This window comes from Perca fluviatilis, chromosome 8, assembly GCF_010015445.1.
Source record: "Perca fluviatilis chromosome 8, GENO_Pfluv_1.0, whole genome shotgun sequence".
Taxonomy (NCBI): domain Eukaryota; kingdom Metazoa; phylum Chordata; class Actinopteri; order Perciformes; family Percidae; genus Perca; species Perca fluviatilis.
This window is the reverse complement of record NC_053119.1, coordinates 16,111,576-16,374,821: the sequence shown is the minus strand read 5'-3', so window position 1 is coordinate 16,374,821 and position 263,246 is coordinate 16,111,576. Positions and strand designations below refer to the sequence as shown.

The 263,246-nt window shown below is 39.6% G+C and overlaps 7 protein-coding genes across 11 annotated transcripts; 3 read left to right on the top strand and 4 right to left on the bottom strand.

Moving 5' to 3' along the window:
* Positions 1-29,857: 29,857 nt before the first annotated feature.
* Positions 29,858-62,348, bottom strand: gnrhr4 (gonadotropin releasing hormone receptor 4). The gene is made up of 4 exons (XM_039808186.1): positions 62,221-62,348; positions 61,056-61,623; positions 32,731-32,926; positions 29,858-32,030 (listed from the first exon to the last, which is right to left on the bottom strand). The coding sequence occupies exons 1-4, from the start codon at positions 62,346-62,348 to the stop codon at positions 31,573-31,575; spliced, it is 1,350 nt and encodes a 449-aa protein (XP_039664120.1). The 3' UTR covers positions 29,858-31,572.
* Positions 62,349-97,419: 35,071 nt separating this feature from the next.
* si:dkeyp-59c12.1 lies at positions 97,420-99,529 on the bottom strand. The gene is made up of 4 exons (XM_039807491.1): positions 99,444-99,529; positions 99,302-99,355; positions 99,142-99,218; positions 97,420-98,541 (listed from the first exon to the last, which is right to left on the bottom strand). The coding sequence occupies exons 1-4, from the start codon at positions 99,490-99,492 to the stop codon at positions 98,116-98,118; spliced, it is 606 nt and encodes a 201-aa protein (XP_039663425.1). The 5' UTR covers positions 99,493-99,529; the 3' UTR covers positions 97,420-98,115.
* A 21,204-nt stretch (positions 99,530-120,733) lies between these two features.
* slco3a1 (solute carrier organic anion transporter family, member 3A1) lies at positions 120,734-161,047 on the top strand. The gene is made up of 10 exons (XM_039808991.1): positions 120,734-121,450; positions 128,306-128,762; positions 151,128-151,226; positions 151,322-151,594; positions 152,139-152,303; positions 152,396-152,594; positions 156,863-157,031; positions 157,912-158,084; positions 158,303-158,367; positions 159,225-161,047. Exons 1-10 carry the CDS (start codon positions 121,292-121,294, stop codon positions 159,575-159,577), a joined length of 2,112 nt encoding a protein of 703 aa, XP_039664925.1. The 5' UTR covers positions 120,734-121,291; the 3' UTR covers positions 159,578-161,047.
* A 4,588-nt stretch (positions 161,048-165,635) lies between these two features.
* st8sia2 (ST8 alpha-N-acetyl-neuraminide alpha-2,8-sialyltransferase 2) lies at positions 165,636-181,239 on the top strand. The gene is made up of 6 exons (XM_039808675.1): positions 165,636-166,274; positions 167,698-167,754; positions 170,312-170,452; positions 170,547-170,804; positions 175,172-175,465; positions 178,626-181,239. Exons 1-6 carry the CDS (start codon positions 166,177-166,179, stop codon positions 178,936-178,938), a joined length of 1,161 nt encoding a protein of 386 aa, XP_039664609.1. The 5' UTR covers positions 165,636-166,176; the 3' UTR covers positions 178,939-181,239.
* An 887-nt stretch (positions 181,240-182,126) lies between these two features.
* Positions 182,127-186,020, bottom strand: fam174b (family with sequence similarity 174 member B). Its single transcript, XM_039808676.1, has 3 exons — positions 185,380-186,020; positions 184,399-184,530; positions 182,127-183,458 (listed from the first exon to the last, which is right to left on the bottom strand). Exons 1-3 carry the CDS (start codon positions 185,649-185,651, stop codon positions 183,455-183,457), a joined length of 408 nt encoding a protein of 135 aa, XP_039664610.1. The 5' UTR covers positions 185,652-186,020; the 3' UTR covers positions 182,127-183,454.
* A 1,664-nt stretch (positions 186,021-187,684) lies between these two features.
* chd2 (chromodomain helicase DNA binding protein 2) lies at positions 187,685-218,838 on the top strand. Of its 5 annotated transcripts, none has more exons than XM_039808671.1 (43): positions 187,685-187,812; positions 188,231-188,295; positions 192,931-192,995; positions 193,135-193,201; positions 196,488-196,545; positions 197,957-199,861; positions 203,339-203,573; positions 204,233-204,319; positions 205,314-205,375; positions 205,832-205,954; positions 206,251-206,430; positions 206,864-207,003; positions 207,109-207,334; positions 207,429-207,529; positions 207,623-207,664; positions 207,820-207,998; positions 208,092-208,216; positions 208,333-208,549; positions 208,647-208,736; positions 208,862-209,052; positions 209,149-209,337; positions 209,446-209,608; positions 209,775-209,927; positions 210,511-210,582; positions 211,666-211,815; positions 211,919-212,067; positions 212,150-212,246; positions 212,350-212,442; positions 212,562-212,735; positions 212,887-213,056; positions 213,157-213,198; positions 213,319-213,458; positions 213,665-213,803; positions 213,921-214,071; positions 214,311-214,433; positions 214,540-214,659; positions 215,135-215,275; positions 215,487-215,603; positions 215,711-215,889; positions 215,982-216,081; positions 216,191-216,380; positions 216,679-216,919; positions 217,009-218,838. In XM_039808671.1, exons 6-43 carry the CDS (start codon positions 199,716-199,718, stop codon positions 217,292-217,294), a joined length of 5,523 nt encoding a protein of 1,840 aa, XP_039664605.1. In that variant the 5' UTR covers positions 187,685-187,812; positions 188,231-188,295; positions 192,931-192,995; positions 193,135-193,201; positions 196,488-196,545; positions 197,957-199,715; the 3' UTR covers positions 217,295-218,838. The 5 variants fall into 5 exon arrangements, with proteins under 5 accessions (XP_039664605.1, XP_039664606.1, XP_039664604.1 ...); XM_039808672.1 differs by having other exon boundaries at positions 187,708-187,825; XM_039808670.1 differs by lacking the exons at positions 187,685-187,812; positions 188,231-188,295 and adding an exon at positions 191,392-191,569.
* Positions 218,839-220,154: 1,316 nt separating this feature from the next.
* Positions 220,155-232,879, bottom strand: rgma (repulsive guidance molecule BMP co-receptor a). The gene is given in 5 exon segments (XM_039808668.1): positions 220,155-223,053; positions 223,055-223,185; positions 225,580-226,097; positions 228,215-228,330; positions 232,365-232,879. Coding segments are annotated over 5 exon segments (1,350 nt in total). The 5' UTR covers positions 232,379-232,879; the 3' UTR covers positions 220,155-222,482.
* Between the last annotated feature and the right edge of the window lie 30,367 nt (positions 232,880-263,246).

Genomic DNA, 263,246 nt, shown 5'->3' with positions numbered 1-263,246 from the left:
GTAAGACAACTGTGCCTTTCTAGAAAGAAACAAAAAATAGAGATTTGGGTGGAATTTTGATTGATATAGCTCCAAGAGAACAAGTAATGTGTTCAATTATGAAGATAATCTCAAAATAGAGGAGGCAAGAACAAGGCCTGTAAATAGATGCTGTTTACAAACATGGTGTTTCACTATCATGTGACATATGAGACATATAGGACCTGTAGTAAGTAAAGGCTTACTATTGGCAGCTACTACAGCAATCGGAATGAGAAAATGTCTTTTGGTTGATTTTTGGTAAATATTTTAAACTTTTAATTGCATACTGTTTCACCATCATGTGACATATGAGACAAATATGACCTGTAGTAAGTAAAGGCTTACTATTGGCAGCTACGACAGCAATCGGAATGAGAAAAGTCCCTTTCATTGATTTTTGGTGAATATTTTAAACTTTTAATTGCATACTGTTTCACCATCATGTGACATATGAGACAAATATGACCTGTAGTAAGTAAAGGCTTACTATTGGCAGCTACTACAGCAATCGGAATGAGAAAAGTCCCTTTCATTGATTTTTGGTGAATAATTTAAACTTTTAATTGCATACTGTTTCACCATCATGTGACATATGAGACAAATATGACCTGTAGTAAGTAAAGGCTTACTATTGGCAGCTACTACAGCAATCAGAATGAGAAAATGTCTTTTGGTTGATTTTTGGTGAATATTTTAAACTTTTAATTGCATACTGTTTCACCATCATGTGACGTATGAGACAAATATGACCTGTAGTAAGTAAAGGCTTACTATTGGCAGCTACTACAGCAATCGGAATGAGAAAAGTCTCTTTCATTGATTTTTGGTGAATAATTTAAACTTTTAATTGCATACTGTTTCACCATCATGTGACATATGAGACAAATATGACCTGTAGTAAGTAAAGGCTTACTATTGGCAGCTACTACAGCAATCAGAATGAGAAAATGTCTTTTGGTTGATTTTTGGTGAATATTTTAAACTTTTAATTGCATACTGTTTCACCATCATGTGACATATGAGACAAATATGACCTGTAGTAAGTAAAGGCTTACTATTGGCAGCTACTACAGCAATCGGAATGAGAAAATGTCTTTTGGTTGATTTTTGGTGAATATTTTAAACTTTTAATTGCATACTGTTTCACCATAATGTGACGTATGAGACAAATATGACCTGTAGTAAGTAAAGGCTTACTATTGGCAGCTACTACAGCAATCGGAATGAGAAAATGTCTTTTGGTTGATTTTTGGTGAATAATTTAAACTTTTAATTGCATACTGTTTCACCATCATGTGACGTATGAGACAAATATGACCTGTAGTAAGTAAAGGCTTACTATTGGCAACTACTACAGCAATCGGAATGAGAAAATGTCTTTTGGTTGATTTTTGGTGAATATATGTCTGAGAAAATTCTTTGCAATCTACCAAAACGGTAATTTGTAGACGGCCCCTTAGACAGAACCTAACAACAGAACAGGAAGTTAAAATCGAATATCAAGTGAATATCAAACGTCCAGCCAACTTCACCGCGCTACAGAACCTAACAACAGAACAGGAAGTTAAAATCGAATAGTGAATATCAAACGTCCAGCCAACTTCACCGCGCTGCTGGAGCGAATGTACCGTTAAGTGCGGCTGGTCTGTTAGGCTCCGTGTTGCTGGTGTGGCTACTGTTGATTTGTGTAACGTAACTTTACTCTACGTGTAACGTTACAGTACTTGTCGTTAACTTTAATTTAACTGAAAACTTAACACAGATTGAGTGAAATCAGCCGCAGCAGTCAATGTATGTATGTCAATATTAACGTGTTAAAAAAACTGTTATAACGTTAACGTTACTAAATGTCTTATTTGAGGTAAAAATCAATCAACTAAAACGATGTTTGCTGTTCATAAATGATGTTAAGAGCTAGCTAGCAATCACCAATTGACAAACTGACATCTCAGCCGGTCTGTTAACAGTTGCTAGGCAACGTAACTAGCTACCTAGTTCACCAACTTTTCTGTATTTATAGTTAAAAAAAGAAGAGAAAAAATACTCCATCTACTCCTACTGACGTGTGGAAAGTGATGGCAGCCTCCTGGGTCTCTTTGGTCCTTCTGGTAAAGCAGTTAGGTGCTGCACAGCTGATAACCATATTGCTGCCATAGGGGACAATTGTAAACAGTGCCCTAGTAAGATGGCGGACAGTTATGCCATAAATTATGACGTCATGTCATATCTATTGTTCTATATCTATGGGGAGAACTTCCACTCTCTGGAAAATTCCGGGTTGGTACAATGGGGCTAATAGGGAGTGAGATAGGGAGTGAACAGGCTCTCCATAGACAGGCTCTGGTTCTATCAAAGATCCTCTATCCACCTGTAGGCCTACCCAATACATCCATGACGTGTTGCTGTCGCCCTGCTCAACAGTCATCGAGCTGCAGGAGTTCAACAGGAGTCTCGGTCAACAGGAGAGGAGGAACAAAATGGTAATTAAGTGGCCCTACCCTGCCCTAAGATAACACTATATAATTGCATAAATTAAAATATCATTATAACTGAACTGACTTCTCTTACAAAATGAGATTGTACAAGCTCTCCACTTTGTTCTACATGTGTAATTTGTATTTCTATATTTGTTTTACAGCAACTTTTTCTGACAACCTTTCAACCAATGACGTTGTAAAATCGTATAGCCTGCAGGGCAGAAAGACAAAGGCCTTCCAGGACCTGACAATCTGCAGGGTTATAACAGGCAGGTGTTATTTTATTGTTCACATCAGTATTATGCGTAGCTTGGCTGATAAGGGGTTTTAATTTGACTTGTAACTTTGCTTCTTCTTGCTACTCTAGCGGCCTCTCAGAAAAACTTGGACGTGGAGGACCCCCCCAGTGCTCCCCCTCACAATATCCAACAGCCTAGTGTCAAAGATCGACTCATTCAAGTTTCTGGGCTCCATCATTTCCCAGGACCTGAAGAGGGAGTCCAACATCCTTAAAAAGGCTCTGCAAAGGATGTACTTCCTACGGCAACTGCGGAAGCATGGCCTACCACAAGAGCTATTGGCCATCTTCTACACTGCTGCCATCCTTCTGCCTCCTCCCCTCTGGCAGGCGCTACAGATCCCTGCACACAAACGACCAGACACAAGAACAGCTTCTTTCCCTCTGCCATCACTCTCCTGAACTGCTGATAAGTGGGGTCATCCCCACTTTGGCCATTCACCTACACATTACATACTTTATCATTCCAATATGCATCTTGCACACTACATTTCTGCCCTGCAAAGGCAAAAGACCTTAACTTGCTAGTGTGAAACTGAGAAAAATGACTTTAAAGTTTCTGTTTTGTCCAGACAAAAGTATTATAGGTAAAACTCCCAAAAATTGACAACTAGTTGCTTTAATTAAGAAATGTTTGTATGCAAAAAATCTTGAGCTCAAAATTGACCTTTGATCCTTGTTTGGCAGTTCCTGTACTCTTCCTTTGTATCATGTGCCAAAAACAAGGAGTCATGCAAAGGCAAAAGGCAGTAACTGACATATAATCAATATTTGCTTGCTGTTCACCATACAGTTTGCATCCATTATAAGAACACCTAACCAAGGTCTAGTCATCATGGTATTTGTTTTAAATTATATAGAAAACCTTTGCTTGTTCCTATTTACTGCTATAATGATCAGGATAGTGTGGCAACACTAACACAGTTTAACAGTATGACAGATAAGTAACTTTGCAGTACAGTATGAAAAAATACAAGAAGTATTTTCTCAATAAAGATAATTTAATTATAATTGAATACAAAGGTATATTTATTGTTTAACAATAAATATATAATGTTTAACACTAAGGGCCACCAAACTGCTTAAGATGCACAGTCAACAAGCTCGACTTGGATTACTACTTTTTAATTCTGAGATAACATTTAGGTTAGCATACTTTGTACAGGCGTTAGCAATAACTAGCTTAGTGCTTTTATGGATTTATGGATGTGTGAGATTTGACATGAACACCTGAAGCAAATATAGCTCAAACACGTATGGATTGTTGTGGATACAGCAGATGACGTGCATTGCTATGGATTATATCTTCCATGGATTATATCGGATTGCATGGAAAGGTAGGATGCCAGCTGTGTATTTAATAACTGGTTTTCAGCGTCTGATGTGAGGCTCCGCCAAGTGAGGAGGTGTGTCAGCATCAACGTTAGCGCTGTAGCTAGCAATGTAGCTAGCTCCGGGCTGTCACTGACAGAAATCATCACTTTATTTGATATGTCATGTGTATGTTACGTGGTTTGGTGACAATTAAAAGCGGCAAAGTAGGCTATGACGAGGCTAGAGTACAGTAAGATCACGGCGGTACAGTAACCTCTCTCTTGATGCCTGGCTAAACAAAGTCGGAGCACTCAACTTCAGCGTGCAGAGATCCTAACAGCTGTTACGGCGTTCTGCTGTGGTTTCTCGTATGTTTTGGATGTTAGGTTGTCTTTATTTTTTTGTTAAAACAATTAAATTGACTCACGATATTTATTCACACGATAAATGAGGTCTCAAATACCCCAAAAGTGACATTAACTCATTTTTGCCCAAACATGTTTTTCCTTTGTAGGGCAGATTTGCATTCTACATTTATACAATATATTGTGTTAATGTGCCTATATGTATGTTGTTGTCTCTTGTGCAGTATGTGTCTATATGGCAAATAAAACGGATTATATAAAAATGTTTATTTTTTATTTTTTGGTAGGCCTACCATGGTTGTTAGTTTTTTTAAAGGTTTTGGGATTGTAAAAAATAACGTTAGAGGAACGTTCCATAAAGGTTGCAACAGTGGGGGAACGTTATCTAAAGGGTTGTAACGTTAGGGGAACGTTCCATAAAGGTTACAACGTTAGGGGAACGTTCCATAAAGGTTGCAACGTTAGGGGAACGTTCTCTAAAGGTTGCAACGTTCTGGGAACGTTTGGAGAACGTTCGATGTAACCAAAAACGAACGTTCCCAGAACGTTCAACCAACTTTCCATAATAACCAAAACACAACCAAAACCTAACCAAACCTAACCTTCAGGGAACGTTCGCGCAACCAAAAACGAACGTTCCCAGAACTTTCTGGGAACCAAAAATTGTTAGCTGGGATGCCTGTACCTCATGGATGTATGTACCCAGTACATTTTATTTAAAGGTCACAGACACGTTGAAGAAAATACGATTTTTTTAATAGATAAAATATATTTTAAGAGATTACGAGATGAAAGCAAAACAATGTACCATGCGACAATAACAGTTACTCGCCATTGATTTCCACAAATGCATTAAGTCCCCACTAATGTAGGCCTATTACAGTGAGGTTGCAACACATAAGTTGAATAAAAGCAAGAGCATGGGGCAGTTGCTGATCTGGGGTATTGAATGGTGTGATTGTTGTTTGTGCCCGGCCATGATGTTTGTGCAGCGCATTTACCTACAGGGACAGAGGTAGGCCTATGATCCGTTTTTCTTTTATATCTGGCGAAATGCACAAGTAGGCTAACTGAAGAGTAACCATGCTGAGGAAATTAATCCATGCATCATTGTAAAATGTCACATGCAGTGATTTAATTGTCAGTTCTATTACATTCAAAAATTAGATTAAATTCAAGATTGTTTTCTATTGATTTTTAGCACAATTTAGGTCAACATTTTAAAATGTGTTTTGTTTTTTAAGGCAAGGCAAGGCAAGGCAGCTTTATTTATATAGCACATTTCAGCAACAGGGCAATTCTAAGTGCTTTACATAAAACATGAAAGAGCAGTTAGAAAACAATTAAAAATTTAAAAGACAAGAATACATTTTACAGTGCAGTATAAGAATTTAAAGAACTGAGAGATAAGAATTTAAAGAAAGAGCAGTTAAAACAGTTAAACATATAAAAGCAGATAAAATAGGTTATTTAAAGAAAGACAACATCAAAAAGATAGGTCTTCAGCCTTGATTTAAAAGAACTGAGAGTTGCAGCGGACCTGCAGTTTTCTGGGAGTTTGTTCCAGATATGTGGAGCATAAAAACTGAACGCTGCTTCCCCCTGTTTAGTTCTGACTCTGGGGACAACAAGTAGACCTGTCCCAGATGACCTGAGAAGTCTGGGTGGGTCATAGTGTAGTAGCAGATCAGAAATGTATTTTGGCCCTAAATCGTTTAGTGATTTATAAACCAGCAAAAGTATTTTGAAATCAATTATTTGAGGCACTGGAAGCCAGTGTAGAGACTTCAGAACTGGAGTGATGTGATCCACTTTCTTGGTTTTAGTGAGGACTCGGGCAGCAGCGTTCTGAATCAGCTGCAGCTGTCTGATTGATTTTTTAGGGAGACCTGTAAAGACACCGTTAGTAGTCAAGTCTACTGAAGATAAAAGCATGGACAAGTTTTTCCAAATCCTGCTGAGACATAAGTCCTTTAACCCTTGATATATTTTTAATGTGATAATAGGCTGATTTTGTAATTGTCTTAATGTGGCTTTTAAAATTCAGGTCTGAGTCCATGACTACGCCAAGATTTTTGGCTTTGTCTGTTGTTTTTAATATTGTCGTTTGAAGCTGAGCGCTAACTTTTAATCGTTCCTCTTTAGCTCCAAAAACAACCACCTCAGTTTTTTCTTCATTTAATTTAAGAAAGTTCTGGCACATCCAGTCATTAATTTGTTCAATGCACATATTCAGTTGTTGTATTGGGCTATAGTTCCCTGGCGATAAGGTTATGTATATTTGTGTGTCATCCGCATAACTATGGTAATTTATTTTGTTGTTTTCCATAATCTGAGCCAGTGGAAGCATGTAGATGTTGAACAGAAGAGGCCCCAGAACTGAGCCTTGGGGAACTCCGCACGTCATATTTGTATGCTCAGATGTATAATTACCTATAGACACAAAGTAGTCCCTATTCTTTAAATAGGATTCAAACCACTTTAGTACTGAGCCAGAAAGACCAACCCAGTTTTCCAATCGGTCAAGTAATATGTCATGGTCGACCATATCAAATGCAGCACTAAGATCAAGTAATACTGAAATTTTGCCACTATCTGTGTGGATGTCATTAAAGACTTTAACAAGAGCCATCTCAGTGCTGTGGTGTGGTCGAAAACTTAGGATTGGGCACCGAGAACCGATTCCTACTTGGAATCGTTTCAAAAATTACGATTCTATCGGAATCGTTTCTTTATTGGAATCATTTGGAATCGTTTGGAGGATTTGGTTTCAAATCTGATCATAGGTTCCAAATTTAATATGCTTAAGTTTTGGTTTCCGTAGCAGCCAGGCGCTTGTTGATCAATCATCAATCAATATGATGTTGATGTAGATATGACATTTTGTTTATCACAATGTAACATAGCTTTAAACCTGCAGTAACAAATTTATTTTGTCCACTTGGGGGCAGCAAATTCGACGCGATGGACGGACTAGCGAAGTTAGCGAAATTATACACATAGGACAACTTCTGGTTTTCAAAATAAGGTATTAATACAAAGTACATATAAAAACAAGATTAATGGATTATATTCACCAGAAGTAAAATATATGTAACCTGTGTCCCTTATACAATACAAATACAATTCCACTAAATTGTGAAAGGAATGTATTATTGGATTTTACAAGACTATAACATTAATAATTTCAGACAATGACTGATTTGTTTCAGTGGACACCTCAAATCAAGCAATTTTACTGTATAAATATGGAGATTTTTCAAAGTAAAATACCATACTTCTACCATTAAATGACTAAAAATATGAAACTGGAGGTGCTATAAAAAGACTTTGCTCCATTATTCCAGACAATGACTGATATATTTGAATTAAGGATATCTCTGACTACACCCATACTGAAAATCAAACAATGTTACTGTATAATTTTGGAGATTTTCAAAGTAAAAGTCCCACTTTTATACCATACATTTTATGGTATTTCTGAAACTTGACTTTTTGTAAAAAGACATTGCTTGTGTGGTCCGAGCAAGTATGCCAGAGCAGGGGTGTGGGAAATAAGGAATGGCCCCTTCAGTCTAGGATTAGGGTTCTTCTAGTTACCAGGGCCATTAGCTGAGTGTACAAAGTTGTGGAGCTTGGCATTGGCACTGTTGTTATTACACCAGGCCTATATTGAAAATCTTTATTATGTGTAATGTTTAATTACAGTGTTTACCACTGCCACCACATGGTAGATTGGTGGTAGCACTTTTCATTCATAAACTGATCTTGTAATAGTACATTACTTTCTTTGTAGTATACATGTCCCCACTCTTACACATTTCTTTCCTTCTTAGGGTACAATACAAAATACAAACTTACAAACAAACATTAGAAACATTTAATTAAAATACTACTGTTAGAACTTTATAAGAACAATTAATCTGAATAATTTCAATAGTAATGACAGCTACAAAAGTCATGATATTCCGATCTTAAACAACAGAGCAACAGCACTGTGACAGCATGATGTTTAAGGAACAAAGCCACCGATGCAGGAAGGTGTTAGATATATTCTGACTAAATGGGAAAACATTTTTGGAGGCTTCTCAATGTGAAGCACTTCACCTGGTAGACCAATTATTATAACCAAGTTCTTTAAGGCTGCTGATTAAATGAGTCAGGGCCAGTTTTTGTTGTACCATGTACCTTGTATACTTTATACCAAAGGAACCCAAGCCCTTTTTCCACGTACACTGTATTTTTTTTTCGACCATTTGTAACCCAAAACAGTCAATGCACTGATAATAAGCAACGAACAAAACATAACATTGTCGCTTTTACTTCCACAAACAAAACAAAAAATGAACAGACAAGAAAACAAACAACAACAATACTAATAAAAAAAAAATATATATATATATATATATATATATGTATAAACACACACAATAGGTACACAGTGCAAGGTAAAATTATCATTAATTCATTTGGTGTGTAATGGCAACAACAGCCAGCCTGCTGTGCTGTATTATATGTGGTTCTAGCCAGCCTTTCACATTTTGCCATCACAAATTATGCATAGCTTGAATGATGAGTTGTTATTTTAAAAATTATTGATAGATTAACCAATTAAAATCCTAAAAACATAACGATCTAGTCACAAATAGAACATTATCTGATTACTGTAAGGAAGATGTTATCTTAAAAATGTGTATGCCATTGTTTTTGGTTTCCATACTACCGTATGTCATTTTGAAAGGTTCCAGGAATGTCTATGTGAAAGCGTGGTGAGGTGATCATGATTTGATGCAATACTTGAGTAATATTGTGTACTGCTTATACGTATATTGTCTCCTCTGTCCACAGCCAGTGTGTCAACTGCTATAAAATCTGTCCAAAAAACATAATTATTCCAGTATTATGGATGTATTTGAAAGTCAGGCTCAAATGTTTCCAAATCCGAAGGGGCTTTTTGTAGATAAGGTCACTCTGCATTGCAATATCAGCTGTACTTATTTCCATAGAAGTAAAGCCATTGTACTGGTGGTCTGGGTTAGAACAAGTGACCCTGAAATAATTTCAAATGCCTGGCCCCTTTAAATGGCCATTTTCTCAGTATATCTTCAATTATAATTTTTTATTTTACGGACAAATGTAGAATTTATTTATTATGGCATTTCAAGGCTGCTTTCCAACCAATACATTGAATAGTTTCCACAATCAAAACGAGTGAACACCAAATAGAGTGGGCAGCTCACTGTTACGTTTAAATATTTAAAGTAATGCGGACAGTATTTTAGTCGGTGAAAGTGCTTCCCAACATTGAAAGGTTTAGTAAAAGGTGACTTTCAGAGTGTTTATATGGGCTTCCAGTACTTCCACTGAAGTGGAAGGTTAATTTTGCAACAGGTTCTTGAGAGACTTTGCAGATATTAAAAGTAGAGATATGATGCAAAACAAATGAGCAAGAGCTTTAAAAAGTGTGCTGTCATAACAAATATGGCAGTCCCCAAAAAACATCTTCCTGGATGCACAGTTATACTTTCTGAAAAAGACAATCAGACAAGAAATATTTCATCTCACAGCAATATGAAACAAACTAATAATGATCAACTGTAGAAATAGTCAAATGACGCAGACTGCAGACTTTCACTGTATAACTGAAATCAAATCGATGTTCATTGAAAGCTTGATGGTACTCACTGTTCAAAGCATTTCCAGTCCATTTCAACTTAACTGTCTCATTGTTCTTGAACTAAATACAGATACTGATTGCAGTGAAGTGATACCACAGCACTGGAATTGGACAACCTGGAATTGGACCAATTGGACCAAAAACGATCGTTCAATCATTTTTGCACACAAAGGCTTTACACAACTTTGGTTTTAACAAACTGCTGCTAAGAAATATTATTATGAACAACTCATGATTTGAAAGTGATATTTATGTTTTTATCTATTTTTTTATAGGCCTAAGTAAGCTTTCTCAATATGGCCTTCCAAAAGAGAAAACATTCAAAGAAAACTGGAATAGAATATCCTCCTGATTGGGCCATAAAAGCATAACTGTTGACTATTCTGTAATCTTTCCCAAAGCAGTTGAGGACAATATGTCATTAAAAATCAATTTTGAGTGAAAGTATACACTGACTTTTCAAAGCACAAAAAAAAATTCATGAAAATACACAGAAAAACTTTTTTACAGAAATAATTGTACTTCCTGATACACTTGCTATACAGTATGTTTTTGTGGGTTAAGGATATTATAAAAGGGTTTATGAAAAAAAGTAACTAAATACAAGTGCAACCAGTGCTGACCTTAAAGTGACTATACATAACTTTTTAATGTTTCTAAAGATCTGTCATTTTTCATACAATGGTCTAAAATTACCTGTAACAACAACGAGACTAACAGTGAAAAGAACGCTATTTTTATATAGTTTTTAGTAAGGCACCTGCTCAGGTCCAATTTTTCCCGCAAAGTCACAGAATGATTTGCAGCAGATAGACGGCGCTACAATCACACATTCTGATGGGTCACAGATTTCTTTGTAACACCGGAAAAGCCTGTGTTAGCATATGCCAGCGGAGCCAGGTAAAAGGAAGCAGGAGATTTCGTTATATAGGCCTAATTCTATTTTAATGTTATTTTAAAAGTTGTCTGTTGTAGTTACGACTGATACTGGAGTAGGACCATCACAGGAAAGAAGGAAATTAAACGAAGAACAACTAAAAGCTAAAAGGGAAAGTGAAAGACAATGGGCGATAACATGAGTCACACTCGATTGGGCTATCAACAGATGGAGACAATCACAGGATTGCAAATTATTCAAAACCCACCCCGAATTGGCCCTCAGGTATTTAATGTCTATTTCATTCATTAAATAAATTTACAGTGCGTGTATGTCAGTAGCCGAAATTATAATTTCTAAATAGAAGATTGCTAAATCAGACGTTTTCCTTTTAGTCCGTGTTTGTGTTGGCTTACTGTTTTCTTTTCCCTTGTCCCCCTGTAACGTTACTTGTGTAAAGCGTCCGTGGTTTTTTAGTGAAATGCGCAATATTAATCTAAGTTATTGTTACGTTGGTTGCTACAACAAACTCTTAATGCTTTGGCTCGTAACACAGTGACAGTGATTCCCGGTTTAGCTCACGATACATCCAAAGTAGACTAAGTTACTGTATGCAACACTTAAAATGTAACAATGGATCTGTAACTTATTATTTTATTGTAAATGAATGATTTTCTGGTTGAGCAAAACATTCATTGCAACTATATGACCTACCCTTAACGCTAACTCGATAATACAGTGGGCAATATACAGCACCGTAAAGAAAAGACCTTTACGAGAGCAGGTGTGGTAAAAACACTACCACTTTTGTCCAAATTGGCCGCTAGAATCAAAAGATATAGCCACTTTATATAGCATTTTCAGGATTATACTTGCATTTTGTGTTTCTACTAGAACATGTTTACATGCTTTAATGTAAAAAAAAACACTTTATTTTGGCTGCTACACCTGTATTCACCCTCTGTATGAGACACTCTGTAGGAGTGCCTGTCTCTTTAATCCCTCCTCCTGAAAAAGCCCAAATCACCAATAAAGGCTTCTAAACCAAATATTACACAACCGGACATGTCCCAGCAGTAAAGTGGTGGAACGAAGCAGCACTTTCTACCAGGGATGTCGTTAGGCATATTTTAGGGGGGCTGAAGCTACCCCAAAATGTTCCTAAGCCCCCCTAAATAATAACAAGAACAACAATAACAATTCGATTTATCCTCATTCATATTTCAACAAATTATATATATGTGTGCTAGCCGCTGTGCTGTGCTAGCCGCTGGCCCCTCCCCCTCTCACACTGAGTGAGCAGTGAGCAGGACCAGAGACAGATAAAGAGCAGCAGAGCTTTGGCAGCTAAAATGTGACATATGTAGGCTAGGCTAAAGATGAGCACATGCCCACAGATACATGTGAAAATAAAATGAAAGCAATCCTACATACAGTACATACAGTAATCATTACTCCAAATCTTTTATTCCTTCCGCCATCAGGTTATTGTATTTAGACAGTAGCCACTTAGGATCCGTATTAATATCTTACATAATAAAGTATGCAGTGATGCCTATTTTTTTCTTTTTCTTGAACTGCTATTTATCATATTTGTTTAACTTACCAATTTATTAGCTGTCTGGCCTCTGTTTGTCTGTTTTTGGACATTTTGGATGTTGTTTCATGTGACCAATTTGCATTTCGAAGTCATGAAATTAGCATGAGGGTTTTGTTTTATCTTAAAGGATAAGACAGAAGGAACAGAGTAGAAATGGAAGAAGAGGATATGTCTGTCACTTTTTACTTGTTAACATATTGGTTTCTTGACTGGTTGTTGACGTGTAGCTCGAATACAGTAACGAAAGATGTGAGTGCAAAGATTTTGCAAACGCAAGTTACAAATACCCTGGGGGCTAAGCCCCCCCCTGTCTTTCAATCCTAGTGACGTACCTGCTTTCTACTGTCAAAAATCGCAGATAAAGGCTTCTGAACCAAACACTACCCAATCAGACATGTTTCAGCAGTAATGTGACCCGGAATTGGGGAGAATTTAACAACATTGGCAGCCCAGATGACATTGTTTCATGCCGTTAGCCATGCAGCTACTTTAGTTAGCAGTTGACACTAATAGAATATAGTTAAGCAATTTCTCCAGCAAAGAAAGGCTTTTAAACCAAATACTACTAACAGAAAATGTTTCAGGAGTAATGTGACCCGGAATTGGGGAGAATTTAATTACACTGGCAGCCAAGGTGAAATTGTTTACTGCCGTCAGCATGTTACATTGGACAATGTTACCACAGTGGCTTAAAAAAAACCCACTCCAGTCCTGCCTACTTGGAGCAGATACCCAGTCATAGAAGGCAGGCTTAGAGTTGCATAAGACTTAGCCAAGATTAGAAAAAACTGTTGAAACTGGAGTGTTCAGAATAGTTGGAAATCTGAACGGTTTAGCTCACAGGGATTTGTCAATACATTTACCTCATTATTTGAAGTTTTGGCCACGTTTAACATGAAAATCCAACATTATAACATTGTACCGTAGATATGACAGAAAACACAGAAAAGCATAATATGTGACTTTTAACATTTGAGTTCAGACTGTGAAAGTGTTGCTGTGGCACCTATTATCTTTTTTAACAGTTTAATGGTGCTTTCTATATGATATAATGTAATTTGTCATTATAGTTGAATATACCATGTGTTCCTCAAAACCCTTCGATGCAGCCATAAGTTTTACATTGACATCCAAGAATTATGTTCATTTCACTCTCAATCGTTAAAATACTGTATTATATATGTTGCAGCTGGTGTCTGTGGTGTTACATGGACACACTGAATCATAGCTATTAACATATGTTCCTATGTGAGTCCAAGTTTATTTCTGAGGTACATTTTAAAACACTAGAAACTGATTAATGTGCAAGAACAAAAGGAAGAATAGATGTAGACAGATATAAAATAATCGATAGACCAGACTCGTGCAACAACAAAACCAAACGCACCGCAATGCATTTTTAGGCATGTCATACAGACTTAAGGACCAAAGGGAGAAAAAAGGATGTGAGAACAGTGTGTCAGGGATGGGAGCAGATCTGATATAGTGTGGGAGGCTGTTCCATAACCTGGGGGCTTGTGGTGGAAGTTTTCCTTGAAGCAGCAGCGTTTAGAAATATCAATGATCAAATGAAAACGAATAATGACCGTTTGAGAATTAAACCAAAGTTTGGTCTTTGAGTATTTATTTACATTTGCAAATGGAGAAAACACAGTTTCAAAGGTACACGCAGCACAACTGAAAATGTCTTTCTAACCTAAAGTATAAACATCCAAACATCATATAGTGAAGAAACTCCGTTAAGCCACCCCTCTAAATGTATCTTTTAGCCTGGCCATAGTTGAAGAGAGACATCATTAACAGTCACACCATTGTCTCACCTTCCCCTGTGCTCCTGTTCTTTTCATTAGCCTAAACAACAGTTTATCTCAGGAGGCAGAAGGAGACACGGTTTTGGGCCTTCTCGACTTCGTCTGCTAAAAAGTCAACAATGTGAGAAGGTTCAAACTAGTAAAACTAAATAATTCTACTGGGCTATAGTTCACGGTTGCCAACTATTTCACTTGGAGCCTTTTGAATCTACACATGAAGAAGCTAAATCTTGTGGCGTTATAAAACAATCATTAAACCAATGGTTAATATCATTAAACAAATGGTTAAAATAAAATTTGCCACCACAGTTCACCCTTTTGATTACAAAATAATCACAAAAATGTATTTTACTTTTAAAGATTCAACCCTATGGATATTCATGTCTATTTCTTACCTGTTAAATGGAAAGGTACAAAAAAACCTCTTTTAAATAGTAGCAAGCATCCACGTCAAAGAATAAAACAAAATGAATCAATCTCCCACAGTATCAGAGACGGTGTCCAAACATTATTATCATATTCAGAAAGACGGAATACGTCAGAAGGCTCAATCATATTTACCATAAGAATGAAGTGAACTCTTTTTCTTGATTAGGGTAACGACATAGCAAACAAAACAAATCTGAAGACCAAACATAATCTGCTAAAAACCCTGGACATAAATGTCACTGGTTAATGTCACATCAGACTAGTGCCTTATAATTTGTGTAAGGAATGTGTTATGTATTTAAACATTAAAATAACCTGGTGTGAAGTGTGAACATTTACTAATTTCATATCTATCCATACGGCGAAGTCAAATTTTCCATAAAGCTGATAATTAAATTATGCAATGCCATCAAATGCTTCCCCCCCTTTGGTTATTTTAATATAAATCAATTGAAGCACTCTCAGTGCAATTATCAAAGCTCTCACAGAGTGAAAGTTGAGAAGAATCAGAATCAAACTGACCCCTCCTTGTCTCTAACCTCATTAAGTGCTGTCAGAGCACAAATAAAATTCAGTTATTCTATGTGTGGTTTCACTGGAAACAGCTTATTTCTGAAAAATAAATTTTACTTTCTTTATCAATAATCTATCAGTTAGATTTGTGTGGTCATGAGGAACCACAAAAGGTACAAAACCCCAATTAGCCCCAATTTAGTAGCATTCGTATACCAACCATGTATGCCAGACATCCTAATGCCTGTTATTGGAACGTAAGAGTGGACGTAAGTTAATCATTACAGTAATATTAGCTCTGTACTAGTACTTGTTGTATTCCAACCACCATTTTCTCCTTGACATGGAAAGCAGTGAACGCATCACTCGTCTTTCTCTCCATGCTCTTCACTGGTGTGTTGGTGTATGTAAATGTTGGGAGAAATGGTTACACCTGATTTATCATACTTTTCTCTCATCAAAAATAAAATGCAAAAACCATAAATGCAATAGAAAATCATAAATGCAGTAACGAAGAATAAACACACTACAAATTTGGAAAGCCCCCATGTTCTTCTTGAAGGGTACCTTATTTCAGTCCTTTTCTGTCCATCTGCTCCTTGTGTGTGTGTTCAGAGCACTCTGCTCTGAAAGTGTGTGTGTTTATCTCAGAGGAATGTCAACAGTTATTCAAAAGAATGTGCAGTGTGTGTGTGTGTTTTCAGAGAGAGAGAGATGGTGTATTCTCTACAATTGTGAAGTATATTCTGCTGTCACTGTCAGAGAATGTGCTATTGTTGTCAGAGAAGAGATCAGTATCACTGCTGTCTTCTGAAATGATTTCAAACAGCAGGCTACAATACCAGTATGTAGCTTCTGGTTTTTCCTCCTTGGAAAAACTTCTTGTTTTCCTCCTCTCTCAATTTGTTGCAAACAGTGAGAAAACACTCCAGTTTTCCCTGTCGCTTCAGAAATGGCACGTGGGTGACTCAGCAGAGGACCTGCTCGTCACTTGTTGCAGGTTGTAGAAAAACCTGTTCTTTCCTCCTCCGGAACCTTTTGTAGTGATGCGTGTATCCAGGTGACTCTGCCTGGAACCTTTCACTGCCCTGTGTCACTGGAAGGATCTCGATGGTCTCTGTCACCGTCTATTTGCCAATCCTTCCTCCTGAAGTTGTTATCACCACAGAATCCCCAGGCTTGACACCTGGATTCTTACGGCCAAAAGAGCAGAAGAAAATTCTCACGCAATAACATAACCTAACCTATCATTTCCCTTATACTGCCGTGGAAGAAATAGGTGTTTTTTATTATGGGCCTCTCCCTACCTATGTATAAATAAAGAAAAAAAAAAAAAATCTTTAGAGCAAAATTCTTTAGAGCAGATCAGAATCAACAAAACAAAAACAATTACTATTGCATTCCCTTACACTACTGTGTCAATCAGGGGGTAGATGATCCTTTTTTAGTCAATCAATTTTGTCAATTTTGTTCTCACCTAAGCAGATTTTTTCTTTAAATGTACAATTGTTAACTATTCTATCACTTTGGTTATCCAAGGTCTTTTAAACTGGAGCTACAGTGATGTCACAACAAATGTTTCAAACGTCTTTAGAAAAATTATTTAACACTATTTATTTCCCTTGCTACTTTATTAAACCCCTTATTTATCATTGCTACTATATCCCTCCTTTTTGAGACATGACAAAGCTCATGACTCAAAAGCAATATAAATAATCTGTTTAATATTCTAATCCTTAACATTGTTCTAGGTTTTACAGCAAATCCTGTTTATCTGTAACAAAAGTTCAAAAAATAATTTCTTTAGGGGAATTTTCACCTCAATAAATTTTTCAACGTCAACATCAACTAATTTAGTTAAAACAATTTGTTGATATAGCAACTCAAAAACTCATTAGAGTATGATATGAAATGTACTGCTTAAATCTCATTTAAACCTTCATTTATTCAATATCACCATTAAACTAAGACGAATTACCCAAAATACATTGTTTATGTCATTTTTTTATCTCCAGTTTACAAACCAAAGTAACACTAATTACTATCTGCTAGTTCCAAGAATCATTACAACTTAAAGTTTTTAGCCTTCTATTTATCCAAATCGTTACCTGTTATGGGAAGCATCATATCATATAACATTCAACAAAAATGTATATCAAAATCATTTCTTTAAACCAAAATGTCACTTGTACTACTCATGTTTGGTTTTAGCTTGTGTCTTATCTCTGTGTGGTGTGTGTGTGTGTCTCCTCCTCTGGCTGTCCTCTCTCAAAGAAAGAAGGATTTCTCCAGGGTACATATAAACACACTGTTATTCTTTTTGTAATTTATGGCATCATTAATTAACAACTCAATGCATTCCTCATAAAGGTGTGTCAAGGTGTACAGGTTACCATCACCCAGAACTATAAAACGATATTTACTGTCTTTTCTACTGGAACACTGAGGAAAGAAAAACGTTAGACCAAACAACAGAGAATGAAAACATTCAACATTCCCTGCAGAATGTTATGTTTAGCTGTGGGAGACATTAGGTGCTCGAGCATGGACCCACTGCATTTACTGCTCGAAGGTCCTGAATGAAACAAAACTTTAACATTCATAATAAAAATTATTCTTCTTATTTATGTTACTTGAGAAAATAAGTGTACGTGCTAGAGAATCTAAACATGGAACTATAAACCCCATCCGTCAATAAAGAGTTAAAAACTTCCTGTTTTAGCGTGTACTGATGTATTCTGGGGCCTGTAGTCCGAACGCAGCTTGATGACTACAGGTTAACAATTTGTCTATCAATCCACGTCACATTTGTGTGTTTTGCCCAGAGATAACGCTGTACCTGAGACAAAAAGTGGTGAAACATCAGTAGATAAAATGTCGTTTTTACCGTGTGAATATGCATCTATTTGTAGTCACACGTTCACTGAATATGTGAACACTGTGAATACAACACATACGGTTGTTGTATGGGTTTTCTAGTCTCCTGTCGATGGAGACAAATAAACACATTATCAATATTGTCAGTCCAGTCAGTCAATTTTACAAATAGTCACAAGGTGTCCTAGGTCTGTCTCCTCTTCTGTTGGAGACAAAGAAAAGAAGCTCACAAAGAATGTGAGCTTTTGAGTTAGAATTTCTGAAAAACTTCTGTAGTTTATCAGTCAAGGTGACAGCCACTGGACATGCGTATATGCCAGTAGACAAAAGAAAACTCATATTCGTCCTTTGATTTGTTAAAAAAAACCTTTCAACGTAGTCTTCATCAGGGTCAAAAGGTGACAAAAGGAGTGCATGTAATATTTGTGATTCCTTAAGTTTAGCTACAGGTGTCCCAATTTGTTTTACCATAGTCAGGAGATTAACAGACTGACATGGTACGTGTTCCATTATAATTTGTAAACAAATGCGTACTTTTAGGCTGCAACAAAAATATGTCAGCCAAAGAGTGATTTTTATCAAACCCGCAACTTTAAAACCAGTAGGCAAAAGAATAAACATTCCTAAGACCCGTGGGTGAAAGAATGTCTTCAATTTCAAATAGACATTTTAGACAACTTTCTAACCTATCAATTGTCCCTAATAGCAAAAACAAAAACAGTGTATCAGTACAAAGCATTTCTTCATTGCATGAAGCGAGTGTGTGTGTGCGGTAGCACTACCTTCCTCATCAGCTGTTGGACTCAGTCAAACAGAGGGACAAGTGTTGTTCTTTGTCTGAGGTGTTTTTTGCTTTTTCTTCAGGCAATTACATACCCAATGTCCAAAGTCCTTGCAGTACCAACACTGGTCTCGGTTGTAGGGCTCACCATTTTGCCCACGGTACCCGCCTGGGCCTCTCTCTGGCTTGACCACGTCCTTTGTGGGAGCAGCCTTTTTCGGGTCCGCGCTCCATATGTTGCCCACCAGCCTGTTGTAACATGCAGACAAACGCTTCAAACATGGTTTTCTCATGTACTCGTTGGTCTTTCCACCCGATGCAGGTGTGACGGATGCTATCGATCCTGTCCCAGAGTTTAGTCTGTGTCCTCTTCGTCCCTCCATTTCTCCAGCTTGTCTTCCTGATTTTTAGAGAAAGCTCAGAAAGGTGCTTTGGTTAGAACTGATGAGGTTATTGGTGCATGTATGTTTGCATTCTTTCCCTAGATCACTGTTTTATCTATATTTTAAAACATTCTTTGTTTTTCCTGTACTCAGTAGCTTTAAATCCTCTGTCTTAATTATTGATTTTCCCATTAATTTTCTTTCTACTTCTTTTAAAATTTTGCTTTAACATTCTCAGTGTCTTTGTACACAAAGATCCGTTTCTCGGAAAGCCAAAACATTTTGACCAGTATCCTATGACAGACATCGGAAACATTCCAAAATTTTGGTCCATATTTCTGACACATCTCACCCACAGTGGGTCCAGATGCATTGCTCGGCTGGGAGGGTTTCGTTCCCCTTTATTGACAGAAACCTTATAGTATACTATTTCTTTTTTGATGTGATCGTCACCACAAAACTTAGTTCTTTTTTCGGCAAACCTTGCAAAACCTGGTGCGACCCTGCAGTGAAAATCTCTTAAATAGTAAACTATTTTATTTATACTGCAGTCCGCCTCTTAATCATGAACCGTGCTAATAGTTTCGTAGATTAATTTGTTAGGCTTCTCTGCCTAATCTAGTTAATCCTTCGATTAACTTTTGACCAGCCCTACGTCTGGCTTTTCTGTCAATCAGTTGTCCCGCCAGCATCAGAAATATGTCTGTGTCTGCCAAAAGATGTCATTCATAACCTCAGTTATATCTTTGTTACCCAAAATGACCCACAACACATATCAAATTACTCACTTCCCAAAAGTCAGAATTAGTTTCATTTATTCTCTTTAGTTAAGAGAATAATTACACCAATTATTCATTACTCAATTCGTTTAGCAACGGTTGCTTGTTTAGAATATTTGTTCAAAACCTTGAATTTGCAATCCAATTGTAATTAATCAATTTTATCTTACCGTGCTGCTTGAAATCTCTTCCTGTTCGTTTTTGACGGAGTGGAAAACAGTCAAGAGCGCTCCGCGGTCCTAACCCTCTTCTCTCTGAAAAACCTTTTTAAAGGTTTAGAGGTATGAGGCAGGTGATTTTTGATCCCTGGATAGCCAGTCATCAGCAACCCAACGGAGCTCTTTTCTCTGTTAACTCATCCATCCTGCCGGACAACGCCAAACTGTGGTGGAAATTTTCCTTGAAGCAGCAGCGTTTAGAAATATCAATGATCAAATGAAAACGAATAATGACCGTTTGAGAATTAAACCAAAGTTTGGTCTTTGAGTATTTATTTACATTTGCAAATGGAGAAAACACAGTTTCAAAGGTACACGCAGCACAACTGAAAATGTCTTTCTAACCTAAAGTATAAACATCCAAACATCATATAGTGAAGAAACTCCGTTAAGCCACCCCTCTAAATGTATCTTTTAGCCTGGCCATAGTTGAAGAGAGACATCATTAACAGTCACACCATTGTCTCACCTTCCCCTGTGCTCCTGTTCTTTTCATTAGCCTAAACAACAGTTTATCTCAGGAGGCAGAAGGAGACACGGTTTGTGGCCTTCTCGACTTCGTCTGCTAAAAAGTCAACAATGTGAGAAGGTTCAAACTAGTAAAACTAAATAATTCTACTGGGCTATAGTTCACGGTTGCCAACTATTTCACTTGGAGCCTTTTGAATCTACACATGAAGAAGCTAAATCTTGTGGCGTTATAAAACAATCATTAAACCAATGGTTAATATCATTAAACAAATGGTTAAAATAAAATTTGCCACCACAGGCTATGACCTCAAACACCCGATTTCCCTCAAGCTTCTGCCTCGATCATAGAACAGCTAAGAGGTCTCTATTAAGGACCTGAGGGGCCTTTGGGTTGAGTGTGAGCGTAGGTGTTCAGAAATGTAAAAAGAAAACAGCCCATTCAAAGCCTTCCACACAAGAAACAGAATCTTAAAGTCTATACCAAGCAAAGAATTCACTGAAGGCGATCACGTATACTGGGCTGATATGCTCTGTAGTCAGCCAAACGCCCAACAGCAACTTTAAGTCTTTACATTTCTTAGACAGAGAGAGAGAGAGATCTGTCAGTGGCTCCAGTTCTTACCCCCGGCTGAGTTCCCACAAGGATGGTCCTCTGTGAACAAACTCAGTTCTTACCTTATCAGATAAAACAGAGGGTCTATTGGTGCAGCCTTTTGTGATATGCTTCGGGGTGGCCAAGATTTGCATATTATTTTTCTACTTTAATATAATATTAATATTATAATATTACTTTTAAGCATTTAGTAAATTATTTTGGAAATATTTACAAATGAGGATGGAAAGGGAAAAGCACTTTAATTGAACATTACAAGTTGGCTTACTGCTACGGGCCAGCCCTGAAAATAAAAAGAATGATGAGAATGATTTTCCCTTGACAGTCTCAAAGCAATACTTGTAATATTTCTGTGAGCTATAAGTGAGAGACTGTTCTCCCCTGAAAAATTACCCCATAAGTCGTTTGTTCAAGCAACAATTACGACCCATGTTTACATTTATTGTTAGGCAGCGCCCCTTATTGGGAGCAAAGCAGGAAGGATAGAAAGGTGACAAAGTGAGTGTAAATATTTTGTTGAGATGATGGATGAGTCAAACAAAGAGAACTTTCAACCAGTAGACTAGGGTTTGTGTCCTTTTTGAAAAGTATACAGTGAGTTTTTTTAACTTTACGGCACAAACAGAACTGGGTCACCTTCTGCGTCACATGCGTAACAGGAAGTAAAGTAACAAATGTACAGATTTGAACCCAAACCACAGTCTTTTTCTAAACTTTACTTAGTAGTTTTGTTATCTGAACCTTACAAAACTGTGACCGTTTCACAACGTTAACGGTGTGTTTAAAACCATGACCGTTAGGTTTAGAAATGATGTCACTGCTGTGGATCGTATTTTCTGCCAATGCTAGGATGGCAAATTTATGAAACGCTTCTATGGGTCTTATTAGAGGGAATAAATGACCTATAGGGTCATATGGTTTGGATTACTTGTTGGAAAGGAAACCAGTCCCTTCTGATGTTCATTTTTCAGTGTCAACACATCAATGACGAATAACGACAGTTTAGTGATCTCCTGATTTCAAACTCAGAGCATTTACCAGTAAAAGAAATACCTTCTTGTCAGGCTGTTGCTATGGCATCCACAGTTAATTATTTAACAGACTGGAAAACAGAATGCCAATAATTACTGTGCCTCTAATTACTGATGCTTAGCATCAAAAAACAAATATGTTGTAAAAGCATAATTACATATAATGTTCTATAAATCAACCTCCTGCCACCAATAACTCAATAATACAAAGAAAATATCTATTACATATTGTTCCCCGCTTCGTTTAATGACAAAGTGACTTTGGATTACATTAAAATAAGGCTAGATTTAATAACAAAACACTATATCCAAAATACAGTGTAATTATGATACAACATTATTAAAAGTTATAAAATGGTCATCTACAAAAGGACCATATTAATGGTTATGCAAATTCAAAATGCAAAGGTTTTGCATACAGTCATAATAGCCTACTTTTAAAAGCACTTTCCTGCAAACAGTGCAATGATTCACTCGTCATTTTGGATCTCAATCAACTATTTGGATTATTTCTCTTCAATGAATGAAGTTTTTGTTTGCTGAATGCTTGTTTTCAACATCTTTCTTTCTTTTTTTTTTACTGCATATGCAATGAAATTAAAGGCAAAGCTTAAAGACAAAGTCTTGAATACAAGCATTTTAAAATAAAATCTACTTGAAAAATATATTTTACATCAGCACTTCTTCATTTTCACTTTTTCCTGCTCACACACTGTACACAATTTGACTACCAGTGGATTCAGCCCCAGTCTTTGTCTGACTTCGCCAAAAATGTCAAGGTTCGGAGACATTTTCATACAGAGCAGAAGGTGAGGGAACAAACCATCACATTTTGTTTGACTGTTTCTCCAGTTTTATATATTTTTGAACTGCATCTAATTGATCTGCAACCATAGCTCTCAATAAGAAGAGATCTCTATTGTCATGTCACAGTATAGCTAGGCCTACTCATAACCCAGATTAATACAGAAGTCTGTATTGAGACTTTACAGATGAGCACAGGAACCACAGGGCCGTCATAAATGCCCAAGACAAAGTTCTCCATGAGGACAAGTTTATTTGAATTTATTTTAAATATTAGAAATATGTGACAATTCACACAGAGAAAATAACTCCAGATTAGAAAGTTTCTGTGGCTGCATCCACATTTAGCAGCATACTTTGCATTTATGTATGCAAATGTCTGCATTGAGTATTTATGACTGCATTTGGTATTGATTGCACAGTGGGAGTGCATAGCCTTGATTCAAGTGGGAATGTATTAGAAGTATCTGAGGTATATTATTATGGGAATGCATTTTTAAAGAAATGTATAATATGCTGCCAGGTTTCAGAATATATGGTGTATATGGTAACTTATATAACTGAATTAAATCATACGTTTATTGTTGAATTTTTGTTTGAATATAAGTGGAGGATTTGGCAATTACTATCTTTAGTGAAACATTTTTTTTATTATTGCAACATTTTACAATCATAAGCACTGTGCTTATTGCCCTGTTTGCTATACCTACTGTCTAACTGTCCCACTGGGTCCATCTCCATTATTAATCATTCTTTTGTCTGTGTTTTTCAAAATTAATGACAAATTGTAATAAATGTTGTAAAACTAGTTGAAGCAAACATTTATTCTTGATTTCACATTTGGGTTCATCCTTGAATTTGCGATTTGTCTTACTGATTACTGTCTAAGTCTTTGAAAAAGACCAGAACATGGAGGTGTAATTTTAAACTTTGTGGAGGAGAAAATAAATAAAAAAAGTTTTGTGGAGAGGGCTCAAGATGTAAGATCCATCAGACCATCATTGTGTGTGCTTCCCACTGAGACAGACAGTCTGCACTTCACCGCTGTCTCAACCGGGACAGTCTCAAATCGCACTTTCCTTAGTTCTAGCATTGGATTTTATCTATAGGGAAAGTGTGACTTTAATACCTCATCTCAAAACATTGGTAAATGATTAAATTATGTTTTGCATCGTGGCTGGGAGACAATCTTCCCTCACACGACACTAAAGTGTGACTTCTGCCAAAGGAAATAAACAAATGAAAAACAAAAAACAAAACAAACAACTCAATAAATTAACAAATAAATTGAAATACCCATTTGTGCTCAGTGATACAGCAAGAAAGAAGTATCACAAAGGTGATTTGCATACCAAATAACACAACACATAAAATCTGAGGGGGGGGACTTGGAACAAAAAAATGCCAGGACAAGGCAAGAGAGGGAACGTTTTTAAATAGTCACAGGAACTGATAAGCATTCCTTTTTGTATTCCCACCACATTTAAAGAAGCTTGAATATTAGATTGATAGCACATTTCAAAAGTACAGATTTTGACACAGAATGAGTCTGTGATATTTGAATGACTGTTGCAAAACAGATATGCAAAGTTGGAAAGGAAGGCTACAAAAACATCAGAGTGCCTGTCTCCAACGTAGCAAAAAATCCACTGAGTGTAACAACCACTGGTCTGGCACAGATTGTGAACAAGATTTCACTCAACCCAGCTGGCTCAGTGTGACATGCAATAAATCTAAACTATTTCTGTTATTGTACAGTGCAGAGGACACATTTTGTAGGAGTTTTGAACCCTCACTACATCCCCAATGCTAAGATTATCTTGTACTACAACATAGGTTAGGCTAGAATACCATCCTTTGTTTGCTACTCTGTCTTTTCTTTATTAATCCAAAGATCAGTCATGGGAAGACATACAGAAGTGGCAATAATCGTGAGTTTACCCACAAAAGTCATCACTACATATGTGACAGAATGAATGTCAGCTGCATAATATTTAAGCTACAGAAACTGCGAGGAAGCAAACTAGTCTTTGCTAAACAGATATGGAGTTTATGAAGTTGAAAGATGCTAGCATTTGATATGAGAAGAGACCACTAAACCTCTGTAGCACAGCAACTTTGTTGAGGTTTTGCACGTAATAGGATAGCGCTACAACCAGGCAGAGCAACGAAGAAGGTAGCGAAGCTAGTTGATAGATTAAACTTTTGCCGTATCCGGTCGGTAAAACTCCGAACACATCTTCCTTTTTTAAGAATGATTTCTGTGCCGTTCTTTGTTCTTTTCTCAAAGAAAAGCTGAACTCCAAGTCTTCCAGAAGACCGCTGTTCCCAGCAGCAGCAGCCATAAGCCCGCCCACCGACTCTATACACAATGTGATTGGCATGACCAAAATTTGGTTTTGCCAGCTCGCAAGTCAACGGAGAGTGCCTAGACCCCCCTGGCTGCAAAATAAATTTGCTGCCACGGCGTCTAAATTTCTAGGCTACCGTGATTGACCATGCAGAATTAAGTATTCAACAAGGCTGTTGTGATAATATGTAATAACTTTCCCACTGGGTCAGTCTCCCTTATTAATTCATTTGTCTGTCTGTCTCACTTAATATTTCAGACACCACATATTGGATTTTGAAGATAAAGTAATGCAATGCTACAATGGTTAAGGTGTGACGGAAGTCTCTATTTTCAATATATAAACCAATTATTCTCTCCGTCTGTATCTTTCTGTGTATTTTTTATTTCTGGAGCTGATATTACAGCTGTAAACCAACTTGTCTCATGACACTCACTTTCCTTTAGACTCAAAGTTTCATTTCACATCAAAGCCTTCCTTCGCACCCCTGGATTCTTCACTTTTTGATTGCCTGGTTTTCAAAATGGAAAAAGGATGTGAAGGATGTTATTATTTTCCTTTGTGATGGACTCTGTATTCAATTGTTGTATTATTGTTGTTTTTACCTTGTAAAGCACTTTGGTCAACCCAGTTGTTTTTAAACGTGCTATATAAATAAATTGACATTGACACTGACATTTGTGAGTGGGAAAAGGATAAAGAACCAATATACTGTTTCTGATTAGGTAGAACCTGATGTCCTTCTTTATTTGAACCCAGTGACAGCAACAGTGTAATCAGCTTACCTCTCCATCCATTCCCAATCATCAGTGGTGGTGGTCCATACATTGTGCAAGCAGGTAAGTGAACAACAGCATAGAGAGGTTGATTGTTCATAAAGCACTTGTCTCATCCCCGTAATACATCAAATAATAAGAATGAATTACAAATTGCATAACTTATCACGTGATTCTTATTGGGTTTTAGGCAACGATATTGGCTGTGGCACAACAGCGTCTCGCCATTTTCTTATTTCTCACCGTTTTCAAGTTTTCTTTGATTACAGTGTTTTCATTTCATCATCAAATAAAGGTAATAATAACTACGTCCCCCTGCACAAATAATTAAGACGTCCTGGTGTGATAGCCCATGTTAAGACAGTTATTCTGGAAACGTTGGAATGCAGTTCTGAGATGCAATACTTCCCCAAGTTTCATCAAAAACCAATCAGTGGTGTCAATAACAGTTGAATGAACAAAATTACCATTGGGCTGACCAATCTAATTTAAAAATGACAACATGCAATAGTGAGACCACTGGTTCTCAGTTATCCTCCTACTTTTAGAGAAAATGAGGCCAGCGGTGGCTGCAATTTCACCTATGACACACAGACAAAAAATTAATTGTTGTACTGCTCTGCTTGGACTGATAAACGTAATTTTGAAAAAGCCAATGTCATAAGAGTGTAACTTGTTTATTGCACTGCAGGGATCTTTCTGCATCAGGAAACACAACAACATTTGGATGCTTGGGGACATAACAGCTGTTGTGAACTTTGAAAAATACAGGTATTAACAGCAAGGCTACTCAACCAGTAAGAAAAAGATAAGACAGAAATAAATGGAAAAGAAAATCAGGAACGCAGCAGCATTCGTTCCCCCTTCATCATTGGCTCAAACTTCCTCATTCTCATATAATCAAACCTTCAAAGCTCACGCCTCAGGGGTCAGAAAGGTCACTCTATCTGTGTTAATGCTTTTTGGCAACTTGGAACTCTGAGTGGCTGATGCTTTTCCTCTTAATGTCCTGTCACTTTGTTGTGCACACAACAAGAGATCTCAGTCAACAACAATAATGAAGAGATTCAGAAGGGCAAACAGCTTAATACCATGAATGAGGCAGAAGATATGCTACAGGTAAATATGCCTAGATTAATGACCTTGTCATTTCCTGCGGCATGGCATATGTGCTCCAGGTCACTAACCGGTATTTCACTGCGCATACCTAAGTATGCACCTGTCATCCAAATCCTGTCCGTTTTTACAGGTTCAGCAACCGGTCACTAACGGGTATTTCACTGCACATACCTAAGTATGCACCTGTCTTCCACATCCACATCTCAGGTTCAGCAACCGTCACTGCTGAGAATAAAGCTTCACTATACTGAGTTTTTGTTATTTCTCTCAACAATAACAGAAGAGATTAATTATATGCATTCATTTATGACAACTCACAATACTGGCACTCATTATGCACAGTACATTCCTCACTGTATCTAAGTAAATAAGACAAATTAAAATTCTATTCCATACATTTCAGCAGAGCCAATCTGCTAAAACACATCATCATCATCATCATCATCATCATCATCATCATCATCATCATCATCTACTTTGCAGTAATTAAAAGCAAAAAGTGTTCAACAAGTTTGAGAGGTAGAATGCGGGGGTATAGTGAAACACAAGTGGTGTGACATGCTCATTTTCACATCAAATAACCCTTCATCATTCAGATAACAGCTATTGTGTTTTACTAGGTTAAGCAGGTTTTGCATAATTACGTGCCACAATAGAGATGCACTAGAGATGAACTGATGAATGATAATGACATAACTTGACATGGGTAGGTCTTTTAACACATTATGAACAATGTCACTTGATTACTATATTCCTCAGTACACTTTCATCTTACAAACTCCTCATAATGACTTTTGGAAAAATCACTTTTTGGCAGTGAACACATAGGAAGAGCTAAGCTTATGATTGTTAGTACAAAGAATGTTGAATCCGATTAAATCCCTAATTAAACAAAGAGAGACAGTGTTTTGATATGGTTGTCCCTGTATGACATTTTATTTCCATGTAATAGCTTTTCAAAATTCTTGGATAATCAGAGAACAAAATTGGCTTATCACAGGAGTGTTATTCTTCACCAGGTGTGCAGCTGTTGGCCTGATCTTGACTCTGATTGCTGGTGTTGCAAAATGGATTCTTGACATTTAACCAGTGGTTCTCAAATCTGAAAAAAGCAGTTTTGAAAATAGAAAATAGTTGTTTTCACTAGTACCACATTGTTGTGTGCACAAGCACTGACAGGAAAAGGAACTTACTGAATTCTCATAAGGGGCTGTTTTCTGCTGTAGTACCTTCATTTTGGAATTTTACTGTAAATTAGGCCTGCACTGTTTTGTCAATAGAAAAGGAATGATAGTAGCGTAAGAGACAATTTGTGATGAAAATATTTGAAATTCCCCTTTAAAAACATATTTTGGTGGTCATTACTACAATGACCTTGGAAATCTCACTACAAGGTCCATTTAGTAGCTGTTGTGGAGCTTCCAATTACATCACATGGGCTTTATAGGCAGATGGTGTTGCCCACATAGTTAAGAATTTCTTAAATTTCTGGAAATTTAAACATCTATAATTCCGTGACAACTGGGCAAACTCAATCTGCTCATGTGATTTGATTAAAAGCTCTGAAATGGCTGCTAAATGGACCATACAGTGGGATTGTTTTCTCAGCTCCTTTCTGGGTTGTTTTGCACATACAAAAGAGAAAATGCAACAGTGTTCAGTTCAAATTCTGTCAATATATTTTAGGAATAAGATGATATGCTATGATGAGCTACTCTGATATATCACCTCCTGCTAAACTACCTTCCGGTTGACCTTTCCAGAAATAAAGAAAAACATGTATGACACTTCGTTTACAAAAGTCTCTCTCAATCGCATTTGAATTGGAAGTGCAGCTATAATGATTTGTTAGACTTGAAATGGCTGTGGATCATTCACATATGACAGATTTATTGACAAATATATTATTCAGGGGCTCTATACCTCAGTAATGTCTGTGCTCTTGTAAATACCAAGACATGCTCCTACTCATATCAGCGAAATAGTAACTGGAATAGCTGGAAACAGTTCACCTTTGCCAGCTAAACCTCAAGCATTACTGCAGATATTTTAAAATAAACTGTTTGAGGAACGGTTGAGGAATTAATTGAGGTTTTTATTTAGGTTTTGAAAAGTGACAATATATAGATATATTAGCAAGTACACTAAAAGCATCATCCTCCCAGTACCATATTGATTTTCTTATTTTCGCATTACATATACATATAACACATATAACACGCATTACTGCAGCTATTTTAAAATAAACTAAACAGTTGAGGAATTAGGTGAGGTTTTTATTTTGATGGTGAATAAATGACAAGATATATTAGCGATTGCACTAAAAGCATCATCATCCCAATACCATAATGATAATCATCATCATTGTTTTATTCAACAAATAAACACACTGCAAGTATACATTACAACATCTTCCATAACTTGCAGGAAAGCAACAAATCCATGCAAACAAACAAGTGCTATTGATCTCGCTTTTTTTTGCAACAACATATCAGAAAGGTAAAATAATTGTTTACTGTTAACTTTACAATATCACATAGTTTGAAATTTAAATTAAGCAGTTTTTTAATTAATTTGTTGGTCACAGAAAGCAACACAATTCACAACATAATACCCCAATAACACTAATATTAATGTAAAATATGACAAATGGCATGAATTAATCAATGTTTGTCTCCAGTGTGGTTTTATGCAACACAGTAAATACAGAATTCATCTTGGACAAATTAAGCAGTCAATAAATCGACAACATGCTGTGCAGGTCATAACATTCATGTTTGTAATGAAACAAAATAACAACCTTTTACATTGCACACACAACACTACTAATGACAACTTAGAGCAGTTTTCAGTCAGTAAACAATGATTAGCAGATGATCTTGATAATAAATACAAAATAAAAATAAAGGTTACACCACAGACAGTTTGTGATCTATTTGATTATCTTTAATCAAATGCAAACATTTTTGTTTCTGTGCTTTCTTTGACGCAAGTAATATTACAGGATATCTTGAGATCTACCCAGTAAAACCCAGTAGTTGTGTTTGTGTGTTGCACATGTGTGTGCGCCTGTGAATCAAAGTTGTTGTTGTTTGCTACTGTTATAAAAAAGTGGTGCTAAAACATATGGGTGCAAGTCATTTTTAGTCCATTTATGACTTTAAGCAGACTTGTCATCAGTTCAACCTGAATTTAATCTTTCCCACGAGTCTTTAAGCTTAATGAAATACAGTCAGCAGTGTGTGAGCCAGTCTGTGTGATGTACAGCTTCACCCTCAGCCAATCATGGTGCTTTTTGTAAATGCTGCATGCATCACTCTGCAGCGGTTTCTCAAAATCTGATCAGTGGCATCCAAGATGCAGGATGAACATACCAGGGCAGAGCTCTAATATGCTGTCCATTACAACAAAAATGAACAGATTCGTCTGGCAAAAGAACACTTGATTTGTATGGAGTGTCATCATTTTACGGCAACATCATTTAACTACCTGTCATCTCTGGAGAAAGACTAAGCTCATCACTGATTAAGAGCAGAGATTCTTTTCAGTGGAATTCTTTAACTGTGGGCCACAATGGAGGTCTGCACACTGTTAGGCTTTTTCTTTTTTTCAAGGCAATCTTTGGATCTACAAGATCCTTCTCAGGTAAATCGAAAGTTACCTTAAAAATAGAAAAATAGGGGGCGCCTGGGTAGCTCACCTGGTGGAGCATGCGTCCCATATGCAGAGGCTCAGTCCTCACCGCGGTAGCCACGGTTTAGTTCCGTCCTGCGACCCTTTGCTGCATGTTGTTCCCCCTCTCTCTCCCCTTTCAAGTCTTAGCTTTCCTGTCAAATAAAGGCCTAAAAATGCCACACACAAAAAAAAAAAAATCTATTTGGAGACTAACAGTTTCCAGACAAGGTGCAGACCTCCAATTTGCCCCTGCAGTGAAGTATTATTTGGATGTGTGCACACTTGGTCCCTGTATTAAAATAATTTAAGCCATTACATCTTGCTTACTGGCATGATTGGCCTTGAGCCACTTTTTGAGCTGTTGTCGTTTCCTCCCTCAGTGTCTGTATTGTGGCCACTTGAGGCAATCCGCCTGTGAGACGACTGATGAGTGTGTGCAAGGCAAGTTGTGTTTTCTAATTTACTCCGTGTGCTTGAAGTCAGACAGCATCTCTTAAGACCCTGGTGAAGATGAATGGTGAACAAACCATACGTGATGGGGTCTAGACAAGCGCTGAAGAGGCCAAAGATAAACAGCATATGTGTCAGTGAATGAGAGACGGTTTCCTCCATTTTTTCAGGAAATAACCAGTACCACAGGCCTAGCAGGTAGTACGGGGTCCAGCAGACAATGAATGACGTCACGATGACGATGCTCATCTTAAGAGTCCTCATCCGAGCTTTAGGGATGTTGTTGTGGGAGCGGCGTAGATGAACATCTCTCGACAGCACTGGAAGAGAAGAAAACACCATCTTTGTAACACAAAGCTCCTTGGGTCTCAGACTCACTTTCCATTTTTTCTGAGCAGTTTCCAGAACAGAAGTGAAGCTATCCAATCGCCGAAAAATGAAATCCTTACAGAAATCTCCAAATGTCAAAAGTTTCTGATACCAAATCACAGCATGGGTTTTTCAGTAGTGTTCCTCAAGGTCTTGGTGTCTTAATGTGATATTTGGGAGAGATTTCTGACAATTGTTTATCAATTCTCAGATGGTAAAAAAAGGTTATTTTGCCACAAACCTGTGTAACAAATTGCATAAACCCAAAAATTGCTGCAACATCATATACTTCAATCTAATGTTATAAACCCTTATACACTCTAAACTTTCAAAATCTGAATAGGCGCCTAACCAAAACACAATGTTTATTACACATTTATGACTAGAAAAACTTGACACACAGTGCTGCATCTCCGATTAATCTTCCAGTTCCCAGCTTTCAGATGCTGTATACCACTTCTATGTGGCATCTACTCTTGACATGCTATCTCCCACTGCCCCCCCCCCCACTTAAAAAAGACAAAAATAGATATCTAAGGGATAATATATGTGGTATCCCTAAAATTGCATGTGGCCCCCGCCTGCCCCTGACCCCAATTTGAAATGGTCTAGTACTCAGACTGCAGACTTTGAAGAAAACATGAGACTTACAGTTATTGCGGCTGGATATCTCAATGAGGATTCGTGTGTAACAGAAGATCATGATGACCAAAGGCAGGAGGAAGAGGCACAGAAAGGTGAACATGTTGTAGACTGTCTCCTGCCAGTGCTGGACAAAGCTGCCGTGGGTGGTGCACTGGGTGAAGTTCTCCGGGACGGTGATGGTCACATTGTGAAATATAAACATCTGCATGGTAAGACAAGAAGAGTTTTGCTAAATGATAAGTCTAAATCAGTCAGACAGATGGATGACAAACACCACCAAGATTGATGCTGGCACATTTGTGGCACACAAAATTCATTATTCCACCTACTTTGGAATTGTCAACTGTTAAAACATTCTGGTCAGAAGTAATATCCCTAATGTCAGCGTTTTTTTAATGTTAAAGGTGACCTACTGTATTATGCTTTTCTGTATTTTCTGTCATATCTATAATGTTGCAATGTCAGATGTTTATTATTAAACATGGCCAAATAATGAGGTAAATGTATTTAAAAGTTTTTTTTCCACTTGGTTTTCTATATATGGTCTTCTGCTCCACACACGCTACTGCAGTGTTTACATCACATACACTGCTACATTAGCTGCATGCTGATGTCAGGGAAACTGGTCATCTTGGCTGCAGATGTTGTTAATTTTTCCCCAATTTTGATCACTTTGCTGGTAGAACATTTCCGCTTGTGCAGTTCTTGATTTAGCCTTTATAGGTGTTTTTTGACAGTACAGTGGGCTGCTACACTCCGTTTCAGTCCACTGCTAACTACATTTTGTACACGGCTTTGTTGGATACTCAATTATGATTGGTCAATTACAGCACTCTACAGTATGTTATTTCTGTATAGCAGACATGCCGAGCATTTATAGCTGATTGTGATTGCTGTCCCACGTCCAATCAATCTGGTCTTTAATCAACGCATTTAAGGGTTTCTCTGTTGTTATTTATATCACTCAAATTCTATGACGCCCTGACGTCATTATTGACCTGTAATCAGTATAATTAGAGTGGCAGTCATCAGTTCTTTTCTGTAAAAGTGTTACTTAATTATCTTGCCTCATTATAAGGCATTGGAGACTGTGTATGATCAGTAATTGCTGTCTTCTCATAATGATGCTGAAGTGGGCAAGGATGTCCAATTTGGTAAATGAAATTCCTCCGTCGCAGCATCCCAGCGGGAAGCAATGTGCCACTTTAGACAAATTGAAAGCACCCAATGGCAAACTTGAGTGTGCTGTGCAGAGACTCATAGCAGGTCGTCTAAGTACAGTGTTCAGTGTCTGAACCCAGAAATTAGTGGTTTGATTTGGTGATAGCCCTCACTCCCTCCGTGCTATTTGTCGTCACATTGGCTGGACTAATAATGTCTTATTTTTGTTCAGAGCTGGAATTGTCATAGCTAGCGTTTGCAGTACTAAAAGGAAAGGACACAGTAACGTAGGCTGATGGTTTGCTTTTTTTTTTTTGACGAAGGGAGCAGGTCAGAGGGCCAAAGGTTTAAAAGTCACTGTTAAACCTAATGGCTGGAAAAGATTAGCCTTTGCTTTTTATTTTCTCCAAAACTACCTACCTTCGTGAATATAATAAAATATAGGGGGGTCAGGGTCCCCTCTGATACAGTCCCTAATTATTATGGATAGCCAGGCCATTCTTTGAATATCCTGCTGTAATTCTGTCCCTTGATGAATCTCAATAAAGTATAAAACAAGTCCTATCATAAAAATCTGAAGAGGGAAAAAGTTTCAGTAGCTCATGATGTTGGACGTAGTTTAAGAGTTGGATTAGGACTGTTCAATGAAAAGTACATTACTGACATCATTCACAGACAAGTACATTACTGGAAATCTTGAATGTGTCTTGTGTTATAAGCTGACAAAATGTCTAAATATAATACATAATATAGACTACTACTACTAATAATAATAATAATAAATAGGATATTAATTGGCTTTATAGATATATTGTGAATGTGTTTGTATCAAACTGTGGCACTGGCTAAATGTGCAGAGCTTTTAAATACAGACACATTCAGCTATTATCACACTTTATATGTCCCTTACAGCTGAATGTCCTTTTTTATGTCCATTTTTATAATGAATGGTTTGATATGTCCAATAGAATGAAGAATGTGCTAACGTCAGAATACAGTTCTGCACTTATTTTTCAAGTTGTGTGCGTCTGAGAGAAACAAATATTCATCTTGCAGAAAAGTTTTTGAGACATCTGGGGCCTATCTCACAAAAGCAGAATTTAGAAATCCAGGATAACCAATAAAGCGAGGCCTGAACCACTGTATTCACTGTGGCTTATGTACACCCCAGATCCAGTAATTGCAATTTGTGTGGACAAATCAACCAACCCACAAGGTTGGTTTCCTCTAAAATGCTTAGATTAATGGTGTCAGGAGAAGTGGATGATAGAGGTTAAAGAGTATGTTGTTTTTTTGAAAAGATGTGCGCATTAAGTTACCTATGTGCCATACATGTATGACGCATGTAGCAAGAGTTAGGGGTGACCCCAACATAACTGATGTTAATGCTGCGGCAGTTTGCTTCAGAGCTACAGTAGATCTCACATGCTACAGCAGAGTCAGAAGGGCTTTTCTGCTTACAGCCTTAATAGTGATTTATTATAGGAGTGTTTAGCCTACAGTGATTTATTATAATGACAGTCCATAAATGAGAGACATAGACACAGATATGTGAATATACAAATATCATAAAATTAAATTAAATACTTTGGCATTACTGGATTCCACAATAATATTACAAATATTGCACAATATGTTCTAAAAATGTTAATATGAAGATCTTACACAAAAACTGACAGCATACGGATGGACTGTCAAACATCACTGATGTATTTAACACACGGATTATGAGCTCAAATCACATCGTCATCCAGGACTCAGGAAAAACGTGCAAACATAGAAATAGACGTGGTACATTTCTTAATGTTTCCAAACATGCTGATACTATGTGTTATATACAGTAGCCTCCAGTTATAAATGTATGCAAAGCAAATGGACATGAGCACTAATTCACAATTAGGGTCCATGTTTTTTTAACTGTCATTAACCATCTGCCTGCAGTGGTGAACCCTGTCTCCACTTGGACGAGGAAAGAAGCTCATGCAGAAATGAATCTTACAGTAAGACCCTTCTGTTACCGTTTAGGTCAGAGTTTCATAAAGAAACTTTACATGTAAAAGATTCACAGCAGGAACAAGCCCGAAGGTTCATACGCTCAGAACCGTTCATTATTCAGGAGTTCAACCTTGAAACCCCCAGGCACGGCTTGCTAGAGGTTCCTACTGAGAACAGAGGGGTTCTTCTTTAAGATTCTACATTCATTTTGCCTTTTTTAAAATCTGTTCAAAAGGCAACATCTACTGTAGATCTATTTCACATGTTAATGTATTTCTCTTCTGGTAGAGCTGTACTAGGACCAATGTATTAATTAAAACCAGCTAATTCATGCTGAATTAATAGATTATTCACACTATCTAGAACGTACATGTCTTAGTCTTGAACAGAGTACATCCTGAGCTCTTCGACAATGTAACACATAAGCAGATTGAGGACCGTGAGATGTAGTTAAAAGCTCTGGAAAATCCCAGTAAGTGGACCTTGAGTTAAGTTTTTTTTTTTGTCAAGCTACTTTTTCTAAGAAAGAGTGAGAAAAAAAAGAAAAAAAAAGAATGTCTTTCAAAGCCCTTCCAGATGGTTTTCGCCACAAGACTAAAGTTATTTGCTATATTGTCGATGTTAATTGAGTTACCACCAGAATAGTCCAGTCTCAAATACCACTTGATCATCACACACTTGCATAAAAAATATCCCTTTTAACATACATTTAGAACAGATATATATATATATATATATATATATATATATATATATAAAAAAAAAAATATATAAAAATAAATAAATACCAGTGACGCCAAGCTTGGAGTAGAAATAACTTATATCCAATACAGGTACTTGGTGGAAATGTACGTTTTTTATCCTTTTTTTAGGATAACAGCCTTATAGCATTTGTAAAAAGAGATTTGATCCTTTGACCAGCTACTGTAGAGACAATAACAGGTAGCCTATGTGGTGGGATAATCAGTATATCCAATATTCAGTCCAGCAGCCTTTGTATTAGGATACACACTGTGGTAATACAGATGATTAAATGTCAGCTGTACAACCCTGAGATCTATTCCAGAGGCCCGTTCCAGAAAGCAGGTTTAGTGAAAACTCTGAGATGAGGGAAACTCTGGGTTTTCCGTTCCAGAAAGAGAGGTAACTTAACCTCAGAGTCAGTTACTATGGTAACTGAGTCTGTGAACCTAACCTGGTCGGGAGCAGGTTTTCTTCAAGAAACCTTGAGTTTCTCTCAGTCTCATCCCGCTGATAGGGAGGAGACTGAGAGAAACGGGGAAAAAAACTTGAGTTTCTCTCAGTCTCCTCCCTCTCAGAGGGAGGGGAAACTCATTTCCTCATTCATTCAGCCCGTCTCAGGCGCATTTTACAGTTTTTTACGATCGCTATGACACTTTTTTCAATACTTTTAACAACTTTCCTAAACTCTTAACACAGTTAGCACAACATCTGTCTGTGTAGGCTATACAATTAACACATTTCTTGTTGCTTTGACACAAAATGCATACAGTTAACACAAATTTAAAATGCTTGAACTTCTTTTACACACAAGCTCCACCAAAAGCAAAACAATGGATCTTTACTGCCAAATTTACAAATGCTTTCACACTATTTCAGAACAGATAACATCATGTTCTAAACCTAACTTATAGGCTAAAGTCAAAGTGAACAGCTGATCATATTGTAAATTGAAACAAATATATCCCCTGCATTTTATACATGCATTTATTGAGAAACAGCTGATTGAAGTTATGCAAATAGATCAATCATAGCTGATTCCCTTCTAGGAAACACACTCAGGTGTTGAGGTTCTTTCAATTGCATGATCATATGGTAGTACAGTAAAAGAGGACCTATTTGAACAATATACTGTAGATGAACACAGAAAATAAGAAAAATGCCTTCACGAGGGAGAGGAAGAGGAGTACCAGGACAATTATGTCTCTGTCTCCTTTTTTTCATAAACCCCACATTCTATAAAGCTACTCTGAGATGGGTCAATCATTTTTTGTATTGAATCTCTGCAGCAAAAGAAACAAAATGGTGGCCGGGTTGGCTCAGTGGGTAGAGCAGGCACACATATACTTGGAGGTTTATTCCTCAACGCAGAGATCCAGGGTTCAAATCCGACTTGTGACGATTTACTGAATGTCTTTCCCCTTTCTCAACTAGCAGTCCTGTCAAATAAAGGCAGAAAAGCCCAAAAAATATTCTTTGAAAAAAATTTACTAAACCCAACAAAACAAAAATGTAGAGGCTTCAAGAGAAACTGCAGTGCAAAACACAATCTATGATCAATACAATCACTATTGTCTATTCTATAAGGGCAGACCTGACTGATACATATAAAATAATGCAGTTTCTGTAATTCCATAGGATGTTAGTGTTTTGTATGACATTGTGCTATGATTGACTAAATGTTCCTGTTGGGAGAGAACATGTGTTAGTGTTTTGCAAGAATTATTTGATTTTGAGACATGATTGCATTGTTTTGGTAAACATAGTGTATTGTGTTAGTGTATAATTGTATTTTGAAAATTAGTGTTGGAGTTTAGTTTACAATGTGTGATTTTGAACATGAAATTAACTGTTTTGCCAATCGTGTGTTGTAGGTGTGTTGGTGCGTTAACAGTTTAGGAAAGTTGTTGAAAAAATTGTCATAGCGATCGTGAAAAACTGTAATGCAGTTTGTTATCTGCATGAATAAAAAAACTGATTGGTTTATGTTAGGCAGACTGTAAAATGTTTTTTTCTCAAACATGTCATGTCCTTTTGTCGACGATCCCGTTGATGAAAAAGCTGTATTAATTCAGAGAGTTTACGTCGGGAGATGATATTGAGTCCCGACTAGATGTTTTTTCATTTCCACATAACCGATTTGAGTGGTATTTTTTTTATCACAGTCTATTAGATATGTAGATACCTTATCCTCTAGTTCAACATCGTGGACAGGCTTTCACATCCCAGCAGATTCTTTGTGTCGCATTACGTTTTTTGCAAACGGCAGTTTTCTTTATAACAGCAGCGGATCATATTGTAATAGTAAAGCCACTGTATGTAGAGCCGTCAGAAAAGTGTGATCGCTCTCAAACGTTTTTTAAACGTGTTATGTTCCCTGGACACAAACCAGTGAGAGCCATTAAAAATAAATAAATGATTATACTTGTAGTTCTGTTAATGATCATGGTGCTGCAGCCTCAGAATGGGAATAGTATATTTTACTTTTTCGCCCGCAGGATTGCACCTGAATAAAATTATAGGTGTAGCCTACAATTCCAGTTTTCACCAGTAGCCTAATATTATAAGTTAACTGTGATTAAATATGAAATTAATACACTGTTAATGCGTACGCATTGACTCCAGCAGCAATTTTCTCCCACACCAATTCTCTCTCTTTTGCAGCAGCAGCCGCTGTCTTGCTTTTTTAACGAAATACATGTTCAAACGGTTCAAACTCGCCGTTTGTGCGCATGAGTATTTCCACCGACCCGTTTGTTTGTGGTCGTTACCATGGTGAATCGTAGAATCATGGCTCCATTCATACTGCCTTATGTGCACGCGCGTAACCCGAGTGAACATACTCCGAGTTGACTGAACCAACTCAAATCAGCTGTTCTGGAACCGAAAACTGAGTTTCCCATCTCAGGGTAAATCAATTCAGAGATCAGGGTTACACTCAGAGTTTGTTAAAAACCTCCTTCCTGGAATGGGCCTCTGACGTCTTGCATTTTCCATCACAATTTCATGTTTCTGCTCTGTTCTTCATTACAGCCCTGAAATAATGGATAACTGAAAGGGGTTGCACTGCTGAGGGCTTGTTGCCATAGTTACCAGTAAGAAATAAGCAATGGACCAGAAAGTTCAGTTTTAAGAGACACTTCAGTGTTTATATGAGGGAAGGTTTTACAACTCTTCTGTGAGCAATAATGTTCTCCTCAGTCTCAAAACTTGCAAGGTGATGTAGTTACAGATTCTTGGGCTGTTTTACCAGATGATCATTTAACAGAGCCTGGAGTTTTTGCTGAGATATATCCTGCTTTTCATGCCTCCTCACAGACGATAGCCGTGGCTGGAGCCATTATGTTCGTAAACACAATATCTCAGCAACTCCTGGAAATTCTTCCAATTTGGCACAAACGTCCACGTAGAGTCATGGATCAACTGATTACATTCTGGTGGTCAAAGGTCACTGCGACCTCACAAAAGAAATTTTCTGGCCATTACTCAAGAATTCATATGCTAATTATGACAACATTTCACACACGTCTAATAGTATAGACGAAGTAATGACATTTTATATCCAAAGGTCAACTTCACTCTGACATCATAATGTTCTGCAAAAACACTTTTCTTGCCATTGTTCAACGCCATAATTCAGAAACAAAAAAGAAGATTGTGACCATATTTCACATTTGGTCAGATACTGAATTAACACTAATCTTGGGTGCCCACCTTATCTGTGGTGATTGTATCAATCTTCTGTGCTGCTGGGTTGAAGATTTGTGTTAAGCATCTGCGTTTTAGAATTTGTAGCTTCTTTGCAGCAACATTGATGCATTGTCTACTGTCTACTTTGGCCAAGCATGTGAGCACACACAAGTAATTTGTCTTGTTTTTTGTTTCTCTCATTGAATTAAGAGACTACTAGACATACAGCAAAACAAGAGCAACAAAGCTTAAAGCTCCATTGTGTAATTTTTTGAGTTGATTCTTAGCAAAAACCCCTTTGTTCTTTCACAAATATGTGCTCATTCATGTGTAATTACTTCCACCAACTAATCAAAGTATTCTTGTAATCGTAAAATCATCCATTCAAGAATACATACGAGCGAGTCGCTCGTATGTATTCTGCCATGTTGCACCTCCATCTTTAAAATACATTAGCCAAAGAGGACGTACCTCCGCCTTTCGTGCTTTTACACTCAGTGAAACTGTGACGAATGCCAGGGGGAGATTACTCGCGACTGCCGGCAGATTTGAAAGCCTGTTGAAGATGGAGGATCATCCTGATACTTTACTAACATTAGCTTGCATTCGTTTGGGAACCTGATAGCTGATGTTAGCAATGAAATGGTACCAAAATAACGTAAAACTATTATTACACTGGAAGGAACACTCACGGACGAAGTCGTACTTCTTGGAATAATACGGCCACCGTAGGAGTTAAAACACGATCGGAATGGGAGGGGCTAGAAAGTAATATTCAGTTGGTTGTCATATACAATTTCACTGCTAGATGGGAGAAATTCTTACAGTGTAGCTTTAACAAAGTCAAATCAGCTTTTTTTTTTTATTTCTCCCTATATCACAAATCAAACATTTACCTCAAGGGGCTTCACAATCTGTCCAGCAAATGACATCCTCTATCCTTAAGTCGCCTACACATGATTAGAGTTAAAACCACGAGGCAGGGTGCAGAGCACAGTGCAGGCACTTCGGCAAAGCACAGCGCAGGCATACCTCATCACTGCTTCTGGCTACCTCCTTTCACGGTTGCACCTTAAGCAGCAACAAGTTCAAAAGCAACTCCCAGGCTTTGATTTTCAACTATCAACTATCTGCATCAAGCTGTCAATCTGCCACAGCTCGTTGTAGTTAGGGCGAGAAGGGTGATTGTTATTGTATGTAAGGGTTATTGTATTTCGTTGTCTTCCCGCTGTCCTGGTCCAACCGGATCAGCTGGCCTTCCGTAACAGAGTGTTGAGACTGCTGACCTCCAAGCCTGAATGCCACCCCAGCACACCACCACAAAGGACAGAGCACTGGCTATGACAGGCTGATAAAAGATTTGCAGGAGCCTGTTGCACACAATGAAACATTGGAGTCGCCTCAGGAAGAGCAGCATGCGCGGTCCCTTTCTAAATAGGGCTTCAGTGTTGTGAGTCCACTCCAGGGGCCTGTTTCACAAAAGCAGATAAATCCAGGATAACTGATAAAGCGAGGCTTGACCTAGTCTAATCTGTGCATCCTGGCTTGGTGCGTTTCACAAAGGCCAAGCCAGGCTGAGGAGGAGCGACTAGGTCGAGCCAGGCTGAAGTAATTCAGATAGACGTGCGTCCACGGCTTTCCTCAAAAGACCGCAAGGTCGATCACAGATTTACTGATGCCAAAATGGAGAATATACGTATTGTTCATACTTTATACAGAGTGAGCAGCAGCTTCTTGTGGAAGTATGATGACGTGAAACACATTATTTGTATAAAAAGAAAAGAAACACAGCCGCTGTAATGAAACAGCGAGAGAAAGCGAGGCAGACGATCACAGACTGACTGAATGCGTAATTGTAGCCTAAATATATACAATAACGGACCACTGCTCTGAACTGAAACCGTCATAATCATTCCATTTAAGGATTAGGCTACTAATCATTTTCACAAATTAACAGTTGTACTCTTTGCCTTAAAAGTAAGCAGAAGATAATGTTACTCAGGAAATTTACAATGAAGATCAATTTTCTACAACGCTAGAATATGATGCGTAAATATCTCTTTCACTCTGTTCCTCCCTTTCTCTCATGGGCTAAAATATAAGTTTCCTAAGTCATATTAACTTCCACTGCTCGCTTTTAATGCAAAGTGAACAACTGTTCGTTTTTGCAAATGACAGTGACTCATTGAATGGTTTCAGTTAAGAGCAGTAGTTCATAAATGTATATTTTTAGACTATCATTCAGTCGGTCCGCTATTATCTGCCACGCTGCAATGCTATTATCACGTTTCATTTTTTTATAGAGGCCGAGTTTCCTTCTCTACATATATGCCTTGCTCCCTGTATATATGGACATAGAAAATAAAGACACTGAAGAAATTGGACTCTAAAATCTAGAAGCTATGAAGATAATTAAGTGATAAATTCCATGCACACTGTAAACATGAATGGAACAGAGTGATATTCATCAGTTATTTCCCCCCAAATATAAGGTCATATACCATTGAGGTGTCCTCTCCCTGTTGTTACATGAATGTACAGTAGCCTACATCACTAGATAGTTACTGGTCCAGTGAACTAAGACTATAATTTGGGAGGATTGTACAATTAGGATATGTTCTTAAATTGTACAATCCTCCCAAATTATATTCCCAGTTTACTGGACAACTAGAATGCCAAATACAATGCACATGGAAGCGGAACAAACATGATCCTTATTGTTCAAAAATCAACTAAAATAATTCAAGGTGCATTGGTCAACTATAGAAATGCACAGCATTGTATGTATTGCCCTTAGTAACAGACTTCATTTAAAACACATTTGAAATTGTATCAGCCTTTTCTAATTATCTCAACAACTGCCATAATATATTCATCAAACTTCTAACAACAATATGAACAGCAGTCTTCATACAGCAATATAACAGTAACAATGACTCCGCTGTCCTGCCCGGCTACGTTTCCATCGACCCGTTTTTATCCAAATTAAGTGATATCGAATGAAAAATGCCTTATGGAAACCGTAAAATCCGACTGAATTTCATGAATATCGACTCAAATGAAATATGTTCGGTCTCATCGAATTTTCTCTTGATCAATATACGGCTTATGCGATAAACGCTGATGGAAACGTTATTTGCAGAATAAATAATGAATTGCGATTAAGTTTTAGGTCATTTTATGGTTGCAACCCGCAATAAAACGAAGAAGAAGAAGTTTCAGTTCATTTCCGCCCAGTATTTCCGCTCTGTTTGCAAAACAAAAACAGATGTAAGTGGACAAACGAGGAGACGAGATACTTTTTTAATTTACCAGAAAAATATAACAGCTATTTTAGATAGCAAAAATCTAAGAAACGCCATCATTTATCAGGAGCTCGCGAAGGAAACGACCAACAGTTACGACAGGGACATTAAACGCTTAACTTGAAAAAGCTTAACGTGGTTTAATGTATCTAAACAACGATCAATCATCACCAGATTTATCATGGTTATATCTTGTCATGAACACTTAAGCCTGTCAAAAAAACTAAATCGAAATCCAACGATTATAGAAGTTATCTCACGTTAATATTTTCTTCATCAGTGGCCGTATTAATATTAATATGGCGAGGAAAAAGCTTAACGTGGTTTAATGTACCTAAACAATGATCACTGTCAAATAATCTAACCCAAAGTCCAATTATTTTGGACGTTATCTGACATAAAGCGTTTCTGCTTCAGGGGAGCGGAGCGGCTGGGGGTTGACTCTCCACGGTTCTCATTGGCTTTATAAGTCCTAATGTGAAAAAGCTTAACATGGTTTAATGTATCTAAACAACGATCAATCATCACCAAAAAATCCTCTTCTATATTGCTCATCATAACCACTTAAAACGGTCAAATCTAACCCTATGTCCAAATATTATGGACGTTATCTGACACATTAACGTGAGATAACTTATAATCGTTGGATTTCGATTTCGATTTTTTGACAGGCTTAAGTGTTCATGACAAGATATGACCATGATACATGATCGCAGCGGTGCCGGAGGGAAAATATAAGGCAAGTTCCACCTTTTTGATGAGCTGGATCATATCCTCAGCCAAAGGTCCATCGGAGCTTAGGCTATAGCTTGGCTTCTAATATTAACAACTACTTTTGTCTAGCAAAACTTTGTTCGCAAAAGTTCGCTTGAATCTTGTGCTATTCAGTTCAAAAATGAATGGAAACACCATAAAATGTCTCAAATCAATTCGATATACCAATTTAATCGCAAAACAGCATGTGACGTCATTACGCACAGGTTTTTATTCGCTTTAAAGCTGTTGGATGGAAACACACTTTCACCAGCTTTATTCGCATTAGTTTTTTTACCGAACTTCAGATAATTCGATTGACAAGTGGATGGAAACTTAGCTTATCTGTGGTCCGTCCTGCAATCCTGTAGCATCCCCAACGTTTCTTTTTCGCTCTCTATCCACTCCTCTTTCCTCCTTGTGTCTCAGCCATTCATTATCAAAATGTGCTGCCGGTGTGTTGGAGCGCGTTCCGTGTTCCTCCAGCATCTCTCCTGATGAGATCTGCCTCAGGTGCGCTGGGAGGAGTCTTCCGTTCTGTGCCAGGCAAACCAAAACACCACACTATATACAAAATAAAACACCCGAAACACCACACTATATACACAACATAAGAAAACTCTGGCTGCCTGGCTCCATTTTGTGACATATATACATGTAAAAAGTATAAATATAGGCTATAAAATATGAAGAATTATAAAGGACTATGGATATGCAGCCTACAAGATTTACATTACTGTATTAACAGAATTGTGATGAACAGTACTAGTAAATAAATAGAAGCAGAACTGCAACAAACTATATTGCACACTAAATATTAAAACAGAATATTGCACAGAATGTGAAGTATTGCACTACACTACAGGGTCCAGTTTAATAACATAGGGTCCAGGTGTCAGACACTTTACTATCTCGAGGCCTCAAGATACTATCTCGAGGACACGAGATAGTATCTCGAGGCCACGAGATAGTATCTTGAGGCCACGAGTTTCGTGTTGATTGCTCTTACTGTGGCAGAGATATTGCAAATGTCCCATTTAAATGCATTGAGTTATTGGTCGAAAAAAATAAATGTTGCTTATAGCGCCCCCTAAAGGCCGATCTTCGCCAAATTTGGTACCAAGCATCGAGGTGGGATGATGAAGAAGGATCTCAAGTTATATGCTGATAACATTTAATTTGGCCGAGATATGATATGTGTGTGGTAGCTAGCTAGGAAAACTTGTTTGGTCGTCAAATGCGCATACTTTAACATAGCAAAATTCTTTGCATAACTTTTTGTCAGGTCTATCTGGAGATGCTATCTACAAGGTTTCATGCAGATCGGTCTCACGGCCTAGGACGAGTTCGAAAAAGTTGGTTTTGCGCATTGTGCGATATTGCGAAAAACCTTTTAAGGGGAAATTGTCGCGGCCTATATCACGTGATTCAGCTTGATTCATGGAACACGATGTAAGAATTTCTAATGTGTAATGTGGGAGTTAAAGACAAAAAAACATTATAGCGCTACCTAGTGGTCCACGTGTAATTTTTGGTAGGTGTGGTCCATGGCCCATTGTCAATCTACCCTGTGAATTTAAAGTTGTTCACCTTAGTGTAAATGGCAAATTTAGACATGGGTCCCATAGGCCACGCCCACTTTGGCCCCTCAGTACCCAACTCTAGGGTTGGCCTCAGGATTGGCCCTAGATGGTACCCATCAAATTTTGTATAAATCGGATGAGCCGTTCATGACATATAAACCTTTTGTACTTGTAGCGCCCCCTAGTGACCAATTTTCCTAAAACGCATGGGGGACCACCAGAGGGTCATGGCAAAGAAGAATCTAAAGTTTGGCGGTGATCACTTTCATTTTGGCCGAGATATTGCAAAGTTGGTGTTTTCACAGTTAGCTACACAAATTAGTTTTTGCGTTACATGCGCAATTTTTATCAGGTCAGGTCAGTCTGGAGATGCTACGGTCCAAGTTTCGTCCAGATCGGTCGCACGGTCTAGGATGAGTTCGAAAAAGTAGGTTTTTGATAAATCACGATTTTTCACACATAAAAGTCTAGGCGGAAATGGGCGTGGCCTATACCACGTGATTCAGTTGGATCCAGGGAACGCATAGATGTATGGTTTTTGAATGTCGGGTGTACGGTGTGGGAGTTATAGGGCCAAATGATTTTTTTTTGCTATAGAGCCACCTAGTGGTGGAAGTGGTTGAATTTTTGCGCCTGAGGTCCTTGGAGTTTCAGACCAGTCCTGAAAACGGCAACCCCACACCATGTACGGTTTAGGCTGCAGTCGGAGTTTTAGGCGGAGAAGAAGAATAATCAGTAGAAAAACAATAGGGTTCCACACTCCGCTGGACATGTGAACCGCGTTGCCTTGCAACACGCGGTTCCCATGGCCCCTCGGGCTTGGACCCCTAAAAAACAGTTTGGGGGGAGAGTAGTTAGGAGAACTGCTTAGAAGTGGACTTTTCCTATAACTACGTTCCTGTAACTACTTGGTCGGAAAGCGGCTTTAGAGCAAATAAATAATAGGCAGTATAGAAGCCTGCTTTCTAATGGTACAGTACACTTAAAATAACTTAAATTACTGCAGCTATGATGGCTATTATTGCTGTAACTCAGCTGATAAAAGTGCTGCATCATAAATCATAAAGGTCCATGTTCAAATCATAATTTAGCCAATAATGCAAATGATGATACAATTTGTAGTAGATAACACAAAACAGTTATGAGTAGTCTTATTTGTGCATTATTTAAATGCTCGGTTTAATTTTATTCTGATTGTTGAGTCTTAGGACCCAAACGCTGCAGCAATAAGAAGTTCAAAAATAAACAAGTTCTGAGATAATATATGTATATATTATCTCAAAACTTGTTTATTTTTGAACTTCTGAAAGACCAAAAGGGAACAAAGTCCTTTTGAAGAACCTTTGCAGAATCTTCTCAGCTGAGAGAGATTTTTGTTCAGAAGTCAGTTGTTCTTGGTTTCTCCCTGCTGTGAGAGTGCAGGTGCAGGAAGAGCGTTATACAGTATCATGAAGAATCAGCCATTCACAGCGTGACACTGGAAACAATGTATACTTTTGTGACCGATTACGCTGATTATCACTGAGCACTATTTGGGGAAAATAGGTTACAGGTACAATGGCCCTCATTTATGAAACGTGCGTACAACCTAAAACAGGTGTAGGACGGGCGTACGCCGATTCCTACGCAAAGCAAGGCATTTATCAATTTGAACGTGAGTGTAGGCTGCGATAAAATCTCACGTCTGGTCTGAACTCGTGTACGCAAGCATATAATCAGTTTAACAGGAGAAGGAGAAGTCATCAGTTGATCACTTATCAACAATGGCTATCTATCTGGATATCTAGCTCTTTTATATGACCTCTATGCGCCGGTACAACAGTGCACACGGGCCACGGTGGAGCGCTCCATCGGAGTGATTAAGGGCAGATGGCTTGGTCTTTCATCAGCGAGGGGGACCCTGTAGAGTTAAGTGATTCTAACTTAACAAATAAGCACACAGAGAGAGATTTCCGACGAGTGCCAAGCATCGTGCCTTTATTTCCGTTACTCCCTTTTACAGCCCCTCCCCCTAGGCTATATCACATCCTGTCATATCAAAGCCTTTAACACTACATCCCCCTTTCTAAGATCAGTTGTACTGATATATGACAGATAAAACTAGCACCTCTATACTGTAACCGACTATATCACCAGTTAACTGTTAAGTAATACTCAACTGTGTCTTATGAACAATAAGCATGTGAACATTAACTGAACATCTGAACTAAGAAGGTGGGGTAGACTGCCCAATCCTTCTACTGAGTGTGGGGGTTTATTCTGCCCCGTAGAAATCACTCAGTTTCACCAGGGGTACCTACTATTTAGCCACAAAGTCTTTCAGGTACCCTGGAGGCTGTCTCTCTCTTACAGGGTAGCGTGCCGGAGGCTCAGGACTGCATGGTTGAACTGAGCCCTGCTCTGCATGAACTGGCCCCACTGGCTGACCAGTAAGTTGCTCTGGCTCTGGTAAGGTGGTCTGGTGGGATGGTCTGGTAGGATGTTCTGGCAGGATGGCTTGCTCTGTTGGTGCCACTGGCGTAGAGACAAGGTGGTTTCGGTTACGGCGCAGATTCCCTCTGGGAGTGTCAATGATGTATGACCTTGGTGCTTCCGCCTGTCTTATCACTGTCCCCTTCTCCTTTGAGTCCTTTACCCAGACATGGTCGCCTGGTGTCAGACTTTTGAGATGATGAGCTCTGTGTCTTTTGTTGAAGTTCCAGCTCATTCTCTGTCTTTTCCTCTGTTCCACCTCTTTGAGTTTGGTTATGTCCATCCAGCCTGGGTTGAGAGATGACAGAGTGACCGGGACTGTTGTCCTGAGCTGCCGGCCCATAGACAGCTGTGCTGGACTGTACCCGTTGGCGAGTGGTGTGGCCCTGTAAGCCATGAGTGCCAGATACGGGTCTTGTCCTTTCTGTAGGAGACCTTTAACTGTCCGCACAGCACGCTCTGCCTCTCCATTGCTCTGAGCATATCTAGGGGCTGGACGTAACGTGTGTGAACCCCCACTGTGCTGCAAACTGAGTGAAGTATTCAGACGAGAACTGGGGTCCATTATCGGTTATGACCTCGGATGGTATGCCATGCCGGGCGAAGACAGACTTGCAATGTTCCACTACTGCTAATGAGGTGGTTGATGTGAGTTTAGCTACCTCAATGAAACGGGAAAAGTAGTCTACCACTGGTTATCGTTCCACTGAAACAAGTCAGCACCCACCTTTGCCCATGGCCTATCAGGGAATGCCGTGGGCAGCAGTGGCTCTTTGGGGTTGATTCTTTCTTTTGCACATGTGTCGCAGCCCTCAACCACTTTCTGAAGCTGTGTACACGGTCCCGGCCACCAGACAGATTGTTTGGCTCTTTCACGACACTTTGCTATACCTTGGTGTCCTCCGTGCAGTTTCTGCAGGATGTCTGTCTGTAGCAGCTTGGGAATAACTAGCCTACATCCCTTCAGTAATAAGCCGTTTTCCACAGATAGCTCATCCTTGACATGAGCATACGGTAGGTAAGCTCTGTCTATTGTGGACCTGTCTGGCCAGCCCTCAGCACAGTATTTCTTTACTTGGCTCAGGATTTCGTCCAGTTCTTGGTATTCTCTTATTTCTTGTAGTCTCTTTTCTGTAGCTGGTAAGGTCGACATTATCATGTGTACATACAGGTTGATTTCCTCTTCCTGCTCTGGCTGCCCTCTGTCTCGCAACGGCGCCCTTGACAGCACATCCGCCGTGGCCAACTTCTTACCGGCCACATGTGAGATGGAGAAGCTGAAAGCCATCAGTCTCATTCTGAGTCTCTGAATGCGTGGTGGGAGCTCATCTAGGCTTTTGGAGCCTAGTAACGGAACCAGAGGCTTGTGGTCCGTTTCAACGTGGAACGTGATGCCCACCAGGAAGTCTGAGAAGCGCTTGCACGCCCATGTGATTGCCAAAGCCTCTTTCTCTATCTGTGCATTCCTTTTCTCAGCCTCTGCGAGTGCTCTAGAGCTATATGCAACTGGCTTAAGGTGGACATCCTCCTGTCTCTGGAGTAGCACAGCTCCCAGTCCAAATGATGACGCGTCAGCTGAGACAACAGTTTCCGCCCTTGCGTTGTAGAGCGCCAGCCCTGGTCGTGTGCTCAGCTCCTCTTTGATGCCGTCAAATGCTCTTTGTTGATCGTGCCCCCACCGAAACACGTTTTGCTTCTTTAACAGGTCCCGGAGTGGCTGTGTCTTTTCTGACAGATGAGGTAAGTATTTTCCCAGGTGATTCACCATTCCAAGAAATCGTCTCACTCCGCTCGCGTCCTCAGGTTCCTCCATGTCTGTCACTGCCCTCGTTTTTGTTTGGATCTGCTCTCACGCCGGCTGCATCTACGATCTGTCCGAGAAATTTGACATGGTTTTTTGAGAATTCACATTTCTCAGCTCTCAGCGTGACGCCTGCCTCCTGCAACCTCCCCAGCACTGCAAATAGTCGTGTGTCATGCTGGGCCTGTGTGTCTCCATACACGAGCACGTCGTCCATTTGGCACAGGGCACCGTCGAGTCCCTCCAGTATCTGGGACATTCTCTTCTGGTAGTGTTCCGGAGCTGAGGATATGCCGAAGCAGAGGCGGTTAAAACAAAACCTCCCAAAGGGAGTGAAGAACGTTGTGAGCAGGGCAGACTCCTTGGCAAGGGGAATCTGCCAAAACCCTGAGTTTGCGTCGATTTTTGAGAATACTTTGGCGCTAGGAAAGCTATTCCCTCCTCATCTGCCACTGCTGTGTTAACTTCGTTGAGAGCCCCTGACATGCACACTTTTGCATAGTGACCTTTTTTCTGACACGAGTTGCATGCTACATCTCTAGCTGGGCATTGGTTTTTGTTGTGTGCTGGTGTTCTACCACACCACATGCACCGTGTCTGGTTACCTGGCTGTCTCTGATAAGTGCTTTTATAATACGTTTTAGCCTGCATTTTCGCGTTTCTTTCCTTGCCTTTATCAAATTTGTATTTTGTTTGAATGCTGTCCACGTCTGTAGTTTCTGCTTTAAAGTTACTCTTCAACAGGTCCTGTTGTTTTTTCACACTTTCACTCTGACGCGCGCGCGTCACAGCTCTCTCCAACGTAAGCTCCGCATCCAGCTGCAGTTGCTCTGACAGTTTTTTATCGCGCAAGCCCACAACCAGTCTATCTCGGATCATTTCGTTGTGTAGCTGTCCGTAGCCGCAGCGCTCTGACAAGCAGTGAAGTGCAGTGATAAAACTATCCACTGTCTCCCCTTGTTCCTGCTGTCTCTGATTGAATTTGGCCCGCTCAAAAATAACATTTCTCCTCACCACGAAATGCCTCTCAAGCTTATCTTTGACAGTGTCGTAAGCGTTTGCCTCCTCTTCCGTCATGTGAAGTGAAGTCACAATATCTTCCGCCTCGTCCCCCATAGTATAAAGTAAAGTGTTCACCTGGTTTTCATCCGGCTGCAGCTCTAGGCCCGATGCAATCCGAAATCTCTCAAACCTTCGTATCCATTTGGGCCACTCTTCTGGTTTTGTGAAATCGAACTTGGGTGGTGGGGGAATCTGGAATCGCTCCAATTCCAATCAGCCACGAGCCACGTTAGCGTTGCAAGCTAGCTAAACTTCAGACCCACTGACCTACTAAAATTCACGTGAGTTCCCCCCAATTAATTCGTAAAACGAGTCTCATGTGTACCCGACTTAGTAACTGAAGTACTTCTGACACCATGTCGAGTTAAGTGATTCTAACTTAACAAATAAGCACACAGAGAGAGATTTCCGACGAGTGCCAAGCATCGTGCCTTTATTTCCGTTACTCCCTTTTACAGCCCCTCCCCCTAGGCTATATCACATCCTGTCATATCAAAGCCTTTAACACTACAGACCCTACTATAGGCTACATGGCAGAAAAAGTCTGCAACATCGCGCAGGAAAACAGGGGGCCATAAATGTAGCGATTGAGCCAGATGACCCAATGCCCCGAGAGCAGTATCCAGCACAGCCCCAACTGGGGGGCTATATGAAGGAGACAGGATATTATTCCTCGCTTTTAAAAAGGTATAGTATTAGGTTTGGCAATGATACACATGACAATGCGCAACATTTTTATTTATTCTTCAGGTTTTAGTTTCTCTTTTAAAGTGTCGTTAATGGCCACAAGTGAACGATTTATTTCTGCCATTGACCGACATATTTCGGCTCGTTTTTCCAGCCCCTCTGCAGTCAGGAGACAGGGTCGGGGTGGTGGTCCAGTCCGCTCTGACGCGCAAAATGACAAACGGCAGAATCATCATCATTAGGGATGCACCGAATATTCGGCCACCGAAAATTTTCGGCCGAAAATGGCCCAAAAGGGCATTTTCGGTTTTCGGCCGAAATACCTTTATCACCGAAACAATACGGCCGAAAATGTTGTGATGACGCAAACAGAAAACGCGACCTGCACGTGTGTCAGTACCCGATCCGTTCCACCTGCAAAGCGTCTCCTAAGCAACGAGGTTGAGACGGACCACGGAGTGAAAACAATGAAAAGTACGCTCTTAGAGTCTGTCAGCACACGTTTCACTGAGATCTGTTCGGATCCTCTGCACTTCATCGCGACTGTACTTGATCCGCGTTATAAAGACCATTACTTGGATGCGGAAATAAAGCAGAGCGCACGAGAAATGATCCAGGCCGCGATGGATGCGGAGAACCTGCGTGGAGACGGAGACGGAGCAGCGCCCAGCGCAGGAGGAGATCAGAGCGCAGAAAAAAAGACTTGTCTCGCTGCACCAGATGAGGGGCATGCACCCTCGTTGTCTGATATGTTCAGTGAAATCCTGCAAGAAAGTGCTTCAATTAATAATAATAATAATAATAATAATAATAATAATAATAACAATAGGTAAGCTATTCTGTTCTTAGGCTACTGTATACTGTATGTGACTATCAGATTGTAGCCATATTTCTGCTAGATATTTTTTTAATTAAACTTTAATATTAATTTATACAATTGCAATGCCTTGATTTTAGTAAAGTTAGTACACAGTCATAGCCATAAATGCAATGGTACTAATAATTGGCTTAATTTCTTTCGGTGTTTCGGTTTCGGTTTTCGGTCTTGGTTTCCTCTTTTTTCGGTTTTCGGTTTCGGCCAAGAATTTTCATTTCGGTGCATCACTAATCATCATCATCATCGATCTCTACGAACCACTGGAGCTCCTCTGACATTAGCTGGGGCGGCGGGGGGCATAGGACTCTCCCACAGCTGTTGCCTGGCTCTGACTTATGAAAAAACACGAGTAAAATAAAAAAGACACTACATAAATTCCACTACGGTGTGTTTATTTAAATATCGGTACACCATGTAGGCCTAAGAGATTGCAATATAAGCATGTATATTACTATTAGGACTATAGCATACTTATGTCAAGGATGTATAAATTAAATAAACTTCAGCTGGAGTCCGATTTACTATGGCAACACTGTTGACCGCATCAGTGATCTCTTTCCATTTCGCATTCTTTCTACAGCCTTTAATACCAGTTTTCAGGCTGCTAAATAGTACACACGTTAGTGCAAATGAACCTGAGATCAGGGTTTCAATCTCCACCTCTGAAAAGTGCCGCTTCTTAGCCGGATTACGTCTTGCCATGTCGTAAATTGTAGGGGCGAGGCCTCAAAACCGAGAATATATAGGGGCGTGATTTTTAAAGGACGATCGTTTCCAGCCGCTGCATTTATCAATGTACAACCATTATGTTTTGATTGGTGTGACAAACGTTTCATGAATCACACGTGAAGCCAGTCATAAAATGATTTCTCCGCTCATATCTGCGCTGGTTTCTACGTTAGGTTGATAAATGAGGGCCAATATGAGGAGAAAGAGGACACTTGTTTTACCCTGTAAATATTTGCAGTCAGGAAAAGCAAAAATTAACTGAATAAGAATATGAATAACAGTCAAAAATAAATAAAATAAAAATACAAGTTTGTTGTTTCAAAGGCATCTTGTTTTCAATTTTGGGCAAACTTTCTTCCCATTTCCTATCTGTGAATGTGACGCCAATTGATTTGACTTGAATAGATGGATTGATAACTGATCCCACCAAGCCGGTTGATTTATTTATTTTTGTCCTTTAATGCACACACGGCTCTCAGTTGGACTTAACTTTACCTTTCATGTCAACAATTTATGAGGCATCTCTCTCCATTTCTTATTTTATAAAAAAGGGCTCTCATTCTAAGTAATAACAAAACTGTCGGCGCATCCACATGATACAAGATTTCCGTGATCGCGCAAGCGCCTCCACACAGTTGCTAGTAGCCAAGGAGGACACATCTCCTTGACTCAGTCTGCATACAGTCAAGTCAGTTTAGCATAAAGACAGGGAAACAGCTAGCTTGGCACGGTCCAAAGTAATACAAAAACAACAATAATCTGCACCTCTTCAGCTCACTAATTAACACAATTCTTTATTTAATCTGTATAAAATCAGAAGTGTGCAGATTTTGTTTTTAATCTTCATGCTAAATACAAAGTTAGGCCTAACACTAGCAGCCACCTAAGAAACAAAACCAAAAAAACACTGATGTTGAATTCAAGAAGGCTCTGTCAGGTCTTCTTGAGGAAACTTAGATCATTTGATAACAAGAAGCTTCTTCATGTTTCCTATCAGGGAATCTTAAATCTCTGTTATGATGTGCTCTGCTGGGGTGGTGGGATGGGGGTTGAGGGGCAGCAGCACTTTAGCTGATTGAAAAAAAAAAACGAATAAGATGCTCAAAAAAGATTGACTCATTGGGTTACTGTAGAAAAGAGATCAAGGGTCAAAAAAACATTTTTGTATTTTGAAGGACATCAATTACACAGTATTTTTACAGACGCTCATTCAGTGAGCGATTAAGGATGACTCAGAGGGTCTTTTGTTCCAGCAGCAGTCAAATGTTAAATGAACGCTTTTAGATGTGATCTTTAGATGTAGTACCTTTCAGCTGTTACAAAAAGTCTTGCTTTGCCAGACATTCCTCCACCGCTGCAGAGGAGGGTCTGGCTAGTTCACACGTTTCGGGATGGGAGAAAAACATGTGTCACGGGGCCGAAGTTGGTTTCATTTAAGCATGCTTTTACTTGGATTTGCTGTGTTTTTACTATTTGCTGTGTTTCCATCTTTTATATTGCAGGGTTTTATTTTGAAATGTGTGGTGTGTGTTTTAATGTTGGTTTTACTTCCGCCAGTGGACATGTAGTAATCAGGATTTAAGGACTTGCACTTGGGAGCCAGAGGATGGGTTAATTGGTTTTTAGACATAAAAAAGGGCAGAACAGCAATAGAGAGCAGCAAAGAAGCACATGGGAAAAAGGTGGACGACACTGGTAACGTGAAGGAGGACATGGAGAGAATGAGAGCACACGGGGGAGGACGCAGAGCACAACAGACGGAACGGAACAGGCAGAAGAGAAGACAGACACCGAGAAACCTCAAACACCGATCGCTAGCTGCAACAGTGGGAGAAGGTGAAACTTCTCCCTTCCGCGCAAGTCTCCTTTAAGACCGGTGTTTGTTTGGTGTGTAGTGTACACACTAAGTACTGTGGCACTTTTTAAGGATGTTTGACTGGCCTTGAGTTCTCCTTTACAGGCTATGCCCAAGGAGAGGAGCCAAAACGACAACGAAGCTGGTTGCCAGCGGAGACCTGTGGACATTTTAACCTCCCACTCCTGTTCTGCTGTACCATTTTAGCTTGATTTTAGTTGGTTTTGCTTTTGCTTTTAAATTCTTTTGAGGAATTTGTATTGTTTTTTTATTTATTTTTTTATAAATTGTTATTCCCCAAACTGGTTTGCACTCACTGTTTTAAACCACTGGTTTTAACTGCCCTCCCCCCCCCCAATATAAAGAACCTGTGCTAATCTTTTATCTTTAACTGGAGTCTTTGTAGTTTTTAGAGTTCCTAGGCCTCAGCCAAAACCTAGGTGGCGTTGTCGGCCCCCGTACACCATTTTATCCACGCACCCTTTACACATGCACTGGTTTATTGGCATTTCTTTAAACCAATCACAACCGTCATGGGTAGCGCTAAGCTCCGCACGGAGCTGTTGCAAAATAGCCTCGGGAAGGAACTTGTTTTGGTGGAACATGTATGTTCAAAAGTTGTTTTGGTCATGCAAAAGAACTCCGATTGGACAGATAGTCTAGCTAGCTGTCTCACACACTACATTCCCATATGCACACACAGAATTCATACATGCACACACATGATTCATAAATACACACAGGATCCACAAATGCGCACAAAATTCACAAATACACACAAAATTTACAAATGCACACAAGATTCAGAAATGCACAGGACAAGATTCAGAAATGTATTTCTGATGCACACACAAATATATCTTGATTTACAAATTGCTTGCAGTCTGAACTTCATTGCTCCCCTGACGTGGCTCAACACACAAATGCATTTTTTAAAACAGGGAATGATCTGCAACCAATCAGATATCTCCTTTGTTTTAGCCAATCACAAGAACGCACCCCACGTGGGGGATTGTTTACTTATTAGCCAATTGAGAATGAGGTGTTGTCACGGTATAGTGCCCCGCCCCCAGAGATCCCCTTCCTCCATTTTGAACTGCTCATGTTCATTGTTTATGTTGGTTGCGGACAAGGGGGTAAGCTTCGCTTCAGAACTCCTATGGCGCCATTTTGTTGCTACAAAAGGTATCACCTCCTGTTAGCATTCCACTGACCGCCATTTTTTTTTTTACGTCACTTGACTGCGAATAACTTTACATCTGAAGCATTTAAAGACTATTTGTCCATTGTTTATTTCTGAAGAAACACGACAATGTATAAGGCTCCATTACCTTGTACCTCACGTTATGGCTCCGTAGCAGACGTTTTTGTAAAAAATAGGCTAACGATTGTGTCATAACCAAGTGACTTACTGTCGCACAGTAGAGGAATTACCGTATAGTACAGGAGAAGCTGCGCAGTAAAGCAAGAGATCACCGCAAAAGTGCTTCTAATAGCCTTCACTGGTCTCCGTCCAGAGCAACGGGGTCTATCTATCTATCTATCTATCTATCTATCTATCTATCTAGTTGCGGAGGTCTTTATTCTAGAGACGTCGGATTTATCGGGTGGCTGCAATTAGAAGAAAGGACTTTACTTTCGACCTAATCTCCCAGTCGATAGGAGTGTTCGCTGCATATTCATTCGGGTAAGTTCTCTTAAAATGTGTTTATGTTGTCGGCTCTTAAAGCCACGAAGTGCACCTAGCTAACGTTGTTGCCTAGCCTGCTAGCTAACTACAGTGCTTGCTAAGCATAAGTGAATACACCCATGCTAATCATTTAACACAAGGCTGTTAGCTGGGTCGCTGTCTTTCGTGCCATTTGTGTTTGTAAAGTTTAATGTACGGTGGCATTTTCATCTCTTTTTATAAGCGGTTACTGTATAACGTTAGCAGTGACTTAGAAATGTGTGTTTATCAGTTGTAGCTGCAGGATGGGAGGTAAAGCTGCACCTTGTTTACTTCACTAGCAACATTAAATGAAAGCTAAAATGTATAAGTAGTTTCCCATGTGACGAGCATTCATAACGGTAAACATTTGTCTTGTGTTTGCTGCTGTCTTTTAACAGGGACTAAGGAACAAACGGAGGCTGCACTAGCATCACCAGAAGGGAGAGATGAGGAGAGGGAAAGCAAAAGACAAGCAGGGAGGCAGAGGCCAAATAAAGATGTTGAATAGATTATTTGCTATATTAGAGATTGCCATTCAAAAAATAAATGCATCAAATTAACTGATTTGTCTGTGGCTTGTGTGTGTGTGTATATATGTACACACACACACACACACACACACACACACACACACACACACACACACACACACACACACACACACACACACACACACACACACACACACAGTTTTTCAATGTCTATCTTTCCATCAAATTGTGACCTGGAGACAGGAAACTTCTAGCTGAATAACTATACTCAGATGCTACCTGTTGTAATAACTAGTTAGGTATATCTTTTTTATAACATTTATTCAAACCTATATACTGTACACAAGTATATTCAACATGAAGCGACGATCAGACTCAGCTGCCGATGATGGTGTTGCTTCCAGGCTGCAGACAGAAAGAGAAAGCTTTAGGTTAGTCCAGTAGTTATCCAACCTGTCCTGGTAAGATTAGAATGGTATCACAAGTATATTTTAGCATACTGTAACATTAAGGTACTTCATGTAAATGTGTAGTGGTGTAGTTTATTTATCATGGTCTTAACTAACTGTTGATCATTTAACACACTTAGCTACACCTAGCTCTTATGGTGGTGTAGCCTTGTAGCTTGTGTGTTTACAGTACCATTTAACCTTTCTCACTTGCAGTTTACTGCATATCATACTACCTGTGGCAACCTCCATTAGCTGGTAGCGTTTACCTTGTTATGGCTGATCATATTTTGCACTGCATTTGTTTGAAAGCTAGAAGCTACTGGACAATGAGCTAATGTTACATACATGCAGTAAACTACAAGCTAACTAATGTAAACTGTTAGCTACTGTAAGCTTAATGTAATTTAGATTAATTAATGCAATTCTCCTTACCGGTAAATGTTATGACAACTACAAAGTACAAACATGAACGTTTGAAAAGTTTTTAATTCATTGACATGGGATAAATAAGAGAAAACGGTAGCCTATCAGTGTCAGTAACGTTACCTACCTTCGCACATTGTGGCGAAACTTGCCGACAGAATATTCTCCTCCTGCAAGCGAACTGACGCCGATTCACTTTCTCCATCTCAAGACAAATTAAATAGCCCAGTTTACAGTTCCACATCCATTTCTTAAAGTGTTTTGAAATGCAGCGCTCACACTGTTGCCCCCTATACAGTCTATGGTTGCCCTAGTTACCGATAGTGTAGGTATGCCAAAATGGTGGACGGCTCAGGCCATAGGCACCTCCCAAATCGTGACGTATGTCATGTGGGGTGCGTTCTTGTGATTGGCTAAAACAAGGGAGATATCTGATTGGTTGCAGATCATTCCCTGTTTAAAAAAATGCATTTGTGTGTTGAGCCACTTCAGGGGAGTCTCAAAATCCACACACAAATGCAAAGAAGTCCACAGACCGCAAGCAGTTTGTAAATCAAGATATATTTGTGTGTGCATCAGAAATACATTTCTGAATCTTATCCTGTGCATTTCTGAATCTTGTGTGCATTTGTAAATTTTGTTTGCATTTCTGAATTGTGTGTGCATTTATGAATTTTGTGTGCATTTGTGAATTTTGTATGCATTTGTAAATCTGTGCTTTTTAAATTTTGTGGGTGTATTTGTGAATTTTGTGCGCATTTGTGTATCCTGTGTGTGTATTTATGAATCATGTGTGTGCATGTATGAATCCTGTGTGTGCATGTGTGAATGTAGTGTGTGCATGTGTGAATGTAGTGTGTGCATGTGTGAATGTAGTGTGTGCATTTATCTTGGAGACTGTTCTAGCTCCATATAAATCCACCGCAGTTTAAAATTCTAACAAAGAAAGCGGAAGGAAACTGACATCGGCGAAAAGACATGCATCCGGCGGAATTTCCTGTGGCACTGGAGAAATCCCGGAAGTGGAACGTAGGATATAGACCGTCTCACTGACCGTCTGACTTACTTGTGCGGTTCATTGTACTGTGTATTCATAGTGTACTGTAAATATGTCCAGTTGATTTGGTGGCAAATGAGTTCCCCCATTAGGGATTAATAAATCTTAATTTCATATTAACGGAAGACGTCAATATTTTCATCTCTCGGCAAGAAAAGTATTTCTCAAAATCGTTGCTTCAATTAATGTCAAAGTTCTCCTAATTGACAAAATGTGCCCTCCAGGCAGACAAATAAAAATGTTTTCTGATCCGACACAGATCGACAAGATGACATAATTTCTCTGTGCCTTCCAAAACCATTCGCTGTTGAATAATAAATATGTGTAATGATGTGACACTGCTGTGGGTAAGGTTTGGTTAGGTTTAGAGAGAGTACCGTTTCAAGATATGGACTCTCTTGGAAACCCATTAAATGTGATTTGCCTTCAATAAGTCTTCCAAACCATATGACAATAGATCTTCTGTGATAAAGTCCTGTGTTTGACCCATCCACCACCCCAACCTGCTTCCTAAAGCCCAATTTATGGTCATGCGTTAAATCCACGCCATAGGTACGCACGGGTACGTGTAGATCGGACCCTACGCCGTATCCTACAATGGAATTTTAAACTGCGGTGGATTTATGAGGACTATGGTTAACTGCTCCTCAGATCTCTGCAGGGTAAATCCAGACAGCTAGCTAGACTATCTAATCTGAGTTTTCTTTTGCATGACTGAAACAACTTTTGAACGTACACGTTCCACCAAAACAAGTTCCTTCCCGAGGCTATTTTGCAGCGGCACCGTGGCTCTTCCCGGTGCTTAGAGTCGCCCATGACGATTGGGATTAGTTTAAAGAAATGCCAATGAACAAGAGCACGTTTTTCTCCTGTCCAGGAATGCTGTGTGGACTAGCCAGACCCTCCTCCGCGGCGCTGTGGGGGAAGATCTGGCAAAGCGAGACTACAAGTAATGTTGTTCAGCAACCAGTGACCTGGAGCTTGTGCTTGTACTGTATGTGCTGGAGCAAATCATAACCTAATGTTGAGTAATGTGAAGCTTCCCACAACTTCTAATTTTAATTAACAATAAAACTTAATTTAATGGGCGCAACAGATGTTTCGCTGAATATCGAATAGCAAAGTGTATCTATTTAGATGTTTTATTATGTCTTTCACAAACATTATTGCATGCAGCCCTGCAGATTAAGTGAGCCAACTTCATTTTTCAGGTTACATAAGATTTGTTTTTGGGCCTTGATTACCTGGATGTTTTTCATCATGTCTCCTGCAGACTTAACCAATTCTTTAATTAACCTTCACCTCCCTTTCTCAGCAAAACTAAAGATGGATTCGCTAGAGGAAATCACACTGGCAGTGTTTATATAGCCTTTTTGAAGCCAGTATGTGATGGGAGAGGTGTACAACCAGCAGTTGTCACTTGACAAGAACCCTCATGAGTGTAGAGAGGGGATTGACAAAGCAAACAGAATGAGTTTTCTCCTACCTGAGGGAGCGAGAGGATTACACTCATTGTCCAGGCCACAGTCAACATGATTTTGCTTTTCCTTTTGGCCTCACTGATGCCCAGAGGATTGAGAATTGCAGACTGCCTATCCAAGCTAATGACCACAGTTACAAAAGCGCAGGAGTACATCGCCACCAGTTTCATGAACATCAGCAGTCTGCAGGCGACATCTCCCGCCTGCCACTGTACCGTGATGTTCCACACTGCGTCCACGGGCATCACGATGAAAGTCACCAGCAGGTCCGCCACAGTCAGGTTCATTATGAGGATCCTGACGTGCGACTTGCGCTTGCCGCCGTTGCCGGCAGCCCACAGCACAACCAAGTTGCACACAGCTGACACAGCGCACAGAGTGAAGGTGATGATGACTCTGACTTTGGCCGCGGTGGAGAAAGTGGGCAGCTGGAGCGCGTCTCCATTAGCACTGTAATTGCATGCTGAGGTGGGTCCCTGACAGCTGCCATTCGTCGTTTGATCCGTCAGCTGGTGGAACATAACGAACAGCGTAGTCTGACTGACGGGAGGCACAAACAGGCAATTATCCCGGCTACCGTAGACGCGGACTTACTTCTCCGTTTGCATCTCCAACTAGAATTTAAACTGTCAAAACTGAGAAGAAAAAAACAATTATTGGTCCGATTTGTTATGCTGGTGTTTTAAACATGCCGCAATGTGCAGTGCAGGTGATGGTCGTTAGTGGCACCTGTAACATGCAACAGTTCCGTATATATCCCTGGCACGCAACTTACATTTACGCACAACAAAAGACCAAACACCACGTTATTTAGCTTGTAGGTAGGCATGCAAAGTGACCACACAAACAGTCATGATCCTAAATTAATACAGAATAGGAAAAATATTGCTTAACGGCAGAGGGGAAAAGACGTCAGTAATACTGAAGTAGCCTACAGCTTTATTTGCTCAACTTCTAACCCTCCTCTTTCATTTTCTCACATCATCGCTTCCCCTAATTAAAAAGGTACCTGACTCGTTACTGTCCCGTAGGAAGAGAAAGGGAGAATAGAAGGAATCTGAAGTAAACCAATTATAAAAGGCAGATACAAATAGCTTACCTGTAATTATTAGCGGAGCTGACAGGGAGCGCTGAGTGGGATCTCACTGAGCGTGTTTCTGCTGCAGTCACTGCAGCTGTTGCTTCTTTCCTCCGCTCTGACGCGCAAAATGACAAACGGCAGAATCATCATCATCATCATCGATCTCTACGAACCACTGGAGCTCCTCTGACATTAGCTGGGGCGGCGGGGGGGTCATTTTGAAAATGTTCAAGTGCTTGTGTTGATGCACCATTCAGTTGTGTTCAAGTATGAAAAACAGTGCAATTTGAAGGACGAATAAATATAATGGCGCAGAAATGAACTCTTCTTTATCACTCATTAAAATATGTATAGGCTCTATGTAAAAAGGGACCATGGCCATTTTCCCCTACTAATTTCCGGGTTCTCCTTCTCCATAAAGAACATGAGCTCAATGAGAGGGTTAACCTTTCCTGCACCAACATCCATAGAGGCAGATGTTATCGATACACCCCCAGGCAGGCGCATTTTAATGCTGTATACACTGTTTATAATGCTACATGGCTGACTGTACAGCATCTGGGGTGCAACTGGGGGTTCAGTGTCTTGCTCAGGGCCGGATTGTACCACTAACTTTGTGATTAAAACTCCGAGCCATTAAGCCACCCCACTTGCCTTCGCCGGTGTAGCCTAGTTGGTGATCTAGTCGACTTGTGTTTCTTAATGTTTTGGTTACTTTATCGGTTAAAAACTCTAAAATTACTTAAACCTATTTAATCATGTTTTGTTCGCCTTACCATTTTTATTCTACGTTTTTTTTTTAATCAGCTGACGTGATGACACAGGACAAAAAAAAAAAAAAAAAGTTTTATTTCGGTTAAAACAATGCCAGCGAGGCAGGATGGCTGAAGGCTTTTGGTTTGCACTCTTTACAGCCACCTGAAAGAAGCAGTAGCTGTTCCATCTTCAGACTCTACATAGCAAAGGAATGGGCTGTTGCGCTTCCCCCAGGGATCCACCTGCGCCCTGCCATAGCGTACTTTATTATGTATACCATGAATTTTGGATTGTTATTCACTGCTTTCATCCCCTTTCAACACGAGGCTCTTATTTTTTAAGTTTAATTCTGTTAGATTTGACTCTCTTGCAAAAAGAATCTGGAAATAAAATTGTTGCCTTTTTATCTTCATATTGAAACGGGGGATTTTCTAAAAAAATAACTTATTTCTGGAAGCGCTGCTATATAAAATTGAATCCGAGCAATACCGCACCATCGCTCATCACAACCACCCGCCTACCTGTAGGCCCATTGTAATTGAAAATGTGCAGCTCCAAGCAATTCTGCCAGATTCGTCAAAGAAAGATGACGCGTGCAGCAGTTACCTCGGTTACCGCTGAATTGGATGAGACACCGGGTGAAGACTGACCGGTCCTAATGCAGTTATTAGAGAGGTAGCCTAAGTGTTCCACAATTCTTCGTGGAGCTGTGTAAACGGTTTTCAACAGGCCTGTTGATTTGTAGTAGAAACTGTAAAATAATTAACCAAGCACCAATGTTTCTGTGGTTATTTTACAACAGCCCAGGGCTGGACTGGCCATCTGGCATACCGGGCATTTTCCCGGTAGGCCGACGGACTTTTGGGCCGAATCGCCGATATAAATAGGCCTTTTTTATTTTTTGGCCGGTCCGGCCGATAAAGAACTCACAGCGGCCCATTGGTTAATTTTCTTTATTGGCACTGGCCTGACCCAATGAAATCCAGAAACCCCCTTCCCCACTCCGGGCCGCAAATTTACGAATCCCACTATGGCCACGCCTCCCGGCCCTGAGACGTGAGCTGTAATAGTTATGCTGGAAGTTTAGCATTCACGTTATAATGGACAAACGACCACCAAGTGCAAGGGAGGTGCAGAGAAATTAGAGGAGAAAAAGATTAAGAATCTACAGGCGGATTCCTCAAAAATTTCGGACATGTTTGGGGCTGTAGTAGCTGCTTCAACATCAGCATTACCTGAAGTAGAGGAGGAGAGGTGGCTGGCTATAGAAGCAGAAACAACGATGTCAGGGAAGAAGGCGAGGTGGAGGCGAGTGAGGAAAAGATGGAAGAGAGAGTAGATGACGATGTGGTAAGGAGTAGGCAAATTAACACAGACTCTCAGGAAGGGAGGGAGGCTGTGTGTGTGTGTGTGTGTGTGTGTGTGTGTGTGTGTGTGTGTGTGTGTGTGTGTGTGTGTGTGTGTGTGTGTGTGTGTGTGTGTGTGTGTGTGTGTGTGTGTGTGCTGACGCGCGAGTGTGTCACGTAATAACGACAACAAGCAGTTTGGCTGTAACATTAAAGTTAGTGGCTGTCAGGTAACCGATCTGTGTAAGCTTACATTGAAAATGCTAGCGGTTAGCCTGTTGGGTAGCTGAAGAGTCTGTGTGATCTATAACATCAGTGATGATACAAGCATCAGTGTTCCTTGAATAGCTTAATTAGCTTCTCTTGTATTGGTGCTCTTTTCCAGGGCATATACTACTCTCAGCTTTATTGGAGCTTTTAGGAAGGGTTATAGTTATGGTTATTGTATTTAGCAGACACTTGTGTCCAAAGCGAGAAAATATGAATCTTACAATAGTTAAAATCAACAGTAAACAGTTTTTAAAGTTGCTAAGCCAATATTAAGCAAAATAGTAATAATAAAAATAATGACAATACAATATCAAATATCAATAATAAAAAATTATAAAATACCATAAATATACAAATCATAACTCTAAGAATGAATGAATTATTTAAGTGTAAGACCAACAGATAAGTCTTGAGTCCCCTCTTGAAGGATCCAAAATGATCACATGAACGCTGAACACTAGGCAACTCATTTAATGGAACGCACGCATATTTTAAGAGGACTGTCTGCAGGGAATTTGTCTGACCAATCACGGTGGGTGTGGGCCGCCTGGCCCAAAAATGCCAGGGCCGATTTTTTGTCCCAGTCCAGCCCTGCAACAGCCTGATGCTGGTTGCATGCAGCGGATCTGCCTCTCTACAGCATTAGTAAATGTGTAATTTGCTTGAATCAGCCTCATAGCCCTTTTTTTTTTTTTTTTAATTTTATATCTTAAACTAGATCAACACTTTTGAAAAGGAGGTGTAGAGGGCTGTGTGGGTGGCTGGCTTGAGACCCGTGGAGGTGTCGGTAAGAACAGTTCGGTCCAGTCACTTTCAATTCCACAATTCTTTTATTCCAAGCATTATCAAGAAGACAGGTTGCGTGTTTGTTTGTTTGTTTGTTTTCTAAGGGGGAAGGATATGGGATACAGTTAGTGTAACAATGCCACAAACAAGGCCACAGTTAACGTGGATAACAAACCTACATAATCTGCTCTGTTCTTAACCTAACAATGAATATAACTACTCAACTGCACACAGCTCAGGTAACTCAAACAGGTGCTACGTAATAAGTCTGTGGCTGATTGAGGCTAAGTGATTGCAGGTGTGGTGAACTACAGGGGGAACTGAGTGGCAAAGAAAAGGGGGCGTGGCAACTGCAGGACAGAGCTGGAATCTTCCAAACAACTTTGATAATAAAAAAAACTTTTATTTGTGGTTTATGAATGTTAAGCCTCTAGCAGGCTTTGACATTGAGTTTTCTTCTTAGTTGTGTAGCCATGAAACGACAAAAGCAATTTTCTTTATGCAGGACAATGCATTTCAAATAAACTCAATGTGTTTATTCCTGTGCAAACATCAGAGTAATAAAGACAGGAAGAAATCCACAGCCAGACACTGCAGACAAACATGGAGTAGTAAAAAAAGCCTAAGAAAATAGAAAAGTTTTCAGTTTGCTTTTGGAATTTGACACAATGACAGATCTCATCTCAGGTCGGGTAGTTTGTTCCAGAGAACAGGACCAAAGTTGAGGAAGGTAGAAATAGGAAAGGAAGCTACAAAATGTGAGTGGTGTATGTTACTTGACTATCTTTTCTGATAACTTCAGAAATGTAGAGTCACTGAATAATTATTAAGGATAAAATTAATTGTGTGTGTCAATTTGTTTGTGGTACTTTGATTGCAAATTTGATTCGGGAATATGCACTGCTGAATCACAATCTTCACTCAGGCCTATAGAGCCACCTACCAGAGCTACCAAAGCTACAATGTCAATGTGTGTCATATGGTGTATAGACTGCACTACACCCACATTAGCAACTAATGTAGAATAGCACTGTGAGCAAACAAGCTCACAGACTCACATTTTATATCAAAATGTAAAATAAACTATTTAAAAGCTTACAAATTGTTATAAAAAAAAACAAATAATTGAATATCATAAGTGATACATTTTACAGAAATCCTTTTATCTAATCTGTTATATCTCGAGATTATGAGATAGAGTAGTCGGCTATGGAAACAGCAGATAATTCATTTTTATTGATCTTTCAGCTACAATAGCAGAGTAATGTGAAGCCGTCCTCAATGACGATAATTGGATTGAAAAATCGGCACATTTCCCACTGTCATGCCAGCATTCATGCAGATAATCATAGTTTAGAAAATTAAAGCGACCAAATTGGATGCTGTCATTTGTCTCCCTGGATTTATTGGAATTTGTTGGTGCTTTGACCCCTCTGTCAAAGCAATACATTCATCTTGAATAGCCTCTTGCACTCATACACAGAAGGACGGAGAAAAATGGGTCGAGGGAGGAGGGGCAGTGAGACTATAGAGAGAGAAATGATCCACAATTTCATGCATTTTCCACTTTTCACTCTCAATGAGCCACTTCTTATAGGCTAAGGCATACGCTACCAGCCCTATTTCAACACTACATCTACTTTTGCAAATAAACACACAGTTGGCAATTTGCTTTTGAATGCTGCCGTACAAGTCCTCGACTGTGAAGCGGGATACTGAACCATTTTAGTATGCCATCATGATGGTCCTGGGCAATCATTAAAATGGCCCTATATTCCAGAAAAATTTGCACCATAGGGTGCCCACAGCTCCTATGTTATATATTCATTGGGTGGTACACAACCAGGCAGAATATTCGTGAGACCTGACAACTCCCATAAGATGCCTGCCCACACTATTATGGATCCCTCACATTGATTAAAACCCTTGTGTTGTTCTTTGGGTTCCAGTGACCTGAAGGACAACACAAGGGTTATGTACTACTGTTTACTTTGTTGAGAATTGCTCTCTAAACCCTGTTTCTTGTAAAGTAAGTAAGTAAAGTTTATTTCTAGTCACCGGGACCCAAAGGACAACACAATTAACAGATGGAAACAAAACACTGTGGGTTGTAGGCAACATTTGGCTTACGAGAAATGTAAACATATTTGTACGTAATATCAGAAACATTTGAAGACATCATGTATAGGCCTACATACATTATGTACATCCTGTACATTCAAACCCAAACCACTGACTCATCAGATGTTTTTTGATTTTAATGAATTAATTTCTTGCTGCAGTATCTATAATCCAATGTGTCTGTAAATCTGGAAATAGATGGAGACAATTCTTTGTTTTTTGTCCACAATGTGCTTTGTAATTGATTAAAACATCTCCATTGCTCTTTTTTAAGAGAGGAATTAGAGAGGCTATAGAGGAAGTTATGTATTAAAGAATACAGCTGTTTGTTCCTTTCTTTCTCATTCTCTTTTACAAAGAACACAAAGCCAAGAGAATAGGTTTGGTGGAGACTTTTGGTGGAGAATTCTGAGTTCAGACTCATCTATGCTGTCTGGAAGCAATCGCTGAACCATTATTGAAAAGACACGATGGTCATTTATATTGTATCCCTTTTGTCATAATGATATAGTCATTTTGAAAGAATAACTGATGTGTTGCATTTGTCATCCTTTAGTGGCGAAGAGTGCATTCAGTCTGAAAAAAAAGAGATGTGTGTGTGTGTGTGTTTGTGTGTGTGTGTGTGTGTGATAATGTTCAATATACTGTCAATGTCGTGACATTTGAAATGCTGTATTTCTCTGTCACTCGTACGGGTGTGAAATTGCGTGTTGTGTGTTTTATTGGGTAGAAATGATGTTGTATCCCTAATCCATACAAACAGTGAAAACCAGGAGACCTCATTTGTTCTGATGAATGTAAGTCGTTACACCTTAAATACCTCAAAACATACCTAAAACCCACTCAAATTATATGGTGTCATACAACACATATAGCTTTCACCAATAATAGATGCATGTTCCAGTACTGGATAATGGTGAGAGAGCTCACACCGTGCTTAATTGCGCCAACAGTTGTTGCCTTCTCACCAAGCTGCTTGCCTATTGTCCTGTAGCACATCCCAGTCTTGTGCAGGTCTACAATTTTATCCCTGATGTCCTTACACAGCTCTCTGGTCTTGGCCATTGTGGAGAGGTTGGAGTCCGTTTGATTGAGTGTGTGGACAGATGTCTTTTATACAGGTAACAAGTTCAAACAGGTGCAGTTAATACAGGTAATGAGTGGAGAACAGGAGGGCTTCTTAGAGAAAAACTAACAGGTCTGTGAGAGCCGGAATTCATACTGGTTGGTAGGTGATCAAATACTTATGTCATGCAATAAAATGCAAATTAATTATTTAAAAATCATACAATGTGATTTTCTGTATTTTTGTTTTAGATTCCGTCTCTCACAGTTGAAGTGTACCTATGATCAAAATTACAGACCTCTACATGCTTTGTAAGTAGGAAAACCTGCAAAATCGGCAGTGTATAAAATACTTGTTCTCCCCACTGTATATAATCATTCTATCACCCCTTTAAGAACAGCTCGATTCCACCAAATTACTTTATCTGGCATCAGTTTGACAAAAAGATTGAGAAATAACATTGCCTGCATGTTTCCCGTCAATGTAGTTGGTGTTTATGGAGAAGCAGCACTTAAAAGCACTTTCTCCAAAGAATCATTTGTTAGAAATTGGTAGACATTAATGCAAAAGGACAAGTGAAAAGTCACAAAATCACTACTTATTCTGTTAAATCTGAAGTAACAAAAAAAGCTATAATCTGTATTCCTCATCTTGTTGCCAGCCTATGTATGCTGGTTGGTAACTTCACTTTAATACAGATGCAACCTTAGATTGCATGTTGGAGGGGCTGAGACATGGCATTGATCCCCTGTGAGTGCTATTTTCAGCCACACTCTTGAAGCAGTAAAAGTGGTTTTGAAGTCACAAACCTATTGAGATGAGAAAGCATGTCTTCAGTTCTTCAGTCTGTATTAAATGGTGTGCGTTCCTTTAGCACAAAGGTCATTGGCTGCAGCAAAGAGAGAGAAGAGGGAAACATCATTTATATTTTCATTTCACCAGTACGTCTGGAAACACTGCTAGGCTGTCTTCTAGAAATTATGTTTAAATACTTCTGCCAGTGACATTATGAGGGAAATTTAATTGCTGCAGGGATTATGATCAGTGGGAAGGTGGTCCAGGTGGATGGTTAGATTCAGGTCCTGACATTGTCTGGAGTTGCCCTTTCACACATGTACCACACAACAGGAGATTACCTGAGACAGTTCTCATCAACTGGAAATTCTCCGTTCTCTGTGGTTTAGGTAAGGGGGTGACACCTGGGTAGAGCGTGCAGGATGCAGAACATGATGCATGGATTAATCCGCGGTCATGTAGTCATGTGTAATTTGGTCATAAACAACCGACTCTCTTGCAATTCCTTGAATTGGTCTGATGAATTCCAACAGAAGTTCCCAAATCTCGTTGCCTCTGCAGTTGAACATTTTCGTCGCCGTCTTTGTGTAAATCACTCTTCTTCACCACCCTCTGATGTTTTCTTTCTTCTGGTATTGCAAAAGCGTCATTAAACATTGTCAACACGCCCATCCTCTGTCAAACAGAAATGTTTGTACCACATTTCAGATCAATCCATATAGTAGTTTTTGAGATATTACAATCAGGGCCAAAGTGGTGGACTGTCCAACAGACTGACATTGACATCCGTAGAGTCACACTGTTGCATACCTTTACGGCAAAGGTAGATAGTAATGGTGTACTACTATACTATGTGTAAGCAAGCAAGTAACACACTTTTACGGAGCCCTCCTGGTCCCCCTTTGTCAAAAAAATTTATTATAACTATCTCGTGGCCTCAAGATATTATCTCGTGGCCTCAAGATAGTATCTCGTGGCCTCAAGATACTATCTCGTGGCCATGAGATAGTTCTAATTCATTTTTTTTGACAAAGTGGGACCAGGGGGGCTTCGTACACTTTTGAATAAACTGAACTTTTTTACTCAAGTCAATTTTGTAAACAAAACTTTTACATTTTCCTTTCAGTTACACTCTTTTTTTCTGCCTTTGTTTTTTAAATTTATATATATATAGTTTGGAAGTTTGGACACACCTTCTCATTCAATGCGTTTCCTTTATTTTCATGACTATTTACATTGTAGATTCTCACTGAAGGCATCAAAACTATGAATGAACACATATGGAATTATGTACTTAACAAAAAAGTGTGAAATAACTGAAAACATGTCTTATATTCTAGTTTCTTCAAAGTAGCAACCCTTTGCTCTGATTACTGCTTTGCACACTCTTGGCATTCTCTTGATGAGCTTCAAGAAGTATTCACCTGAAATGGTTTTCCAACAGTCTTGAAGGAGTTCCCCAGAGATGCTTAGCACTTGTTGGCCCTTTTGCCTTCACTCTGCGGTCCAGCTCACCCCAAACCATCTCGATTGGGTTCAGGTCCGGTGACTGTGGAGGCCAGGTCTCTCCTTCTTGGTCAAATAGCCCTTACACAGCCTGGAGGTGTGTTTGGGGTCATTGTCCTGTTGAAAAATAAATGATGGTCCAACTAAACGCAAATCGGATGGGATGGCATGTGGCTGCAGGATGCTGTGGTAGCCATGCTGGTTCAGTATGCCTTAAATTTTGAATAAATCCCCAACAGTGTCACCAGCAAAGCACCACCACACCATCACACCTCCTCCTCCATGCTTCACGGTGGGAACCAGGCATGTAGAATCCATCCGTTCACCGTTTTCTGCGTCACACAAAGACACGGTGGTTGGAACCAAAGATCTCAAATTTGGACTCATCAAACCAAAGCACAGATTTCTACTGGTCTAATGTCCATTCATTGTGTTTCTTGGCCCAAACAAATCTCTTCTGCTTGTTGCCTCTCCTTAGCAGTGGTTTCCTAGCAGCTACTTGAAGGCCTGATTCGCGCAGTCTCCTCTTAAAAGTTGTTCTAGAGATGTGTCTGTTGCTAGAACTCTGTGTGGCATTCATCTGGTCTCTAATCTGAGCTGCTGTTAACTTGCGATTTCTGAGGCTGGTGACTCGGATGAATTTATCCTCAGCAGCAGAGGTGACTCTTGGTCTTCCTTTCCTGGGGCGGTCCTCATGTGAGCCAGTTTCGTTGTAGCGCTTGATGGTTTTTGCGACTGCACTTGGGGACACATTCAAAGTTTTCGCAATTTTCCGGACTGACTGACCTTCATTTGTTAAAGTAATGATGGCCACTCATTTCTCTTTACTTAGCTGATTGGTTGTTGCCATAATACGAATTCTAACAGTTGTCCAATAGGGCTGTCGGCTGTGTATCAACCTGACTTCTGCACAACACAACTGATGGTCCCAACCCCATTAATAAGGGAAAATATTCCACTAATTAACCCTGACAAGGCACACCTGTGAAGTGAAAACCATTTCAGGTGACTACCTCATGAAGCTCATTGAGAGAACACCAAGGGTTTGCAGCGCTATCAAAAAAGCAAAGGGTGGCTACTTTGAGGAATCTAAAATATAAGACATGTTTTCAGTTATTTCACACTTTTTTGTTAAGTAGATAATTCCATATGTGTTCATTCATAGTTTTGATGCCTTCAGTGAGAATCTACAATGTAAATAGTCATGAAAATAAAGAAAACGCATTGAATGAGAAGGTCTGTCCAAACCTTTGGCCTGTACTGTATATATATATGTATGTTTTTTTTTTTGTCTTTCTTCTGTCGACAGCACAACAGAGAGCAAGCAATCCCTGCCCTGTACTTGTAGACTGAAACACAGGTTGAAACACATTGCCTACCAAAAGTAAAAGCATCTTTCTTAAGCTTTCTTTAAACCATGAAGACAGTCTTTTCCAACCTTATTTGCATGAACCTTTAAAAAAAGTCTTGATGGTAAGCCTTTTTTTCTAGTGACAGGACTGCCAAATAAGCAAAACACTCTTATGGGTAATTTTGAAATGCTCTGACAAACAACCTATTTTATTGTTGCTCCATTTTGCACACATTTGCCTTGCAAAGACATTTTGGGTTAAATTGCTGCTTGCAGCTAGCAAATATCTTTTTGTTTTGTTAGGGGCAAGCTGAGTACACAATCTTAAAATAAAGTGTTGTTTTTGAAATGTAAGTGAAATTCTGTCACATTTGAACACTTAAACCTGTACTGCAGTTCTCCTGCAGTTCTCCTGCAGTGTGTCCTGAAAAAAGGACAATTAATCTTTTTACACTGTATGCCCACAATTGTGTCACTGTACATTCATCTGAAATGACTTACATTCTCTTACAAGTTGATACTCATGAACAAAGTAGCAATACTTTTAGCTTTTTTTCTACTCTAGATTAAGGTCAGGGTTACTATTACATGCTATGCTATCACAATCCTGTTAGGTCAGCTGGTTTAATGAAGGGGTCATGCTAGCAAAATGTTTTCACAGACGTTGGTTGAGACGTTATTATTTATGGCAACAATTTTCTTTAACGCTTTTAGTAAGAACAGTATTTGACAATGTTTGAACTCTTTTCTTCAACATATATGGCAAAATCATTTCATATATATATATATATCTGGTAAATGTTCACTGGCAATGGTTTTGATTTGGGTATTTCTTTATTATGTGCAACCACAATGACTAATGAACATGCAGCTGTTTACTGTAGCAGGTAATGTAGACCATCTTAGTTGACTGTGATAGCATGCTAACACTTGCTAATTAGCAGTAAACACAAAATACACAGTTGAGTACAGAGTACTGCTGAGGCCAATTGGAATGCCATTAGTTTTACAGGTATTTGGTCAAAAACAAAAGCATTGAACAAATTAACCTGATGAGGAGAGCTAGATGAAAAGAGACGGCATCACCAAAGTCAGTAGGATTCATCCTGAGGGGGGCATGAATGTGTGCGTCAAATTTCATGGCAATCCATCCAATAGTTATAGAAATATAGAAATAATAGAAATATCACTTAAAACACAAATGTGACCCTCATGGTGGTGCTACACTTTGCAATTGAATTTAAATTACTAACACAGAATGGGTGCATAGAAATTATGTTCATTCAGGAAGACTTCTATGCTTCACATTTCTCTTTCTCCCATCCTAATCAGCTGAATTGTCATCAGCTGAATGTGGGCGTTTACTTTTTCAGTTCAACCAACCAGATTTTGCCACAATCTCTGTGATGGCGGATTTCCACCAACTGCAGACGGCTGCGGATCGGCTCCACTGTGTGTCGGATCCATGCTCCGGGCATTTTCCCGGTGGGCCGACGCACTTTTGGGCCGAATCGCCGATATAAATTGGCCTTTTTTTTTTTTCTTTTTTGGCTGCGCCGGCCCATAAAGAACTCACAGCAGCCCATTGGTTAATTTTCTTTATTGGCACTGGCCTGACCCAATCAAATCCAGGAACCCCCTTCCCCACTCCGGGCCGCAAATAGAGCTCAACAGTCCCGTCCACCGCGGGTTCCTGAAGAAATAAAATACAATGCAATTTCTCCATTGACAAATTGAAGTATAAGCCATAAAATGGTAACCGTCGATGGTAGACTTAAAACCAGCATGCCGACGTGACTAAGCAATTCTATATGCTCATATAGACGCCAAAAATCATGGGGCACCAACCTTGTTTTGAGATAAAAGTCTTTTATTCGCGATGTCTTGGATAAGTACTTCATTACCCACAATCCTGAACAATCCCACAATCCCACAGTGATGCCTCTGATTGGTGGAACTCATGCTAGTGAGGAGGGGGAGCTGCCTGCACGATCCGTCACGAAGATTTACGACACTGCACGAATCACGATATGGTCCATGCTTCTGCCGTTAGCCTCCGCCGGGAAGCTAATGTTAGTTTAGCTAACAGCTAATTCGGCTAACCGCTAGCTGACAGCTTGATTCAGTCTAAAATAACGTTAACTCAAACTAAACACTGGGGAAAGCAGGCTACAGCTGATGTAACAGCCGTTATATATTTTAACGGTTATTTTCAGGTTTTATTTTGTGGGTCTTTTAAAGTTATTATGCTGTCTCAGCTTAGCTGTTAGCAAAACTAACTTAGCTTCCTTTATTCAGTGGTGCGCGGTGGTTTATGGGATGAGTAGTTCCTTCCCTCTGAAATGACGATATGTACACACAAGTCTTGTAACTTTTACTTTTTTGGGATTTTCTGTTCGTTTTTTCACTCGAAATGGTACTTTGTATTCATATGAGTCACGTACCATCTGGTTAGCCAAAGGCATGGTCTAAAACTCTTTATGTACGGATTTTTCCAGACGTCAATGGGAGAAATGAATGGGAAATTTACTTCCAGAACCCAAGGTCTCTCAGAGGAGGGGCAGGACTGTTGAGCTCTATTTACGAATCCCACTATGGCCACGCCTCCCGGCCCTGAGACACAAGCTGTAATAGTTATCCTGGAAGTTTAGCATCCACGTTAAAATGGACAAACGACCACCAAAGCGCAATGGAGGTGCAAAGAAATTACAGGAGAAAAAGATTAAGAATCTACAGGCGGATTCCTCAAAATATGCCTAAATGTTGGGGCTGTAGACCGCTGTAGTAGCTGCTTCAACATCAGCATTACCTGAAGTGGAGGAACTAGGAGAGGTGGCTGGCTATATAGAGAGAAGCAGAAACAGCATCATGACATGGAAGAAGCAAAAAAAAAAAAAACCACAGGGAAAAAAAAAGACCATGGGCCATGAAAGTGAGGAAAAGATGGAAGAGAGAGTAGATGACGATGTGGTAAGGAGTAGGCAAATTAACAGGGACTCTCAGGAAGGGAGGGAGGCTGTGTGTGTGTGTGTGTGTGTGTGTGTGTGTGTGTGTGTGTGTGTGTGTGTGTGTGTGTGCGCGCGCGCTTATGCGCGCCTCACGTTATAACGACAACAAGCAGTTTGGCTGTAACATTAAAGTTAGTGGCTGTCAACCTAACTGCTTAAGCTTACATTGAAAATGCCAATATTAAGCAAAATAGTAATAATAACAATAATGGCAAAACAATATCAAATATCAATAATAAAAAATAATAAAAATACCATAAATATACAAATCATAACTCTAAGAATGAATGAATTATTTAAGCTCAACAGATAAGTCTTGAAGGATCCAAAGCTATCACATGAACGCAGAACACTAGAGAACTCATATCATACAATGCACGCATATTTTAAGAGGACTATCTGCATGGAATGTGTCTGACCAATCACGGTGGGTGTGGGACGCCTGGGCCAAAAATGCCAGGGACGATTTTTTGTCCCAGTCCAGCCCTGCCCACCAGGGCGTAGGATCCTTACTATAAGTGTACATACACCCAAAAGCCCCAAATGGCGTACGCCAAAAAAAAGTCAGATTTATAAAACCGTGTGTACGCACACCTGTAAGCAATATTCCCTTTATAAATCAGAGATTACCTACAAGCATGCGTACGTGGATCAGCCTCTTATCCCACCCTGTACACGCCCATTTTTAACCATAGTCAACGCAAAGCACCTCGTGAATGCTGATCAGTATATGAATTACACCAAATCATGATGACTGGCAGAGAAAAAGCAAAAAACTTCTCAGACGTTCCGGAATTGCTGCAAATTTAATTATAATTTTGGCCTGTTCTTGCACAGTGTAGGGAAACCTGATCTATAGACTACATATATTAATAATACGTCCAAAACGGCAGGCATTACGGCACTCAGGGACAGCTTCGATATACCAGATGTATATAATAAGATTTAACAGAACTATATATTATATCCAAACAAGCCTTAGTGATAAAGTTGAAGATTATATATAATATTTATTAAAAAAACACTTAGCTGTCTGATATTTCCCTCTGGAAACAGTCAGTTTCCCCCAGAATAGCGAGGACATGTATTTGGACCGGGATAGCACGGTTCCGGCGCGTTACCCTCTCTACTGGAGCCAATTCAGTACACTTTTCTTCATGCAGGTTTTGTCACAAACAGTATTAAAGTTTGGACTGATAACGAGGACATTAAGGGTAACAATTGCGCAAGAGCTTAACGGCTGTATTTTCAGACTTTGACATTTACATTGCATGATATTGCAAAGTTTTAAAGACAGATTTTTAGTTATTCAGTTCTGCAGTTATCTAATGCTAGGGTATTTGATGCTATCCTGTATTCCATGCAGTCGGGCCATCCCCTCCTCCTGCGCTCCGTAGCGGACAATGTGACGGCGAGACAGCGCCGATTAAATATTAAGAACAAATTTTTATTTAAGATTTGAGTTGGAGGTGTTTATGGAACAGTTATCACTCAGTACAAGCGCAAATAACACTGCTGGATTTCATCTTCATTGTAATGTGGATGATATGGAGTGAAAAAATGTGCGTGAATCTTATCCCCCTTACAGTTTTTCTCAGTCGCTTTGGTGCGTTTTTCACATCATCCCTAACATGTGCAAAATAATAAGTGCACTTCTCAGAACAATTTGTACAAACTGCAATATACAATAGATATGTTTCTAAAGTTTCCATCAGCTAAGCCATCTACCTGTCTCTTAGACCCCATCCCAACAAGGCTACTCAAAGAGGCATTACCCATGGTTAACACTTCATTACTAGATATGATCAATATGTCTTTATTAACAGGTTATGTACATTTAAAGTAGCTGTGATAAAACCTCTTCTGAAAAAACCCACCCTCAATCCTGAGGTCTTAGCAAACTATAGACCTATATCTAACCTTCCCTTTCTCTCCAAGATCCTTGAGAAGGTAGTTGCTAATCAGTTATGTGATTTTCTCCATAGCAACAGTTTATTTGAAAACTTTCAATCAGGATTTAGAAAGCATCATAGCACAGAGACGGCACTGGTGAAAATTACTAATGACGTTCTAACTGCTGCAGACAGAGGACTTGTCTCCATGCTCGTTTTACTAGATCTTAGTGCTGCATTTGACACTATTGACCATACCATCCTGTTACAGAGATTGGAACACTTAGTTGGCATTAAAGGAATCGCACTAAGCTGGTTTAAGTCCTATTTCTCTGATCGATCTCAATTTATTAATGTTAATGATAAATCCTCCAAGTACGCTAAAGTTAGCCATGGCATTCCACAAGGCTCAGTGCTTGGACCAATTCTATTCTCCTCATATATGCTGCCTCTTGGTAATATTATTAGGAAACACTCAATTAACTATCAGTTATGCGGATGACACCCAATTATACTTGTCAATCAAACCAGACGAAACCAGTCAGTTAGCTAAACTTCAAGCATGCATTAAAGATATAAAATCATGGATGACCTACAATTTTCTGATGTTAAACTCTAACAAAACTGAAGTTATTGTGCTGGGCCCTAAACACCTCCGAACTTCATTATCTAAAGATATAGCTACTCTGGATGGCATTGTCCTGGCCTCCAGCACTACTGTCAGAAATCTAGGAGTTATTTTTGATCAGGATATATCCTTTAATGCCCATCTAAAACAAAGCTCAAGAACAGCCTTTTTTCATCTTCGTAACATTGCCAAAATTAGGAATATCCTGTCTCAAAACGATGCTGACTAGTCCATGCATTCGTTACTTCCAGGCTGGACTATTGTAATTCCCTACTGTCAGGTTGCTCAAATAAGTCCCTTAAGACTCTTCAGCTGATCCAGAATGCTGCAGCATGTGTTCTGACAAGAACTAAGAAAAGAGATCATATTTCTCCTGTATTAGCTTCTCTGCATTGGCTTCCTGTAAAATTCAGGATTGACTTTAAAGTCCTTCTCCTGACCTACAAAGCCCTAAATGGTCAAGCACCATCCTATCTAGAACAGCTCTTAGTACCTTATTGTCCCACTAGAGCACTGCACCCCCAGAATGCAGAGTTACTTGTGGTTCCTAGAGTCTCTAAAAGTAGACTGGGGGCCAGAGCCTTCAGTTACCAGGCTCCTTTCCTATGGAACCAGCTCCCAGTCTGGGTTTGGGGGGCAGACACCGTCACCACATTTAAGAGTAAAGTGAAAACCCTCCTCTTAGATAAAGCTTATAGTTAGGGAGTGAGGAGTTGCAGCATCCGCCTAACCCGGCCCACCTGCTTCTCTTTGTAGTCATCTGATTTATTTATCATATAATCAATAATATAATGAGAGTAGAGGGAGGCAGGCCAGTACAGCCTGATCCGGCAGGGGAGAGTTCAAGCCCGATCCGGCACCTCTCTCTAAGCTAACCTGCCTCTCTTAGTTATGCTATTATAATTCTAGACTACCGGGGAAGTTCCTTCCTTCCTATGAGACACTGAGCTGCTCTCTCATCTGTTTTCACTTGTTTCCTTTTGTATGCATCCTGTCCCAGAACTGCTTGTTACTAACCTAGCTCTGGGGAGTTTACTCCTTATGTGTCTTCTTCGCAGAGCTATGGTCTGCGATTCCCTGCAATGCCCAGCCACGTCCTGCTGCGTCCGCTGCATCCACCCGTGCTCTGCAGTGCCACGTTACAACCCACAACGCCCTGCTGCGATGTTCATACACACAGAGTAGTCAATATCCGGTATAGGAAACTGCACTACTCAGTATGACACGATGTGCCCTGCTATGACATGAACTCCAACAACTACCTTCGAAGTCACTGTTCCATTATTCTTTAATGTGACTATTATTGCCACTGTTCATCACACCCCCAACCGGCCCCGTAAGAGTCTGGGTCTGCCGAGATTTCTTCCTAAAAGGGAGTTTTTCCTCGCCATTGTCGCAACAGCCACTGCTAATGCTTGCTCTTGAGGGAATTACTGTAATTGTTGGAGCTTTGGAAATTATAGAGTGTGGTCTAGACCTACTCTATCTGTAAAGTGTCTCGAGATAACTCTTGTTATGATTTGATACTATAAATAAAATTGAATTGAATTGAATTAAAGCTAGTCAGTCACTAAAAATCCTTAGTACAGCTCTCAAAAGTAAATATTAATGCCAATGATCATGTCAGTGTCATCAGAATGATAAGTCATTGAGTCATTGTTCACGAACAAGGTCGTCAAAATGTTTAGGCATGTTGTCAATGTAACTGTGTACTTTGACAGTATTACCTGATGTAAACTTAGGCTACAGTTTGGATGACAGTTACTGTATTGAAAATGCACAAGGCTGCACTTCTATGGCATATATCAATTTGAACAGTACTATTTACATATTACGTGTTAAGTGTTAATGTTGGTTATTGTTTGAAAGAGAGTGGACAGGATTTCGTTTTTCACAGCTTGTACTAGTGCTACTTTATGAAAGAAAAAAACAAAATAATTTACAGTAAGAAAAAGACAAGGGGCACAAAGGAAAAAAAAACTAAATTAGAAAGAAACAAAGGAAACACCCCTAAGGCACATGTTCTAGTGCTGTCTCTACACATCCAGACATTCCTGTCTGTCGGCCCACATATTCTCATCCACGTCACACCGGATATTTTCCCTTGCAATGCAACGTGGAAAGAATCTTTTGGAATGCCTTATCCATCCTCTACTGTGATATCCTCACATGCTGCATCCATTGCAGCCAGCAGGGTCATCTGTGTGTGTGGCTGACGATCATACACCTTCCACCTCCATACTGAAAAGAACTCCTCAATTGGGTTAAGGAATGGTGAATAAGGTGGGAGGAATTCTATGAGCATCCTCGGGTGGGTCACAAACCATTGCCTTATGATGTTTGATTGATGGAAACTCACATTATCACAAATGACGACATACTTTGGCAAATCCTCTCTAAACACACCCCTCTCATCATCAGGGATGAGAGCCCTGTAGAGAGTCTCTAAAAAGTTGAGTAGATGCTGGGTGTTGTATGGCCCTATAAGGGGGATAAGGGTCAGGACACCATGCTCCGAAATAGCAGCAGACATGGTGATATTTCCTCCCCGTTGGCCTGGCAAATCCACAGTAGCTCTGTGACCGATAATATTCTGACCCCGCCTTCTGCATTTGGTTAGGTTGAAGCCAGCCTCATCCACGTATACAAAGTTGTGAGAGGGTTCACTTGATTCCAACTTAATTATACGCTATATCCCAGAACACACAGTTGAATTTGTTTTGGTAAGGAAGAGCGACATAAAATGTACATATATTGCATGTTCCTTCTACAGCAATGGAAATGTGTGCAGTTTATGCTTACTGTACTATCTATCACTATAAAATGTTGCTGTAAAGTAGTTACATAGATATATGTTTTACCTGTACATACTGGTACCGTAGCTCCTTAACTCTGTCCTCATTCCTTTGGAATGGTACACGGTACAGCTGTTTCATACTCATCTGGTTTCTATGCAGCACCCTGTCAATGGTTGAGATGCTAACCGTATGGATGTTTTCAAAGACATTGTTGTCGTCTATAATGGGCCTTTGTATTTCCCTGAGTCTCATGGCATTGTTTGCTCGGACCATGGTGCAAATAGCCTCCTCCTGTCGAGGTGTGAAAAGGCGTCCTCTGCCACCAGTTTGAGCTAATCTTGCAGTCCAATGTGGGGAAAAATGCATTGATACATCGCACAAAACAAAAAAAACAAAAACTATGCGAACACACATTTTACTGTAAAACATACAGGTGGGTGTATGTTAGGTGCAGTATGTATCTGTATAGAGTATATTTCTGTATGCTGTGAAATACAAGTGGACTACTGTAATATGAAGCATTGTAGGAAGTATACAGTATACTGCTTATATACCGTAACACTGTACATTGGTGGACATACCTGTTCTCCCGAAACTCGAAACTATTGAGGACACAGTTGATCTCCCAATATTCGGCTGCACCCTTCGACCCGCCTCAGCCATTGTAAGGCCATGATTGACAACATGGTCTACAATAGTGGCCCTTATGTCATCAGATATGCGCCTATGTCCTCTTGTGCCTCTTCGTCTGTTTTGCCATCCACCACGCATCCTTGCTCCTCTTCTTCCTCCTCTTGGCTGTTGACCCTGTTCATTTCCTGGTCCATCCATTATTGGAAAATTGCAACTCTGTGTTGTGGTCTGTCTATATATGCTTGCCAATTGATTGTTCATGAGATGCACATTTGAGCAATTTAGACTGGTAGGGTAACTGGTTGATTATTGGTTGAACTTGTCAATTTCACCTGCACAATTCATCGATTCACGTTTTTGTACGAAGGGTCTAATAGAAATGTGTAGAACTATGCTTGACAGTTTATGACAAATAGTTCAACAATTTTGCATGTATTGGCATATGCAAGGAACTAATGCCTAGATGTTTTGAGGGGTAAGACTATTCAACAGAGAACCATCTACTATATTTTGATCAACATGACATGAACAATTGAAAATGTGGAAAAAAGCTGACACTTGTACATTATCAATTGCAATATGTACAAAAAGCAATTGCAATTTGTTCAAAGGAATAAGAAATTGCTTTAATGATGTGCACAAGTGACTAGATGATTTGGAATTTGTACAAGTAGTATCAAGAATTGCACTTTTGATCTAAGAAATGCACCAAAGCGACTGAGAAAAACTGTAACTCTCTGCAGTCTGACTTCAGTTCACCACCTCACCATCTGCGTCGCCAATTCCTATTTTGTCTCCAAAACGTGCATACGCATGGGTCAGAGTTTGCGTGGAGGACCGCACATTCTCCCGTCAAGTTTGTTTTTTATAAATCACAACCTTTGCATTGTCGACCGGTGTGGCAGTTCGCTGAGGCATCGCGTCGCTCGCTGTGGCCGAGCCAACCCCTTTTTATTGCCTTCCCCTCAGCAAACCCCCGGCCCTACTAGTGCCCTCTTTTGCCGTACGGACGAACGCCAGTTGCCCGTCAGCGGGGCGGATGTTTTGACCTATACTAAAAGGAGTTGCCTTTGAGGCTTCCCTGATTAATTTTAGTTTATAGAGACACACACGCCCGCGTCTAAGGAGAAGCCCTCGCCGGATCAGGGACCCCGGGCGAAGACAAGAGGTTAGATACACACTACACCAGACGTCCCCAAAAACACGGGCTCTTATCCCCTGTGTATGACAAGCACTGCCCGAGGGGATCTTTAAAACCAATGATTTTTCTTTAGTACTTACGGTCTCAGCCATCCTCCCAGGGTCACGGAGGTCCCTTCCTTCTCAAGGACGCCCGCCTTGCCCTTCTTGGTCGCCCGACTGAGAGAGGGGGATGCTCAGAGGCTCTGACCAGGCCGCGCGGATAGGGAAATGCACTCCCACTAGGAGATAACAGGAGGTCTGCATGTCCAAGTCGATCCCCGCCGGGAGGCTACTCTCCACGGGCGGTTAAAGAGGAGTCACTAACCCCCGTAAGGGGGGAAACCCCACCCGCTTGACAGCGGGCGGTACGATCCCAGAGAAAATAAAGAACTGGCAAAGATTGGCTCCCCTAATCCAAAATCGGATTCAGGTGGTTTTTATTATTTTGTGACAAAAGCAGAAATTAAAAGCAAGTGGTCCTTTACAAAATAAAACTAAAACTAAGAATAAAGATAAAGCCTCCACTCTAACAGAGGTATTTAAAGCTGCTTCTCTTTTCCTCCTGGCCCTGTCTCTCCCACACTCATAAACGAGCAGGTAATCTCCTTCTTCGATGTCGAAGAGGGTAAATAAATCTTCCCCACAATGCAACGAAGAGAGCGTCTGGGTAAAAACTAAGAGAGAAGAACACTTTTTGGCCTCTGTATAACAGAGGCATTCGAAGCCGCTTCTCAGAGATAGTCTTTTTCTTTTTTTTCCCCTCCCTTACACTCAGCGAGCGCAAGGGAACCCCTCTCCAGCTGGGAGAGTGATAATGAATCTTCCCTAAAACACAGAAAGTGCAAGGGTAGATGGAGAAGGCTTCATGGTATCCCGATGCCACGTAAAGCACTCGGTAAAAGAGCCCGAAGGGAGCCCAAAAGGGACCCAAAAGGGACCCAAAAGGGACCCAAAAGAGGGGCTCACCCGAAAGGGGCCGCTACTCGGCAAAAACACTCATATTTATACACAAAAAACATTTTACTCCTCCCAAAGTTATCAAAAGGGACGTACTATATGTACTTCCCTATCCTTGTAAGGTAATGTAGGAAACACTTCACAAATTACGTTACAGTAATGAACTTCATGAACTCTGCAGCTCGTGTGCTGTGTATGGCCACACACGTGCCTTCAAGACGCACACACACACAGCTGCATGCACCCATCAAGGCCGCAGCTCCTGCCTGTGCTCTTATCTGTCTAGGTACTTTCCTACACTTTACAGTTTCTCAAAGAAAGCTCTTTCTGCCCTAAAATGCAAAAACAGATCTGTATGTAAGCAAAAGACAGATTAATATATAAGCAAGATATATGTTATTTTTTTGGGGGTTTCAACACACACTCTAAGCAATGATATAGTTTGCTTTTCAAAACACATCTATCTAAGTGATTATATGGTTATCTTGTTAATACTGACAACGCTATATATGTTGTAAAGCAAGAAATGACATGGATTCTGCTATTTCTTTGTTTTTGAGTTTTCATCTGGCCTCGCGGACAACAGCATGGTAAGTGGCGTACGCACATTTTCAGCCCCGTTTTGTGCGTACGCCACGTTTATAAATCAAACCCCTGGTCCGTATTTGTTGCGGAACGGCTGCGGCCATGACTGACAGCTGAAGTCACTAGGACCCACGAGATCTCGCGAATTCACGTATGATCGTGCAATATAACAGGATGTAGTTTCTATAAACAGAACCACAAAACTAACAACAGTTTGTTTCCATTCCGACTTCAGGCCTGTCTCCGCCCATTATGACGTTTTCAAGGTGTAGTGCAGGGAAATATGATCTGCCGTGAGCACGGTGTATTTTAATTTGAAAATGAACTGGATGTTTTATTTTGCTTCTGTGCTCAACTTCCTGTCCCACACTATCTGCCCTGTGCTGAATTGCTGCGGAGCTCTCCGGCATCCGTCAAAAACAGAAGCTGTGCATATCCGGAGGGCTGCGCATCGCTGGAGCTGGGACAGAGTCGGGACGCAGCCGTTCCGCAGTCAGTGAAAATACACACAATGACTTTAATGGAAGCCTATTGACTCCGCCACCGTTCCGGAGCGAATCTGCAGCCATTCCGCAGTTGGTGGAAATTGGGGTTTGCTGCTGTAAGTTGTAATTTCAGGCAAAATCGATTTGACCCTCCTCCACCCCATTCACCTCCAGTTCTCATAATTGGGTTCCTTGATCATCAGAAGCCCCGCTTCAAATCACATCCATCCAGATCTCCAGGCTTCCTTTATCCCTTCATCACCTCCAGCAGTGTCTAGACTCCATTGGGGGATATTCCTATATATCCACGGCCTCTGTACCCCTTATAATTTTACATTACGATGAGTCTAATCGCCAAAGACTAACATATCAACCTATCATGCATAGGGTTGGGTACCGAAACTCGGTGCCAATAGGGAACCGGTGCCGTCGTAAACGGTAGTAACGAGACCGAATAAGAACGAAAGTTTCGGTGCCTCATTTCGGTGCTTGACTTTACACTACACCTGACAGCATGTAACGTTAGCCTACCTTTAGCTAGCAGCTGGATTAAACACCGGTAAAGTGCTGACAGCTAACGTTAAACAGTGTAAAGTGTGACTGTATTTCACTGTGGAGGACTTCAACAGCGGGATGTAACAGTCTGCACTGCTGCGCAGCAGCAGCTGCCGTTGTCGCAATTCATAGATATACAGTATGTTTATATGGTCGGAATTAAACAACACAGACGGTGCGTTCACTTGCAGCTGCCGTTGTCGGAATTAAACAACACAGACGGTGCGCTCACTTGCAGCTGCCATTGTCGGAATTAAACAACACAGACGGTGCATTCACTTAAAACAGGTAGCCTCGTGGTGCATTCACAGTAATTGTAAAATACCCTTTTCCCATCTGGGGTTTAACAGCAATATACTGGTGAAATAAGTTATTGTTATTGTTATAGTTATTACATTATTATTAAATCTTTAATTTTGACCATGGCCTTAGCAATAAACAAGTCACTGACTGTTGTTTACTACCCTTATTTTTTTTCTTCTTCTTTTTTTTTTTAACTTTATTGAAAAGTACCGGTTCAGGCACCGGCACCGTTTTAAAAGTATCGATTTAGCACAGGAATCGAAAAAAAACCAAACGATACCAAACCCTAATCATGCACCATGTTCATAAAACTTATTTCACTCTTAAACAAAGTCTCTTCTTAGACCATCTTGCTCAATTTGATGGAGACCTTGAACAGTTGTGAGATTTACAATATGCCACTCGCCTCTTCTTTGATAAACTCGAGTATCGTTGATATAACAGTACATTTCATTGTTTATACACCCAAGGTTTTTTTATTTTTTTTTATTTCTCCTTTTCTTTTCATATTGGCATATTATTTTACACATAATCTTTGAACTTTTGTAGTATACTACTTTGAAAAATCTTAATAAACATATTGACCAAAAACAAAATATCCCTCTTCTGATTGAAATGCAAACAGTGTAGTACAGCAGCACTCAAGTCTGAATTCAGAACCAATATTTTCCTCTGCAATTACCCTCCATTCTCACTTGTGTATTGCTGTCAGCTTCCCAATGCAGTGTGCAGTAATCAGCATGCCACTATTCTTCTCCACATGTGGAACCTTGGCTCTTGACTGACACTCTGATACTTGGAAAATGATCCACACACAGATGAATTTGTTGTGCTTCAAGATGAGCCCACAATTCAAATGTGTGCGCAACCTCTGTTGCCAATCAAAACAAACGAGACTATTATCATTTTAGATTGTCCAAAAGGTGATTAATATATATATATATATATATATATATATATATATATATATATAGAGAGAGAGAGAGAGAGAGAGAGATTATAATAATAATGTCTACTATTGTCATTCCCCCTCTCTCTCCCCCTTTTCTGTCTTCAGCTGTCCTATGTAATAAAGGCATAAAATGCCCCAAAAAATTATCTTTCAATAGCAACAACTGACAAATGGGGATAGGCAGAGAGAAATCGACAGACAAATACAAAGCAGACAGATAGACAGACAAGAAAAATAAAAAGCAGTTGTTTTTTTTGACACAGCTGCCCTCCTGTGATCATTTTTTGAAATACAGTTTGTGTGCTACCAACAGGCCAGGTATTGAGCTTTCATAACAACAGTTCATACACACTGGCCCTCATTTATCAACCCAACGTAGAAACCAGCGCAGATATGAGCGCAGAAATCGTCTTACGACAGGCTTCACGTGTGATTCATGAAACGTTCGTATCACACCAATCAGAGCGTAAGAATGGTCGTACATTGATAAATGCAGCGGTAGGAAACGATCGTAATTTAAATATCACGCCCCAATATATTCTCGGTTTTGAGGCCTCGCCCCTACAATTTACGACATGGCGAGACGTAATCCGGCTGAGAAGCGGGACTTTTCAGAGGTGGAAACTGAAACCCGGATATCTCAGGTTCATTTGCACTAACGTGTGTACTTTTTGGCATCCTGAAACTGTTATCGAAGGCTTTAGAAAGAATGCGGAATGGAAAGAGATCACTGATGCGGTCAACATTGTTGCCGTAGTAAATCGGACTCCAGCTGAAGTTTATTAAATTTATACATGCTTGATATAGTCCTAATAGTAATACAGGCTTATATTTCAATATTTTAGGCCTACTAGGTGTACTTATATTTAAATAAACACACGGTAGCGGTCCGGAGTTTATGCAGTGTCTTTTATTTTACTCGTGTTTTTTTTTACATGAGTCAGAACGAGGCAACAGCTTAGGGAGAGTGCGTGTGTCCCCCCGTGCTGGACCACCACCTCGACCCTGTCTCCGAAGCCAAGCCGAAATAACTCGGTCAATGGCAGAAATAAATCATTCACTTGAAAGAGAAACAAAAACCTGAAGAATAAATAAAAATGTTGTGCATCGTCATGTTTCCTGTATAGAATATTATTGCCAAACATAACACTATAGGCTACCTTTTAAAAGCGAGGAATAATATCCTGTCTCCTTTGTATAGCCCCCAGTTGGGGCGCCGTGCTGGACACTGCTCTCTGGGCATCGGGTCATCTGGCTCCATCGCTACATTTATGGCACCGTGTTTTCCTGTGCGATGTGCAGAACCCCACAGGCTAAAACAATGTTGCAGACCGGCGCATAGAGGTCTTCTAAAAGAGCCAGATCTGCCATTGCTGATACGTGATCAACTGATGACTTCTCCTTCTCCTGTTAAACTGATTATATGCTGCACCGCAAGTCCACACTGACTCCAAAACTTGCGTACACGAGTTCAGACCAGACGTGAGATTTTTTCGCAGCCTACGCTCACGTTCAAATTGATAAATGCCTTGCTTTGCGTAGGAATCGGCGTACGCCCGTCCTACGCCTGTTTAAGGTCGTACGCACGTTTCATAAATGAGGGCCACTGTGTACATTTCTTTTTTTACAACAAAGTATATTATAAATAGACCTTTATAACACTTAGAGTTGTTGTAATATAAAAAATGTGTAAATAAAGCTTTAATTTAATCTAAACTTAACAATTACATAATCAATTCAGTAGATTTATTTTTCCTTTCTCTCCTGCAATGTTCAATGTCTTGTAATTTTATTTTATCCTTATATAGCCTATGTGTATGTTTATGTTTAATAATCTATTTATTGTTAATCTTTCAACATACATTGCTTGATCAATAAATGTTGAAAGATGAACAATAAATAGTTTATTAGGGCTTTCACCTAAATACAATATAAATTATATGATACTGTATGTGAATTCCTGAAGAATGTGTACATTTTACATATTTACATCTTCTTTTGTTTCTTACTCTTCATACTATCAACACTGTTTATCCTTGATATAAGAGGCTGCAACAGCACCTTGTGTGAGAATAATGAGCATTTCTGAAATCAAAATTTTAATTATTAAAATGACCCAAAGAGCTTTAGCACTCTAAACTTATTTTGAAATCACCTGATTAGACTGAATCTTTCTGCATCAGTGTAAACGTGAACAAAGCTTTATATGTTTGAATAATTTAGTTGCCAAAATCTCTTGCATTACCTTGAATTTGTTGCGGTTATGTGATGCCCCATCTTATTCATCCATCAACAAATGTTTCAGCTAATAGCGTTAAGTGATGATGGGAGCTAGACTGTCACATAATCACTTCTAATTTGAGTTGAGTTGGGTGCCTTCCCTCCAAACATCTGATGTTTCCAAGGGAACAGGAGTCTGTGATGCTGGCCTGCGGCTCCAGAAGACTTTGACTCTGGACAGCACTTTGTGCAATGAAGCACACAGACAGATGGCTATCAGCTTGATCAAACACACAAACATGAACCAAGGGAGCTGTGTGTCATCTTAGACAAAGTCAGCTTCACCCTTCATCAAACTACTGCAGGTAATAATTGATGTGCAGTAAAACAGTGACATTGCTTTAGATGAGGTTTTAAGTACTTACAGTTTAGTTTTTTAATACTAATAGGATGTTGTCAATATCAACATGGACAATAGAAAACCTTTATAAAACAATTATAGTTTCCATTATAATCTAAAGAGATTAATTTAAAGGAATAATTCCACATTTTAGGAAATATGCGTATTTGCTTTTTGCTAAGAGTTAGTCATTTAGACCGATATCAATATCATATCTGTCAATTTAACATGAAGCCGCAGCTAGCAGCTTAACATAACAAAAAGAATGGAAACAAGGGGAAATATAGCCTGTCGAATTGATAGTTTTTACACTTCAGTTTTTGTACCAATTAAAGACACAAGATGCAATACGTTAATTAGTGAGTTTAAGAGGTGCTAGTCAAATTTTGTTGTTAAAATAAGCTAAGTGGCTGCTGGTGAGAGCTTTATATTTACCCACACACTAATAGTGGTATCAATCATCTCATCTAACTCTCAGAAAGAAAGTAAATAAGTGTATTTCCCAAAATCTCACTATTCTTTTAATTAATACATTTCATCTTCAAAGCAGTCATCTGAATTAATTGAATAATATTCTTTTTTCTTTCTGTTTAACTTTGTTTACAACGAAATCTATCGTTAGGATGTCAGTGTTAGACTTGATAAAGCCACAAGCAATTGAAATAGCATGGCTTTGGAGCCTCCGGTGGACGTATCAGAAACGACACTGTGGCTAAGGGCCAAAATCCAATAATCATTAATTAAGTTAATCTCAATCAGTCAGCTGCTTTCCTGGACAAATTCCAAAAACTGTATTAAGCATTTTTATTAAGGTTTCAGAGTTTACTGCAGCACTGCTCACGATGACTCATGAATTCCCCATTTTACCTGACACAAATCTGTTACTTTTATTTCTGCTTTTGACATTGTTAATTGCATTCTGCTCATTCGCTTAGAAATTGGTTTTGGCTCTCTCATAACGTCCTCTATTTGATTGAATGCCATCTTGCTGAAAAATTTGTGAATGAGGGTTTATCATTTACCCCCCAAATCAACTCAGAGTGATTTTCCTCTAGGATCCCTGTTCGGTTACGTTTCACCATCAGTCAGTAGTAAGCTCTTTTGGCACACAGCAAGAAGGTGCTGTGGAGTTAGCATATTCTCCTCTATCCTGTCATTATGTGGGGCTTCTTTAGGTGCACTTTCTTCCAAAGACATGCAGCATATCAACTGAAGTCTCCAGGTGTGCTATACTAGCATTGCTGTGAGTCTAAGGTGTTTCCCTGCCTTAGGCACAAGGACATAAAATTGCTATGCAGTTGTCATTCATTTAGCAAAACCAGCCTAAAGGATTCATAACTAATATGTGCAACTATATATGGACCTATTAGTCCTATTAGTCTCTAGTATAATAATTGCCCCACCAGACGTCTTGCTGTGTGACCCTGGATTCTTTGGAAATGCAAGCAATGTCATTCTTCACATTCAGTACACATTCCTTGCAACTCCCCTTTTCTCAGCATATTTCAGAGGATGATTATCAGACAAAGGGGCTGGAACACCACATCGGACCCCTGCAGTAAGTTCTGCTTGGCAGCCTAAGCTGCTGAGATGTATGTCCATACTGAGAGGACATGTTGTGCTGTACATGTCTGTGGGGAATACTGTGTGGAATATTTTGTATGTAAATTGAATATCATGCAAGCCATCATTAACCAGGGCAAAACAACCTTTACATTCTGCATATCACTCATGCCACATGTCTCACATTTCTGAGGTTAAAAACGTGACTTCAGCAAGCAGAAAATCAATCTCTGAGTCAACTGAAGTATCATCAAGAGACCATGGTAATTTCCACTAGTAATTCATTGAAAAATGTTTTTTAGGAGTTTTTACAAATACAGATTAAATGTTAAATTTTTTAACATGATAAAAGTTGAGCTACCAATGATCAGAGAAATTCATTTGGATGGTCACAGAATATCTATTGATGTAAATCTATTTAAAACTGCTTATCATCAGTCAACCAGTACCTTACTGTGAGTGATGTGGTCCTGGACAGTTGTGGGGCGGTTTCTGTCACAGTCAATCAGATGTGATCAAACCTACACAGTTGTGAATAAGCAGATTAGCTGATTAGATTAATTATTTAATGTTAAATAGAAACATAGCAAAAGGTTTTAAGCCAAGTTTCGAGGGGCTTTATATTTTCATCTGTTTTTGTACATCATCAGTTAGTTAAGAGTCTGTTGCCTGGCAACCTCACAGTAACATCAATCCTCAGTAAGATAGACTGAGATAGAAGCGGTAACAATCTTCTCATCTAACTCTCGGTAAGATAGCAAATATGCCCATTTCCCAAAATGTTGAACTATTCCTTTAGTCTATACTGAGACTTGTCTACCCTGACGTAGAGTAGGGTGATGTTGGAATAAAAAGGAAACATTTACTGTAGTAATAAATACCTACAAGTTAAAACATCAATTTGCCATTCATGGCTCTGTCTAAGACCACATATGGCCAGTTACTGTAGGCAGTGTCTGATGCAGGGCAAACCTGGTCAACTTCCCAACACCCATTACGGTGTGATGAGTCACTCATCACCATGCCTGATTTAATCTACCGGCTCACAGGCGAAAACCTGTCTCACTCCCCCTCCACATAAACCCTTCATGTGATGTCAACATTTTCCCAACTCAATCACCCATTTTATATTAGATCAAAGCATTATCAGCTATACACTCTGGACATGACTGCCCTGCACTCAGTGGTGTATCTGTTTTAAAGGCTCAGGCAAGCAAATAATCTCCTGTTCTGCGGGACCACGTTAGATGTTATGATTTAGATGCTAAAGCTGAAATACAAATTGCTTATTTTGTCGTTTAATCATCGTTGATTGGAGAAATGTTGTATAATCAAGTATAATCCTTTTCAATTATCATGTAAATTGAGAGCCTTGTAGATCAAGAGTGGTGGACTTGAGACTGAAGGGACTCCCGTACCTGTTACTCTGACTCAAGCTATCATACACATGAAAGACCACTTGACAACTTGTCAAAAACAAACATCCGCATTGCTGCCTTAAGTGACATTTGAAAGATTAAAAAAGAAAAGAATGGAAAAATATACAATAACAATCTAGCAAAAGGTATTCATGATTTAGACCTCCATACTGTATGCACAAGTGCTGTTAGCACCAGCAAGATAAACCATTAAAAAGTACCAAGTGCTACTGAACTTTGAACTTTCAGCGCTGGGGGTTAAAGGATAGTTACTGTGTGTACACACCAGGACCTTATTTGCAAATCTGCTGAGCTGTAGAGCGCTGCAGGGGGTAAGTCTTTGCAGGGGAGCTCAGCAAAGGCAAAAGGGCATAAGCAAAGGGATAGTTGGCATTCTTGAAGAGTTAACACATTTCTTATTAAATCTGGTTAACAAAAAGGCTCATTGAGCACCTTAGTTTGTTTTACAGTCCACACATTCCAGACCCCCCTATGTAAATCCTGTATTAGGAAATTGAAAGTCATTGTCAGATGGACAAAGCCTGTAATGCCACGAGGTAAGAGTCCAGGTGTTAGCGTGCCTCAGCTCAAATAGGGGACATTACATGTTGTTTGTAATTCTGAAGATTTTCTTCCCATAAAAGTGCATGAGCCACCTTGAGACAGCATTGTCCTACAGTGCCAAAACACACTAACTACATATTTGTTCAAACTTGAGTTACTGGGCTTGTGGTTTACCATTTAAAGTAAAAGTTTTGGAAAATGTGCTTATTTGCTTTCTTGCCAAGAGTTAGATCAGAAGATTGATACCACTCTTAAATATCAGGTTTGTCACATTGTGTTACCTTAGGACAGAGCCAAGCTAGGTTTTTCCTAATTGTTTCCAGTCTTTATGCTAAGCTAAGTTAGCCAGCTATTGGCTCTAGTGTCATACTAAACGTACAGACGTGAGAGTGGTTTTGACCTCCTCATCTAATGCTCGGCAAGAAAGGGAGTTAGCATATATCCCAAAATGTCAAACTATTCTTTTAAAATAAATATTATATACACAATATTGTCATAATATTTCTTTAGTTATATTCTTATTAAAGTAGACATAACAGAACACACACACACAACTATAAACTAGATTATTTTAGCCAAGCTAAACCCTTTTCTCCCTTTTACTGTTTCTGTAGGGACTTCTCTGCCTTTGTATGACAGAGCTGCTGATTGATTGATTGATTGTTTGTTTGTTTGTTTATTTAGGATCCTCATTAGCTCCTGCATTACAGGTGCTATTCTTCCTGAGGTCCTTACAACTCACTTGAAATGTGGCAATGCAATAATAAATACACATAACAACATCATAAACAATAAAAAATAAAAATTGTAAGACAAAAACTAAACATACACACTATCATTTCATGACACAACTCATATAAAATAACAAAATACACACACATAAGAAAAGGACAGACACATAGACAGCTCCACCAGTGCAGTCATTGGGCATTCCTTACATTTAGGTTGAACACATTTTTAAGACAGGTATACGGTATATGGTTCACTTTAGATCACAATACTATCATTCTGCAAACTCACCATTTATTTTACTTCTTTGTTTACCAGGTCTCTGAACTTGCTGACCTCCAAGCACATAGATCCTATTTAAGCTGCTTAATGAAATAAGCCCTGCTTGTATGAAATAAGGAAAAAAGAAAATGGCACTGTGTTACTGCATTGATCAGTTGTGTCTCTTGAAAACGTGCTGCCAGCCAGGCAGGAAACAGCATTCAGTTGAGGTCTAAAACGTGACCTGAAGCTATGAGATATTGATGCATGTGTTAGATTGTATTTCTGTTAGTTGTTTCTCTCCCTTTTCAGTTAATGTCAGATGTCAGATTTCTCTAAAGTTAAAGTTGGATGTTAAATCAGAAAATCCAGAAATCTTCCATGCTGTTTATATTCCTTGTAAACAGAAGATTGGTTGCACAGTTTACTTTCATGTAGGTTTCTTTAAAGCCACAGAGACACTCTGATTACCTGCAGGTAGATCTGGCATTTTCATCAGCTGCCTCAGAAACGTTTGGATTACAATCCACAGACTGTGTTCTAAGTTAAAACTAATCAAGACATTAAAATGTCAAAACCATTTAGCATGATTGCTGGTGACCTCATTGTGTGATGTTGGTTTGTTTTAAGGCCTTAAGTATTTTCTGAGGAACCTTAAGGAGTGTTCTTTATACTTTTTCATGGATACTGCACAGTACTTTATTGTTTACTCACCTCATTCTTCCATTAAGTGACTTTGGCTCAAAGCATCAGAGTCCAATGGTTTAGTTACTATTTGACTAAATTTTAAAAGGTGAGAGTCACGATATGCAATTTTGAATGAGTTATAGTACCAGATGCACTGAGATAATCTCAGGAGCTGATCAACTCCTGGGATTCAATTGAACTAAAATGGTGTTGTAAACAAACAAATCCAGCTGATTGCTTGTGGGTAGAAAATACATTTTGGATGTAGGGGATTCATGATACTCTTGTTAAAAATAGCAGACAGGCCACATGTATTCAAACACCAGCTCAGTATCATTCTCAAAACAATCACCTCCTCAAACCTTAAACCAGTTGTTCCACAGTAGCTTGGTCTCTAGCAGTGATCACCAGCGATTCAGTTTCTACATGAGATTTTAAAGCCACTTCCTCATGTGACAAACCACAGTTTCTGTTGGAGATGTATGTGCCAGCTCTGCCTGCAGGTCCAAACTCTAACCCACCGACAGTGACACAGGCTAGTTAGAGCAGTATAATGATGTGTGGACTGTTTTTTTGCCCCAGGGCTTCTTTGAAAGCAGGTTGTAAAAATTGTTGCTAACCATCACATCTATTTTTTAATGAGTAAAAGTGGGCGGGTGCCATGTCATGAAGCACTTCTCACCTCCCACCCCAGTTGGTTTCAGAAACAAGAAATGAAGTATTGAACCCCAGTGATGCAATCGCTAAATTCTGTCTCAACAGATCACTCTCAGGTATAATAGGATGTGTGTAATATGAAAAGATTTCAGGAACTGCACTTGAATTTGTTTTTGAAGAGACAGATACACAAGTATACAATATTCACTGTGTGAGTTTCTAAGTGAATTTTCAGTAATGGATCTTCTTCAAGCATCAATGCTCAAATTAGGTCCCTCAGTAAATGAGTATTGCAGAGTTCAGAGTAAGCAGATGCCTTTGATTTCATATAAGCTACAATATATGGAATCTCAGCTCCAGCACCTCCAACAAGCCTTTATTTTGGTAGTAGTGAGCTTTATATCAATTGGACAAAACTGTGTTTTAATTCCCCATGGATGCATGATGACATGCATTGTACAAAACGTCTTTAGAACATGGAAAACGTGATATTTTATCGGTCTAGTATAATAGTTTCACAACTATAGTGATGCATGAGTTCAGTGTCAGGTGGCTGTTTTCTGCAACTGATCTCTCCGATACCATCAGGTAAACATTAACGTAGATGTCTGTGAAATATTTCCGACACCTTGACGAATTCTTGCCTTGTAGTATATAGGCTTATCTGAAGGCAGAAGTACATCATACACAAGCAAGGTATTAAAGAATAAGTGGCTTTTAGATGAATGTGATAGATGTCTGAGATGTACTGTGAGGCTTTGAAGTGTGAAGCTATAAAGACCAGCAGCAAAAGTCTTACTTGAAAGACTGGAGGACACACAGCTATTTTGTACTGGATTAGTGTCGGATGTAATACATGATGATGCGCAGCTCTTTGAGGGGCATCAAGTGTCACATGCTGCATGTGTGTACCATTAGTATGATGCAAGCAACATGTACTGTTATCACGGGATGAGCAGCCAAGAATATTGTGCACACAATGCATTTTCATGACACTTATCCAACTGTTCATGCCGTACATAAAATTCATTTAATGGTGTAAAGTGCTTCGCAAATGCCATTTGAAAGCTTTTTACAAACACAAATGGCAAAATGCCTGACTTGTTTTCCCATTGTGCTATTTGACCTGTCTTAAGTGCATATTTAGTGTGCTAAATGTCCCAAAAGTATCTTTTGTGCACAAAATACTGTTGAAGAAGCATGTTTCATTTCAAGGGTTGTGAATTAAGATGGTAATTATTATGCTAATGTCATATTGTAATTTATCATTTTAATGATTCCAAATTCATTTTCCTCATTCAGCGGCATGACAAGTGGTAACAGCCCATCTCTTGCTTGAATGTAACCAAAAAAAAATGATGATTTGGAAATGTCTTTTTTACACATTTAAATTTTTCTGTAGAAATCTTGTTCCTTCCCTGTAACTGTTGGTGTTATTGTGGCAGCACAGAGAGAGACATGAAAACAGCTCTTGTAGGTGAAATATCTTTGTCAGGTTGCAGTTTATTCTGGGTCATGCTGTGAAGTGACCAGAGACTGTGACGAGGACCTGCAGGGGGCCGGACTGCCCCAGTCTTACTTTGTTAACCCGTGCCTTGTTCCTGTCAGATTCCTCATACACAAGAATAGAAGAGAGGGGGCGCTGGCACCAGATTACCTGCCATTTGACCTCCCATGCTGCTGCCTTAATAGCCACACAGATGGACATCTTCTTGACACCAAATAACAGAGGTCGAAGGGAGTAAAAGAAGAATAGATGTGTCTGCTGCCTAATGTTGGGGGTCAGACCAAGTTTACTGGAGCAGGCCAGCCACAAATTAGAGGATTTTTCCATGTGGGAAGTGGTCTCCTAGTTTCAAAGAGGAATTCACAGACCCTCATTGGAAAAGAGGATGGGTCTGATGTGTCAGCATGATTTAGGATCTGGGGAAGACTGGGTGAGAAGTGAAAAGGTTTATTCAAATATGTGGATGTTTTACAGCCAATATCATCTATGTGGACAGGCCCATTCAGGATACTGAATACTAAAACAAATATATTCAATCTCCTTCTTATAACTAAACATATACTCAGTTAAAGTATTTGCCCTGATAGGAATTTAAGAAATTATTAATTACTGTGAGAAGAGCATTTTATAATTTGATAAAAGCCTGCAGTTTATTATTTTCTGCACGGTCTCTGATTTTGGACTGGACATCTACAAATACAAGAGCTGTATCAAATGTGAGCATGGCTGTTGGCTGTTAGTTTACAGAGTTTAAAGTCAGGACAGACACAAAGCTGAGCATGGATAATTTCCTCCATGTGTCCATCATAGAAATATTCTACATACTCGCACAAATGAGGATGAAACTCTTGGCCAGCTTATTCAAACATAAGAGTCCCTACCCAGTCCCTGGTGGCATTAGGCCGATGCCAGTGCCAATACCAGTACCCATAAAGTGATGCTGATACCAATAGAGTACTTCATTTGATACTTTTTTCATTCATTCTTTTTATATCTGGGTACAAAATGGATCGAACGCAGGTATCGTTTGACTGGAGAAGTTTCAATACTACTCAGTACTAGGTTATTTATTACATTTGGGTATACCTTGGTTTCAAGTATCGATACATAGCCTTAGCCATTACTTTGAGATATGACGCATATGATGCATATAGGCCATTAGCATCCATCCTGCTCAAGTGCCAGCCACTGAGTTTCTACCAAATCTAGCCTTATTTATCTGACTCCTGATAAGGTATGAGGATTTTCTCATTAATAAATAATCATATTACTGAAAACAAACATTAGATTTTTAGAATCCACACAAATGAAAATCACATTTTATGCTTTATTTAAATCCTTGTAAGACATAAAACAAGGTTTAGACAAACAATGCAGGACCCATAATTAATTGATTAAACATAGCAGAGCTCATAAATATAGGAAACACTTAGTTTGGTCTTTTAATTTACGGTGTTTAGACTTGAATTACTACAAAGATGTAGGTTTTACTTCAACATGATTGAGCACTTATCAGTCACTTTTTCCACCGACACAAATGTTTCACTTGTGAATTGAAGAGCTTTTTTCAACCTTTGGTCATTATCATGACTAAAGGCACAATTTGTGCATAGAATTTCTTCTTTTTAAGCCACAGCTTAAACATATTGCATACCTTGCTGCACACAATAGTATATTACATGTCAAGTATCTGTATAATGATTAGGAGGGTAATTCCATCAGTCTTGTGTAGCTTGACCTCAAAACCTGTCACCAAAAAAAACATCTGTATCATTGTTTTGTGTCCATGAAGCTTAATGGCTTTTTTCCTTCTCTGGAGTCTTTCCACACTTTTTAAACGAAAAGCAACTCCCATCTCTGCAGTAGACTCAGGAGACTTCATTGTTACCTTTGGCACATTAACATGGTAAAAGTTCACTGACAGACTGTGATATCCACCCAGTCAAACACACATAATGCATAACCTCTCTTATGCACATCTTCTGTCTTCTGTCGTGGTCTGACTAAAAAGAGTCTGTCCGTCTTCTGGCAAACACTGCAGACATGCTTTTCACTATGCCCCTGAACCCCAGAGGCTTCTTCGTTGTCAGCTTGGTGTCCTTCACCCTGTCCAACAGCCCGTGAAACACCATGAGCACGCTGTGATAGTTCTCGGCCGCTGACACCTCATAAAAGAGGCAGTCTGTGTTGAGAGCCAGCAGCCGGCCCTCCTCGCTCAGCACTGTCCGCCTGTGGTGCAGGTCCCTCTTGTTACCCACAATCACTATGGGTGCTTTGTCTGCTTTCAGGTAGTCTTTAGTGGACTTGATGGTCTGAATGAGCCTGCTGACAGTGTTGAAACTGGCCCTGTCGCAGATGCTGTAGACAAGAACGTAGCCGTCTGCCCATTGGACCTTCTTCTCAAAGAGTGACGTCTTAACGGAAAAATCCTGTAAAAAAAATTAAAATAAAAAAAAATCTAATAATTTAGGTTCAAAGTAACAAAATACATTTACTCAAACACTGTTCTTAGGTATTAATACCTGTAGTTTACTTGAGTTTTTCCATTTTATGTTACTTTATACTTCTATGCCACTAAATTTCAGACAGAAATATTGTCCTTTTTACTGCACTACAGCTATACTTATTAGTTACTTTGCAGATTAAGATTTTACACACAAAACACATGATCATCTTCTAAAATATGATAGATTATTATAGATAAAACTACCCAGTAGTTAAAATTAGCTGCATCCCACATTTAAATGCAGCTTACACATTAAGGTATCAGTAATAATAAAACAATATGATAATAATGGTATGAAAGGGATTTTTAGGCTAGGCACATTTTGCTAAACTTTTACTTGCATATAATTTTGAATGAAGAAACTTCTCTTGTAATAGAGTATTTCTACTTTTACTTAATTTGAGGATTTGAGGAGTAGGCATACTTCATCTACCACAACACAGCTTGTCAGCAGAATAAAGCATTCGATCATAAATCATTGATAGCAACTGTCAGATAGTTATTTACAGTAGCTATACCTTACCTCAGAATAAGGTGAATCCCAAACATTGAGAGTAATTTCCCTCCCATCTACCATATAACTGTGACTGTAGATGGATTCTGCAAGACAAACGTTAAGTTAATGGAAAGTCAGATGAAGGTGAAGGCAGCATTTCATCGATGTTAGGAAAACAGACACTTACCAATATCTCCATACTCTCCGATGAATCTTCGAGTTAAGAGACGCACAGTCAACGCTGAAAAACAAAAAAGCGTTAACGCATGTGTAACAGAAACATGCCTAGGGCCAACATATAAGTATGTCACGGCTACAGACGTGTTTACCTGATTTCCCGACGCTTTCTGTCCCCATAACAACAATGTTGGCGTCCATGTTCAGTGAGACAGCTGTGTGGAGCCGCTGAGCTCCGTGTGAGGCAGAGGAGGCTGCTGCTGCTGATATTATAGGGCACACAGGTGGGCGGAGTAAACAAATCACCCATTACAACAACAGCGGCAGCCTGCAGCAATCATTTAATGAGGGGGGGTGGGGGGCCTCACGTGTTCTCGAACACGCGTCTGTCTGTGGCAGGAGCCCGCCGCAGGTGAGTGAAAAAAACACCGCTTTAGTATCAATGATATTCCGTTTGTGTTGTCATAAATATAGAATAGATTTGTGCTTTCACGTGTTCTGTTCATATCATTTTAAGGAACTTAGCGGTGGGATGTAGCCTTATGTTTAGTAAACATAAGGCTACATCCCACCGCTAAGTACCTAGGTCCTTGTATTTTACTCATATATTTCCATTTCATGACATTACTTCTACTTCACTACATTTCAGAGTAAAATATTGCACTTTTTACTACATTTATCGGACAGCTATTCTACTTTGCTATTTATGATTTTACACAAAAAAATATGATCAGTTTATAAAAAAACTAGCTCCACCTCAATCAACTATTAAAATGTTGTAGGCCTACTCAGTAACAATAATCTAATGATATAAACCAATGTATAATAACACATGGGTCATTTTTCTACATTGATATCATAATATGTTTTGATTATACATTTTGCTGATACACTATTACTTAAGTAACATTTTTAATGCAGGACTTCTACTTGTAATAGAGTATTTTACACTATAGTATAGGCCTATTGCAACTTATTAAAAACTACTCCAAGTGGTAATCTGTGTATTGATCCATTTAAGAGGTTTGGAAGTTAAAGTTTCACCTTTTAAACTTCAATCCAGTCTAATAAATCAACCTTCTTTCTGTTTGCAGCTGCAACATTAACAGCAACCACAAGGGGGAAGTAGATTTCAATAAATGTCTTCCACAAACAGATGTTTCTTCCTGAGGCCAGAAAAGGCAGAGGAGGCCGGTTGGACACTGATTGGCTTAACAAAAGCAGACCCTCAGGTAATTAGAGAGAATTCAATTCAATTTTATTTATAGTATCAAATCATAACATAAGTTATCTCGAGACACTTTACAGATAGAGTAGGTCTAGACCACACTCTATAATTTACAAAGCCCCAACAATTCCAACAATTCCAGTAATTCCCTCAAGAGCAAGCAGTGCGACAGTGGCGAGGAAAAACTCCCTCTTGGGAAGAAACCTCGGACAGACCCAGGCTCTTGGTAGGCTGTCTTGCAAGGCGGTTGGGGTGTGATGAACAGTGGCGATAGTAGTCACATTAATAATGGAACAGTGACTGGATGTAGCGGGGAAGCTGCAGGGTTCAGCAGGACGCAGCATGACATTGCAGGGCATCGCTGAGCTCAGCAGGGAGTGCAGCAGGACCACGGCGACAGCTGCAACCAGGGTCTTGGTGCCAACGTTCTCCAAGGAAATACGCTGGGGAAAAAAACCATAAGGACTCGGGGGTTAAACTCCCCGAGAAGCTAGGATTAGTAACAAGCATTTCTGGGACGGGCTGCACACAAATAGTAATAGTAATAGTAATAGTAACAGTAATAGAAACAGTAATAGAAAGGGAGAGGAGAGAGCAGCTCAGTGTGTCAAAGGAAGGAAGTCCCCCGGCAGTCTAGGACTATAACAGCGTAACTATAACAGGTAACTAAGAGAGACAGGTGTCATAAAAAGGTAGTGCTTTTGGGGCTTAGAACTCTCCCCCTGCCGGATCTGGCTTGGCTGGCCTGCCTCCCTCTACTTTGTTATGTATTATTAATCTAACAATTATGAAGAGAAGCAGTTGGGCCAGTTAGGTGAACACTGCAACTCCTCACTCCCTAACTATAAGCTTTATCAAATAGGAGAGTTTTAAGTTCATTCTTGAATGAGGTGACAGTTTCTGCCCCCAGACCCAGATCGGGAGCTGGTTCCATAGGAGAGGAGCCTGATAACTGAAGGCTCTAGCTCCCATTCTACTTTTAGAGACTCTAGGTACCACCAGTAACTCTGCATTCTGGGGGGCGCAGTGTTCTAGTGGGACAATAGGGTATTAGGAGCTCTTCTAGATATGATGGTGCTAGACCATTTAGAGCTTTGTAGGTCAAGAGAAGGACTTTAAACTCAATCCTGGATTCAACAGGAAGCCAATGCAGAGAAGCTAATACAGGAGAAATATGATCTCTTTTCTTAGTTCTTGTGAGAACACGCTGCAGCATTCTGGATCAGCTGGAGAGTCTTAAGAGACTTATTTGAGCAACCTGACAGTAGGGAATTACAATAGTCCAGCCTGGAAGTAACAAATGCATGGACTAGTTTTTCAGCGTCGTTTTGAGACAGGATATTCCTAATTTTGGCAATGTTACGAAGATGAAAAAAGGCTGTTCTTGAGGTTTGTTTTAGATTGGCATTAAAGGATATATCCTGATCAAAGATAACTCCTAAATTTCTAACAGTGGTGCTGGAGGCCAGGGCAACACCATCCAGAGTAGCTATATCTCTAGATAATGAAGTTCGGAGGTGTTTAGGGCCCAGCACAATAACTCAGTTTTGTTAGGGTTTAACATCAGAAAATTATAGGTCATCCAGGATTTTATATCCTTAATGCACTCTTGAAATTTTGCTAGCTGACTGGTTTCGTCTGGTTTGATTGACAAGTATAATTGGGTGTCATCCGCATAACAGTGAAAGTTAATTGAGTGTTTTCTAATAATATTGCCTAGAGGAAGCATATATAAGGAGAATAGAATTGGTCCAAGCACTGAGCCTTGTGGAACCCCCATGGCTAACTTTAGCGTACTTGGAGGATTTATCATTAACATTCACAAATTGTCGATCATCAGAGAAATAGGACCTAAACCAACTCAGAGCAATTCCTTTAATGCCAGCCAAGTGTTCCAATCTCTGTAACAGGATTGAATGGTCAATTGTGTCAAATGCAGCACTAAGATCTAGTAAAACAAGAATGGAGACAAGACCTTTGTCTGCAGCAGTTAAAAGGTCGTTAGTAATTTTCACCAGTGCCGTCTCTGTGCTATGATTCTTTCTAAATCCTGATTGAAAGTCATCAAATAAACTGTTGCTATGTAGAAAATCGCATCCTGATTAGCAACCACCTTCTCAAGGATCTTGGATAGAAAAGGAAGGTTAGATATAGGTCTATAGTTTGCTAAGACCTCAGGATCCAGGGTGGGTTTTTTCAGAAGAGGTTTTATCACAGCTACTTTAAATGACTGTGGTACATAACCTGTTAATAGAGACATATTGATCATATCTAGTAATGAGGTGTTAACCACAGGTAATGCTTCTTTGAGTAGTCTCGTTGGGATGGGGTCCAAGAGACAGGTAGAGTGGCTTAGCTGAGGATATCTTTAACATTAATTGTTGAAGATATATAGGATAAAAGCAGTCTAAGTATATGTCGAGACTAGTCTTTATTTCTAACGACTCTGCGTTTAAAGGTGAACCGTTAGAAGTTGAGTGTAAAAGGTGATGAATTTTATCTCTAATTGTTGTAATTTTATCATTGAAGAAGCTCATGAAGTCATCACTACTCAGAGCTAGAGGAATAGATGGCTCAGTAGAGCTGTGGCTATCTGTCAGCCTGGCGACAGTGCTGAAAAAGAAACCTTGGGTTGTTCTTGTTTTCTTCTATTAGTGATGAGTAATAGTCTGATCTGGCCTTTCTTAGGGCCTTCCTATAGGTTTTGAGACTTTCTTGCCAATCCAAACGAGATTCTTCCACCTTGGTGGAACGCCCCTACATTCGAGGTTTCGCGAGATTTGTTTTAATTTGCGAGTTTGGGAGTTATACCAAGGTGCTAGTTTCCTTTGCTTCATCATCTTCTTTTTCAGGAGCGCACGGAGTCTAAGGTCAGTCCGTAGGCATGTCGTAATACCGTCTACAAATGCATCAATTTGAGAGGGACTGAGGTTAACATACAGGTCCTCTGTTATGTTAAGGCATGACATAGAGTCGAATGCTGTTGGAATATCTTCTTTAAATTTAGCTATAGCACTGTCAGATAAGCATCTGGTGTAGGAGCTTTTATCTAATTTAATATAATCAGGTAGTAAGAATTCGAAAGTGATTAAAGAATGATCTGATAATACCGAATTCTGCGAAAATATTATTAAATCCTCAATTTCAATACCATATGCCAGCACAAGGTCGAGGGTGTGGTTAAAACAGTGCGTCGCCTTGTGCACACTCTGACTGACAACCGTTTGAATCCAGTAATGAGTTGAAAGCAGTACTAAGGCTGTCATTGTCAACGTCCACATGGATATTAAAATCACCTACAAGAAGTACTTGGTCTGATTTAAGGACTAAACATGATAAAAACTCTGAGAATTCAGATAAAAATTCAGAATAGGGACCTGGAGCCCTGTAAATAACAACGAATATAATTGGCTGTAATGTTTTCCATTTTGGATGTTGAAGATTAAGAACAAGACTTTCAAATGAGTTATAATGTAATTTAGGTTTAGGAGTAATTAGCAGGCTTGCATCAAAGATGGCGCAACTCCCCCTCCTCGGCCTGAGCCTCTAGGAATTTGAGTATTAATATGGCTGGGAGGAGTGGCTTCATTTAGACTAACATAGTCTTCATGGCCCAGCCAGGTTTCAGTAAGACAAAATAAATCAATTTTATTGTCTGATATCAACTCGTTTACCAGTACTGCTTTAGAAGACAGAGATCTAATATTTAATAGTCCACATCTAATTTTCCTATTTTGTTCTATTGCAGTAGTTTTAATTCCAATTAGGTTGTTAAGTATAGGCGCATCTTTTGTTTACCTTTGATTTAACCGATCTGAGCCGGGGGACAGACACCGTGCTTATTAGACCATGAGTGGGCGACTGCTCCACGGAAGCACAGGAGGGGCGTAGCACTGCACCTCTGATTACTAATATCAAACTTGGGTTGTCATGGTTTATGTCTGATAAACTCGTTCAGATTTTTTGATATGAGAGCGGCACCGTCCCAGGTGGGATGAATGCCGTCTCTCTCAATCGAACCAGGCTTTCCCCAGAACGCCCTCCAGTTATTCACATAGCCCACATCATTAGGTGGGCACCACCCGACAACCAGCGGTGGAAGGATGGCGTACGCGGCTGTACATTTCATCATTGGTCAGGTTTGGCAGGGGTCCAGAGAAAACTACTGAGTCCGACATTGTCTTGCGTATGCACAAAGTGACTCAACATTCATTTTAGTGATCTCCGATTACGACCATTACCACCTACGTGAAGTATGATCTTACTGTATTTACGGTTCTTTTTGCCAGCAGTTTTAGATGGGTTTCTATATCGCCCGCTCCAGCCCCGGGGGCACATATGACCGTAAGAGGCCTACTGTAGCCGGGCCGCTGGCTTCACATATCGCAGTATAGAGCTCCCAATAACCAGAACTGGCTTCTCAGCGGGTATAGCGCTGAGTAGGGAGAACCTGTTAGAGAGGCGAAACACGCTCCGGTTTAGAGCGACCGTCATCATGTGCACTCCCTGGTCTAGATCTAACGCTACGCTTCCCTCGGACAGTCACCCACTCGCCCGGCTGCTCGGGGTCTGCCGGGGGACAGCTAGCAGAAGCTACAGAAGCTACAGAGAGTGTGTGTGTGTGTGTGTGTGTGTGTGTGTGTGTGTGTGTGTGTGTGTGTGTGTGTGTGTGTGTGTGTGTGTGTGTGTGTGTGTGTGTGTGTGTGTGTGTTTACAGCTTTCCTTAGGCTACAGCTACACTACCCTGTTTCAATCATCCCTGTGCCAGTACTTTTAGAAACCTGGTTTCTTGTGTGCACGTAAACGTGCAGACAAGATCAAGTCAGTCCAATTTAAGATACACCTTTACTAAAACATGTCTTATTTACTTCTGTCTTTATTTCTTCCACCTCTTAGACTTGTTGTAGTAAGAAAAGCTCCTCAGTGACAGGAGACACTTATTTTACTTACACTTATTTAAACTGCAGCAGTAAAACCAGATCACAGAAACCCTTCATATGATCTCTGATATCATTTCCTCTCTCTTATCTCATGTAAATACGATTATTCTGAGACTAGAAGCTCCAAGAAGATGCGAATATTTGGCTGTTTTCATGTATATATAATGGTTATAACTGATTTTTGGGGCATACATTTATAATATGTAGAATGGTAGGGAAAACTTGAGATTCACCCTCGGAGGTTTTGTTGGAGAAAACTGCAAACAGAAGTGGAGATCTCAACCCCTTAGACTATTTTAAAGGAAAAGTCTTCCTCAAAACCTCCGTGTCTCCAATCAAAACAACACAACATAGTAGTTTAGAGAATGGCATTATTTACTTCTTTTTAGCTCTGAACTTGTTTTGTCACTGCTCTTGTCTCTTCACCTCAGTCAAGAAGAAATTATGTTAAATGACAAACTTCACTGCCAAGACATCTCATTTGTCATTGCGTCAGTGCTGATGGTGTAGGAGGGCGCTCACACTTCTTTGTCATAGAACAGTAAGTGTTTTGTAAGCGAGCTTAACTCTAACTTCATCAAACTCTCAAACTGTATGACCCTTTCAAGCATGTGATGTTAAATGAACGTGCAGTGAATGATGCAAAACATCTTTATATTGCATGGTCATTTTAATCCCTCAGTGACTTTGAAAAGAGAGAAATCTAAGGATTTATTCTTTTCAAAAGACTTGGGTATTACTGTAGGTATTTAGGTTACTACCAAACATTCATGAGTACATTGAAAATCCTATTTTCATAATAAATTAAAGACTCAAACCTCTGCAATGTTCAGAGTTAAAGTTGTTTCATTGAAAGCCGTTTCACAGGAACTTGCTTAGGCTGTGTGTGCTTATGCAAATAAATCTTCTTATAGACTTAACTGACACTTGCTGTATGTTTGTGATAATTCCACTTTTCCCTGTTTCAGGGCTGCGATAAGGAAATAAACTGAAAACTATCCTCTCAATAAAAGATGTCAGATGGCAGGCCTTATTTAAATGTACACTTGATTTGCATTTCCGTTTGGAATGTGCCACTTTGAATAGAGAAGGATAAACCTGAAGTGAGTTAGTAGAACACAGCTTGTCTGAAGGTGTGCACATTATAGTTACATTCCTTTTCAGCTCATTTTAAAACTATCATGCAAGAAGTGTGTCATAGGATGCCGGTGAAGAAGACATTCAGGTTCCACATATTCAAAGTCTAGAAAACCTGTTTGCAATGTATCCTCTCTGAGAAGATGAAAAACACTGACTGAGTCCTCCTTATACACTAAGCAAAGGAACTCCAAATGCTCAGGGTTTCATGTATTGGTTGATTGCTATATGTATTTACTGTCTGCAACAGTCATCCATCTGTGCATTTTCTTGTCATAACAAATGCATCACCAGACCTATCTCCACAGTGCTGTGGATTAAGGTCTGGCTACACCACACATACATTCTGGGATAAGAGAAAAAAAACGCTCTGGGTTGTTTACATTTCTTTAAACCAATCACAATTGTCTTGGGCTGCGCTAAGCTCTGGACGCAAAGACGGTGGCTCTGCAAAATGGTCTCGGGAAGGAACTTGTTTTTGTGTAATATTTGCACCCCAATAAAAGAAAACGCCACATACATTATTAAATGAAGTTAACTGTTCACACAATACAGTAACGTGACCTATTTTAATTTGCTGGATACATGGCTAAACGTTACTTGCTCTTTCCAGTGTATCGCCCTGTGTTACGTTACTTCGTCCACAGCAATCCTGCCACAATTGCTCCCAAAATGTCCCAGTTAGATAGTAAATGTATAGTATACTATCAATGAGTAGTAGTACTATGAATAATAGTAATATTCTTTGTTAATCTTTACAATTATTCCCCGAAAGAACCATTTTCAGCACGTAGCTTGCTAGCACTAGGTTTGTTGTTGTTAGTCGTCAAACCAGACTATAACAGATAATTTTGCAGCCAATAGGCAATTTCTTCCCTCTAAGTTTATGTTCATGTCATCAACACTGGTGCACATACAGGCAACATGTATAGTGTGTTAGTGTGTTCATAATGCTCTGTGCTCAACTATATTAAAGCTGTGTTATTTAATGTGATATTTTGTTTGTTTATTTGCAGCAGAGCAACCTGTTAGCACAACAACATTGACATATTGTCACTTTATAAAGTTATCAAACGTGTCAGCAAACAGTTTCCTAATTACACATTTAGCGGAAAAAAACATTAGCTCTCATTTGAAGTTGAGTTTCTGGCCAGCTGATGAATGTAAGTCCAGTATTTATTCTCCTTTTAGCTCGGCTTTTGGGGTCCTCCAAAGGAAATGTCTGACTCTTAAGCTGCTAAATGCTCCACTATGTTAGTCGCTAACTTTGTCTGTTTGCATGTTTGATGCTGAGCAGGAAGTGTATACTGGTGTTTTTAGAGCTTTATTGCTGAAACCAAAACAAGAAGCTGAAAGTTTGGTTTGGTTTGTAGAGCTTTGGGAAATTCAGAGTTGGATGATAATTCTCTATTATCAAGGGTTCATCACTAAAAACAACCCCTTTCACCTCATGGTGGCACTAGAAGAAAAGTCAAGTCGAGAAAATCACAAAAGTCAGTTGGATTCATCTTCTGTGAACCATGAATGTCTGTAAGAAAAAAAAAAGTAATTGCAATCTATAAGACAGTTGTTGAGATATTTCAGTCTGGACAAAGCGATGGAAGCAGAAATCTTCATTTGGACATCTGCAGACAAAGACAGATTGAGATTTTAGTCCAAAGCAAAGAGATCATTTCTACAGAACTAATCAGTTGCTTGCAGCTGATAAAACTGAAGGCATCCATCACCAGCAGCCACTCTCATTAGACAGCTGTGATACAGGACTAGAGAAGAGGGAAGAGTAGGCCATTAGCATGTCATTTCCCAGACAGGAAGGAAGCTTTCATACTTTTTACAGAATTACAGGATGAGGAAAAAAGAACAGGGCACACCAGCCTTTAAATACAGAGACTGAAATTATTCTTCCTCTCCTCCTGTCAGCATTGGCAGCGAAGGAGGAGGAAAGAGACCTTTCCAAACTAATATGTGGAGTGGTTATTAAACAAGCCTTTACAATGTCCTCAACTCTGTTTTTAGCTTGCATCTGATTGAAAATATAACAACTTTTGAGTCCCTGCAGATACTATTATCATATTTAATTCCTCTACATCATATAAAAGATGTGGTTTAATGGCACACATACTGACTCTCACTCAATGAAAAAAGATCTTTTCCAGGCTGCTGTTCCACTGCAGCTGAGTTTGTCAAGCGACCAAATGTTCACATGTTGCTTTTAGTTCAGTTGCATTTTCAAGAATGGGTTGTGTGTTTACTGGGAAAAGTGCTGCCTGAATATTTCATGGTATAAATATGGTAAGTGGTGTGTAATGGTCTCGGGAGGCTCCATAGAATTTCACATAATGCCTTCGCCATCTCACCTGTGTTTCCTCTCAGATTTGGCCCTAGGGCAAGATAACTGCTGAATGTTTTCTACACCTAACCAATTTTTATTAGAAATAAGTATAGATGCAACAGTACAATGTTTAGCAAAACACTATTTCAACAGTATTGTGTATCCTGGAGTTGTGAAGAACCAAAACGTCTGTGGAACACGTAAATACGTAATTCATTTTATAACTTAAAAGCTGCACTAATCAATATTGTTAAACTAGCAATGGAAAAAAACATATGTAATGTAAAAGGGTTGCTTGTAGTGATGAACTCACATGTAATGAATCTCCAGTCCCCATAAGCTCTACAGCGTGTTTTAGCACATTTAACTCTACAGCATCTTTTTTTTTTTTTTTTACAGTTTTTACAGCCAGCATCTTTATGGTTTTGTCACTCTCACAGCTCTCATCAGCATCATTTCCAGAAGCAGGTAGCTGTTTTTTTTAGCAAAAAATCTTTGATAATCCACCCTACACTATGTCTAAAGATACACATATTTCTTACCTGTATTTTTAATATCAACTGTGATTTTCAAAAAAGGAATCAGCAGAGTGCTGAGGAACATGTTGCGATCTGAGGAGACTCCAATGTCCCACGAGTATACGTATTTTCTCTAGTCCTGGATTTTTTTTCCCACTACACCTTAGATTCTTCGTAGATCAGAGGAGAATCACATTACTCCTGTGATTGTGCAGATTGTGGAGGCAGGAAGGTCCATGCACACCGAGTAGCTTCCTGTTTATTTGCATACATTTACTGTATGTAAATGTGCTTGAGACAGACTGCAGCAACAACACTGCCTGGGATTCCTTTCATTCTAGGTCTCTTTTTGGCCATATTTTTACCCAGGATTGCAGAAAAGAAAATTAAAAGATTAAGATTAAAATCTTAAAACTCTGTGTTAAATAGTAATAGTAACAATGTCAAATGTAAAAAATGTTGTATTGAACTTGTGAAACTGACACTACACTGAAACTAGGAGTAGCACTGAGGCCAGGAAAGTCACATAAATATCTTGTGCTGTGCTGAGCAAAATGTGAAGTGAATTATCTCTTCAGTTGCATGAAATCACCTTAACTCTGGACAGCCTCCAGTGACAGAGAGCCTTTTGGATGTGGTGCCCAATTAGTCAGCTTTTCAACATGAATTATCAGCCCACCACATGCCAAACATTGACAATCAAAATGTCAGCGACTAAAATATCTCCCTTGCAAAAAGAGCGATGAAATGTGCTGAGTGAAGGGATGGAGCCTACAAAACTGCTTGGCTGTCACTATGGACTGTTTCATGCTTTAAGCCCACACTGCAGAGGTATGTGCTAGTTACTGTTTCTCATAAGGATGGCTGTGAAATCCCACCATGTGGATAACCCCCATCTATCTTAAACAAAGCTGTGCTTTAACTTCCCCTTTAAGTCCAGGATGGCGACGTTTGATTGATGAGTCTGTTCCTCCATAGTTGCCAGTTGTAGCTGAGCCATAGAAAGAAGGCTTTAATTAAAGGAATTATAGGCATGTGGTGGTAATTCACTTTCAAAAGAAGTCACATGACAAAACATATACTTCATGCACTAAAAGCTTTTTACCCTTACTCTTAAGCAGCTAGACTAGGGATGCACCAAATCCAGGATTTGACTTCGGATTCGACCGGATATTGGGCTTTTTGACGGGGTTTGGTTTCTGCCGAACCATAGAATTTTTTCCACCAAACCGAACCCTACGCTTGCACTACGTGCGCTATGCTGGTCGACGTAGTGACGCCACCGTTGATTACGGGAAGGTGTCTACGTAGGAGGAACGTTCAATGCAGTAGGCTGTGAGAAAGTGAAAATGGAACTCGTGAGCAGAAAAAGTGTTGTTTGGCAGCACTTTCAGTCAAAAGAAGGCGATTCAAGTCAAGCTACATGTTCAATTTGCAATGTAGATTTGTCTCGGGGTGGCAAGGACCCTAAACAATACACAACATCGCTGCTGTTAAAACATTTGTGTATGAAACATCCGAAAGAATATGAGTTGTGCATGAAGGAATCTACAGACAGCAGCCAAAACGCAGCAACTTCAGGTACAGCAAAGGAAGGAAAAAAAATGGTGGATGGTCAGGACGCTTTGGCGTCATTTTTCAATGTGCTGGGTAGTCCGACAGACTTCAACGCATTGTTAATATTGTGAATTTAAACAAAACTGCTTGGTTAGGTTTAGGACAAGATCAGGGTTCGGGTTAAATTAAGTTGTTAGAATTTCACGTACATAACTAACGTCAAGTATTTAAAATAAGTCAATGTTGACTTTTGCTTTCACACGAGACACGAACAGTGGCCTCCTGGTTAAAAAGTCCTGTGTTTGTTGTTAACTTAGTTTAAGTTGATATGTTGATCTTGTTAGCAATCTTGTTGATTATTTACACATCCAGCAGGCACGGAGAGATATTATCATTCATACGGAGTCGTGTTTCTGTCCACCTGATGAATGCAAATCCAATATTCACTCTTTTTTACCTCTCCACCAACTCCTGAGGGAAATATCTGGTTCTTTAGCTGCTAAATGATTTACTATGTTCACTAGCGAGTCACTAACTGTCTGCTGTTTGGTGCTGAGCAGGAAGTGTACAGTTTTTTTTACACTAAAAACAGCTTCCTACTGAGGCCGAAAATGATGCTATATGTAAGCAGTGAGAGTGAACCAAAATGGTGAAGTTGCGGCTGGACAGTTAAACATTGAGCTGAACTCACTGTAAATAAAGATAGAGGAGCTGCAGATTCATGTGATCATTTTCTACAGGTTCATCACTGATTGCAACCCCTTTCATATTGTTATCAGGCCACGAAGGCGATCAAGCCGACAAGCCAAAACATGTTAGTCCGACAACAGTTGTTTTCGGTACTGTTGCTGGAGTGTGAACCTCTTGTTCGTCCTGTTCTTTAAATACTACCAGACAAATAATTCTATAAATATCACGTAAAACGGACTGTTCTAATGAACCATTCGTACAGCTACAAAAGTAATGCACTTGAACACAGGGCCCAAACCACAATCTTTTTGCTAATCTTATCTAGTCATTTTGGTATCTAAACTTAACTGGCATCGCCGCATGACGGTTACCTTTTGTCAGCTAAACTTAACTGCAACGGCCACATAAACGACAGCACAGCACAGCACAGTACAATATCACACAAACCGTACATGAAAATGCATTGGATAAAAAGATATTAACTGTGCATAAGTGTCTCCGGAGGGCAAACTAAATGAGTTTGGGCTCAACTGTAGCACAGTGAAAATCCAGAAGCATGTGACTGCTGCTTAACCCCATATAAGTGTTTTTCTTAAACATCTTAACACAAGATACACAGTATACAATAACTCTTATGATAAGCTGTTTAACTACCTCTGAATGTTAGTTCAGATCTGTTTTCCTTCAGCCTTGTGACACTTCAATTTGGATAGCAAACATGGGATTAACCTGCGACGATAAAAGAGTACTTTAGGATATTTTCATGGGACATTTGTATATTTCTGGTGTACATCATTATAAAGCTATAAAATGAGGCTCATAAGGTCATAAAAGCCTGAACATGAGTCAACAAAGTGCCAGTGCAGTCGCTCCAGGTTGTACATGTTGATGACATCACGGCGGCTCAGCTCTGTGGTTTCTTGCTTTGGGAGCAAGTTGTTCCTGTTTGCAAATATTGTTTTGACAGACAAATGGAGGCTGATGTGGGAAAACAAAAACAAACAAAAACTGTGACTAGTCGAAGCCTGACTGAAACAGCCTCTTGACGGCTCCTCGGGGCAATCTTTTCTGTCCTGCCATTGTTTTCCATCTCACCCCATTTGGAACTCAAAACTTGTTATGTGCATCCCTAGCCCACCATGCTTCTTCCTTGCTCACTCTTTGTTTGTATGCCATCTGACTCATCTTTCGGGTTTTAGCAGCTTTGCATTTTTCCTCCCTATGAAAACATTCACGTGCCCTTCCCATGTTGGGCTGGTGTTTAAAAAGTCCTCACAGAGACTGTAGAAGAATGCCGCCTCAGCTGGGTGGAGTAACTTTTATGTGAATTAAATGTGTTTTTATTAGCACATGTTCCAGGAATGATCATTTGGATTAAAGCTGAGTGAATAGCAGCTTCATGACGCGAGGTTGCTTCTGGAAATAAGCACATGTATCCCTTGGCTTTATTTAACCTGGAGAGAAAACTGGACCATTTGCTTTTTTCAGAGCTATGTTTGAAACCTTCTCCCAAGCAGCAAAGACAGTATTACTCTATTTTAAAACCAGACGCTGCCATCTCTATTGATATTGGTGTAAAAATAGACAGCAGAGCGGCAGCATGGAATGGTTTAAAATGTAGAACAGACAGAAGCACGATATATTTAGACAGAAGACAAATGAAAAAAGTGCCCCATGACTTTACCACATTATTTTTATAACTCCCCATTGAAGTTGCAAATGCCATTTCATTGTCCTAATGTTTAAGTAGTATTTTTGTGCCCTGAAGATATCTGCTAATGTCTGAGGAGAATATTTACTTTGAGGTGTTACTTCACTTCTGCTCACTCTGACTAACTGCAAGTAAATGGACAATGGCACTAGCTATTGGTGGGCAAATCTGCACTTTTTGAGTCTGACCTCTCAATTACTCTTCCTTTTGTCAGAGTTGTAAGCAATGAGGGATTCAAATTCTTATCTCTTATTGAGAAAAGAACAAATGGTTATACAGTCTAAAAAGTGCTGCAATATGAATCCAGTTAAAAGTAAATCCAAAACTTAACACAGATGGTTTCTTATTACATGGCTTCATTCCAGCAGCAGCTAAAGGAATATCTTTACATTGTCTGTTTTTTTTTTTTTTTGCGTTCTGGACTTAGAGTTTTGGCACATGATGAAACTGAATACTCTGTAAGTTATCTGAGGGAGACTTGACACCACGGGATAACATGTTGGGAGTTATCCACCAAATATTTCCTTGCAGTTGCGCCGTCCGCTGCAGAGGCTGCTCCATCCAGGTGAATTCCAGCTCAGCAGCACTGGATGGCTGAGGGGATGCAGCGCCTGAGGCCGAACTGGCTGGGCATTGGTCTGATAGAGACAGCTTCGGGCTCAGAATGAAGGAGGATGCTTTCACTGTCGGAACATGCAGTGGAATTCATAGAGAACGGGTTTCAGTCTGAGGCTGTTAGAACTGAGAAAACTGTATAACACTGGCGCTTTTTGTGTGTTTTTGCATAAATAAAAGTGAGAGGTAAATTCAGTCATTTCAGTTACAATTATTGTCTTCAGGTTACATAACAATGACAGTACTGTTTTCCATTCTGGGAATTAGATTGGCAGAAGTTAAGTAATATAACGTAGTCTTGACGTAAGAAATTATGTAGTTAGAAATAGACAACATGAAGCAAGAATAAGAAGATCAGCACCACTCTCATATCTTTGTGTTAGCTGGAGCCAGGGGGCAATTAGCTTAGCTTAGCATAAAGACTGGAAACGGGGAAATGGCTACCATGCCTGTGTCCAGAGTTAAACAAACTAAGGTCTGCTTGGCAACCTCACGATTTTGCAGTGTTACTGTGCTCATGTCATGTTTCTAAGGATACATATAGTTTCTTCTAAATGTCATATAATTTGCACCATAATGTTGTAAATGCAATACTGAGAATGTTTTCAGCATCAGATCTATGGAATAAGTAGATACAAGTGGAATCAGAATGCATTCGTAACACTATACAATGCCAATGTGTCTGTAGTGTAAATCTGTACTCAATCAGAATATAAGAAATGGCCTACCAATCACACAACTTGGACTGCAACATAAACTTCATGATGGGCTTTATGTACTAAAAAATAAATAAAATAAGAAAAATATATACGTATATATATATATATATATATATATTTTCTTTTTTAGCAAAGTCTAAAAACATTTCTTTGGTAAACAACAGACAATACAGTAACAGGTAGTGCAGGTATGTTTTCCTCAAAACTTCAGGCAGAAAAGTTGCCTTAAAGCAGCATTGTTTGTACTCTGTTATTCCTCATACCTCTACCATGTCCCAGTGTTTCCCAGCAGACGGGCTGGGCTTCTTTTCCACAGTCCACCCTTTTCCAAATCCTATAAATAGCAGCTGTTTCAGAGGGCAGAACAATAGTCTGCAGGCTTTTCCAGTCACACATTCCTGGCACCAGTCCGAGCTGTCTCCGCCCACTGCCTGTTATACAGTACCTGACTCATGTCCCTGCACGTCTACTGTATGTAAACGTCGTAAACAGCACACACACACACACACACACACACACACACACACACACACACACACACACACACACACACACACACACTGACAATTTTATTATCACACACACACACATTTCTGCACTACATTTTCAATCCGACTATTCTTGTTCTCAGAAACTCAGAAACTGATCTAAACAGACTAGTTTATTACAATAATTAGAGAACTGTATACATGTATTAATGGATGGTACACAGGTGTAGCATCTGTGGGGTTACAAGATAATTAAAGGGACAAGCATCTCTTTTTAAAATCATTGTTGCATTTTGTCTTTAATCAGTAGTGATACAGCAAACAGGAAACATGGAGAAAGAGAGAGAGGATATGGTTAAACTGCTCAAAACTCATCCACGTATGGGGGGGGGGGTTAGGGGTTAACGGTGACACGGATTCATTTTAAAGCTCCTACACACATGTAGTCTGGCACCCACACGTGTTTCACTTGCCTGATGGACCCCAATCTTCTCAGAACTGTGTGGCTTCAGTTGAACTTTTCTTGTGTAAAACTAAATAATATGTATAATAATAATATGTAATTTAGCTTTGGCATTAATGTATCTTGAACATTCAGAACATATATGCAAACAAACAAACACACACACACACACAAACACACAAACACACAGGTAGCTGTTGCAGCTGTGCAGGTTACAGGGTCTTTGAACCATTAATATTTCAAACAATTTGAAACTAACATGTGGCTTAGAACACCCTATAGATTTACATTTCTCATAATGTTGTTCCTTTAACTTTTAATATTTACATACTTCTCTCAGTTTTGGCACATCAGTGCTCGGTGGGATTTTACTGTAAGACCGAAACACAGTTTGTCTGATTCAAGCTTGGACTCTAAGGGCCCTATTTTAACGATCTGAAACGCAAGTGTGAAACGCCAAACGCAAGTAGCTTTGTGGGCGGATCTCTGGCGCTGTTGCTATTTTACCGGCGGGATAAATTACTCTTGCGCCCGACGCAAATCTTAAATGGGTTGGTCTGAAGTAGCTAGGTGTGGTTTGGGCGTAACGTGAAAATAACCAATCAGAGCGTCATCTCACATTCCCTTTAAGAGCAGGCGCATTGTTCCGTGGCGGATTGCTGTTATGACGGCGGATTTGTCTGGCGCACGCCAGCGGGAGCTGTCCGGGATGCGGCAAAGTAATAAATGCCCGTCTTGGCCGGGTGGCGATGTTGCTGCGGCCTCTCGGGCGCATCTCCTCAAGTCTGGAGAGGATTGCTGCAGCCATGGAGCATGGGCCTCCAAACGCACCACCTGCACCTGTTGTGCCCCTTCCTCCTCCCCCACTCTATCTCCGTCCACCCGGCTCCATCAGGAGCACATCGCGCATTACTCCAGATTCACCAGATTCCGCCGGAGTGTCCAATCCCACCGTAGTTCAACATCACGTCTCCTTAAGTCCTCTAATATTTCCTCATTTATGTCATCAACACATCCATGATTCATGGAAATGTTGTGTAAAACACAACAAGCCACAAAGAATGCTGCGACTTTTTGAGGATTGTACTGTAAAATGCCTCCTGACCTATCCAAACACCTGAAGCGCATTTTCAGTAATATTTTCCTTTGTAATTATGTATGGTTTGCAAAAATGGGAACTGCTGTAGATGAGAGAAGTGTATGTGCGTTGTGCACACGCTACATTATGGCCAAGCATGCGCCCCTAAAATAGCATCTGAATAACGCGCCACTGACTTTAGACTAGCACCACTGACTTTAGACTAGCACCACTGACTTTAGACTAGCGCCACTGACTTTAGACTAGCGCCACTGACTTTAGACCAGGTTTTTCCTGGTCAGTGGCGGAATTGTTTTCTGAAACTGCAAAATAGGACTATGTAACGTTTGCGCCTGAACACGTCTCCTCTTTTCGCTGAACCGCCCCCGGGAGCGCAAATACATTCCCTAATTTACCGACGTGCGTCTGTGGAGGGAAAAGTCCACTGTGCGTCGGGTGCAAAATAGGAATGATACATGCCTCGGTGTACAAAGGCAATTGCGCTGAGTGCAAGATAGGGCCCTAAAACTGTCAGCTTGAGTGTCAACATTTCACCTTCGCTTCCAGCAGGCTGAACGTAGGAAGCAACATGCAGAAGCGTAGGAAGGATTTCTGTGTGGGAGTTTGCTGGTCGAGAGGGAGGGAGCATCTACGATTGATGACCATTTTGCATTGGACATCTGCCAAAAACTCAGTCAGAGAATGAGGGGACCACCCTGAATCACAGTTGACAGTTAAATCATGTAGTGATCATTTATAGTTTTTATTGTGGGTTCATGTGTTATTCTAAGGAATTGAGACAGAGTCAGTTTCAGGTCCTCTGGGTTCACAAAACGAGTGGAACTATGGGTCATGGAAATAAATATTATATCATTTTATTGTAGAACTATCACAGGATCATCCTGATATCGATATGAACATTTTTTTTTTACTATGCTACAGTAATCACTGTCACAGGGTTTAATCATTCACGCTGTTGAATCAAATTTCTTTTGTGTTTAACAATAGAGGAAAATGTTACAATGTTTAAAAAACATATTTTGTCATGTATTTGTATCTCAAAATGGAGCTTTCTATGTTTTGTTTATTCATAAGAACTAAAACGGCATATTAATATGATTTATTAGAGACAATAATGGATTTATTCTCTCAACTAGACTATTATTATGTAGTCTTATTAACTGTATGTTGTATCATTTTATAAAACGTTAGTACTGAGTATCTCAATTAACAGGTCAAACAAGACAGACCAATAGTTCATATGCAGGCTATACTAGTATTTAGGGCTGCAAGCAGGGCTGTAGTACTTGAGTCCGGACTCGGACTTGAGTCCTGACTCGAGAAGCTTTTCTGTTGTCTCAGACTCGTCTTGGACTCGTTGGTATTTGGACTTGGACTTGTCTCGGACTCGGCCATTGGACTCACCAAATATTCTAGTTGATACCGACCGAGTCCAGCGCTATATGCTTTTGTTCTAAAGTAACTTTCTCCTTCAAAACAAAACCATAGATGAAGCGTGCTTGTTCAGAAAACAGGTATTAGTTTAATTAAAAATCCATCTAGAACAGGCATTGAGATTGGTCGCCTGGTATACATCTGGCTGCATCATATTCCTCAATCATCAGGCTTCAGTCATTTTCATTTTGGCCACAGACACAGTGTCAGGGAGCACTTTGTACTATGACTTCTTCAGGACAAGTAATAAGTTCAAGAATGGGAACATTTCCATTTTATATTTAAAGTAAATAATATTGCTTAATTTGACTAGTCCTGGTCTTGGACTTGACAAAGGTGGACTTGACTACAGCCCTGGCTGCAAGTAATGATTATTTTCTTTATCAATTAATTGAAAGCCAGAAAATAATAAAAAAATATGCATCACAGATGTCTTAAAGGGATACGCCACTGTTTGTTGAAATAGGGCTTATAACGGTCTCCCCTAGCTGTAGATAGGTGGGCCAATGCATTTTTTGTGCATGCATTGTTTTAGTCCGGTGCAACACAGGCAGCGCCGCCACTAGTTAGCTTAGTGTAGTGAATGGAATCCTATGTTGCCGGTTAGCATGTTGTGAGTAAAAGTGAGCCAACAAAAGATGAAAAAAACAACCTAATTACTTGCACTGAGACAAAAAATGTGTTGGCCCACCTATCTACAGCCAGGGTAGAGGATGATAAGCCCTATTTCAACAAACGGTGGCGTATTCCTTTAATTTGTCCTTTTCGTCTGAGCGACAGTCCACAACTGAAAAAGATATGTGGTTTACAATCTAACTATAAATCGAGGACTCTCTGTGTGTATGTGGGTATATGTGTGTGTGTGTGTGTGTGTGTGTGTGTGTGTGCGTGTGTGTGTGTGTGTGTGACATCTTGTTTGTGAGAATTTACCCAATAAAGTTAAAAAATACTGGGAACCAAGCAATCGGCTTGTTCCGAACAGGCACGTCTTTCCTCAAAATAGACAAAATAGCAAACCCTTACATTGGAGAAGCCACATAGGGAAATATTGTACATCATTGCTTGTAAAATGACTTGAGCACTAATCAGTTCAGCTGTAATATAATAGCATTGATTGTAAATAGCTAAAACCCTATAAACCATTTTACATGTCACTGTGGTGTTTAGACGTGTTTTTAAATGTTCAGTTTGGTTCAAAAACACATTTCACACTTCATCAATTACCAGCTCATCTCCTTGACCTTCCCATGTCCTCATGTTGCTGCTTCCAAGACTGGACAAAAAGCTGTGCAGAAAACCCTTGCAGCCTTTACACAAGATTTGTTTATAATCCTGTGCAGTTCCACCCCATCATCATCACATTATGTGGTTACATTACATCATAACCATTGCAATACCTCATCGTAGACATGCTAACAACATGGCAATCCAATAGTAAATGTTGGAAACATCACAGCTCCTGCTTCAACAACGCGCTGTTAAAGAGCGAGAGCTGCAATGATAGTCAATTAATCAAATTGTTGATTGATTGGGTTTAATCATGGCAACTATTATGAGAATTTAATTTGTTTTGGAAAATATGCTCATTCACTTTCTTGCCAGTTAAGAAGCGAAGATTGATATCACTCTCATGTCTAGAGCCATGCTAGCTGTTTTTTTCCCAGTCTTTGTCCAATCTTCTCATCAAACTCTTGAAAAGAAAGCAAACAAACATATTTCCAAAAATGTCAAATTATTCCTTGAGAGATTCCAAACATTTGATAGTTCCAGCTTTAAAATGTGTGTGATAAATGTGTGTTGTTCCTGTCCTAACATTATAGTAAATTAAACATCTTTGGGTTTTGGACGGTTGATACATTTAACTATTTGTTGACATTTTATAAACCAAATGATTAATCAAGAAAATAAGATGAAAATAATCTATAGTTGCAGCCCTAATTGCTTTTACTGCCTGAACACAAACTATTTATTGTTTTTTTTTCTATTGTCACTCATTGTTATGTTTGACTTGTTGGAGATACTCAGGGGTAATTCGAGGTTCTTTAAAAATACAATATAGTTATAATAGTTAGAAAGACTTTATGGATGGAGGATACATCTAATAGATAATCCAAAAATATTCAGTTTATAAAAACACAGAAAAGCAGCACATTCGTACATTAGAGAAGCCTGAACAAGAAAATGTTTACCATATGTATTTCGATAAATGAAATTCATATGTATATATGTATATATTTATATGAAATAAGTTATTGACTTATCGATTTAGCGTCTATTCTCAGCTAGTTTCATCTCTAAAACAATCCTTAGTTGCAGCCCTGAGACTGAACAATTATCCCAATCAGCCCCACAGATATAATCCCTGTAGATTTATTGTGGGGAAAATTATACATCCCAAAATGGCAGTGAGTCACTTTAAACACCCCCCACACACACACACACACACACACACTCACACAGGACTACTGCAGTGATTTTTCAAGTCAGAGGCAAGTTGAGCAGACTTGTGATGCTGCCTGCTACACAGCGCCTCTAGGGCCGTGCGTGCATGTGCTGACAGAGGAGGAGAGTAGTAGAGAGAGGTGGGAGCGCAGAGACAGAGAGCAGAGCAGTCATTGTGCGTGAAGGACCCTGACAGTCCGTAGCGGCAGGAGTTGGAAGAGAGGAAGAAGACGCCTGTAAACAGTACCTTCACCTGCAGCTGAAACCCACAAAACCCCGCGGCGAAAACATGCAATTTGACAGAAATTCGCGCGTGGTTTAACGTTACTTGTGCCTCTGCAAACACCTTCAGGAGGGAGTTCACATGTTTCTGTAGGCTACGTCGACGAAGAGGCAATGTTTAGGCGCAGACTACCGGCAGAGCCCCGTGGAGTTTGGACGTGTGTTTCGTAGCTTGTCACATGTATGAAGACTATTTACTGAATCAGGAGAAACCGCAACAAGAAGCACCGCGAATGTAGTCTTCAGGGTGGAAAGCGAAACACTGTACCTGCCAGTGTCTTCCCGCGGGCATCCTCCTGCGTTTTTCGGATTCTCGCAGTACTGTGTGGGTAAAGTAAAGGGAGGATGCAGGTGAAGAAGCACCGGGACTCGGACCGGAGCGGCGGGGACATGCTGGAAGGAGACGGCCTCCGCAAAAACTCCTCATGCTTCTCAAATATCAAGATATTCTTGATATCGGAATGCGCCCTCATGTTGGCTCAGGGCACCGTTGGAGCGTACCTGGTGAGTGCAACACAAGCCGAGCTCACGCGGGATTCACACTGTTACTGAGACCCTGCTACTGTAAGACATACTTGCGTTATCCGGGGGTAGGGGGGGTTCTGCTGCCCTGCACGCTTTGGACTAACGTTAAATCAGTGATTCCCAACTTTTTTGGTCTGAGATCCCCCCCACAGCCATGTCAGATGAACTCCCATACCCCTTCATTAATTCCCAATGTACGTTATGTTCCAAATGTATAGCTAGCTACCACTATTCATTATATAAAAGTGGATATTTTTAACTGAACTGTCAATATTAAGGTTGGTTTAGTCAGCAGTAGTACTACTAACGTTACTAACTTGGAGTGAAGCTGAATGTTTCAACCATATATATCAATTCACGTTACTTTAAGCTATTACTTTTAGCTAACTATTTCAGCCGTTGGATAGCTAGCTATTTTAACCGTTTCTCCATTACTTTAGCCAGTCATTCGAATTGGTTAACGTTAGTCATTACTTTTAACTAGTTATTTCTTATTCTTTACTTTTAGCTAACTCTTTCAACCACTAGTTAGCTAGCTAACTAACTACAGTTGTGCTCATAAGTTTATGAACCCATGCTAAAGTTGACTAAAAAGAGGAATAAAAAAAATCATCTTTTGGAAATTAATCTTGATGCCTTAATTAAAAACATTAGGAACAATCCAACCTTTTAAGGACACCATTTTTCTTTGTGAATGAATAATGTATCTAAATAAATAAATGTTCTTCCTTAAAATACAGGAGGCATAAGTAAGTACACTCCTATGTTAAATTCCCATAGAGGCAGGGAGATTTGTATTTTTAAAGGCCAGTTATTTCATGGATCCAGGATACTATGCATCCTGATAAAGTTCCCTTGGCCTTTGGAATTAACATAGCCCCACATCATCACATGCCCTTCACCATACCTAGAGATTGGCATGGGGTACTTTCCATAAAATCATCTCTCAATGCAAATCAAACCAGCTATTAGGCTAACTGAAATAAAACCATGCCAATCTCTAGGTATGGTGAATGGTATGTGATGATATGGGGCTATTTTATTATATACATTTTTAATTAAGGCATTAAGATCAATTTCCAAAAGATGATTTTTTTATTCCTCTTTTTAGTCAACTTTAGCATGGGTTCATAAACTTATGAGCACCACTGTATTTCAACTTTTAGCTATTTTAACCGTTTCTCCTTTACTTTAGCTAGCTAGCTAATCATTCAAACTGTTTAACTTTAGCTACTTTTAACTAGCTAGCTAGTTATTTCGACCTTTCATTCATTACTTTTAGCTAGAAGTCTGTGCTCGCTTGCAAACTCGTTTTCAGACACTTGCATAACTGCAACATGTAGCTAGCTAGCTAGTGTTCAGGTGTGACAGTTGGTTTCATGTTAATATGTGGATATATTCTTACAATCAAATCATAACTTAAATTTCTTCAAATTAGTTGAGCTAACTTTACTCTGCAATCTTTCCACGTACCCGCTGGCAACTGCAGAAGTATCCCCTTGGGTACACATACTCTTGGTTGGGAATCACTGGACTAAATGACACGTAGCAGAGCAATGACAGGACATAAACCTCTCCGCTGCACAGTAAAGTACAGTCTGCAGGACAAATTTCATGCTGTTCAACGGTACCTTGTTTGTTATAGCTGTGAGAAAATGTAAATGCTGCTTGTGCCATGATGTCTAATTTATCTTTAATGTATCACAATTCAAACTGGGCCCTTTTTTAATCAACCATGCAGCAGTAACTAAAGTTTGACTTTAAAGCTCTGCCTAGCATTGATAATGACTTAGTCTTATCATGTTTAGGAAGGCAGTCATTGGCTGATTTTTACCCAAAATGTCATTCAAGGTCAAGGACCCCCGTTCCATCCTTGTTATTTCCTGACTTTTACTCCCTCTTTCACTTTCACTATTAATCACACTGATAAAGAAATAAGGATTTTGATAGGTTCTCTCTTCTCATAAAACCTCAAAATGTCATCATGATGCATTAGCAATGAAAACCTCTAAACGCATAAAGATCTGAACTTGTGCAGAGACTCTAATATAGATTTTGTGGGACGAAGCTCCCCAAAGTGCTCCAAAATATTCCTCAAAGCGTCCCAGAGGAGTTCAACCGCTTCAGGCAGCCACTGTGAACATTTAGTTTCGACATAAGCTATGTTTATTCTTCAAGAATCACATGTTTCCTCGGGCTGCTCACAATTAATAGTCTAAACCCTGAATGCCTTGGCCATATTTGGAGTGGAACATCTTATCTTCTCTGTTAGTGGACCTGCTGAGCATCAAGCATCTCGCAGCTCAGAGCAGCGACCGCACTTCTGTGCAACTCAGAGTCAGTTAGGATGATTTCCTAAAGCGGACTTCTTCTTTATTGTTTATTTCTAATAAAACCGGCATTACAATTGTTCTGCTTTCTATGGCACATAAGCTTTGGACACCTGTTCAAACAGTTTGAACAATAAACCAGGTGTGGTTGGGAATTATTTACTCACGAAAACACATGGTGCTTTTCTGGCCTACTTTGTTGGTCAACACAACAGAGCTAATTAATACAGAGCTTTATTTACATACTGTGGGCACGACATTAGATAACTGTTTTGGAAACAATCTGGTGATTGAATGATGGGACTAAAGAACGCTTGCTGGCAGTAAGGGTACAAAACTATCATGGCCCCCTGTGCTTTCTCTGAGCTTCTTATTGTACAAGGCATTTAGCAGCCTGACTGCAAGTAAACACACAGTCGACCTGCACAGGCAAATACCACAGAAGTACAGACTTGAGTGTCATTGTTTCCTGATCCATTTTGGTTTTTCTCAGTTCTCAGAAATTCACTTTGCTATTTTTACAGTTTTTGTGTAAGTGATAGTGAATTAATGGACAGATTTTTTTCAGCAGTTGGTGACTTGGTCTCATGGACTTAATGGTTATTGTCCTTATTGATTAATCTGCAGAATATTTTGAGTAATCGAATAAATCAGTTTGTGTATACATGTCAAAAAGTTAGGGGGAAAATGGCAATCACTACTTCCCTGAGCCCAAGCTGACGTATTCAGATGTCTTTTTTTGTCTGACTAGAAGTCTTAAACCCAAAGTTATTTAGTTTATGATGACAAAGAGAAGCAGCAAATCTTAAGAAATTGCTGGTTCTACACAATTTACAAGCTGTCTCATTTTACCCAATAATTAAGCTACAGGGACACGTGTATTGTTCCCACTTTTCCTGGAGTAACTCCATCAGATTGTAATTGCAGGAGTAGTTGATAATGCAACAACTATACTACTACGTCTTGGATAAAAAACTAATATCTTTTGCTACGTTTACGCCTCGCATCCACAATACTGCAGCTTTTCTAAGCCCTTTAAAACGGAGACATTTGGAAACACTGCTGCCCCCATTTTGGTTTGAAAACTCCAGGGTTGCTATGCATTCAGGAATGCACGTCAGTCAGTCTTATCAGTTAGGTAGGCTTATATACCTTTTAGTAACCGTTCACCTCATCGTCGGTCCAAGCAAATAAATCCCGGGTCTTACTTTTCGACCATTGTTCTTTCTCCAAAATATTTTCTATATTTTCAATTTATACATCCATGATTTTCAACCGCAGAGTAACGCGAGACAATCTGCTACACGCCCAGTGTGTGCATGCCCAGTGTGCACTAATGGTCATGGGATATGCGTTGTCAGACGCGTAAATATGGACGGAGATTAGTTCTGCTACTGGAGCTAATACTCTTGTGTGGACGGAGATCGTTTTTGTTTCAAAACGGCGCTTAAAAATGAAAACGTAGATGTAGCCTAAGCCCTGGGGAGCTCTATTTGTGATTTCTGTGTATGCAGCACCTGAGGCTCTAAGCTTGGTTATAGTAACACCTGATAAGAACCTATTCTTCTGACACTTCAGAGCTCGAGCTGCAAAGTGCAACTAACACCTGAACTGTGTTCGTCTCAGCTGAGCAAACCTGTCAAACTGCAGTCGCACTGAATCAGCTGAGCTTTGGAAGGAGGGAAAGGCCCAAATAGTTTAAAAACAACATTGGCATTTTAAAACATATTACATATCATTATTAATAGCTGTGTTTCAATAAAGAGCATTTGTTTGCGCAGATATCACTTATTTAGTCGTTTTATTTTTCATTAATTAAATTTATGCTGAGATGTCAAATAATTCAGGTTAATATACAGACATAAATCAAAACATACAACACCCAGGCAATTTATTATTGCTGTGTCAGCCTTGGGACTTTTTTATTACCTAGCACACAGGTGTAGCCATTAACAGGATACCTGACGTCAGGTGCTCTTAAGAAAATGGCAAAAGTTTAAAAATCCAATGTGACGAGTGTTTTTTAAATTCAAACATTTTTAGTGTTAAGGATAATAGACAGTTTATTCATATAGATAAAGAAACTTAAAAAAAATAAACCGAATCCACATGGCTAACACTACAGATGTAGCTTATTTTAGACACAAATAAAAGAACTCTTTAAAATAGCTAATTCTGAGCAACTAAAGTAACTTTAGCTAACCTTCAGTCAACCTGTATTAGGTTACACCTCATAAAACTGAATGGAAATTCTTCTAAAGAGCCAAGGCTTCAGTTAAAAATGTCAGATGTGCCTTTACAAATAGCACAATTTCAGCACTTCTACGTCAGTGCTAAACCTTAATGTGCTGAAGTAAATGTCAGCATTTAGCTGCTTTTTTGCTGCTTGCAGAAAATACAGACCCTGTCAGTACATCCTGGAGGAAAAAAAAGTCTGGAAGATTCCTCGTGCTCAGACATGACTCGTTCTTCTGTTAAGTGATGGGATGTCGCACAGCATGGCTAGGTTTGTTTTGTTGCCATGCAACAGATTAAACATTTCCACAGTTTGAGTTCTCTGTAGAAAATGTGGCTGTGACCACACTGACCAGTATGTAATCCACTCGATTTTTCCTGTATAATTTATTCTGGGTGTAATCCTCCTGGAAGGCTGCCTGTTTAAATCAGAGTGGAAGTGCATAAACATGTTGAACCTGGAGACGAGGGCTTAACTCAGTGTTTCCACTGCTGAGCTGAGAGCAGAAGCGTTCAGTCACTCTGCTCAATCAGGCCTCCCTTAACGAGATGGGATGTGATCGGATTGGATGATGGCTTTGCTCTCTCTGCTATACTTTGTTGCAGTGTCACAGTCTATGCAGAGCTGAAGCTAGTGTCAACAGGTTATTGGGGCCTGGCATCGTTTTTAACAACTGGATGAGACAACGTTGCAAACACATGCCAGCTGGGCGGAGCCAGCCATGTGTAAATGCAGCACATCTAGTGTTTTCATTTTGTGAGACATCATGACTCATTCTGAAGTTTGCTATCTACTCAACGCCACCCAAAGGACTCTTGCTCAAACCGCTCCAATCAACCAATGCTTTGATGTGTAGTGAAGATGTCACTGCAGCTGTGTTCAGAGCAGCTGCAAGAACGACTTGCTGTCACTTCTGCTTCATAAAAGTCACAAAGGACAACTTCTCCTATGACAAAGCAAAAAGGCTCCCCAGTCAGTGTTTTTTGTCTTTGTTTGACAATGGCATCTCATTTACTCGCCTGTTATTAAGTATTGTCTCAAAGGGGACAGAGTGTAGAGAACGGTGATAAAGCAAAGTGTTTGGATAGAATTTATAGAAATGGATCAGATTTTATTAGTAGGGAATGAAGGGTCCTCTCTGCTTCAGGACAGATTGTAGTATCGGTCAATTAGTACAAACCTAAAACTTTAGAACATCACTTTCCTGTTCATCACCAGATTTGGTGTGTAGATTGCAATGTTGTTCTTTAAGAGACATTGGAAACAAAAAGAAGACAGTATTTAAAATGTCTCTGATGTCAAAAGTGGATAATACATGCTGAATGCAACAGAAAATGGGGGGGGGGGGCCCAAAAAAAGAGAAAACTCTGTTACTAATAAATACTTTTGATCAGTCACCACTACATTTGGCCTCATGGAGCATAAACGAGCATGGACATATTTTCCACTGAAAAAACACAAGTTGGTTCATCATGCAGTGCCAGTGTCAAGTGTCACTTTTTTCAGAAAAGGGATGTTTGTTTTGGCAGGATCCCGTCACACTTTGGGGTAATGGAAAATTGTGATGCCCTTTCAAGGACAGTTTGGGACAGATCTGAAAATAGCTTCACAACTGTTTAAAATGTGATGCTGTGGTTCACATGGCACAGAGAGACTGTTCCCACATATCACAAGCAAACACATTCCTGCTCTGCTTTAAAACCGATTCATTATAAAGTCTTTGACTTTGAAATATCATGATGAACTCAGTGTTTAACACAGTCCATGCAGTCTCTCGCAAACTGCAAATAAATATTTTCTTATATTATTTAAACTGTGACAACTACAGTTAACAAACCAAACTGGGCTAACCAACCATTTTGCTGCATTTGCTTCAGCTGGAAGTTGCTGGTATGCTCTAGCTCTAGTTGACAGCTTGAGAAAGAGAGAGCGAAGCTTGTGATGAGCTGTTCCCACTGAAGCTACATGTTGCTGTGGCCAGCTAATCAGAAACAGAGGCCTGTTTCCAGGGAGGAGCCACAGTGTGAAACATCTGAATAGCTTGTTATTCATATATTCCAATGGAAAGGCATAGTTTAAAACTGATGATGAAAATGCACTGATCGCAATGCGACCGCGCTTTACATTGATAAATCATACAATGAATTGTCTTTTAGTTGGTCACATTAGATTCCCACATCCTTGGTTTTGTATTTGTGCTACCTTTTGGCTGCATCCAGCATCATTCTCATGAGCCTGTTTTGATTTTGTGTCCTTTTTCTTTTGTAGGTGAGTGTGCTGACCACCCTGGAGCGGCGGTTCAACCTGCAAAGTGCTGATGTAGGAGTGATAGCCAGCAGCTTTGAGATAGGCAACCTGGCTCTCATTCTGTTTGTCAGCTACTTTGGGGCCAAAGCACATCGGCCCCGTCTGATCGGCTGCGGGGGCATCGTCATGGCGCTCGGCGCTCTTCTCTCAGCTCTGCCTGAGTTTCTAACTAAGCAGTATCAGATAGAGGAAATGTGGAGGACTGACATGGGTCGGGATGTTTGCTCCAACTCCAGCAGCACAGACGTTCAGTTGGCTGAGGACGTGATATGCGGCAAAAGGGCCAACACCAACATGATGTACCTGCTGCTGATTGGAGCTCAGGTCCTGCTGGGGATCGGAGCCACACCGGTGCAGCCCCTGGGGGTGTCCTACATCGATGATCACGTGAAGAAGAAAGACTCATCACTCTATATAGGTGAGCCACATTTGTAAAACTGTGTGAACAAAATTAGGGCTGCAACTAACAATTGTTTGAAAAATGTCACTGTCCTAGAAGACGTCCTCAAATGTCTTGTTTTGTCCACAATTCAAAGATTTAGCTTACTGTCATAGTGAGAGAAACTAGTGAAGAAAACTAGAAAATATTCACTTAGTTGCCGATTAATTTAATAGTTGACAACGAATCAATTAATCTTAGCAGGCTCTAATCAAAATGTTGATTGTACCGAATTCGTTAGAAAAAAGGGTAAAAATCAAAGTCTGTTGAAGGAAGGTTAGAGAATCTTTGGCTGAATTAAATTGCTATTCGAAATAAGCAGTGTCTAAAGAAACAGATGATTATCACACTGGAAATTAAAAATCTATTTGCTGCACCACACTAATTTCCCAAGGCATCTAAAACTGGTACAGTGGAAAGACGGCCATGAACGTGTTTGTTCATCAGGTGCGATGTTTGCACACTTTGAGTCAACACAGTGTATATGTGTGCTCTTCTGCTGCACACCATATCCCTTTGTTCCAAGCACAGGCCTGTTCATGTGAGTGCCAGGTGAGCAGATCTTGGAGCTTTTTAATCTCCATTACAGCCGTTTCAGTGGCGAAGAGGCCAGATGCAGGTTAAATGTATCTGCTTTGCGTAATCCTCTCTCAAAGGCAAGATGCTGCTGATCTGGCTTCTTTGAGGTTTAAAGGTGCATTCAAAGTGCTTTCTGTGCAAAGTTCTGAATACACAATGGCTGTTTAGGGATATGTATTTGCTGTGATATGTACATTTAGCCATTTCAGAATGCAGAAGGAAGCTTTGATGCTTGGCTAATTAAGCCATGGATGATTTTCACTTTTTCTGCGAATCCATGTCAGAAATTTTACAGGAACAACCAGCCAGTGAAATATGCTACAGTGCTAATAAATATATATTCGGGCAACATATGTTGACGGGAATTTAACATTTTGGGAAATACACTTTCTTGCCAAAAGTTGGATGAGAAGATTGATACCACTCTCCAGACATCAGAGGGTATCAGTCTTCTCATCTAGATTTTGCCAAGATTTTAATGTGTGAGCAGAACTGCGTACTCATTCAAAGTTTATCTCATGTTACAGAAACCACTGAGAGTGAATCGTATGTTTTGGATGATATCATACTGTCGGTGATGTGTCGCCGTTTTTGTTCCTGTGCTTCCTGCTCTTATATCCCCCCCCCCGCTGTCTGAAGCTAAACAATATCCCTATATTTAATTTTATAAAACTTCCCTCAATATGTAGGATATTACTACAGACATTTCTGTTCTTACGTCGCAACTTCTCCTTTTGCTATTTAGTAGTCTTGCATTGCCAGACCTTTCTCCACTGCGCTGGATTAAACAGTTTCATTTCCTATAAATTCTTCACAAATAAAAGTCCTCCGTTATTTTGCAATTTAAATATGTTTATTATCTTCATCAGCTGTAACTCAACACAACGCCTATAAGCGGAAATTAAATGTAAAATAAAGCAGATATAATATAGAAACTAAACTTCAAACCAGAGATTCCGTTAGAAGCTACAAACTTACTGAGAGCTAAACACACTGAGACTTTTAAAAATGTCTTTCTCTCCTAAACTGGTCCCGGCGCCCATCAGTGGACATCCTAATGTCGGCACACAGATGTGGGCAGCGTTTTTTCATTAGGCATCACACAATTCTAATGTATGATTTATGTGAGGGGAAACTTAAAAAATGCACACACACACACACACACACACACACACACACACACACACACACACACACACACACACACACACACACACACACACACACACACACACACAACCAGCCTACCGGTATGTGCAAACAGGAATTATGTAACTATTTGCACATAGAGCAAGGAAGTGAGATCCGATCACAAGTGGTCACTCAAGACGCATTTGGAGACGCATTCTGCTGCCTGGTGGGAACACGCATACTTAGAGCTGTCCACTTGTGATCGGATCACTCTGATCAGATTTTAATACTAGGTGGAAAGGCGCCTTTTTGATGGAGTAGATGAGATGTGTCAGCATAGTGTGTGCTGTTTGTTATCAGCGTGGAGCAGAGACAATAACAGCCTGAATAGAGGATGAGTTCAGCCTGGCACTCGCCCCTTTTCTGATACAGCAGCATGCTGACCTGCGAACAAAGGCAGCAGTGTGCTCTGTACTGTAATCTCAAGCCCAAAGCTGATTTCTTAATTGCCGTTCATTGTGTTTATTTGTCCCCAACACAAGCTGTTTTTACAAAAAGCACATTAAGCTTTGTTTGAAACAATAAAGGGCCTGAAAAAAATTTCACAAAAGGCTTGATATCTTGGCACCGCCGTAGTGGCTTGTTAGCAGTTTACAGTGGGAAGTGGTCTGCAAGTGATTGAAGATTGGCAGGTGTAAGGCAGGCAAGATTTGGTTCTGTCCTCCTCTGATAAGCAGCAAGGAGAGTTGGAGGAAAAACAATCGGTGAGCAGCGAGGAACAATGTGGTATTGAGTCGCGCTCAGCTGATCGTCCTAATCCTTCTGCTGCAGGCATGTCATGTGCCCCCAGCTGCATGAATGGAGTAGATTGTCTAAAATTCTGTGAGATTTCCTTTCACATACTGATAATGTATTTGGGTTATTCATCAGTTTACGTCAACAAGTTCACATTGTTACAGCAGCGATAGAACGTTTTGTTTCGAAACGTTGTCATGGCCAAATGTTTGCGTATTTCTTGTAGGTTTTGCATAAGTTCTGTAGGCTTTGGCTTCAGTCTTATATTTCATTTTAAATTCACTATAAAGACACTTGGGAATAAGTCTCACAACATCACAAGATTAAATTTAAGATATGATAAATGTGAATTAAAAGGTAAAGGTACTTTATTGTCACATACACATACATGTAGCAAAATTCATTCTCTGCATTTAACCCATCCCTCAAGGGAGCAGTGGGCAGCCAATCACAGCGCCCAGGGACCAACTCCAGATCTGAGCCAGTGCCTTGATCAAGGGCACTGACTGGAGAACCTAGTACATGTTTTTGATGGTGGGGGAAACCAGAGCACCCGGAGGAAACCCATGCATTCTTGCTGTGAGGCCACAGTGCTAACCATTGGGCCACCATGCTGCTAATTAATCCATCATCTCATTAGTTATTTTGTATCGACAGACCGGTATTGCAGAAAGTTTTAGGGGGAATTCTTGGAATGGTTTGAAGAAGCCATTAGCGAGGAAAACACCTTTTTGAATCTGTGACCATAAACTTGACATGCGTCTCATAACAGCTGCAGGCAGATGTGCTGTATAAACGCATCAAGTCAAACTTCCTCCGTGATCTAATTTTCACACTGCCAGATTCAAAGTGTGTATCTACTGTACGTACTGTATAGACTCTTTCACAGCTTTCTGCTAATTTTTCCCACAGCAACTGTTGCCTGCTGCTGTTGTCAGTGCACATTTTCGCCTGGTGATGTGTTATTGTTAAAATTAGATCCTGAGCCAAATGGCCAGGTGGAAAGACTGTGCCTTCGGCAGAGGCAAGCCCCACCCTTTAAGAGTATGGCGGTGCAGGGAGAGCAAAGCCGAGAGGCCTGGAGAAGAGCCATAATTACAGAGTGAGACAGGAATGCCAACCAGCCAGCCATGAGGTGGGTCTGAGAGGCCGGGACGCACATGCATACCACACAGGCCTGTGAAAAACAACTCCTCCAGAGGCTCCAAGTGCCTGCTTTACTGTGTATACTGCAGCAGACACAGCTTACTGCTGTTTAAACAGCTGTAAAACACACTCAAGCAAAGTCGGCTGTGACTCTTAAGAGAGCTTTTTGTCTCTATCTGGTTAAGATTTGTTCACTGTCATTGTTAAGAATTTTTAGGAACTTGTTCTGCTATGTGGTACGTGTTCTTCTTAAAAGGAAGTACTTCAGTGTTCTAAAGAAACAAGTTTGAATGCCATCACCAAACAGAGTCAAACATGTATTTTATGGCATCGTGTTGTTTTGGTTTGTTTCCCAAGTCTAGACGTAGGCACTCGTCTCTGGCCAAAGGAAATAAATATGATTGGACCGATTGCGTCAACAGGCTCTTCATTCCCACTGCTCTATGACCTTTCACTATCCACAGCTAATTCTGGCTCTTCCCACAGGACCCCTGACTACATAAATATACTGTACAGGACACACAGAGAAGGGTTTAGAGCTGGCGTCGTTTATCGTACAGCACAGACTCCACCCCGCTGCCTCTCCAGGTTTCAGAAGCCATTAGCCAGCCTGCGATTTCTTTATGAAACTATAATGTGCAGTAGGGAGGGAAAGGATTACATTAATTTATTCATCGATGTCATGCCTTTTCATACAAATTCCTACAGATTTAGAAATGTGGATGTTGCTTGTAGCACAATATAAGAAATATATGATCAGATTCAAAAGTGCTGATGGAGAAGAGGCTTAAAGTGCAATTTTATAATGTAGCTTCTGCCGAGGTTTAAAGTCTAAATTACACGTTTTCTGCTAAAGCATTCATACTGTATGCTATGTAAGTTACATGTGCTGTGCTCATTACAGCCATGCTAGTGGCTCTGGATGACTGTCCGTAGTCACTGTGGTGTTTTAAGATGAATGCTAATTAAATTAAAAAGTAATTTAAATGGTAATTTCTGTATTTTTGAACCTGGACCCTATTTTTCCAATGTATTTGTGTCTTAGTGAACAAAAGTCTTTGAAATTTGTCCAGTATTTTTCGAGAGTGCTGTAACCGGCAGCATGAACCAGGCTGCAAACCATATAGGGCAAATGCGCACCGTCAATGTACATTTTTGCCACTGACGGGCTCAGACTGTTATTATAAGTGTCTGAATATATCATAGGAAGAGGGTGAAGTCTCGTTTTGAAATCTTGCGAGGTGACTTGTTGCCAGAAGACCGTACTGTGGAACTATTGATGTAGTGTTGAACACGAGTGGGGAGAGAGGAGTTTCGGGGAGTTTGTTTAATTACAGAAAGCATGTGTTATATAAAAGATTTTTAATTGCGCATTTCCAGGTTGTGCCTACGCTTCGTGTAGCTTTCATAGATGTTACCTTTGGATATGGACACAGTTGAGGCTAGTTGTGCTACAGCTACAAATAGATCCTACACTCTAGTCCATACGCTGCGCCTTACAGATCATGGGGTCTGCAGTGACCGTTTTGACCGGGGATGACTATTGACCGCCAAAGACGAAATCCTATACCAAAGCACATTTTCCTAAATAAAATGCTGTTCTAAAAGTGGAGAGCTGAAGACAAAGTGGAGGTAAGCTAATGTTATTAGCTAAAGTTACTATGTAAACCTGGCATCAGTACTGTAAGTTACACACAAAAGCACGGCAGGACAACGTCAACTTCTCTATCTTTCCATAATGTAAAACAAATTCCCTGCATATCTATTGTACACCACCTAGCCTCTTGGATTAAGTCATGGAACAGCCACCTCCACTAGTCTAGAATTAACTGTGTTTGTGTGTTTACCTGCCACTACATCCCAACTAATAAAATCAATAGGGCTAATGAATGAAATAATTCCTCACTTGGAGATATTAAAAAAAAATTTTCCTTGGAATCTCATACATTAGAGATATTTCTCTAAAGGTCATTAGAATCCCATCATGACTTCGCGTAAACGTACACGCCCATTTTCGCCAAGTGCCGTGTTATCTGTACGCATTTTGAGCGCCGTATACAGCGGACGGGTTGGGTTTAGGAAAAGAAGAACGGGGTTGGTCGAACACTAACAGACCAGGCTAAATATCTTTGTGGACTTGGCCTCAGCATGGCACAACTGGAGACCCTTCAAAGATCGTATTTAAAGCTCCACTGATGATAGGCCAACTTTTCAGGCCTTATGATGATGATTTCAGGCCTAATGCAAAATATGAATGGCCACATTACAATTAAAAGAGCCGACTCTTAGATTTCCTTCCTGAAAGTTTCATCTCCCAATCCTGTTGGATCAGTGAGCTAACGTTAGGTGGGCCGGCTGGTAGAGTTAGCTGTCGTTGACTCCCAAATCAGTTCAGCATTTCTTGATAATTTAGATAATTTAAAGTTTGGCTGGAGTCAGTGGGCCAAGCAGGTTCATTCCACATATTCTATCCTATCTTTTCCTATGTTCTATTTTCAGTCCATGATCACAGTTAACCTAAATGGCATGTGTCTTACCTTTTGTAAACAGTCAGACTCAGAATGGATTGACAGCTCTACTTGCTCCATTGTTTAGGTGCCCATGCCACCGCTAACACAGCTGTTTTTTGCTTGTGATAGTTTGTTTACTTTGTGTTTAGGTGCCTAGCTGTCAAGCTAACCCGTACACCAGCCGGCCCAGTCAGTAGTAGATAGTAAATAAACATTAACAGTAGAATTTAAAACCATTTTCAATTTTGACTCTCTCTCACACACACACACACACACACACACACACACACACACACACTCACACACTCACACAGCCAAACTACCAAACTAGGAATGACAGTCCAGCTGGGGGGAAACACAAAGGTCTTTTTTCCCAGGCCCGAGACAAGATAGCTGCCTCTACCTGGAGAGCGAAAGCGTTAAAAAAAAATGCCTTTCATATCTCTGTATTTTTGCTGCCAACCACTGGTTTGTATTTTATTTTCAGGTCTTAGCTCTGTCTTTCACCACAGCTACTGTGTGTGTATGTGTATAGATATATATATATATATATATATATATATATATTTTTTTATTTTATTTTATTTTTTTTACATATTCCGGCAATTTTCAAATGGTATATTTCATAATTTTGTGTTCACTTCAGCTCTGCAGGGATAAATTTAGCTTCAGGTTTGTTAGGAAAACCGATTGCAGTCGTTGCAGTGAAAAAGGTCTCAGAGGGATCCTCGAGAGACTTGTCAACATTCCTGCTAAAATGCTCTGACTCCAAACAGTTGCTGCAGTAGGGCGTTTATATAAGCTACTTAAACTCGGCGCATGTTAATGTCATCTTGAAGGATTAGATTCTAAATGGGGTTTTCCGTCCCTGCCATAAGCTACATGCAGAGTTTGCCTAACAACACCAGTTTGTTTTATCTCAAAATGATAAACGGCATTGCAGTAAAAGTTCATCAGTCAGCCGCTGCTCCTCTGCATTACTGTTGTGAACTGTGTGGGTTTGTCTTTCCGCCACGTGTGACCGGACGCTCAGTCTGCTGTGCTTCAAGCTGAATGACCCAGAGACGTTTACTGTAAGTTCTGCTGCAGGCCCGGACACTGTGGCAGCCCCTGCTCGGCTACCACGGGTTAGTCTTAGAGTGTAGAGAGGGCACTGAACATGAGATTATCTTGTATCCAACTAGTCAACAACATGCTGCTGCTGTCTCAAAGCTAATCAGTAATTATCCACAAATACTCTGAGTATCATGTAAAGGAGTCGGAAAGAAACGGAGCTGACATAAAGCTAAGCAGAGGCAGACTGCAACATTTGCTTGCGTTTTGGTAAATGGAAGGTCATTGTGATTAGTAGTGGCTGCCCCAAGTTAAAGTTTTGTTTAAATCTGAGAAGAGACAGTTATTTGATTTTAATCTGCTGTCATTCCTTGAATCTAATTTGGTCATCTGTCTTTCATTCCTAATTTTAGATTTTTTCATCAGCCGCTGCAGATACTGAGCTGATTGAACGTGGTTCTGATATGAATCGGATGGGGCGGTGTGCAAAGCTATCTGGTAGTGTTAAATTAACCTCAGAAGGGTGTGGACTCTGTTGATTATTACATTTGCACATTTCTGCTGTGCGTCAGGCCATGTGGTAGCCTCATAAGGACTTGTCATCTGGCTGCTTGTGAAAGTAAATTACCTCCTCCAGTCAATCTGCTGTTTTTATGGGATAGTATTGCAGTGACACAGTAATTATGCCAGTGTATGTTTTGCTAGAGTCTGTACAGTCCTGTCTGTTGGACGTCTGGCTGGTCAGATCAGATCAGACAAACCTCTAAAGGTTTCACGAAATTTAGTTTTGTTTTCAAAACATTACACACAAAATAGAGGGAAGCAGCTGAACATATGTTAACCAATTTCCATTTTAACTGTTCTATTAAATAAAAATACAGTAGATACTAACTAGTAGAACTAAAAAAGAGTTAGGGTAGGGTGTGGTAGGATTATGTAGACTTAAAATAAGTCTTTATTTTTGTGAAACTGTTTAACTTGTGTTACACTAATATAAGAGCAGACATCTGGACTGGTCTAACACTAACAGACCAGTCTAAAATATCTTTGTGGATTGGCCTTAGCATGGCACATCTGGAGACCCTTCAAAGATCATATTTAATTTTTAAAGCTCCATTGATGATGGGCCAACGTTTCAGGCCTGATGAACCTTTCATCCTTTAGCTGGACCGTGAATGTACTGAGAAAGTGTCAGTTTAAAAGCAAGTAAATAGGTCAGACCTCTGCAGGAAATGGATCAGTGTTGGATAACAGATATGAAACCCTCAGGCCGTCTCACCAGAGCCTGCAGAGCTGTATATTGAAGCTTCTCGCTATTACCATTCCTACTAGATCGCCATTTGCAGCAGTGGACCCAAGGCTCAGCAGCCTGAAAGGTGCCTCATGTGGAATCCTGCTGCATTGTGGCTAGTATTTTGGCCTAACCGGGCTTGTAGTTCATTTTCCATTCCATCATGAATCCCTGTGGCGTCAGTAAACCTTACCATGCAGCCATCTCGAGGCAATCTGGGTCAAACTCTGTATCTACTGATTAAAAAGGGGATTTTTGGTCATCCATTGAGGGAGGAGCGTGGGGATAAGAGGTGGGTGGAGACCGATCATAAACACAGCAGCATCAGCAAGCCGTTGCCACAGAAACGACTGGTTGTTAGGCTGTTTTTTTGTTTGTTTTTTTGACTATTGGATGGAGATGCTGAGTCCTGCTGTGGAGGATGCAGCTGTCACTCTCCTCTGCCTGATCTTTAAACCACACAGAGTTTAAAAAATCACATGCATGGCTGCTGATCAGCTCCCATCATGGACTTGCCGACATGTAACTGCTCTGAAAAATGAGCAGTTTAAGTGTACTGCAAGACCTGACCTTCAGCAAGGACTTTGCTTTCGGAAATATAGATTCACGCTGTGCTTGTGGCTTTGCCACAAATCCCAAGCCTCATTGATTGAGTGGTGTGTAAGTGGTTGCTTTCTGGGCTCCTAGGATTACTAGGAAGCATGTTCAGCACTTAATCTCCATATCACTGATGGTGGAGAGTGAGGGATAACAGTGCCTAATTAAATGGACTCTGATCAATAGGTGGGCAGTAATTATAGTTAACCGTTTGATTCAGTCAACTTTTATTTAATCTATGTGTAAACAGAAGTGAGTCTCTTTCTTTCTGGCTTCACTCTGATCCAACCACGTTTTGCTTAATTTGGCAGATTTTTGTGGTTTGATATGAATGCTCAGTTTCTGATCGATGGCTCTGTTTTCAACCATATTTTCCAGGTCTTTGGCTCTGTCTCTTTCTCAGAATGCAGCACAATTAGTCCCATTTATAATTGGTGGTAGACATGATGTTGTACAATTGTCCTTATATTGTGTAGCCTGCTTCTCACATGTTCCTGGAGAAAGGGGGGAAAACAGGCTGTTGGCATCTCTATCCTGATAATTAGGCCAAGCCACCTGCTGAAGAAGCTGTAACCAGCTGCTGTCAAAGACTCCCAAACCTCTCCGTGCTCCTCGTCTTCAAAAGAGCAGCTGCAACTCTCCATCAGAGAGACGTAGAAACTCTGGTCTTTTGCCCTTTCTTCTCCATGCCTTCATCCTACCACCCAACTTCCCAACAATGGAGACTGTGGGTAGCTCCGTCTTGGCGCCAAGCAAACATCTCAAGCAGGATTACAAACAGATCACTGTAGCAGGGTAGAACGACAAGGCTTTGCTCTGTTACATTAACTCCTACCCAGCATCTATCCGTCCTTCTCTCCCCTCTGTCTCCGTCTCTCTTCCTTCTCTGCTCACCCGGTGTACACAGAGCTGGCAGTTTGCTTTCAGCATCACACCAGTACCCTGTTTGAAAACATGCCCGGTCTGTTTATGTAATCTTATGGCACAGAAAGACCATTATTATTATTATTATTATTATTATTGTAACAAAGCGTGCATTACTGTCATGTTTAAAAATCACTAGCCTTGCACAGAAAAGACCTGGCAGCATTGATTCACATTAAAAAGCTGGTCATTTTAATGACGTGCACCATTTACTGTCTGGTAACTAACAATGAAGATCATTTCACTAGTTAGAAGCGTGGATTTAAATCTGTAGAACATGAAACAAAAACAAATGGATGGACTATTAGTTGAAGCAGACTAATACTGATGCCATTTTTGTTAACGAGGGCTTTCACTGCTTCCTGGAATAGTTGAAGAGTAATGACAAAAGGTTAATTGGACTCAAAGATTAACTGCATGCCAGGTTAAAGTAGCTTAATGCCACTGACCTACAAGGTAGAAAAAGAACCTGATTAGAGGCAGTCTGAGCACAATGTCTCCGTTCTATTACATTGTGCATGCTGACAGTGAGCCAGCATGCACCATACCAGGACCCTGAAACTGAAGCAGCTAAATGGAATTCATCATTATTAGTATTTTCTCTGGTGCTTTTCCTGTTGTGACATGTCAAAATGTCCAAAAACTGCTTTTAGACCTCCTCTTAGGACTTTGTGGGCAAGTACTGACTGGGCTTGATTGACCTCTACCTAACTCTTTTGTCAGCTTTGTTACACCTTTTTAGGCCGAGACAGATGACACATTTATCATTGTTATCCATACATGGAGTCTAGTAGCATCAGAGGTGTTGAACGTATACAAGATAAGAAGATATAAGATAAAAATTAGTTCAGATAGGGGAGGCAGGACCACCCACATATTTTTATAAACCTGTCTCGTATCCATTTACGAGTGTTGATTTAGACGAAATGCGATAGATGCTTTTTAAACAATCCTTCTCATTTAATTTCCCTCACGTCTGTTGACCTTACTCTGCTTTTTATTTATTTTATTTTTTTATAAAGATCTAAGTTTCCCACAGGATATGGACACACATACAGAGTTTGTTCTTTTCCCAAAGTTTAATATGGTGGCTTCACTCTGTCTTATATAATCTAAGAGGGACGGATGTTGAACACATTTATTTCCATGACGGGGCTTCAGTGTTCCAGCTCTGACGTGTATCTCACTAAAGACATTTTTTATTTATTTTTTCATCTTGCTGCTGTGTGTTTTACTCAATTGATTTTTCTCTATATTGTCACCTAAAGAGTCCTGGGATGTGGCAGCTCTGTTGTCTCAGCCCCTGAATTATAAAAGAGGGCAGAGATCTGTCGGGCACAGCAGATCTTCAGTCAGCATTTACTGTCTGTTTTTTTTTTTTTATACCTCTGATATAAAACAGCTAGTATGAACATAATAAAACAATGCAAAATACAAACTATTATTTGCATTTCCTATGAAATCGTATTCCAAGGTAATATCTTCATATGTTTTTTCTTCTGTCCGACAAACCCAAAGATGTTCAATTTACAATAATATGAAACGGAGAAAAGCTGGAAACAGAAAATGTTTGCTTAAAAAAAATTACTGACACAATCAATAATCAAAATAGTTGCTGATTTATTTTCTATCATTAGACTAAGTGATTAATCGACTTAACATTGCAGCTTTAATAAACAGATATTTTTTTTTATTTGGTATTCTAATATACTATTAAAACTAATTATATTGAACATATATTAGGTTTTTAGTGGGGTCTTTTAATCCACGAAGGTTTAGAATATATAGTACATTTTTAGGATAACATATTCACACCAATTAAAATAAAAATAAAATTGTCATCTATATTGATTGGGTTTTTATTGAGCTTGACAGTATTCTGATCAGTTTGAAAAGGCTTATAGTAAATTCAGTATTTGTGGTGTAAATGTATAAAATGTTACTTTAAGTGGTATTTCCCAAATAATATTTATGGTCGTAACAAGCCTCTGACATTAGGAAGTGAAAGAGGGGAGATGGTGGCATCTGCTTAAAACAATGGTGTGTTTAGTGTTGCAGAAGATGACGTAGTATGATGTTTTATTATTGTATTATATTTTTTATGTAAATCACATTGTGTTGCATTTTATTATATATGTATTGTGCTATAAAGTTGACATCATCTAGTAAAACACAAACTGTATGTACAGGAGGCTCAGTGAAAGTCACTTGATTGTCCTGCTGCATATAAGTAATTTGGTTATAAGCAGTCTAGACTCATATCAGGAGTCAAATATGAGGTAGTGAAGCCTTCAGTGAGGCTGTGACCTCTCTGAGGCTAAGACTGAGCCAGAGCTCAGCTTAACGTGACAGGGTGTTGAGGGCCACTGAGAAGCCAGTGTGTCCACCGGCCGCAGCAGTTGACGCTCTGCAGTAAACCCCACTGCTTCATCCTCAGGGTCAAAATGCTAATAGTCTCAAATGTGTCCTTTAGCTGCACTTCTTATTTGGCATCAGTGAAACATTCATCTGCTTCGGTGCAAGTTAGAAGTTGACTAGACGAAAAGACGCTGTTTTAATGTCCGATCGTAGTTGGACGTGTGCGGACGGCTGGTTTCAAATTTTAGATGGTTTGACGTGAGCGGAAGTTAAAGCAGGATGATCCTGATGTAATGGCATTTGAATGTGAGTTGAGAGCCTACTTTAAGCTTTGGCTTGTTATTTAGGTCATGGCTTTGTATAGCCAACAGGATTACTATAGGGTACAGCTGACCAACAAACAATTTCAGTGTTTTTCCCCCTTTGTAACAACAAATTGATAGTTAATTAGTCAATCAACAGAAATATTTTTTTTTGTAATTTTTCAAACCAAACAAAACTCTGTTTTCAGCCTTACACATGTGAAGATTTGCTTTATATATATGATAGTAAACTGAATATTTTGGGGGTTTTAAACTGTTGAGCTTAAAACTTGAGCTTTTTGTTTTTCGATTAATTCGGGCTGGGGATCATTAAAAAAAATAACAATACCAGTACCAATACCCTTAAAGTGATACCGATACCAATAGAGTACTTCATTTGATACATTTGTACCTTTTTTCTACTTTATTCAAATCCCATCATGTTAATGGAAGCCCCTTGGCACGCCGAACTGCCAACTCCGTCAAATACACCATGCTCAAATCCTAGTAGAAACAAAATAAGTCTGGAGCCTTGTGTTTTAAATGGAGAAGTTTCAATACTACTTGGTACTGGGTTATTACAGTCAATACCTTTTTTAAAGGTATTAAGTACTGATACCCAGACCTAATGATCATACTGTAGCTGACAACATCATGCAGGTGTTTAGCAGAGTCTCACTGTGTTATTAGCAGAAAAAATGGGCCGGAATTTGAGAATCGCAGATTAGGTTGTGGCATGCTTGTATAGCTTCTTACTTATGAATGAAATAATTGAAAGACCTATCTAAATGCACTTTCTCATAAAATTCTAGTGAAAAACTGCAGCAGGTTGTGAATCATAACAAGCGGGACACATGCTGGTTAATGTTAATGTTTAAGTATGTACCTATTAAAATAAACCCACAGTCCAACGAGGTACGAGATAACTCTGGAAAAAAGTCTGTTTAACCAGCCCACGTACATTTTTTAAAAGATACAAACAGTTGATATGGGTCATATGTTGTGTCTATTTTATAGTTTGGTCAGGTGATGTGCTCAATTTATGTGAAAGAAGACAACACTTTTGTTAATACAACATCTTATTTGTGTGTTTAAAGAAGTCATATTTACTCTGAAAAAAAGGCTTTCCGATGCCAGTTTCTGCAACCTCTACATGTAACGTCAATGCGGATAACTCAACTATGTCCTCTCCCATAACAGCAGAGCGCTTATTGACAAGTTGACGACTACCAATAACTCTGATTGTATGTGGAAATTGTAAATCCTGGACATTGGGTTGATTTTGACGGAGTGCAGAACTCCATGTGTATTTACTGCCTAGTTTATAGTCCGTAGTCTGGCTACAGTGACAGAATAAGAACAAGGCTGATGGATTTGTGAGGAACTATGAAAGTGCAAAGAATTATCAATAAATACACAGGGTAAAATGTCCCAAATGTTGGGTGACTCACTCAGCACAGCCTTCCAAAGTAAGCTATATTCACTTCGGTTTCTCACATCACCAGATAACAACACGTTAAGCAGGGGTGGTTATACATTGAATGACGCCCCAGGCGAGACAAACTCCGAGTGCCCCCCACCACAATTGTTTTGCCAAACATTGCCAAAAGACACAATATAGAATAAATATTCAAAATGGCACAAATCCTTCATCACACAAATGTGAAAACACACTAAAGAGAATGTAATTATTACACTATAGCACTAAGAACAGAAAACACAAACTAAAACCTGACCTTTCTGGCCTTCCTTGATGCAAAATCATCAATGATGTCATCGTATGAAATCTGCTCCCCTATTGGGTGATTGATATTGATGACGGCAAGGCCAGTGATCCGTTCCTGGGACATAGTTGACCTCAGGTATGACTTGATCAACTTTAGTTTGGAAAAGCCTCCTCTCTGCTTGAGCCACAGTGACTGACAGGGACGGACTGGGACCAAATATCAGCCCTGGCATTTTGCCCCGGCCCACCACGATAGATTGACATAAAAGAAAGGTTTAGACTCGTCTTGGTCTTGCTCCGTCTCTGTGTACTTCCCATTTCTCCTGTCACGGACTAGTCCATTTCATTGTGAAAGTAAGGGGTGTTGACCTCTCTCAGCAAGCAGAGCGCCTGCAGCTGCTGGGGGCGCTGATCTGCCAATTCCCCACACAGTGAAATGATAGAAAACAGAAAAACGCTTCACGGCGCAGAGGACTTTTTCTCTTTTTTTTAATCTCCGCCCCCCCCATGTGACATGAAAAAATGCCGCCCCGGGCGGGTGCACGGTTTGCCCGTGCCAAAAACCGCAACTGACGTTAAGCTAACTAGCACGTTGCTATCACCTGCAGCATGCGGCCTAGCCCACCAATTAAACTTTCTTTCTCCGCTACCTCTCCTTAGTAAGCAACAAATCACAGTGTTTCCGATATATACAATATTGTTTCCGATATATACAATATTGCCGCCGCTGCTTCAGCATTTTATGAAATGTCATGAAGTCATAATTACAAACTCTGCAGAGCTGTCTGCTCCACGAGCTCAAGTGAACATCATCCGCTCTCTTTTCCCTTTGAGGGTGAGCAACTGGAACAGTGACAGGATGTCATCACTCGCGAAGTCATGACAACCAAGTAAACAGCTGCGCAAGTACAGCATTTTCTCCTCAGGCAGAGTGACAAACAGCAACAAAAGCCTCGACGGCTGATTTTGCAGGGCTGAGTCTGAGATGCACATTGCAAAATGTATCTGGAATTGTTCATTAGCTATGTGTCATATCTGTAAAGCCTAATGGGCTCACAGTAGTAAAACATACTTTATTCTGATCCAAAGACTCTTTCTGTGAGAAAAGGACCCCATATCCTGGAATGTAAGACATATAGGATGCTTTTGATTGCAAATAAAGCAAACTGTTGCTAAAAAGGTACTACATGCTTTATTCACTTTAGGTAACGTTACTGTTGACAACTTTTGTCTATAACATCACCAGCTAACAACATGCTAGCTAACAATAACCAGCTAACAACCAAGGATGTCTTATAAGAACTGGATGCAATTCAAGGCTATCCATGAAAATCTTTATTTAAATGTCATAAATCCAAATTATCATTATTAACAGTTGACAGACAAATATCCTTAAAACCACACATACGATGTGAAGCTTGTGCTTTTCCTCAGTAAAAAATGCCTTCAATTTATTAAACCCAGTCCAGAAAACATCACCAGTTATCGTGCATACCTGGAAATAGCCGCATTCTGTTTCTGTGAAGTTGACGAGAGGAGAGGAAGTGTGTTTCCAGGAAGCAGACAGATGGTTGTTAGGTGTGGTGTTAGTTGAGGTGTGTCTGAATCTTTTGTGTTACTGTCAGTGAAAGTGAAGCCACCTTCCTTCACTGGCCATTCAGGAAATGGCCTGTACTCAGTCTGACATCTCTGGCCTTTTTTGAGTGTTTCTCTGCAATCTTAAATGTCTTTAAGCACAGAGGATGTTATGACGTGATGTACGACAGAGGAGGAAGACAGATCTTTTGTTTGAAAGCTCTTCAAATCGTGTGGTCTTAAAAGTTTACAGTCACTTTATGTAACCTTGATATCTTGCGTCAGCTTTATGCACTTCTTCCATCCCGAGACTCTTTTTGTTCCTGCTCTCAATTGACCTTCCGACATAAACTCATGTTTAGGCCTCAGAGATGGAGCTGAGACACTGGCTCTTGGCTTTATCTTCAGTATCATTTAGCTCACTCTGTTTTAGTCTTGCCTTTTTGTGAAAGTGGCACAATATGTTGTTTAGCCTCCAACATCACACTGTCCCTGTGCTCTAATTTGGCTCAGAGGATTACCAAACCAAATTTGTCCAGATTAATGGAAGGGGAGAAGGAATTCCCTTTGTGCAGTGAGAGCATGAAATAAACTGAAGACGGTGCAGGCGTAATGCATCTGACATTTCGATTACCATGAGTTTTTCTGTTTAGCCTCACATTGTGTTGGCTTATAGGCCTAATCTCCACCCCTTGGCTTGGATGGTCCAAAGAAACTAAACTTTGGGACAAGTGGTCTTTGTGGAGGACCTTGTATCTGTGTTGAACAGCATGAAACCAGCCTCTTACTGGGTTTCACCTGGCTCCACATTAATCTCAGGAGCTTTTTATGAAGAGTGCAGCCCAACCTGTCACAGTTATATTATGGCTTAATCTTTGCATAGTGTTTTGGCTGAGCCATTACAAAAGTGTATGAGATGGAGGTGCTTGTATGTGGTTACATATTTATAGGAAACACTCTCCAAGTGTGAAGATAAATAGCATGACGTCAAGGAGCTTCTATTTTTGCTAAACCACAAGTGCTACATTTGTAGTACTGCGAAATAACATCCCTCTGTGTTCTTTGAAGTGAAAGCATGGGCATTTGTACATTCAACATTTATTTTAAGTCAACTTTCCAAATGTAGATCGTAGGATATGGGAAGCAGCTGTGGGTTAATTATAGAGGTGTGACGAGATATTGCCTACATGAAATCTCGCGAGATTAAACGAGACGAGATTTCTCGTCAAGGTAAAAAGTGTCTCACGATATCAGTACACAAGTGCAGAGCTGCAGCCTTGAAATTAGCATAGAAGATTCCCCGCCCGTTCTCCAAAGTTGACTCGGAGTTTACTTTTGCTGAGCGATAGCGGAAGAAAAAAGCTGCCTAACGTTAGAGAGTAGCGCCGCTCCCTCTCCCTCTCCCTCTCCCTCTCTCTCTCTCTCTTGGCCGAGACACACACGCGTCCACAGCGTACAGTTCACTGTGGCGCTGTCTCGTAGAGACCACTCTCTTTCTCTGTCCTATTTAAAATGAGTTGGGAAGCGGACAGCAAAACCTAACTTTACTTTTAATTATATTAAACAAAGAGAAATGTTCTCGGTTCATCCTATAATGGTCATAAATCGATACAAGAGAAGCCTACTTCCTTGTTTAGTGCTGCAATTAATAAAATGCAGAGGAGGAGAAAATAAAAATAAAATCTGTCTTCACAAAAATCATCTGAGTGTTTGATGGTAATTTATTTGTGCTTTAGAACGTAATCAATGTGAGACAATAGTAAAATAAGCTGTATTGCTCTCTGTTTACTGTACAATGACAAATTCAAGTGCAACACATTTGGTCTCAACTACTGCCAGAAAAGGCTTAGTTATGTTGTAACCTTTGTTCTCTGAGTGAAGAGACTATCTCTCCACCATACACATGGAATAAGTAACAGTGTAACTGTTAGTTATACAGGAGAGACGCCAGTCATTTGAGTTTATGGCAAAACCTTTCAGTGCTCGGTTTTCATTTTGGGACTTTCGATTGAATAAAGGACTATTTTTCCAGTTTTATTTCTTCATTGTAGTTTTCTGTAAAATAGTGTTAAAATCTTGTCTCTATCTCATGAACCCAATCTCGTGTCTCGTCTCGTCTAGTTAATTAACATCTGGAAAAGGACAAGCCTCATGGACAGGAGCTTTCCCAGCCTTTTCTATTGGTCTCTAAACAAGAAGGAGACAAAAACGATAGAACCAAGCTTTGTCATTGAATTATATCTGACATGCTCCCCTGAGAGTATAACTCACAGGATACTAAAAGGCTCGGGCGAAATACAACATGAACAAATTAGTTTGTTTTGTACTTATCTCGTCACAGGACCGCTGAAAAGGAAGGGAAGGGATTTGGAGGCAGTTTAGAAAAGTAGTGTGTTACAAAGATTACCCACGGCTGTGGTTGTGTATTGAGTTGACCTTCATAGAGATTTAATGTGCTTGACTTAGGTTTATTTTTATTTTTTTATTTTTTTATTAATCCTGTTGTGAAAAACACAAAATCAACCCTTTACAGCTTGTACAGGCACAGTTGTCTTTTATCTATGACCTGAGAGCGAATATCAATTATTTGAAAAAAAGATAAGGAGAAAGAATAACTGTAGCAGTGAGGTTATGGGCAGTATAAGTTTGTAAATAACATAACCAAGCTTGTCAGTGTGTGCCCATGGGAATACTTCATAGTTCAAAGGCGCTCTCATTTATGGGCACGTGCTATTTATCTCCTGAAATATTGAAACATTCTCCATTTATTTCTTGAGTTAGATGAGAAGACCGATGCCACTTTTATGTCTGTATGTAAAGTACATAGTGGGAGGCAGTAAGCTTAGCTTAGCATAAAGACTAGAAGCCGGGGTGATCATCTAGCCAAAGCGATATTGAGGTTGCCAATAAACCGGTGGAGACGCTGCACATAAGTGCTGGGTAGACAGATAAACTATTGTCCATCAAGCAATGGTCACACTACATATCTCACTATTAAACTACAAATTGTTGTTTTTACATACTGGTTTTATATGCTAATTAGTAAGCTTTAGTAGTGGTAGTAGGTGGATTTTGTTAGCTTTGGACAGAGCCAGGCTAGCTGTTGCCATTCCCCCCCAAGTTTTTATACCAAGCTAAACTAGCTGCTGGCTGTAGCTTCATATTTACCATGCAGACACAATAATGGTATCCACTTTCTAATCTAGCTAACCGTATGGTAGATTTGAAGCAACAGCCAGCAGCAGCTTAGCTTAACATAAAGACTGGAAATGGGAAAACAGATAGTCTGGCTCCATGCAACAAAAGATGTGGTTTCACTGGGAATTACATGCCAGACTATATCCTGGCAGGACACCGTGACTTCCTGGAGTGACTGCCTGGCTAGCTCTTTCACCCCGCTAAGCTAAGCTAAGCTAAACTAATCAGCTCCCAGTTTTAGCTCTTACTTAATGGACAGACATGAGACTGGTATCGACCTTCTCACCTAACTCTCAGCAAGAAAGCAAATAAATATATTTCCAAAAAGTGTTTAACTATTCCTTTAAGCCAAACTGGAGAATGTAACACTAGACAGTGTGTGTTATTTAACATGTTTCCTTGTAGAAGCTCCCAAAGAGGTAACGTTTTTATCTGGAGGTGGAGGAAAAGATTAGAACTATACTGAAGCAATGTTGGACTTAATACTGCATTCATGTTAGCTTAATCCTATTGTGGGAGACTCAACCTACTGCATGCTGTTCCTCTGATGGCTTTGACCTTTAAAAAAAAAATATATATATATATATATATATATATATCGTCATCTTTTATGTGAAGATTATCACCAACTTCAAAATTGCATTCACCCTGTTTCTTGTGCAGAAGCAGCAGATTGATAAGCAGGCATGGTCCCTCATAGATTAGTGATCTCTTCCACATGCAAGGCTCGTGCTGCGGCACAATGTTATCATCAAGGAGACAGCGTTTCTTAAAGCCGATACATGTTTCCACAGAGATCCGTACCTACCCCCTTTAAGAAGGGGGTAGGTACGGATCTCTGTGGAAACATGTATCGTCTCAGTGGTCGTGGGCTAGCTGAGCTGTCAACTCCTGCAAGGTGATTTTGTCTAACTGAATTTCCTCTTTGTGGTTTCCTGTGGTGAGAGAAATTGTGATGTTGTTGCTATGAGAAGACAACACTCAGTTTCTAAGGAAACACTCGAAACAGAGAGTGCATAGGCCTCATTTGCAGCACCACAGGCAAATACGCTAGTCATATAGCGACTGCAGCCCTCCTTCATTGGTATCTAGTAAAAACTCCCTGCTGTGCCCCAACGGCTCTTTCCTCTGTGTTTGTGGGTGTGAATCCCTCAGTATGTCTTTGTGTAGCCTATAAAGAGGTGGTTTAACACTGTTGTTTAAGCTTAGTTGTTTTGAACTTTGATTTCAGTCTTGCATTCAGACTTTCACCAGAGGAAATTAGATTTATTTTCATATTGCAAAGCCTCAGAAGCTAGCTGAAGGAAGAGGTAAAAACCTGTCGTGCTCTGGCACCTCATGGCCACACAACTGTTTCTTTGTTAATTTCCATCTTGGTCTGACTGTCAACCGCAAAGATGTTTCGGCTGTATGCTTATGGGGAGAAAAAAGCAGTATGTTCCCATCCCAACGTGAATGAATGTTTTCTTTTGTTTCACTCCTCGTCTTGCCTAAATGAGTTTATACCACGTTATAGGTAGGGAGCCACACCTAAACAAATCTGTGAGCCATTTCCATTATGGGAAGAATAAACTATGATGTGAAATAGGCTACAATTATGTTAATGTGTTGACTCCCTTTCTATGTGGGTGGTCAAGGCGGGAAGCAGACTGCATTCCCTCAGCACTAGCAGACGTACAGAGCTTAGTCACCGTTTCCACGCTTGTTCATTAAGTGGCTGCTCCTGGCATTCGAGCATCTTACTGGAGGCTCCGTGCTGATAGCAGCAATGTTCAGGCCAACCTGCAGCCAGTCAACGGGGATTTCTGTTAATGCTGCAAGGGCCGGAGGAGGAAGTGGAGTAGCAGAGCTGATTTCATTTAATTTGGTAGTAATTTGTAGCAAGCATTTCCGGGGGTTGAATCGCAAACGTAGAACAAGATCTGTTTTTTTTTTCACTGTGTGCCAGATACAGTCTAACAGTGCGGTCTAATAATACCACAGATCACAGGACACACGGGGAGAAATTTGTCTCCCAAATTGAGCTTTGAGTCTTCATTATCTGCCTGCAGTCTGAGTCACAGCGCCAGACTCTCACCCCGCTGACAGATCTCTAATGAGGATTTTGGATCAAGCTCCACATTTTATCTCCAGCTGCCCACGAGAGCAGAGATGGGACAAACTGCACTGCACTGGGTTGTTTCTGTTGAGGTGTCGTCCTCACAGTGTGTGTGTGTGTTTGTTCAGTGTGTTACCCTGCAAGGGTGACAAGGCTGAGCCATGCAATCATAATGAATACAGTTACTGTGTGTAGAAACCGCCGCTGCTGTATTTGCCTTGTGGTTTTAACTGGGTGATTTGATCTTTCATGACAGCCAAAATGTTTCCCTTTTGCTGTCTTGCTTCCCATTGAACCTCCTGGAAAAGGCCACATCAAAGTAGAATAGGCCTTCCTTGATGTGGATACATATTTAAGAGTGTCTTGTTGCTCTGCATTCACAATGAAATATTTTTTATATTTTCTTAACTACATGTTTTAAGTCCTTCACAAATTCACCAACATTGTTGCATGCCACATTGGGCTTTAATGTTTCGAAAATAAAATGCTACTTTATTGTCCCACCAGAACAAGTAATTTGTCTCTTTGTCTTGCCAAAAAACACAATACACATAATTAACACAATAGCCATTACAGTTCATCAGCATTGTATGTGCAAAACAGAGCTGCAAAGATGAATCGATTAGTTGTCAAATATTAAATTATTGGCCAACTGTTTTGGTAATCGGTTTGAGTCTCTTTTTTTTTTTTTTTTGCTTTGGAAAACAACATTCTTTTTACCATTTTGACATTTTATAGACCAAACAACTAATCGATTAATCAAGAAAATAATCGACTTATTGAAATCTCCCAGCATGGGGACATTGATTGCACTTGGTACAAAGGTTCCCTTATATGCTTACCAGAGGTGTTTTATAGCGGCACTCAGAAGGCATTAAAAGTATTACACAGAATCATGATTTTGGCTGGTGACCTACAGTACAATATTCACAGCTCTTATAATAAAACTAGCCTCCTTGTTTTGGGGCTTGTTTTTGTCACTATAAATGTATTTCTGAAAGTGTAAGGTGACTCAAATAAGACCAAACAAACAAGTAAAGTTGATATTTGTTTCTGTGCAGGAATCCTCTTTTCTACACTGGTGTTCGGGCCTGCCTGTGGCTTCATCCTCGGCTCCCTCTGCACTAAGTTCTACGTAGATGCTATCTTTATTGACACTGGTGAGTTTGATATTTGTCCAGTGTTCCAGTCTCCATTAATTTAACCTGTTTCTCTGTGTATGTGGGGTATTGACCTCTGCTGTGACTCTCCACAGATGCGCTGGGCATCACTCCAGAAGACCCGCGGTGGATCGGTGCCTGGTGGGCAGGCTTCCTCCTGTGTGGTGCCTTACTCTTTTGCTCAGCTCTCTTTATGTTTGGTTTCCCTCAGTCACTGCCATCCACAGAGAGAGAGGAGGGGGCAGACAGTGAGCAGGTTATGCTTCCTCCCTCTCCTAATGCAGAGTATGAGACTCCAAAGCCCAGCAATGGGGTTGTACGCAGCCCCGAGCCTGCCAACAGCCCCACCTGCTGTCAGCAACTCAAGGGTGAGTGTGCAAGATCCAGTGTAGTACTGCAGTGTTGTCATGCCAGGAAAATACACTCTTTTAAAATACATGACATATATCGATTAATTTATTTTCTATATTTGTCAAATGTGAATAACTCTGATTTTGGTCTTTGGCTGTTGAAATTGTTCTAAAACGGTAACAACTTAGACCTGCTTAGTGGTGGAAGAAGTATTCAGGTCCTTTTGATCAAGTAAAAGTAATAATATCACAATGAAAAATACTCCATCACTGCTCTGGAAATGTTATATTATTATATTTATTTACTTAATAAAATTACTTAAACTCTCTTATTTTTATGATTATGGCAGGTTGTCCAAAAGTAGAGAGAGCCTGAAAAACCTTTATCCTTTATTTTATTCATTGAGTATCCACCAAGTAATTGGTTTATTATATATTGTATTGTATTTATTATTATTATTATTATTATGTTATTTGATTGCTATACAAATGTTCTTCAATCAATTAATTTAGATCAGAGCAGGATATTAATGATCTTCCTTCCTTATTCATTTACACCCAGTGATCCCCAAGGTGACCAAGCACCTCCTGTCGAACCCAGTGTTCACCTGCATCATCCTGGCAGCCTGTATGGAGATCGCGGTTGTGGCGGGCTTTGCAGCCTTTCTGGGGAAATACCTCGAGCAGCAGTTCCATCTCACCACCACCTCAGCGAACCAGCTGTTAGGTCTGTGTTTACAGCAAACATACCTAAGGCCACACATACTATATACTGTATATCCGTATAATAAATAGGTTCTGGTCAACTTTATTTTTAAGGTATGACCGCCATTCCATGTGCATGTCTGGGGATCTTCATGGGCGGTCTGCTGGTGAAGAAGCTGAACTTGTCGGCGCTGGGAGCCATCCGCATGGCCATGCTGGTCAACCTGATCTCCACCGCCTGCTACGTGTCCTTCCTGTTCCTAGGCTGCGACACCGGCCCTGTCGCAGGAGTGACAGTCCCATACAGAAACGAGTAAGAGAGAAGCTGGATATATGGCAGCCATTTGTATTTACATTGAATACAAGTTAAGGCAGTACCAAGATCAATCTGAGAAGTTGTGATTAGAATAGCAGAGAAAACATAATATTAATAATAATAATTAATAATAATATTAATTTATTATTAATAAAATTTTCAGTAATTTACTGAATTATCTTATTTCTCAGGACTATTCGAATTAGGGGTGGGTACTGAACGTCGATACTTTTATGGCACCGGAAAAAAATTATTGATCTTTCAGTGCCAAATTTTGGTTCCAAAAGCGTCTGAGCGCGTAAGCGCAAGTTTATCTGTCCTCTCTGCATATTGACACAGAGCGTAGCTCCGACCGACACACACACACACACACACACACACACACACACACACACACACACACACACACAGAGGTGCGGACGGAGTAAACTGTCTGCAGTTTTGTTGAAGTCACAGAGAGTCATGGTTGGTTTCAAGTGTGGTTACAGTTTTTCAAAACTTCACGCAGACAGCGTTTGCTGATATTAATGGCGAGCCGAAAGTGGTCGCGGTGCTGTTGACGTTACACTTCCTGACAAGCAGGCACAACGTTGGTTCTCTGCCCTGATGACTGACTGACAGGCTGAGCTTGCAAGGCAACGCACTTTTTAATAAGGTTACTCTGAGTGAGCAGTTTTACCAGAATTTTTTAATTTTGGTAACTGTTTTGATCCACAATTAAGGTGGAAAATAAAAGCTTTGTGTTTAATGTATTTTTGTTGAATGTTGAAATGGATTTTAAAACATATGGTATCGAAAAAAGTATCGTTAGGAACCGGTAATAGAAACTGAGGTATCGAAATGGCACCGGATCAAAAGATTTTGAACGATACCCAGCCCTAATTCGAATAGAACAAGGGACATTTCTTAGTTTTAAGGGGTTTACAAGACAAAGAAAATTGGGAGCCACTGGGTTAGATCAGTATTATTCTGATGTACTGTAAATGGTTAAAGTGATGTTATGACACCTTGGGCTGCAACATACATATGCAACATAGTTATGCTGTCTTAAATGTAGCTGGTTGCAAAAAGTTTAACTTCCTGGTTAACTGGTCTTTTGACATGCTCTGTTTGCCCAAGATTTTCCAGTTTAGCTAAGAGTCCATTTTCATGACAAAACTGGTTTGGTAACAACTAGTCAATCACATGCAACTTCAGCAGGTCAGAAGCAGAGTATTGTATGTAAAATCCCCAGGAGAAAGTTAGTTGAATTCAGTGTCAAAACCCAACATCTCTATCTAAATTCAGCAGAGCAAGCTAAACTATAGATGAATGCTGCAGAATGCTGTGACTGACCGTGTAATAAAATAATATAATTATATTATTTTATTACACGGTCAGTCACAGCATTCTGCGGTCTGCTATTTCTGTATAACAGACCGTTGCTGTTGATCATAGACTCTGGCAGACCATTTTTAAATTGCTAAAATTATTTTTGTTAAGTTTGTGCTCATACACAGCTCATGCTGCTGAACAGAAGATCACAAAGGGAGAGAGAGGGTGGAGGAAACGGGGAACACTAACAGCGCTACAGTGCAAACAGAGCATTAGTTAGCTCCATGGTTAGCTCACTCACCGCTTCCACCCGAGAGCTGGGCTCATCAGCGGTAAAGTTAACCGTCCCGACCAGGATGCAGGTGTTATCAGCGGGTAACCACTGTATGAGTAGCCGTGTAATAAACCAAATAATGTAGCGCAAGCCGGTCATTATTGGCAAGTTCTTATACCGTAGATTCTAAATCTGATCCTATCATAAGGACCCAGTTATTCTTATAAATAAATATGAGCAGTAAACTAAATTATTGCAGTGAAAAGTAACACTGCTGCCAAGGTTAGAGGACTTTATTAGAGGTGAACTGCAGACGGTCTAAATGTGTAAATAAAGATTATTATCACTGCCGGTCATTGGGGCAAAGTGGCCTTACTTACTTTGTGTCATCTCATCAAGTTTAAAAAAAGGTTTTCTATTCAGAAGGTGGCCTTGTGGTTCACCGGTCACAAGAGATTTAGAGCTAAAATATTATATGCAATATGCAACAGGCAATCTCATTCAGTTTTATATTGATAAGTCATAATTAGGGCTGAAACGATTCCTTGAATAATTCGATTACAAAAAATCCTCGACGCAAAATGACTGCCTCGAAGCTTCGTTAAATCAATGTTACCAACGTTGTATCGCTGACGGACGGTGTTTCCGCACGGAGCATTATTGCTGTCGCACAGACGCGGCTCAGTCTGCTGCTGGCGACACATGCCAGAGCGTAAAGCGGGGGGGGCTAAGAGAAGAGACAGGCTGGAGAAAACGACAGAAAGTGTCCAAAGTTTGGAATCAGTTCAAACGTAATTAAAACTCTGTACAGTGTGTCTACTGCAAAATCAAACTAGCTTACCACGATAATAGCACGACGTCTAACTTAATCATCCATTCCACGAAGAGGACCGACTAAAGTAAATCACAGAGTCATATGGACGATGAAACTACACCAAACACAACAACTACCAAAAACAGACAAGAAAATATCAGTGGTGACCACGCGATCTGATGAGCCGACGTTGACTATCCCTTCGGGAAAAACAGCTGATTGTTGCGCCTTTTTTTCTCTCTCTCTCCTCTTTTTTTTTTTTTTTTTTTTTTTTTTTTTTTTTTTTTTTTTTCTCTCTCTGGAGAAACAGCTGATCAACGATCTAATAGCATAAGTGTAACAGAGCTGTGTGACATTATAATCAAATCTGAAATTAGATTATGAAAATAGGTTGAGTATAACTAATATTTACATATAGGCCTACTGTATATACAGATCATTCTCAGGTTGAAACTTGTAGTTCTGAAAGTTAAGTTGCACAACTTAATGTAATGTTTGTGTATGTTTAATGTATGCCTTAGTTTGAGGTTGATATCATTTGAAAAAAAAATCTTTAAAAACAATGTAATATGGCACTTAAATGCACTTAATATATTTAGTTTTTTGCGAGATGATATTGTAAGCAATGTATGCAATACAAATGTTGCTTTTTCCGAAAATATTGCTTTTTTCCCTAGTTTGGGTTGTTTAAAAACGCAAAAAAAAATTATTCGATTATTCGATCGATAAAGTGCTAGATTAATCGATTACAAAAATAATCGATTGCTGCAGCCCTAGTCATAATAAATGAAACTCCTTTGTCATTATCTGTTTATTTATTGTAGCCTGCTTTTGTCTAGAGCTAGAAATAGTTTGAAATGTTCCAATAGTAGTAGTAGTAGGAGTAGTAGTAGTAGTAGTAGTAGTAGTAGTAGCGATACAATAACTGAAACAATAACCAAAAACACTAATGCAATTTATTTTTTTCAAGGAAAAATGGCAAAAATTCATGGGCTCCCATTTTTGGACTGTTGCTTAAATGGAGAAAAAAAAACATAGTTGAATAGATTAAAGTCATTTCAGATTGATTTGGGTTAATCAAAGTAATAATGGGTAGGTTAATCGATAATTAAAATAATTGTTAGTTGCAGCCCTAATCACAACAATGCTCAACACAACAATATCACCATATCAAACACTGGCCTGAGCTGTAGGAGGGAGGGAGAACTTACTACTGATTACAAGCAAATCCACTTGTGTTATGTATTACATGGAAATGTCAGGGACCCTCCAGGCCAGTCTGCCCCTTCCTCTTTGGATTAGATCACTGCGCAAGTGATTAATCAGAGGCTGTTATAGATCTCTGGAGCTGTTGTCATTTCCTTTCATTTTGCACTGAGCCTCTCCATTGGAAGAAACGCAAAGAAATGCCTCTAGTCCATACCATTGTGTTAATAGGAGGTCTTCATCGATCCAGGTTGAATATTATGCATTCTCTTTTTTGGAGGACAATTGTCCAGTAGTTTATGTCTACATGAGTCCAAGCTTTTTAAAATGGCTGCCCCAGTAAAAACACACTTGACTGGTTTTGATACTTTGTGATACATACACATTTTTTTGTCCAAAAGAAAAAGTGTTAAGGTTTGATACACAGCCATATAGTTGCCTTTATTTCTTGATATTTCAATGTGAAAGCAGTATTTTTGTCCGCTCCATGGCAGGTTAGCTGTGCAGTGCAGTTTCCATGGAGACGTTAAAAAGTAAAGCATAGTATCACTGATAAAGAGTGCTTCTTTGATTTTGTTTGTGCCATATACGGTACAGATATAGTTGGTACTTCCAGTTGGAAATGATGCTCAGGTTTCTCTCTGTGTCTCTGTTCAGGACTCTGCGGGTGGGCGAGAAACCAGAAGCCCAGTGCATCAGTCGCTGCAACTGCTTCACCTCCTCCATCAGCCCCGTGTGCGGCTCCAACGGTGTCACCTACCTGTCCGCCTGCTTTGCCGGCTGCACCGGAACAGGAAACTCTCGGACCACATCGAACATCTCTCAGGTCTTTACCCTAAAGGCTTCTGCGTCAAATTGATGGCGTACCCCCACAGACCCCTCTGCGTCGCTGCCAACCCCCCTCCGAGCCCACCACCGTAGCCCGACATGTATCTCCAAAAATTTGTAACTTTGCGTCGAGGCCTCAAGGACTGTGATTGGTCAACTCGTCCTGTGTGTTGATAGTCGGTGTTTCAAGCAGCCTACTGTGGGGAGTAGCAACATGCTAGTTCACTGACATAAGCTTTGCAAATAAACTCAGACATATCTTGGTTACAATGACAGGGTTACCCGTTTGTAAAGTGTCTACTGTATATGTCAGTTAACATTTTGAAATTAGCACTTTGCCAGCAACCAGTACTTTGTGGGCAGTTAACATAAACTGGCTGGCAGACACCTCGCAAATAACCTCAGATTTATCACCCGCTGAAATGTGAAATGCACCGCGATGCAAAGCAACCCCGACGCAGAACTGCAAAAGGGTCCCGACGCCGTAGGAGCAACGGCGTATCTACGGCATGGAGTTGACGCAGAAGCATCAAACAGCCTTAAGTCTTGTGGTATCAATTAGTAACCGTAATCTTCAGATTTTGCCACTGAAAAAACATCAAATGAATTACTGTTGATGCAAACTTATCTTTGAACATCTTAAAATGTTCTATATACTTTGATGTTAAAAAAAAAAATTCTCAGTATTTTCCAGTTCTGTCGTCAGCTATCACATGCTGGACAATCAAGTGTGGCTGTGGTTGTTACCAGATCAGATGCTTAGTTGTACTGTATTGATGCCAGGCTTTCTTCCAAATGTGAAAATAGCGTGCACCCGCTGTAACACATTTTCCATGTAATTTGATTACATTCATTTTGAATGGTTGTTCTCTTCAAAGAACCTGACGGGATGCGCTTGTGTATCCTCTGAGAGTGAATTGGCCACAGCGGTTCCAGGGAAATGTCCGACGCCGGGCTGCCAGGAGGCTTTCCTCGTCTTCCTGTGTGTGATTTGTGCCTGCAGCCTGGTCGGAGCCATGGCCCAGACGCCCTCGGTTATCATCCTAATCAGGTGTGTTTGATATAAAGGGGTGTGTGTGTGTGTGTGTGTGTGTGTGTGTGTGTGTGTGTGTGTGTGTGTGTGTGTGTGTGTGTGTGTGTGTGTGTGTGTGTGTGTGTGTGTGTGTGTGTGTGTGTGTGTGTGTGTGTGTGTGTGTGTGTGTGTGTGTGTGTGTGTGTGCAAAATCTATAAGGACAACAAAACTTTTCTTTTACCTGCTTCTCTTTAAGGACTGTGAGCCCGGAGCTGAAATCGTACGCACTTGGAGTGTTGTTTCTTTTGCTACGACTCCTCGGTAAGAACTTTTACCAGATTCATTTCAGATACTATGGTTCTGTCTCAATACTCCCACTTGTGGCATTTGCCCGTCAAGTGTGTGAGTGTGTGAGGGAGCTCACTGGGACACTCTTAGATAATGTCATCACTCATGCCAATACAGGCTTCGATCGACCTGAGATGCTTTGTTGGTTTTATTTATTTTCCACATTGAGTCAAATCGGATCAACTGTACAGCATTAGAGTTGATGACACTGAAAGAAAACAAATGCACATTCAGAAGGTGGGAGGAGTAATGGAATTAAGAAAGTCTAAATCAAGTTATCTAAAAGCACGCCGGTCTACTTTTACAAGTCATTCAAGAGATTAATTATCTTTGTTTGAGTGTGTCTAGGCAAGGAATGTACAAGTATTTCTGAAATCATTTTAAAAAGTATAATATACTGTATATATAAAATATATTTCATATTTGTGTTAAATATAACATGAATAATTACTGTATATTTAATGCCAAATCCAACACTTCATTAACTTCAACTTGTAAATGTTGAGTGTTGGTGTTGGGACAGACCCCGATTAATCTATTGCTCCTCTATTCCAATCTGTGTCTGGGTTTTTTGAGGAATTGTTTGAGATTTGGGGAAAAATGTGGCATCTTGCAGAGAGTTAGATGAGAAGATTTACTTTCAGACAGAGCCAGGCTAGCCGTTATCTGAAAGAAAGAGAGTAAACAATTTTCCCAAAATGTCAAAATATATTCCTATATTATATTTCTTTAAGAATGGAACATCCATATAAAGTAGTTTTTTCTTATCTTTATCTTATTCTTGTGGAAACGGAGAGTGTGTGGGCTAAGTCAGTGTTTCTGTTGTACAGGATTCATCCCCCCTCCTCTGATCTTTGGTGCTGGGATCGACTCCACTTGCCTTTTCTGGAGTTCAGACTGCGGCGATCGGGGTGCCTGCCTGCTGTACGACAACGTAGCTTACAGGCATCTGTACGTGAGTCTCGCCATCATCCTCAAGGGCATCGCTTTCCTTCTCTACACCACTACGTGGTATTGCTTACGCAGGAACTACAAGAAGTACATCAAAAGTCACGAGGGCTACATGTCGGCGACGGAGTTTTACCCTTCACTCACTGACGGCCCCAAACCAGTCGACAGGACAAAGTTTATATATAACCTAGAGGACCATGAGTTTTGTGAAAATATGGAGTCCGTTTTATAGTTTGTTATGCAAGAAAAGGACAATATGGACATGCATATTCTCTCAAAGGAATATTTGATTCTTCTTTTCTTGAAAGGATAAAACAAAATGTTTTCAATAAAGGCAATCTATTTAACGGCCCGTTCAGGTCACAGGAGACGTTGCTCTCTACTGCGCTCCACATCCTCGCTAAACTTTCAAGGGTCCATTTTAGTTTACGTATCAGCGAGGTGTTGTCCAGTGTTGCCGATGAATTCCTGTGTTGACTTGGTGGTAGAAGACAACTACAGTTTAGCTCAGTCCTAGTTGATAAGTGAGTGGTCATGATGCTTTTACAACTAGTTGCCATATTGCTTTAGGTCTGTCATGATTCCAGTGATCTGTGAAAAATGGCAGTCAGTCAGTGCACTGTGTGTTCTGCCTGTCACTCTCAAAAATTTGATTTTTAAGATAAGATAAAAAAAAAAAGAATTGGGCCGGTTCTTCATTTTCAGTTATACATATTTAAAGTTGCCAAGTGTTTACAAACTAATAGTTCATCTGTTAATGCATTTTATTTTAATGCAGGACGGTTGAGAATGAAACAAAATGAGAATAGAAAACACCCTGGCTGGGTTATTAGAGTGGCCTAGTAGATGTTTTAACTGCCAGTAAAGTCTAATAACTTAAAACACGGTAGTGTTCTCATGTCATCTTGCACTGTTCAGTTTGTCGTTCTCTTGCTGTATCACAGGCACTGTTTTTGATACTGTTTAGACTAGACTGTGAAGTCTTGTCTCTTAGGTGCAAATGTGCAATTCATATCTGATACATATAACTAGTTTTGTGTCAGATTGCAGGTTTGTTTTTCATTATAGCAGTTTGTTAATGTTTGTTTTTACATCTGCAGAGTTTATTCAACCTAACACGTCTTAATAAGGGATTATTCAAATAAGAATGTTAATTGTATTTTATTTTTACACCTAGTGCAAGAGCAAATGTGTTTTGGACATTCAAGTAAAATACATGAGAAGTAATCTATTAGTTTCATTAGGCCCAGACTGTTTTATTAGATTGTATTTGAAAGGACAGTATAAATTATATATAATCTAATTGTGTGTGTGTGTGTGTGTGAGTGTGAGTGTGAGAGAGAGTGAGTGTGTGATACAGAAGATTTGGGACAACTCATAGGGATGAAAGTATTATGTTGCATTATTGTTGCAAAAAAACAAACTAGGCCTGTTTATAGCTGGGATAAAAGTTACAGAATTGCTGCAGGAGTTTGTTTGTGCAAGCTCAAACAAAGTGAACAACAAGAAAACCACACTGAATTTATTCCTGGACATGTATTTGAAGAACTCTTTTAACACAACTCGGCACATACTGTACGGCCTGTTACTCTACTGATCTCTCTGCATTTACAGTTTTCACATTGTCCCTTTTCTTACACTTTTTGTATGGCAACATATTGTTTATTTTACTCTGGAAATAAATTATTTTTCAGAAAATAAATTCAAATGGGAGTGTTTTTGTATTCTTGTTAATAGACTTTTTAATTTCAGAGTGCTGTTTTATCCAGCGTTTGGTTTTATTCTGTCATGAACAAACTACACACAAAAGACTTCCAAACATATTAACAAAACTGACTAATTCAATCCAGTAAGAAACGGGAACAAAAAATAAAATTTATATTAAATAAAATGCTCTACATGTTCTCAATTGTACTCAATGTTTTATTGTCTTTTATAAACCTGCAGAAGTTATACTCATTTTTATTTATTGATAAGGTTCAGATCCTCTAGTTTTTTTGTGTTGCACCACTTTCTTTTTTTAAAGATAATTTTTTGGGCTTTTCCGCCTTTAATTTTTTACAGGACAGCTAGGTGAGAAAGGGGAGAGAGAGAGTGACGACATGCAGGAAACTGTCACAGGTTGGACTCGAACCCTGGACCTCTGCATCGAGACATAAACCTCTCAGTATATGTGCGCCCGCTCTACCACTGGGCCAACCCGGCCACGTGTTGCACCACTTTCAACGACAAGGCAATTCAAAGTGCTTTACATAAGACATAAAAAAGACATTTAAACCAGATGTAAAAGAAACACAAGGCAATATGAAAAGAATAAAATAGAAAATAAGAGTAACCAAAAGTTAAACAAAACTGATAAAACGGAATAATAAAATGTGACAGTGCAGCGATATTGCAGCTGTACAAACTATAAATGAATACCCCAAGTGTATTTATTGACTTAAAATAACTTTTTGGAGTTGGAGCAGATCTCAACATTTCTGGGAGTTCATTCCAGATACTGTATATGGTGTATAAAAACTAAATGCTGCTTCTCCATGTTTAGTTTTGACTCTGGGGAGAGAAAGTAGACCTGTCCCAGACGACCTGAACAGTACATAACAGAGCAGCAGATTAGAAATGTATTCTGACCCTAAACCAGTCAGTGCTTTATAAACCAACAGAGTATATAAAAAAATAAATAAAAAAAAACTCATGTGATGTGATCCATCTCGGGTCTTAATGTTCTGAATCAGCTGCAGTTGTCTGAGACCCGTAAAGACAACATTATACGTTTTTCCAAATCCTGCTGAGACATAAATCCTTTAACTCTTGATCTATTCTTAAAGTGATAGAAGGCAGATTTTGTGATTGTCCTAATCTGGAATTTGTCCTAAATGTCCTACTGTTATGTATGTCACCAAAGTGTTTTGGACATTTTATATTCCATTGCCTTTTTTTAAGAGTGATGACCCTTTCAAATAAAAGCCATAAACAGCAGATTAAAAAGTGAATTTCTTTTTTTATTTTCAGTCACATTACCTGATGAAAACATTGTGATTGTACCTAATAAATCATCATTTTGGGAGCATCTATTCAGTGATTACTGAAAGTTCAGGTTTTGACTGTAACATTTTGGCCATGTGAGTGAACGGCATAAAATAAGAGATGACATTTATTTGCAGCCAACAACCACATTCCCAAAATATTTCAAAAGGTCACGTTACACATTTCAACAAAGAACCTGCCACACCTGCACACAGCCAATTAGAGTCTGCCACAGCTGCAGAGGGTCAGGAGGGTTTGGTGTGTGTGTGTGTGTGTGTGTGTGTGTGTGTGTGTGGTTATGTTGCTTTTACACAGTGCACATCTTATTTATATTAATCAAAAATAATGGCTTGGCAGTACCATAGTGTATGTGTATGTGTGTGTGTGTGTGTGTGTGTGTGTGTGTGTGTGTGTGTGTGTGTGTGTGTGTGTGTGTGTGTGTTTGTGTGTGTGTGTGGTCTGTGAAGTCTAATAATAGCACAATGACAGTGTATGACAACAGCTACAGTATAAGCAGCATACTCTATGGTACACACCTTGCTCCTGGATCTCCTCACATCAAAGACACACAAAATGCAACTATAAGACTCCGGGAAAAGTGTCCATGTTGAATGTCAAAACACACACACACACACACACACACACACACACACAAAAAGCAACCAACCTCTAAATAGAAGCTGCTGCAGGCGTGAATTTTCTCTTTTAATCAAGAGGCATCAATTAGCCTAATGGGTGCTTCAGTAAGACGAACTGTTGCACAACAACTCCAGCGGAGAGCTTTGACTTATGTCTTTCTCATTCTGTTGAGGGATATGCTGTGTATGATTCACTAGCTAATAATCATAGTGGAGAGAGTGACTGAGTTCAGCCTTCTGACATTTAGATTTTCATGCTTGGATGCTGATTTGTCAACATGATCACAAACTGTAGAAGATGATTGCAAATATGAGATTTTACAAAATATGTTAGGTATCAAGTAGGAATCAGCATTAGATTTTACCAGGGTGAATATGATGATGAGTCTTGTCATTATGCACACTCTCAAGGCTCCAGCTGCACTTTTCACTTGATGTAAATTAGTCCTTTATCCATGTCTATGACATGCACTTGTGTAGATAATATATGCATGAAATTTGAACACTTTACATTTGCTTTGACTAATTAACCAACCATGTGCCAACAGTGTGGTCGGGTATCATGTATGTTTTAGTCGTAGTCAGCAAACTATAATACAGCTAAAGATGTGAGTTTATTTTGGCCAACTATAAAGTCTGATAAACAAGAATGGCTATCTTTCCAGCTCCTAGCTCAGTCTCTCCGCTCTGTACAACAGACAACTGGCCACCTCCATCTTGGCCGAGCCATCCCACCCCTTGCACCAGCCCGGAGTTCCACCTTCTGCCCTCTGGGCGGAGGTATCGGGTCCCTAGGCTCCTAAGGCAACGGCTGCCATTATCCATGAACTATAGTCTTTATTGCACTTTGTACATTCTACTATTTGCGCTTTTTTACTCATTGCACTTTGCAAACTTGATGTTTGCTATTACTTGTTGTTAATAGTGTCTTTGTTGTTGCCGTATGTACAGTATGTTTCTTATTACTTGTTGTTGGTAGTTTTTTTTCTCCCCTGTTTTCTCTTTTTGTTTGTTTTGTATGCTGCACCAGGGACAATAAAGATTTATTGGGTTGAATTTGTGGATCATCATTGAATGACGATGAGCAGGACAAAGTGAAAGTCCTGAAGGATGATGATGATGATGAAGAACAAACGTATAATGCTCTCTGTAATTATGACATACTGTAAAAACGGCATTCCAGAATGTGGCGACAATGTTCTCACACACTGTAGTTAAATACACTGATAGCCTCCAGTGTAGTTAATGTAGCTGTTACAATGAAAATGGCTGTTGTTCACAAACACGTGTAACTTATAGATAATTCAAATGCTAACATGTGTTAACTCAATGCTTAATCACTAGGTAATTAAGCAGCAATTAGTCAACTCTAATGTAAGTTGTTGCCCTAAGTGAAATGGGTCTTTGCTGTAACTCAAACATTAATATTTTAGCAGGAATCTGCAAGAAAGAGCAAACATGCCCATTTTTTTCAGGATAAACATAAGCTTTAGAAAATATATAATCATAGAGAATTGTAGACACAGCAGAGCTGCTGGTGGTCACAGTAATACAAAGATATATGGTCTGATGCATTTCTTTTTCCAAGATCAGCAGTACTGCCATTTTGTACGACAAAGCCCTGAGCGTTGCAAAAAAACTAAGTAATGAACGCTTCAAAAACATTTCTTTTGAATGATAGCGCTGTCCAATATTTATCACTTAGTGGGAATATCTCAGCTGAATATGAAAAGAAAGAAAGTCATCTCAGCCTTTCTCCAAGTGAACTGCTCCAAAAACCTGCATCAGTAGTAGAAGAAGTATTTAGATCCTTAATTCAAGTATAAATATTAATAACAACAATGATATATAAAAAATACTCTATAACAATTAAAAGTCTGGCACCCAAGTAAAAGTACAAAAGTATCATCAGTAAAAATGAACGTATTGTTATTGTTCAAGTTATTGTTAGCTGGTCGAGGTGGAGCTAGTTTTAACTACTTTATAGTTGGGCCAGTGGTTCCCAATCTAGGGGTCAGACCCCCTCCAAAGGGTCACAAGATAAATCTGAGGGGTAGTGAGATGATTCATTGGATTGGAAAAAATATGGAAAACAAAAGTTCTGCAACACAAAATATCCATTGAATTAACTGACCTCTTTGGGTCTTAAAGAGTTCTAAAACCAGGAAACCATCTGATAGGTTTAGAGGGTAAAACAGTCATTAATGGAACTGCTAACAACTGGAGCCAACTGCTTTTTTGTAGGGTTTGGGACTTGGACTGGTTTAATCTTGAACAATGCATTCGTTTATCATATGTTTTTAATGTACAATCTTATTGTGAAAAGTAACTAACATCTACAGCTGTATAAATGTTGTGGTATAAAAAGTATGGTAGGCTACAATATTTCTCTCTGAAATGTAGAGGGGTAGAAGTATGACTGTAAAAGATAAAAAATAAAAATAACATGTAAATACTCAAGCAAAGTACAAGTACCTTTAAATTGTACCTAAGCCCAGTACTTAGTGTGCTTTGTTACCCTCCGCCACTGGTGGCATCTTTAAAAAGATGTCCCCATTAAATTCAGTATCATCTACTGGGGCTCACTGTGTTCGGTGGCCACATGAGTTCTGTTGAAGCTCTGACCTCTATTTTGAAATGTAGGCTATCAGAGCACACGTCCCACATTAGATAAGACTGCACTCTCTGTGTTTGGATACGACTCTATAGCCTACGCACCTGTCTGACTGTCTCTACTGCGGTCTTACGCCTCCTCTTATCGTGAGCCAACAACACCTGGAGGAGAGTGGACTCAACCCGGCTGAGCTAAAACATGGAGCTGTTGGCCGCTGCGCCTTTAAGACCGCATGTGGTCTACAGCTCGCTGCTCCCATGGCAGGCTCTGTAGGTGCACCACGCTCTCAAAGTTTGACTGGGGAATAGCTCCGGGTACAGGGGACACGGCAGCAGCATCCCCCCCGCCGGGAAATACACACACACACAAGGAACCATCATCTGAAGAGGGGGGAAGGACCGCAGCTCGCCTGGGAGTGTCCGACTCAGGCGATAAGAACAATGGAAGAGGTGGCTAAACGGATTTTCGATTTCTAAATGAGAAACACAAGAAGGTTATTGTAGCGGCGTTTGCTGAGAGGGACTCCCGGCTGCAGCCTCCCCCCCCTCAGCCATGCCGCTTGTATTCCGCACGCTGCTGTTCGGCTTTGTAACGCTACTCGTTGTGGTTTTCATAATTGATGATATTGCAGAAGTGGAGGAAGAAACTGCGTAAGTAGCCCACCGTACTTAACCCGTGTGTGTGTGTGTGTGTGTGTGTGTGTGTGTGTGTGTGTGTGTGTGTGTGTGTGTGTGTGTGTGTGTGTGTGTTTGTGTTGTTTTCTTGTTATTTCCTGAATTGAATCTGTGAAGTGGTGAGAGGGGGGGAAGAATAAACGAGCGTATCTGAATTGAAGTTTGGACTTGAATGTGAAGTAAACCTGTCCGTGGATTATTTCTACATTTGTAACACTTGGGAGCAGCAGGAGCAGCTGTTCTGAAAGCAGCCCGCCGAAGGTCTCCAAGGATTATTTGTCTTGCAGCAGCCTGCATGCGGGATAGGATACGTTACACTATAGAGAGAGAGGTGTGTGTGTGTGTGTGTGTGTGTGTGTGTGTGTGTGTGTGTGTGTGTGTGTGTGTGTGTGTGTGTGTGTGTGTGTGTGTGTGTGTGTGTGTGTGTGTGGGGGGAGCAGCAGCAACGGATTGGAAACAAAAGGCTTTCCTCTTTTTCATTTTCAGACTTTGAAATGTTGAGCAGTGCAGCAGAAATGCACATGCCCCACTTGTATTTGACCCGCAAGAAAATGCATTCTTAATTTAGCACCAACATACTTCTGTGACATGTAAAACCAACCAGACCACAACAGTGCAACATCCTCTTCCTCTCATCATTATCACCACAGCTATAAAGATGCTGTTGTACCTGAATGGGAAAAATGACTTTCCCTTTGATGTCTCTGTGAAGTGTTTGAATTCTCACATTTCCATTTCAGCGAGAACATTTTGTTTTGAATGCAATTACCCGGCTGTGGCTCACGTTGTAATGAGGTCATATTGGCTTGTGATTCGCCGTGGGAGAAGAACCAGAACCAATCCCACTTGTGTATAAAATGCAGCTTAACACAATTATAACAATATATTTAAAGCCACCAGGATTGTAAAATGAGTGAGAACAGCCCACCTGTCTGTCAGAGAAGCACTCCTCTGTTTCAGCTTCACGCTCCTTCAAGACCAGCTTGTCACGATTTTATCACATCTGACCAAGGTCATGATTGCAAAATAGGCCGATCTGAATGAACATACAGTATGTTTATTGTAAATGCATCTTGGCTGGCATATATAACGCCCCTGTAAAAAGATTGCTCACTTCCCTGAGAAACGAAAACCTCCTTTCAGTATAATGGGGCTCCATTAAGGCTATATTTCTCCTCATTACATCAGCAAACACAGTGGATTGCTTTAAAAAAATACCTTGATGCTTAAAAGACGGAAAAACAGTACGCCTCGTATTGAATACAGTGGGTGCATTATTGTTACAGGATATGGTTACAGGAAGGATTTGAAGCATCAGTTCACTATCCACCAAGGCTTCAGGCTGCATTATATGATTCATAATTCCATCTAAATTCTTTTTTTTTTCTTTTATCTCTAGAAATACTGGACATTCACAGAAGATGAACTTGCACCAGCTCATCCCTCAACCACACAGGTCTGAAATAAATCTAATCATCTACACACACACACACACACACACACACACACACACACACACACACACACACGTAAACACACACACACGTAAACACACACACACGTAAACACACACACACACACACACACACACACACACACACACATAATATTCATATAGCTGTAGACCATCATTGGGGAGCTTACCGGTCTTCCTATATAAATTGTATAGTTGGCATTGGTCATATGATTCCTTTGCAGCCCTGACATTGAGTCATTCACAGTGAGCGTCTCATTACTTTTTACAGTGAGAAGGCAGCTGCTATAAATACCCATCAATGTGGTTGTCCATGTGACGGCGAATACAGCTGCCATAAGAATAAAGCTAAATTAAAAAAGCTGTCTTTCAAATAACATCAGCGTTATTGCATTTAAATTATCTTTAAGCCTCATTGAAGCCAAGCCAAGGGAAGTCAATTTTGTTTCTACACAGTGGTGAAGGAAGTATTCGGATCCTTTGATTAAAGGTGCCGTAGGTAGGATTGTGAAGATCCAGGACTTAGCCAAAGAATTTGAACATCAACAACTTCTCAGTCTCTGCTAAAGCCCAAAACGGTCTCCTAAGCCCAGAGGTGTCAAGTAACGAAGTACAAATACTTCATTACCTTACTTAAAGTGATGGTTCGGAGTAATTCACCCTAGGGTCCTTTGCACCATGACCTCGAGCCAAACACCCCCCCAGAAGCTTTTTTCACCTGGGTCGAACATTGGGAGAGTTAGCTAGAGTAGCGTTAATAGCTGAATAGCTTAGCGCAGGGGCTAATGGACCCACGTTTGTATCTTGTAAGTTACCCCACTAATAATGCCCGAAATGATACCAAACGTCTACAAGTAGTACAAATAGGTTATGCTCTCATAAAACGATGGATTGGAAAGTTTGTAAGTACACCAGAAGTTTATGAACACTTGCCTGCTCTCTTCAGCTCTCTGTTGCTGCTGCTGCTACCTGCAGTTAGACGAGTGCTTAGGGCCGTCTACAAATTACTACACCGAAAAGAGATACAACAAAAATATTTATTAATTTAATGATTAAATAAGGTAATGTCTCCAAACTTACCTCAATTATTACTTGTCTCCTGCTAGTTATACTACAGCACTTACTTAAAAAAAAAAGTTAAAGTAAAAAATATTTTTGTTGCCTTAACGACCGTTATCTACTGGACCGAATAGCAACGCGGATTTCGGTGCCTTATTTAGGTGCCACTTAAATGACTGCGCTTCTCTCTGATGCTCCAAAAACTGACGTTAGAGGGAACTGAAACATCGCCGCACTACACTACACTCGACAGCAGGTAACGTTAGCCCCTACCGTTAGCTAGCAGCTGGAGTAAACGCGGTTAAATGCTGACCGCTGAACTGTGTAAAAGTGTGTCTGTATTTCACTGTGTAGGATTGTAACACCAGACTGTAGCTGCTGTTGTCTGAAAAACACAGAGATGTGTCCCCTTTTTCAGCCCTTCTGAGTTTGCACGTATGATTTTAATATAACATTATTATAGTCCTTATGGCCTTTTAGAAAAAAAAAATTGTGGAGGTGGGGTAGTGCACTATAGGCCCCTGTGGGGCGGGCTAAGCTTTTGTCTTTAATGGCATTTTCTTTTTTACTTTTATACTTTAAGTAGTTTTGAAAGCAGGACTTTTACTTAAGTAAAAAACTTGAGTTGATACTTCAACTTCTACAGAAGTCTTTTCAAACCCTAGTATCTGTACTTCTATTTGAGTAATGAATGTGAATACTTTTGACACCTCTGCCTAAGCCCCTCCCCCCACATGGGAGAATTAATGTGTGTGCATGAGCAGTGATTGACACACCGTTAGACACCCCCACCCCTGGCCCTGATTGGAGCATCTGAACAGGGAGTTGTGGATTTTTGCAAATTGCACTACAGGCTGTAGGTGGAGAGAGAGGAGCCAGATTCTTTTTAAATTACCTGCTTTATGTAGTTCTACTGGAGCATAGGGTCAGTTTCAGCAAATATGACAGAAAGTTAGTTTTATAAGTTTTACCTACTGCACCTTTTAATGTATGATCTATGTAAAAATACTCCATTACAAGTAAAAGTCCTGCATAATAAGGTACATAAGTATTGTTGCTAAAATGTGTTTAAAGTATCAAAAGTACTCATTATGCAGTAGATGCAGTAAAATAAGTATAGTGCAATAAAAAGTACCATTCATTTAGGGGAGTAAAAGTATAAATTAGCATAAAAGAGTAAAGCTTTAGTTACTTCAGAAAAAAACAAAAACATTTGTAATTGAATAAGTTTACTTAGTAACATTCCACCACTGTTTATATAACCTAAAATTACAAATTTGGGCTTTACAATCGGTACAACTTATGACACCCTATGTTCTTACACCCTCGATTCGGATAGAAAAAATAAAAATAACCCTTAAATTTGGGGAGAAATTCACACAATACATGGACCAAATAACAAGGCTTTTGTTTTTTATTGATCAGAACTTTGAAGATCAACAACAGTGTGTCATCACCATGTCTTTCCATTCTCATTTAGAAAGGCTGCAGCACAAGTGGATCCGACTGCTTTGACGAGATTAAGCAAAGATGTAAATCATCTCGGTCCGAGCTACAATACCACTGTCAAGCTCTCGTCAAACAACTGGACCTTCAACAAGACGCTCTCCAACCTCATCAGGCAGACTCCTCACTCTCAACAATTATCTCAACACATTTTCACATTCGACAAAGCAGAGTCTTTTATAACTAGTGTGTATTTTCTCTTTTCACAGGAAGAATATTCTAAGATTTCTTGATCCGGAGAGAGACATCTCTATCCTGAAGGGCACGCTGAAGCCAGGAGATATCATCCACTATGTGTTTGATCGCCACAGCACCATAAACATCTCAGAAAATCTCTACCGTCTTTTGCCAACTGTATCCCCCATGAAGAACCAACATCACAGGCGCTGCGCCATTGTGGGAAACTCCGGGATCCTGCTGAACAGCAGCTGTGGACCCGACATCGACTCTCATGACTTTGTTATCAGGTATTTGGGTTTTTCACAGAAATGGCATAAATGATTACGGGGTTGGAAGTCTTCCACTTGAAATAAATGATAAAACATGCTGGTCAAAGTGGGCTGTAATTGAAATGGATTACCACATTAGTTTCAGTTGTAGGTTTATCTCCCTTTACCGAGAGTATATAATTCACATTAGAATGACAATGACTTTCTTCAGTTCTCGGTTTAATTCAGGTTTAGAGTCGGTGCTCACGCAGCTGGAAATATATTAATTGCGCTTTTGAAAAAGCTGTCAAGGTTTTTTTTTAATGATTTAAAGTTGGAAATGAGCTGCTGGACTGAGAGCAATTAAATGCATGATTATACATTAAACTGACATTTTGAAAAGCCTTTGCATCCAGCGCTCTCAGGGGTCCTGCTCTCATTTACCAGTTGTGTTTGTGAAGCCATCAGCCTTCTTGTGTCCAAGGAGTCGCTGAGTGGGTTATTTATCACTATTCATACTCTGAAAATAAATCTGTCTAGGGTTATATTATAATAGAAGATGCAACAAAAAAGTATTCTGGTTGGGATTCTGTGTACTGTATATGATAAATGACACTTTGAAACCTACTTCTATGGAAATCAGGATAATTGAGGCTGTCTAATTTTGGCATATGACACACAAAATAGCTAATGTGGTGATGTAACTGTCTGATACGTGAGTAATAACGATGAGGAGTTAGTTGTCTATGTGAAATGTGAGGAACAGTAACTTGAGCAAGGATGACTTACAGATGCAGAGCGGGGACAGATGATGACCTAGGGAATGGAACACGCAACATCTGTTCAGCTAGGAACAATCTAACAAAAGAAATCTGTGGAGGTATCTGTGAGACACATCCTGTCATAAATCAAGGACTGTAATGTTTTTATAATATATAAATGGAGCAGGAAGTAGCTGTCTGTGGTAGCACCTCTTTCAGCTAAATGATCAATAGCTGAATAGGCCTCAACATGCCTGTCCCTTTTTTTTATTCAGAAATGTATTCTTTTGTCAGCGCATCTTGTCTTTTCGAAGTGCTGCGATGTTATGCTGATGAGGAGAGGTCACAGTTTCTAGACCACAGCAGCATGGTAATAACGTCAGACCATGGCGGTAATGGTTGGCTGAAGGCAGACAACCAGGAATGTGGCATTTTTAAAAGCTAAAGAATTTGCTCTGACATTCACGTATCAGATAGGGAGATAATGCTTCGGCTAAATATAGTTCTCTGCTCTATGCTGGGTTGTAATTGAATAATTTGGGGTACTCGAGCAGTTAATAAATTGCCCTTTCAAAGGACCTTTCAAAAATAAACTAGAGTCAGCTGATGGTGCATATTTGTCATGTTTTCTGTTTGCATATAATCTTTGAACCAATTATTTCCATAAACCTACATTGTGTAATTTTTAGAGATGCACCGATTTCAACTTTCTAGGCCGATACCGATTTTAGCCGATTCTGATTTCATATTTTCTAACCACTTTCCAGCACACACAAATATTTTATTTTCTATCTTTTCTTTAATAGAACATTTTTTGAATAGATAATCGTTCACTATAAAACAGAACTATATAAATGACTCCTGGTGTGGGACATTCACACACATCTAAAGTGCAATGTTAGAACCATTTCCTTCTTCTCACATCATATATATATATATATATATATATATATATATATATATACACATAAAAATAAATTTGAATCAAGTTTGAGTTGATTCTTAGCAAAAAACCCTTTGTTCTTTCACAAATATGTGCTCATTCATGTGTAATTACTTCCACCAACCAATCAAAGTATTCTCATAAGCGTAGAATCTGCCATTCAGAATCATTCAGAATACATACGAATGACTCGCTCGAATGACGGGCGCCATTTAGCGCCTCCATCTTTAAAATACATTAGCCAAAGAGGGACATACCTCCGCATTTCACCCTCTTACACCTATTGGCACTGTGACGAATGCAAAGGGGATATTACTCGCCAGGGGAAGCGAAAAAGAGAATTAAAACGACAACGCGACAGGCAAAGCAACAAGACCAAAGTTAATATTTGAGTGGCTGGAACAGCTGCGTGTATACGATGGAGAGAGAGCTAATTTCGGGTTCGGCCACCATAAGAGGAAGGGCTAGAAAGTAATCTTCAGTTGGTTGTCATATACAATTTCACCGCTAGATGGGAGAAATTCTTACACAATGTAACTTTAAGCAGGTTCATCAGCTGTATTATTGACAGCAACTTTTAAGATGATAAAAAAAACAAAGTCCCTGTCCAGTGAAAACTGGCATGCATTTTGAGATTACTGAAGAATTAAGTGTTCTTTTACGTCCTTGTGCACTAAACAACTGGATTATCTGAAAAATGAAATGTGACAAAACTGAAATGTTGATGTTCTGGAGATGCATAGTTTTCCCTGGACAGTCAGCAGCCAAAATATGTTGTTATTAAAACCAAGCACTCCTGGTTTGTTTTCCTGCCACACTGCAGGGAATAGAGATGCCTCACCGTGAAGATAATTACCAGCTTTGTGTTTTCTGGTATTTACTTGGAGGCCAAGGTTAACACCAATGAACAAAATGCCATCCTGCTTTAATGCTGAATTTCACTTCTGTTTTCTGCTCTATTTCACTCCTGGTAGAAATGTCTGCTAGGCAAATGGGTGGTAAATTGAAGGGAAAAAGAAATTTGTCTTTAGTAAGGTGTGAGCTACCGGAAGATTTTAAGATTTTTGAAAAGGTGGATGTATGAAGTTAATTAACCATTGCTGTGCAGCTTGTCACCATAATCAGTTTATGAAATGAAAGGCCTATCACAATAACGCTGGTGCATAAAATTGTTTATCGGTGTTTTTAAGCCCCAAACGTCTCCTTCCAGGCAGCGCTGCCCGGAAGGCACTAGGATTAGGCAATGGTCAGGGTTATGGTTAGGGTTAGGTGCCTTGAAGTCAACGGTCGCAGCGCTGCCTGGAAGGAGACATTGGGGGCTTAAAACACCATCGAGTGCATATAATTCAAGTATACAATTTAAGTGCATGCACATGTTGTCTTTCATTTAAGCTCACCTGAGATTCTGGTGAATGAATGAAGACCACAGCGCACGAACTGCATATAATTCTCATAATCTTCATATTTATCAAACCATTCAGTGACCCCTCACATCTTGCATTTATTACTTCTGCATAAATGTTTCGCTCCACTCTTTTTTTTTTTATTCGGGTTTTCAATTTGTCACCCATCTCTCTGTTCAGGTCATAGATTTAAAGGTGCCCTGCCACACGTATTTCATTACTTTGTGGTGATGTCTGAAGTTCTACCATGGACTCTGTAACATTTTTTGTGGAAGAAAATGCCTTGGTTACCTTGTTTCAAGCCATTCTAGCATGGTATAGAAAGCCTACAGGAAGACTCCGCTCAATTTCTGCCAGTTCTCATTAATATTCAACAAGCTAAGCTGTTTGAATCGGATAGGTTAACAGCTAGCCAATGAGAGCCTGGCTGTCAGCATCCTTTACCCAGCGCAACTGGGCAAGCTCATGAATAGTAATGAGCTCCGGCAGCTTGATGTCAGACTGACCAGCTTTTGTAATTGGCCTCATTTCTCCGCTTATTTCTGTTCAGTCGCTAGAGCTGACAGAGGGGCTAACAGTTCATTTTCACATTCATTACATAACACAAATGCATATGGACCTAATATATTTACAAAAAATACAAGGAAAAACGTTTTTGTGTGGCAGGGCACCTTTTAAGAAAACAAATGAGGAAATCGGCTCTACTCGCTGTCTCTATATTAAGTTTCTGAAATCCTTGAGGCCAGCCAGGAGCAAAAGTCTGTTGAATCTTTTGAGTTTTATTTTAAATTAAATGATTAACAACATCCCACTACTCAGAGACATTTCAGGCTGTGTGTGTGTGTGTGTGTGTGTGTGTGTGTGTGTGTGTGTGTGTGTGTGTGTGTGTGTGTGTGTGTGTGTGTGTGTGTGTGTGTGTGTGTGTGTGTGTGTGTGTGTGTGTGTGTGTGTGTGTGTGTGTGTGTTGTATCAAAGAAAATGTGTGAGTGCTCGCTTTATATGGGATGTCATAGCTTTGTCAGTTGCTGAATCTGAACTGAAAGGGGAACTTGTGTTAACTATATGATCGACCTGTCCCCTCCAACTAAGTTTTTTATACCTGTAAAGCTTATACGAAGCTGCTTTGAAGCGTGTTGGTTGCTCAACACTTCATTGAGAAACTTTGCTTCATGTTTGCAGATGTGTAGATAGGTTCGGATCAAAAGACAGAGAAACCAGATAATAAAGGAAATAACTTCACTTCATTTTGCTTTTACATTGACACTGATATTGAGTGATGTGTGCTTTGCTTGTTTTCAGGTGTAACCTGGCACCAGTGGAGGAGTACTTTCAGGACGTGGGGTGGCGGACCAACTTGGTGACCATGAACCCTTCAGTGGTGCAGCGGGCCTTCCAGGACCTGGTCAGCGAAGAGTGGAGGGATCGCTTCTTGCAGCGGCTTCAAAGCCTCAGCGGCAGTGTGCTGTGGATCCCAGCCTTCATGGCCAAGGGGGGAGAGGAGCGCGTGGAGTGGGCCCTTCGTCTCATCCTGTTGCACACTGTGGACGTACGCACCGCCTTCCCCTCGCTGCGCCTGCTCCACGCTGTCAGAGGGTAAGATGTAGCTCAGGCTGGCAGCCGCTGATCCTGGTATGCTGCGTCTCTTAAGAACACCTGTGAGCAGCATAATGAAAGGGGTTGGCAAACTCTAATCTGCAGCCCAGGTGGCTATTTTTAAACTGAGCATTAAAGCTGATCTCCAGGGGCAGACGGTGTCGCTCTTTCTTCACTCAGTGTGCACCTGGAGTCGCTCCCCCTTCTCAGGTGTGAAATGTGTCTTTGTGTGTTTGAGTCTGAAATGAATGACATAGTTCAAGTAGACATACAGGTATCCGTTTTTTATGATTTATTTGTGTGCTAGGATCAGTCGTTTATGTCTCTCTTAAACAAATAGTTGAACATTTTGGAAAATGGACTTGTTTGCCTTCTTGTAGAGTGTTAGATGAAAAGGTTGCTAGAGCTGTAACAATTCCAAATTTTACTGTACAATTAATTGTCTAAGAAATAATTGCGATTAACAATATAATTGTCTCTTTCAGTTTTTCAAACAAATTGAAGTTTTGAATGAATCCCAGGATACATCTTTTGGTTATTTCACTGTTATGTGACCCAGATAATGTAACACAGGTATACAACCTATGAAGTAAACCGCGCCTCCTTATCATCATAAAACATTGTATTTTTTTCTTTAATGAAGATAAAACTGACAATTACCATCAACAGTGATACCCCTTAGGACCTTAGCTATTGTTAGCAGTAAATTGCGGTTAAACAAAGAAACGGCGATTATGTAAAAAAATTAGCAATTAGACAATCATGGAATAATTAGTACAGGCCTAAAGGTCGCTACTACTCTTATATTTGTGTGTTAAGTAAGAAGCAGGAGGTGTTTAAGCTTAAATATTGGAAACAAGGAAAAAGCTGGCCTGGCTCAGTTCAAAGTTCAAAAATATGCCTACCAACACTTCTAAAGCTCACTAATTATCCCTTTATTCCTTGTTTAATCCGCACACAAGCAGAAATGTAACAAGTACAAGAGTCTATAGCCACACTGTTGGCTTTGTGAGGCTGAATTTATGGACAGCTAAATGCTAACACCAGCATGCTAACATGCTCACAATGACTTTGCTTAAACACCCTGATGTTTAGAAGGTATAATGTTTGACGGACTGATAATCCCTCCCCTAGAGCCATGTGTGCTTTTTCGGGGGACTCTCATGCTTTTACTATTTCTTGGTGATTGACAACGGCGACTTTCTGGAGTTTTGTCGTCACGGTGAGGTTACCAGGCAACCAGCAGAGACGCTACGTAGAAGTGCTGAGCGGATAGATAAACTGTTGTTCATGGTATCGATCCTCTCATTTAACTCTCTGCAAGAAAGCAAATAAGCACATTTCCCAAAATGTCAAGCTATTCCTTTAACTGAAGCTGAGTTCTTCACTGTGACCAGGTGTTCATTCTCAGCTTTTGTGCATCTTACTGACACTTACTACTTCTGAAAATGCTTTATAAAGAGATCAATTTGCTATATGCATAAATGATGTGCAAAATATATTTGTTAGCTCCAAATTCTGTTATATACAGTTATGAAATCCCTCTGTGAAATTTTTGCTGCTGTCCTTGCTTGCTCTCTCATCACAACCAGACTCTGCTTGGGATCTTTCCTTCCTTTGTTAAAAAGCCTAACAACCACCGCTGGTCAGCGACCAAATGATGCCATTTTGTATGCCCCAACTAACACTCTGTATTGCGAGAGGGGTATAACTGGGCCATTAATTTATAATTATTTATTTATAAGTCTGTTTGATCAGTGTTTTATAAGAAAAAATAATTTGCCTGAAATCTTCTTGAAGATTAAACTCATGCCTTTGTCCTTTTTAAAGTGCTGTCTGTTAAATACTCCCGACCTGACCTTCTCTCAGTACCAATGAACTTTATATCCCCATCACGTGCAGGAGAGAACCGAGGATCTGCTCATTTTCACTCCAACCTAATGCCGCATCAGATAATTTTGCTGATTAGTAGACAGTCTCCTCTGTTTGTTAAAATGCTGATCACCTGCTGTAGTGTTTGGTTTGACTGTAAACCTGCCCTGTGGAGTTTGCCCTTCATGGCACATGAACTGCTTTAAATGGTACAACCTCTGCATCTCAATACGGCCTTCCACACGGACCACAGAGGGCACAGCCAGAGGCAATAGGCCCGAGGCTGGAGAAATGGGCCAGTGTGACTGGAAAGCGAAATAAAGTTGGGTCAAAGTGAATGGCTGACCACCTGCCTCTGACGGCAGCATGTGGCATCTCATTATAAAAGGAGCTCCTAGGTTACCTGAAGTAGAAGAATGCAATAGTGCATATCCACTGAACAACTAATTAAACTAATATTTAGTCTTCAGGAGTTATTATTCTGAAGAAACATACAGTTAAAGCTTTGCCAATTGGTTGAGAGAAAACTATTTGTCTGGAAACTAAACAAATATAAATTGTTTGTTTCCTCTGCAGATGGCTGCACTATTTGAGATTATTGAGCCACCAAATGTTTGGAATAATCTGTGTTAAGAATATGTAAAAATGCCCTTTCCTAGAGCCTGAAATGTCATCTTCTGTTGCTTAATTTGTCCAGTCAACAGTGCAAAACCCAAGATAATCATTTTAAAGTGACATAAAAGAGAGAAAAGTGTAGCAAAACTCTGCAAAAAAACCTGGTGGTTTGGTGTTCTTGATTCATAAATGACAAACAATTAATCTTCTATCATAATTGACAATCAATCAATCGACTAGCTGCTTCAGCATTAGTTAAAAAAATACGGACATTTCTTGCAGTGCATCCACTTAGCAAATGAAAGAAGAGATGAAAAGGTCACTTATTGATCATCTGTGAGCAGACAGTCCTTAATGGGGCAGCTTGTTGGTCTACAGCAGAGACACCTATCCGGCAAGCTCTACATTTTTACCTGTGTGACTGCTTAGGATTCAGCTCCACTCTGTGGGCTCTGGCATACTGTATATCTGGATTAATACCAAAACCCAGAGGGAGGAAGGTCTTACTGAAGGAGATAAGTGTTGCTCCCTAATGAAGACTGACTTACTTATGTGCTACCTAGAAAAGAGCTCTGGAGACCTTGAACATATTCTTCCTTTTGCTGTATTTCTAGGTGACAGTTAACGAATCATTGGATGCAGCTAATCGCATACTATACATCTTCGTCAACAGGTATTGGCTAACCAACAATGTCCACATCAAGCGTCCGACCACTGGGCTCCTCATGTACACGATGGCCACTCGCTTCTGTGAAGAGATCCATCTTTACGGCTTCTGGCCCTTCCCACTCGACCCGCAGGGCAGATCAGTCAAATACCACTACTACGATACTCTAAAGTACGAGTACACGTCCAGCTCCAGTCCTCACACCATGCCTTTGGAGTTCAGGACCCTGAGCGCATTGCACAGACAGGGGGCGCTCCGGCTCCACACTGGGACCTGTGATACAGAGAGGAGACCACAGAAGGAGCTCCAGAGAAAATAGCTTAAAAGGAGGATCTCGATGGAAACCACTTTCTTCACTGAGCAGACTCTGTACAGACTGTTTTCTTGTTTACACACTTTTATGAAACTTGAATTAACTTATTTTCAGTAATTGGAACTTTTTGTATTTCAAGCTATTTAGTGACTTGTTTCACTGGTTAACGAGATTTCTATGGCAACCTTTTAAAATAATGAGACTCTTTTCTGCTGGTGTGACCAAACTGTTCATAGAGATCCTGTCATGTTCATCTGTTGGCCCCTTTTTTATTTTTCTTAAAAAGACCATTTTTGAAAGTCTATCCAGGTTTCTAGTATGGTTATAAGTTTAACATTAAGGGTTCAGAACATATTTTGATGTTTTGTGTTCAAATTGGTCATGATACGCCATCAATTAATATCCCCAGTTTATGATATGATAGGGCTCCATTTAAGGCTTCAGTTGTGAATCACTTTTTGGGCCACAAGATGGAAGCACTTAAAAATCAGGGAGACTGATCGTAAAAGAAGAAATGTGTGTCAACTCTTCAAACAGTGTTTTTTAATTTGATGTTCAACTTGTGATAACAAATTTTCATCTGATAATGAACTTTTTATGCTTTTGTAGCTTCTTATAAAATTCGTTAATGGTGTTTACCAAAAGTCCAGTCAACCAGAGCTGCCATGTGATAAGGTTAGGTTAACCAAAAGGAAAAATGGAAGCACGTAGAATTGTATTCAGCTTCTTTGAGGACAAAGAGGGAGTGTACCAGCTGTTCACATAGGAATGTTTACACAGACTTAGCCGGCAGTAAACTCTCTTTGTTAACTTTTCTCAAAGAACACCAGCCCTGTTTCTGCACTGGAAATGTTAGTAGTGAGGGCAGACTGTAGTTGTGTTGTGGTAGTAAGAAAAGCTTAAATTTCTTTACATGAATGTATTGGTGATATTCTTACAAGTGCTGTAAGAAAGGATGCCCATGTTGTGCTTTAAATAAATTACAGTTAGCAGCAGTTTCAGTGTAATAACACTGAGAGGACGATTAGCTCGTAACTTATTTGCCTTCATTAATTTTAAATGCTGTATGAAATATACTTGTATAGTGTGTTAGGGTTAGTATTTTAACCAATATAGGTTGATACAGATATGTGGGGAATCTTTATTGAATTTGAGAGTATTTTGTGCCTATAATCACTCAATTTGACAATTTGGACCATTCACATTCCCAGAAATAACTGTTCAGGGTTCATCTAAATCATTCTTAACAGAATGGGAAAGATGTATCAATAGTATCACCCACTTACGAAACACTTTATGCAGATATGAATAAACATTAAAATAACTTCACATAAAAAAATATACTTTACTGGAGACTTAAGTAATTGTGGTCAGGAATTAATTCAATTATGTTTATTTTTAGGCCAATAGCAGCCTGGTTGGTCAAACCAATACATCAGTTTAATGCTAGTTTGGATTATATTGTTGAACTTTCAAGCTTCACCTCAGTAAAACTCTTAATGTTTAGTTGAGTTTTTTAGGAGTTGTCTTGATACAGGACGCTTTGGGGTATTTTTCTGCAACAAAATGCTTTCCAAGAGCTCTGCAGCTAAACAAGTTGCCTCTCATGTGCTTCCAGCCATGTGATACATAATAGTGTTGTTTTGCCAGGATGCGCCTGTTGACTCGCATTTTGGCCCACACCCTTACTTAAATTAAGAATGGATACGAAAGTTGTACTAGAGAGTGAGCGGTCTGAAGCAATGAATGGTTTATTTGTCTGAGCTCGGCAAAAATAGAAACATTCTGCATCCAACACAATTAAGTTAATTAACCCAGAATTTGCCACTGTTGAAAAAACTTTATACTGACCTGTACTGTACAGTAGTTTCTGCTGATAACCTGAGGGGGTTGTGCTGTATAGTTTCATCTTACCTCTTTTCATGTATACCGTATGTAAACATCTGTTTAATGTCCAAATTTCAGCAAACATGTTAGCTTTTGCATGTTTTGTCTTGACTTGATACATACAACTTTGGTATTTATATTTTTGTTGTTGTTGAAAATATTCAATATGACTCAAGGATACTTAAATTGTGCAGTTATGACAAAGTGAATGTACTTTTCTGTGGCAGAAAACAAAAGATCAGAATGGGGACAATAACACTTCAAGACTCCCTTAAAACGATTTAACACTTCAAAGGAAGTACTTTTATTTCAGTAGTATTTCAAAGAAATGGAAACTATGGAAACAACTGTGGTTACACAAAACATATCTGTGTCAAAAACCAAACAGGGTCTTGTTTTTTAATAAACTTCCAAAACAAACTTTTACAAACTTTTTTTTTTTTTTTTTTTTTTAAATGTGGGATTGGGGAAATTAGCTACAGTCTTCAAATAGCTACCACAATGACTTTGATTCATTTTACAACAGGAACTGTCTGCAGCAGATGATTGCGTTCTAGTAAAAGTCCAGAATTAGCATCTTTAAATGAGCAGGTTTTTTCCACTATTTCACGCACAACTAAAGATAAAATAAAAGATGTTGCCAAGATGTTAGAGGATAACTGTACAAGGGTGACATACTTGCCTGAGACAAACTTTAGCAAAGGCCAAACATGGATCTGCAGTTTTCTGCACATACAGTGAAAGACTAAATGAAACATGACTCGATACTGAAATGAACAGTGGCCATACAGTCTGATGGAAAACAGAGGAAATAGCCAGCAGTCTGCTAAAGCACATGCCACAAATATGGTTAAAAGTTTGATTCACATATGATTGAAAAACATTCACATACACTCCATATGGCTTGTGTATCTAACAGTAAATATATTAGTCTTCTATGAATGGCCATAACTTTGTTTGGAACAAAGGAAACTACACAATGTTCTTTCTCCTGGAAAGAAAAAGTTCAGCATTGCCATTGTCATTCAGAAACAGCTGCAGCTGTAGGCCATGGTGCACAAATCCAATAACAGTTTAGATTAAAACAGAAGATCACCTCAGCCACTCACATTTGCTGCAGAAACCTAATAGGTGTACTCTGTAACGTTGTTAGTTTACTGTAATTACATTCAGAGCGCAGACACACATGGGTAAGGTTTGTGAACGCCTCTGCAATTTCTTTTGTGTACTTTATGTCAAACTTTCGGTTGATCATTTGTGTATTTAGTATTTGATTTAAAGATATAACAAATTTGACAAACCAGTTATGATTTTCATTGTCTTTATTAGTAATTCAATACTTATCTAACGGGCCAAATCGTTTCAGGTAAAATCTCCATTTTAAACCCACATGTCAAAACATTTCCACCAAGATAGGGACACTTTTCTTTTTTTGTTTTTACCAGAATCTGTACGGCACAGAGAAGCAACTCTTCAGGGGGAAAACATCAGTCCTTTTCAAGTCAGACATCACAAGAGTCAGTGAGCCATTAATGGAAATTGATGTGGGAGACTTTCCATAATACTTTACTAGCTGCTCACCTCTCAAACCTATCTCAAACAAGAGATACCCGATTTTGGGGATTATTTTTAATAGAGTAACTAGACATTATATGGCAACATAATATTGTTTTGATTTAGAAAATAAGACACTGGGAGCATGTCCAACATGTTAAATACTGAAACTACATCACTTCCAACCTGTTGTTGATATTGTTCAGTGGTTACTTGATACAGTGACATTGTGAATTAATTAACACACCCGATCACAACAGATTACAGCATTCACATTCATAGCAAATAGATGTATTCCATAAACACCGTACAAATATAACCTGACTATATTATTTGAGATTTTAACCAAATTTGAACCTCGAAAATGTAGAACTTCAGCTGAGATAGCAGCAAAACAGGAATGTCTACATCAACACACGGTAAAAAAATATACACTTACTCCATAGATAAGGACAGACTGCCTTCGACAGTATATATGCACAATAAAGTGGTTAGTAGATAGAAATATATTTGGTATGAAAGTTTAGTTAAAAATATCAATAGATTCTTCAGTGTGCAATTTTTTTTACATTTCAATAAAGTAATTCTGCACAATATTTCTTGCATGTTAACATGTTATGCATTAACGGACTGTCTTTAGTTTTAATATGGGAAGATCATAGCTTTAAAGCCGGCATTGGTTCCTCCTATAAACTCAGAAAATGTAATAAAAAAAAAGAAAAGAAAAGAAAAAGAAGTAATTTCCATGTAATTAGATGTTTTGAAGACAATTGAATGCAAAGTCTTTAACAGCCTGATTACTGAATGACTTTTGAGAAGAAGTCACAATATAAAGCATCCTGATCTTCAACATCAGAAACAATTGTGCAAGTTATTTGTGCCACATGATAGAAGCGTAAGCTAAGCAGCAAACAATGATATCCATACGGCTCCAGTCCTTTAAACACAGGTAAAAGCCATGCACAAGCAGCATTAGAAGTTGACGATCTGATAAGACTTGAACAGCATAAAGATATAAGAAATCACTTCAGATGTCCCGGGCAGAATAGGAGATATCAAATATTGATGTCCATGCTGGGATTCACCTGCAAAAAAAACATGAAAACTCACAGTGACTTGACTGAATTATAGCTGATGTTACGGTCCATTTGGTTATGAGGAAATACGTTCGCCAACAGAGTCCTGTCTGACTTGGAAGTCAAGAATGTCATGTAAACAGGACGCCATATCTTCCTTTGAGGAAGAGGTTGTGAGTTAAAGAACAATTGAAAGGACGGAAGGGTGAAACCTAATGTCAACATCAGATTAACTAAAACAATGTTTCTTTAAAATAGTGTATCTTCAAGAGGAGCAAGCAATAAATACACATACTACTAGTATACATATACATTTATGCATTCTTTGATATTCCTGTCTGTGTGTTTTATACTGTATTACATTACTTAAAATGTGTGTGTGCTTAATATTAATATTATTAGAGGTCTACTAAAAGCAGTGAGACACTCCGACATCTGCTTTAGTAGCACAAGCTGACTAACTGTGGTGCCACCTAGCAACATTTAATAGTCAAAGAGTTACGAGGTGCTTTCCATAGGTAAATCAAGAGTAAAACATTTAATGACTACAATGGTAACAAGTGAGATAAGAAGAGGCATTAAGAAAAAGTAAGACACGCAAAAACAGGCAAATTCAAAAGTAGAAAGATACTGTAAAGGGTTATGTTTTTTTTTTAAATATACACTAATCTTTAAAGTATAATATTTTTAACCCTTAACCCTTTATATATATTATATATATATTTCTTTAGGGACATATGATACATTTCTGTAAAAATAAAAGTGTGAATTATGGACTAGTTTATATACCCTTATCACACTGGATATCTCCCCTGTATCTATAGAGGGAATTATAGATTTCCGTCAAATGGGTAGAACATTCTGAATGGGATTAGGCCTGCATTGGTTCTTCTTTGGGCAGTATAAACAGAAGAAAACTATTTATTTTCAATTTAAAAAAAGAACAAACCTGTATTTGACATCAAAGAGGGTTGAGTCATCCTCATCATCGTTCTCCTCATTAAGAGGGGCCATCTCCACACGCTCTGCAGGTGTCGTTATAATGTCGTATTTTCGTGTTTTCCTGATCCGTCTCCCAGATCTGTGGGAAAACGTTGCCAAACATGAGACGAGCACAAGACATTAAATCTCACCATTTAGGCTGACTGACTAAACCACATCAGCTGTAAACCTATTTTAGTTTTTGGTGAGAATTAAAGTGATAAAATGGTGAGTTCTGAAGGACCATGCTCCATGCTTTCCTCAGATAAAATAGTACTAATTAATATTAATTAAATTGTGATAATTGATTTATCAACCAAAATGCCAAATATTCTGTATAGTTACACCTTTTCAAATGTGAAGATTTGCTGTTTTTTTAGTTTTATATCTTTGCAAAACATTTTGAAGACAGCAAACTGGGCTCTGGTAACTTGTGATGGCCATTTTTAAGTTTTTCTGATATTTTACAGACTAAAAGATCCATCGATTAATCGAGAAAAATATCAACAGATTAATCAGTGATGAAAATGATTATTAATTGCAGCCCTAACATGAAATATGGTTATAGTAAACCTAATATAAAGTCAGTAAATGTGATAAATAAAAAGATGATGTTAAGGATCAAAACTGTAAAAAAAAAAAAAAAGATATTGTCTACTTCACACAGGTCACAGGTCTACACATAAGGACACAAAAAGCCTAGGCTATATAATATATATAATACCATCAGGTTGCTTCAAGTAGCCTACTCATAGTCTACACTAGAATTCCCTGTAGGAACATAAGCCTATTAATAGGCCCAGACCTGAAACAACCATATGATCCTAATCGATTAATTTAAAAGGAACACTAAATCGCAACATTTATACTGTTACCTACTGTGACTGCATCATTGTAAGGCTGCTTATTGGCCTTACAGCTATTAACCGTATAGCATTAACCTGCTTACCTGACCACTTTGATGACTAGGCATGTGATGAGAACAGCTGTTAACACGCAGATGAAAATAACAATGTTTTTCAGAGTTGGAAGATACGTTATTATTGATGAAATCCGGGATCCCACGGCGGCATCTGTGACATTATGTGTCAGTTCATCTTGGCTGATGATGGATGATGTAGAATTTAACTGCGTCGCGGGTGAAGAATGAGTTTGTAGTTCGCCACCGACAAGCCAAAGAGCCGCGATAATAAAAGTTAAAACCGGATTGTATGTCACCATGGTGCTGAAATAAAAAAAATCAAAATGCAAGCCAGGATGTTCTTTCAGTAGCTTCTCCAAACTAGATGAAATGCGACAGCAGCTGTCACATTATAGAGCATCGGCTTATCACTGTTAGTTTTGGCTATTTACACAATAATGCGAAACGCAAATATCCATCTTCCTCCTAGTGCAATCGTCTCCAAATGGTGGACTTCTAGGTGGTAACTGATTTGCCTACACAAACGTGTTTCCCTTGAGGTGAGTTACAGCAATTCCTTCCTTATTGCATTTGGACTGCATGGAGATGGGGATTATCCGCCTCCGGAAGAGCTCCGCAGGCTGGCCTACTGTTCCCGGTGCTGAAGAGGAGCATTATGTGGGCTTGTGCTGCATTCAAGGCAGCTTCGTACTTTTAAATAAAGACCTGCTGTCAACAACAAGACATATAGCCTATGTTGGCAACTTCAGTCGACTATTTATTTTAGTGGCTTATGTTTAATTACTCTTTTAAAGAAAAATATCATAATAATAGCCTAATAATAATAATATTAATAATACTAATGTTACCAATAGGCTACATTTAGATATCAAGTAGCCTACTTTTACTTAAATAAAAGTAGCAATAGCCTACCAGTGTAGAAGTAGTCTACTCTGTAGCCTACCTAAACGTACTGCATCCAAAATCTTAATTCAGTAAAAGGCATAGACTGTAAGTCATAGCCTACCTGCCAACATTTGGTGGTGGTGGTGGGGGGGGGGGGTTAAGCGCTGTTAAGTAGGCTACTATAAAAGAGTTTTAATGTGCTGGGTAATGTCATTTTCCCACCGTGCGCTACATTAAAATTAATGCGACACACCTTAAGAATGGATGTTGTCGATATGATTAGGTAAGATGTATGTAAATTGTTGCCCCCAACACTGTTGAAATTTACAGCTATATTTCGGTTTCTTTGCGGGAACACCCCATTACTCGCTTTCGGGTCTGAGCTTTCCGTGAAGCTTGCGCAGAGATCAACTGCGCAACTGGGTTATAGGTTGCCAGGTTGAGGTCAGAAACGGGTTGAAAATTGTAGGCTATATGGTGTGTGGATTGTGTGAATTCGATGCGTTTCATACAAGATCTGACAACTGGTCAACATTAGACAAACATATTGGTCCGATGATTTATAAAGGAGTTTGGGGTCTGCAAATTATGGGAGTTTCCCTGGAGAAATAACAAACCTGGAGAGGTCCGGGAGGCAAAATTACGAATCCCATTATGGCCACGCCAAGACCCGCCCTACGAAGCAGCTTGATTGGTTGAGGTTATGCATTTCACCTAGAGTGGTTATAAGTTTAGGATAGCCGATTGGTCAGTCTAGGACCTGTAGGCTACAAACAGAGCCTGTCTATGGAGAGCCTGTTCACTCCCTATCTCACTCCCTATTAGCCCCATTGTACCAACCCGGAATTTTCCCGAGAGTGGAAGTTCTCCCCTTATTAGACATTGTCTGCTACAAATTAGGTTACGTTGCCTTGCGTAAGCATGGACGCCTGGCCAATAGTAGCTATTGAAGGGCGGGTCTTGGCGTGGCCATAGTGGGATTCGTAATTTCTTTTTTTTTTTTGTGGGATTCGTAATACCGAGTCCGGGAGATAGGGCTAAAAAACGGGAGAAACCCGGGAAAAACGGGAGTGTTGGCAGGTATGCTGTAAAAGTACGTAATTATGAGAATCAAAATATAGCCTACTTAAAGTACCAAAAGTAAAACAACTCGTTATGCAGAATGATAGGCTATTAGTGGATTATAATTGGTAAAGCATAAGCATATAGGCCTACTGCCAGGTAGCTTAATCTATAGTAATTCATCATAATGTATTCGTTGATTTATATTTTGTATTAATAATCTCAATCTGCAAAGTCACTATATGCATGGTTTGTATTTAGTGGCAGGGGAGAGAGGTGTGGGGATGGCTCATGAGAGCAGTGTCAGGTGAGTTGATTGACACAGCTGGTGCTCAGTCTAATCATACTCTCCCTTTAAATGCAGTTTAAGTGTGCTGGTACCTCAGATGACTGCCACACACCAGAGACCAACCGCCACGCTGACTTTGACTTTTTGTTGTCTAGTGAATTAAGTTTTGGAAACTACGTGCGCCAGAAAGATGGGCAACCAGAGAAGCACGATTACTCAACGCAGTATGTGTTAAAAGTGTGTGAGAACAGTTGTCCAGATAAAGGATAACCTTTAATGACACCTAAATTGTCAAAAAAAAATAGTCAAATGTATAACCGTTAAAAAAAGAACACATCCTGTCTGTGTTTGTGTGAAATAGTAGCCTAGCATGTAAACCCCTCCATCAGGTCTTATTGCCCCACATAACAAGAAACTACACAGAGGACCTTGCTGTCATCATGGTTCTGTTTAGAGTGATTCTTATAGTTGGATCTCTTGCATATCGCTGCATTGTTCCTTTTGCTAAAGAGACACCAGCCAACAGTTATGCAGGTTATTGGATGCCTGTGACAAAACATTAAATATAGTGCTAATTATTTATTCTACATACTTTCTAAATACATAACCTTTACTACTTTTTTTTTTTTTTTTTACACACAGTGAGCCTTGGAAAAGTCGCAGGTCCGTCATCTCTTACCACATCGCTTCACATTTGTGGTTGACTGGTAAGTCGCAAATTCCCGACAGCATCTGAACGCAGCATTTCTCCGTTCACCCGTGGGCCAAACAAAATTTCCAAGGGCAGCAGACTCCCAGGTCACAAGACAAGTGATAAGCAGTCAATTGATGAGTCACGGTGATAATCAGTCAGCAAATCTATAGGCATAATGCAAACACACATTCAATCTTTGTCTTTGTCTCACTCAGACAAACAAAAAGCCACAATTATGCTTTATCTCCATTTATATTTCAACTAGACATTGGGTTTAGGCTACAATCTGCATAGTCCTATTGAAAAGGTAGACCAACACTTAATTTACTACTACACAGAATCCCTCTGATGGCTAGTGGGTAGGGGACTTCATTTATCTGAAAACAGACATAAGACATCCTGTTTAGTTTTGTCTGTTTTTATGTCATGTCTGTTTCTGTACACCAACTACTGTATGAGAGCTATTTGATCAAAGCCCACCAGATGGCAGCACAAAATAACAACTGCAGCTTGCATTTTCCTTCAATACCAAGGTCATATTCAGCACTGACTGGTTCAATGGTTTGAGTAGGCCGATCTGGAGCAGGAGAGGAAGTGAGGAATACTGTCCACAAACATGCACACAAAACCATAAAGTGCCTGTGCATTAGCTATTTTTGCATGGAGTTGTATTACTTGTTGAGGAGATTATTTCCTCTTCCCCACAAGGGAAGATGCAAATCCTAAACTAAAGGGGGTTGTCACATTCTGAGAGGACGGCCTGAACTTTGCACAGAGAAGCAGCTCTTATGTGACCAGAGTGATCAGGTTACATTGTTTGTAGAGGAGGGTCTGGCAAAGCGAGACTACATTGTTTGAAACTTGGCTTATACCACAGTTTCGTTTTTTTCATGCTTCACTTTCAGTTTAGCTGCTATTAAGCACATACTTGAAAAAAATAAGTTTAGTCTACAATACAGTCATGAACTTTAGTCACGTTGATTTTCAAACTTGTACTAAACTAATCTTGTCCCTGGAAACTCCCTCGATACCTTACCATTAATCTCCGCTGTTTGTTAAACATGACCACACCAGTACCTATACAGAATCATTTGTCTTGCTAATAGACAAGCAAACAAAGGAACCCATCCTATTGTTCTTATGTCAACAGTTACAGGTTATTTGCAATGTAACATGATGTTTGGTGTAATTCTTTTACCTGAAATACAACACTCATGAATGCAATCCTGCCTGTTGTTGGTGCTTTAATTCTGCTAGGGCACAGCTTCTGCAACAGTGTTGCAAAAAAACCAAATTGCTGCATTTGCCTTCCCATTCTGACAAGGAAATGTTTCATGTTAAATGCTAAATCTTTGCTGTAGGTTAGTGTGAGTCCAGAGTGTGCCTATGTGTCATTGTAAATGGTATCAATGGTAAATATAAAGGGCCTGTATAATAATACCTTTCCCTGCTGACTACTAACTGAAGTCTCTACTAGCCTATATTAAATGGCAACCTGTATGCTACATTAATGACACATTTGTTTAGTGTCCTAAAATAACATTGTATCAAATACAGCGGGAAAAAACCTGAACTATCCATATCAGTTAAACAGTCATTTATTTAGCTTTCCTTTTTTTTCTTTTATTCCCACCTTTTTACCTATCTCCACAATAGTAGTAACAACCTGCCTTACGTGAAACCAAATTGGTTTAAGAGAGGGTTATTATTCAATAAGCTTTGTGTTGCAACAACAGGGTCCATTAGAGTACCGATAAAAAAGCACAATTTTAGAACATTCAGGTGACTTACAAATATAAAGATAAAAGACACTACATAGGTCATTTTGGTATCTCAATAGATTTGGTTGGTAAGCAGTTCCCTGTTGAAACCAATCTAACCGTCAGTCATGGCTGTGTTCACTTCACTTGTAAGATCCAGATTTGTAATGCACTTGCAGGGCACTACTGTTGCTAGGCTGAGGATCTTTTTAAAGAAATCTTCCACTGCAGAGAGCATGCGTTGTAGTGTCAAACATCTCATTGGTCAGTGATGGGGGTGGAGTGCATACCACAGACTCCATTGACTGTCCAAGAAAGGCTGCACTGACTGAACAGCCAAAGTTTGCTAAATTTGGTTGTCCCCATTAAACGTTGTTCAAACTTTTTACAGTTAAAATAAATATGTTCAATCTAATTGATTTTGTCACAGGCAGGGCAGGCATTCATGTTCAGTCATTAGTATCCTTATTTAGAGGAGCCTTGATAAAGCAGCTTTCCAGTCTTGACTTTCAGAAGAATTGTTGGTATATGTATAAGCTTAAAAACAAAAAAATCCATCCTGTGCATGGCATATCTTACTCCAAAAATGGAGTGGTGCATGGCCTCAATCACACCCTCATTACTGTGAAATGGTGACAATTATACTATCACTATCAGGAACTGAGCCTGATGTCTGAACTACTGTATGTTGTAGGCTAAAGCATGTTCTTGATCATGTAATGACATCGCTGCACATGAAACATACTATTTTCTCCAAACTTTAAACGAGGCTTGTGTTTCTGAAGCAAGACACAGAGGTTACTACCATAGACTGTATAAACAGGTTACTACTACACATCAAATATGTGTTTTGAGGTAAAGTGTTCCGATATTGCTGATGGGAGGAAAGTCTGAAAACGGGCACACTGGACCAGTACCAAGAGAAAATGTGTTTATCTACCCCTTAGCAAACATGTTCACATATCTTCATATTTGCAGTACTATCATTTAGTATGACAAATGTATCACTGGTAAAAAAAATAAAAAATAAAGAGTTTAATCATAACAGTAGGTCACACAAAATAGTTATTTACTATAAATGTTGACGTAAATTAACGTCCAATTTAGCTTGATTTGATTGGTTTGCTGAGTAAAAAGTGTAGCTATTCCTTCATGACTAAAAACAACGTTCAAATAGTTTTCTTACGCCACCTTTGGTGTTTTAAGAAAACGTTTTCAAATGTACTAGCCTACTATAGGTTTGGGCTAAGGCAGGAAGAGTTTCGGCGGGTTAGAGCTAGCTAGATGGGGCTGGAGAGGAAGTGGAGTTTGGCTTACGTTGAGAGGAAAGTGGGCAGAGCCGCTGAAGGATATCAGCTCAGGCGGAGGCAGAGAGAACACACACAACAGAGAAGCAAGTCGTCGACAACGGAGAAGAGGAAGGGCGGAACGATGCGGCCGAAAGACCCACCAAAACGACGAAAATCGCCCAGAAATGCGACACAGACAGGGGTAGATGACGGCGGATAGACAAGGGCTGGGAAATGGGTAAGAACCTACGAGTAATCTTATATTTGTAGCTGAAAAATACGAATCGGGTGTATGGCAATATGGTGGATACAACGACAGTAAGACGCAGTGTTGTAAAAATGGCCATGATGTGCTGTCAGCGAAGAATACTGAAAACGATGTAGAAAGTGTAAAATATCTTTAATTGTGTTTTAGTTGATGGAATTTGCATGTTTGGTAGCTCTGCTTCGTGTTAACTAAGTTAATATTTAGACAAACACATTTGTTCTCGACTTGTTGGGAGTTATTTCATCCTACGCATTTAAAATTTGCTTTGTCCTTGAAAGGGCAAATGCCCTTGTATGAATTTACTCGACAAAAACATCAAGTATAAGCAGATGTTTCGTCTTTTAAATGTTGTATTGAGAATGATTGGCATCAACACAACAAACTGGAGCATTTTTTTGTTTCTTTTCAGTATATTAGTTTTTTTGAGGTTTTTCATCGAATTGTAAATCAAAAGAATATTTAAAAATCGATAATTTTTCACATTATCTTACCACATAGTGTACAGATGTAGTTACTAACTATATTTAAGTAAGTGTTAGATGCTTAATACTAATTAATTAAAAATAGTTTAAATAAATTGTAACAATTGTCTAAGTGCTCAAAATATGAATATTGACTGCAATTCTTCCATTGTAGACACTCTACATAAACTATACTTTATTTGTTTGCCAAAAAATAGGTAATAAAAGCTTAGACTTCGAAATACAAAATAGGGTGTTGGCTTTTAACCCTTTCAGGCACTGAATGGAGAATTAACTTAAATATGTACATTAATTTAGTTTGCCATTTACATTACACCTGCAAGACATGTGAAGAAATATTTTGTTAGAAAGCCTCACTATTAGTAATTGAATTTGAGAAAACAAAATACTGTATTAAAATTAAATAAATAAATTAATCTTAATATCACATTAGTATGGACAAGGTTGTGGATGTCCACACATGAAGGCAAGTACTACACATAATAAAACAGATTACAGTATTTCATAATATAGTTCTATCTTAAGCTATATTGTTAAATCCAAAGGATTAGTACCACCCTGCACGTAACAAAATGTCTTCTCAAAGCTATTCTGAATAGGATGTTACTGTTGAAGGCTCATTTAATTCCATGTTGAGCCACCAAGACAAAGATGAAACCTTTTCCCTACTAAATATGCTACCACTTATTGACGATTTTCTTAATGTTAATGAGCTGTGAAACATTCTCAAATCTTTAAAATATCTTAAAACAAATAGCCTATTCTTTTCCAGTTTGTATGCCAACGTAAATTGCAATTTTCTTAATTGTGACTACAAAAATGATCATACTCTTGTTTTGTATTTTGCAGGAATTCCCTTGATGTTTTACGAATTGCGTCAAGAAGAAACAAGTTCATCTGACCCAAGCTAAATGGTATGTTTCTTTTAACCAGTCAAGGCGTAAGTGTTTGCAGACTAACTAGCTTCATTGTCTTTACTGCCACATACATGTAGCCAGTAGGGTGTGCTGTTGTCACATTTTCTTTCTGAACCTTTATTTTTCTATTTTAAAGGGTTGACATTTAGCCACCATGGAGTCGCAAATTGAAGGTTTCGGAGATTGCGCTGCAACAGAGATTTGTAAGTATCACTTTTTAAAGTAGATTACATGTGTGCAGAAAATTCCTTGCGTAGTATTTCTGCATTGAACTCTTCAAATTTGTCAAATTAAATTGACAGTTTTTTTTTACTGACCAAATAAACAGCAGAGTGAACAGTGTATTCTTTCACTTCTGTGTGTGTCATTATTAGCAAATACCTCTTGAAGTTGTGTTTAATGTAGTTTCTATGCATTATAGCGGTTAATTCTGACTGAAAGTGGCCTAATGACGATGTTGTCGTGTTTGAAGGTAGGACAGTTCTGCCCCCTAGTGTATAATGTGGCAAGGACATACAGATCAATAAAAAATGCGTACGTGATCAAACACCTGACTCTAGGAGAGACATTTCATGTTTTTTTTAAAATAGTATGTAAATTCAACTCAAATTGTAGAGTACTACTAAAATAGTTAAATAGACAGTTAAGTATACTGCTGAAACGTAATTAAAATCATAGGATGTGCACAGAAGTTGTCTTCAACGTTAGCCTCTTTCGCAAGCTTTTTTGAATATTCAAAGTGTTGAAATAGTTTTTAGAGTTAACAAATAAACATTTAAAGTGATTCCTTTATGTATTGGATTTTAATAAAAGTTCAGTTATTTAAAAAATGTTTTGTATTACTTATATATTGTTTAAAAATAACATTCAGGTTTGTAATAGGTTCATAACTGTCTTCTGACTAGCTCACTAACCCCCATGAAGCATTTAAAATCATTATTCATTTTTGTCTAAACATGTCCCATGTAATAAAAAAACCGCGTTAGTCACATTGCACTCGGTCATATTTAGAACAGACATTTTAAAACACTAACTGGCTCCTAGTAGGGTTGCACAATGAATCTAATAATCAACATTAAATGAACAGGATTGACTTCAATATTGACGTTTTAAAATGTGTGCTTCGCTCACAGAAAAACTAAATATAAAAACAAAGTACTTTCTAAACTACCCGTCAGCCACCAGGGGGCGATAAAGATGTTCTGGCATCACTTTTGGTGAGCTGTCATGCCGCTGTGCATGCACCCTGTAGTGGCTGCCTGTGAAAAATTTTCTTGAATGACTACAAAACACTACAAAGTCCAGTACGATAAATGCATGAAGGCCAAGAAGAATAGCCTTACTAATGTTGCCTCACTGAATCGCGATCCTTGTCCAACATCAACTCAGACCTCAATAACAGCGTCGCTGTAGCCTGACAAGCCAGACCCACATCAAGATGTTGGGTCTGGGAACTCACCATTGACAGGGCTCAATCCGAGGGGCGGGATAAACTGTTGTCTTTCAAATTCCCTCTGCACGTAATATGGATAGCGCCACAACCAGGCAGAGCAACAAAGAAGGTAGCAAAGCTAGTTGATAGATTAAACTTTTGCCGTATCCGGTCGGCAAAACTCCCAACACATCTTCCTTTTTTAAGAATGATTTATGTGCCGTTCTTTGTTCTTTTCTCAAAGAAAAGCTTAACTCCAAGTCTTCCAGAAGATCGCTGTTCCCAGCAGCAGCAGCCAAGACTGTATGGCTGCAGCAGCCATAAGCCCATCAACTGACTCTATACACAATGTGATTGGCCTGACCAGAATTTGGTTTTTCCAGCTCGCAAGCCAACGGAGAGTGCCTAGACCCCCAGGCTGCAAAAAATTTGCTGCCGCTAGGGTGCGTCTAGATTTCTAGGCTAGCGTCGCTGTACAGTGGGTCACCATATCCATCCTGCTCCATAAGACAGACTGAAATAACAAATGCAGTTGCATTCCATTTGGTCAAAGATATGGGTCCTTAAAGTTAATTAATCGTAATAAGTAAAAGTGATCTCAATATTAATCATCAAATAATCGTTATCATTTTGGCTATTATCGTGCAGCCCTAGCTCCAAGGCAACAAGTGAGTTTGGATTTTTGATCCCAAAAGATCCGATCACGCTTCAATTTCCGCAGTGCGAAGATACTGGCCATTCAGACTCTTAGTACAAATCAGCTCGGGAGAATAATGCTAACATCGCTCATACTGCCGTATCTGTCAGTAGTTTGACAACCTGTACAACATCCCAAATTTGATTACATTTACAGTTTTGATAACTTGTTAGTTGCCAAACTAGTGGCATTTTGCAAGGGTAATTGTAAAAGAACTATTGGGTATACAGTTTCACTCTAGAAATTCAATTTAATTATGACCTGTAGAGGGCATCATACAATTAATTTCATTAATAGCTATTTGCTCAACATAAATTTAATATTAGGTGCCATGAGGTGCATTTGATCTGTGTTGTTCATCATTTCCTCATCCTCATCATTCCGCCAGTATTTTTGGTTTGACACCTGAAGAAAAAAAAAAATCTTTGACAACCCCAAAATTTCAGCCTAATGCTGCCATTATTAGAGGCTGTGATGATATTTTTTTGCCAAAATGGCATTGCAGAAACTTTTGTATGTGAATGTTAGGAAAAGGCACATTTTAAAACCGAAAAAAAAGTCTTAACTTGCAACATAAAACAACAACAATTTCTTGTGATAAGGGATGCATTGATAAGGAATCTCTGAAACAATAATCGTAATTTATTAAATATTTTCCATGGACATTGCGTAACTAAATAATGACAGCAAGCCGCTCTTAGCCTAGAAAAGCAATTTTTCAAATTTTTTAAGTGTAACAAATGGCTGTGTAAACTAAAAAAAGCCTAAAGAACCTCAAATCAAAACCATACAGTTAGCAATATGAATTGCTTAATTTGAGACTTTGACTTTTAGTAGATTTTAAAATAAAAAAAATGTTGCAGTCAGTTGACAACTCTGAGATACATGAGTTTCCCAGGAGCACATAAATGCACCACACAGGACAAGAACTGTCAACGGACTCAGTGACGTGTTTGGTTCACGTCTGCACAAGCCCTAGTTGACAATACCGGGTGCTTTACTGATTATGTACTACAGGCATAGCTTTTTCGGTTATTAAAAACCAGAAACCGTAGCTTGCCTGGAAATGAAATTCCAGCACAAACATTTTTCGTATAGAACATCAGCTATTAACCAATAGTTGTTGTTACAGTTAAGGTTGGCGAGAATTGTGTATTTTCTTCAAAGTCAAATGACTGTATGCTGGAAAATGCCGGGTTTTTTTGACAATCATCTATATATCTATGTCAATTACAATTAATGTTTAAAATCAGAAGATCCAAATGCCAGGTCCACTTATTTACTATTTATGTGTGAATGTGATGTTGATATGGGTATACAAATATCATGTATCATTCATTGTTTGTCATATTTTCCACAGCGGAGGAATGAGACCGGTGTGAAGATTTTCGAATTTTGAAGAAAAAGAAGACAGCTCTGTAAGTTTTCCATGTTTGACATGAGTATTTATTCACATGGCATACTGAGCTTATTAATATAATCGATAGAAAATATGACTTTCTAGGGATTATAGGTTACCTATATCTTATTAAGATTGGTTGAGGATAACTCACTCCTATTAAAGCATACCCTACATTTATCTGGAATGTATTGCTGCCATTCACTTTTAGTTCTAAAGGCTAGCAAAATACCTAGGTGTTAGCAGGTAGGGTGCATAAACAAGGGTTGCGTTTGTAAATGTAACTCTATCGTAATACATGTGTAACAATTCTCATAAAGGTCGCTACTCTTATTATTGATTATTATAAGCTATTTTTACTGTGGCTTTATGTGGACATTGGCTGCGATGCTAACCCATTTCTCCAGAGTTTGTATATTCTCAGCTTTTGCTTAAATCTGTATTGGTTTATCGCCTAAAGTTGAAAACATGATAAAACATGGCCGATACAATGTCACAACTTTTTTTACTGTCATATTTCAACACTTCTGACTCGGCTACTAGGGACATTAGTTTTAGATATCTGAAAACTGATTGTTTAAAGGGTTGCTTTAATAATTATTGGATGCTCTTTACGTTGTCCATCTGTTGGTTGATCGTGTATTGGCTTTCATGACTTGGGTAAACATTTTGTCAATTTAGGCAATGGATCTTAATTTGCATACTGCATTGTTCGCTCACATGCCAGTGTTTTGTTGATCGTAATTTGTTTGAACATCACTGTTAAGTTCATGCAAAACATGTTGTGAAACAGGCTAACTCAAAAATCATCATACCCTGGTGGTCAGTTGATAAATGTTTCTGCAAATAATTGTAGCATTTACTTAACTCAGACTTCATTATGTTGATTACTTCAAATCTACCAAACAAGATATAAATTCAGAGCCTAAGAACAATTTACAGTATAGCTTGTTGCACTTCATACTGTATAACTTAGTACCAAGAATTCTTATGTGTGAGATTCTGCCAAAATCTTTTCATGTGATGCAAACAATGTTGTATTGAATGTCTTACTGGAATTTGGCTGTAGTATTTCAACAGCTTTGATCCTTGGAACAGTTATGTCGATTAATTGCGAACACCCTCCCCCCCCCCATCTGTAGTTAGCATTCTTTCGATATAATGACTTTTAATTACAATGCGAAAAGCAATTTTGTTTAAAAAAATAAAAGTAACTGTACTTGCACAAACTCATTTTAGAATAGCACGCACTTCCGCAATGCTAGCTAACGCAACTTAAAGCTAGCCATCCATGTATGTTACTGAACTATCTTAATTTTAGTCTCGTTTAGCATGCCTTCTTTAACTACTGGAATATTTAAACTGAATAATTACTCATTTCAGTTGCACTATGGGCTTACAACTTTTCCTTCTTTTTTTATCCTATCAAGACGCCATTCAACTGGATATTGCTGAGGTGGAGACAGCGTTGTTTAACGTGAAGATGGCAAAGTGGTTTGGCAGTTAGCCACATTTTGACAAGATGAAACTTTTTTTCTGACTGTACTTTCACGATGGATTTTTTTTTTTTTACGACTGTGGACGCTGGAACACCGTTGCTGGCTGTACAGCGGACTTGAAAAAGTACACTGTTTTTGGAAACAAAAACCAGCCTTTGTACATTTGATATTCAAATGTTGTTTTTTAAATAAAGTGTATCTCGTATTTTTTTTTTCCTGGCATTGTTTCTTTAGCTAATTTCCAGAAAATTACAAGAGGATATTTGGCGTATTATTTTGATAATGTTGAAGTCCATTAGCTCGGCTGTTGGTTTTAAATATTTCAGCTAATCCGTACAACAAATTCATTTGGTTAGCACTGACTTTGTGTCACTATACGTCAAGGTTTGACCACATCATTTATAAGCTAGCATAGTTTACGGTAAACTTCGTACTGGGTTGATGAATCTCCTGATGTAATGCTCTCTTTTTCGGGTGTTCTACAAAGAATATTATCGCTGGATTGGTGAGATAAAGGAAAAGGGGTAATACATTAATGAATTAAAACAGTTGAATACACAAATTTTTGTAAGGTACGTTGCAAGTAGTTAAGATTTTGGTCTTAACAAAAATGGTTTCCAAAGACTTTCTAAAATGGCTCCTGGCTGTCCTCCTTCCTGTCTGAGCAGGAAGTGATGCAATTGGTGCAACAGAACAAATATACTTTTATAAAGCCTCTTGGTATTCTTACCTTTTTTGAAGTGGGGAGTAAAGGTCTCAACTTCAAGTCTGGGGCTGAAAATAAATGTAAGTTTATATAAAAGCAAATTTTAAACCTAATAAAAGGGGTGGGACTTAAACATCACCTGAGTGTGGGGTAAATGGAAATAACGTCAATCAAAGGCAAAGCTTTCAGAGCTAGGAAGGAGCTCTAGATGGCGGCTGAGCCTTGGGAAGGGTGCCATGGGCTTTCGTCAGACCGTTTCTCCTGCCCGTTTTTCGACCGCGACCGCTTGCTTTTGACTAAAATTTAAGTTCTGTGATCGTACGATAGGTGTTTTATTAAGAAAATAGGCGTTTTGCGAGGTTTTTGGGCTGATTTTTCGAGTTGTACGAGCCGTCTGTGCTGAGGGAGTGCTTGTCGTTGTTTTCCATACTGGTCTCTGGCAGCCATGGCGCGCCTCCATTTTTAGTGTGCTGCTCTCCTCTGTCGCTCAGAGTCTGACAGCAGATGAAGACTTTTAAAGGCCTATAATGTTTTCGAAACAAGGCTCTTTTTTGTAATTTAGCGTCACGTTATTATTTTTACAGTTTATTTTTATTCGACTCGGATAGAAGGCTGTGATAGATCGAACGTGAATCTAATAGTTCTTTTGTAGGTTACCACATTTCTTCACATTGAATTGGTCTGTTTACATTGTGTAGTGCATCATTTACTAATTTTCTCATCCTTAAATCTTATTTTTCTAACCCTTCATGCGATGACGCAGTTGGAATTAATTGCATGCGGCTTGATCCGTGGACTATAACGACATACGTTGGATATTTAACGTATTGTAGCAGCACCTGTCATTTTCCTTAGATATATTTTAAATCAGCGATGTAAATAATGATACTCAAATCCTTCGATTTAATGCCTTTTTTCATAACTCGTGTCGCACCTCCTGGATTTTAACTGCCACCTGAGCAAAGGCAATCTTGTGGGACTTGTATGATAGTTCACGCTTCCTCTAACTTTTTGACAGTAAATTCCAGGACAAAAGACCATCCTATTACAGATTTTCAGGATACTATCATGATGAAGAATAAAACTAAAAAACAAGAGGATGAAGGATCGACTCAAAGCAACGCATCAAGGTACGATCCTTATATTTACTTTTTTTTTTGTACCTTTTCCATATCTGGTGTGATTGTTTACCTTGTCAAGCATGGTTGATCACCTGTGTATACATTTGCGACGTGGTTTTGAAGAAGTGCACCACTGTCATGAATGACCTTGCTATTGTTTAATAGCCACACCCTGATTTTCCTACCATTTCTTTCACTCAAAACTGAGGTTTCAGGCCTGTGTTCAGACATCATTGCCCTCAAGATGTATGTGTTAAGACCACAACAAAACTCATTTGTCCTGTATTATGTTGCTAATTTGTCACAAATGTTTCATGTTCTGTCGCTATAATGTAATGACCTTGTCTAACTAACGTTAGTTGGTACTGCATTGCACCATTTTATCAACGTTGTTGCTTGGTTTTTATTTATTTCAGAAACATTGTATTGCTTTGGTGTTGCTTATGGTCATTAGTATATCCAGTCTTTTAGATTTCTTATAACATACTTTTGTCGTTAGTTCTTTGACCTTAAATCAGGTTGCATGTGGCTTCAATATAAATGTTTATATCAATCTGTAAGCTTTTATCTGGACCTGTATTTAAAGTTTTGACCAAGTTATGAAGTTTTAGGAAATCCAAGTTTGCTTATTCAAGTCCTTCATCCCAGATATTTTAATGCCTTGTACATAATCTTGTTTGCTTTAGATGAATAGCTAAACTCAAAACTACTACTTGTTTTGTGACGCTGTCAGTGTTGACATCCTTACGTAACATACCCTTTTAACCTCCAACTCTTTGATTTCAGGTGAATGCAGTTTTTACTTTTGTTTTGTGGGCTTTTTTGCAATGTGACAGTTTCAATTTGGCATGTTTGTCTTTACACACAATGATTGTTTAGTATTATTGTTATTAGAATTATTGAATGATTGCTTTCACTTGTCAAGCAACATATTTTATACATTGGTGGCATCTTTCCTATACATCCACTGTCATTTTTAAGTATCAAGTTTAGAAGACACTTTTTGTATTATTAACCTAATGGATATTGATGGTGTTAGTTGAAGCATCTGTCTTGAACATGTTTGATGCTTGTGAATGTTTTTTAAATCTGGCTTTATCTGTATTACTTGTCAGGTAGATTATATTTAAAGGCCTACAGCCAGAAGGGTTGACACTTAAACATTATATTTCTTTAACAATATTGTCTGCTGTTCTTTTTTAGAAAGATGGTAAATATTTGCAAACTGTATCTATCATCCTCAGGTATCTGAATCTTCAAATATAAAAACAAGTGGAAACACTACTTTATTTTCATCAATAAAGATGGTTTTTAAAACTAATATCAGGTGCATTTGCATGGTGTCAGAACAATGCAGAATTCAGGAATCGCACAAGTGACTAGCCATTTTTTTAAAAGATGTTTGTATTTAGTTCATAAATAATATGGCCCAACGTAAGTTTTTAGTGTTAGAATTGCTGCCATGTTTTACAAAAATGTGCAGCCTGATCACAATAGACTGTTGTGTTTTTAGATAAAGACACAGAAGTTTGGATACTAAATGCAGGTAATCACCCTCACAGCCTTTTACTGACTGTACACTGCAGCAGGTTACATCACAATTGTAGTTTCTCTGTGTGATCTTGTGGCAGCCATTTTAGTATTTTCAGCTGTGTGTGAAATATGTCTTCTGCTACTGATGACAACCTAACTTTTTCATACTGATAGATGAGCACTGTGGGCATGCACAGTAGCAGAAAGAGCAGCAGGAAATCTGGTGACTTAATGTAAAATTATATCTTACTCAAGTACTATATAAATGCTTTCCTGAGTCACAAAATGGCCCTTGCTTTGTGTGCCCAGCTTGCTCACTTATCTATTAAAACTGAGCTCAGAACTACATGGAGGAGGAACAGGAAGAGTTCATGAATTGGAAGGCCTGCACACTGCTCTATTATAGGCTAGATCTACGCCTAGCAACACGCCAGCCAATAATTTGAGATTATGCCCATGTCCCGCCCACTTTTGACCTTATTTAAAGCGGAAGGAGCCATGCGCTTCCGAGTTCGGTCATTGAGGCTGCTCGGCCGGCTACCTTACCTGCTCGTGTTGCAGGCTGTGAAATGTAATCCTATTTACATTAACACTAGTTAGATATTAATCATTTAGTTCCAACAATTTACTTCATGTTCCTCTTCAGTATTATTCCCATAGTTTTATAAATGTCAGAATACAGATGTGGTCATTCTTTAAAGAGTAAGGCAAATATAAATCCTTTGTTTTATCAAAACACCCACCCAATACATTAAATGACGATTTAAGCCTGTATACTAATTTCAAACTTTTAAGACACAAAGGTATGTCTGTCCAAAGCGATCCATGTAGGGCAATGATTCCTACAGATTTATTCTCAGTGAGTGCAGCGCCCCCATGTGCCCTGACGAGGTACTGCAGGCAGGGAAACCCAGACAGGAGAGGTCGCCATCATATTAATGTATTGTCATCTCCAAATATCAGCTAAGGTCTATTGAAATGGTGCAATAACAAAAAATATACTTTTGTATCAAAATGTAACTTAGTTGCATTAGGATATGCCCCTGTGACATGTAGCATATCATCTTGTTTTCAAAGGTCCCAAAACCATTTAATGCTCCTTGTTTGCAGTTTTTCTTTTCCTGAATAAATTACATGCGACAGTGGTTATCAGCTAGGGGGTTTCGACCTCTAAAGGTGACCCAAGATAAATCTAAGGAGTCATTTGTTCAGCTTTATTTTTTTAAAGAAACTTCTTTTACATACAATTTCTCTGATGTCATTTTTTCCTTTGAAACACTGAATAACTTCATCTCTTCAGGCCTTTACAATCCTTCAAATGGAACTATCTGGGAAGAACAAAAATCACAATTTTGCTAAATTGCTCACAACTCATTGCCAACTAAAGCCATAACCTGTGATGTGAGGTCACAGGTAGACATTGCTTCAATTTAAGGAGTCATAAGCTAAAATGGTTAAATCAAGTTTATTGAGAATATGAATTGGGCTAGTTAGTGTTCACTGTGTTAATACTTTTTTGTTCCACTGGATTATTTTACTGCTATGCATCTATGTCACAAGTAATTGCAGGTTAGCAGAGAGGAAAGATTAGTAACAAGTTTTAGTTATGAAATCACGTCTTACAATTTTCTAAATGACTAAGAGGATTTGTGTGCCTTAGAGGGAATGAGTTATTATAAGACTGACTTAGGAACATGCTGCATGATATAATTAGGTTTATGTTTCCTATTGGCTGATAGTCCCAATTTACTCATGCCATCAAGCTCTTGTAGTTTCTCCATGTCGTAGTGAGAGTGTGTGCACTTTGAGTTTGAATTTCAAGACATTTTTAAGTTTCCACAACTCCACTCACGTTTTGTCATGTTGTGTTGTTGGGTGTACAGAATTATGTAAAACAGAGCTCAACATTTTCACTGCGGAATCGAAAGAATGAACATGTTCTTGTTCCTGTAGCAATTCAGCCTCAGAGGAATCCAACAGATCTGCGTCAGAGTCTGGGAGTCAGTCAGAGAGCGAGCATGGCAGCGAGCAGAGGAGATCCCACAATTCTGAGTCAAACAGCTCCTCAGAGTCAGAGAGTCACTCAGAGTCGGAGAGCGGCTCTGCAGGGTCCAAATCACAGCAAACCACAGCCGAAGTGAAAGACAAACCAGTTAAAAAGAAGGAGCGTCTGGCTGATGTGAAGAAGGTAAACGTCACTGAACTCTAGAGAGGTCCTAAGTCTTCTGTGGCAACTTACTGTTTTAAAAGCAGATTAAGGTTCCTGTCCTCTATTAGTGGAGACTAAGTTAACTATTTTTGTGTAATCAGGCTCTTAATGCGATTATGAAGGTTTGACATGCAGGACAGTAGTTGCAGGCTAAGTTTTACTTTAGCCATATTGTCTTTGTGTCTATGGTACACTAGTGTCCCAGTTCCATACTACATCCTAAGCAGGTTTTGAGTATGTAGTGTTCACAATAAAAAGGTGACAAAAAGTATACTCAAAATAGTAAGTATACATTCTACAAAAAATACTTGACTTTTAAATGTGCTGTTGATGTACACTATTGTCCCATAATGCAGTGCACAAAGGGAGATGAAGTACTACTCAGCTATTAGGTAGCATGTGGTGGTAATAGCTACAGAATTTTCTTTTACATTTTAATCAAAACGCATGCAGTTTTGATTGACCTTCATCAGCACACACGTTTCATATAATGAATAAGATACTGAAAATATCATTATTTGCACCCTGATAGCATATATTTACAAAATAGAATGCAGAATGGAATTGGGACATATTATATTTGTATTGTGATAGAGAAAGTCAGCGGCTCTCTGATAGCAGTCGGTCTCTGTTTACAGATGTGGGACGAACATCCAGATGTGTATGGGGTCAGGAGGTCAAATCGCAGTAGACAGGAGCCGGCTCGTTTAAACATTGGAGCTGGGGTAAGCAGATGTGAACAAAAGCTTTACAGTTTTTTTTTTTCAATTGTTATTTTTTTCAAAATATAATCACAATTATCCAAACACCACACTAAATTTGCATAATTCTATGATTGTTTGCGAAATGACACACTTCAGTCAAAACATACACACTTCAGTCAAAACATATACACATATTTGTGAAAATGCTGTTAGTTTTCATTTAACCAAGACAGTCCTCAATGATCAGACACTATTGCAGCCAGTTTCACACTGCTGTGATAAATAAAAAAAACAGGGAAATAGCATGTGCTAAAGTTTTGCCCAGACATTGTTATGTAAGGGGTAATTTAGATGACAAAAACAATAGTGACAAACTCACAACATTCTTCATGATTAGTTTGAGATATAGGGAGAATGTACACAAATAGGCCTACTATAAACTTACCAAGCACTGCACAACACTGATGCTGCAGACTGAATATTTCAAGTATTTATTTCAATACTTACAGTATTTCTTACCATAATCAGTTACAGTAATCAACCAACAACGAAATCAATGAAACCAATAAAATCTGTAGACAAATAAAAATTACTGCATGAAGTACATACACTTTGACTTTGGCAATCCGGGGCTTTGTAATGACAAGGAAGTAACCTCACAATCCTTATCTCTGTCTAAGGTGTGAAAATGTGTGTAGAGTTTTGCAAAAAGGGTGAAGCAGACATTGTGTGTAATGTTGTGCAAATCTGTGGAGGTGTTTTGCTCATTGGAGTAGACTTTTGCAAATTGTGTGGACATTTTTATTTTAGTGTGTAAAAAATCGTAAAAAACTGTAAGACAGACAATGAAACGATAGAAGATCACTTCTATTAATAAACATCTTGACCTGCCTCTGCACAAATATTTCTATTGGCATCAACAAGCCATTTGTGCCTCCTAGTGGACATTTTACAGAAGTGCTGTTACTGAAGCTCTTAAGGAAATGCTTATCGGCTTTGCTCACTGTATTTACAGGGTAGCAGTGACTCTGAGAGTGAAAGTCCCAAAAGAAAAACATCCCGAGCTAAGAAGAAAGAGTAAGTGTGATCATCTTTGGGGATTTGTTTTAATATTATTTTAATATTATTTCATTTATTTGATAGGACAGCACCATATTCTTTTAATTCTGCCATCTTGAGACACTCATACGGAACTCTTTTGTTAGCAAGCTTTTTCTTATTCAACACTCGATCCATACAGTAGTTTTGCACAATCCATATCTGTTTTTGTTGTCAGTCTTGTCGTATTGTGATCCTAATCATTTAAGCTTGTTTGTAAATGGGTATCTGTTTGTTCCCAATGGGCTCAGTTAGTTTCAGTCAGTCAGGTGATGTTCTACATTTTCATCAAATTTGATTGGTCAGATCAGCAGCTAGTCCCTGATCAAATTGTGTTTTGGTGAACACCCTAAGGCCAGTATTTGTTGAAATTAAAATTTGGTTATAGCAGTGATTGGCCTTGAGGGTGAACTTGTGGCATTTCTTTGTTGTAAGAAATATCTGGAAAGATGATGACTCAAATGATGAAGAGGAGGAGGAGGAGGAGGAGGCTTCCAACAGTACAGACAGTGAGCAGGAAGAGAAAAAAGTTAGATCCAGACGACTTCCTGCTAGAAGGTAAGAGTATAGCGAAGCCTGGCCATCAGACAGCTACCCACCTGTCATCTCCAAATCATTCCATATTGTGTGAGCAGTCCCCCTTTACTTTGTGAAGTATACACCTGAATGCCTCAGCCTGATGTTCTAAAAGGTTGTCTAAAATACATCTAGAATGTAATCAAATCATAAAACAAATATATTTCAAATTGTAGATAAATGTGGCTGCAGTTTATCAGTTGGCCAAAAGAGACCAAAATCACTGTGACGATGATCCAGGATGTTGGTGCCTAATCTCTCTTAACTGTGTTTTACAGACCTCAGACCAAATCATCAACAGCCAAAAAACAGCTGTCTCAAAAAGGCAGGAAGTCTAGGAATCAGGACTCATCTGCTGAAGAAGATGACGACGATGACGACGACGATGATGACGAGGACGACGACGAAGACACTCCAAAGAGACAGACTCGGAAAAGGGGTGCAACAAAAGTCAAAAGGTGCATTTCTGAACCCAAAGTGTTTTATATTCTCATAGATTTTTAAGATATTGTTAGTGCAAGTGTTCTGATCTATTAGACAGGGACATTTAGTTTAATTTTCTACATCCACGATGTTCCACTTCCGGGATTGCTCCGTTGCTGACGGAAGTTCTGCCGGATGTCCCTCTTTTTGGCCGTACACGTAACCGTGTACCATAACGTACACGTTCCACCAAAACAAGTTCCTTCCTGAGGCTATTTTGCAGCGGTGCCGTGGCTCTGTGCTTAGCGCCGCCCATGACGATTGTGATTGCTTTAAAGAAAAGCCAATAAACCAGAGCACGTTTTTCTTCCATCCCAGAAAGCTGTTTGGACTAGCCAGACCCTAGTCTGGCAAAGCGAGACTAGTTTTCAGGAATGCAGACTTATCCCCTGTTCTGTTGTGTTACAGTTATAAAGAGGACCAACATGACTTTGAAACGGACTCTGATGACCTGATTGAAATGACGGGGGACGCAGGCGAGGAACAGCAGGATGATGACAGTGAGACCATTGAGAAGGTTATGGACACCAGGACAGGCAAAAAAGGAGGTGAAGCATTTTCACTTGTCTCTTACTATTTTTTAAAACCACATTTCTCATTAAAATACATTTTGCAACATGTTTACAGTAAGTGTTTTTTTTTTTCTCTTCTAGCCACTGGGGCTTCCACCACTGGGTATGCTGTGCAGGAAAATGGGGACCCGAATGAAGGCTTTGACCCCGAGAATGATGAAGGGGAGACTCACTATCTGATCAAGTGGAAGGGCTGGTCCTACATCCACAACACATGGGAGAGCATGGACTCTCTGATTCAGCAAAAGGTCAAGGGACTAAAGAAACTGGACAACTACAAAAAGAAGCACGATGAGCTCAGTTCATGGTGAAAATCTTTGTCTTTACATTAGCTATTTTTTTATTAATGTTTTTTCTCAATTTTTGAGAATTTTCACACTTTATTCTGTCCCTGTTCATAGGTTGAAGAGAGCGTCCCCTGAGGATGTAGAATTTCATAACTGCCAACAGGAGCTCATATCTGATCTAAACAAGCAGTTTCAGATTATTGAGCGGATTATCGGTAAGAATTCATTATCACATGTGTTTGCTTTTGTCTGGTAGTGCTGCAGATTGTCTTTTTTTGTTGTACTAAAAATAATTCTCTTATTAACAGCAACAAAAACAGGAAAGACACCAGGCACTGCTGAATTCCCCTGTAAGTCCCTTTTCTAGTTATTCACCATCACTGTTACATTATGTGAGATGCCTTTTTTAAAGGTCTCCTGTGCTACACATTTCTGTCAAGTATCAAGTGCTTTTACTCATTGACACAATTGTCTTTTTCTAATCATTTGACTGCTCTTTAAACAGCTCATAGTCACAAGATGCCCTCCTCCAATGAGCCGGAGTATCTATGCAAGTGGATGGGATTGCCCTACTCAGAGTGCAGCTGGGAAGATGGAGCTTTGATTGGAAAGAAGTTTCAGCACTGCATCGACAGCTTCATAAACCGAAACTCCAGTAAAACCGTCCCCTCTAAAGACTGCAAGGTAAGTTTTTATTTTTTTTAATCGCTTCCCTTTTGATATTGTTAAATTTGTCTCACCCTAATTGAAGACAATTGTTTCTAACCATTGTTTCAGGTGTTAAAGCAAAGACCCAGGTTTGTTCCTCTGAAGAAACAGCCATCATATATTGGAGATGACATCCTTCAGCTGAGAGATTATCAGCTGGATGGGTTGAACTGGTTGGCTCACTCCTGGTGCAGGTACTGTGTAAATAGATATAATAATTTGTGTTAGTTTTGATTCCCTAATTTGAAAAATAAGTGGGCTTTTTAAAAAAAAAAAAAAAACATGCCTTTTTCTTATTCTTCATGCTCAGGTGTAACAGCGTTATCCTCGCTGATGAGATGGGGCTCGGAAAGACCATCCAGACCATCTCCTTCCTGTCGTACATGTTTCACCAACATCAGCTGTATGGACCCTTTATAGTGGTGGTGCCTCTGTCCACTCTCACCTCCTGGCAGAGGGAGTTTGAAACCTGGGCCCCGGACATGAACGTGGTGGTCTACCTCGGGGATGTCATGAGCAGGAAATCGGTACTTTGAATCCTGCAGGGGTTTTCTCTTACTGTCTGTTGCTCTCTCCAGAGTTGGTTACATAAACTTACGTTGTTGCTTCTGCTGTTTTATGTAGATCCGTGACTACGAGTGGGTGAACCATCAAACGAAAAGAATACGTTTCAATGCACTATTAACCACTTATGAAATTCTACTTAAAGACAAGGTAGGTGCAGTGATCAGTATTTCTTTAGGATTGTGTTTACATTTTTTTTTTTTTTTTTTGCAGTACGTCTTTGCATAAAGAGAACCGATCACTGTGGTTTACAAGGACTTCAAATTTGTCTCCAGGGGGTGCTTGGGAACATCAACTGGGCGTTTCTGGGTGTGGATGAAGCTCATAGGCTGAAGAATGACGACTCCCTGCTGTACAAAACATTAATGGAGTTCAGGTCCAACCACAGGCTCCTCATTACTGGCACTCCGCTGCAGAACTCCCTCAAAGAGCTCTGGTCACTGTTGCACTTCCTCATGCCTGACAAGTACGTCCTGGTTTAGAAGTAAAGCAGGAAAAACGCCATCAGTTTGAATTCCAGCCAGGGATGGGTGACGTTTGTTATCTCTGTCGTGCACAACAGGTTTGCTTCCTGGGAGGATTTTGAGGAAGAACACGGGAAAGGAACGGATAACGGTTATCATAGTCTTCACAAAGTCCTCGAGCCCTTCCTTCTGCGACGTGTCAAGAAAGATGTGGAAAAATCTCTCCCTGCTAAGGTGGAACAGATCCTCCGTGTAGACATGACGGCACAGCAGAAACAATTCTACAAGTATGATGATTTCTTCTTTTTTTTTACGACCTCCGTCTTCGCAAACCTCTTGTACAGTAGCTGCATTTCTCCTCCCCATTAATTGAATTTGTTACTCAATATTTCCAGGTGGATTTTAACGAGGAATTACAGAGCTCTTTTCAAAGGCACCCGAGGCAGCTCCTCTGGCTTCCTGAACATAGTTATGGAGCTTAAGAAGTGCTGCAACCACGGTTTCCTCATTAAACAGCCTGAGGATCCAGAAACTGAAACCCAACAGGAACACCTGCAGGTATGTCTCCTTAGGAGCCCCCTTTATCTCCCACCAACCCCTTAGGATATCTCTGCTCTACAAAGGAAACTAGTTGTGACATAGGAAAGATGAAAACACGACAGACCAAAAGAAGGCTCAGTGCTACTTCATTTTTCCTGACAAGCCTAACTTTGAACCATTTCAGAGTCTAGTGAGGGGCAGCGGGAAGCTGGTGCTGCTGGACAAGCTGCTGACCAGACTCAGAGAAAGAGGCAACCGAGTCCTGATCTTCTCCCAGATGGTCAGGATGTTGGACATTCTGGCTGAATACCTCGCCAAGAAGCGCTACACATTCCAGGTAAGAGTTTCACAGGGCTACATTTCTATACTACACATCCGCTTTGAATTCTACTAAAAGAAAGTGTTTGTTGGAACATAAAAACTGGGCAATGAGCTTTGAGTACCTTTTTTTTTATTTTTTATTATTATTTGCAGAAATATTACCATAAAATCATGCATATAGTGCTGTCACCCTGTCCATTGGGTTCCTCTAACATCTTGTAAAAGTGTAACCAGCTGCACCACCAGTATCTCCAGAAACTGTCTACACTGACAGGCTTTTGGGGTGGTTGTGTTGGGTAGGTTCGACTCGGATGGGGATCAGATGTCAGTGTTGTTGCGCACATACTCCGCCAGGCTGAGAGATCATGTGGTTATTTATATCAAGTTATTTTCTGCCGAAGACCACACAAACTGCTGCGAGTCACTCGACTCAGGTTGTTTTTGCTGACTTGGTCTCGGGTGTAGACTGTTGTATCGGTCTGAGCATATATACTGGGTACAGTGGCACGTCAAGCAAAGTGATGCCAAGGTTATAGCAGATAGCTGCCCGGGAAATCTTCAAAGGGTAATTTCTCTGTGTTTGCCTCTCTCCTCTTCAGCGGCTGGACGGTTCCATAAAGGGAGAAATCCGAAAGCAAGCACTTGACCACTTTAATGCAGAAGGCTCAGAGGTACAGTATGTGTACTAATAATTTAATGTTGCTCACTTAGTTGTAATATTAGCATATCACAAAAAGCAGTCTTATTTTATTGGAATCATGAATAAGGCTGTCACAGGATGGATTTTTTTTTTACCACACACATTTGTGAAATCAACAAACTGTTGCGGTTACCACCATTCAAAGATAATTTTAATCTTGGCTGTTATAAAATAGTTCCTAAATAAACTTTTCGAATGCATTTATTCCTGTAGTAGTCTATTCTTTATATCATATATATATATATAGTCTAAATGTTTCTTTATTGCAGTGTTGTCATAAAGATGCTGCCTTTGCCGGATTATTGGTCTGCATCAGAGCATGTGAGCGGAGCGCGAGCGAGCGAGCGGGAAGATATCGGATGGAGCACAGAGCGGATGTTTTAAAAAGTTGAAGCGTCTCCTTATCTCCCACTCCATCCCGCTCCGGTATTGCTCACACTGTGAGTTCTAAGCATGCCCGGCCCAGACTCACGTTGTACATGCAGATGAAGGTGACTGCCCTCCTTCATGCCGCCAATTCTCTCCGCACCGCCGGGCACTGGTGGCATTAAATGAGGGAGGCCAGCCCCCTTCATCTGATAAATACAACGTAGCGGGGGGAATGTAAAGCTCCTTGGGGAGTAGTGGAAATTCGGGACCCTCCTCTCCGCTCACATGCATTCGGCAGGCATGTCATTCGATTCGGCAAGCACCCATTCGTTATTGAAACACAGACAGACAGGCAACTGAACACTGTTTATTGACAATAACCCGCTTGCGGGGACAAGCTTGACTCTGCGGTGGGCCTGATGTGACTGAGTCACCGCAGTAATGTGGTAAATTCGACAGCTCTAGTTATCTAATTATAAATAAACGTCATTGCACTGCTTGTTTTTGGACTACTTTATTTGAGAGCAGTAGCACGTTAAGGATACATTTGATAAATGGTGTAAAAATAATCAAATATGCATTAATACTGTAAAGAAAGTCAGAGGGTAGGATTACATTTGATAGTGTGTGTGTTGAGGTGTATTGATCAATCAGATCTGAATTAACAGTGTCATCTGTTTTCCAGGACTTCTGCTTCCTGTTGTCCACCAGAGCTGGAGGTTTAGGAATAAACTTGGCCTCAGCAGACACCGTAGTCATCTTTGACTCTGACTGGAACCCTCAAAACGACCTGCAAGCACAAGCCAGGGCTCACAGGATCGGCCAGAAGAAGCAGGTAATCCATGGCTCAAATTGATGGCTTTCATTGTACATATGCTCCAGAATTGAAAAGATTATTGTGTAGTAAGAAAAATTACATCTCTGCTTTCCTTCGATAGGTAAATATTTATCGACTGGTCACCAAAGGGACAGTGGAGGAGGACATTATTGAGAGGGCAAAGAAGAAGATGGTTTTGGACCATCTTGTCATTCAGAGAATGGACACCACTGGTCGAACTGTACTGGACAGCAACTCGGGAAACACAAAGTAAGATGTCAGAAATCATCTTGTTTAATTTTAAGATACTGACGCTCTGTGTGTTTTAACTTTGCTGCTTTTTTTGCTACAGTTCAAACCCGTTCAATAAAGAAGAACTGACTGCTATCCTCAAGTTTGGTGCAGAGGAGCTTTTCAAAGAGGCAGAAGGAGAGGAGTCTGAACCACAGGTACTGTATTATGACAATTTTATGTTATATTATGACATTATTATGTATTTTTTTTTTTTTTACATATTTGTAAAATCAAACCAGAATGTATTTCTTTCTGTAGGAGATGGATATTGATGAGATCTTGAGGCTGGCTGAAACAAGAGAAAGTGACCAGGGCTCAAGTGCTACGGATGAACTTCTATCTCAGTTTAAGGTACCGGTTACTATTACTGTAAAGTTTTTAAAGATCCTGATCTGAAATCATGTCCATGTCAAGCATCCCTCTCTTTCAACTTCTAAATAGTTTCCTTCTTTCTCCTCATGTCGCTGCAGGTGGCCAATTTCTCCAGCATGGAGGAGAGCACGCCAGAGTTTGCGGATAAGTCCATACGGGAATGGGATGATATCATCCCTGAAGAGCAGCGACGCAAAATAGAGGAGGAGGAGAAGCAGCGGGAGATGGAAGACATCTTCATGCTGCCTAGAAGCAGGAGCTCTAACAAGAGGGTAAGAGGAGATTTTCTAACCGATTTTTATTTGAGAAAGACAAAGTGTTGTTCAGTTACACTGAACTGTTTACTTTAAAAAGCCAACTTATCTTCCAGCAGCTTATTTGAATCTGGTCATAAGGTGTCGCTCTGGTTCCTCTGTCTTTCAGGCTCAGGCCAACGATAGTGACAGCGACGTGGGCTCCAAGCTGAAGCACCGCTCCTCAGGCTCTGAAAGTGAGACTGATGATAGCGATGACGACAAGAGGCCGAAGAAGAGAGGCAGACCCAGAGCTCGCAAAAACAATGTGGAGGGCTTCACTGATGCGGAGATCCGCAGGTAAAATATTTATTGAGCTTTTCTTCTTTTTCTTTTTGTATAAACTGTGTTTCCTTCCATGAACACAATTAAAATGTATTAATGATCATATCATTAACAGGTTCATTAAGGCATACAAGAAATTTGGATCTCCACTCGAAAGGTAAGCATTGTAAAATTATATTAATAATAAATGTTATGGCTACATCATTTGACTGCATGGTTTGTCAGACAACTTAATTGGTCATACCTTAAACAGTCAGGTGCTCATTTCTGTGTCCAGGTTGGAGGCCATCGCCCGAGATTCTGAGCTGGTTGACAAATCCATAGCAGACCTGAAGAGACTTGGTGAACTGATCCATACTAGTTGTGTGACTGCAGTGCAGGAGCACGAGGAACACCTTAAGGAGAACCCAGTTGAGGGTATGTTGGGTTTACTTGGTTTATCAGTGTTTTAAGCCCCCAGCGTCTCCTTCCAGACAGCGCTGCCTGGAAGGCACTAGGATTAGGCAATGGTTATGGTTAAGGTAGGGTTAGCTGCCTTGAAGTCGACCATGGAAGCTTAAAACACCATAGAGCGTTTCCTTGTTTTTCAGGCCTAAAAATGATGCATGTTGTTATTATTCCAGCCAAAGGTCCTGGGAAACGCCGAGGAATTAACATCAAGATCTCAGGAGTGCAGGTCAACGCCAAGTCCATCATCCAGCACGAGGAAGAGTTTGAGCCCCTGCACAAAGTTGTGCCCTCCAATCCTGCTGAGAGAAATAAGTAAGATACCACTGCAGTTATAAGGAGGAGCACAGGCTTTTGTTCAAGATACAATGTTAAGATACGTAAATCCATTTGTGTTTCAGATTAAATTTGACAAGTCTCTGTTTCCCATAGGTTCAATCTGACATGCAGGGTCAAGGTAGCCCACTTTGATGTAGACTGGGATCTGCAGGATGACATTCAGCTCTTGCTTGGTACTTATGAGCACGGCTTTGGGAACTGGGATCTGATCAAGACGGACCCTGACCTTAAACTCGCTGATAAGGCAAATGTCTAATTTCTACCTTTATCACTAAGTTGGAGATGAATGGAAATCGAAATATGAGAACACGAGCAATACTGTCCCGTTTAGATATTGTAAAAGCTTTGAAAAATATGTTTTTATAAGTCAATACCTGGTCAAATAGTTGAGAATGCAGCTATATTTCTTCTTTAGCTCGTACACCATAATCATCACCTTTTCTAATCATGTGTCCGTCTAACATTTACTTTCCCTGTGCTCAGATTCTCCCAGACGATCCAAGCAAAAAGCCCCAGGCCAAGCAGTTGCAGGCGAGAGCTGAGTATCTTCTGAAGCTGCTGAAGAAAGAACAGGACAGTACAGACGGGTCTAAAACAGGGGAGGAGGTACACTGCTATTAATCCCTGAGTTCCTTATCCATACTGTTTTCACCACATGAAGTTTGCCTTTGACCTACCACCCACACAGCTCATCCAGTCTCTTCCTCCACAGGTCAAAGTGAGGAAGAGGAAGCCTCGGGTGAAAAAGGAGAAGATTCTCAAGGATGAGCAGGGCAACGACATCTCCTCCCCCCGCCTGTCCGACAACCCGTCAGAGGAGGGCGAGGTCAAGGTCCGTGTCACCTGCTAGTCTGTAGGGTTCAGGCTGAGTTGCGCTTCTGTGTCGAGGTTTTCTGCTGCCTACAGTAAACGTGTCTCATTGTAGCTGATGGGCTCCTCCTAAAGTGTTTTTACTACAATAAGTTGCTAGGCGTTGTATTTTCTCCTACCTTTTTCAAGTGCAAGTAGTGTTTGACAGTAAAAGCAAAGATTTTCACTAAAGACATTTGATTTTGTGACCCAGAAAAGCCACTCCATCCTGTCCTTAATTGCAGTGATGCCACCACAGTCAGTGGATAAACTATAAATCAGGCCCTGTCAAGTAGAACTACAGAGTAAACACTGCAACACCTTAACAAAGAAATGTAATTCAGATATTTATTTAGATAAGCAGAGCAATGGTAGATTTGATTTGCTAAATCCTGTTCTCTCATGTTGTGTTACCCTATGGTATATTGTTTAACATGCGTTGTCTTGCGTTTGAGCAGGATGATGGAACAGAGAAGTCTCCCGCCAAGAAAAGACAAAAGAAAAAGGATAACAAGGAGAACAAAGAAAAACAGGGAACTCCTAAAAAGGAGAAGGACGGAGACAAAGAAAAAAAGGGTCCCAAGCCCAGAAAAGAGAAGGTATTTCAGCAAAGTATTTTTGACCTTATCATATGTGCTTTGTTCAAACAGTTGTGTTATGTCATTGTAGCATTAATATGCAACATGCAGCTGAAAGACCGTAACTAGAGGGTCACGGCCTCTTGCCAGTCTGTCCCCATCCTGTGAATAATTTATTCAAGGTATGATTAGATGAGGTAATTGTCTTATGTCCCGTGTTTTTGTATTTCAGGCTAAAGGAGCCAAAGGGAAGAAGACTCAAGGTCCAGTTCACATTACGGCTGGGTCTGACCCCATTCCCATTGAAGGAAAGGAGGATGATGAACTCGACCAGGAGACTTTTAGTATTGTGAGTTTCTTCTTTAGTACCCATGCAAAGATTAAGCCAGTGGAGTTCGAGAAGTAATTTGTGAACAGTGCACTACAATAACATCAGCACTTTGTACTTGTGTCTAGTGTAAGGAGCGCATGAGGCCGGTGAAAAAGGCCCTGAAGCAGCTGGATAAACCAGATGAGGGTCTGTCGGACCAGGAGCAGCTCCAGCACACTCGCACATGCCTACTAAAGATTGGAGACCGAATCTCAGAGTGCCTTAAAGCCTACAGTGACCCTGAACATGTCAAAATATGGCGGAGGTAAGATGATTAGATATTACCTTTTGTGAATGAATCCTGATGCTCAGCTGTTTAACTCAGCTAATGAGTATTTGTTCCCTTTTTTTTGGCAGAAACCTCTGGATTTTTGTGTCCAAGTTTACAGAGTTTGGTGCAAGGAAGCTTCACAAGCTTTACAAGATGGCACAGAAGAAGCGATCACACGAGGAAGAGGCAAGTGGTTCCTATCTGTAGTTGTCTACACTGGTTTATCAGGTGTTAGGAAGTGAACGTGATGTTTTGTACATAAACCCACACTGAAAATATCCTGGGACATTTCCAGAAGGAGCAAAAGAAGAAGGATGATTCTGGAGGGAGGGTGAAAAACTTCAGACCAGAGTCCTGTGGTTCCAGTCGAGACTCCACGGGTACGTCGTCCTCCAAACCTGGCTCTCACTCGACTCAGCCAGGCCCTCACGGACACCACAGAGAGTCGTACAACTCGGCTAATAAGCGGCACTTTAGCAATGATGGTACGTGAGGATAGGATTATTTTAGTTGAAGGCACAGAAAAACTCTGAATAATGTGAGCTTTCGTGAGCTTTAGAGGCGCTAGCGAGCAGATTTAGTTAACATTGGACAATGCCAGGCTTCCCCCTGTTTCCAGTCTTTGTGCTGAGCTAAGCTAACCGTTTCCTGGCTGTATCTTCATATCTATTCACCAAACAGATTTCCCTCCAAATGTTGAACTATTTCTTTGATTGAATTTACTCATTAAATGATGCAATAATGGATTTTTTTAAATACCAGATTCTACATGTTCCATTGCAGATAGAGGAGACTGGCAGAGGGACCGTAAATACAATTACCCAAGTAACAGCAACCAGTCATGGCAGGGAGACCGACATCATCAGTATGACCGCTATAAGGATCACTATGGGGATCGACGTCCACATGGAGACTCGTACCGCAGCTCAGGCAGTTACCGCAACAACAGCTCCCCTCGAAAAAGGCCATATGAGCAGTACAGCAACGACCGGGACCACAGGGGTCATAGACCATATTATGACAGGTGAGAGTTACTCTGATGACAACTGTAATGGAATGGAACTGTAATGCCATACAACTGGTTTCACAGCAATGCTATCAATGACATTTCAGGCATTCGGACCCCAAGAGAAGACGTCCGGATGAATTCCGTCCCAACTACCACCAGGGAAGAGAAGGCCCTCTTCAGGACTTCAGGAGGATGCCAGAGCACAGGCCGGCCGGTCCAGCCGGGCCAGAGCACTACAGCAGGCCCTTCCACCCTGACAAACCTCCTCCGCCGCAGGACCCTCGCTCCCCACAGGCTCAGAAGTCTCCCCAGGACTCCCGCTCTCCGCCAGAGCGGCCTGCAGAGCCAAACGCAGTGGCAGATCCTAACTGGAACAACAGGAAAACATAAAAGTATGACAGTGCTGGCTAAGAAACTGATCTGGGCGTCCACGGTCAAAGCCACATACATGCTGCTGATGGACAAGTCTGGACTCGCCAATCATAAGCTCACAGTTGGAAAGGGAATCAACATGAACCCTCTTTACCAGCAAAACTATTTAGCTCTTTTCTCCCAGTGGCTGTGAATGATTTGTGACCTGAAGGAAGAGGTTTGTTTTCCTCTTGTCATCTTCAAGATGGAAAAAAAACCCAACTAAAACAAGCATCTTTATTTAAATGAATGGACTCAAATCAGTTAACCACGGTAAGACTGAATGGAGTGCTAATGGATGCTTAGTCCCATGGACTATTTTCTAAGGAGAATTTAGGATACATGAACTGATGACTGATCTTAATCCTAAAAGTGCCTGAAGGCTTTGGCCTTTCTGAATGGTAAATGTATGGGATTATTCCCAAAGGAAGCATGACATGGGAATTATTTTTTATTTTTTTTTGTGTTTAGCTTTAAGTCTTGCAAATGATGTCATTAGACGATTTCGATACAAAAGAATGTGTTCATCATCATCTGCACCTTCAAAATGTAGCTGAACTGAATCACCGTGTGGTTTAAAATGGCGGTGTATGTTTCCTCTAAACACTCTACAAAAAGGTTTTTAGCAAATTCAAATTGCTCATGTGTACAAATCATTATTTCTGTAATTGTGTAGCTACATAAATCATTGCAATCGTCTTGCTTTGTTCACTTTAACCACTTTCCCTCTTAGTAGGCCCAATGAAGCTTTGTAAGCAGTATTTATTGCAAAAACTTTTGCAAAGGCTGTTAACACTATGACTTAGAACAATCCTTTATTTTTGCCTTTCAGTATTCTGATGGTTAAGAACGGTACTTCAGTGTAATTTCATTAATGCATCTAGCCACCTACAGTATGTAGTACTCAATTATGTCTGAAAATACTATGTGATAAAACATTTTCTTTCCTTATCTATGGTTGGGCAATGCTGTTGCTGGTAGGTTGTTAAAGGGTTATCAGGAAGTTGCTGATTACATTTGGTTATGTTTATTACCTTTGGTCACTCTTTTCCTGTGCCAAACCTGCTCTGGCTCTCAGATTTCTTTTTTTACGCTTCTCCATTTGTGCCTTATTTATGTGAATATTATCATACTGTATATTGTTCGTGGACAGTACTGGGGCCTAAAACAGGCAGGATGTAGTATTACTCATTTTTAGGAAATTGCTCTAAATGAACTTGTTAAGGGACTACGTATTCTGGTAATCATCATGTGGTTCTGTGATTTTTCAAAAGAGTTGATGATTTGAGGGGAAAACATAAATCTAAAGAAATCATGTGTGTTCGGGCCAGGGCACTTAGCCGACCTGTTACAGTGAACAGCCAGCACATCTTTTCTTCCATGTTAAGCAAGCTACAGTTCCTGTATCATATGTTCTTCAAGAAAGTCTAAATAATTTATATTTGTGACAAAACCACTCTTCATGAGAAATGTGCTGTACATATGTTTGGACATATGTAATAAACTTTGTTACACAATGAAAATGTGTCTACTTTCATTTTCTTATGGCGGACTTGATTAATATCTTCCTGATTTCATCATCATGTAGTTTCTACTTCAAAGACATGTAATAGGTTTTCAGGACTGGTATGTATGAGTCAAAATTATAAGTGACATAATTATCATCCTATTCATACAATTAAGAGTGGTATAATAAATGCCCCTTAGTTAAAAAGCTGTGAAATACAATCATTCTGGTGAGTTTGAAGGACGATAAATAAGAACCTCAAATTTAGAAGTAAATGTGTTATTTTTAAATATTTAAACTTGCCAGAAAACGTATTATGGGCATTTTCATTTTTACATCACCCTCTGAGTTCTCAGTTATAGAACAACGTAACATTTTATAGGGCTTTCACTGAAAATGGTTACTATATTCTTTAACTCCAAAACCTATTGCACTCCACTGCATACTGCCCACCTGTGGTGTAATTTTAGAGTCGAAAATGAAAAAACTTCAAGTGGCTTACAATGATGCACTGAGAATTGTGCTTAAAATTCCTAGGTGGAGTAGGGCCAGTGAAATGTTGGTGTCTAACAATGTTTCCACTTTTAATGCTGTTTTAAGAAATTTTATGCATAGATTCATGTGCAGACTGACAGGGTCTAAGAATATGATCATTGTGTCCATAGTTTGTTTCTAAGAGTGACACAAGGTACACATCTTGCTTTTGGAAACATTGGACTCAAAGCCTGTATATGTTTTATAAATGATGCTTCATCGGCACCATTCTTAAATGTTTTGTATTGTTTATATATATATATATATATATCTGTATTGTGTTGTCTTTATGGACCTCTGGGTCTTGAATAAAAAGTTGATATACACGGTAACTCATTTAAGATGTTGAATATCTCAAATGCCATATTAATGTCAACATAATTGTGAGGTAACTCTTATATAAACTTCCTCTTGTATGCTACAATTTACTGATGCATAATCTTAGATATGTCTTAATCGTGACATGGGGTGCATGAAGTGGACTCCTTTAGAGGTCCGCTATTGGCTGATTCAGTGTTTGAGCTAGGTAATTGTGGGTAGACATGATTGTAGTCCCATATTAACATTTGTCTGCACTGAAGAATCACACTTAAAAAATTGCTAAAGTCAATTTTTAGCTTTTAAGTTTAACTTTTTTCTTCTTCCTGAGACGTCTCACCACAAACATCTGCTCACATTCACTACTGCATCTTTACAGCAGAGGGCAGTCAAACACTGCAGATTGTTGCAAAAACACACATTGGTGAATTTCAAAAACTGCTCTCAAAGCAACAGCAACCGAGACAAGAGGGCACCTCATTAACAAGACATTTTCTTTTATTCAATAAATAATTTACATTATAAACAGCTGGCATGTGGCACCACATTTGCTTTACATACAAACACAGTTTGATCTTTCTGGCATTTCCCATTCAGCTAATTTTTTTAACTCTTTTCTACCATTACAAGTCAGACATAGAATTTCAAACAAAATAAGAGCTAACTGTAAAAGAAAACATAAAGTGCTTTAAATTCAAAAACATGAACGCCCCAGAACATGTTCCTACATTCCCTTTCTAGATAAGGTGGACTGCTTTCAGCATGTTTCGTATAAAGTGATGACAACCAGCATTTTATCACTTCCTCCACTTCAACACTTTATATATATAGTAAAGAATATTTTGTTCTGTGGTGTTCATATTTTTGCAACAATCCCTTTTCAAATAAAAAAAGGTTCACATTCACCAAAACATCTGATGTACAAAACAGGAGTGATAAATTCAAAACACAACTGGTAATATACAAATTGTAACTCACAAAACATATGTACAATCTCACATTTCACTTGTAGAACCATATACTGCAAAACTCACAACACAAATTACATCTATTAACACAAGAGTCAACATTACAATCATTTGTTTGTATGATTATTTGTAGTCAAACTGCACCAATACATGTTCCAAATAGCAGTAGTAAGGCCTGCCGAATACTTCAGTGTAAAGGATATATGACCGTTAAACTGAGCCCGAGAAGTAACTGTATCTACAGGGATAACTTACACATTACCAGATACTGCGGTTTAGAGCCAAAGTTCAAATGGAAAGTGTTATCGTGAAACACAAGAAAAGCAAAGGTGAGACTGCTAAAACGGAAACTAATGCGGCTTTTACAGTGTGTTACTGTACTGCAAATTCACCCACAAACACGATTTATATACAGTTAAAACCCCCTAATGTGAATTGTTTAAGACTGAATGATGGAAATTCAGTTGTGAGGGAAATGTTGGCACAAGGGCTTGTTCTTTGGCAATGACTTAAGCCATGAAATCACGTCTACAGACATATGCTTATCATTTACGCACGAAGCCACAGTCAGGTCAGCACACTGGTAGTTTATAAAATGCTAAACTGACTAGAGGTGACGTCTTTACAGCTAGTACTAACAGTAACTACACCACTGAGACTTGAAATGGAGAGTTGCATTCACAAAATGCTATCAAAGAGGTGTCTTAGTTTGATTGGCTAATCTACTGTCTGTAAACACTTTGAGTGCCCATAACGTTCTTTTGCTTTTCTTGTTAGCTACATTCACATTACAGATGTAAAATACAAAACACTTTCTGATCAACATGTCAGCTCAAACAATGGAGTGAAAGGCTGTATGACACTGAAAACGAAACAATTATTATTTTTTTTATCAGTTCCCTTTTGGGATTTGCTACTTGGCTGATAGAGGCCATTTTGACAGACTGTGGAGCGCCTCGTCTTTTCTATTTCTGACATTTTGGGTGCAACAGAAAGACATGGGAAAGATTTCTCCCACTGGAGGTTCGTTATCTCATTTCTGGACTCCGGCACCCACAAACACACATAATCTACCACAGATGCTGAATTCTGCACACATATTGTACTAATGCACACACAGGCACACACAGGCACACACACACACACACACACACACACACAGACACACACACACACACACACACGCGGACGCACACACACACACACACAACCTAACAATATGACCCATTAATCTCCACAGCAGACAACTGGAGACGCTGCTCTGACATCCTTTTGGCTGAGTGCTTCCTCCAAAAGGCTCAGGCTTTTCCAAAGCTGGAAACTAATCAAACATAGAGCTGCTTCTGGCCTTAGGTTAACAAAAGCCCCTGTCAGGTCCTCTCGCTTCGCCACATGAGCCACGGAGAGCTTCACTGGCTTGGCACCAATGAGTGGATCAGGGGAGGGAGGATCAGCAAACTCTTCTTTCTGCAAAAGATCATCTTGTCCGGCTTCCCATAGGCATGCAGGCCCGGTGAGAATGTGGGATTTAATCCCAGGTGGATATCCTGAGCTCTGGAGTAGCTGGGCTCTCTCACCGCTGCTCTCATCAAAGACCAGTCCTATGAAGCAGCTAAATACACGTGATGATAGGTGGGAGCACGGGGACCTCGTCTTGTCATTAGGCTGAAGTCAAGACATGACAATACTAAAATGAGACTCAGGGCTGGGATGACGGTACTGGCAAGCCACCGGTCACGTCACAGAACCAGAGCAGAAGAGAGGAGCCGATGTACGACACAGCGATGGTACTCTAAAACTCACCGACAGATACACCATGAGGATACTGTTGTTAAAGGGACTATAGATGAACTGTGCAACACTCAATCCACAATAAGACAGCAAGGACATTGAGGAAGACGAGTGAAAGAAAGTCTTTGCCCCTCTGCGCTGCATTATTCATAAAAGCATCCTTTTCAAAGATGTGATGTCTTTTACTGTTTGAGTGGAGCATTTTTACATCCTCAAAGGCGTAGTAAGCTGCCATGGTGAAGTTTATGTCTCCAGAGGAGAGGAGATCAAACACGCAGGACTGAAAGTACAGGTCCTCCACTGGGAGCCGCTCTCTGCACTTGACCTTAGCGGACTGGTAGGTAAAGCCCTGTGCCGCGGTGCCGCTCCTGGTCCTGCCTGCAATCTGGGCCTCCGCTGCTCGAACCTTGAAGTTCCTGAAGTCGATGCGCTGGTTGGCAGGACAGCCGTGAAGACACAGGTACAAGTCCTGGTTATCACCTTCCTCCACAGAGTTCACAACTTCCTCAGGCATCCGCACAGCAAAGGTCAGGTAGCGGCCTACCTGCCGGACCACTATGGTTGTTCCAATGTACCTGGCCTGAATCTCCACATGCTGCCCAGAAACCTTCTCCACCACGCAGTGTGTTTGCTCCGTGCCGATCCCCTCCGTTCTTGGAGCCATCTGCAAATGCAGCTGGCAGCTCATCTGTCTCAGCGTGGTACATTTTCTGATCCACACATTCCTGGAAATTCTTAAAGATGATTGTCAGCTGCAGGAGGACAGAAAAAAAAGAAAGAAATGCCATTAACGTTTAGCATAAATGATCATATGTGCGTTTAAGATTGACACAAATGCAAGTATGCAGTCATTAGTTGCTGGGTTTTAGTGGACTGCAGTAAATGTAAACATCAGATTTAGAAAGTAAAGTGCTTATGCTTTTGCATTAAGAACAAGTTTGTGCAATATGTGCCATCTACCCCACCACCCCACTTAAGTGTCATATTTCAGCACTGGCTCAACATGGGGGAGGCCAAGGTAAACGCCCTCAAAAAACATGAGTCTCGGCCATGTAAAATCAGGCCTCAGTTTGAAGACACAAAGACGATCCATTCATAGTGCTGAAAAACCTGCCTGTGAACCCCAGAACTATGCTCCAGGGAGTGGCGTCGGGCCAGGACAGAGCGATATACTCTGCAGCTAATTAAGTGAGACTGCTCAGGACTCTGCAAGCTTGGTTTCATCAGGACAGCAATGAGCCATTGTCAAAGCAGCGATACCGGGACAGCCTAGGGACTCTGATGTCTGCTTGATTGGGAGAGAGGACAGGGACGGGGGATTGGGGGGGACCGGGGGGTGAGGGACGGGGGGTCTACGGAATACTCTACTAGCTTGAAAATCCATCTGTTGCACCAGTTCTGTCTCAATTCCCCTAACCCTCGGGCTAACAATTCCCACCTACATTAACTTCTGTTTTTTTTCCCCTGGCTCATTCCTAAAGCATTTAATGAAAACAAACAAAAGAAAAATGCCTCTATTATCCCTCCATCAGAATGAAGATGGAAATAACCAGACAGTTTTATTTGCTGTAGCGAGAGCAATGCACCAACAAAGAGTTCTGCTAATGCAGATATTTTACCAGAGGGGCCTTGTTTGCACAGGTGGCGTTGGCTGCTGCCTTGCTTTCTCTTTGTCCAGAATCAAGATCTTTAAAAACGCTGTCTCATTTGCTTCCAAGAATAGCAATATAAAAAATGCCATTAATTTAAAAGCAAAAAAAAAAAAATGCACAAATGCTTAATAGAGTATCATTAAGAAACCTTGATTGCAGAAAATTGTACTTTCAATGAACGTGATTAAGGACAAAGTCCTCTTATGCTATGTTATGATACTCCGCAAAGTGGCTGAGGTCCACAATCATTGCTGTCAAAACATTGCCAAATCTGGACCAAAAGTTTGCCAATTACAAATACTCCTACCTCTTTGTTTTTGACCTCAAGTTCTACTGAAAACCAGGGACAGCCATCCAAACTAACTAATGTACCATTAAACAAAAATCACAATAATTAGGAATGCACTGCTGATAAAGCTATGAAAGAAAATATCTCATAACGTAGACAAAATACCTACAGTTATGTACAGACACAACATTTCTTAACATAATGTGCTCAGTGTGAGCTACACGTTAAGTAGGACAAACATCAGCCTGAGCTGTCTACTGTTAAAAGTGAAAATGGAGCCTTGTGTTAACATTTGACGCAGCACTGCTGTTATAATGCTAACATATCATTTATAAAGCTTATCAAGATCTTTGCTATTGAGCTGGGGTTGGCTTCATTATCTCATTATGGACCTCGTCCAAACACTAACCAGAGTCCACAGTTTGACAGAGAAGCAGCCCCACAGCAGCTCGCACAAACAAACCACATGAAAGAAGAGACTGACACCAACAAAAATACCAACAGCAAGATGTTCTGTACAAAAAAAATCACCAACAACAAACATGATACATCAAATCAGCAAGGTGCAACTAAAGATCATCTTAATCACGGATGCATTTGTTCATTTAAAAAAAAAGAAGCCTATTAGCCTAGGAAAAGTCAGGAAATATTTTAAAGTGCCAATTTGTTTCAATGTTCAAGTCTTCTAGTTGTTTTTTTTGTCAGGCCAACAGTCCAATAATAAATAATAGAAAACAGAAAAAATACACATTGGAGATGCTGAAACAGCAAATGTTTTGGCATTTTTGCATTATAAATTACTCAAATGATTAGCCGATTATCACAATAGCTTCTGAATGATTTTCTGTTGATTGTAGAGCTGAAATGACTGGTCGATTGATGATTAATTAGTCAAGCAAAAATGCCCAAAATGTCCTTGTTCAAGGTTCCCAAATGTGAGAATTTGCTGCCTTTCTTTGTCCTATGTGATAGTAAACTCAATATTGAGGTTTTGGACTGTTGGTAAACATTTGAAGATGTCACCATGGAAATTGTGATATACATTTTGTCTTAATAAATGGAGAAAATAAACAGCAAATGAGTCAATAAATGTAAAGTATTGTTAGATGCAGCCCTAGTTGACTGACTGTTGATCAACACTTATTGTTTCTGACCTAAGTAGACCATATCGACATGCACACAGGGTGAACAGAAAGGATCCCCACCTTGCTCGTGGCGGTGGCCATAGACCCTGGCACCACCGGAGTGTTGGTCACCTGGACAGACAGGTATTTGTTGTGGATGAGCGGCCAGGCTCCTTCCACCTTACACGTCTGGAAGTCGTCACCAAATGTTCTGAGGTGTGGGTCTCCAAAGAAGCCACAGTGAGTGTAGTTGGGCGGCGCTGTGTTGCGTGGAAGACTACGCTCATATTGGCACACTTCCGGGCCATCGGAGCGCTCCTGACTGTCAGGCAGGAGTGGCGGGGGTGGAGGAGGAAGTGGGGTGTGGGCACGTGGTTGGGATGTCGGCCCCTCCTTGGAGCAGTTGTGTTGGCTCATTAGATCCTCTATGCCATGCTGGGCGGAGTGGTACGCCAAGTCCCCCCTGCAGGTTCGTGCGGTCCGACGTACACAGCTGTTGTACGCTCGCAGCGCTGTGCAAAACTCCTCCTCCGGTCCAGAGTTCGAGGTGGAGGCCCAAAATTCGGAGTTACACTTGAGGATCTTGCACTGCAGACTCACTGTCAGGGAGGATCAAGATACAGTTTGAACAAAAGAAGAAAACCGGAGGCCACCATGTCACTTAGAAACATGAACATGACACAGAAAAAGTTATAAATACACTTTGGCTGTTATTGATGGTAGTTTAAAAACACAGATTTACTTATATAAATTATAGAATGAATGCCCATACAGCTATTGTTAGGCTACAGTGCCAAATGTAGTCATACTATTCTTACATTCTAATTATACACATTATAATAATAATAATAATAATAATAATAATAATAATAATAATAATAATAAAGCAGTACTTCTTATATTTTGCCACTTTGTTTTGTCTATTATCTAGTTGGCATCTGGTCAAAATGTAGACCCATTAAACACAATAAAAGGCTAGAGGAAAAGGAAAGGAAAGCACCATGATATATTGCTTCTGAGTTCTGTTTGTACACCATACAAAAATAACGATAACATCTATTCAAATCTATATATTTTCACTGCTTGAAACAGTTTTTGCACAAACAGTGACCATAACGCAGATCTGAACGCAGATCTGAACCTTCCTCGGGTCAACCTGGATATTAGATAACTTTGCTGTTTATTGTAGAGAAGTATAAAAGTAAAAATGCCATTTGGGATCTTAATCTACACCTTTAGTGATAATAAATGCTGCTTGACCATAGATTGTTGTCTCCAGCTTTATTGCCACATCCGCCCAACTCTTTACAGAAATGTTCTTCAAACATTTCTCAGAATGCCATGTTGCCACACTATGTTTGACTAGTATTACCTTTGACTAATAGAGCATTCATTTGAATGGGCTGTGAGAACTTTCAGCCAGTGTCGAGGGGGGGGAAGCCATATCAACACTTTGAAGTTACACTTTAAACAATATCCCTCCTCAAAGCTTCACCGCAGCTCTCTCCAACCCCCACATCGCTCTCTATTTACCACCCATCTGATAGATGGCAATAAACCAATCTTGATATCAACTATCAGTGAATTATCACTTTGTTGTTGACAGTAAGTGACTTAAGAGGAAAACTGATAAGGGGTTGGCAAACGTGCAAGGTGAGCGGAGGTTTCCCCACTGCAAAAAGTGACCCATTGCAACCATTGTATTGTCAAATTACAAGGATATTAAGTCAATTTAAACGCATAATTGTGGGTGTCTAATATAACATTACACTGGCACTGGCTGCGGGTTCATTGGACCTTTTGGAAGATCTTAGATGTTATGGTGGACTTTAAACAAGGTAACAGGCACATTCAAACCACAATCCCACCAGCATACTAGCTAAAAAAAAAGTTTCAAGGGCAACAATCAAAAAATCTCAAAATGCAATTCCTTGCTTAATAACCCAACTTAAAGTTTACTTTTCAAGGATCTAATGTGAAATACTGAGGCATGCACCCTCCCCCCCGCCCAAAAAAAAAATATATATCATGGGTTGAGGGCTGCAGCAGCTCCAAAAGACCTCTCACTTTGCTTTGTCTTGCACTAATAAAATAAAGTACAATAAAACGCTGACTAGTACTAGGTTACTTGAACTAGTCAAAGTGTGCGCTGTAATACCATGGTTGTTCACTTCCAAGCCTGTTGTAATATTTTCCAAACCTTCAACCTTCTCCAGACGTCTGCACGTAAGCGCTTCGTCCTAAATCTCTGTGATCTAGCTAGTTAGTAGATTTAATCATTTTTGCATTAAGTTTAATGGGATTCCAACTTATTTGCTGCGGCGAATTATAAATATTTCGCTATTTTTTATAACAACGTGCAGACTTCAGAAAAAAAATCGCATTTGTGGTGTAGCCTAAGTAACTCGATCTACTTCAATTATGATATTACAAAAATATTTCGGCTAATAAATAGCGACCGAACCTGGCAACTTTGGTGCAAGGTGAAAAAGTAGAGTTAACGTTAGCTAGCTAGTTAACGTTAGCTAGCTAAAACTAAAGTAACGTTACGTTATGATTTATAAAATTCAACAACGTATCGGCGACATGCCAGAGGTTCGCCTTCTTTTTTAAACGTTTAGCTAGCTACTTTAAAACTGTTACTATTTACTTACTTTTTTTTAAACTTTTACTATTTACTTACTTTTTAATTCAAAAGTTAAAAGTAGCATCTTACCGGAGGGGAAGAGTGAGAGAAACACCGCGAGGACTCTGCACACGTCTAGCGCCGAGGGTCTTCCTCTTTTCCCCATAACCATCCATCCAGCTCGGGGTCGCACTTCACTCCTCTCCCTGGTCAAACCGAGTTTAGGAAGGACAGAGAAGAAGAGTTAGAGCCGCCGAGTCCTTGTTGAGAAAACACAAGTCCATAAATGAGGTATGAAGTCGCCTTCTTCTCATCACTATCCGGTAAAACGTTATTTTGCACGCTTAGCTATGAGAGTTAACTGAATGGCACTCAGTGCGGGACAAACGGCTGAAAGCAGCCAGGCAATATATCTTCCTTTTAGGGAGTGTCGAGAAGGTGCAGCCTCTCTGGGCCAGCGGACACACTGAACCAATCACGGCTGCCTGTTTTGCCCTTAAACCCCCTCTCCAAGTTTCAAATTACAACTATAATGTGCAGACTTGTTCGACGACGACCGAGTCTTCAAGACCCACAAAGTGGTAGTCCACAACGCCATAAGAAAGGTTTGATTTGCGGCTATAACCTCGCTGTGGAGGGAAAACGTGAAAAGGAAATCGTGGTTATCCCTCCATAGAGCATGTGTGCGGAGAGATCAATGCAGAGGAAAGAGTAGGAGAACAACCAATCAATATAAACAAACATCAAGTTTATTCTCAAAGAGCTGTAAATGATCTGCTTTTACCCTTCATATCAGCACTCATAACCATGTTTAAACCTGTCATATGTAACGTTAGGACTACATCACTTAAAATGGTGGCTACAAGCCAAGTTAACCTCTTCAATCCCACAGACCCACTAGCTAGGTCAATTAAACTCATGCAGTTTTGTTTTATATTCTAGTGGAAGTTTCTAAAGATATCACATTTGTCAGGCATAGGCTAATGTTGGATAAATGAATACAAAATTATGCACAAAACATTAAGAATATTCATATTTGATTAAGTGGTGCAGCCAAACAACATGGAGTCTTTGGTTTAAATGTTTCACTCAATGTAGGCATCATGTAACCTACAAGCTAGATTTGGAACAAGCTGTTACAGAATATACATAATCAGTAGGGGTGTAACGATACATCGATCTGGATCGATATATTGATTCAATGATCAACAATCCAATATCATCGATGCAAATCATCATCTTTAAGATATGCCTTTATTTTGAAATTCCTCCTATATGTTATTCTTTTCATTAAAAACATTGTGTTTTTTTCATTTAAATGTCTAAAAGAGCTCAGTAATGAAATTGTCATGTCATATTTAATTGTTTTTTGTGAGTTAATATTATGCAATTGATTGTGTTAAATGGGCATATCATAATTTCATATTGATCGCAGAGATCGTATTGCTGTCCAAAGAATCAATATCGCGTCAATCAATATATCATCACGATAAAACTTTTGACATGATTAGAACCCCTAATAATTAGGGCTGCAACTAACAATTATTGTCATTATCAAATTAATCTGCTAATTATTTTCTTGATTAGGCCTACTTATTTGTCTGTAAAACCCATCACAGTTTCCCAAAGCCAAAGCTGACAGATTAAAATTGGTTGTTTTATCCAACCAACAGTCCAAAACCTTTAGGTGACTAAAGCATTAAATCCACACGTTTGATGAGCAAATATTTGACACGTTTGCTCAAAAATGGCTTAAAACCAATTATCAAAATAGTTGCCAATTCATTAATTGATTAATTGCCTAATAGTTTCAGCTCTGTGTCAGGCTGTCAGACAAACTAGGCTAGGTGATGGGGGAATATTAAAATGGGGGAACAGGATTTGAATGGGGTTATAGTGGTATTTAACCTCCAAAACATAATCTGTCAAATCAAACTTGATAATATATAAACTCATCCTCAGGTTGTTAAATTGCTAGAGAAAACACAAAGAAAATGAGCTGTGTGTTCTCAATGACACAGCGCTGGACAGAAATATTGTACTTTTTACTGATGGTAATAGTTTCCAGTTACCCAGCATATAATGGTTAAACTTGCAAAACCAACCATGATGCCTTGCTGTAATTTAAACCACCCAACAGTACATTAAGTAATCAAAGACAAAACCAAAGTACATGTACGCAGGTTAACACATCAACAATTAGAAAGAAGAATTTTTTTTGTATTGTTGAGTATTTTTTGCATGTTGGTTTAAAGGATTTGAATACATTTCCACTATCAGAAGAGCAGGCAGTGATCCCCTCCTCTAAAAGCCATAATACCACCTCCTTTGATTATCATGTACAAATGACACACTACTCCTGTCTTTTACTGCTATTCAAACCAAAATACTCCCAGACAGATGGCTGCGCACTCAGGTTGGCTGGCTGTACAGTATTTTTCCATAGTGCGGTGAACGTCTTTGTGAATGCTGTCCCTCTCATGGATGATGGATACGTTCGTGTACAATGAGGTCTGAGGCCTACACATGTTTTCAACAAGGGTGGCCCTGTGCAGACTGATTCCCAGCTCTAATATACCACGCATTCCCATCTGAAATGAATGACTGCAGCTGTAAGGTACACGCTGCTCTCTGATGTATTTTGATGGATTGTGGAATATCTTTTGGCTTTTAGCAGCAACACTGTGGATGCAGAAGCAAACTCAAGAATGGAATTCAGCTATAACACTATAAGGGCTAAGATGCAGATATATTTAAGTGTGACAGATTTACGTGTCAGTCGACTGTTGGTTAGAAAAAGCTCAGAACGATTGTTTCTTTATCACATCTGGAGAATAGATGCTGCCGATTGAACATTTGAAACCTGTTGCAGCGACTGCAGACAAACATTATTTACTATCAAGATGTTAATATGGGATGTTTTGTCCCTGCTCATATAATTGGTCAGTGAATTGGTCGTCAATGTCTCTGTTGAAGAGAAATCCTTTTAGAATTGTCTTTTTGAGAACGGCCATTTGTCATGAAAATTTCTGGAAGCTTTTTTTTCAAATGTTAAAATAATGATTAGCAGCAGCCCTAATTCTCATCTCGAAGGCTAATTTTATCGGTTTGACTTCACCATCAATCAAAATTAGGTTAGGACCTCTTTTATTCAATAGCCCTTTCTCATCAAGTGTCCATCATGCTATCAGCTGTATTTTGGCCTTTAGATGATCGTTTTAGTGACCGATCAATCAACACATTATTGGATTGCTTTTTAATTGAATGATTTTACCTGTGGGGCTTAACATCTCCATGTAGGGAAATGATAAACCATGTATGAATTAGGAAACATCTCCACAGAGAGATTTCTATAGAGACATCAGGCACAGCATAAGCTCCACATGCTGTGACAGGTAAAGGTGACATAATATAACAATAAAACAACTCCATAAATCCAGTAGGTAGGTAGGCAGGTAACAATCCAATAACGTTTTATGGTGCTGCTTTAAATCTCTGATATCACCTGTCAGACATGACACAGTTTTGACAATTTTTGACCTAAATTTGGTGTTAGTAATAATGGTGAACTGTTGCATCTCTTCTTCAGTGTTCATTTTTGTGCACTAGCCTACATTTGTCTATGGATGTCTGTCTTGACGGTGACAGCGGACAGATCCTTTTTTTCCAACAGATGGCGCTTGTTGTGAGCTCTGATATGAAACCTCAAATCATGACACAAACGCACATGGCATTATGAGGACAACCAAACCTGTCATTACATTTGAGATTTATGGACAGCTAGGTTATTGGTCTAATTGCAAGCTGTCATGCAGTTAGGATTTCAAATGTGTAAATGTGCTCTGTTGCACTGCTGTGAACAAGATCATCCTTATTATTCCGTGTCAGATAGAAGTAGCCTCAACGGCATTTCTAGTTGGGAGTAGCTGTAATAAATGCTGATAATATGGTAGGCTAAATAAAATCGTGCTGCATCCTTTATTAAGCCTATAGGCTACTTCAAAAGGCACGAGTCAAATAACAGTTGTTAAGCATTTTTTTCTTGTTTGGATCAACCAAATTGATCACGTTTTTAATATTGCAGAAATCCAGTTCTCCTGACTGTACATCTGGCTGAAAGGTACACATATTTTAGGACATAGAGATACAGTTTGAATCCCAAGCAAACTGGCAAGACTCCTGCGTAAACTCAGATAATGTTAAAATTCTAAATAAGTCTCCAACTAACAGACAAACCAACCTTGGCGGCTGCATGGGCTCTCCGCGACTCTGGGAGTCCTGCAGGAACCCGGAGGACAGCGAACAGGAGCGAGAGGAAGCAGACTCCTAAAAAAATCTCCCCCTTAAAAAAAAAGAACTCGTCCTGTGTGTCACTGTAATCCGAAATCAAACGCACTCAGTAGCTTTCTGAGTGTTAAATCCGCCAATCTGTGCATGATGTCCACCGATCTGCTTCTCGGTGAAATGAAAGTGTTTTTTTTTTTCTTTCTTTTTAGTTGGGATTCATCTAAACAGCCACTTCTCGAACCCGGGGGGACTCAGATCTCTGCAGCCGTTGCTTAACTCATTTGACTATCGGTCGATCGGAAAGGATACATTATGATAGATTAAGTCCAGTAATTGCCCTCATCCGCGCGTTGAATCCAAATTGTTAGTTATGAACGACGTCGGGGAGAAAAAAGCCCTGAGGGCAAAGCTGCTGCTGCTGCTGCTGCTGCTGCGTACGGCCCGATTCGCTGTCTGGATGTTGTGAAATGGCTAGTTAGAAAGTGTGAGAGAGACAATGATCGGCTCTGCATGACGCCGCTGGGAGCCCCAAATCTCAGCTGTGAACCCCCCCTTTTTCCGAACTAGTTGTTCTCTCTTTGGGAGAGTCCCCAGACTTGAGTTAAAAACAGTGAGTGCTATTTTCTGTTAAAGCAAGTGAAACTATAGCTATGTATTGTCAGCTTTGTCATTTCTTGATAGTGATAGGTGCTATATTTTTGCCTTATTTCAGAATATGGACTATCTGTTCTGCAGGATTTGGATAGAAGTTTCTGCACCTTTGACAACCCAAATAAAGCTGAATTGAACTTGCAACTTCATTTACACATTGCTTTATTATTTTGTGGTGTTGATTTCCAACAAATAGCCCCCGTTGTCAGATCTACACCCTCACCAGATAGCCTTTATCTAGCTACATATAACATTTAGCAGACCCTCATCTCTGCAAATCACAGGTTGGAAAAAGACAAATCCATAATAATCAGGATTTATTGGAGGATCAGATGGACAAACACTTTTTCCAGGGAGAAGAGGGGGGTGGGGTATGCTCAAAGCCAGAGAGGGCTGCATGGAGGCTGCACCTGTGTTTTAGGATAGGACTGCATGCAGGAAAATACCACCACCCTCCCCCTTTTCCTCTTCAGCTTTTCGAGCCTCCACTACGTACAACATAACTGTTTCTCTCTGCTCAAGTTTCCCTCTGATCAGGAAAATCCATCGCACCAGGGAGGACAGAGGCTGACAGTGTCCGAGTGAAGCAGCAGAATGACTCGTTCAGTGTTGTCACTGTGTCCAATCCAGCAGACATGCAGAGCTGATAGTTGAAACCCCTGTGATTTCACCTTAACGCTGATGCAGTAGATGTTGTTAGCATGCAGCTACCGGACAGAGCTGTTACATTACATCATCCCTTTGTGCATCCAGCAAGAAACTGACCCCTGTAATCCACTCGTTTACTATCACAGTCCAGACCTGCCCTTTCCAGATGGCCACTGAGAGGCAGCATATTTTACACTGATGTAACATAAGAACATGAAAGAGTGACACCCCGGTGTGAAAAGAATGGTTTTAGACGTGCCGGATGCCGGCCCCATCACAAACACAGCTGGTGTACTCGCTGCCTTGCTGAGGTATTATGGCGAGTTAACACAGCAGATCTGCTTTACATATCACCAGATTAATAAAACACTTTTTTTAGTGTTGCAGTTCAGTGTCTGCTGCATTTTACAGAACAATCAGTGACAGCCATGTAAGTGTTACAGGCTCAAATGAAAGAAGCATTCAGTAATTCTTACCCTTGGGGCTCTCTGTGAGTTTCCTTTAGTAGCCTGTGATTTAGTCCATTATAAAAATCTCTTAAACTCAGGCTGCCTCAGCAAATAAAACAGAAACTATATAATGGTAGAAACCGAAGAAGAAAAAACTACCAGAGAGCAGACAATTCCTGCGAGACCAATGTAAAAAAGATTACAAGCTCCTTGATCCTGGCAGAGCAATTTATTTTTCAAACCTTGTGATACAAAAGTAATATAAATCCAGAAAAGACTGGCTTACTGATTGATTTTACTCAAACTTCCCTGACACACAGAGGAAGTTGCTGCAGGATTTCCGCAACATGATCAATTGTAAACCGCAAACTGTAAGTTCAACAAACACATTCAAATGTTGCTTCACTTTACGGCGATTTCTTCAGATCATCACATGTTGTACTTCCCCACTGTGGGATCAAAAGTTCACTGTTGTCTTCTTGTTAAAGGGGTGATAGAATGCAAAACCGATTTTACCCTGTCATAGTTGAATAACGACAGTTCGGTGGGTAAATAGGACATACATAGAAGCTCAAAATCCCATTGACACCCTTTTACTATGAAAATTTCATATTTTGAAACTGCCGCTGAAAACGGGCGAATCCCAACAAAGCTGGAAGTTGACGTCAACCTCCCAAAACCGGAACCTTTGTCAGCCCATGGGTGTATTAAGAGAACGTCACGTCCCCCAACATTTACATAGGCTACACAACTGACCTGAGATCAGTTAGTCTTCTGAATCTAGGTCGCGCAGATCTCAGAAAATGTATACATTGTTCATATGCTATTTTACCATTAAATTCACTTCTGAGAATTTTTTGCGGAAAACCAAACTACTTAGAGGTCAAATATGGGCGGCGTTTTACGAAAATTGATGTCTAATTGCAAATTTTGTCCGACTGTGTCGGACTTCAGAGGCTGGTGCTGCCTGTGTTGCTGCCTCCGCCTGGCCTGCCTTCCTCCACAGACCCCGGTGTAACTCGGTGTAACAGACCCGGCTGCTGCAGCCCACAGCACCTCATACCCGCGCAAAGTCACCGTTTGGGCTGGTGGACTACTACCAAACGCCGCTGCTCTGACAGAGCTCCAGGGCCTGCAACTCCCCTCTTCCTGCTAGCTAAATGCCCGGTGTATGTGAGTGAAAGCGCGGTCAGCGAGCTTGTTACGCCAGCATTCTCTTACCACAGATTCTAGTTAATCTTATAATGTGTGTAATTATAATGTGTTGAGTTATTTAAACAAACGATTGGGAAAATAAACGCCGCTTCTCCATGAGTCTCATTGATAGAGCCTGCGGCTGGATGGAGCTCTATCAATGAGAGCTAGCTAGCCTCCTCTTAGAATTCCTCTGGAATTCACAAATATTCATTAACTTGAAATCGGACACCGTTGTTAGCTTTATAAAAAATATAGTTAGATGTTGTATAAGTGGTGGACGAGAAATTCAAACTGTAAATATACTCGAATTACGACCAAAAATGAAGCTAACTAGCCGCAATCTGTACACATAGGATTGAAGGGACAGTCGCAGCTAACGAAACCCTTACAGCTCACAAATATTCATTAACTTGAAACGGACACAGTCGTTAGCTTTATAAAACATATAGTTAGATGTTGTATAAGTGGGACGAGAAATTCAAACTGTAAATATACTCAAATTACGACCAAAAATGAAGCTAACTAGCCGCAATCTGTACACATAGGATTGCAGGGACAGTCGCAAGCAAAGAAACCCTTACAGCTCACAAATATTCATTAACTTGAAATCGGACACCGTTGTTAGCTTTATAAAACATATAGTTATATGTTGTATAGCTAAGTGGCGTGACATGTGTGTAACATTTGGTAAGAGATTGCTGGTGTAACAAGCTCGCTGACCGCGCTCTCACACACGGGCCATTTAGCTAACAGGAAGAGAGGAGATGCAGGCCCTGGCGCTTTGTCAGGGCAGCGGCGTTTGGTAGTAGTCCACCAGCCCAAACGGTGACTTTGGCGCGGTATGAGGTGCTGTGGGCTGCAGCAGCCGTTCCGGAGCTCAATCGAGCTCACAGCAAGCCGGGGTCTGTGGAGGAAGGCAGGCCAGGCGGCGAGCCCTAACACAGGCAGCTGAACTCCGACACACAGTTTTACCAAATTGGCAATTAGCCATCCATTTTCGTAAAACGGCCCATATTTGAGCTTTATATCGTTGATTTCTCTCATAAAAAAGTCTCAGAAGTGAATTTGGTAAGGAAACATTGCAGTGTCTGGAATATGAGATTCTGTCGCGTTTCTAATGTATGTGTATTGGAGATTCGCTCAACCAATCAGCACACGACCTCTAATGCGTGTGTATGGCGAGTCGCTCAACCAATCAGCGCGCTCTCTATGTGTGTGTTATCGGGGCTAAGGCTCAACCAAGCAGCGCGCAGCTCATCTAAATATTCATGACCATACCATATTTGGAAGAAAAGCTCTTGTTACAAATAGGGCCAAAACACAGGGATGCATAAGGGCCAATAAAATATCAACCAGGCCATTTTCAGCCCAACTAATGTTACATACCCCATTAGGAGACCATAAGGAACAGTGTGAAATACCCTATATAATCATTCTATCACCCCTTTAAAGGACAATCATGATTTCAGATGCTGATCATCAGTTTTATCATAAATTCACCTTACTGATGACAGACTCAGTTTCAATACCTGTTTCATTGTTTTGTGTGCAACGAAAATAATGATTATGTACATAAGAAATGTGACCACATGTTGGGAGTGGATAACATTATGAAAGACATGCAGGAAACTAGTCAGCGATTCCAGTATTTCTGAGTCAGACATGGATTAGTAAACATTGTATGCTCTTACTGACCTTCCATTTGCCTTTTGAACTCCTGCAGCATAACAATTAGCTTGTCACAGTGCGCCGGGCCTCTTTTTTCTGAGGTGTCACATTGCACTGTGTTTCGGACGCCCCTGAAAGATTTGACAGGGGCCGTTTGAGATTATACAGACGCATCCTCATGTTTCATTTCGTGATCATTGTGTGACCAGAAAGAAATATGTAATTTTTTCTGTTGTTTGTTTCTACACCATTTACAAAATAGTATCCATTGTCACGTGGAGTTGATTAATATATATTTCATACACATAGAGATGAAAAGGTTAGTCCATACATTGATTACACAATTATTTTGATAATCAATTAACTGTTAAAGTAATTTCCATCTTTTCCGTTGTAAGGATTTGCTGCATTTCTTTGCTGTATGTGATAATAATAATAGTATCTTAGGCTTTGGACTTTTGGTCGGACAAGACAAGACATTTGATGACATCACATTGGGCTTTAAGAAATGTATAGACCAAACAATGAATCCATTTATCGAGAAAAAAAATTGTTAGTTGCAGCCTTAATCTGCAATAATAACAGGCGATTATATTCGAAATAAAAGGAACCATGGTTTCAATTAGGTTTCTTCAAAATTACGGCCAAAAAGAAAAAATAAGTTGTTTAGCTTTAAAGGAATATTTCAGATTTTGTGTTGCAAACAAAAGCTGTATTATCCTTTTTGATTTTTTATGAGGTTAATCAACTCTTCAAAAACAATCAAAAAATACACTGTTCATGCCAGTATATAATATATAACTGTTACATAACTGTGCTTTAACAGACTGTAGCATATGGACTGCTTTGATTGTGATTTATCAGAGAAACTCTTTTGCCATGTTGACAGGATGGAAAACGGGATTGCTAACAGCTGCAGCAAATGCTAATGTCTGTCTTCTCCTTTGAATGACACATGTCTATAAGTCACACATATACTACATATACTATATATGCATATCACTCAGTGTGGGGAATATTGTATTGCTGGCATGGTACATCTTGTAGACCCCACTTAGTGCATCAAATATGACTGAAGTGTAATTTTTAGTGTTAAAATTGACCTGTTACTGCCGAAGGTTTCTCTTCTTTTAAAGGCTGTTAAATGCTAAAATACAGTTAACCAGTGAGAGTCCATTGGCATTTATTGAAATACAAATAGACTAAGATGTAAGCTTTATGTACATGATTGACAATTTAAAAAGAGGGGGTAGTGCACCCAACAGCACTGTCTTTGGTAATAAGGTGTGAGCATGAATTCACAAAATTCTATTAAGTGGTGATATGTGGGGCTCAGACACTGTGTGGAATTACTGCCATAGTCAATATGAATGCACGAAGCTTGCAAATTGGCCTGTTGGTGCACACAGAGGAATGGGCTTGAATGTGCAAACCCTCATTACAGAATCTCCTTTCTCATTTTAAGCAGAGAAGAAGAGTTTCTTCTTTTTTTTCTAAAGCCAGACTGCAATCTAGCGAGAATTAAGCACACTGTTTAATTCCAGACATGAACAGAACCAGACAGAGTGTGTACAGACGGCAAGACAAATAATTAGCTCCGCTGCTAAACAGAACTGATCTCGGTGAAAGACACAGCACATCAAGCCAAGTTTTAGGGAAGACCATTAGTGAATGAATAACTGTTTTTGACCATGAGTAATCATCACAATTTTGCACCTGACAAGGTTTAAAAAACACATGCTGTTGGTGAGCAGCCATGGCTCCATTAGCATGCAAGATGTCATAAATGCATGCAAGAAAAACAGAGGCTTATCTCAATAAAACAGCTGCCTTTTTAATTTCCTGCTTCTGAAATTCTGTGCAAAGAGTGAAGGACTATCTAAATATTCAGTTTATGAATATAAAATTAGATAATGCTTTTCTCCACACAGTGTGAAACGCCTTTACGGCAATTTAATTTATAGTAATTCGCAACTAATCAGACTGAAAAATAATAAGCAATTTTGGCATTATGCATGTATTTGTCTTTACTGTCATAAAAACAGTTTTTGCATGTTTGATCTTTGGATTTTACACAGACAATAGAAAAAAAGTGCTCCAATTTTGATTCTTAGTAAACTAAAATTAAATACGGAAATTGCGTGAATCACATTTATTCTTAAGACTACATGGATTCATATAATTATGTTTAAGCTAACACCAGGTTAGGAAACCTTGCATTCTTCACTGTCACAGCTGTTTTAGCAGCAATCAGTTGAGCTTCGAGCCAAAATATTGTTAACTACGCAAGACAATTCTCTGTAGCTTCCAATTAGAACCAATAGTTCCCCTCCATCCAAACTCTGGTTATCCATCCTTGACCTGTGTAAACGCAGGGCAATGATAACTGACAGAAATACAAGCGCAGACAAGTGTAGACTTTATCACAACAAGCTGGGTCACAGTCTCAGTCCTAATATTTGTATTATGTGCATTTGAAGGTAAATGCTGCCAATGTCAGCCAGCCTGAATTCTTCACGGCTCTTTTATGTCTTGGCTTTTTCTTGGTTGTTGAACTTTACTAGAGTTCTGCAGTGTTGTCCTGTATGCACAGCTGCAGGGGCTACATCCTGCCTTTCCTTTTGTCCCATCTTGTCACAATAGCTGCAGAGGAAAGCTCAAGTTTTTGCAGGTGCCAGCAAATTATCGGCAGCCCCAAAATCACTTTGCAGCTTTCATGCTCTGCTGATAGTGAGAAACAGGAATCAGGCTGATTCTTTAAGCTGCACGGGGGAATCTGATGCATGTAGTGTTTGCTGTTGCCTTAACGTTTATCACATGAATAACCCCTCATTTTGCTTTTCGAAACCATCACAATGCTGAAATCCAATAAGACACAATCTGAAATGAATTCCTAAACCAGTCTAGCCAGTAAATCTCCAGCATTATAGCATTGTTGGCTCGCAAGTTTTTCACCTTTAGCCCCGGCTGCTTCTAGCTCTCTCTCTCTTTATTACTTTGACCACACACATTGACTTTAAAGTACCTCAGTTAGGATAGCTGCTCCTACAAATCCCACAACTCGCTCCATTTCACATTTTGATAATCTAATTCCTTTCATTATTTCAAGCAAATATGACCATTATTGCATGTACAAAAAGAATCACTGAAATGAATGTAAATGTAATGTAAAAGTTTGGAGTCTACCCATGCAATGTCTTTGCAGTGAAGTCAATTTCATTTGCAATATAAATTGGCAGTCCTATTTTAGTTTTAAACGATTATCACGGGTAAGTTGCTTGATAAAATCTTAGAACAATCCGTCCAACAGCGTAATTGTATCCTCAGCGGGTGGAATGAATAAATTTGCAATTCTAGGGTCTAAAAAAAGATCAATTCCATGCTAGAATATTTATAGTCTCCTTAAAACTGTTGGAGAGTGGAATTCAGTGGTGGCTGAAAGAACAGATGGATCTAAAACTCATTAAGATGTATGCAATCTCCTCAGCAGGCCAAAGAGGAGCTATTTCCCCTTCGATGCTCCCAAATATTTGGAAATGCCTCTTGTGTTGTTGCTGAAGACAGCGGGGCCACAGCACTCCTAAATGTCATCCATGTTTATATTACTGTGCAGCCTTGTAGTCCACTCCATCTTTGTAAAGTGTGCGGTTGTTCATTAATGAGCTGTGGAAATGTCAGCGCTTTGGGTTCAGATTAATTAAAGAGCCCACAGACGTCTAATTACAGGAGAAAGACTTACAGATATCCCCATTCCTCAGAGACAGTGGACCTTTCCCCCCAGGGCTAAATGATGCTGTTATTGATCGTCATATGTAAAATGATATTGTAATTTCTCTGTCTCGGCTGTTGCAATAGAAGCAGGTTAATTGGATCAGACCCTTAAAAGGAAAAAAAGATGAAAACCTTGATGCTGAACAAGCTATAAAGGTTTGATTTGTTATGCCTTAGCTCGGGGATCGTGCTTAATATGCAATGAAGTTAATTAACAGTAAGTCGAATGGTTGTGGAGCTCCACAGTCTGGCCCTGCCCTTGTGGTGGTGATGGCGTCAGAAGTTTGTTCAGGTGTTTGTCAAACAGTCTAATGGCGATTGAGGCTGTTGATGTTTTACTGACGGCTCTTCATGGCGAGCACCTCACATTGCGTGGCTCGCCTGAAAAGTTGTGAAACAGGAGGAGACTCGAGGCCCCCCCTCAGAAGCAAAAATCCCAATGGCAGAGCCAAAATAACATCAGTGAGTCATAGTTGCCTCCAGGCCACGTTGACTTTATCTCCTCTGTCTCAACATGCTGGCTGGTCCTCTCACCAGTAACTTTAATTAAAGATAGAGTAGGAGTCACCACATATTTAACCTCATTGTAATATGTCTGTGCGATCCATGGCCAGTTTGCCCAAATTTCGTAGAGAGTTATAAATCAAGATTTAGATTTATGTGTTAAAAACTATTCGGATAAGGTGCCACCATCTTATTGTAATACAACTGAAATTATATTAGCAAAGGATTGACAACTTCCCCTTGTCATGTGGCAGTTAAGTTACACTTTGTAAGGAAAAGTGTGAAAGTGAATGGTGGTTTTCAGTCTGATCAGTCTGTATGCCCCTACTTGCCCATGTATTGTCAACATTTCCTCTCATTTGCAGCAATCAAAGCAAACCCAAGAAGCAACATACCTTTGGAAAATTCAATGATATGACAAATGACTTATTAGGTCAAATAGGTTGCCTTTTACGAAGAGCTATCACGTGTCCTGACAGACACCCACTGTAACTGTCAGGGCACGTAAATCAACTAAACCTTTGGCTGTAAAAAGAAAGAAGAAAGCAGAAGATCCTCAGCATGTTAATACCTATTTTAAATCAGCGGTTTAGAACAGTGTGATGAACTGTAGTATGTGCAACAGATATGTACTATCAAACAAAGAAGTCCTGTGCTGCTCTTAACAGCATGCACTGTTCTTGAACTGTGCAACCACTGACACAGTAAGCTGCCAAATTAGCTTTGAGGGTAGAAAAAGCATCCAAAAAGGCATGTAGGTACAGTAACTGAGAATATCCATGACAGGAAACTGTGATATCACAGGCCTTGCACCATCGGCTAAAGGCACACTACTTAAATAAAGCAGCACACACCACATTAAATTGTGTGTATGTCACTAGCAGAAAACATTTCCAATTTAATGTTTTTTTTTTTTTTTAAGATCAAGTGCACAGTCTAAAGCTCTGATCAAGGAAATACATTTTCCCCTAAAGTCGACAGATCTTTGCCAATGGCAGAGCCCAAAGCTATGCTGCTGCCTCTTGTTAGTCAGCTGGAAGCACCCAGCCGTCCACTAAGCACATGGCTATTATGTCCAGCACTCTGATAGGAGCTGGAGCTGCCACTTCAACTTTACTGCAAGTGTGAGGAGCCAGGGAAGAGTCTGAAAATGAGCTCTTTGTACTTCTGAGCTGCACATTCGAAGGCAAGCAAGTGGTTTTCTGTGCACTCGCTGAACAAGAACATGAAAACAAGCTTCCTTTTAATCTCTGATTAAATATCTTCGCCCCATGAGTTAGTAGCAAGACTGGGGAGATCTTGCATTAATAATCTCTATGATGAGCAGGCTTTCGAGGGTAGTGAGGATTTCCAGTTGCCACAAACTGAAAAAACAAGCACCAGACAGGTGAGGAGTTGGTGACAGATTAGACTACATTCCTTGTGAAGGAGGAAAATATGTGGCCTTCCTGTTTCCTCTGAATATCAAACCACACCTGGATGAGCTCAAGGGCCAGTCCAAGTATAGCTGGTTTCCACAGCCTCAGGGCCCTTTTCAGTCTGACAATAACACGGCGGTGCAAAACGCTGGCTTCTTCATACAGTTTAATGAGACCACTGCGTTGGCACAACAGGGGTTCATGTTGAAAAAGCCCAGGGCAAAATACACAGGGTGGCACACCCTATTGCTGCTGTGATGAGCTTCCCCAAGTTGTACAATCTAAAGAACCACTGTGCAGTGTCTTAGCTTTTGATAAACATCAGATTTCAGCTTCGTTGCACCCTGCAGCAACACAGCAACACAAATGCAGCACCTTGTGTTGTTTGCCAGAGTGAAAGCATTATTCCAAAATAGTCACCCTACTTCTAGCCTTGTAGCATTAGTTTCTTCTGTGGTGTTACATAATTGCAACAGTTCATTAACCAGTGAAACCAGTTCAAATAAACAGTGTTTTGCTCCTTTCAAATGAGCTCAATTGATTGTGTCAGTGTTTAAATGTGTCAGTGGATGGTCAAACAGTGTCTGAAACCCCCTCGATCCACATCTCCCACATTGGAATTATGGGATGGCTGCATTCGACAACTTCTGTAACTTTGAAAGACACTGAAAGCGTTAATCTGTCAGGCAATGCCCAGTTCATGCAGTGATTGGCCAGGTGTGTGGAAGTAAGAAAGTAAGGAGGGTTTGAACTTCTATTTCGAGTTTCCTTTTTTCACACAACTACACTGCAAAACTATGAATGCATTTGAGGAGAGACTGTCCGCCCCTTTCAGTGTGTGGCAACCCTGCCATGGTTGCCACACAAGCTGTCAGCAGTCCACCTCACCTCATCTTAAAGGGTATTTTCGGGGTTTTTTTCAACCTGGACCCTGTTTCCCCATGCATTTGGGTCTAATAGACTGATGTGGACAAAAATCTTTGAAACTGGTCCAGTATTGAGCGAGAACGCTGTAACCGGGCCGTCTCGAACCAAGCTGCAATGTAACCCAATGTGGCAATTGTGCACCCTCTAAAAGGGATTGTTTTTACCACTGACAGGCTCACATTATTATTCAAAGCGCCTGAAAACATTATCGATATCATGAAGTGTGTGAATTCTTGTCCGAAGACAGCGATGTGGAGCATGGGAAAATAGGGTCCAGGTTGAAAAAACCCGAAGTTACCCTTTAAGATTTGCTGTTCTTGGTTGTGCTCAGGTCTGAGCAATCGGTCCATGGAAGAGTTGTTGCTGTTACCAGCCTGACAGCTGGACAACCACATATACTTTACTACCGAGTTCTTATAAAATGTAGGCTTTTGACCTTAACAGCAGCAGGTGCAGCTCACAGGCCAAAACATTTTAACTTAAGTACTTTACATGTGGGAATGTGCATGTTGTAAGCTTGTTAAATGTAATAAGTGATGTGTGAGAGACCTAAACTAAAACTGTAATTTGTTGCATTGATTGTGTTGTAACTAAAAAGGAACTGCAGTTGTCTGCTACATCTGCATTCTAAAAAGGGGAACAAGTATTTTCATAAAGTAAAATGAGTCCTTTGTCTCAGCACAGAGGATGCATAGTTTTTTGGGTGACTTTTCCAGATGGCTGACACATGCTCATTTGCTTTCCAGCTGCTATCAGTCTCTTTTTCACAGTAAGGTGATCCACACTCATGATCCCAGCTGTATCTTTGCAGCAAATTCCAGGGTATCAGCAGGCAAACACTCTGCGTCTCTCGTGTAAGACCCAACTTCAGCCCAGTTTTGGAAAACACTACCACACCCCACATACAAAGGGAATAAAACCGAGTGTGGGGCAGACAGATGTGAATGTGAAAGAAATAAACAAAGATGAGACTTTTACCAATAATATCTTTAAATATAGGATTATTTAGGGTGTGTTTCTTACACATTGCTGCTATCATCAGTATGTGGAGAAATGGAAAGAGCTCTTATAGTCGGTCAGTGCACCCTACTCTATCTACTCAATTTGAAATCACTCTGCCATTTTAGATAAGACACTCAATTTCTGTCAGATCCCAGAGCCAAGAGTGAATTCTGCTGTGCAAAACCCAGAGAATCTGCCCATACTTGTCCTCTGATGCATTTAAACAGTATTGATTGACGGTATCGACTGCTTTTTCAAGTAGATTCAAAGCAGTTGTAGTAAGAAAGCTATCGAGAATGGAGACTCCAGTTTCTTGTAGGTATTGTCTCTTTTTCTTTTTAAAATACCCTCATGCGTTTTTCAAAATCTTCACCCAAATGACCAACAAAGATCCAATACAATACCCACAGCGCTCATTATTATTCTAAAAAATCCAGAATTGCTTGATATTTTACTTCCTCCTGCTTTCTCTTTCTGTCTCATATTCAGTCTTTCTTTTGCATTTGCACTCAGACACATACTTTTCCCACAAATATTTTTCCATCTACCAAGTCCTTCTTTTTGCACCTGCAGATTTTCTGTCACAATGCAGCAGGCTGACAAAGAACTGAAGCCCTGGTATACAGAGGCAACTGTCAGCCAGTATAGCTTCAACACAATGGAGGGTAGAGAAAAAAAGCCTCTTCTAAAGCATCCAATTGGAACCACACAGGCAAACAGCTCAAATAAAACCAGGCAGAGAAGACTTAGACAGATACAGAAAGCATGAAGGGTGAATGAAAAGAGAGCTGGAGGATCCAGAGATGAGCATAGACAGGCCTCACAGCGATCTACAGCGCTGTTGACATCCATGCAGCTGGATTCTTGCTTTTATCAACACAACTGAAAGCAAAGCAAATACATTGGAGAGAAAGGTTTATTTGGCGTAGACATTAAACATTAAAAACCATCCATTACATTGACAGCCATGCAAGCAGTGGCAACATCAGTCTTTATTCTTGCTTAATCAGTGCTTTCATGCCATGTTTTAACTCTTTTTTTCTCAAGCTTCTCTTGCAAACACACATCAGAGATTTATATACGATCAAGCAGAGAATAATGCATCTTCCATAAAACTGTGAATTGTTCATTTTGTGAAGAAATAAAACCTTTGAGAGTGAGACTCAAAACACCCCGCGCCCCCCCCATTTTTTTATCTCCCCCCAAAAAAAATTACGCCCCCCCATTTTTCCCCTTTTTTTTCAAAATTTTTTTTTTTTTAAAACCCTCCACATTCTTTCGGAGGCCATTAATCCTTTCCTTCTGCTCTCAGTCCGGCGCTCTGAACCTCTGGGTTGTGACATAGGAGTGCAACGCTGATTGGACTTGATGGCTCGTGCTGTGTGTTGGTTAAAAAACTGTTAGAAACAACTGGACGTCCTTTGTGCTGTATTGAGCTCAGTGATAAAACCCTTAACTTGTCAGGCTAGTTAAATTATTTTGTTTGCTAACAACACTCCGGATTATCGGTTTAACCATTTTCCCTCATGGCAACTTCCATGAACTGTAATTAGATTTCACTTTTTAAACCCTGACATCATCGGCTGCTGCTGATACTTTCAGTGCTCCACGTGGGATGATCATGTGTCGGGTTCTCAGGAATTCACCAGCCCGTTTTTAAATGTGAGGGTATGTGAGAAAACGGAAGCAGCAACTTTTGAATGTGTCTCTCTGTGGCTGCAGTGTATCTGCTCTCCTAATCCTCGACACAAAGCCTAGATGAGCAGCACCTTTGTGTGTGTCAGAATGGCAGGCTTAAGAAACAGGCCTCGGCATGCATGGCTCCTCACGCAGCAGCAACACGGTGGAAACTTAGCTGACACTGAGAACGTCTACAGCAACATGGTGGAATTATGCTGGCAGGGATAAAAACACATCCATACGTGCACAAAAATGTATGCTCACGCGACAAATACACCGTCTGTTTGCCACTGTGAATGTTTTTGTGTACGTGCTTAGCTGTTTTCTCCAGCAGTATAATGCAGGTAACAACAGGAAAAAAAGGAATTTATAATAAGTTGTTACAGGCTATGGATGTGTTTATTCCTGCATTAAATCGTGAGTAAATGATGAGGGTAAAAATTGTTGAAGAAAAAACATGAATTTGGTTTGGTCTCACTGGGAGATTATAGATGTTCTGTTCTGTTCTGAGGCAGCAGTGGCGGAAAGTACTGTTCTTAAGTACAGTTTTGAGGTATTTGTACTTACTTGAGTATTTCCATTTTCTACTCCTTTCTACATCTGCTTAACCACATTTTATAATGAAATATACTTTTTACTCCAATACAATTAGTATAGTTACATTAAGCTACTTTTTAGACTTTTTAACAGTATAGCTACTTTACAGATTGAGATTTTAAATAAAAAAAATACATTGCTAAAGATGAAACCAATGTCTCCCAACCTTTTTGACTTGTGACCTCTTACAAAAAAGAACTACAGTATCTACTCGGCCCCCTTGTCACGTTTCCACCAAAGGAGTGATTTTCCCTCCAAACTGTTTGAGGCTATATATTATTGAGTATTTCACAAAGAAGCAAAAAATGAAGTCTAAAAAATTAAAACAGATTTGTGTAACAGAAGAACCTTTTCATCTTTATGCCCCATTAATCATCTCATCATCCCATATTTATTCTCTAACATATTTTGGGACCAACAGGCCTGACCCCAGGTTGGGAACCACTGGACTAAACCATCAAACTGTATATAAAGAAATTAAACTAGCTCCACTTTGACCAACAACACTAATAAAATTTTGCTTACGCATTGATACATCAGTATTAACAATCTAATAATATAATACATAATAAGTCAGTCACATTTGTCTGCATAATGAGCATAAATATTTTGCTGAAAATACTTGTGGTTTTTGAATGAAAGATTTTTTAACTAATATAATAATTCTATGTTGTTGTTACTTAAACAAAGGATCTGAGTACTTCTTCCACCACTCAGGAGCAGGTAGCATTTTGTTGTATATATTTTTGTATGTATCTCATGTAAATGTGAAAGAGTTAATAAGGGTTCTACACTACGAAAAAGCCTTTCCTTCAAAAAACATGATACATGCATGCATTCTTTACATACATGCTTGCATGTGTGTCAATCTTGTATTGCACCTGGGGGTGTCTGTTTCTACTTTCTGGATACCATGAGGTATTCCAAAAACATGCAGAGGAAGGGAGATTGTAGCAAAAATCTGAGTAGTCCACTGTGGATTCACAGGAGCCACTTGTTAATGTTTAACTTTCTTTAACGACTGAGCAAAAGATTCTGGTTAAAATCAGATTTCAATAGTTTACTTTCAATAGTTACTTTCAATAAACATCTAACATTATTTGGCATCATATTCAGAAGTCAATCAAAGACAAAACTGTATTCGGAGTTAAGAGTTGGAGAAAAACTTTCAAAATATTTCCACTGAAGTTCAATGCAGTCCAACTTCCGTTCATGCCATTCATGAATTTTCTATTTCAGGTAATGTTAGACTTTTTATTTTTCACTATCCTAACCTTGGGATGTTCTGTTGTGGAGCGTAACACATTTAGACGCTGCCGTTTTCATTAATACTGTCATGTTTCTCTGGAGCTCCCAAAGGCAAACTCATTTTGGCAGCCTGGCGTTGGATCAGGCCAACCACCTGTCATCTTATTTCTGCACATGGCCTCTCCTGTCAAACACTCCCTCACATTCCTCCCTGCGCCCCACACAGCACCTGTGATTGGCTCGCCCATTGCCATCACAGCTGTCAGGCTCACACTCAGTGTTTTAATTAAAGTGATAGACCTCCCAAAAAGCTGTTTATTCTAACAGCTTGGTGTTTTATAGCCGAATCTAATACAGCAAAAATGTAAAGTTTGAGGATGCCAAATATCAAGTAATATTATCTGATGCATGTAGATGTATATGGTGCTCCAGTTAATAACTTTACATCATATAGTGTGTTCACAGTGCCATTGTTTCAGCCATTTATCAAGTTAAAATGACAAACATTCACTGGTTCCAGCTTATCAAATGTGCAGATTTGATGCTTTTCTTTGTCATAAATGATAGTGAAGTGAATATATTTTGGTCGCGTGGATTAAAAAAAAAGACATTTAAACATGTCACATTGGACATTGTAATGGGCATTTTCTTTTATATTTTTTCACCATTTTTAAACTAATCAGCTGATTCATTGATACTGAAAATAATAATTAGTTGAAACCTCACATAATCTTTGGTTGGAGAAAGGACTTTTCACACATTTTCCTTTCGGAGCTTAGATGACATTACTCCAACATGTTGAAGGCAGTCGTACAGACACAAATCAGCCACAGCAGACTGACTGAATGAAACACAAATGTGCAACGTCCCTGCACAATTGGATTTGTGTCAACTTCATCTCCAGAGAGTTTAGTTCCCAGAAAGCTGTAATATTTAGCACAATGACACAATGTCACTTACAACACATTGATCCAATTCATCTAGACTCTATGGGCTCATTTGAAAATAAACTCAAGCACTCTTTTTTTTGTAGATCACTTCAAAATCATTTGCTACTCAACATAATCTCACCAAGAGAAGTCTAGGCAGGCAGCAAAATAAAGATGTGAAGTGAATTTGTCAAAAAATATTTCTTAAATTAAAGAGTATTAAACTATTTTGCAGAGAATAAAAATAGCTGCATTACTCATTTTCAACATCAGCAGCATTAATATGTAAAGTATGTGGGTGATTATGCAACAGGCTCACTGAAAGCCTCCCCGCCAACGGTGTCATTAGAAGTCTTTAAATTTAGGTGCAGAGCAAAATAGAGCAAAAGCCAGCAGCAGGGATAAAACAAAGAATATTGCAACAACAGAGCCAAGATAGAGTTTGTATTCGAAGCCAGCCTCTTACTGTCATCGGTATTCGTGCATTAGTAGACATTATGGATGGTTTCTCTAACAATGTTATTGAATTCACCTCACTATGCTGCACTGGCAATGCCTCTGCAAATATCATCCTTTGATCCATTTCGTAGTGCTAATGCCTCACTGAAAATACAATCTGTGTGTCAGCAAAAAATACTTCTTTTCTTTTTTATGAGGTGGAAGAGTGCGTGAAGCTTTTCAAGGAAGAGAACTATGGACTCCGATGGCAGCAAACAGTTGTTCGATTGTTCATGAAAATGTGTGCAAATCAGATGCAGAAAGGATGGATAGTTGCGAAAGATATTTATATGATAAAATGTGTTCTGTACCACAGGAATAAAAAAACATCCCATAAATTATGTTTTAAAATTAGTTTAACAAATTAACCCAATAACCCCTGAATGCAATGCATTATTCATGTTTGTGACAGTTGAACTGGTCCTCATGAAAAGCCGATTTGATGTTGAGTTTAAAGGGACTTTTCAATTTTTTTTTCTTCTGAGTCCCTTTTTCTGTGATTCGACTCCGACGGCGACCAACTTTGATGTTTTCAGAAAGTGTAAATGGGAGCAGAGCTGAATGAAGCTGCTGGGTATCACTGTGTGACTGACTTTTCTTTTCATTTCTGAACACTAGTAGCTAAGCAGAGCCTCAGCTGAGAATAAAGCATCTGATCTGTGCACTCAAATATTGCCAGGCCTCTAACATATTTACTAGATAGGCTTGTTACAATTATTATCCTGATAAGACAAAACGGAAACAACAAAGGGGGGGGAGGGGACTTTAAATGAGGCAAATCTTTTATCACAATGTCACTTAATCAAATTAGCCAGTAATGAAGCTTTATTTTTCCTGAATGGCTCCAGTGTTTTGTTCAGTTGACAGAGCACCGAGTCTGAAGGAGTTCCTGAAAAAAAAAAGTTTTTGAAATGCCCCCATTCAGGCCAAAGGAAAGGATTTTTTTCCCAAGCCCAGTGTTCTCACACTTGTGCTTGCATCTCAAATAAACCTCCTATGGATTTCTAACTTCACAGAATGGCAGTGGGGGGAGGGGAGTCAGTGTTGGATGGAGTGAAGGGAGGGGGGACTGTGTGCCAAAAAGAGCGTTTTATAGAGATGCTGATTTCTTATTCAGTGGCCCTCTGTAAGAACAGGAACCCAGAGGAATGCACATCTACGATTCTCATTCAGAGGCCATAATGCATCGGTCGTATATGAGCTGAAAAAGAGTTTCCCCGGTGGGAAAATAGTGACCCCCCGAACCCGTTGGAAAGATAGCTGCTGTGCAGAGGGCTTGTGCTGCAGAGGTGCATTGTGGAGCGAGCGCTGCCTCTCACCTGCACTGAAAAGAGCGAAAGCCCTCTCAAGGTGTTTACACCAAGCCCTCCTCTGCCTTCCCACTGGAGCGAAGGAATAACAACATAAATCCTGGCTGAAAACTTGGAAATGCCCCTGTTGCTAGATCTTAATCAAGCCATTCAGAAGAGGCATGGGTGACAATTCATACTTATTTTGTAGATATTTTCCCTTTGATCCATTTTTTTGGGGGGGATCGGTAGATTATGCTGAAGACATTATGAAGCATGAAGATTGTCACGACAAAAAGAGCAATCACACCTGATAAGCATCATAAAAACACCAGCTAAATCCATGAAGTTAGATGGAGTATACAGGCTGAGCAAACACAATGAGCAGATAAGAGTTTTTAAATGTGTTGAGCGTTTCTAACAGCCATTTCAACAACATCTGAAGTAACTGACAGCCGAGTGGCTTCTAAAAAACTAAATATGGTTAAACCTAGAAATAACATTTCAGCCACTAAATTAAATATGAGCTTCGCTGTTTATATTTTGGACTACTGGAGGCACAGTGATACTGTAAAATTTAGATAGGACAGACCAAATGCATAAATAAGAGCCAGTTGCAGTTAATCTATATCTTGGCAGAACTGCTTAGATGTGCATTTATTTTCTTATTTTTCCCGAATTGGAGCCAGCATTATGCAAGACTCGTGCCACATTTGGAAGAATTAGAGATTATCCACTGTTCCAGCTGACAGGACTGTTAAACAGATGTTGAATTGGAGACAGAATATCCTCAGCAGAGTGAAGCCAAGAATACCAACTGGATTTACAAACTGCACTAATGGACACATGACATTTGGGTTTTGTGTGTGTGTGTGTGTGTGTGTGTGCGTGTGTGTGTGCGCGTGCATGCGTGCGTGTGTGACAAAGAGAGAAAATACAGAGTACATGTTTTACATACCAACAAAGCACCTAAACAACAAGGTCGTGAATGCAGCAGACTCATCCTGTAGTCTAGTTGGAGACTAATGTCAGCTCATTGGCAGTTGCACAGAGAATGAGTTTCCTGGGTGATATTAGTATTTGCCGTGAGTTGTGCATGGCGGTCACATTAGAGATGCTCTTTATATAAAACCTCTGAAGAACCTCCGTTCAATGGGTCCACAGTCTAGGGAGTGCTTTGTAGACAGCCAAAGATCAGGGTTTTTCTTCCCCCCCCCCTCCTCTTGGACTGTGTGGTTTTGATGCTGAAGCCATGTGGTACTTAGAAGACCTCCACGTTGCTATTGTGTTAAATGCTATTAATACACACATACATGTATATCTATAATGCAATTTTGAATACATTTGCATATCATCATATATTAATCAAATATAATTTAGATTTTGGAAAATCAATACAGACAAAGACACAAAGCAATGCTTCTCTACCATAAACAAATGAATGTAATGTGGACTGGATGAATTGTTAATAGGGATGCACAACATTTCTCAGCCGATACCGATGTGTAGAATTTTCATTTGGCTGTTGTTTTCTTATTTATTTAGCTGAAGCATCATAGGCTACAGATGCCATCTAATAATATTTAATGTTGAAACAGAAAAGAAAAGAATTGGGATTCTATCATTGTGTGTCGACTATGTGGGTGGTCTTGCACCAGAAGCACTTGTTGCAGGAGACCACAAGTGTTTTTGGTTTGTTTTGAACAGTCCAGTTGTCTTCTGATATACTGATGTAACAATTGACTTCAGTCATTGACATTTAATTTTTTTGTAGTTTCAATTGCAATTATTTTGTATGTGCCTCAATTTATTGTACCATGTAAGGGAGTAGACTTTGACATGGTATTTGTGCCAGATGATCTGTGGCAAACATTTTAAATGTAACCGCATGTGGTTAAGTTTCTGCATTTAGCGTAAGCAAATGAAGGTAAAGAGGTAACTTATAAAGGGACAAATAAAAGGATTTATAAAAAATAATAATTTTGACAATCAGACCTGAACAGCTGAAGTTTTAATGTGACAGAGACATTAACAGTAAAGCAGAGCTCGATATCAACACACTGGATGCTTGTTCAGGGAGAAAAGCCTGTGTTATTTGTGGATGACCAATTAATCAATTCAGAGACAACCATAGAGAATTAAAGTATTTAGAGTCCCAGAGTGACGTGCCAGAGAGTCGCTAATGACTTCAGTGCACATGGCAGTGCTTGGCAACTAACTCCCCAAAACACAGAGCAGAAAATAAGCCCTTGGGGCAGTCTCAGACCTCTAATTGGGCTCTCACCAGTGACAGCCTTGGCTAATACTGAGCACTGGTCACATACAAACAGAGAGGAGAGAGAAAGTTTATTATTCTTTGAGACTGAGGATAATGAAAGGTGGCCTCCTTTTTGGAGGTACCTCAGTGGGATTCGTGCCAAACTGGAAAGATATATCCGTTCCCAGCAGAGACGCATGGCTGACATTCAAACTGACAACAGCGCTCATTGTTGAGACATTCCAGTGCTGCTGGTGTTGTTGTTTTCTCAGGCGTACACTTTATTCTCTAATAAACTTGGACCAAGATGATAATCAAACCAATATGTCCTTCTTGGAAAATTAAGGAATAAATAAAAACAGATATTTGCAGTGTACTTTCAGTTCTTGGATCAGTGTTGTTTGAAGATGATTTTTGTTTTTGTGAAAGAGTTAGCAGCTACAAAGTTAACAAGTTTAAGTTTTACAATTTCTTAAAGTTTTACAAATACGTTTTTACAGGTATTTAATGATGTATGAACTAATTTCACACAAACCAAAAGATGATGTGATACTATGGCCTCATTATTCAGTCAAACATGTTATATTATGTCAATTGAATTTTGTATAGCCGTGTTGGGCCACCAAAAACAATCTCTGCTAACAGCACAGAAAAACAAATTTGCTGTCTCTAAATATAACATTAACCTTTAGCGCACAGGTGCCTTGTTCACATATCAAGAGCTATTATATTTAGCATGGCTATTGTTAACTTTCATCTGCTAATTCAATTTACCATGACAAGAAGTGTCTGGCTTACCACTTCTGCCTAGTTAGTGCTTGTAATTAATTATTGTTCATATATATTTACATGATATAAGATAACTGGTAATAATAGTAAAATAATGCATATGATAGAGCATTCATTTCTGTAATTCATTACTTGCAGTTGTAGTTTGCATTGATATGAGAGAGTAGCCTTTTTCTATTCAAATGATAGTTTTAATACTGCAGATATTTTGGGACACTGGATAATTTACTGAGTTTGGTCCCTGTCAGGCACTGTAGTTCAAAGCCAGAAACAGGAACTGGAAACTGGAGCAAAGTGAGATATTAGATATTTATTTTTCCAACTTCAAAAACTTTTAGATCAAACATGTATAACTACACTGATGAAATTTTTTTTAATAACAGCGAAGGAGGAAAAATATGAAATGGCTGGTTGCAGTCTTTGAAAAATTATTTTACAAAATATTCAATATTTCAATTCAAGCTAACTATGTTACATATAAGCCACATATTAACAGGAACAATTCCTGCTCCTTTTCTAGGAGTTGTTGGAAGTCCTTCTGGGACATGTAGGAAACTCACGGCAGGTTGAAGGAAACAAGTTGAACGTTACAGGTTTGATGGCATCAGGAGTATCCACAGTTGTGCTTTTCCTTGAATCCACTGTTTTTTCTGTGGTGTTTTTGTATGCTAGTGGTCAACCCTCACAGATGCAGACAATCCCCCTGTCAAATCCATTCAGTTTGTTGAGGTAAAAGACCAGTAAGAGAGCACAACAGATGGTCTAAGACCATACCTGTCAGCATGCATGAGGGAGAGCAAGGAGCCCCGCTGCGGAGCAACTCAGCCCGCTCAGACCTCCCACATTTGTTTAGAGTGGTCAAGTCATTAGAAAAGAGTGTTTGTGCTACAAAGTGACAAAGTCGCCAATACGGGACTCTGACAGGTGGTCAGAAGGATGATTCAAAGCAAACAGAAACAAAACCACTTGTTATTTAACCACCATGATCAAAGCTAATAGCTAATAGCAAAAAAACCTAACCAATATTTTTGGGAAATTCTGGCAGTCAGTGATGCACTTTAATCCACTTCATTATTGCAAAAAAATAAATAGGTGTATGTAGGAATATATATAAAAAGCAACCAACAACATACAATGTCTATTTACAAATCAAACAGAGTATACAATAGTGAGAGTAAAGAGTGCTGGAATGAACATTGAATGATTAATGTAATAGATTAATTTATTTACATGAAGTAGGTGGTTAGGTAAAGTAAATACAGCATGCTTAGATTTATATCTGACAGTGATGATAGTGATATGTACAGTACAGGCCAAAAGTTTGGACACCCCTTCTCATTCAATGTGTTTCTTTATTTTCATGACTATTTACATTGTAGATTCTCACTGAAGGCATCAAAACTATGAATGAACACATATGGAATTATGTACTTAACAAAAAAGTGTGAAATAACTGAAAACATGTCTTATATTTTAGATTCCTCAAAGTAGCCACCCTTTGCTTTTTTGATAGCGCTGCAAACCCTTGGTGTTCTCTCAATGAGCTTCATGAGGTAGTCACCTGAAATGGTTTTCACTTCACAGGTGTGCTTTTTCAGGGTTAATTAGTGGAATTTTTTCCCTTATTAATAAAAAAGCAAAGGGTGGCTACTTTGAAGAATCTAAAATATAAGACATGTTTTCAGTTATTTCACACTTTTTTGTTAAGTACATAATTCCATATGTGTTCATTCATAGTTTTGATGCCTTCAGTGAGAATCTACAACGTAAATAGTCATGAAAATAAAAAGGAAACGCATTGAATGAGAAGGTGTGTCCAAACTTTTGGCCTGTACTGTACATGTTAAAAACAGTGTGCATTTAAACTGTAAAATATATCACTTATAGTTTGCAGGTACAATGGATGTTTTAATGTTACAGGGTTATACAATCTAGAAGAATTCATAATCTCATGGCAGTTGTTGGGTGGTTTGTTCATGCTAGCACAGAGATGACATTGTCAATCAAATGAAATCAAACCACACCCAAACCCTGATTATTCGTCAACATTATTTATGGATGACCTACATGTAGAGAAATAGATTTGAAAAGTTTTCAAGTCTGTGGTAAAATGTTCTCAACTCAAGGTTTACTTACTTAACTTTTAACAGAGCTTTCGACCACGTGTGGTGACACCTGAGCAAACTCCATTCGCTGAAGAAGGCTTTTAAGATTGAGAATAAAGTGCAATGTTTCAAGCATTTTATGTAAAAATGCATAAATCTAATCATAAAGTCATAAAGGTGGGATTTAAGAATATCTGCTTCTAAAGACAATTGTGATTCTTTCTAAGCCAGAGTGCCTGAAAAATCTAATAATTACTGTTTCAGGTATTTTAAAGTCAGTAAAAGTATGGGAGTGGAAAGTGAGACATTATTCCAGGGAAGATGATGAGAAAGACAGGAAATTAGGCTGGAAAGTCTCAAATTTAGTTCAACATTTCTCCGCTTAAACCAACACAAAACCAAGGTCTGTGACTCCAGGTCCTTCTCAGTGTACCTGTGCTTACATCTTTCTTGCAAAGCCTTTTAAATTAACCAACAGCACACAGATGTAAATTAAGTTTAGTGATATGACAAAGCAGTTGCAAAAAGTCACACAAAACATGTTGCTTTCACTGTGAAAGGTATTGACAAAAATTATCTTTTCTGTCCTGAACTCCTTTCATCATACTAACGTGTTGTGTTAGGCACTGGTTTAACTGGCTGGGTGAGATTAGACAGATATGTGAAAAATAGCACAAATGTCTAAACAAACCAGACATCGACAGCTTCATAAAATGTTTGGCTCACAGAGCTCTGGCTGTTACATACCTGACATTACTCTGGTGACACGGATTGTCCTGACACTTTTTTTTTTTTAACGCCTGCTCTCTCGGCTTGTGTCAGTCCATGAGTTGATGGATGAAACAAAGGCAGGCGAGGAGGTGGTGGTCCAGAGGCGCAGGCCTCAGGTGTGAACAGGTGTGTGGGTTCACTGCCTTGCTGGAATGGGAGCAGTTCCAGGTGCACAGCTGCGGGGTGTGGCTCACACTCATATATATATATATATATATATATATATATATATATAATATATATATATACACCCAGCCTCCCGGCCTGTGTTGAAATACTGAGTCCCTAGGAAGGAGGGAGAGGCGGGCTGGGTGGGGTTTCTGTGTAAATTTAATCCTACATTGCCGTAACTTTGAACAAGGAACCTTGAGGAATTTAAGAAAATGTAAAGAGTGTACGTTTGGAAATGAGGGTTAGAGGGTGATAGAGGGGAAAATCTGTGAGAAAAGATGGGGAAAGCACAGGTTTTTGAATTCTATGTGTGTAGGCGTGAGTGATCTGTGTATATTTAAGAAACAGTAGGGCCATAAGCAAACATAGTGACAAAGAATGACGTTTGGGTGGTTGCATGTCTGGGAGCTAAATGCGTGGTAGTCTGGTTTCCTGGGAAACTATTGTTCTTATCAATCCATGATTAAACAACTTTGGTAATTTGCAATCTTGCTGTAACACATCCTGGTAAATTTCTGTTGAAAGAACACATCTGTATTGAACTTCTCTGAGCCCTTGGACAGCATCAATCTCAGCCTCAGGACAGATTAAGTTGGAGACAAGCTCCCTTTCTGCAGGGTGCATGATCTCTAAGTCTTCTCCATCAAAGGTCAGAGCAGCCGAGTGAAGAGAAGCATCGGGGCGTTGCGTTCGTTGGTTGGGAAATTTAAAAAGAGAAATGGATCAGTGGCTACTGTGGATGGACTTGCTTGTGCCTCAAATACAAGCCCACACATGCCATCACAGATTGTGTGTATGGATTTCGAGCTTGCCATTCTGCAGCTTTAATCCCCGATTTTTCTTGTACAATGTAGTCCCAACAGTCCCATTGACTGCTAGACAGTGTACCAGACGAGCAGTCTGACCTTTCCTGTCCTTGGAACAGTTGATGCTGTGTAATATATTCTGCACTTGATTCCTCTTTTCATCCTATGAATTTTAACAAGTTTTTCTCCTCCTCTCTGCGGTAGCACTCAGTCTTTCACTCTGTGTCTCTGCACTACAGGATATTATTCCTCCTATTACCTTTCAGAACTCCAATCACCACATCTCCTGTGGAGAAACAAAGCTGCGAGACACAGTCAAAGATGGAAACAGCGGAGGGAATGTCAATTTCCACCAATCGGCTCAGAGAAGAGGTTTTTTTTCCTGCGGCGTAAGATTAGGTTAATGTCAAATCTGTGATCCAATGAGCTCAAATGTGCTGAAGACAACCTGTGCTGAGGCAAATGGCGGAGGTGGGAGTGAATATAAAAATGGGCTGAATTCACTACCAGACAGCTGTTTTAAAATCGATGTCAACCTATTTTAATTTGCCTACAATCCCTAGATATGAATACATTTGTCAGTCGCAGCTGCCATTGATATTCCTCTTAGTGTCAACTCAGCCGACGATAAGTCAGGAGATGCCAAGAGTGTCCATCAGAATCCATTAGTCGTCTGTTCCTAATTACCAGTGACTCCGGGGTTGATTAAAAGAAATCACCAAGCAGCAGCACACAACATTATGCTAATGAAAACTCATTTGGAGAGGCAGAGCAGGGCGCCGCCAAGTATTTGGACGACTTTACTGTGCAGTCGGGCTGGCTGGAGTAAATGGCTTCTTGGACAGTATATTACAGGACTGGAAGAAAAGGAAGTCTTGTGATGATGATGATGATGATGATGATGATGATGATGATGATGATGATGATGGTGGCAGAATTTCAATCATGTTTATGTTGTCCAAAAACTACACTGATGGAATTATTCCCACAGTGACTTTTATTTCTCCCTGCTTCTCATTAGCATATATATATTTTTTGCCTGCACTTACCCTGTGGCACAAACTACCAAATAACTCTCTGGCATGTGCAGATAAGACATGTTTGGTGTGTTTTTTAAAGTCATAATTGATTTTCTTATCTAATTAGAAATCCTTCAGGGGAAAAAAGCAAGGCACCAAAACAAACTCCTAATCACCAAATAAGGATTGCTTTGATGGCAGTAGGTTTCGATACAAAAATGTCAGAAGAAGCTGCGCCACGCTGACAGCATGTTACAGACACGTGTCTGCTAAGAGACATTGATCATTCATTACACAAGCAATGCCAAGATCAATACTCCATCAGTGAACACCATTAAACCCACCACCAGCTCTCTGTGAGCCACATAGCAATTTGGTCAGACAAACCAAAATACTTGACCGACCTTTACAATGAAAATTAATGGATCAGAATAGCTCACAATGTTTCATTATGTTCGGTACATGAGGCCAGTATATGACTTATTTAAAGGCACGGTAAACCTGTTTCTAAATCAGTGTCTTACTATGATGACAGGGTCCTTTATAAACACACCCACACTTTTTGCCAACAGTTTTGCCTATTTCACATGAAAAATCTCTGTATTTTGTGTTATTGGTTGTGCTTTTCTCACTGGTTTGAAATGGGTGGAGAAAGGTTAGAAAAAGGTGCTTCACATATTTCCACAAGCCAATCTGAGACATCTGTGGTTCAGGTGGTAGAGCAGTGGTGTACCAATCAAAGGTTGGTGGTTTGATCCTTGGCCCTGCAGTCCCATGTCGAAGTGTCCTTGGGCAAGACACTGAACCCCCAATTGCTCCCTATGCTGCGCCATCGGTGTGTGCAATGCATTCTCATGAACGCGTTCGTATGATATTGTATGAAAAGTGTGTTTGAGTGTTTGTCTGATGAGCGGATAAATGTTGATTCTTGTATGGCAGCCTCTGCCACTGTTGTATGAATGTGTGTGTGAATGGTGAATAGTTTCTGTACTATGTAAAAGTGTTTTGAGTAGTCGTTAAGACTAAAAAAGCGCTATATAAATGCAGTAAACAGCATAAATAGAAATATAGTTAAGATTTGAAACCAACTTTCCAGTGGCTTTAAACTTCACATTATAGTTTAAAAAAGATCAACAAACCTTTTTACAAAAACATTTTGTACTGCCTCACCTGATACTGATATTTATTTATTTATTATATATATATATCTATTTATTATAGTACAATATGTTACATTATGGTTAGTCACTCAATTACAAGTTAAAATCTATCTATCTATCTATCTATCTATCTATCTATCTATCTATCTATCTATCTATCTATCTATCTATCTATCTATCTATCTGTCTGCCTGTCTGTCCTACAATATTATCCTCTGGAATTTAGTTAAGTATAAGTATAAGGTTAGTGTAGGAAACAGATGAATCTTCGAGCTCATGTTTTATTTGCTCTGGCAGATACGTCTGGTCCCCCTCCCATTCAAACAGATTTCTAGCGGACCTGGCCCTGGTCTGGCCAATCACAACCGTTTATCTCATATGGGACGGGATTGATACAATGACCGACAACTTGCGGACCCTTTGCGCTTCACGCAAAATACGTGATGATGTCATTATTGGTCCGCACCCTCGCACCAGGGACACTACAGCAAGCATAATCTATAATAATCTATAACAGCCAGGATGGCTGCAGCTGATGTGGAACTTTCTGTTGAAGTGCTATTTTCAAATTCTGATGGCAAAATTGTAAACACTTGTTCATAGACATATTGATGCTACACATTTCATCTCTGCACACTGCAGTCTGTTTACATTTGTCCATCTCTCAAGACTTCATTACTTTCCTCCTTTTTATTTGGTCATGTGACGGGTTTTTTTTTCATTCTTTCATCCAAAAACCTAATATTCTTTATTATTTTTGACATCCAGCAATAAATCCAGTGGACTTTATTGTAACTGTCATAATCCTCTGCTTCCTTTGTTTGATGAAAAATAGCCCAGGGCTTTCCAGAGGTTCATCCTCATGCAGTTTAGCTTCAGATCCACCATCCAGCCCCTGAGCACCTGTTAAGGGCCGCTTCTCCTCTGCATCTAATAAACAGCTCCAACTCTTGATCCTCTCACATTGCTTCCAGGCCACTTTTCATCCCTAACATCTGTGATTCCCAGAGCATTTCCAAAAATCCCCTTGGCAGTTCAGTGATCTTTCTCAGCTGTTAGCGTGCCCTCGGGCCAGGGCAGCCATGCTATGTGCTCCAGCTGCAGGCTTTGCTATGGTCTTGGGGCCCCACTGAAGGGCACTATTGTCCATTCATGGGGTTCACTGTGTGAGAGGTCAGATGAGGGAGAGCCTGTGCTGGGGCCTGGCAGGAAATGAAGGTGGAGTAGCAGTTTTTGCGATATGTGGGGCTTGAGCCTGAATAAATAAAAGTCTAAATAAGCACAGAATAAGTTGAGTCACTATATTATATACTGTGAGTGTGTGTAACACTGAAAGCTATGAGGATTGATGGATAAAAAAGAATATTATACAAATGAACTTGTGCTTGAACAAAATGTGTCATTTTTTTTAAGTTGGTGTACTGTCGACAGTGTGCAGTGAGAAGTTCAGACACATTGTGTGACTGAGAACCCAGAGCGCCTCACAGATGTGCTGATAAATCTTCATTTCTCACCCAGTTAAGCAATTCAGTCAGCTTCAGAGGCTGCTTCAAGCCAAAGGCACCTCTCAGGATCCAGAGAAACTGCAGAACAAATTGGAGAACAAACAGTCGCACTGGGTCATTCACATTATCCTTTATCTGAAAAGCCAAGGACCTCAGGAGGTGGGCTGACTGCACCCAACAATGAACAATAACATGTTGTGATACTCAGCTGACACTTTTTAAAACTGCATTTCTCACATAAATCTTTCATAAGCCCCGATCAGAGTCCTCCATCCAGAGGCAGCTAAAGTGGTTTTACAGGAGACAAAGTAATCATCAAAGACAAGTCAAAAGGCTCTGTGTTGAGACTGCAAATATCAGTCCAGCCTCAGTGAGAGTAGAGGGCACTTTCCAAATGTCTTTGGCTGTGCTGCAAGTAAAGATCAAAAGCAAAATATAGACACTTTTTTTTGTCCAACATACTCCCACAGCCCAATCAGATAGGCTCAAGTACCCCTTTGATAGATGGGATAGCCTTCAAGGAATCTTTCAATACTATTTCACCGTGATGCACATGTAAATTCATACAAATTGAATGTATGGAATGTTTTTTGTTTTTTTCAGCAGGTTTGATCAAGTTTGCATTCATACTGTTGGAGTAGTATAATCTGGACATTTTAATCAGTTATTCATTACTTCAAGTTGTTCATTTAAACTTTTATGCTCACTTGCCAACTTGTTTCCAAGAATTCCTAATTGCAACACTTAGTCACTTAAAACTGACTGAGAAAATGGTGGGAAAATGAGGCAAGTCCTGTGCCATAGCAAGAAAATGAGTGGTTCTTGTAAAAATGAATATACTAAAGATCAGCATCACACCAATTTGTAATCCAATTTGCGCTTTAATTTCTTACCAAACATAAATATGTGGGTATACAAATCAATCAAAATCACAATTAGTATTTTTTCAAGCTCATCCAGAATCTTCACTGACGGCAGAATTAAGTAAGGTAGGTTTAATGGGGTTTAAATATAAAAAAAATGCATAAGGTTAATATAAAACAGACAGATGGACAAAGAGACAGAAACATACCAAGGCAATGTTCACAAGTCACAAATAGCCAGTGTAGTAAATGTATTCCCAAGCATCTATACTGCACAACAATACTTTCATGATATTCAGCTGAATATGCAGATATCCACATAAGCAAAATGCCTAGAGCAAAGCCAACAAAATCATATCAAAATTGCCTCACACTCTCCCTGTATTATGCAACAAAAAAACAACAACCTTTCAATGCTGACAGGCTTATGTATCGAGATACGCTGGACTTTCATGAATAGGAGGATTTTCACCTCAGTAGGGAGATGCATATATCTCGACACATACAGCTAATTATTTCTGTACAAGCAGCTCCTTTTCAGCAGCAAACAAAAGCTGGAATTAAAAAAGGATAGGAAGCTCTCCATTATGGGAAAAAAAACACTGAGGAGGCTTGAGGGAATTTTTCAAAGCCCTTACAGAGCTGAACGAGAGGCGAAAATGAGAAAGAGGAAAGAGGAAAGAAGCAATTGCTTTCAAACAATGCATCATTGCTAAGTCTATTTTCTTGATGTACCAAACAAGGTCACATATTTTCATCCAAAGATAATGAGCGATCCTCTCTGAAAAGAGAAACACAGACCACATACATAGAGGTAATTCTTCAACATCAGCTGCAGTACTTCTTTGTTTCCGGTTTTCTATCTACTGAACAGTGAAAGGAAAAGAGTAACAATTAGGATTCAGACAATAAC

Bases quoted from the DNA above. Each gene is read 5' to 3' on its own strand.
- gnrhr4 (XM_039808186.1), bottom strand. From the start codon at position 62,348: ATGACCCCCCCGCCGCCCCAGCTAATGTCAGAGGAGCTCCAGTGGTTC. The intron at 61,624-62,220 runs GTGACTGCAGCA...CGTCTACGGTAG, and splicing joins GGAAAGAAGCAACAGCTGCA to CCGGGATAATTGCCTGTTTG. The intron at 32,927-61,055 runs GTAGGAGAAAAC...CTTACCATGCAG, and splicing joins TAATCCTCTCGCTCCCTCAG to ATGTTTATATTTCACAATGT.
- si:dkeyp-59c12.1 (XM_039807491.1), bottom strand. From the start codon at position 99,492: ATGGACGCCAACATTGTTGTTATGGGGACAGAAAGCGTCGGGAAATCA. The intron at 99,219-99,301 runs GTAAGTGTCTGT...TTTGTCTTGCAG, and splicing joins CGGAGAGTATGGAGATATTG to AATCCATCTACAGTCACAGT. The intron at 98,542-99,141 runs GTAAGGTATAGC...TTTTTTTTACAG, and splicing joins GGGATTCACCTTATTCTGAG to GATTTTTCCGTTAAGACGTC.
- slco3a1 (XM_039808991.1), top strand. From the start codon at position 121,292: ATGCAGGTGAAGAAGCACCGGGACTCGGACCGGAGCGGCGGGGACATG. The intron at 152,595-156,862 runs GTAAGAGAGAAG...GTCTCTGTTCAG, and splicing joins ACAGTCCCATACAGAAACGA to GACTCTGCGGGTGGGCGAGA. The intron at 158,368-159,224 runs GTAAGAACTTTT...TCTGTTGTACAG, and splicing joins TCTTTTGCTACGACTCCTCG to GATTCATCCCCCCTCCTCTG.
- st8sia2 (XM_039808675.1), top strand. From the start codon at position 166,177: ATGCCGCTTGTATTCCGCACGCTGCTGTTCGGCTTTGTAACGCTACTC. The intron at 166,275-167,697 runs GTAAGTAGCCCA...TTTTATCTCTAG, and splicing joins GAAGTGGAGGAAGAAACTGC to AAATACTGGACATTCACAGA. The intron at 170,805-175,171 runs GTATTTGGGTTT...GCTTGTTTTCAG, and splicing joins TCTCATGACTTTGTTATCAG to GTGTAACCTGGCACCAGTGG.
- fam174b (XM_039808676.1), bottom strand. From the start codon at position 185,651: ATGGTGACATACAATCCGGTTTTAACTTTTATTATCGCGGCTCTTTGG. The intron at 184,531-185,379 runs GTAAGCAGGTTA...GTTTTCCCACAG, and splicing joins CTAGTCATCAAAGTGGTCAG to ATCTGGGAGACGGATCAGGA.
- chd2 (XM_039808671.1), top strand. From the start codon at position 199,716: ATGATAGTTCACGCTTCCTCTAACTTTTTGACAGTAAATTCCAGGACA. The intron at 207,665-207,819 runs GTAAGTCCCTTT...CTCTTTAAACAG, and splicing joins AGGCACTGCTGAATTCCCCT to CTCATAGTCACAAGATGCCC. The intron at 213,804-213,920 runs GTAAGATACCAC...TGTTTCCCATAG, and splicing joins AATCCTGCTGAGAGAAATAA to GTTCAATCTGACATGCAGGG.